The 288358-nt window shown below is 44.1% G+C and overlaps 1 protein-coding gene across 3 annotated transcripts; it reads right to left on the minus strand.

Moving 5' to 3' along the window:
* Positions 1-42101: 42101 nt before the first annotated feature.
* On the minus strand, positions 42102-182206 carry PTDSS2 (phosphatidylserine synthase 2). Of its 3 annotated transcripts, XM_077460782.1 has the most exons (13): positions 181933-182075; positions 136176-136206; positions 134540-134641; positions 112561-112643; positions 110769-110836; positions 97496-97630; positions 89879-89929; positions 85657-85770; positions 78349-78467; positions 70407-70521; positions 62414-62559; positions 53364-53549; positions 42102-42357 (listed from the first exon to the last, which is right to left on the minus strand). In XM_077460782.1, exons 1-13 carry the CDS (start codon positions 181958-181960, stop codon positions 42231-42233), a joined length of 1305 nt encoding a protein of 434 aa, XP_077316908.1. In that variant the 5' UTR covers positions 181961-182075; the 3' UTR covers positions 42102-42230. The 3 variants fall into 3 exon arrangements, with proteins under 3 accessions (XP_077316908.1, XP_077316907.1, XP_077316909.1); XM_077460781.1 differs by lacking the exon at positions 136176-136206 and having other exon boundaries at positions 181933-182206; XM_077460783.1 differs by lacking the exons at positions 136176-136206; positions 181933-182075 and adding an exon at positions 178114-178172.
* Positions 182207-288358: the final 106152 nt, after the last annotated feature.

Raw genomic sequence — 288358 nt, forward strand, 5'->3', positions numbered from 1 at the left:
CAAACTGTCCTTTTTTTAATTATAACATATAGCCAATGATTTAAGAAAAAAATATACATTTATTAGGGTTCATAACAAAATAAAGAGGAAGGCAACGCTGGATAAACTGGTGAAATTAGCAAAGCCTTTGGGCACACTCCAACTATTTGACAGGCAAAATTGGGAGCCTGAGGAGTCCATTTAATAGGGAGCACAATCCGGAGGTGGTGGAGGATGGTCCAACTCACACAGGTGGGTTTTGCTTGTAAGTTCGCCCCTCAAACCCTTTTTTAGGGCCATATATATCACTTGCTCACAAAAGAGGCGTTGGCCCACCTCCATTTCCTGCATTTTGTTGGCAGCCATGCAGGCATAGGGCTGAAGAAGACTGGGGGTGGTTCTGAGGCCTGCTGAATTAACCCAAGTGCCGACTCCTCCACGCTCCTCCCCTTCCTGGGCCTTTTTTGTTGAAGGTGGAGGGGAGGGACCTGGTATTTGGTCAGGCTACTGGGCCCGGCCACCTCCTGGCTGCCACTTACTCCTGCCACCTCCTGGCTGCCACTTTTCCCTGCCACCTCCTGGCTGCCACTTTCTACAGCCTCCTTCTGGCTGAGGATTTCCGGTGTATGAAAAAGGGACATAGTTTTAGTTTATTGTTCATCAATCACACGCAATATTGAGAAATATGTTGAACAATGCTATATCTGACTCAAGCTGGGCTCCTCCACATCTTGTTCCTGGGTGGAAGGCCCAGGTTGGACGTTCGGAAGCCTTAGCTGGGGTGGAAGGAAGAGTGGAAGGAAGGGTTGAGAGTGATAGCCTGATTTCAGTCTGGTCTGACTGAAATCGCAGTCTGTCATAGTAACACAGACTGGGGACATAAATTTCATCTGCTGCTGCTCTTGATCTCTGGCAATCTTGGACCTTCTTGCGCTCCCTATCATATGTGCTCCTCAGGCCACCAATTTTGCACTTCAAATAGTTGATGTCTGCCGTGGGGATCTGCGGCTTCACAAATTTCAGCAATTTATCCAGTGCTGCCTTCCTCTTTAGTCGATTTGTATAAAATCAATGAATTGGGGGAGGAAATCATGATTGTTGAATCTATCCATTTTATCTGCAAGACACAACACAAGACAAACCCTAATGTCAGGCTAAACTTTCCTAATCTTGTCCCAATATAGGCCTCAATCTATAAGCAGTATAGGCCACTAATGACCCAAGTTAAAGTTATACCTTCGTTAGAACGATCGGCGCTTCTGCTACTCTGTCCTCCACTCACAGATTGTACGTACGATGAATGCTTGTTCCGCTTTATATACACTGCACATGCGCAAAACTCCACCCACCCCTGACCTTCTTTATAGTATGTTCCCTGCCCCTTTTCATTTGGCGCAGTGGGAGAGCACATGGCGGAGAAAGAACATGTGTTTGAGGACAGAAGCAACGACAAAAGCTCAGAGCCACAAACGTCCCGATCCCGGAGGAGATTTAAAGCCTGTAATATGTGCTTTGTAGAGATGGTGAACATCTTGAAGAGGGCCGACTATGATGGGAAGCATGGACTGTACCCAAACCCAAATGTCAGAAAGGCCAAGATCATGACTAAAGTTGTGAAAAGTCTGCAGAAGAATTTTGGGGTATGGCGATCCAAGGATCAACTGAGGAAACGATGGTCAGACCTCAAATTGAAAAACTGAAAATATCCGATCGGACTGTGTTGTCGGAAATTCCAATCGTGTGTGGGCTCCATCAGACTTTTCCCGTCGGAATTTCCGACACACAAAGTTTGGGATCTGGATCTAAAATTTTCCGACAACATAATCCAATTGTTTAAATTCTGATAGTGTGTATACAATTTCCGATGCACAAAGTGCCACGCATGCTCAGAATAAATTACGAGCAGAAAGCTATTGGCCTCTTTATAGTCCTGTCATACCTGGTTTACGTCATCTCATTCCGAACGATCGGATTTTCTGATAACTTTGTGTGACCATGTGTGTGCAAGAGGAGTTTGGTCCAAAATCTTGTTGTCGGAATGTCCGACCGTGTGTACAGGGCATTATACTTATTACGTTCATGCTGCTCCATGTGCTTTTCTTTACTGTTGTACAGTTTAAAATAGCTAGTTTCAGGTTCATGGGCACAGTAAATCGTTCGTAGCAAACAATGTTTGTTCGCCCACTAATATGATGTTTTTGGCAGATGCAGGTTAACTACATTTGTTCATGCCTATTTGGATTAAAAGAAGTTTAGGACATTGTTGTCTAGATGGGTTTGTAACTAGAATGAAATGCAAACTTGATTCAGTGTAAGGAGAGGATACTCAGCAGCTGTTTACTCATCTGGACGCAGGAGCACTAGTGTGGGACACCAGAACAAACTTTTTAGGGTGTCCCACACAGGTGCTCCAGTGGATAGTAGGGGTGTCTCCATGTGTGAAAATGTACCCAAAAAGGTAAGTATTCCAGCTTTAATAAAGGGAAAAATTCATGTCTTCAGCTTGGAACTCTGCCAAAACAGACAATTGTACGACACTTCCAAGCAATGTTTTATATTCCTATTTCTTGTCTCAAATATCTGTGTGCTAAGTATACCTATTATTTATTCACATAAGGGAGAAAAAAATGGGACATCAGAGGACACCAGGGGCGCACAACCTCCTAAAGAAGGGGAAATCCCAAAACCACAACCTCAGGATGTGGAGGAAGGAGAGGGTTATGAAGTGGGAGAAATAGTGACCACAACAGGTGAGTGTCTGAGACCACAGCTTTAGGTAATAGATGGATGCCTGCATATTGATAATACATGGTGTGTTTTTTTATTTTAGGTGATGTGGATGTTGTGGAAGAAAAATCTCATTTCACAAGTGCACACGTCCTCATCGGGGAGATCATAGTGTACAATCAGGATTTACAGAAGATCATGGAAGACATCAATGATGTAGAAAAAAAAGACTCAAAAACCTCACTGATGTTTTAGGCAGAATATAAAACACACCCAAATTGAATTTTTTTTATTATTATAACTTTTCTAAAAAAATTTGAAAGACAAATTTTGAAGATGCACACAGTGTGTCAACATGTGCTATCTGCCATCACGGGATATCAAGGTATGCGTTTTGTGGGTGCAACCCTTTCCTCACAACTAAAGTAGATGAGAGGAAGGGGTTGCACCCCCCGAAACACGTCCATTGATCCCCCATGATGGGAGCTAGCACATATTGACATTAGACATGGGATCAGGAGGGAAATCCCCATTTTGACTCCCAATTTGTGTACATCTTCAAAATTTGGCTTTCACAGGGGAGAGATCACCCCATCTGATGAAGGCAATATCAACACAGTTTAGACATATTAATGTCTGATATTTCCTTCAATTTATCAAAGTTTAACTTTGTAAGTTCCTGAGTTGTGTATTGTTTTATGTTTTTAAAAACATGCCTGTTTACCACAAAAAAGGATATTTCTACTGTCCAAAAAAAATGTAAAAAATATATTGGTTTGTTCAAAAACCCTTTTCTAAATGCACACGTGAATGTGCGCAGAGTAAAAATGTTTATACAAAACAATGTGTGGCTTCTTCTTTCAATGCTCAATGCCAGTTGTTGGCTTAAGTTGGTGTTTACAGTGACAATGGGGGTTATTTCCTAAAGGCAAATCCACTTTGCACTACAAGTGCACTTCCAGTGCAGTTTCAGTGCACTTTTGCAGTGCACTTGTAGTACAAAGTGGATTTTCCTTTGGTAAATAACACCCACAGTGCTTTATAATTTGCATCAATCAGGCCATTTTTGTCACTCCAAAAAATGTATTCAGGGTGCAGAAAATGAATATTATTCTCATGAATGCATTACATACATTAACAACAAAACCAAGGTGTGTGTGTAGCAGAACCACATCCCAATAGTTAGCTGAAGAAGAGATTGTCACCTCATGTATCCAAGAAATTACGTTTGCACTATTGAAGAAAATGGCCAAAAAAAAGCCCATTGGATAACCTAGGAGACAGCTAAAAGAAACACAAGCAGTAAATCAAAGGAAATATTTTTCAGTTTAAAATACAAATTTATTTAAAAAATACATTTATTTAAATACATATAATGTGATGTCAAAGGATAAAAGTTACCCTAATATAATCCTTCTGCAGGACCTGAATGATGGCAGAACAGGTCTCTGGAATAATGATTCCCAGAGCCTGGAGGGAGATGCCTGTCGAGAACTTGATGTCCTGCAGACTTCTCCCCATCACCAAGTACCACAAGGTGGAGACAAGCCTTTGCTCAAGAGTGATGGCTTGCCACATGCAGGTGTCCTGCTTCGTAATATAAGGGGACAGCAAAGCCAACAGACGGTGAAAAACTGGGTCCGTCATCCGGAGATAATGCCTGAAATCATCAGGATTATTCTCACGGATCTCCCGCAACAAAGGCATGTGCTAGAATTGGTCACACTGGAGCAACCAATTCTTCATCCATGAACTCCTTCTCATCCTGTTCATGGACTGGGCTTGGGTCAAAGTAAGAACCCCCAACACCATGCCCCTGCACAGCACGAACTCTACGATGAGTACGTACCCGCAGCTATGCTTCAAAACGGTCGGCTGGTCAGAACGAACAGAATGCACTGAAAATCAGAAAGGCCTGAGAACAGCGAGCTGCAATTCAGAAATGAGCGTACAAGAACGCTCTGTAAATCTAATACGTAATATAAAAATAAGCACTGAAAAACAGATGCGAACTGACTACATGCACTGAAAACCAGATACGAGCCCACAAGCACAAACTGAAGAGCAGTAACGAACTGAAAAGCACAAGGCTGCAAATCTCAAAAATCGTCTCTCACAAACTTCTACTAACACGAGATAAACACGAGATTAGCAGAAGGAGCACAAAGGGGTGGCGCACTTGCTATTGAACTTTGTCTTTATAGTGCCGTCGTACGTGTTGTACATCAGCGCATTCTTGAGGATCGGAATTTCCGACATTTGTGCGACCGCGTGTATGCACGAGGCGAAAATAAATCCCAGGATTTCGTTGTCGGAATGTCCGATTGTGTGTACGCGGCATTAGGCCTGTTTCATACAGGCTTCCACTTGTATAAGACCAGTGTGCACAACTAGCTTTGACAAAGCATTTGCAGAGCTTTCAGCAAGCTTTGTTGACACTTTTATTTACCAATGAGCTCCAGTTTGTAAATATTGAACACAAATCCTAATGGGAGTATTGATTGCCACTTTAACCAAGCTGCTAGAAGGCTTTCAACAAGCTTCAAGAAGTGCCAAAGCCTACTAGCAGCTTGTGAGAAACAATGTAAAAAGAAGAATTGAAATAAACGGTTTCAAGCACTGCCGCCCCCCCCCCCCCCCCCAATGCTCATGTTTGATAAACAGCTGCGCATATATTGTGAAACATAAAATATTGCAACAACCACTATTTTATTCTTCAGGGCCTGTTTACATATATGTGAAAAATGTAAAAAATTTACCCAGCCGGCAAGTGGTTAAAATTACGATGCCCCAGGCCCCATCAGTCCAGCAGGGGGCCCAGAGCATGTACCTTTGGTTAATCCCAAAACTGTTGCTCCAAGCCATTTATTTACAGTTCCCCATGCCTCATCAGTTCAGCAGCAGGGGCAGAAACACTAAGTTATGCTATGTACTCATTTTTATGAGCAAGCAGAGTAATCCTCTGTGCCCTGGCCCCTGAAAATTTAATTAAAATTCTGGCCTCTTCTAAATCCATCCACCATCCATTAAATATTGAAGACTTACATGTGACTAGACACATTCGATTCTAACATTTTGAAAATGAGGGGGAAGAGAAAAACCAAAGGAGGCTCAACATGGTAAGAAAAACAGGGTCGATAAATGTTTTCAACTGGGCCGAAGGATGGGGCTAGTCCCCATATTAAAAAGCATGAAAGAGAAAGGAAATGGAGTAGGAGAGTGCGTGGAGAGAGAGAGAGAAATAAAGATTGCCAGGTGGAAAGGCATGTTCGCATAAAGGCCTAACTCTATGCCTATCATAATGGCAAGCAGTTGGTAAGTGGAGGTTTCACCCTGCGAATAGCTGTTTAAAATTAGTCACATACAAGTTAGAACTTGTCATGTGTGCCCTTGATTGTGCTGGTCAGATCTTCCATTTGTTGGATGTCCTCAACTCGGAGGAGTCATGGTGCTATTGTTGGGGAGTACAGGACTTCTAATAGCTGGTATACAAGAATGTGTAGCATTAATTAGGTGGCTAACAACAGACTGTTTATACCGCTTTAAGGGGACTGCATTGTGATGAAAAAGCAAGTGCGCAAAGTCTTTAGGTACAGATCGGTCAGTGAACTTTTGAACAATGCTGTATACATTAGTCCAAAAATGCTGAAGTGCAGGGCATGACTAAATGGTATGAAACAGATCACCCGTCCCCTGCTTCTACCCTTTTAACATTGAGCCTAGGTTCACATTGCTGCGGGTTAGAAATTGTGCGAGTTCAGCTGAACTCACGCGATTTAAACCCGACAATGCAATCCGACTTCAGGTGTGATTTGACAGACATCTATGTGGATTCCTGCTAAGATGTCCCTACAAATTGTCCCCTGAAGTCGGCAAAAGTAGTAGAGGAACTACTTTTGGGGATCAATGCGGTCCCGCACAGATTCAGACGATGCCATTACCGGCAATGGCCGCAATTTGGCATGTCAAATCGCATGCCAAATCACTTCAATGTGAACCAGGGCTTAATGAGGATCATTAATGGCTGAAGCTGCTTTCACCATAAACCCAGGAGATTTACAATCCTGACCCCTATCAAGTTGCTAGCAGTCTTGATATCCTGTAATCTTCACATGTGTTTGGGTAATTTATACTCTACCATACTAGCAGTGTCAAGAAAGTGAATTCATAATTTTTCCTTTTTCATGTTTACCAACATATGGAAATTTGCTTGCCTTCTGTAGCTGTGTCTTGAATCTTCTTCAATAAAAATGAAATGGAGGCACAGGGATCAACTAAGGGTATCAATAATGGGAATAAAATAGACTCAACAAAGAATAGTACCATAGGTGAAAACTATAGTTTTTCTGTACTGCATTTATCACTAAACAACTATTTGAATTTAGATATTATAGATCTGGAGCTGGGGGGGGGGGGGGGGGGGGGCTGAGTTTGCCTGCAGCTCCTTAAATGTCTTGGGTGGTCCAACAATTGTATCACCTGCAGTAATTCCCAGCTCTGTTCTTGTCCACCTGAGAGTTTTGAGTGTTTTTACCCACCTTTGTGTTCCAATATTTGTTGATGTATATGTAACAAACTAAATGCCTAAATGAGATCCCTAATAATGGCCATATCAGTTGTACAGTCGCAAGGTTTCAAACACCGAGCTCTCGCCAACAGAGATAAGAAGCTATTTACCTTTCCATCTACCAAACTCTGAAAATTTAATTCAGGGGGAGTGGGGATTGACCCTTTTAATATTCGCTGTCTCAAGCCTAGTACACGCGGCCCGAATGTTGGTATTGGTTGGTTCAATAGAAACTGGCTGACATTTGGCCCATGTGTACGGCAGCCGGGCAGGCTTCTGTCAAAGTTTTATGACTGAAAAAGGTTTGCTGACCGACTCTCGATCAGCACTCTCAGCCAATGGCTGAGAGCACTGACTGGAGTGTTCTGCCGATGCCCTCACTGTGTATATCTTTTGTAAAGCACTTCCAGCAGCATCTGACATCCCCTCTGAGTCTGTGCGAGTCTCCTCCGATCCGTGAGCATGCCTCCTTTGGGTCTCCCCGGCTGTCACTGGCTCCGTCCCTTGTCAAGTCCTCTCAGGAGATCCAGGGTCTGAACCATCCATCCATTCAAACTGGCAGTGAAGTGCACCTTACCATCTATGTTGGTTAGTAAATGCTCCTGTACCACTGATGGCTACCGGCAGCTGTCCTTGGTCTTTGTTTACATTCATCTGTCAGCAGAGAAGCCCGCTGACAGATGAACAAGTCATCAGTTGTTAAACCCCTGATGGGTTTACTTCCTCTTTGTCTCCCTGCAAAGGTAAAGCATAATGGGCTACTATGCATCGCTGTCCCCTGTAGTCCGGAGCATCCATCTTCTTCCAGGTATCGCTGCTCCGGCCACTCACAGTGCCGGAGCAGCGAAGACGTCACTCTGGCGCATGCACATGGGAGCCGCCACTAACAGCATATCACCGTTAGCAGCGGCATGCTGCTAACGGCGAAAGTGCGCCTGCTCGCCCCTGTCTACGGCACATGCACTGTAAACAGCTGTGACTGTCTTATAGTAAATATTTTCTAAACCGTGTAGGTTTAGGAGATATTTCTTGGACCTACAGGTAAGCCTTAATCTAGGCGTACCTGTAGGTCAAAGTGGTTTGTAAGGGTTTACAACCGCTTTAAGGACATGGCGGCCCCACTCCTTAACCGATAATTGCTCATTATTATGTGTGAAGTTCAGTTGTCAGCGGGAGAATCCTGCTGACAGCTGAAAGAATCGAGCCAGCAGTTATTGGTTTTAAGTATTGTGCATTTTCACGAGTACCGATACTCGTGTAAATGCTTAGTATCGGCACCGATTACGGTATCGGTCCAACCCTAATGTATATAATGTGCCTGTTAACACTAAGGCTGATGAACTGCAACCTCATATCCCTTTATATCAACGGCTTTCAAAAATATACTGTACTTTTAAAAGTGTCTGCTAAGCAATGGTCATTATGCCATCAACTTGATTTTTCAACAACTGAGATTATATGATACTCATACATAAAGAGGCCTTTACTAAAAGCATTAAAACATTTAATTCTGGTGAGTTAAAGTAAACACAATAGACACACCTGTACCTAAAGTACTTAATGTTCAGTACTTCTAGTGAAGAGACTAATCAGACAAGTGCAAGAAATTTCATAGAGACAGCTGCTTTGTAGATATTGTATATTATTTTAACATTCTTGGGTTGGTGACTTTTAAGGACATGCTTACATGCGTATCCACTTTGTTAAACCATTCATTGTGTAATGGTTACGTCTGCTATAATGTTGAATGGGCCATAATAGAACTACACCCTAAATCTATCAGACGAATGTAATTAGAGTGGTTTATTAGGAAAAGGTTCACTTCTTTCTGTTTACAGAAGACTGTACTGTTATACCTGGCACACACGATGAGATTATCAGACGAATGATCGTCCTTTTTTTTTTTTTTGCAGGCTAATCTCATATCGTAAATGAAAAGGTTACTAAAGTTATGAAAATGCTCATACATTTGTATTGTATTCACGTACAAAAACTGTACTGATTAACCACTTGCCGACCACCGCACGACGATATACGTCGACAGAATGGCACGGGCAGGCATATGGGCGTATATATACGTCCCTGCCTTCCCTGCGGCGGTCGGTATTCGTTCGGGAGCGATCCGGGATGAGGGGGCGGCCATTCATTTATGGCCACCCCCTCGCGATCGCTCCCGACGAATAGAAATGCTCCGTGACATCACTTCCTCTCCTGTAATGTAAACACAGGAGAGGAAGTGATGTAATCTCTCCTCCGTGTCGGTAGTTTTCGTTCCGGCACCGAGGAGAGAGGATCGGTGAGTTGCACCAACACGACACTACACAGTAGAACATGCCAGGCACACTCACACCCCCCCTTCACCCCCCCCAATTACCCCTGCCCCCCCAGTCACAGTGACACCAATTGCATATTTTTTATTTTTTTTTGCATTGGTGTCATTTGTGACTGTAATAACTGTTAGGGCAGTTAGGGTTAGCCCCCTTTAGTTCTAAGGTACCCCCCTAACCCCCCCAATAAAGGTTTAACCCCGTGATCACCCCCCGTCGCCAGTGTCACTAAGGCTGGGTTCACATTGCAGCGGTTTATGAGAACGGATGTGATTCGCACCGCACTGCAGTGAAAATCACATCCGATCTCTGTGCGATTCGAGTTCAGCCATACAGATAGTATGGCTGAATTCGTGTCGCACCCGCCGCACCCGCCGCAAACTCGCACGGGACCCTTTTTTTGGTCCGCAGCAGAATCGGATCGCATGGGTGTTCACACCATGCGATCCGAGTTTGCAGATCGCACTGCGATATGCGAACTGATCTGGGGGTGTCATTAACATTTCACTGACACTCCCAGCAGTTCGCATAGGGCAGTGTGAACTGCCGCCGGGAGGCATGCGATGCGGGAACCCACCGCGGATTCGTGGTGTTCCTGCATCGCTCCAGTGTGAACCCAGCCTAATAAGCGATCGTTTTTCTGATCGCTGTATTAGTGTCACAGTTGACGCTAGTTAGGCAGGTAGGTATTTAGGTTCGCCGCAGCTTTTTATAGCGCCAGGGACCCCCATATACTACCGCATAAAGCCCCCTGATTGCCCCCTAGTTAACCCTTTCACCAGTGATCACCATATAACTGTTACAGGTGACGCTGGTTGGTTAGTTATTTTTTTATAGTTTCAGGGCACCCGACATTTATTACCTAGTCTCACTAGTGTACCCCTAAATTTAGGGGTGTGTACTTTCCAAAATGGGGTCATTTGGGGGGGTTTGTGCCATCTTGGCATTTTATGGCCTTCAAAACTGTAACGCCCTTAGAAAGCCTGAAGGCGGTGCTTGGTTTTCGGGGCCCCGTACGCGGCTAGGCTCCCAAAAAGTCCCACATATGTGGTATCCCCGTACTCAGGAGAAGCAGCAGAATTTATTTTGGGGTGTCATTTCACATATGCCCATGGCATGCGTGAGCAATATATCATTTAGTGACAACTTTGTGAAAAAAAATAAATAAAATAAAAAGTTTGTAATTTTCCCGCAACTTGTGGCAAAATATAAAATATTCCATGGACTCAACATGCCTCTCAGCAAATAGCTTGGGGTGTCTACTTTCTAAAATGGGGTCATTTGTGGGGGTTTTGTGCCATCTTGGCATTTTATGGCCTTCAAAACTGTAATAGGTAGTGAGGAGTGAAGTCAAATATTTACGCCCTTAGAAAACCTGAAGGCGGTTCTTGGCTTTCGGGGCCCCGTACGCGGCTAGGCTCCCAAAAAATCCCACACATGTGGTATCCCCGTACTCAGGAGAAGCAGCAGAATTTATTTTGGGGTGTCAATTCACATATGCCCATGGCATGTGTGAGCAATATATCATTTAGTGACAACTTTGTGAAAAAAAAATAAAAAAAACTTAAAGTTTGTAATTTTCCCGCAACTTGTGGCAAAATATAAAATATTCCATGGACTCAACATGCCTCTCAGCAAATAGCTTGGGGTGTCTACTTTCTAAAATGGGGTCATTTGTGGGGGTTTTGTGCCATCTTGGCATTTTATGGCCTTCAAAACTGTAATAGGTAGTGAGAAGTGAAATCAAAAATTTACGCCCTTAGAAAGCCTGAAGGCGGTGCTTGGTTTTCGGGGCCCCGTACGCGGCTAGGCTCCCAAAAAGTCCCACATATGTGGTATCCCCATACTCAGGAGAAGCAGCAGAATTTATTTTGGGGTGTCATTTCACATATGCCCATAGCATGTGTGAGCAATATATCATTTAGTGACAACTTTGTGTAAAAAAAAAAAAAAAAAAATTTTTTTTGTCATTATTCAATCGCTTAAGGCAAAAAAATAAAATATTCAATGGGCTCAACATGCCACTTATCAATTTCCTTAGGGGGTCTACTTTCCAAAATGGGGTCATTTTGTACTGCCCTGCCATTTTAGCACCTCAAGAAATGAGATAGGCAGTCGTAAACTAAAAGCTGCGTAAATTCCAGAAAACGTACCTTAGTTTGTAGATGTGACAACTTTTGCGCAAAGCAATAAATATACAGTTATTGACTTTTTTTTTACCAAAGAAATGTGGCTGAATACATTTTGGCCTAAATGTATGACTAAAATTGAGTTTATTGGATTTTTCTAATAACAAAAATTAGAAAATATCATTTTTTTTCAAAATTTGCGGTCTTTTTACGTTTATATCGCAAAAAATAAAAATCGCAGAGGCAATCAAATACCATCAAAAGAAAGCTCTATTTGTGGGAAGAAAAGGACGCAAATTTTGTTTGGGTACAACATTGCATGACCGCGCAATTACCAGTTAAAGCAGCGCAGTGCCAAATTGTAAAAAGACCTCTGGTCATTGACCAGCAAAATGGTCCGGTCTGAAAGTGGTTAAAACGAAAATCGAACAATCTGTTATCCCAGTGTTTCTCAACCCCAGTCCTTAAGGCGCCCCCAACAGGTCATGTTTTCAGGCTTTCCATTATTTTGCACAGGTGATTTGATCAGTTTCACTGCTTTAGTAATTACCACAGCTGTTTCATCTGAGGGAAATCCTGAAAACATGACCTGTTGGAGCGCCTTGAGGACTGGAGTTGAGAAACACTGTTATCATAAAGGAACATTTTTCACACTTGTCATATCAGATAATATCGGATGAACTGTTATGATCAGCTCTTGAAAGTGTACTAATGACCAGATTATTGTACGATCGCTTAGCAAGCAGTATTTTATTTCAGCTTTTCTATGTACGGGCCTTTATTTACAGCTCTCAGCTCTAACTTCCACAGGAGGCCTGATGACTGTTTTAGATATTACCCATTATCAGAAGTCAGCTCTGCCAAGAGTATTGTTGGTAGGGAAGTTGTACACACATTAAGTTCTGTGATTATACTGTATATGACAATATCCATCCTAACAATGAACTCATTTCAATACTGTTTTCCAATAAGGAACTATACCTCCAACAACACGTGGATTTCCTGTGAAAATTAAAGAGAAACTCCAGGTATGGATTATTTTATACATAGTAACATTGGTCCAGCTTGGACTAATGTAACTATGTATTAACCATTCCTGGCCACATCCCTGTGAAGCTGGAAATTCCCCATATCTCAATCAATTCCAGCATCTCTGGGCTGTGTTGGAAAAAGTCCTAACCATTGAGACCTTATCTCGCAACTTAAAGTATTTAAAGGCTTTTCTACTGACTTCTGGGTGTCAGATGCCACAGAATGCCTTCAGGTCTAGCGGAGTCCATGCCTCGACGAGTCAGTTTGGCAAAAGGGGCAAAAGGGGGGCCTACTCAATGTTATAGCTGATCAGCATATGTTCAATGGTGAAGCGTATTCAAAGAATATAAACAAAAAAAAGAAAAAGTTTCAAAATGGTACAAAAGCTAGTATGGCCTCAAAGTATTGTAGCTTTTGTCATGACTTTTTTTTACAGTTCTGAGTACTTATAGTTTGAAGAAATTCCAACTATGGTATATTTTAACATAGTTACATTAGTTCAGCTTGGGACCAACTATGTATAGAACATTAAAAAGAAAGAAAAATCGCGCTACAGTAATGTAATAAAACAGAAAATCAATTCACGTCAGTGCTGCAGTTCTATTATATACCAAAGATATATATTAGAATAAAATGAAAACAGAAAGAACCGCGCTCTTTTCAGAAAGGCCAATATATGGACACACACCTTCCCCCTGAGACTGCAGTCTCAGCCGAGAAGCTATATATAAAAAAGTGTATAAAGCGCAACCCAATTAAACATTTACGATAAATGCAAACTCCAATATCCTCCTATATTAAACATATTCAATCGTGAGTTGAAATTATGAAAAATTAAATAAAATACAAAATGTGAAAAAAACCTGTGGAAAAAAACCCACATAAAAACAAATATTCAAATACGTCATGTATGACAGTCCTCAAAAAAAGTCCATCTGTGGAACAAAATTCAAAGATGCGAAACACCACGTGTCAGTTAAAGTGTTCAGAGGAAATGGTTCTTTACTTCATATTCCAATTCGTGAAGCATGCCAAAGTACACCAGAGGCCAAAATGTCTCCTTACCAGATATTACGAGTTAATTTGCATATCAAAAGTGAAGACAGACTGTACACACTCCTCAGTCCTCCAATCGCCACAACTCTTTAGAATCACGGTTCAATATCATAGACCCCAATTCATATATAGTAAATGATCCACCATAAAAGAGGAAAAAACGCTCCAATAGTGTAAAATCACTTATTTAATAAAAATATATCTCTTAAAATAACACTTACAAACATGCAGCAAGATATGGCTTTTCAAGTGGGAAGCGTCGGCCGTACCCACATCTCCACAGGCCTCTTATGGTGGATCATTTACTATATATGAATTGGAGTCTATGATATTGAACCGTGATTCTAAAGAGTTGTGGCGATTGGAGGACTGAGGAGTGTGTACAGCCTGTCTTCACTTTTGATATGCGAATTAACTCGTAATATCTGGTAAGGAGCCATTTTGGCCTCTGGTGGTGGTGTACTTTGGCATGCTTCACGAATTGGAATATGAAGTAAAGAACCATTTCCTCTGAACACTTTAATTGACACGTGGTGTTTCGCATCTTTGAATTTTGTTCCACAGATGGACTTTTTTTGAGGACTGTCATACACGACGTATTTGAATATTTGTTTTTATGTGTTTTTTTTCCACAGGTTTTTTTCACATTTTGTATTTTATTAAATTTTTCATCATTTCAACTCACGATTGAATATGTTTAATATAGGAGGATAGGAGTTTGCATTTATCATAAATGTTTAATTGGGTTGCACTTTATACACTTTTTTATATATAGCTTCTTGGCTGAGACTGCAGTCTCAGGGGGAAGGTGTGTGTCCATGTATTGGGCTTTCTGAGAAGAGCACGGTTCTTTCTGTTTTCATATGTATATAACATACCTGGCTTATGCCCCTGGAAGCTGGAAATCACTGAAGTAGACACTTCTACTCTAGTGATCTCCACTTGCTTCCTGATCCCATGGTGATTGGCTGACCTGCTGTATCCTAAACACAGGAGGTTGGCCACTTAGTATAGTTATCATTCAGAGAATGCTTTGCAGTTTCTGAATGAATGCAAAATGTTCTCCGATTGGACATGGTGGAGAAGCAGGGCGATGAAGTTACACTCTCCACCTGGTCCAATCAAAGAAAATGAAAGCATTCTTTGAACGGCACCTGTGTTAAGCGGTCAACCTCCTGCATTCAAAATACTTTAGGCCATACACTCAGCATGGGACCCTGAAGCAAATGGAGATCACTGGAGTAGCTGTGTCTTCTTAATGATTTTATAAAAAGTTTGGTGAATGGTCCGATATCTCAATGGCAACACAGGTCAGGGGCGCACACATGCATATGGCTACCCAGAGATGCCTCAAGAAGCACCACCTTGCATGGAGTAGATGTGACCACAGGGTAAATCAGCTGCAGGCAGTCGAATGTAAATGTAAGAGGTAGGATCGCAGTAAAATGGCGCAACGAGCGAACATCAAGTTCTGCTGACAGTTTCCAGGTGCTTTATGAATGTTGCCAAAAGTGTGTTGTAAAAGATGGCAATTGTTTTGGAGGCCAATGAAGGTAATTTGTTTCTATCTTCTGTTTTGTTTGTTTTCTGATACCATTCACCAAACTTTTTAGACACACCTTGTACTTGGTTACATTGGAGTCGGATCAATGTAACTATTTAAAAAAAATACACCATAATTTGAATTAATCTTTAAGGATCTGAGGGAACCAAAACACTGAACAACCCTTGTCCTTTTGAAGGGCCCAAATGGGCTACGGGTAAAACAATAAAAACAATGAGTATTTTACAAAAGCTGCACTGATTTTTTTTAATAGTTACTGGGGCTCCTTGAATGTATGTGTCCAAACTGTGTATCAGTGCAAAGTTCTTTGAATATATCACCACAAATAAAAAGCTATGATGTGCAAACAGAACGTAAATATCTAAAAATCAGTACCTATAGTGAACAACCCAATTCCAGTTTATAACTCAAGTCAGATTGATTCTAAATAGCTGCTATGAAGTCATGTCTAGCTAAAGTAGCCTATTTGTGTCCTTGTTGACAAAGGATCAAATACTTGGCCATTCTCCAAAGGACTGTTAAATGTCACATAAACTTTTAGTTTCTAGACACACCATGTACATTTCTTCAGTCGATGCAAAATATTTTCATGCAACACTTACGAGAGGGTTTGATGCTATTTTCCAGTGAAGCCAAGACAGGAATTTAGTTTGTTTTTTTTGAACACTGGGACAGTTTATGCAATTATAGGTAGCAGACAGACTCCCATTTAGCATTCAGGAAGAAGGAAATTACCAGAGCCTTTGCGTCAGTTTCAAAAGGTAATGAATAAGAACAGCCTTGCTGTGTGAAACACGTCTACCAGTACCTGTTTTTACCGTCCTGTGGTGTCAGTCATGTTTATGGATTTTACAATAAAGAGACTGTCGATCACTTTGGTGTACAGCCATCCACTGCATGGCCGGCGAGCTGAGGCTAGCACCCATGGGAGCAGTCTATTCCCCAGCTCACCTATTTTCCATTTCTCACCTAGAGCAAAGTTTTTCTTTTACTACTAATTATAGATAGCAGACAGACTCTCATTTAACGTTCAGGAAGAAGGAAATTAACAGAGCCTTTGCGCTAGTTTTAAAAGAGCAGCGGCACATTGAACACTGTGATATAACGAAGATGCACCCACACATGGAAGAAGCATCGGTGAGGAACAGGATTGAACAGCTGAAATCACAGCTTTAATATTCGAGTTTCCATGGTTTTAGGACTCCCAGGGTGCTATAAAACCTGTTTAAGGGTATGGAGAAGGCACCCGCTGTTCTGCCATAGAAGATTTTAGATGGAGACACACTATGGTGAATTGTAACTTAAAGTGGTTGTTATCCCTTTCATATAACCAGCAAAGTGACCATCTTCAAGTGCTACACAGAGATGAAACATCCTCCTACATAAAAGGTGTACCAGATGATCTGCAGTACTCTCTCCGCTACAGCCTCCTAAATAACGCAACACATAGCCATTAATGTCCAAACTGCTGGCAACAAACTGAGTACACCCCTAAGTGAAAATGTCCAAATTGGGAAAAGTTAGCCATTTTCTCTCCCCGGTGTCATGTGACTCGTTAGTGTTACACGATCTCAGGTGTGAATGGGGAGCAAGTATGTTAAATTTGGTGTTTTTGCTCTCACTCAACATGACACCTGATGGCAAAGAACTCTGAGGATATGAAAAAAAAAAAGAATTGTTGCTCTACATAAAGATGGCCTGGGCTATAAGAAGATTGCCAAGACCCTGAAACCGAGCTGCAGCTATGTGACATACTGAAGCAGAGCATGATCCCCTCCATTCAGAGACCAGGCCGCAGGACAGTATTCCAACATGATAACGACCCCAAACACACCACCAAGATGACCACTGCCTTGCTAAAGAAGCTGGGGGTAAAGGTGATGGACCGGTCAAGCATGTCTCCAGACCTAAACCCTATTGAGCATCTGTGGGGCATCCTCAAATGGAAGGTGGAGGAGCGCAAGAACTCTAACATCTACCTGCTCCGTGATGTTTTCATGGAGGCGTGGAAGAGGACTCCAGTGGCAACCTGGGAGGCTCTGGTGAGCTCCATGCTCAAGAGGGTAATGGCAGTGCTAGAAAATGATGGTAACCACACAAAATATTGACACTTTGGGCCCAATTTTCACTTGGGGTGTACTCACTTTTGTTGCCAATGATTTAGACATTAACAGCTGTGTGTTATATTATTTTGAGGGGACAAATTTACAATTATACAAGCTGTACATTCACTACTTTACATTGTAGCAAAATGTAATTTCTTCAGTGTTGTCACATGAAAAGATATAATAAAATATTTACAAAAATGTGAGGAGTGTACTCACTTTTGTGACACACACACACACACACACATTTTATATATATATATAGATATATATATTATTAGAAAAAAACACACACACACACACACACACACTGTGGGTAAAATAAGTATTGAATATGTCACAATTTTTCTAGGTAAATATATTTCTTAAGGTGCTATTGACATGGGGTTTTCAACACGTCGGTAACAATCCATGCAGTCCATACATAGAAAGAAGCCAAAACAAACTCTTTCAGAAATTAAATTGGGTGTAATAAAATGGAGTGACACGGAAAAAGTATTAAACACGCAAACTGAAATGTATTTAATACTTCGTACAAAATCCTTTGTTTGTAATGACAGCTTCAAGACGCCTCCTGTATGGAGAAACTAGTCACCTGCATTGCTTAGGTGTGATTTTGGCCCATTTTTTCCCCACACAGTCTTGAAGGTTCCAAGGGCCTCTTCTATGAACTCTGATCTTTAGTTTTTTCCATAGATGTTTTAATGGATTCAAGTTAGGAGACAGGCTAGACCATTCTAGCAGATTTATTTTCTTTCTTTGGAACTAAGTTTCCTTAGCTTTGTGTTTGGGACCATTGTCTTGCTGAAATGTCCACCTTGTTTAATCTTTATCATCCTGGTTGATGGCAGCAGATTTTTTATCAAGAACATCTTGGTACATTTTACCATTCATCCTTCCTTCAAAGTTATGAAGTTTGCCAGTACTGTATACTGAAAACCAGCCCCACACCATGATGTTCCCACCTCCAAACTTCACTGTTGGTATGGGGGTGTTTTTGGGGTGATGTGCAGTGCCATTGGACCTCCAAACATGGTGTGCATTATGGTATCCAAAGAGTTAAATTTTGGTCTCATCTAAATGTTGTGCAGCAAACTTTAACCCCTTCCCGCCGAGCGTATGCAGATATGCGTACTCGGCTTCCGGGGGGTATACCGGGATGATGCCCACACCTGCAGGCATCATCCCGGTACCGTCTTTTACAGCGGGCGATTGGCTATCCAGCCATAACAACCGATGCGGCTGAAAGCCGCTCGGCTGTTATGCCGGAGGAGCGGGAGGGGACGTCCCCCCCTCCCGCCGCCTCCCACCGCTGTTACCGGTGCTCCCGCTCGATCGGGAGCACCGATTGCGTGTCCGATGGCTCCGGCCGCTGGGGAGGAACTGGAACGAAGCCGTAATCGGCTTCGTTCCAGTCTCCTCATAGTAAACACGGAAGCGACGTCATGACGTCACTTCCCGTTTACTCGGCTGCCAATGGCGCCGGTTTTAAAAAAATATCCGGTATTCAGAATCGCCGTTTTCGGCGATCTGAATACACTGAAGTGTAAAGGAGGGGTGGGGGGTCTTTTAGACCCCCGATCCCTCCATAAAGAGTACCTGTCACCACCTATTACTGTCACAAGGGATGTTTACATTCCTTGTGACAGCAATAAAAGTGATCAAAAATTATTTTATTTTTTTTTAAACAATTTAGTAATTTTAAAATAAATAAAATAAATAAAATAAAAAAAAAAATTTTTTTAAAGCGCCCGCCGTCCCCGCGAGCTCGCAAAGCAAAGAAAACGCATACGGAAGTCGCGCCCGCTTATGTAAACGGTGTTCAAATCACACATGTGAGGTATCGCCGCGAGCGTCAGAGTGAGAGCAATAATTCTAGCACTAGACATCCTCTGTAACGCTAACCTGGTAACCGTAAAAAATGTTTAAAGCGTCACATATTGAGATTTTTAGGTACCGTACTTTGTCGTCAATCCACAAGTGCGTGCAATTATAAAGTGTGACATATTTGGTATCTATTTACTCGGCGTAACATTATCTTTCACATTATGCAAAAAAAATTGGATAATTTTACTGTTTTGTTTTTTTTTAATTAATGAAAGTGTACCTTTTCCCAAAAAGTTGCATTTAAAACACCGCTGCGCAAATACCGTGTGACATAAAATATTGCAACAATCGCCGTTTTATTCTCTAGAGTCTCTGTTAAAAAAATATATATTTAATGTTTGGGGGTTCCAAGTAATTTTCTAGTAGAAAATATGGATTTTAACTTGTAAACACCAAATTCCAAAAACAGGCTTAGTCATGAAAGGGTTAAACGAGTTTGACATTTTTTTTTTCAGCAATGGAGTCTTGTGTGGTGAGCGTGCATACAGGCCAAGGCAGTTGAGTGCATTACTTATGGTTTTCTTTGAAACAATTGTACCTGATAATTCCAGGTCTTTCTGAAGTTCTCCACAAGTGGCTCTTGGACATCTCTTCAGATAATTATTTTCACTCCTCTGTCAGAAATCTTGCAAGGAGCACCTGGTCATGGCCGGTTTATGGTGAAATGATGTTCATTCCACTTCCGGATTATGGCCCCCAACAGTGCTCACTTTATTCAGCATCACCATCTGCAGCCATGGCACCAGTATAACCACTTTAACCCCAGGACGTACTGGTAGGTCCTATGGGCGGAAAGTAGTTAAGTATTTTCTTACATGAGGAGCCTGTATAAATGTGCAGATAAATGTACTGAAGATAAGCTACCTAGCGTTCAGCTTAATGGTTCATTCAGACAGATGCTGAGACCCATTCGCCATGTTGAGCAGCTTTTTGTTGTATGTGCTTATACCTTGGCTCTGTGCACATGTAGCCCATAGAAGTGGATAAATTCACATGGATTCACACAAAGACACATGTGCATTCAGGTCCGTGCACCCACTCCTATCTGCATGCCAATTTTTCAGATGCAACTGTGCCTGTCTAGCCGCTGTGACTGCATCTACGTCTGTGGGTTGCCTGCACACAGAAAAAAAGTGTCTCAGTACAGAGGGCAGATCTCAAGGCTTGGTTCACATTTGTGCTCCGCAACCTTTTTTTTTTTTTTATCAGCGTGGCACCATGCCGTTTGGCGCACACAAAAATGTGCCATGTTTCCCCATGTGTGAGGGGTAAGAATTAATAGCACCCTGTGGCATCTGCAAAAGAACAGCATGTTAGGAACATGCATGGTTTGCAAGCATTCTCAACACACAATAATGTAAACCTAACCTTAGAGCCCGCCTGTACATGAAAAAAAAAAACAAACTGTAAAAACAAAGCAACCAATTAGAGCCTACACATTTTATTGAAAAACTGCAGATCATCCCAAGAACTCCAATACTTAAAATTTTCTAATATGCCAATCTTGAAATGCCCGGCTCTGAACTAGATGAAGAGGTGGAGGAGGGATTAATGCTAGAACGAAGGAGAAATCCCACTGGAAAAATTCGTTTTTTTTAGGGCCAGTTTACACCATGAATCACGCAGGAACGTGGTGTGCCTTTCACATGTGATCCAGATGCAGTGCAATTTCAGCCCATTTATTTGGCTTAGCTGAAATCACACTGGACTGTACCACTTTCCAAAATGCACAGGAACCGGATCGCATGTTACTACTGTACCGTGCAAGCAACTGCACTGTTTGAGTTGTCATTAAGCCAACATTAACATTCGTGGCAGATCGCAAATGCAGTACATTTTAAGCGGTGTTTGGGAAATGCGCACAGAACACGAGTTTCCCACACTGTGTTCTGGTGTGAACTGGCCCTTAAGCATTATCTGAAAGATAATAAACTAGTATAATGGGACTTTGATTGCACCTCAACAGGAACCTACAATACATAAAATAATAAAGACCTTATTACAATAGTTAAAAATATTAAAGTGAAATGTCATATCATTAACATTACACATGTGATGAATGGAAGTAAAAGTATGAACTGGCATTGTAGACCAACGCATTTTGCAAATCTAGTTTCTTTCTCAGGACACAAAGGTGTGAACTACAAGGAGTTTTCTTGTTAGTTATTTTGTGTCATCTTACGGTTTTAATATAGCCATATCACTCTTTGAATATCAGTGTGGATACTGAGGAAGCAACTATATTTGTGAAACGCGTTTATCTACAATGCCAATATGTAATTGCACTTATGTGTTCATCACGTGTAATGTATGATATGGCCTTTCATTTTTAATGTTTTTAACTATTGTAATAAAGAGGCATGGTATTTTTTTTTTGTATTCTACATTTCTGTTAAGGCACAAATGTCCATTAATACTAGTCTCTTATTTATTATTTAGTGAAAGAATGTGGTTTAAAATTGTTTGCAAATTGGGGTGGTGCCATAACAGGAAGTTGGGGTGCAGATTTATCCATGATTGTTCAAATTTTCTCAAAGATCTCCTGAGAAGCAAAAAACACAACCCTCAGCTGGATGCTTCCTTGCGAGTCACAAAAGGCAGGATCGGTGCCAAGAAATCAGCAGGTAAGTGTGAAAAATATAGATGATTCCAAAACGACAGATAACATGTCCATTGTGAGGTCAGAAGATATTTAGAAAAAAAAGACGATTGAGCGGTGGTAGAGTTGGGATAAAGTTCTAGATAACTTGTTCTAGAAGTGTTACTAAACCCAGGACCCTGCATTCACTATATCTGTTCTCCCACAGTACACAGAACATGGACACAATTTTTTTCTCATCGGCAGTATATGGCATTCTTATGGCTTCTATCAGTGTCTGGCCCAGCACTGGTTAAAGCTTGTAGGAGGCATTTTCATTCTCCGACAGTGCGGATTGGCCCTGTGCCGTTCACGCGCATCCTCCCAAGAAATGAAAAAAAAAAAAAACTCCCAAGCATTACACACCAAACTGAGCATGTGCAGAGTTTCCTAAAGGCTTTGTACTACCCGGAGATGGATTGGGGACTGTGGAGGATCAGAGAAGACCGGATCAAACAGCCTTTTTACACAATGCAGAGGATTAACCCCTTAGGTTCCACAGCGAGTAAAACAAGTGTGCTTTACTGTATATACAGACTGATGTTACTGTTGTGGGTTTAGCAACACTTTAATGGGTGGAACACTAGCATAGTTTGCTACCACGATGCAACCAGGTGGTGTGAAATTTACATTTTTTTTTTTTAACCAAGATTTGCAAAATGTAGCACCTGAGGTTTAGGCTCCTGGAATGCATTAAGGATTTTTAATAGTACTGTATCTGCAGCTAATGTCTGGGTTCAGTTTGCAATCTCATATTTTGAGCTTTAAATACTAAATACTAGATATGTAGGTTTTTCTGTGCAGCTTCATTTGGCCCTCATTCACACTGGTGCAACTTGTCATGCAATTTGACAGTTCCAAATCTCATCACAAGTCAGACCCCATTGCCAGCTTTCATACTGAGCAATTCTGCACTACTTTTTGCCAATTTCGTTGCGTCTTGCATAGAATTCTGATGTATGAAGTCGCAATGAAATTGGCAGTGCAAATCACACCGATGTGCGGCTTTGAAATCAAGCTGAAATAGTGCGATTTCAAAGCCGCACTCGTGTGAACACGGGTTTACTCCACGGCTTGCAGCCACCTATAGGTGGAGCACATTAGATTTAATTCTAGGAAGAACAGACAACACATTTTGTCTCTTGTCCACACATCATTCATTCCACCCTACCTCTGTTTTCTAGCTGAACAAGTTAAAGCAACAGCTTCTAAATGAATCACAAAAGACCCCGTTAGATTACATTTTAATGAACGTCTACACATAAATGTAATCAGGTAAAAGGAGCTTACATTCAAAATTACACATCTGAAATATTGCAGAAGAGTTCAGATCTAAAGACTTTGAGGTAAGTGTGCGGGAAATGCTTGTCCTATGCACATCGTGTCAGTGGTTTACAAAGAACTTTTGGATACACATTTTTGTTGCGTTTGTGATGAAATGTGCATATTGGTAAATATTACCAGTTAACTTTTCTCATGTAGAATCCACTTTTATGTTTCAATTTTGGATGGACTAATCCAGGATGAATCTCCATGAATGGTCTCTTTCTGGGGACTGTTGCCTGTGCCTTGGGGTAAAAAAAAATTTAAAAATCTATAGAGCGCTTTCCAACCTTGTAAGTCTAACCCAGTCAAGGGTGAATGTATAGGGGGCCACCACTAGCTGTAAACACCCAATGACTTAGAGACCCTGTTGCAACATAAAAAATGCAGGCAAAAGCACAGAAAAAATTGTATTTTAAAAATGCTTACTGGTAGCTGTTCATAAAATATTTTTATTAACTTGCAGTTTGTGACTAGTCCAGGAATCAGGATACAACACAGTGGGGGTTATTTATGAAAAGCAAATCCACTTTGCATTACAAGTGCACTTGGAAGTGCAGTCGCTGTGAATCTAAGGCTGCATTCACACCTGAGCGTAGCTTTTTCAAGCGTTTTTTGCGGCGTTTTTTACCGCGATTTGCAGCGTTTTTACCACGTTTCTACCGCGATTGCAGCGTTTTTACCGCGATTGAAGCGTTTTTTACCGCGATTCGCTGCGTTTTTTACCGCGTTTTGTCGCAAATTTGTGCAGGGCAAAAGGTCACCAATGTTAAGCATTGAGCAGATACAGTGTCAAAACGCCCGTAGAAACGCTCGTTGTCGCGCTAAACGCTCAAATCGAGCGTTTCCATTAGTTTCAATGGGAATGAAAACGCCCAAATCAGCCCGAATCGCGCGACAAAAAAGGGTCCGGAACTTGTTTGAGCTTCAGGCGTAGGGCTTCAGGCGACATGGAGTGGAGATGTGAACCATCTCCATTGAGAATAATGGATTTTTTCCCCTCCAGCGTTTTGTAGCTTCAGGCGTAGGGCTACAAAACGCTCAGGTGTGAATGGGGTGTAAGGGGTAGATCTGAAATGAGGGGAAGCTCATCATCCAATCATGTGCAAGCTAAAATGCTGTTTTATATTTTCCTTGCATGTCCCCCTCGGATTTACAGTGACTGCACTTCCAAGTGCACTTGTAGTGCAAAGTGGATTTTCCTTTCGTAAATAACCCCCAGCGTTTCTCAACTCCTGTCCTCAAGGCGCCCCAACAGGTCATGTTTTCAGGATTTCTCAGATGAAACAGCTGTGGTAATTAGTGATGGACGAACTTCCGACGGGACGTTTCGCGAACGCGAAACGCGAACGGACACAAACGTTCGCGAAAACGACCGTTCGCCGCGGGCTCCATTGACTTCAATGGGAGGCGAATTTCGCAAACCTTTAGGTCGAATTTGCGGCCACGGGGTAATTATTAGGGGGTAGCACGTAGTCCCACCACCTGGACAATAGCATAATACATGTATGAGGTGAATTTGGGATCGATAACTACAAGCATTTTTTTTTTATTTGGGAAATTGTTCTGACAATTCAGGACTATGGAGCTAATGAAGGCAATGGAGGAGAGGGAAGGTCAGGGACCAGGGTAGGCAAACAAGAGGGTGCAGGAGATACAGAGCACTGACAGCAGCACCGTAATACAGAGCACTGACATCAGCACCGTGACATACAGCGCTGACAGCAGCTCCGTGACATACAGCGCTGACAGCAGCTCCGTGACATACAGCGCTGACAGCAGCTCCGTGACATACAGCGCTGACAGCAGCTCCGTGACATACAGCGCTGACAGCAGCTCCGTGACATACAGCGCTGACAGCAGCACCGTGACATACAGCGCTGACAGCAGCTCCGTGACATACAGCGCTGACAGCAGCTCCGTGACATACAGCGCTGACAGCAGCTCCGTGACATACAGCACTGACAGCAGCTCCGTGACATACAGCGCTGACAGCAGCTCCGTGACATACAGCGCTGACAGCAGCACCGTGACATACAGCGCTGACAGCAGCTCCGTGACATACAGCGCTGACAGCAGCTCCGTGACATACAGCGCTGACAGCAGCTCCGTGACATACAGCGCTGACAGCAGCTCCGTGACATACAGCGCTGACAGCAGCTCCGTGACATACAGCGCTGACAGCAGCTCCGTGACATACAGCGCTGACAGCAGCTCCGTGACATACAGCGCTGACAGCAGCTCCGTGACATACAGCGCTGACAGCAGCTCCGTGACATACAGCGCTGACAGCAGCTCCGTGACATACAGCGCTGACAGCAGCACCGTAAGCAGCCCCAGGAGGAAGTCAGCACAGCACAGGGATGGTGTGATCCCCTCATAATAAGAACCCCCAGGAGGAAGTCAGCACAGCACAGGGATGGTGGGAGCCCCTCATAATAAGAACACCCAGGAGGAAGTCAGCACAGCACAGGGATGGTGGGAACCCCTCATAATAAGCAGCCCCAGTAGAAATATGACACCGCTCAACCTCTTCAAAGAGGAGGGTAGGGGCATATAGTACGGTGTGCTTTTTTGGGTCAGGGAAGTGAGCCAAATGAATTAAGAAGGTCTGTGTGCTTGATTCCAAAAATTGTTTATAGACATATACATGGTCTACTGATCACATGTGTTGAATTCCTCCGAGATCCATGCCTCATTCATTTTTAGAAATGTGAGGTAGTTAACACTGTGGTGAGCTAGGCGAGTACGCTTATCGGTCACAATCCCCCCTGCTGCGCTGAACGTCCTTTCGGACAGGACACTGGATGAGGGGCAAGCCAACAGTTCGATTGCAAATTGGGCAAGCTCTGGCCAGAGGTCAAGCCTGCCCACCCAGTAGTCTAGGGGTTCATCACTCCTCAGAGCGTCCACATCGGCCGTTAACCCAATGTAGTCGGACACCTGACGGTCTAGGCGTTCCCTGATGCTGGATCCGGATGACACCTGTCGATGGGTCGGCTGAAAGAATGACCTCATATCCGAAGTCACCAACACATCTTCAAACCGGCCTCTTCTTGCAGGCGCTGTTGGATTGGTACCCGCAAATCCTTCTCTGGGAGTGGGAATTGCTCCTCTGCCAGCGCACGCAAAAGCAGAATGCAGCATTTCTCGAAGCAAGGCCTGGAAGTGCTGCATTCTGACAGCCCTCTGCGACGGCGGTAACATTTCCGCCATTTTGTGTTTGTACCGGGGGTCTAAGTACGTTGCCACCCAGTACTGGTCCTTGACCCTCATGCTTTTTATACGGGGGTCCCTATTAAAACACTGGAGCATGAAGGCCCCCATTTGCACTAAAGTGGAAGCGGTGTGGTGGCCTGGCTCCTGCTCATCATCCAGGATAATGTCGTCCTCTTCATTCTCCTCTCCCCATCCTCGCACAACAGGGATCCCAGAAAGGTTTAAAGCATGCTCTTCTTGCTCCTGCTCATCCGCCCCGGCACCATCCTCCTCTGACTCCTCATCAGACTCCTGTTGTTGACTTGTCTCAGATAGAGTAGCCCCCCCTGGGAATTCATCCAGCATTGCGACTTCCTCATCTTCCCGCTCCTGCTCCTCCACAGCCTGATCAATGACACGACGCAATGCACGCTCCAGAAAGAAGGCATAAGGTACCATGTCACTGATGGCGCCATGGCTGCGACTGACCAGTTTGGTGATCTCCTCAAATGGCCGCAGAAGTCTGCATGTGTCGCGCATGAGCAGCCACTGGCGCGGTGAAAAAAAACCCAGCTCCCCAGAACCGTTTCTTTCGCAGAGTTCATACAGGTAGACGTTAACTGCACGTTTCTGCTGGAGCAGCCTATCAAGCATATAGAAGGTTGAGTTCCATCGCGTCGGGCAATCGCAAATAAGACGTCTGACCGGCAGATGGTGTCGCCGCTGAATGTCAGCAAGGCGAGCCATGGCCGTGTAAGATCTTCTGAAATGGGCCGAGATTTTCCTTGCCTGCCGCAAGATGTCCTGGACCCCAGGGTATTTGACAAGGAATCGCTGCACGACCAAGTTTAAGACGTGTGCCATGCACGGCACGTGCGTGATTTTGCCCTGTTTCAATGCGCTAAGCAGATTGGCACCGTTGTCACACACCACTTTACCAACTGTCAAATTGAGCGGTGTTAGCCACTCATCTGCCTGTGAACGCAAAGCTGAAAGGAGTGCCGGGCCAGTGTGGCTCTTTGCTTCCAGGCACAACAGACGCAGCACGGCATGGCAACGTCTCACCTGGCATGTGGAATAGGTTCTGGGGAGCTTGGGCGGTGCAGTGGAAGAGACGCTAGCAGCGGAAAAGGAGGAGGCAGCTGAGGAGGAGAGGGAGGAGGATGGAGTAGGAGGAGGAGAAGAAGAGTCAGGCCTGCATGCAATCCGTGGCGGTAAAACCAAATCTACACGGGTGCCACGGGTTACATGCTTGACGGCCGTCAGAAGGTTCACCCAGTGGGCAGTAAAACTGATATACCTTCCCTGCCCGTGTTTGCTAGACCACGTGTCTGTGGTCAGATGTATCTTGGCACCGACACTGTGTGCCAGAGATACATTCACTTGCCGCTGAACATGGCCATATAGCTCTGGGATGCCCTTCTCTGAGAAATACTTCCTTCCTGGGACCTTCCATTGTGGTGTTCCAATGGCCACAAATTTGCGAAAGGCCTCCGAGTCCACCAGTTTATATGGCAGTAGTTGGCGGGCTATGAGTTCTGACAAGCCAGCCGCCAACCGTTGGGCAAGAGGGTTATCCGGCGTCATCATTTTTTTACGCTCAAACATTAGGCCCACGGAAGCCTGCCTTTTTGCAGAAAAATGTGAGCTTGGCGTGATGGAAGGTGGAGTGGAGGACAATTGTGAGGAGAGAGGAGAAGGAGAAGTAGAAGACGAGGCTGGACGGTGAGAGCCTGCAGTGTGGCTTTGTGTGTTCCGTTGCTCCCACTGGGCTCGGTGATGGCTGCTCATGTGCCTTCTTAAGGCGGTCGTCCCTAGGTGAGTATTGGGCTTACCGCGACTAACGCGTTGACTGCAAAGATTGCAGATGGCAACGCTATTGTCAGCAGCGGACACGTTAAAAAAAGCCCACACTGCGGAGCCATGTGCCGGTGTCCTGGGAGCGCCAGATGTGACCGTACATGGTCGATGACTCGCTCCTGATACATTTGCAGTCTGCTTTGTCCCTGCTGTGCAATGTAAGTCATTGCTGCTTCTCCTCCCTATCTGCTGGTCCATATCTCCCTCTGAACTCCCCTCCTCTTCCTCTCTTGTGGGCACCCACGTGACATCACTAGACACGTCATCATCAACGTCACCTTCCCCACCGCTATAAGTAGAGTAGGCAGCAACACCGGGGACCAACCTCCTCCTTGGGCTGATCTGGGTACTGGCGTCAGACTGCTGAGTAGCGCTTGTTGCTACCTCCTCTTCCTGATCCAATACCAAGAGTGGCTGCGCATCAGAAATGTCCTCTTGATATGGATCGGAAAATAATTCCAGTGACTCAAGCGGAAGGTATGTGGTGGTGGTGGTGGTGGTCGTGTTGTTGGTGGTAGTGTCTTTGGGGGTGCACATAGCAGAGAGTGAAGAAGAGGGTGCAGATCGAGAGGATGAGGAGGGTGCAGAAGAGTAAGGCTGAGCGAGCCACTCAACCAAGTCTGGTGCATCCTTTAAAGTAATTGAACGCACCTTCTGCAACTTCCCACTTTGGCTCAAGCCTGTTGCTCCTGCCCTACCCCTACCACCCCTGCGGAAGGGCCTGCCTCTTCCTCTGCATGTCATTTTTTAAATGACCCTGTGACAAAACTCTTAGTCCCTATACCGCTGAAGGACTGCTGCAGTATAGGTGAGCGGTCAGCAGTGGTGCACGTCAACCCTATCTATTGTGGACCGATAGCGGTCCTTACAGAACAGCAGACTGTACCGCACTCAAGCCTATGTACCGTAGCACCCTATACCAAGTTACCAGTCCTTATAAGAACTTTTGTGGACCAAGCAGGTTGTGTATTAGTGTTTAGCAGACTGTACGTCAGTCCCTATACCGCTGAAGGACTGCTGCAGTATAGGGCAGCGGTCAGCAGTGGTGCACGTCAACCCTATCTATTGTGGACCGATAGCGGTCCTTACAGAACAGCAGACTGTACCGCACTCAAGCCTATGTACCGTAGCACCCTATACCAAGTTACCAGTCCTTATAAGAACTTTTGTGGACCAAGCAGGTTGTGTATTAGTGTTTAGCAGACTGTACGTCAGTCCCTATACCGCTGAAGGACTGCTGCAGTATAGGGCAGCGGTCAGCAGTGGTGCACGTCAACCCTATCTATTGTGGACCGATAGCGGTCCTTACAGAACAGCAGACTGTACCGCACTCAAGCCTATGTACCGTAGCACCCTATACCAAGTTACCAGTCCTTATAAGAACTTTTGTGGAACAAGCAGGTTGTGTGTTAGTGATTAGCAGACTGTACGTCAGTCCCTATACCGCTGAAGGACTGCTGCAGTATAGGTGAGCGGTCAGCAGTGGTGCACGTCAACCCTATCTATTGTGGACCGATAGCGGTCCTTACAGAACAGCAGACTGTACCGCACTCAAGCCTATGTACCGTAGCACCCTATACCAAGTTACCAGTCCTTATAAGAACTTTTGTGGACCAAGCAGGTTGTGTATTAGTGTTTAGCAGACTGTACGTCAGTCCCTATACCGCTGAAGGACTGCTGCAGTATAGGGCAGCGGTCAGCAGTGGTGCACGTCAACCCTATCTATTGTGGACCGATAGCGGTCCTTACAGAACAGCAGACTGTACCGCACTCAAGCCTATGTACCGTAGCACCCTATACCAAGTTACCAGTCCTTATAAGAACTTTTGTGGACCAAGCAGGTTGTGTATTAGTGTTTAGCAGACTGTACGTCAGTCCCTATACCGCTGAAGGACTGCTGCAGTATAGGGCAGCGGTCAGCAGTGGTGCACGTCAACCCTATCTATTGTGGACCGATAGCGGTCCTTACAGAACAGCAGACTGTACCGCACTCAAGCCTATGTACCGTAGCACCCTATACCAAGTTACCAGTCCTTATAAGAACTTTTGTGGACCAAGCAGGTTGTGTATTAGTGTTTAGCAGACTGTACGTCAGTCCCTATACCGCTGAAGGACTGCTGCAGTATAGGGCAGCGGTCAGCAGTGGTGCACGTCAACCCTATCTATTGTGGACCGATAGCGGTCCTTACAGAACAGCAGACTGTACCGCACTCAAGCCTATGTACCGTAGCACCCTATACCAAGTTACCAGTCCTTATAAGAACTTTTGTGGAACAAGCAGGTTGTGTGTTAGTGATTAGCAGACTGTACGTCAGTCCCTATACCAATGAAGGACTGCTGCAGTATAGGGCAGCGGTCAGCAGTAGTGCACGGCAACCCTATGTATTGTGGACCGATAGCGGTCCTTACAGAACAGCAGACTGTAACGCACTCAGGCCTATGTACCGTAGCACCCTATACCAAGTTACCAGTCCTTATAAGAACTTTTGTGGACCAAGCAGGTTGTGTGTTAGTGATTAGCAGACTGTACGTCAGTCCCTATACCAATGAAGGACTGCTGCAGTATAGGGCAGCGGTCAGCAGTAGTGCACGGCAACCCTATGTATTGTGGACCGATAGCGGTCCTTACAGAACAGCAGACTGTACTGCACTCAGGCCTATGTACCGTAGCACCCTATACCAAGTTACCAGTCCTTATAAAAACTTTTGTGGACCAAGCAGGTTGTGTGTTAGTGTTTAGCAGACTGTGCGTCAGTCCCTATACCGCTGAAGGACTGCTGCAGTATAGGGCAGCGGTCAGCAGTAGTGCACGGCAACCCTATGTATTGTGGACCGATAGCGGTCCTTACAGAACAGCAGACTGTAACGCACTCAGGCCTATGTACCGTAGCACCCTATACCAAGTTACCAGTCCTTATAAGAACTTTTGTGGACCAAGCAGGTTGTGTGTTAGTGATTAGCAGACTGTACGTCAGTCCCTATACCAATGAAGGACTGCTGCAGTATAGGGCAGCGGTCAGCAGTAGTGCACGGCAACCCTATGTATTGTGGACCGATAGCGGTCCTTACAGAACAGCAGACTGTACTGCACTCAGGCCTATGTACCGTAGCACCCTATACCAAGTTACCAGTCCTTATAAGAACTTTTGTGGACCAAGCAGGTTGTGTGTTAGTGATTAGCAGACTGTACGTCAGTCCCTATACCAATGAAGGACTGCTGCAGTATAGGGCAGCGGTCAGCAGTAGTGCACGGCAACCCTATGTATTGTGGACCGATAGCGGTCCTTACAGAACAGCAGACTGTACTGCACTCAGGCCTATGTACCGTAGCACCCTATACCAAGTTACCAGTCCTTATAAGAACTTTTGTGGACCAAGCAGGTTGTGTATTAGTGTTTAGCAGACTGTGCGTCAGTCCCTATACCGCTGAAGGACTGCTGCAGTATAGGGCAGCGGTCAGCAGTAGTGCACGGCAACCCTATGTATTGTGGACCGATAGCGGTCCTTACAGAACAGCAGACTGTACCGCACCCAAGCCTATGTACCGTAGCACCCTAGACAGACCAAGTTACCAGTCCTGATAAAGAGCTTTGTGGAACAAGTGAGTTGTGAATGATTAGCAGACTGCAGCAGAAGGGCAGCAGTCAAGTATAATATTCTTTCTATATTTGGAAGAAAGAATATTATACGTGTACAAGCCTATTACCGTACCACTGATACCAGTCCTGAAAAGAACCTTTGTGGAACTAATAGTAACAGCAAGTCTTTAAAATTATCCTCACTGCCTGACACACTGCTTCCTGCCTGTCCCTATACAAATTGGCAAAAAAGAGTAGGCTGGAACGATTAGCTGGAACAGCTCTTTTGTGGACCTGATAGTAACAGCTAATGATGATGATGATGATGATGATGAAGAAAGACTAATCTGGCTGAGCTGTCCCTAAAATAGCAGCATACAGCGCTCTGTCCCTTTATCTAAACTGACAAAAGAAACTCAGGCTGCTGACCTAACACCTATACCAGTCCTGAAAAGAACTTTTGTGTACCAAATAGCTAGCGTTTTCTCTGTCCCTACTCCACACAGGATCCTTTCCCTACAGTGACAGAAGAAAGAATGTAAAATGGCCACCGGATCGGGTGTATTTATAGGTTAGGGGGAATGTCCAAGTGTCCATGAGCTGTCATGTCTCAATTGGTTGTCCTGTAACACATGATAAACGTGTCACGAAAGGTTAAAGTTCTTGTATACATTAAACACGTAAGTCCGCCGGGGCGAACGACGGAAAAAGGCGTTCGAACCCGCGGACGGCGAAAGTCGGAAATTCGCCGCGAAACGACCGCCGGGCGAACCGTTCGGCCATCACTAGTGGTAATTACTAAGGCAGTAAAACTGGTCACCTGTGGAAAATGAAAAGCCTGAAAACGTGACCTTTTGGGGCGCCTTGGGGACTGGAGTTGAGAAACACTGCTCTAACACCTCAAATAGCCCCCCCCCCCCCCCTCTTACGCTGGGTGTCGAATAGTGGTGCACCAAAATGAAAATTCAGGATGCACTTGGCCAAAGCCGAAATTGCCGTTAATATATATATATTTTTTAATAAATAATTGTATTGTATTTGACTTTCTATTAATATCATGAATTTAAATGAATATGAATTTTGGCACCTTTTGAAGTGCCAGTAAAAATCCTGTTTTCTGCATTTTTGGTCAGCACCTCCCCATTGAAAACGCAGCAAGCTTGTATCAAAAATACACCTGTGTTGTTCATGCATTTTTTTAGTCGCATACTCCTTTATGTAGCTGCTGTGGGAGGAGTGAATTGGAATAACATGATGTAACTTTGCAAACTCAGCAGCATCCAATCACATCCAAGATGGAAGCACCCAGCATAAGCCTCAGGCCTTTTGGATGTCTACACAAGGGAGGCTTTAACAAGCATTGGTAAATGCACAAGTTATTTTTTTCCTTGAAATGAATGTCCTGGCGCCAGGGTCTCTAAGATGGTTGCTTAAAGTTGAAGTTTAGTTAAACTTTTTTTTTTTCTCTACAGCTTTAATTACATCACTTATCTGTAAGGACATATGCTCCATTATGTGCAGGCTACTAGATCCTGTAGAGATTGTCACTGCAGGGCTGCCCTGTCCTCTTCCTGCTGCTTAAATTCTTGCACTGTGGAGGTTAAAAGCTTCACATCTTTGGTCCCAGCTGTGCCAAGATCATCCAACAAGGACACATCCTCTGTTCCCACCCTCCCTCCTCCATTGAGAAGCACTTTCATTGATTACACTGCCTGCAACATCAGGCCGGTTCACATAAGTGCGGCCGCGGTTCCCAGCATGGAGTCCTATGCGTTCCTGTGCACTGGTTCAGGTGCAAAATTGGGTCAGAATTTTTCCCTGAATTCAAACCTGAACCAGACCCAAACACATACAGGACCCTTTTGGAATGCAGACCGCGGCTACTCCTGGCCTGTGTGAACTGACTCAATTGAGAGCGGGTCCCACTGGCATGTCATGCAAATTGGATGCAGAGATACCCACATCCAATTCATACATATGTGAACCCGGCCCCAGTTAATGGGGAGATAATCTTGTGACTGATCAGACTCTCAATGGTTACACTGCCTGTTACATGATCTGTGTATGGGGGAAAATAACTTTCGTCAATGCAGGAGGGGTGGTGTTGCCACTGTCTGATCATCTTTACTGCAGCTGTGACCATAGACCCAAAACCCCCAGAGCACCAGGTGTTCAGCAGCAGTAAGAGGACAGGGCAGCCCTGCAGTGAAAATGTCTATAGAATCCAGCAGTTTGCACACCGTAGGACATACTTTATTATAGGTAAATTATATACCTAAAGCCCTCTGCATGCTTTTACCTGGCCCCTGGGGCATTATTCCCCCCCCCCCGCCAACAGTCAGGCATAGTTTCTGCCACCGACAATGGGGCACTACTCCACTCACCAACGCCAATGATGAGGCACCATTCCTCCAACTGACAATGATAGGGCACTAAACCTACCCCATCATAGCAATGATGGGGAACGGTTTACTCTTACTGGCCACACTCCGACCCCCAAAAGCCTGAAGGAGTTTGTTTAGAAAGTTTGGGGACCCCTGCTCTAGAGGAAAAAAAATTTAAGTACACTTTAGCATTAATCCAGCCAGAGTATCCCATGCATTCATTCCCCCACTTTTCTGCAGTTTTAATTTGCTCAATTGACTATTTTGTACCAGGTTTTAGGGTGATGGTTTCCCTTTCTTGGGGAGACAGATACACCCCTACAGCCAGGCAAAAGCAGCCGTCTCTGATGCATGATGTTACCCATCAGCATACTTGCATATTAGTTCAGCATGGACTTTAAAAACATTCAGATTGCTGCACAAATGTTTTAAAGCAAACCTCTAAGCCATAATAAACTTCTAAAACTTATTGCCTTACCTCATAATGTTTGCAATTGGATCAGATTTATTTTACTTTTTTCAGTTCATTTTGCCCTGGTTCACACTGGTGCAATTTGACAGTTCAAAATCACAAGACAAGTCGCACCCCATTGCTGGCAATGAAACCCTGCAAATCGTTGTGACTCAAGTGGCAGCAAATTGGAAAAAGGTTCCTGCACTTTTGTGGTATTTCATTGCGAATTGCATAGACCCTGCAAATCACACTGATCTGTGTCTTTGAAGCCGCGCTGCAGTAACGCAATTTCAAAACGGTACTGGTGTGAACCAGGGCTGAAGGATTTTATATTATATATATAAAAAAAAAAATATCCATCTCTCAGGCCTCCAAGCATTATGGGATTTTTAAGACAAAGCCATGCAGTTTTGGTTATTGAAAATCTGCACCTGTTCCATTGAACAGGCTTGCAGGGATAGGGGAGAAGTCATTGCTAGTAAAAGCGTGTGTAAATTTCAGCTTTAGCTCTGTAAACAGCTTTTTTCATTTCACATGAAAGGGAAGCCTAGATCGCCACCTGCTGGCTGTATATAAAAAACAGAATAATCGAATGCAATGCTTTATTAACCTAACCAGAAAGGAAATGTATAAACTTTTCAAAGATTACCTTTCCATAGCTATGCAAATGTAAAAGAAAATCAGCCTTATATAAATAACCTTATTAATGTAAAAAAAAAAAATCTGTCTTATGTAAATAAAATGTATTAATGCATGTTAATTATGTGTAAACTGTAGTTCTAGACAAACACAGCTATCAGCTAATTGCGGATGAAGGCTCTGCTTCTAATGCATTCCCTTGTTTATTTTTAAATCTTATTTTACCTGGTGACGCTCCCAGTTCTAGGAGGACAACCCACTCTTCTCTAGTAGGAAAATGGAAAAGGGGCTAGGTCCCCATAGAATCCCATCCCACCCCTGCTCTCCATAACATGGAAAGGTGTGGCCTTGAAGGCCTCAGAGTTAACGAAGACCAATGTAATAGCTTACAAGATTTCTGGCAAGATAAGCAATTTTAACCACTTGCCGACCGCCGCACGACGATATACGTCGGCAGAATGGCACGGGCAGGCATATGGGCGTATATATAAGTCCCTGCCTGCCCGCGGGCAGATAGTATGGCTGAATTCGTGTCGCACCCGCCGCAAACTCGCACGGGACCCTTTTTTTGGTCCGCAGCAGAATCGGATCGCATGGGTGTTCACACCATGCGATCCGAGTTTGCAGATCGCACTGCGATATGCGAACTGATCTGGGGGTGTCATTAACATTTCACTGACACTCCCAGCAGTTCGCATAGGGCAGTGTGAACTGCCGCCGGGAGGCATGCGATGCGGGAACCCGCCGCAGATTCGTGGCGTTCCCGCATCGCTCCAGTGTGAACCCAGCCTAATAAGCGATCATTTTTCTGATCGCTGCATTAGTGTCACAGGTGACGCTAGTTAGGCAGGTAGGTATTTAGGTTCGCCGCAACTTTTTATAGCGCCAGGGACCCCCATATACTACCGCATAAAGCCCCCTGATTGCCCCCTAGTTAACCCTTTCACCAGTGATCACCATATAACTGTTACAGGTGACGCTGGTTGGTTAGTTATTTTTTTATAGTTTCAGGGCACCCGCCATTTATTACCTAATAAAGGTTTAACCCCCTGATCACCCGGCGGGTGTCATTTGTGACTGTAATAACTGTTAGGGCAGTTAGGGTTAGCCCCCTTTAGTTCTAAGGTACCCCCCTAACCCCCCCAATAAAGGTTTAACCCCGTGATCACCCCCCGTCGCCAGTGTCACTAAGGCTGGGTTCACATTGCAGCGGTTTATGAGAACGGATGTGATTCGCACCGCACTGCAGTGCAAATCACATCCGATCTCTGTGCGATTTGAGTTCAGCCATACAGATAGTATGGCTGAATTCGTGTCGCACCCGCCGCAAACTCGCACGGGACCCTTTTTTTGGTCCGCAGCAGAATCGGATCGCATGGGTGTTCACACCATGCGATCCGAGTTTGCAGATCGCACTGCGATATGCGAACTGATCTGGGGGTGTCATTAACATTTCACTGACACTCCCAGCAGTTCGCATAGGGCAGTGTGAACTGCCGCCGGGAGGCATGCGATGCGGGAACCCGCCGCGCATTCGTGGCGTTCCCACATCGCTCCAGTGTGAACCCAGCCTAATAAGCGATCGTTTTTCTGATCACTGTATTAGTGTCACAGGTGACGCTAGTTAGGCAGGTAGGTATTTAGGTTCGCCGCAGCTTTTTATAGCGCCAGGGACCCCCATATACTACCGCATAAAGCCCCCTGATTGCCCCCTAGTTAACCCTTTCACCAGTGATCACCATATAACTGTTACAGGTGACGCTGGTTGGTTAGTTATTTTTTTTTATAGTTTCAGGGCACCCGCCATTTATTACCTAGTCTCACTAGTGTACCCCTAAATTTAGGGGTGTCTACTTTCCAAAATGGGGTCATTTGGGGGGGGTTTGTGCCATCTTGGCATTTTATGGCCTTCAAAACTGTAACGCCCTTAGAAAGCCTGAAGGCGGTGCTTGGTTTTCGGGGCCCCGTACGCGGCTAGGCTCCCAAAAAGTCCCACATATGTGGTATCCCCGTACTCAGGAGAAGCAGCAGAATTTATTTTGGGGTGTCATTTCACATATGCCCATGGCATGCATGAGAAATATATCATTTAGTGACAACTTTGTGAAAAAAAAAACAAAAAAAAAAAGTTTGTAATTTTCCCGCAACTTGTGGCAAAATATAAAATATTCCATGGACTCAAAATGCCTCAGCAAATAGCTTGGGGTGTCTACTTTCTAAAATGGGGTCATTTGTGGGGGTTTTGTGCCATCTTGGCATTTTATGGCCTTCAAAACTGTAATAGGTAGTGAGGAGTGAAGTCAAATATTTACGCCCTTAGAAAACCTGAAGGCGGTTCTTGGCTTTCGGGGCCCCGTACGCGGCTAGGCTCCCAAAAAATCCCACACGTGTGGTATCCCCGTACTCAGGAGAAGCAGCAGAATTTATTTTGGGGTGTCATTTCACATATGCCCATAGCATGTGTGAGCAATATATCATTTAGTGACAACTTTGTGTAAAAAAAAAAAAAAAAAAATTATTTTTTTGTCATTATTCAATCGCTTGAGGCAAAAAAATAAAATATTCGATGGGCTCAACATGCCACTTATCAATTTCCTTAGGGGGTCTACTTTCCAAAATGGGGTCATTTGGGGGGGTTTTGTACTGCCCTGCCATTTTAGCACCTCAAGAACTGAGATAGGCAGTCGTAAACTAAAAGCTGCGTAAATTCCAGAAAACGTACCTTAGTTTGTAGATGTGACAACTTTTGCGCAAACCAATAAATATACAGTTATTGACTTTTTTTTTTACCAAAGACATGTGGCTGAATACATTTTGGCCTAAATGTATGAATAAAATTGAATTTATTGGATTTTTCTAATAACAAAAAGTAGAAAATATCATTTTTTTTTCAAAATTTGCGGTCTTTTTCCATTTATATCGCAAAAAATAAAAATCGCAGAGGCAATCAAATACCATCAAAAGAAAGCTCTATTTGTGGGAAGAAAAGGATGCAAATTTTGTTTGGGTACAACATTGCATGACCGCGCAATTACCAGTTAAAGCAGCGCAGTGCCAAATTGTAAAAAGACCTCTGGTCATTTACCAGCAAAATGGTCCGGTCTGAAAGTGGTTAAGCTTGTCAAATAAAAAGCATTCAAATGTATATTTATCAGATAAAAATGGACCAAGTAAGAGAAGATCATTGTTAGCGTTTAGATACTCCAAGTCACGATTAAGGGAAGGACTCAAAGGCGCGACTTCGGGTAGGTGAAGCTGTAGTACTGGCGATATGCCTTTTAATTTGCTCAAATATCCATAAAAACATGCCATGTTTCAGGGGTCCTAGGGTGCTCCCCTTCTTCAAGGCTTGTGTCAGGCAACCTGCCAGATGAAGAAACTGCTAATATGTTAATGTCAGCATAATTGTGGGCACTGCTGAAACTGGATCACCCTTGGTGGCTTGCTATAAGTCTAGGACCTACAGTAAGCCAGCTGCTTCCCTAAGTGTAATCCAAATTGTGCAAGTGGGGAACATTTGCAAAATTGTGCACATTCCCGACCTGCAGGCAGGCTTGCAAACTCATATATAAAGAAGAAAGGAGGACGCACCAACATAAACCCAAAGGGTTGACTGCACCACTTAGCTATAGACTAAGCCCCCAAACGCAGGAGATTGTGCTGTATGTTGCAGACACTTAGAAGATGCATGAGTGTCTTGACAATTCTTAACGGCACTCATACATATCAGAAAAACACCCATGGTGCCTGAAATTTTAAAGAAGGGTCTGGGACTTCTTCCCCCCCCCCCATTTCTGTGGGTATGGCAGCCCACTGAGATAAAAGGGTTGCCCTACCCACAGAACATGGGTCACACAAGTGTGAACCTAGCCTGATCACCAAATTTCATTCTCACCAACACTTAGAATCCTGCTGAACAGGCTGAGAACACTGTATGAGCTAGCTGAATGTTCCCAAGTTGATCGATCAACTTGGGTACGACCAACTTTACCGGATTTTACATGTGATTATTGAAAGCAGCTGCTATAGTCGCTAGCAACAATCATGGTCTTCTCCCGGGAAGGAATGGCTTCTCTTACTGAGAAAACACAATGGCTTGGTGGAAGGAATTCCCCTGTCAACACTGTTGATGGGGGGAATCAAGATAATTTCTTTCCTGAAACCCGTGGTTGCAGGAAATAAATTTGCTCCGTCTATGGTCGGCCTTACCAATTAAAGGACAATTGGAATGGACTGAATCCAAATATTTGCATTCTGTCACTCCTACATCTTCACTCACCCATAAAAATACTAAAAAGCAATTGTGTAAAATGTTAGAAAACAACAAACCTTGGTGAGCACTTCAATAATAATCAAAACATATGCTTTAAAGGAACACTTTTTATCGAAACGTTTTCAAAAACTTGACTGTGCATCTGAGTTTCAGCTTCACTTTACTACTAGAGGTTTAATTGCCATAAGTTTTAAGCTTAGCAGTGCGATTTAACTGTCCCCAAAAGAGCATTTAGTGGCCAATAAGGGCACGTCTATTTGATAAGCTGCAGGTGAGTGGGTGGGACTTGGCGCAGAGGTCTGGAAGTCTCTGGTAACAAAGTTAAACAGAAAACAGCAGACACTATGGGGTTTATTTACTAAAGGCAAATAGTCTGTGCACTGCAAGTGCAGTTGCTCTAGATCTAAAGGGGTACATGCAAGGAAAAAAAAAACAGCATTTGTGCTTGCACATGATTGAATATACATCAGCAGAGCTTCCCCTCAGATCTAGTGCAAGTGCACAGACCATTTGCCTTAATTAAATCAACCCCCTTGTGTCTGATCATGGTTGGGACTTTCACTTTAAAATGACTGAGCTGGGTTCACTTTAAACTGAGTTAACATGTGTATACATCCAAACATGGAGTATAAAGTTAAGGCTACACATACCTGCAATAAAATACAACCTGTTTAAAAAGCCCAAAAAAAAAAAAAAACACAACTCTAAAAACACCATCTTTCACCACCATAGTTAGTAGCAGTCATGTTTATAAGCCAAACATATTCTTAAAGTGGAACTCCTAACACCACGTTTAACCACTTAAGGACCAGGCCTCTTTTTCAGACTCAGTGTTTACATGTTTAAAACAAGTTTTTTTGCTAGAAAATTACTTAGAACCCCCAAACATTTTATATTGTTTTTTTTCCTAAAACCCTAGAGAATAAAATGGCGGTCATTGCAATACTTTTTTCACACCGTATTTGCGCAGCGGTCTTACAAGTGCACTTTTTTTTGGAAAAAAAATAATCACTTTTTTGAATAAAAAAAATAAGACAACAGAAAAATTAGCCCAATCTTTTTTTTTTTTATCTTGTGAAAGATAATGTTACGCCGAGTAAATTGATAACCAACATGTCACACTTCAAAATTGTAAACATCCCTTGTAATAGAAAAAAGCATGACAGGTCCTCAAATATGAGATCTGGGGTCAAAAGTCCTCAGATCTCATATTTGAAAAAAAAAAGTAATTTGAAAAAATGACATTGAAAAAATATACCTTTAAGAGGTATGGGCGGAAGTGACATTTTGACGTCACTTCCGCCCTCCTATGGTATAGAGACGAGTGGGGGCCATCTTAGCCTCACTCGTCTCCATACCCAGCCATCGGTAGGACCCGATCGCCTGTGCTGCTACCGACGGCTCCGATAAGCAGCGGAGGGTGCGGGAGGGGGGGGTGGCACCTCTCCTGGCGCCGATAGCGGTGATCTCGCAGCGAATCCGCCGCGGATACCACCGTTATTGCACACAAGACCGGCACCTGAAGAGATGGATGTCTCTGTTGTGGCAGCAGCTGCTGCTGTTACCGAGATATCCCTCTTCAAAAATAGGACGTACATCGGCGTGCGCTGGTCGTTAAGTGGTTAAAAATTCCCCCCACCTATGCTGCCTAACGTGTCCAGTCATATGATCCCGTGTTAGTAAGCCGCTGCTGCAGGGGAGAGCAAGGAGCGTTCGACAATGGCTGGGAATTGCGGGAGCCGTGATGTCACCCATAACCAGCCGTGGTCAGCACACCCTCCTTTCCCCTGTAGCAGCTGCTGACACAGGGAAGATGGGGCTGCTGATCACATGACCAGAACGGACATTTCTAAACATAGTTAGCGTTAGGCTAGAATTCTACTTTAACAATCCAATAGGAACCAATGAAATTGTAATATAATGAATATCCATAGTAATATGCTTCCTAGTGGATTAACAAGTATGTCAAACTCTCAGCTTACAAAATGGCTGCTAGGAATAATTTTCAAACACATTAAAAACTGACAAACACTAAAACCTCAATTTTTTTGTTCAGTATTAGCGGTTATACTTCATTAATAATTAAATTAAGAAATGTCTTATTAAATTAAATGGACCCCCCCATAAAAAAAAAAAAAATAATCAAAAAAATATCACCATTTTCCAAAAATATAACAAAAATACACAACTCCACTTGTTACAGATTATTAAAATTATTTGCTAAATGTAAACCATTTAGTTCATTGGTTACTGTACAAAAGCGGCAAGTCAGAGGGTGCAGGCTCACGGTCAGCTCGATGCAGATCAGAAGCCGTGACCCTAAAGTTCCAGTTTGCATTCCAAAGGAACAAGAGAAAAATAAAAATGAACGGGCAAAGCACGAGGTTTACAGTTTTCATTTTTAAATAGCAGAAGAATCCAATACATTAAAATATAAAAAGTACAATTCATGTTCAGTAACGGTGGGTAGGGTGGAAATACACAGCGTGGAGAAGTTGGTATGGTAAAACTCATTGGTTTTTCGGTTTAGGCAAGTTCCTTTCGGTATTTGCATCACCGTTCCTCTGTAACGTATCATCATCCACTCTGTACTCTTGTCTCTGCCGACGGATTTCCTTGTAGCGTAGTGTAATGTCTCTGCAAACAACAAACAGTAATGGTGAAAAGGCTTTCAAAGACCTCCAGGCAAGTACATGAAAAACATTGTATGGCTTGTGTTAAAGGGCTTTCTTTTATATGCTTGAAGGTCACTTTAAAGTAAACAATTGTCACCAGCACAGCGCAATCCCCCAACAAAGGTATATTTATTCTGTCACAAGGGAAAATGCAATGTTTTGGGGCCAAGGAGGGAACCTTTGATCTAGAGGAGACAACAGACACTGAAGGGGTCCTTATATAGCATGAAATGTTGTACCCTCCTGTGACAGAATAGATGGTCTTGTTGAGCAATTCTGGTGTGCTGGTGACACTTGTATACTCTGGAATGTATATATAAGGTGCCACCTATTTCCCCGCCACTTCAGCATCAACTTCATATAGTCTCTACAGTGTATGGTGTGCTGACCATCTCCCAAGTTTGGCTGGTCGCAGCTCACTTTAACCACAACTCTGTAGTGAATGGCTGTTCTGAGGCTGTATTCGAGCACTTACCTGCCCGCTCGCCATTTTTCTACTGAATGTACACTGAGCGGTGCATGCTCAGCTCATCGTGCATTCCCAGAACGCTCCGGACGTGCCAGAATACCTGACTCCGTGCGCATGCGCAGGATATCATAACCCACTGGCTAAGTGGCTGAAAGCCTGGCACTTCAAGGAAGAGGAGATGACCACAGCCATCGAGGGATGTAACTGCTGTATCCCTGAATATATTCAGGAGTTTAGTTGCGCTGAAATGTGCAGCTCTTATCGTTTCACACAATATGGGTGGGCAGTGCAGGGTGAACATCAATATTTAACAAGCCATTTATATGCTAACGTGTTGCACACCAAGCAGTCTGCGGCAGAACAGTTAGGCAGAACAGTTAGGCAGAACAGTTAGGCAGAACAGTTAGGCAGAACAGTTAGGCAGAACAGTTAGGCCCCTTTCACACGGGTTGACTCATCAGGTCCATCTATCAGTTTTGTACAGGGACCCAATCAGACCATCCACTGCCCTCTATGAAATGGCGGTTGTCAACGGCCTCATGTGCCGTCGATATCTGATCCTAGCCGCTAAAAACAGCCATCTAGCGATGCGGATTGGATCGAATGCCAGTCAGGTATAAACAGACAGGCGGTCCATTTACATGCGACTGCCCATAGAGGAAAGCGGTCTGTGTCCACTCTGCATAAGACCAGCAATCCGCCTGTTCAGCAGGGATCAGTTGACAGATTCTCTGCTGAGCAGGTGGGCTCCTGGTGGAGTCCACCACATGTGAAAGGGGCCTTAAGAAGCCCCATCTAATCATGCAAGGCCAACTGAAAGCACTACTCCAGAACCCAAGATAGCATCTTCAGTTCTGACAAGCTTTTGAAGCAATTACAAATAATTCGGAATTGCTGTGCTACATAAATTAAATTTATTTGAGCAATAGTAAAATGAGAATTTATCATATTACATAAATAACTGCACGCCGCACATCATCCTGTGTAAATATGTATATGTAGGCATATATTATTATAGTGATACCTCGGTTCGCAAACGTAATCTGTGAAACGACTCTGGTCGTAAACCGAGTTGGTTTCAAACCAAGGCAAATTTTCCCATAGGGTTCAATGTAAATCAGGTTATTCCGTTCAAAACTTTTTTATTGTTTATATATAAAATTATGAAATGTATGACAGTACAAAAAAAGGATTTTAAACATATTACATATGGTCTTTTACATTAAGCTGACCTCTCGCTTACATGGAGAAAAAAAAAAAAAATACTATAGTTCCTCTTTAACCCTTGTATGAAACAATCCCAAACCCCAATTTAAATGGCTAATCTAGGGGCCAGAAAACATCATCTGAGGGCATGATAAAGTTGTAGAATTTATATGAACTTTTTTTCCCATGATACCCAATCAAGTGAGCCCACCCTCATGGTAGTCAGGGGGCAGAAACCGCTATCTGAGTGGACTGGTTTGCCTTCCGTGTCAGAGCAGGGAAAATGTTCACGAACCGAAGTGGAGTTCACGTACCGAAGCTTTTTTGCGAGCTCTTCTGTTCGCAGAGTTGTTTGTGAACAGAGGTATCACTCTATATATTTTTTGTCACAAATAAAGAAAACATACAAAGCTAAGGTACCCAAGGAAAACTAATTTCCTCTTGTAGCACATCAGCAGATTTTAAAGCAGAGTTCCAACTTTCTTTTCACTAGAACTGAATGGCAGTCCCACCATAGATCATACCATCTGTACCATGTTTCTCAGTTGTCTGCAGATCCCCTGATATTCTGGGTTTAGTTGTGGCTGTGTACCATGTGGCACTCTGTATAGCCCACTGATAGACTCTGTCCCTTGCACAGCCCCTTCCTGCAGCAGCTAGAGTCTATAACACTCCCCTCTTTAGTCTTCCAGACTCTGTAAATGATGTAACTGCCTTCACGGCTCTGATGGTGGTTTGAGTATATTCTAATTCGCATTCAATCCCACCCAATCACACCGACAGGAAGAAACCAAACCTCCCAAGAGCCACCTCACAGCATTATTCAAGAAGGAAACGCCTTCATACACAGCCTTTTCTAAAAGCTAGCTGTGCTGCTGGATAGGTTTGAAGGGATTATACCGTATTTATCGGCGTATAACATGCACTTTTTTCCCCTTAAAACCAGGGGGAAATCGTGGGTGCGTGTTATACGCCGATCCCCTGCTGATTGTGAGCTCTTCTGCCTTTTCTGCCGGTCTCGGCAGCTTTCGGCTACTGCCGAGAACACCCGAAAATAGCCGAAAATAGCTGAGAACAAGAGCTACCGAGCGCCGCAGAGATACACAGGACATCCGCTCTGTATCTCGGCGGTGCCATTTTAAACGGAAAGGCTGCAAATGACATGACATGGAAGGCTGCAATGGAAGGCTGCAAATGACATGACATGGAAGGCTGCAATGGAAGGCTGCAAATGACATGACATGGAAGGCTGCAAATGACATGACATGTAAGGCTGCAAATGACATGACATGTAAGGCTGCAAATGACATGACATGTAAGGCTGCAAATGACATGACATGTAAGGCTGCAAATGACATGACATGTAAGGCTGCAAATGACATGACATGTAAGGCTGCAAATGACATGACATGTAAGGCTGCAAATGACATGACATGTAAGGCTGCAAATGACATGACATGTAAGGCTGCAAATGACATGTAAGGCTGCAAATGACATGACATGTAAGGCTGCAAATGACATGACATGTAAGGCTGCAAATGACATGACATGTAAGGCTGCAAATGACATGACATGTAAGGCTGCAAATGACATGACATGTAAGGCTGCAATGGAAGGCTGCAAATGACACGTAAGGCTGCAAATTACACTGACAAGGCTGCATTGATGGGCAACTAAATGTAAGTTTTTTTTCCTTAAACTTTCATCCTAAATTTGCGTGTTATACGCCGATAAGTACAGTAATTAGAATTCAAACCCGCCCAGTTAAATATGCTGATCAGTATGAACAGGGCCGCTGTTAGAAATCATGGGGCCCCGTACAGGCATCCTGATTAAGCCCCCCCGCCCCCCCCCCCCCAACTCTGCCTACACCCAACCTACCAAGATGCAGTAAACAGCGGCACTGACTATCAGGCTACACCCTAAAAGTGAAAAAAAGTCCCTCCTTTGCGCTCACCTCCTGGGTCCCTCTGTTGACCCGATGAGGCTCAGGGAAATGTAATCTAAGCACTGGTAAGCAAGTAGTAGCGGGGGTGTGTGGTCTAGTAAAATCCATTTAATTGTTTAGGTAGAAATCAATAAAGCTGCCCCAGGCCCCCCTGTTTAGTTGAGGAGGCCTGGGCCCAGTACTACAGGACCAGTTGTACTGCCTTATCAGCGGCCCTGAGAGAGACTCCCACCCCTCAGATCTTGCCCTCCCAGAGCCCTGCTCTCTGTGAAGTGATTTACATATGAAGTTACACACAAACTGAGCAGGGTTGCAATTCATTTACATGCATCTGTTTTGAAGGAGGAAAAAAAGCTGGAGTTCTACAGCTCAATCATCTTGTGAATGTCTGTTACAAATTCTGTAGGATTAAATATTCGATCCTACATCATATGAAAATGGTCAAGTTCATGCATTCATTGTCAACTCCACCCGCTTGTGGCCAGAAGTAGTACTGCACCAGTTTATTAAACAAATGCTCTCTATTTTAGAGTTTTCTATTTTAAAGTTCAACTTCTGTATGTGGATGATGGCACTATTTTAATAAAAACATACAAGTACCTTTTTCCTAATCGATATACAGCTGTCACATGACTCAGCTCTTTCCCAGCCTGTCTGCAGGGAAACATAAGCAGGAGGAGCCTCTGGTCCTCTGCTGCTGGTCACATGTTCAAAATTATAAAAAGGGCCTTTGGAATACAGAGTAAAAAAAATAATTATCATCAATAAAATGTTTTAAATTGTCATACAAATATATATTTGAAAATATATCCTAGTTATTGTTCGGAAATAATATGGTGTGGGTGGATTTCTGCCAGGGACAGTCTGTGTCATGCCCCTCCAGCCTGTGTCTTAGAATAAGAGAGGTGAAATTTACTTGCAATAACTCACTCCAATTGTGTTTAGCTGGCTAGTGGGCATGGAGGAAGGGAGGGGAGGAAGGGAGGGGAGGGGAGGAAGGGCGTGGGCTGTTTACCACTGTGTATATGCCCACATGTGTGACTATAGTCACATGGGCTGCTCAGATGTGATTGGGAGGAAATGAGCAGCATAGAAACTCACTGAAAACTGAGCATGTGCAGAGTTGCCACCACAGCTGTAAATACCCTAGCTGGGACATGAATAGAAGGTGGAGAGAGCAGCAGGATATACCAGGTTGTTTGTAGAATATAGAAAACGAATCTCACAGGGAGTATGAACAGCATGTAATACAGCATTATTAAAAAGCACCCTTCTAATAAAACAAAACAAAAAAAAAACACATTTTTATTGTGTTTATTTGCCAGTCTTCAAAGCACTAAGTGTCATTTCTTGGTTATCAGCATGAATTACTTCTAGCAAGTTTTCCTGACACCAAGAGCTAAAAAGGTGACAGGGGAGGGTGCTCCAGCACACAGCTTGTGATTGGCAGCCTTAACTCCTGTGCGTTGTGTGAAGGGGGACGTGTTTCTTCTCTCCAATCAGCTGTCAGAGCTGTTGTAGTGTGTTACTGCAACTCCCCACCCCTTGCTTTGTGAGAAAATCCTTTTCATCCGTTTTACATGTACAGGAGGACAGATGACTGCAGATAAACAGCTACAACTTATGTAGGAGGATTTGTTTAATCTCTGTGTGTCACCTCAGGCCAGTCACTTCACTGGATATGTAAGGATTTCTGACATTTGATGTTTCAGAATTTTGTGCTAGAAAACCCCCAAACATAATAAAAAAAAAAAAAAAGTATAATATATATTATATATATATATATAATTTTTTAGCAGAGACCCTAGAGAATAAAGTTGTTGCAATATTTTGTCACACTATTAATGCAGCGGTCTTGCAAATGTAATTTTTTGAAAAAAAATACACTTAGTTTTTCTTCATTTAATGTATAATGTGAACGTTACGCCACGTAAATGGATTACCAACATTTAATGCTTAAAAGTGTGCGTGCTCATGGAATGGAGAAAAACTACGGTACTTAAAAATCTCCATAGGCAGTGCTTTAAAAAATATTTACAGGTTACCTGTTTAGAGTTACAGAGGAGGTCTTGTGCTAGAATAATTGCTCTTGCTAACAATCAAAAAGAAGAGCTGCCAAGAGCATCGGTAGGGGACCCTAGAAGATCAGGAATTGTGTTAAAGCATCACTTGATCTTTTGACCTATAGGAAAATTTCAGACCACAGATTAAGCTACAACAGGAGAAAGCCTTGAGAGTAAGGATAAGAGGGGTCCTACAAGGTGTTCCACTGTAGGAAGTGTGCACAATGCGTCCAACACAGAATCATGAAATCCTTATTAACCACTTAAGGAATGAGCCTCTGAGATTTGTGGTTTACAATTTAAAAACATTTTTTTTTGCTAGAAAATTACTTGGAACCCCCAAAGATAAATTTTTTTTTCTAACACCCTAGAGAATAAAATGGCGGTCGTTGCAATACTTTGTCACACCGTATTTGAGCAGCGGTCTAACAAGTGCACTTTTTTTTGAAAAAAAAAAAAAAAAAAAACTTATTTTAATAAAAAAATAAGACAGTAAAGTTAGCTCAATTTTTTTTATATTGTGAAAGAAGGTTACGCCGAGTAAATTGATACCCAATATTTGACACTTCAAAATTGCGCCCACTCGTGGAATGGTGACAAACTTTTTAGGGCTAAAAATTATTTATCTTGCTCTACCAATCGCGGTGATACCTCACATGTGTGGTCTAAACAGTTTTCATATGCCGGCGCTACTCACGTATGCGTTCACTTCTACACGCAAGCTCGTCCGGACGGGGTTGGTTTAAAATTTTTTTTTTTTAAACAGTGTAAAAAGTCACTTATAAGGAATGTAGACACCAATTGTAATAGAAAAAAGCAGGACAGGTCCTCTTAAATATGAGATCTGGGGTTAAAAAGACCTCACATCTCATATTTAGACTAAAATGCAATAGAATTTTTTTTTTTTGTCATTTATAAAAAAAAAAAAAAAAAAAAAAAAAAAAAAAGGCCCTTTAAGAGCTGTGGGCAGAAGTGATGCTTTGACATCGCTTCCACCCAGCAGTGGTATGGAGACAGGTGGGGGCCATCTTCCCCTCAGTCGGCTCCATACTGAGCCAGCAAGAGGACGTGATCACCTCCGCCGCTTACCGGAGCTGTCAACAGCGGCAGAGGTGTTCATGTCCTCTTGCTGGCTCCGGGCACCGAATCACGATGGGGGGGAGCCCTCTCCCACCACCGATAAAAGTGATTTTGCAGCGAATCCACCACAGAGATCACCTTTAAATTGTAGCAGACTGCCCGCTGAAAAGGAGGATACCGGGGTTACGACAGCTAGCCGCTGCCATAACGATAACCTCCTTCAACCAGCCAGTGTAAAAGTGCGGCGGGTGGTCCATAAGTGGTTAATATTTTAAAAAATGCATCAACTTCTTCCCACACAGCAACTGCATATAATCGGCCGGGTGGGCATTTCGTCCTTTGGAATGGACGTTTCTGAACATCTCTCAGCATGATACTGATGTGTTTGTGGCCCCCAGACACGGCATATGTCCGATTGGCAGGTTGGCTCGGTGATTGGTCCTCCTGATCACGATGGCTGTGTCACAGCACTGCCATTATGTAATGTAAAGAGAGCCATTGTCAAGCGATCTGCTCTCCTTACATGGAGCCTGTCAGTGAGGAGAAGGAGAGCGTATCTGTACTGCAACCCGGGGATCAGTGTGTATGAGCTGTTTTTTTACAGCTTTTTACACACTGATCACCAAGCTAGTGTCCCCCACAGTGAAAAATACCAGGCGCACATCTGTCCCAGTGATCAATATTTGTCACACATTTGACAACTGTCCCAGTAATCTGTCAACATGGCTAAAAAAAATTATTATGCAGCGAGGAGGCTTTCCATATACTCCAGAGTAGGTCAGACAAGAGTAGCGGGGGAACTCTCTCCATCAGACTCAGAAAAGAGAGTATGAGCCAGTATAAAGCAGTGGGTCTGAAATGGAAACATGGAGGACAGGATCCAACAGAGGCTCAGGAGCCTTCAAAAATGTGATAGGTAGTCAGGAAATACTGACTGTGCTACTTGAATGTTGGACCTCTGTATGTGGCCAGGCTGTGGAAAAGTCCCAATCATGTGGTATTGTCATACTCAGGACGAGTAGCAGAATGTATTTTGGGGTGTAATTTTTGCTATGTACATGCTATGTTTTAGAATTTTATTTTTTATTTTTTTTACACAGTTGCCAAATAAGAAAAGTTAATTTCCACATTTTCCATAAACTTGTGGGAAAAAGTGACATGTTCAAAAGACTCATTATGCCTCACAGAATACAGGTTGGGGTGCTTGCTTTCCAAAATGGGCTAATTTTGTGGGTAATTCCATTGCCCTCAGTAAATTAAAACGTATAATTTATGCCTTTGGGCGAAGTTTCCACTGGTGTGACTTGTCATGCAACTTGGGACTCCAAAGTCGCATGACAAGTCGTAACCTATAATTTCCAATGAGTAACGTTCATATTTGTGCGAAGTAGTCCATGCACTACTTTGGTCTGCTTTGATGCGACCTGAGATCCATAGACCTCAAGAATACAGGCATTGCTTTAAGTCGCATCAAAAAAAGAAACTGCAAAAAAAATTGCACGACTTTCAGGTCACAATAGTGCATGCTATGTGTTAGAAATATCTTATTGACATTTTTGGGTTAAAAAAAAAAAAAGGTTTTACATTTTCGTTCCACGTTTTCCAAAAACTTGTGGAAAAAATGTTCAAAAGACTCATTATGCCTCATAGAATATACATTGGGGTGTTTACTTTCCAAAATAGGGTAATTTTGTGGGTAATTACACTGTCTCGGTGCTCCAGGGCCTACAAAAATGTGATAAATTGCACCACCATAATAAAACTTGGAATGTTGCTACCATCCCTATAGTTAGAACAAGAGAAAAATACATCAAGGGACACAGAGTCAGGCTAATATTCATTAATATTAATTAACTGCTGGGACGTCCCAGAGCAATAGCCTTGAGAGGAGGGAGACACCCTGCCAAACAATAGCCATCAGAACTTATACGGCAGCCTGCAGTACAATGCAGGTGAAAGCCTAATCCTTATCTGATCGAACATCCACTTGATAAAATTTTGTGAACGTATGCACTGAAGACCAAGTAGAAGCCTTACAAATCTGAGCCACAGATAACCGATGGCAAAAAACCCAGGAGGTTCCTACACCCCTGGCTGAATGAGCTCTCACCCTAAAGGGAGGAGCTGCATGTTTCAGACCGTAGGCCTGAATGATCAATTGATGGACCCAATTGCCAATGGAAGCCTTGTAAGCTGCCTGCCCCCTTCTTGGGTCATTCTGGTAAAACAAAAAAGGAGTCGGATCCTTGGATCTCCGCAGATCTTGATGTCCTAGTATAGTTTCCGGTTTGTGCTAGTTTGGTGGATGCTGTATGGTTTTGTATTACCCCTTGGATTTACGCTGATCGTCTGGTTGCTGACTTTGCTTGTTCCCGACTTTGATTCTTGGATTTACGCTGATCTTTTTGCTGACCCTGCCTGTTTCCGACACTGCCTCTGGCTCCCTAACTATTGAGGATTGTTTGGTTCCTATAGACCTTAAACTGGCTGAAGCTATCCATAAAAAGTGGAAACAATCAATAGAGGAGAGGCATAACCAAGAAGCATTATCCTATCAACTTCTGTTCGAAGTAATGTTTGGGATCGTGGAATAAGATGTGTATATGTGAATACTGCTTTTCATTACGGTGAGCTGATCCATTAAAAGGAGGAGTATTCTGAGGAGATTGAGGATATATTTACAACGCTTTAATTAAGCTTCCATCTGGTAAGCGCACTCACTATAAGGTGACGGGCACTTGTGCGCATTTCGAGTGTGTGTAACCACCGTGGTGTTTTTACATAGGATCGCAACTGTGGATTATCCAAAAAGGATGGAACAGGTCGTAACACGACCCTGTACAGGTGTGAAGCCAGAAAATGGCATCCTTGGAAATATGCGATTGGGAGAATTCTCTCTTTTCTACAGTCAGCTGTGGAAACCAAATTGGCTTTGAGTACAGAGGGCACGTTTCGGCCCTATCCGTATTCTTCCAAAGGCCTTTAGCCTCCCATTCACTGATCCGAACCTTTATGCAGGGGTCAACTCGCTTGCTTTCCCCCATTAGGTCAACTATTTGTCCTTGGGACTTGAACTTGGTGCTGTCAGTGTTACTGATGGCCATCACCTCGGTTAGAAGGGTGTTGGCAGCCCTTTCGTGCAGGGAACCATACTTGATGCTTCACCACGACGGGGTCATGTTGTCCCAAAGGACATGAGAAGCGACTGTCACATCAAGACCTAGCCCTACAAGAATAATTTATATCATGTTTTGTCATGTTAATCCAATGATGATGTATGCACTGGTGTTTTTATCTGTATAATGAATAAAACTTAAAGTCCCAATGTACCAGGGGGTACCCCTTTTTTTATTGTTCAAAAATGTGATAGGTAGTCAGGAAACAAAATGTGTAAATTATGCTCCTAGAACACCTGATGGTGTTGCCTGCATGTTGGGCCTCTGCATGTGGCCAGGCTGTGCAAAAGTCTCACATGTGGTATTGCCATACTCGGGTGTAGCAGCAGAATATATTTTGGGGTGTAATTGCAAGTTCATCTATGCCATGTTTGAGAAATAACTTAATATGACAATTTTGTGGAGAAAAAAAAATTCTTAATTTTCCAAACATCTGTGGGCAAAAAACTGTAACTTCAAAAAAACTCACTATGCCTCTTACTAAATACCTTGGACTGTCATCTTTACAAAAAGGGGTTATTTGGAGGGTATTTGTACTGTCCTGACATTTCAGGGCGTCAAGAAATGATAGGCCATCAGTACATCAGGATTGATCAATTTTCAGTGATATGTAGCATAGCTTGTAGACATTAACTTTCACACAAACCAATTATACACTTATCAGGATTTTTATTTGTACCAAAGACATGTACTAAAATACGTTCTGGTCTAAATTAATGACGAAATTAGATTTTATTGGATTTCGTTTAAAACAAAGTAGAAACCACAGTTTTTTTTAAAAAGTTTCGCTCAGATCGCAAAAAAAGTAAAAAAAAAAATCCTTTGATGAACACTATTAAAAGGAAAGCTCTAATGGTGTAAACAAAATGATAAAAATTCCATTTGGGTACAGTGTAACATGACTAATTGTTATTCAAAGTGCGAGAACACAGAAAGATAACAATTGGTCTGGGAAGGATGGGGGTGAAAGTGACCAGGGTATTGAGGCGATTCATTTGTGAAATTGGCTCAGGCCAGTACCCTTACCTGATAAAGAAACGCCATGCCGTCCACAGGAGGACAAGAACTATACCCAGAATCCAACACTGCGTTACGTAGAATGGTAAGGGTAGTGTTAGGGTGTATGGATCGTATTTTACCACTATGAGGAACTCTGTGACGGTGATTGCAGCCACCATCCATGCCTGCTGGCCCAACTTTTTGTGGAACTTCCTGAAATCAAGACATTAAAAAAGTTTAAGTAAAACATTTATGACCATGCAGAAATGTATATTTTGGTTAAAATAACAAAAAGGTATTCCAAGGAACTGAAATTACAAAAAGCTGATTGGCAGCACACATTAAAAATTTGAAAACAGTGTGTAAATCAAGCAAAATAAAAGAAAAACATTGTATCCCTAGGTGCACTCTTGAATAATCAATATATCCATCCATGCTATTCACAATATCACCACTTCAGGTGCAGTCCCACCACCTCCTGGAGCTCACCACATCAGAATGGCTACCTGTAAAGGTAAGTGCACTTTATAATCTTCTCTCTATGGAATCAAAATTGCATCTATGAACAATGTAGAAAAGATGAATAACCCCCTGACATATCAGCATGTTCGGCTACCAGAATATACAGTGGGGCAAAAAAGTATTTAGTCACCCACCAATTGTGCAAGTTTTCCCACTTAAAGTGGTTGTAAACCCTTACAAACCACTTTGACCTACAGGTAAGCCTAGATTAAGGCTTACCTGTAGGTCCTAGAAATATCTCCTAAACCTACATGGTGATGATGTTGCCACCTCCATGCTTCACAGTAGGTATGGTGTTCTTTGGTTGCAATTCCGCATTCTCTCTCCTCCAGACACGACAAGTTGTGTTTCTACCAAACAGTTCTACTTTGGTTTCATCTGACCATATGACATTCTCCCAACTCTCTTCTGGATCATCCAAATGCTCTCTAGCAAACCTCAGACGGGCCTGGACATGTACTGGCTTAAGCAGGGGGACACATCTGGCACTGCAGGATCTGAGTCCCTGGTGGCGTAGTGTGTTACTGATGGTAGCCTTTGTTACGTTGGTGCCAGCTCACTGCAGGTCATTCACTAGGTCCCCCCGTGTGGTTCTGGGATTTCTGCTCACTGTTCTTGTGATTATTTTGACCCCACGGGTTGAGATCTTGCATGGAGCCCCAGATCAAGAGAGATTATCAGTGGTCTTGTAGGTCTTCCATTTTCTAATTATTGCTCCCACAGTTGATTTCTTCACACCAAGGTGCTTGCCTATTGCAGATGCAGTCTTCCCAGCCTGGTGCAGATCTACAATTTTGTTTCTGGTGTCCTTCCACAGCTCTTTGGTCTTCACCATAGTGGAGTTTGGACTGTGACTGTTTGAGGTTGTGGATAGGTGTCTTTTATACTGATAACAAGTTCATTAATACAGGTAATGAGTGGAGGACAGAGGAGCCCCTTGAAGAAAAAGGTCTGTAAGAGCCAGAAATCTTGCTTGTTTGTAGATGATCAAATACTTATTTTCCACCATAATTTGCAAATAAATTCTTTTAAAAAATCAGATAATGTGATTGTCTGCATTGGTTTCCAGATTTTGTCTCTCATAGTTGAGGTATACCTATGATGACAATTACAGGCCTCTCATCTTTGTAAGCGGCTGACTAAATACTTTTTTGCCCCACTGTAGATGTGAAATGGCCAGGAAAGAAATCCAATAGTGTAATAGGCACATTATAAAAAAAAAAAAAAAAAAAGAGCTTAAAACCACACATACAATCCCATAATAAATATATACACATATAGCAGGGGTTGCATTGGCCACTAACATCTTGGATAAAGTATTCATATTGGATTAAGTATTGCACTTCTGCTCAGCACTCTCTCCTCCCACAGGTATGTGTCAGCTCACAACTTCCACCTTTAATTGCAACTAGGATCATCCTGCTAGTTCTGTGTATGTGTCAGCTCACAACTTCCACCTTTAGGCTGGGTTCACACTGGAGCGATGCGGGAACGCAGCGAATCCGCGGCGTTTTCCCGCATCGCATGCCTCCCACCGGCAGTTCACACTGCCCTATGTGGACTGCTGGGAGTGTCAGTGAAATGTTAATGACACCCCCAGATCAGTTCGCATATCGCAGTGCGATCTGCAAACTCGGACAGGAATCGGATCGCATGGTGTGAACACCTATGCGATCCGATTCTGCTGCGGACCAAAAAAAAGGGTCCTGTGCGAGTTTGGGGTGGGTGCGATGCGAATTCAGCCATACTATCTGTATGGCTGAACTCGCATCGCACAGAGATTGGATGCGATTTTCACTGCAGTGCGGTGCGAATCACATCCAGTTCTCGCTGCCGCAGCGGTGTGAACCCAGCCTTAATTGCAACTAGGATCATCCTGCTAGTTCTGTGTATATGCTTTTGGTGATCTATGCTGCTGTCAAATTCTTTACCTCTGTCCATATCAGAATGATGTTTATTTAACTTTCTTATTGTCTCACTATACCTAAAATTTAGGAGCTGTTCTTATCTTTATGGCACTGACCTTTTCTGCTCTCTTGTTGTGTCTTGTAGTGAGCCTTGGTGTGAGAAGTTCATTCTGTTAGCCATGTGTTCCTCCTATGCAATCCTGACGAATTAATTGGCAATACCCCCACCCAAATTCAGTATAAAATCAGGCCTTACATAGGGAATGCCCAAGCAGGGGTTGCATTGGCCACTAACATCTTGGATAAAGTATTCATATTGGATTAAGTATTGCACTTCTGCTCAGCACTTCAGCGACTGCACAAAGCGAAAATACACAACAGACTTCAGCAGAACATTAAACAGACAACAGGTGACCTGATTCTCCAAACTTTCTTCTCCTATTCATGCTTCCTCTCAATCGCACCACTCTGTATCATGCACTCTCTATTTTTCCTTCTCACAGTTGCATCGTCTCTGCTTAAATTCTCACTCCTTCACCCACCTTCTCCACCCCACAGCTTACATTTATCACCCTCACTCCTGTCTTCACCTTATTACTGCACTCATCAGCTACTGCTAACTCTAAATCCATATACCAATAAAGCCTGCAGGCCACTGGGACGTGTCCCCCCACATAAGTCACACTCCCATATCACCTCTCTCACCCTTCTCCTAATTTCTGGAGATATTTCCCCAAATCCTGGACCAGAATCATTTACCTTCGGCCAACATACCCAGCACAACCCATCCTCTGCTAGCAGCCGCAATCCACACAATCTCATTTCTATTCCTCTTCAGCCTAGAGCCAGCCTCCCCTTCTCCTGTGCCCTTTGGAATGCCCGCTCTGTTTGTAACAAACTCACCACCGTCCATGACCTATTTATCACCAACTCCCTGAACCTACTTGCAATTACTGAGACCTGGATTCAAGAATCTGACCTTCCTTCTCCTGCGTCTCTCTCCTATGGTGGCCTCCTGTGGACTCACTCTCCCAGGCCTAGTGGACGGAAAGGAGGTGGTGTTGGAATCCTCCTATCCCCTCAAAGGACCTTTCAGGTTCTTCATCTACCCCCCTCTCTGTCCCTCTCTTCATTTGAAGCTCACTGTATTCGGCGATTTTCTCCGGTTTCATTGAAAATTGCTGTGATCTATCGGACCCCTGGACCGGTATCAAACTTCCTGGACGACTTCTCTGCCCGGCTACCCTACTTTCTCTCCTCTGAAATTCCAACACTCATTCTTGGTGACTTCAACATCCCTGTTAATCTTAACACGCCTGCTACTTCTAAGCTGCTGAGCCTAACCTCCTCTTTTGATCTAAACAATAGACAAGTGCTTCCACTCACTCTGTTGGCAACTGCCTTGACCTCATCTTCTCCTACCTATGCACTCCGCACACCCTTTCCAATATTCCTTTGCCTCTATCTGACCACCACCTTATTAGTTTCAATCTCTCCTTGTCTGCCTCCTCCTTACCCTCCAACTACCAAACTATTACCCCGTAGAAACCTTCGCAATCTTACCCCTTCTCTTTTCTCTGCTACAGATTGTCTCTACGACAAAATCTCCTCCTTGTCCTGCCCCAACTTGGCTATTTCTGTCTACAACAGTTCACTGTCATCCACCCTGGATACCTTGGCCCCCCTTACTACGCACAGAATCAGGCCCCGACCACTACAACCCTGGCAGACAGACAATACCAGAAGCCTCAAAAAACTTAGCCGTGCTCTTGAGCTTCTGTGGCGTAAAACTAAGTCACAGCAAGACTTCAGCCAATATAAATCGGCCCTCCAAAAATACCATTCCTGCCTGCACGCTGCCAAACAGACCTACTTTATCACTCTCATTAACACCCTCTCACGCAGTCCCCGTCAACTCTTTTATACCTTTACCACTCTACTTCGTCCTCCATTACCCCCACCCACTAACTTACTCACTGCCCAGGAGATTGCTTATCACTTCAAAAATAAGATTGAGACGATTCGTCTCGAGATCTCCGCTCTACAGACATCTCCCTCACCTTACACTCCCTGTCCTCCTGCACAATCAATACTTTCCTCTTTTGACCCAGCTACTATAGAGGAAGTCACTAAACTTTTTTCTAATGCCCGCCTAACCTCCTGCCCCCTGGACCCTGTTCCTTCTCAAATACTACGGTCACCATCTGACTCAATCCTACACTCCTTAAAGGGGTTGTAAAGGTAATTTTTTTATTTTCTACATAGGTTCCTTTGAGCTAGTGCATTGTTGGTTCACTTACCTTTTCCTTTAATTTCCCTTCTAAATGTTTTTTGCTTTGTCTGAATATCTCACTTCCTGTTTCTCCTCAGTAAACTTCTCACCATCATTCGAGCTGGTGGTTAGTCATCCAGAACAGCTTACTGAACAGCTTACTGAGGAGGAACAGGAAGTGAGAAATTCAGACAAAGAAAACAAAGAAAAAAAAAAATTTATAAGGGAAATCGAAGGAAAAGATAAGTGAACCAACAATGCACTAGCTTAAAGGAACCTATGTAGAAAATAAAAAATTTACCTTTACAACCCCTTTAACTCATATCTTCAACCTCTCACTCTCTACTGGCATCTTCCCCAATCCACGAAAACATGCACTAGTCACTCCCATACCAAAAAAGGCCTCAGACCCCACCAATCTTAACAACTTAAGACCCATCTCTTTACTCCCTTTTGCCTCCAAACTCCTTGAACGTTTAGTCTACAACCGACTGAGCAACTACCTCATTGAAAATAACCTTCTCGATCCTTTTCAGTCTGGATTTCGCCCACAGCACTCCACAGAAACTGCCCTCCTAAAACTCACTAACGACTTACCAACAGCCAAAACCAACGGTCATTATTCCATACTCTTACTCTTGGACCCTTCTGCTGCCTTTGATACAGTTGACCACCCCCTCCTCCTCAAAAAACTCAATTTGCTTGGTCTCCATGGCTGCACTCTCCGTTAGTTTGAATCTTACTTATCTCATCGCACCTTCAGGGTCACTTACAACTCCACTTCCTCTTCTCCAACTCCCCTTTCCGTTGGGGTCCCCCAAGGTTCTGTCCTTGGATCTCTACTATTCTCAATCTACACGTCCTCCCTGGGTCAGCTGATAGCCTCCCATGGCTTTCACTACCATTTATATGCTGATGACACCCAAATCTATCTCTCTACCCCTCAGCTCACCCCATCAATCTCCTCACGCATCGCTGATCTACAAACAGACCTATCAGCCTGGATGTCACACCACTTCCTCAAACTTAATCTATCTAAAACCGAGCTCTTAATATTTCCTCCCCCACGTACCCCTTCGCCTGACTTCTCTGTCAAGATCAATGGCACATCTATCAGTCCATCCCCACATGCCAGGGTGCTAGGGGTAACCTTAGACTCCGAACTGTCCTTTCAGGCCCACATAAAAGCCCTGTCCAAATCATTCCGCCTTAGCCTCCGCAACATTTCCAGAATACGCCCCTTTTTAACTAATGACACCACCAAGCTTCTAATTCACTCCCTGGTCATCTCTCGCCTCGACTACTGCAACTCCCTCCTCGTTAGATTACCTTTACACAGACTATCCCCCCTCCAGTCCATAATGAATGCCGCTGCCAGATTCATCCACCTTCCCAGCCAATCAGTGTCCTCCACCACTCTCTGCCAATCCCTGCACTGGCTTCCACTCACCCAACGAACAAAATTCAAAGTACTAACAATAATTTGCAAAGCCATCCATAACTCTGCCCCCAGCTACATCACTGACCTAGTCCCAAAATACCAACCAAACCACCCTCTTCAGTCCTCCTAAGACCTCCTGCTCTCTATCTCCCTTGTCACCTCCTCCCATGCTCGCCTCCAGGATTTCTCCAGAGCTTCTCCCATCCTTTGGAACTCCCTACCCCAATCTGTCCGACTGTCCCCTAATCTAGCCATCTTTAGACTATCCCTGAAAACCCTTCTCTTCAATGAAGCCTATCCTGCTTCTAACACTGTTTTACTTCCTCCATCAGCTCATCCCCCACAGCGATTACCTTTTGTATCAATTGCCCCTTCCTTTTTAGATTGTAAGCTCTAACGAGCAAGGCCCCCTGATTCCTCTTGTACCAAATTGTAATGTAAATGGTATGTCTGCCCTCATGTTGTAAAATGCTGAGCAAACTGTCGGCGCTATTTAAAACCTGTATAATAATATACATACACACACACAGAACTTTACCACTGTATAAATAGATAACAGCCACTATTCTGATCTCAAATGCCTCATTTAGTATTAGGCTTGTACAAACATGTCTACAGCCCCTTCTGGCACATTTCATCATGTACACTTCATCAGTGGCAGCTCTGATGAAGTTCAGATGACAAAATGCATACAAACCTATGAGAAGATATTTTCTCTTTCTTGAGCATTGCACATGATGGTGCAAAAACATGCTGATTTTGTCAGTGGGATATCAACCTATACAGAATTTAAAGTGGTAGTAAAGGCATTTTTTTTATTTATACCTACAGGCAAGTCTAAAATAAAGCTTACAGTGCCTTGACATACATGTCATACCCCTTGACATTTTCCACATTTTGTCATGTTACAACCAAAATTGTAAATTTTATTGGGCTTTTATGTGATAGATCAACACAAAGTGGCACATAATTGTGAAGTGTATGGTTTTACATTTTTTTTTTTTTACAGATAAATATCTGAAAAGTGTGGTGTGCATTTGTATTCAGCCCCCCTGAGTCAATACTTTGTAGAACCACCTTTTGCTGCAATTACAGCTGCAAGCCTTGTTGGGGATGTCTCTACCAGCTTTGCACATCTAGAGAGTAACATTTTTGCCCATTCTTCTTTGAAAAATAGCTCAAGTTCTGTCAGATTGGATGCAGAGATTCTGTGAACAGTAATGTTAAACTCTTGCCACAGATTCTCAATTGGACTTTGACTGGGCTATTCCAACACATGAATATGCTTTGATCTAAACCATTAAACTATAGCTCTGGCTGTATGTTTAAGGTCCTTGACCTACTGGAAGGTGAACCTCAGCCCCAGTCTCAAGTCTTTTGCAGACAAACAGTTTTTTTTTTTCTAAGAGAGCCCTGTATTTGGCTCCATCCATTTTCCCATCAACTCTGATCAGCTTCCCCGTCCATGATGAAGAAAAGCATCCCCACAACATAATGCTGCCACGTTTCATGATGGCGATGGTGTGCTCAGGGTGATGTGAAGTGTTAGTTTTCCACCACACATAGCATTTTGCTTTTAGGACAAAAAGTTAAATTTTGTTCTCATCTGACCAGAGAACCTTCTCATGTTTTCTGTGTCCCCCACATTACTTCTCGCAAATTACAAAACTGAACTTGTTATTGCTTTCTTTCAACGATGGCTTGCTTCTTGCCACACTTCCATAAAGGCCAGATTTGTGGAGTGTACGACTAATAGTTGTCCTGTGGACAGATTCTCCCACCTGAGCTGTGGATCTCTGCAGCTCCACCAGAGTTACCATGGGCCTCTTGGCTGCTTCTCTGATTAATTGCTCTCCTGGCCTGGCCTGTCAGTTTAGGTGGATGGCCATGTCTTGGTAGGTTTGCAGTTGTGCCATACCGTTTTCATTTTTTAAATGATGGATTGAACAGTGCTCTGTGTATTTATACCAAGATTAAGGCAGGGTTCACACTATCCCTGCATGCGGCTCCCAGCAGGGGTCCTAGTTCACGATTTCAGGTATGATTTCAGCCCAAATTCGGACCTGAAACAGACCAGGAGGCGCACAGGGCTCCTGGGAAAATCACGCTGGAGGCACATCGGATGTATGAGAGCCGGTCAAAATCTCTTGCTATTGCAAATTGGATGCAGGGGAACCCACATCCAATTCCCAAGGGTGTGAACCCAGCCTAAATTACACACAGGTAGAAACTATTTACTTATTAGGCAAATTCTAAAGGCAATTGGTTCCGCTATATTTTAGTTAGGGGTATCAGAGTAGAGGGGGCTGAATACAAATGTGTGCCACACTTTTCATTTATTTGTAAAAAATCTGGAAGACCATTTATTATTTTCCTTCCACTTCACAATTATGTGCCACTTTGTGTTGGTCCATCACAAAAAAATCCTAATAAAATAAACACATTTACATTTTTGGCTGTGAAAAAAAAAAAAAGTGGAAACTTTCAAGTGGTATTAATACTTTTTGAAGGCACTGTATATACTAGGGCTGATCTGAGGTCTAAGGTACTTGCATTATGGCTGAACAAGTTCAGTGTGTGCACCAGTCTAACATTTTTTGCACCAATAGTTGTACTGCTAATGGCAAGTTCAACTACCTTATATTGAGCTGGACTACAACACAATATTGTTCACTGGCACACCAGTTGTCTAATGCTTCTAAACACCGCACAAAGTGGAAAAAGTTTTTGGTTTGATTTTCAGTCAGCTTTATATTACTTTAGGTGAAATGACCAGAATTTAGATGGAAATGCAACAAGTGCTTTGTCATTTACAAAAGGCAATTGCTTTATGTTGCTGTGTAATAAACCTAGTGCAACAGACTTATACAAAGAACAGGGAGAATCATATTAGTCTATGGGTAGAAAAGTTGAAAATGAAACAAAACAAACGTACAAATCATCCATGAAGTCATAGATCTCCCTCATGGCTACACCTCCAACGTTCACAAAAAAGACCAGCCGCAACAAGACTAGATAGTGTTCTGGAGGCATCCACAGGACAAACTTGAGGTAAAATGTATTTAGTTCCGCCAATAAAAACTAGAAGAAAAAAAAAAAGAAAAAACTGTTAACACACACACACACAACACTGGAAGCAACAGAAAACCAAGCTACAGAAATGTAATCTATTGAGTATAAGAACTATATGCCCTTTGGCAGTTATTAAAGTTATACGCTGAATATGGATGTAACATGTTACAAGAGGTGAACTTATCCTTTGAAGCAGGTTGGAGTGATAACTTCTGGGTTTCTGGTTTAGATTAGCTATGCTACTGACTGGTCTACAAGCTTAAAAATTAACAAAAATGCTTACGTAATGTATTAGCATTCTCAGAGAATCAAAAAGACAGAATTCTAGCCATGTTCATAAGGCCTCAATCTGCAGTAAATACCAAGAGATGGTACAGAACAACGTTCATTTTGGCCAAACTTTTCCCACAACACAGTGCAGTGTGCTGGAGCTCTGGCACGCACATTGGAGCCTTCTTGCACACATTCTGGGAATGTCCTGCCCTACAACCCCTATTATGGGCGGCACAGTGGTGTAGTGGTTAGCACTCTCACCTAGCAGTAAGAAGGTCACTGGTTCAAATCCCAACCATGACACTACCTGCCTGGAGTTTGCATGTTCTCCCTGTGCCTGCGTGGGTTTCCTCCGGGTACTCCGGTTTCCTCCCACAATCCAAAGACATGCAGGTAGGTTAATTGGCTTCTGGCTTCTGTCCAAAATTGGCCCTAGAATATGAATGGGGACCTTGGATTGTGAGCTCCTTGAGGATAGGGACCAATGTGGGTGTAGCAATGACAGGGAAAAGGACAATTGTGGACACTCACTCAGGTTGAACTGGATGGACTGGTGTCTTTATTCAACCTAACTAACTATGAAACTAACTATGAAACTATGAAACAACCCTTCTGACAACCAGTCCTAGAAATCATACATCTACAGATTTCTCTCTCTCAGACAAACCCGTGGTAGTGCTCTAGAAAGAGATCAAAGAAATCCACGTTGATTAAGTTAAGTGCGGCAAAAGTTTGTATCCCAAGTCTTGCAAAAGCTGATCTCCACAGACTCTGGGATAGTGGTCCCAGAGAAATGGAAGAACTCACAGCGGCCATAGGTAGAGGCTCTCAGATCAGAACAAAAAAATTAAACTATTAAAATTATTCAAATACTCCTCCAGGTACAAATACTATTTTTTTTTTTTAGTTTACAGGTCCTCAACATACAGGCAAGAGCACTTTCTCTGACTTGCATCTGATCAGAGGCTGAAAGACCAAAAAGGGTTGTGATACGCACCTTATCCTTGACCAAGTTGACTTTGCGATGGGATACAGCACTCCTTCCAGCTCTTCCAACCCTCCTATTTTCCTTTTACTTCTTCCCTTCCTACAGGTCAAATTCCCTTCGGTCGACCCCTTTTTAGGACCCCATTTTTCCCAGCTCCTGGATATCCTCCCACTCTTAGATACCTTATGCCTAGTACACGATCAGAAAATCAGATGAAAAATACTGCTTTTGAAGCGATTGTACAATAATCTGACTGTTCGTACACAGCTTTCGAAAGCCGATCACAATTCATCTGAAATTATCTAAAGGGACAACATTTTTCTCCTACTATACCAGATCATACTATTTTTGTTTAAATTGGTACAATATTCGTAAAAAAAAAAAAAAAAAAAAAATTATATTATATCAGAAGAAGAGCAAGACCACACATGCTCAGAAACAAAAGAATATATTACATCACTTCTGAAGTTTCGTACAAAGAATAAAAAATTTCCTAAGTGGATTAACCTCTCCATTTTCAATATGAGACTAGCATGCAAAAAAACTGGATGATCGTTGGTCCGATAGTCTCATCATTTGTACGGAGCTTTTGTGTTGGAATAATTGGATATCACTGCTAAACAATGAAAATTTGAATAATCGTTTTCTGTGTAAGAATTACATATTGATTTGCGAGAGATTCAAAATGCTAGAACAGTCTAGTCCTTGCAGTTTTTTTATGGTCTAATGTGGTACACTGTCATTAATTCTGACAAGGCAAAGTACATTATGCTAATATCTTGCAGGTCCCCCCATGGTTTACTACCACCATCAGCAGCAAGGAAGACTGCACCAGATTTTTCTTATCATATAGGGAAAATTATTAAAGAAATGTAATTTAGTTATGACTATGTACACTAAAATTCCTCTTTGTTCTCAGCAGCAAAGAAGTTCATAAATATTTAGAACATGAGCTCCATCTAGTGCCCATGGCAGGGAATGGATTTTGTGGCTCCCTGCACAAGGAAAAGTACATTTTTCACCAGACAAAATTCATCTATCTTGTTTTTCACAACTCAAACTTTTCATAGTGATTTACTGAAGCCTTAAATAAAAAAATAAAAATAAAAAAATCAAAACGAGGTGTCTAAATAAAAAAAAATAAATAAATTCATGGAAGAATTCCCATAGTTCCAAATAATTATTTTTAACATACAATAATGTTTAGCAATAAAAGAATGCAACACCTAAATGGTGTCTGATGAGTTAAAAATTAACCGTGAATGTTACCAAGAGTTGCTACACTTTGCACTGCGTTATTTAAAATGACTGTAAAGCTTTTTTTAATCAAAATAACATACAATTATTATACTTGCCTGCTCTGCGCAATTGTTTTGTACACAGCAGTTCCGAACCTCCTCTTCTAGGGTCCCCCACCAGCCCTTTTTGTTCCTCAATTCCCAGGGTCAATTCCCAGGGTCCCCATAACAAGCTGTATGCTACTGGGACACTTGTACGGGCTCAATCCTGAGCGGGGCTGTGTACATCTATTGACACACATTGTGCGGCCCGCCCTCCACATTTGATTGACAGCAGCAGGAGCCAATGGCACCTGCTGCAGTCTGAGCCTGTCAGGGGAGAGATAGAGCAGCACTGCTGCTCTTGGGCACAGTGCAGGATCAAGACTTAGGTAAATATTTAAAGGGGATGGAGGGGGGGAACTGGACACAGGAGCTTTTTTAATGCAGAGAATGCCTTAAGGTAAAAAAAAACTATTCTTTTTGGTCTTTACCTCAATGTGAAAATAGTGTATTGTATTGCAGCACAAGCATTTACTTTTTTTATTTCACATTAAAGCCCCATACACACCATCAGATTTTCTGCTGATTTTTGTCTTCGGATTTACCAAAACCATGTAGTGCAAGGGCCTGCCTGATGGCATACAAATTGAAACTCCTAAGATTTGACCTCATATTATATGGTTTTGGTAAATCTGAAGGAAAAAATCAGCAGAAAATCTGATAGTGTGTATGGGGCTTTAAGTATAATTGGCTTTCATTCATAACTGCACACCACTGCTTAAATGTATGCATTGGTGTCTCAACTTGCCCTGCTACTGATCAATGTTGAGCAAGGATCAGAATTTACTTTTTAATACTTTCCAATGATTGTCCTGTTATCACAAACGTTTCTCACAAAAGTGAGTACACCCCTCACATTTTTGTAAATATTTTATATCTTTTCATGTGACAACACTGAAGAAATGACACGTTGCTACAATGTAAAGTAGTGAGTGTACAGCTTGTATAACAGTGTAAATTTGCTGTCCCCTCAAAATAACTCAACACAGCTATTAATGTCTAAACCACTGGCAGCAAAACTGAGTACACCCCAAGTGAAAATGTCCAGATTGGGCCCAATTAGTAGGGATGCACTGAAATTTCGGCCGCTGAAACATATCGCCGAAAATGGCCCTTTCGGCGAAAAGACGAAAGAATTTTCACCGATACTGATGCTGAAAATGGGGCGGGGCCTGCTGGGCTTGGCCTCGACCATCACGGGGGGTGTCATTCCGTCTTTAGTCTGTCTCTCCTCCTCTCTCTCCTCACCCATGCTGCAGGCGCCCGTGGGATCTTGGTGTAAAGTCCCCCCTCTCCCCAGCGGTGGCTGCATATGGCTCCTCAGCCGATGTGTAAATCGGCTGTGCAGGAGCACAGGCACGCTGTTTACTATGAAAGTGAAAGCAAGGGAGAGGCGTCTAGCAGTGTGTGCTGTGCTCTCTGCCTCCCCCTAGAGTGCAGTACCCAGCATGGAGAATAAGGTACAGAGCTGCAGCTGACAATTTTAATAATATATATATATATATATATATATATATATATATATATATATATATATATATATATATATATATATATATGTGTGTATGTATATGTACATGTGTGTGTGCGTGTGTTTATATGCACTGGTGAGTCACAGGCAGGCTACATGAAGGGCACTGGTAAGCTGCTGGGCACATTGAGGCTGCATTGATCTCCTGTAGCACGTCCCCAGTCTCTGACCATCTCCTGTAGCACGTCCCCAGTCTCTGACCATCTCCTGTAGCACGTCCCCAGTCTCTGACCATCTCCTGTAGCACGTCCCCAGTCTCTGACCATCTCCTGCAGCACGTCCCCAGTCTCTGACCATCTCCTGTAGCACGTCCCCAGTCTCTGACCATCTCCTGTAGCACATCCCCAGTCTCTGACCATCTCCTGTAGCACGTCCCCAGTCTCTGACCATCTCCTGCAGCACGTCCCCAGTCTCTGACCATCTCCTGCAGCACGTCCCCAGTCTCTGACCATCTCCTGCAGCACGTCCCCAGTCTCTGACCATCTCCTGTATAAAAATATTTTTTAAAAACAGTAAATTTCGGTATCGGTGCCATTTCGGTAACGATTTTCGGGATCAAGGAAGATTTACTTTCGGTATCTGTTTCGGCACCAAAAAAAAAATTTGGTGCATCCCTACCAATTAGCCATTTTCCCTCCGCGATGTCAGGTGACTCGTTAGTGTTACAAGGTCTCAGGTATGTTCAATTTGGTATTAATCGCTCTCACTCTCTCATACTGGTCACTGGAAGTTCAACATGGCACCTCATGGAAAAGAGGATTTGAAAAGAATTGTTGCTCTACATAAAGATGGGCTAGGCTATAAGTAGATTGCCAGGACCTTCAAACTGAGCAGCAGCACGGTGGCCAAGACCATACAGCATTTTAACAGGACAGGTTCCACTCAGAGCAGGCCTCACCATCGTCAACCAAAGACATTGAGTTGCACGTGCTCAGCATCATATCCAGAGGTTGTCTTTGGGAAATCGCTGGCAACAAAAGGGAGTACAGTGAAAATGTCCAAATTGGGCCCAAAGTGTAAATATTTTGTGAGGCCACCGTTATTTTCCAGCCCTGCCTTAACCCTCTTGGGCATGGAGTTCACCAGAGCTTCACAGGTTACCACTAGTACTCTTCCACTCCTCCATGACGACATCACAGAGCTGGTGGATGTTAGAGACCTTGCGCTAATCCACCTTCCGTTTGAGTATGCCCCACAGATGCTCAATAGGGTTTAGGTCTGGAGGCATGCTTGGAAAGTCCATCACCTTAACCCTCAGCTTCCTCAGGAAGACAGTGGTCATCTTGGAGGTGGGTTTGGGGTTGTTATGTTGGTATACTGCCCTGTGGCCCAGTCTCCAAAGGGAGGGGGATCATGCTCTGCTTAAGTATGTCATACTGGCATTCATGAATCCCTCCACGAGCTGTAGCTCCCCAGCACTCATGCAGCCCCAGACCATGACACTCCCACCACCATGCTTTACTGTAGGCAAGACACACTTGTCTTTGTAAGCCTCACCTGGTTGTGGACACACGCTTGACAACATCTGAACCCAATAAGTTTATCTTGGTCTCAGACCACAGGACATGGTTCCAGTAATCCATGTCCTTATTCTGCTGGTCTTCAGCAACCCGTTTGTGGGCTGTCTTGTTGTGCATCATTTTTAGAAGAGGCTTCCTTCTGGAAGGACAGCCATTTGAAGCAGTGTGTGGCGTATGGTCTAAGCACTGACATGCTGAACCCCCCACCCCTTCAACCTTTGCAGCAATGCCGGCAGCACTCATATGTCTATTTCCCAAAGACAACCTCTGGATATGACGCTGAGCACGTGTAATCAACTTCTTTGGTTGACCATGGCGAGGCCTGTTCTGAGTGGAACCTGTCCTGTTAAACCGCTGTATGGTCTTGGTCACCGTACTGCAGCTCAGTTTCAGGGTCTTGGCAATCTTCTTTTAGCCAAGGCCATCTTTAATGTAGAGCAACAATTCTATTTTTACGATCCCCAGAGAGTTCTTTGCCATGAAGTGTCATGTTGAACTTCCAGTGACCAGTGTGGACAGCACAGTGGTGTAGTGGTTAGCACTCTCGCCTAGCAGTAAAAAGGGTTGCTGGTTCATATCCCAACCATGACACTACCTTCCTGGACTTTGCACGTTCTCCCTGTGCCTGCGTGGGTTTCCTCCGGTTACTCCAGTTTCCACCCACACTCCAAAGACCTGCAGGTAGGTTAATTTTGGCTTCTGTCCAAAATTGGCCCTAGTATATGAATGGGGACCTTGGATTGTGGGCTCCTTGAGGGTAGGGACCGATGTGAGTGTACAATGTACAGGAATAGGGACAAGTGTAAACACTCACTTAGTTTGAACTGGATGGACTGGTGTCTTTATTCAACCTTACTAATTATGTAACTATGTGTGAGAGTGATGAAACCAAAATTAACACCTGAGACCCTGTAACACTAACGAGTCACATAACACAGGGAGGGAAAATGGCTAATTGGGCCAAATTTGGACATTTTCACTTAGGGGTGTACTCACTTTTGTTACCAGCGGTTTAGATATTAACCACTTCAGCCCCGGAAGATTTTCCCCCTTCATGGCCAGGCCATTTTATGCTATACGGCACGGTGTCACTTTTAACTGACAATTGCGTGGTTGTGCGACGTTGTACCCAAACGCTGACTTTTTTACCCACAGATAGAGCGCTTTATTTTGGTGGTATTTGAACACCTCTGGTTTTTATTTTTTGCGCTATAAACAAAACAATTGCAACAATTTTGGGGAAAAAAATATATATTTTTGACTTTTTGCTATAATAAATATTCCAAAAATTTTTTTTTTTTTTAAACGAATTTCTTTATCAGTTTAGGCCAATATGTATTTTTACATATTTTTTGTAAAAAAATGAAAACAAAATGCAATTAACGTAGATTGGTTTGCACAAAAGTCATAGCATCTACAAAATAGGAGATAGATTTATAGCATTTTTATTATTTTTTTTTTAACTACTAATGGCGGTGATCTGCGATTTTTAGCAGGATTGCGACGAACAGATCTGATACTTTTGAAAAAAAAAATTCGGACCACTGACATTCATACAGCAATCAGCGCTATAAAAATGCACAGATTACAGTGTAAATGTCACTGGTAGGGAAGGGGTTAACACTAGGGGCCATCAAGGGGTTAAATGTGTTCCCTCGTGTGTGTTTCTAACTGTGGGGGGGATGTGACTGACTGGGGGAGCAAACATATCGCTATTTCTGATTAGTAGGAACAGACGATCTGTCTCTCCTCGCCAGACACACACACACACACACACACACACACACACACACACACACACACACACACACACACACACACCAACCCCTTGTTCTGACTCTTGTGTCTACCATTGCAGATGACTGGCGACCATGCGCATCGGGTTCCTCGATGTGCAGCAGGTGCGCCTCCTATGGCTCTTGAAGGACCTGACGTACCAGTGCGGCGATTCGCTGGAACGAGCCGACCTGCTGCCGTATAATGACGGAGGCTGGTCGGCAAGTGGTTAATGGCTGTGTGTTGAGTTATTTTGAGGGGGCAGCAAATTTACACTGTTATACAAGCTGTACTGTAGCAAAGTGTTATTTCTTCTGTGTTGTCACATGAAAAGACAGAATAAAATATTAACAAAAATGTGAGGGGTGTACTTACTTTTGTGAGATACTGTGCGTCTGTCGGGTTAAAAATGTATAAATTGTACTCACTACAAATATAATGCCGCAAACTGCCAACCATCTTCGCAGGTTTGACGCCGGCTTCCATTCAAACTTTACCCAGCTATAGGGTGTGAACTGGAAGGCTATTCTCTTCATTTTGCCTCTAAAAAAAAAAAAAAAAAAAAAAAAAAAAAAAAAAGATTAAAATCACTCTACAATATCTGCAAAGAAAAGAAAAAAATATTCATACATCCCTTGTGCGATGATATATTCAACACAGACATACAGCAACATTAAAGGGGTTGTAAACTCATGTTTTTTCACTTTAATGCATCCTACATATTAAGGTGAAAAAAAAAAAAAAGAACTGTCACTGACCGGCCCCCAAGCCCCACCGTTTCTCACCCTGTATTCCCCTGCCGGAGACGCGCACTTCCTCTCTGCCTGGGGTTATCGGCTCTTAATTGGATAGATTCCAATAGCAGCCATTGGCTCCCGCTGCTGTCAATTAAATCCAATGATGCAGGCTCCGGGGGGCAGGGCTGAGTCCTACAATCGTCATCTAAGGATGCCGAATGCTAGACTCGGGAGAGCGCCCGCTTTGCCATTGCTACTCAGCCGCTAGCGGGGAGGTTTTAATCCCCCGCTAGCGGCCGAAAAGGGGTGAAATCCACCTGCAAAACACCGCCGGAGCGGCGTTCTGCCGGCAGTATCGCATTGCTGCCCCATTGATTTCAATGGGGAGCAGCGGTGGAGGAGTGGTGCGTTCAAAGGACTTTTTGTGATGCCCTGCCAGTGCACCGCTCCAGTGTGAAAGCTGTAGTGCCTGAAAACGCTGGCAGTGTGAAAGGGGTCTTAAGCCGGGTACACACTTTTCTTTTTATTCAACTCCGTGAATGTGCACTGATCAGCCATAGCTGAATAATATTTTGGATAAAATGTAATTTGTATCACCACCAAGCATGGGAGGAACACCTTGTCCCTCAAGGCTGAAGATGACAGAAAATATGATCTTAAAATGTATCCCAATTAAAAATCATTTTCAGTTTGTAACAAAATAAAAATAAAACTATACACAGTGGGGCATGATACAATGTGATCCTGCAATAGCACTGATAATTGAAAATCAGCAGCTTAGCGGTAAGATCAATGTTTGTCTGCCTACCGCGTGAGCTCCTTCAGTTGGTTTTTGAGCTGCCTATCTGATAGACCTGATAATAGTGTTATCCTGCCATGCAAACTATTTCTAATTGCGAGGCAGCGGCTTAGCTTCCTCAGCCTGCAATAGATATTCTGTTACTGGCAGGCTCCCAAGTAAACTTTGTAACAGATTTACAAAATGAACTACAGGGATTTGCTAAGAAACACTGTACACAGAGACAAATCCAAATTCCAAACATCTGAAAAATAGGTCCAGAGTTTACTTACACAACAGAGAACCAAGTACATGCTTTTGTTGCATTAGCCACTTGATCTTTGGAAGATTTACCCCCCCCCCCCCTTCATGACCAGGCCATTTTTTGCAATATGGCACTGCGTTTCTTTAACCACTTCCCTACCACTGTACGTCCTATGACGTCCATGACTTTGTGCAGCGATATCTGAATGATGCCTGCAGCTACAGGCATCATTCAGCTATCATTCTTTCCAGCTGGCGATTCCGTGCATAAGAATGATCATAGCAGCAGTTCTGAAGCTTGATCATTCTTCTAGGCAATGGGAGGGGACAACCCCACTCCCGCCCCCATATCTGGTGCTTCTCTAGGCTCTCCTGTGCCACTGGGGACCCGGAGAAAATCACCTGGCGCCAGATGACAACGATAGAGATTTCCGGTGACCAGATTGTCACCAGTCATCTCTGACTGTCTGAGACCTGGGCGTGATGTTATGGCATCACATCCGGGTTCCTGGAAGTAAACAAAGCCACAATCGCAGCTGTTAGCATGAGATCGGTGACATTTTTTTCACGTTTCATGCTTTCCAGCCTGAAGGAGAGATGGGGGGGGGGGTCTTATTGACCCCGTATCTCTCCATAAAGAGGACCTGTCACAATAGATTCCTATTACAAGGGATGTTTACATTCCTTGTAATAGGAATAAAATTGATCAAAAAAATAAAAAATGTAAAAAAAAATGTAAAAATAAAAAAAGAATTAAAATGCCTTTAGCTCACATTTAGAAGCAAACACGCATGTAAATCCCACCCACATATTTAAACTACACATGTGAGGTATCGCCATGTGCGTTAGAACGTGTGCAACAATTCTAGCACTAGACCTCCTCTGTAACTCTAAACTGGTAACCTGTAAAAAATGTTAAAGCGTCACCTATGGAGATTTTTAACCACTTCAATATCAGGCACTTAAACACCTTCCTGCCCAGACCAATTTTGAGCTTTCAGCGCTGTCGCACTTTGAATGACAATTGCACGGTCATGCTACACTGTACCCAAATGAAATTTTTATCATTTTTTTCCCCACAAATAGAGCTTTCTTTTGGTGGTATTTGATCACCTCTATGGTTTTTATTTTTTGCGCTACAAAGTTTTTTTTTGTTTCAGTTTCAAAACTTAGTAAATAAGTAAGTTTTCTCCTACACTGATGGGGCTACACTGATGGGGCTACACTGATGGGGCTACACTGATGGGGCTACACTGATGGGGCTACACTGATGGGGCTACACTGATGGGGCTACACTGATGGGGCTACACTGATGGGGCTACACTGATGGGGCTACACTGATGGGGCTACACTGATGGGGCTACACTGATGGGGCTACACTGATGGGGCTACACTGATGGGCACCAATGAAGTGGCACTGATGAGGTGGCATTGATGGACACTGATATGTGCCACTGACAGGCGGCACAGGTGGGCACTGACAGGCGGGCACTGACAGGCGACACAGGTGGGCACTGACAGGTGGCACAGGTGGGCACTGACAGGCGGCACAGGTGGGCACTGACAGGCGGCATTGTATTGTTATACTGTACTAATGGATGCCAATCAGTGCCAAACAATAATGCATGCCAATCAGTGATGCCCATTGTGGGCACTGATTGGCATCCATTGTGGCACTGACTGGCATCCCTGGTGGTCTAGGGAGGATTACCTTTTTCTGGGCATCCCTGGTGGTCTGGTGGCGTCCCTGGTGGTCCAGTGTGGGCATCCTCGGGGGGGCTGTGCTGATCGATCAGCACAGACACCCCCCCCCCCGTCAGAGGAGCAGCCGATCGGCTCTCCTCTACCCGCGTCTGACAGACGCAAGTGAGGAAAATCCGATCACCGGCTCTTCCTGTTTGCACTGTGATCAGCCGTGATTGGAGACGGCTGATCACGTGGTAAAGAGTCTCCGTCGGAGACTTTACCGAGATCGTAGTTGCCGGGTGTCAGACTGACACCCCGCAACAACAATCGCTGCGATGCGCGCCCCCGGGGGCGCGCAGTGGCTCATAATCCTGATCACGTCATATGACGTCCGATCAGGATTATGCAACCACTTTGCCACCGTCAATTGCCTATAGGGTGGGCGGCAAGTGGTTAAGTACTGAAGACTAGCGCCATTCTTCGAGTGTGTGCAATTTTAAAGTGTGACATGTTAGGTGTCCATTTACTTGGTGTAACATCTTTCACATTATACAAAAAAAATTGGGCTAACTTTACTGTTTTGTTATTTTTTTAATTTATGAAACCGTTTTTTCCCAAAAAAAGGCGTTTGAAACATTATTGCGCAAATACCGTGCGAGATAAAAAGTTGCAATGACCACCATTTTATTCCCTAGAGTGTCTGCTAAAAAAAACAAAAACATATATAATGTTTAGGGGTTCAGAGTTATTTTCTAGCAAAAAAATAATGATTTTTACATGAAGGAGAGAAGTGCCAGAATAGGCCCAGAATGGAAGTGGTTAACTGACAGTTTTGCAGCCGTGCGAAACTGCATCCAAAGAAATGCATGTCTTTTTTTTCCCCCACAAATAGCTTTATTTTGGTGGTATCTGATCACCTCTGAGGTTTTTATTTTTTTGCTCAAAAAAAACTAACAAAAAACAGAATTTAAAAAAAAAAAAAAAAAATCAAATTTCCTCATAAATTTAGGTCAATATGTATTCTGCTACAAATTTTTGGTTTAAAAAATCCCAATAGGAGTATATTGGTTTGCGCAAAAATTATAGCGTCTACAAACTACGGGATATATATATATATATATATATATATATATATATATATATATATATATATATATATATATATATATACACACATACACACATACACACATTTTTTTTACTAGTAATGGCAGAAATCAGCAACGTATATGCCATATTGCGGAAGACATTCGGACACTAGCACTTTTTGGGGGTCACTAACTGATCAGTGCTAAAAAAATATGCACCGACACTGTACTAAATGACACTGGCTGGGAAGGGGTTATCAGGGGCAAGCAAAGAGATAACTGTGTGCCTAACCAGTTTTTTACTACAGTGTGAATTGCTTTTACTAGGGGAAGAGATGGATCCTAGTCCATGCTTTGCAAAGACACAGGATCCATGCCTTGCCTGACTTGCTTGTTTCTCTGCAGAATAATCGTCAGGTGCCGGCAGACACAGAGTCTGCGATAGTCTCCCACTGTGTGCAATCACAGGGAGAGTGAACCAGGGGCGGCGCACATGCACACCCCTACCCACATGATTCTGCCCACATTACCCACACTACCCACATTAAAACTGCTATAGGGTGGACCTTAAGTGGTCAATATACCTCTGCTTGTCAGACACTTAAAGCCCGGGCAAAAGATTCCTTGAAGTGGGGCTGTGCCCCCACTGCAAGGGTTAACTGCTTCTTTATGCATAAGGAAACAGGGGATTTACATACTCTATCCTCCCCGCAGCTTCTACATCCCCACATGCCACCATTCTAGGGTCCTGATGTCATCAAGGATAGATCAGTGTCCATAGCCCTGCTCTGGATGGGAGGATACCAATGGACAGTCCACTGCCAGACCATGGGGGAGCAAAACTATCTTCTCTCCCCTACACAAAAGGAGCAGATAACCCTAGCATTGCGGGCACAGCTCTAGTGTAGGGGATAGTTTTTATCTACCTGAAGTTTGCCTTTAAAGCTGAACTAAAAGTGGTCCTTTGCAGTGGGGCAATATCTGCACTTTAAGGGTTTAAAGTGGCTGTAAACCCTTACAACACACTTTGACCTACAGGTAAGCCTAGATTAAGGCTTACCTGTAGGTCCAAGAAATATCTCCTAAACCTACACGGACCCAGCAGCCTCTTCTGCCCTATAATCTGTCTTCAACACTGACACAGGGACCATAACCCTGCAGTGAACGTGAGGACACTTAAGGACAGTCCACTGCTGGAGTGTATAGGAGCACCATTAAATGGTGAGAGCGGAGGATAACGTAAGAGTGCTTTTCCCGGCCTCTAAACATAAACGGGTAGTTGAATTTCACAGTGTAGGTGCAGGCCAATTAGAAGGGAAGACTTAAGTCCCGTACACAAGGGGCAAATGCCAAGCAACATCGGTCGGTACAATAAAAACTGTCTGACATTCGGCCATGTGTATGACAGTCGGGCTGGCTTCTGTTAGACGGGCATGCTGAAATACCAGCAGCTGAATGGCTCACGATCAGTGCTGACTGGGCTAACTGGAGTGTTCTGGGGAGGGGGGAGTAATCGCTCTCCTAACTTTGGATTGTTAGTGCATCAGTCCTACCTGGAGTCGACTGGGTTGAACGATAAAAACACAAAAAAAAAAAAAAAAAAAAAAAACTGTATGAGGCTTTAGTTTTCCTTGATCTGGGCTTTAACCCCTTTCCGCCGAGCGGACGCAGATGTGCGTACTCGGCTTCCGGGGGGTATACCAGGATGATGCCCGCACCTGCAGTCATCATCCCGGTACGTTTTTTTACAGCGGATGATTGGCTATCGAGCCATAACAACCGAAGCGGCTAAAAGCCGCTCAGCTGTTATGCCGGAGGAGCGGGAGGGGACGTCCCCCCTCCCGCCGCTGTTACCGTACTCCCGCTCGATCGGGAGCACCGATTCACAATCTGATGCCTCCGGCTGCTGGGGAGGAACTGGAATGACGCCGTCATTACAGTCTCCTAATAGTAAACACGGAAGCGACGTCATGATGTCATTTCCCGTTTACTCGGGTGCCAATGGCGCCGGTTTTAAAAAAAATATACAGTATTCAGAATCGCCGTTTTCGGGGATCTGAATACAATGAAGTGTAAAGGAGGGATGGGGGTTCTTTTAGACCCCCCCATCCCTCCATAAAGAGTACCTGTCACCACCTATTACTGTCACAAGGGATGTTTACATTCCTTGTGACAGCAATAAAAGTGATCAAAAATTTTTTTTTAAACTATTTATTCATTTTAAAATAAATAAATAAATGTAAAAAAAAAAAAAAAAAAAAAAAAAAAAAAATGTTTAAAGCGCCCGCCGTCCCCGCGAGCTTGCGAAGCAAAGAAAACGCATATGGAAGTCGCGTCCGCATATGTAAACGGTGTTCAAATCACACGTGAGGTATCGCCGCGATCGTCAGAGCGAGAGCAATAATTCTAGCACTAGACCTCTATAACGCTAACCTGGTAACCGTAAAAAAAAAAAAAAAAAAAAAAAAAGAAAGATTTTTAGGTACTGTAATTTGTCGTCATTCCACGAGTGCATGCGATTATAAAGTGTGACATGTTTGGTATATTTACTCAGCGCAACATTATCTTTCACATTATGCAAAAAAATTGGGCTAATTTTACTGTTTCGTTTTTTTTTTTTTTAATTCATGAAAGTGTCCCTTTTCCCAAAAAGTTGCATTTAAAACACCGCTGCGCAAATACCGTGTGACATAAAATATTGCAACAATCGCCGTTTTATTCTCTAGAGTCTCTGCTAAAAAAATATATTATATATATATATATATATATATATATATATATATATATATATATATATATAATGTTTGGGGGTTCCAAGTAATTGTCTAGCAAAAAATATGGATTTTAACTTTTTAAACACCAAATTCCAAAAATAGGCTTAGTCATGAAAGGGTTAAAGATAAAACAAGAGAAGCTGTCTGCTGTTCATACTACTGAATAGAAGGAAAAGTGTTCCTTTTGTCTAGTGGATTTTAGTTGCCTTTCCAGCAGGTAGGATTATGTAAAGTGCCAACTCAATGGACACTAGAGGCAGCACATCAAGGTTTTCTTTCCTCTAGGTTAAAGCAGAACTTCACTGCGTCTGAGCACCAAAAAACAAAACAATTCATTTTTAATATTGAGGCTGGGTTCACACACACATGTGATGCGATTCCAGTGCAAGTTCCCGCATCGCATGTCTTTCACAGGCAGTTCACACTGCCCTATGCGGGTGTCAATACAATGTTAATGACATCCGCAGATCGGTTTGCAGTGCAAACTGTAAAATGATGCAGGAATCAGATGTGAAAAACCCATGTGATCCGATTCCAGTGTGGACCAAAAAAGGGTCCTGCACCATTTTGGCCCTAATGCGATGCAAATTCAGCCATACAATCTGTATGGCTGAATTTGCATTGCAGACATTGCACGCGATCTGCACAGCAATGTGGTGCAAATTAGATGAGATTTGTGACATCGCAATAGTTTGAACTCTCCTGAAAGCAAACTGCCCCAATAATCCATGTCTCAATGCTTTAGTTTGCTGAGAAATCCCTTGCATGTAGGAGAGTGCGCATAGCTGAGAAAACCCTTTCCTGAAAACTTGTGGGATGTATGGCATCATTTGCCCATGCAAGAAACCAGGAAGTAACCGAAGAAAAGTAAAACATAAAAGTTTATAACTAGTAAATATAATATACTTTCCTATCCATTTACTTATGCTAGCAGTATAATGATTAAAAATAATCAATGTTGATTGGGGAAGTGCAGTTCCACTTTAATGCGGCAGACTGTTTTGTGTCCGATAACTTCAAGTTATATAGATAAAGCCACAAACCTGTACGTTGGAATGTTCCACAGGCCCTGCCATTTATAAGGTTTCATTGACAGCCACTTAAGGGTCTTCATACCGCAGTAAATTCCAAATCCATTACAAACCAGAACGTCCATAATCCACTGTCAGGGAACAAAAAGGGGAAATTTATATATATATAAAAAAAAAAAAAAAAAAAAAAAGGGGGTCTTCACACTTCAGTTTATACACATAAAGTAATACAAAATCTCAATTAATATTTCACAGACCTAGACATAAAACAGGCGATTTCAGTCAAGCATTTGTTTGATGGTTAAAGAGTAACTCCACTTTCAGTGGGAGAAAAAAAAATAAACAATTGTGACACAAGTCATATTGTAATTGAATTTTTTTTTTTTGAAAATCTGTTTATTGAGTTTTAAACATTTAACAGAAAAAGAACATACATTGGTCATGACAAGAGATGAGGCAAACAATTACATGCAGTACAGCAGTGAGCTCAAGACCTCACAATGGTCTCAGCGGGTTGGCATTCACGGGTAGGACGACGCCATGGGGCTAGAATGTCAATCACCAAAATGAAATGACATTCACAATTGCAAATTCCTATTCATTGGCTGAAGGTATCAGGTTAAGAAGGGTGCGAGTCAGAGGCTGTGGAGGGATCTGCCAGCCATTTGGACCAAACCTTATATTTTTGGGGGCAACCCCTGTTAGCGTAACAATCTTTGTATAGACGCAGGCTATTGTTGACTAATTGTTTCCACAAAGAGGAGGAGTGGGGTTACGCCAGCTAAGGGCTATGTCTTTGCGGGCATAAAAGAAGAAGCCCAACCAGAGTGCGGCTAGCCACAGTGGGAATTAGTTCTTCTATCAGGCCCAGTATACATATTGCTATGGAGGGTTGGAGCGATATGGTGGTGACCTGCGTGATGACTTTTAGCATCTCTGTCCAGTATTCGACAATGGTTGGGCAGGTCCAAAAAATGTGGTTGAAGTCACCCGGTATTGCTCCACAACGCCAGCAGCTGGGGGGAGGCGGGGTTCGTTTTGTGTAACCTATGTTGGGTTAAATATGCACAGTGGACCATCTTGAATTGTATTAGTCGGTCTCTTAGGGCAGGGGTTGACAAATTTGCTTTGAATTTAGGAGCCAGTTAAAGTTAGGAGCCAGTTTTTTTTTTTTTTTTTTTTTTTTTTAGAGTGGTATGGATTGTCAGCTCCCGGGGTAAGGCCACTCATTTTCACCTCCCATCCCTAACTCACAATAGAGCACCCAGTCAATAACTCCATTGAAACGCTGTTACACCAGGGTTATGGGTTGACCAGAAAGAGTAAGGCTGGCAACAGATGGCACTGTCTGGCACTGGCAGGTGACACTGGTTGCCACTGGCAGGCACGTGGAACTGCCAGATGGCATCGGCAGGTGACACTGGTTTGGCACTGGCGACACTGGTTTGGCACTGGCAGGTGACACTGATTGGCAGGTGGCACTGGTTTGGAAGTGGCAGGTGGCCCTGGTTGGCGGTGGCACTAGTTGCCACTGGCAGAAGGCACTGATTGGCGGTGGCACTGGTTGGTGTTGGCAGGTGGCACTGGTTGGCGGTGGCACTAGTTGGCACTGATTGGCAGTGGTACTGGCAGGTGGCACTGATTGGTAGTGGCAGGTGGCACTGATTGGCAGTGGCAGGTGGCACTGATTGGCAGTGGCAGGTGGCACTGCCAGAATGCATTGGCAGTTGACACTGGTTGGCATTGGCAGGTGATACTGGTTTGGAACTGGCAGGTGGCACTATTGGCACTGGCAGGTGGCACTGGTTTGGAAGTGGCACTAGTTGTCACTGGCAGATAGCACTGATTAGCGGTGGCACTGGTTGGCGGTGGCACTGGCAGGTGGCCCTGGTTGGTGGTGGCAGGGGGCATTGATTGGCGGTGGCACTGGTTGGCACCAACAGGTGGCACTGATTGGTGGTGGCAGGTTGCACTGATTGGCGTTGGCACTGGCAGATGCCACTGGTTGGCGCTGGCAGGTGGCACTGACAGGTTTCACACGGAGCACTCTGTTACTGAAATGTAACAGAGGAGCTGTCAGAATTGAGCTTAATGTCGGAATGGGCGGTACCCAGCCGGGGTGTGAAACTGACAAGTAACAGAGAGGCGGATCTGTCAGATTTGAGCTAGATGTCGGGGTGGGCGGGACCCGGCCGGGTGGATGGGACTCAGCAGCTATCAAACACCAGCCAACGATTGGGCTGCTTAAGGGGCGGGGCCACATACACGTAGCAGCCCACTCAGATTCCATTGGCTGGTGTTTGGTAGCTGCTGGGTCCCGCCCACCCCGGCCGGTTCCCGCCCACCCAAACATCAGGCTGAAATCTGACAGATGCTCCTCTCTCCATTGCTTGTCAGTTTCACACACTTAGCGCCGCTGAGTGTGGAGGAGGGAGGAGGACGACAGTCAGTGTTAATGCTGCTGCATGTCTGGGGCATCAATAGCGAATGGGCTGGTGGCAGCTTAGGCGCCAGGTTGCGAATTCTGGTCGCATTGGCGACCTGGCACCTGGGGTTTGTCAAGCCCTGTCTTAGGGAGACCAGGGATCTGAAAGTGAAGTCCCAAACGTCATCCCAATTGTCATTATCAAAGTCAGGGATGTCGTCTAGCCATTTGTTCCTGAGGTCAGATTCCAATGAGAGTAGATTCATGAGGTGGGCTTATGTGTGCATCCGGACCTGAGGAGGTCCTCCAGGGTGGACTGGACGATCTGGACGGGGGGGTTGGAGAATTGGCGACCGAAAGCATGGGAAAGTTGAAGGTATCTAAAAATATAGCTCTGTGGAGTGTTGAAATCAGAGATCAATTTGGGAAATGGGGCCAGAGACTGAATGGAGATTACATGGACCACCGTTTTTATGTTGAAGTCCCACCTCCCATGCACGAAGTGTAGTGCACATGGAGGGGGTCAACAGGTATGGGGCTTTTGGGCTATGAAAAAGCAAAAATTTCAGCGCCTCCAACGACTTCACCGCGGCGGGGTTTGTCGTATCTGGAGTGAGCCACCAGGCCGCTGTAACTAGTTGGGTAGCCAGGAAATGTGTGTAGGTCAGGGCACGCCAATCCCCCCTGAGAGGCTTGGGGTACTAGTGTTGACCAACTGTATCTGGGGGATATTGTAATTGAATGTTATTAAAAATGACTTTTCCTTTTCAATCTGCAGCCGTTTTAATTTTCTATAAATGCAAAGCAAAATGGCTACATGGAGTTGTTCTGTACACAGAATGTATACTGACCACTCCCCAGAAACATCATTTTATGATTGTGTGATTGGCTCACCAATTTTCCCAGAAGTCTGCCTAAGATACAAGTCAGATTTCAGGCATCCCCTGCAACAAAAATGTCATTTTGGTGAGATATTTCCAATAGGAACACGTCTAAAGGGATGCAGACTCTGCAGCTTTACTTATTAGTGTTCTTCAGCTGCCTGATAATTATGAAACTCCCCCCATTAGACCCACTCAGTACAGAAACACAGGGATTTCTTCAGAACACAAAGGTAGGAATCTGCAACAAAGCTTGTTATAATCCTTGCAATGTACATACAGTACATCACCCAGGGGGGAAAGTTTTCAACAAAAGTGGAGTTACGCTTTAAAGAAAACTAATTTTGATCTATTTTTTTAAAACAGGTTCAACATAAAGCCGATCAGTGTGTAAAAACATTGTCTCTGTACAGTCTGTACTAATCATCCAAGTAAATGGGGTTTGTAATTTTGATACAAAACAAAAGACTCGGTGGGAATGATTGGTAGACAGGAACCATGTGACCTAGGTCTGCCTAGAACGACAAGTTTCTTTACTAAATTTAAAACAGAATGATGTTTGTAGCTCAGAGTAATGTGATTTGGTAATCTGTCAATTGTGCTGTTGATTCATGTAGAGTATTTTACAGAGCTACTCCACGGTAACGTAAATATTTTACTAGGAAACAACACTAGCAATCAAGTATTGTGTCCTTTAACCACTTCCCGACCAGCGCACGACGATGTACGTCGACAGAATGGCACGGGCAGGCATATTGGCGTACAGGTACGTCCAATATTCAATGCCGCCCTGCCACCAGGAGCACGCCGCCAGCGGCGCGCTGCCGAGCTGGTCGGGACCCCTGTGAGTCCGGTCGCGGGACCCGCGGACTCGATCGCCGCGGGCATCCCCGCGATCATCTCACGGAGCGGCCGAATGGAGGAAATGCCGTGTAAACAGCATTTCTCCATTCTGCCTAGCAACTAGTGACGCTGATCTCTGCTCCATGTGATTGGAGCAGAGATCAGTGTTCACTAAATGAAAGCCCAACCCCCCCACAGTTAGTAACACACCCCTAGGAACACTTAACCCCCTACACTGCCACCCACTGGTTAACCCCTTCACTGCCAGTGTCATTTACACAGGAATCACTGCATTTATATAGCAGTGATTACTGTATAAATGACAATGGTCCCAAAAATGTGTCAAAAATGTCTGATGGGTCCCCCACAATGACGCAGTCACAATAAAAATCGCTGATCGCCGCCATTACTAGTAAAAAAAAAAAAAAAAAAAAAAATTTATAAAAATGCTATAAAACTATCCCTATTTTGTAAACGCTATAACTTTTGCGCAAACCAATCGCTTATTGCGATTTTTTTTACCAAAAATATGTAGAAGAATACGTATCGGCCTAAACTGAGGGAAAAAATTTTTTTTTATATATTTTTGGGGGATATTTATTATAACAAAAAGTAAAAAATAATGCGTTTTTTTCAAAATTGTCGCTCTATTTTTGTTTATAGCGCAAAAAATAAAAACCGCAGGGGTGATCAAATACCACCAAAAGAAAGCTCTATTTGTGGGGAAAAAAAAGGACGTCAATTTTGTTTGGGAGCAACATCGCACGACCGCACAATTGTCAGTTAAAGCGACGCAGTGCCGAATCGCAAAAAGTGGTCTGGTCTTTGACCAGCAAAATGGTCCGGTCTGCAAGTGGTTAAAGCGGTTATATAGTCAAAAAAAATAAATAAAACCCTATAAGGCAAAGGCATAATGAGCTACTATGCACCACATACTAGCTCATTATGAAATACTTACTTTAGAACGAAGCCCTTGCACGTCTACCGGCCACCGCAGAGGAAGCTGACATTTTGCTTCGGAGGTTCTTCCGGGTTCACGGCTCCAACGCTGTGAGTGTCCGGAGCCACAACGACGTCACTCCCTTGTATACGCGTGGGAGCCCTCCATTCCAGCAAGATATGCCGGATCTTCCCTGCGCATGTGCGCTGACGTCAGCATGCAAGGTGAATATCTCCTAAACCGTACAGGTTTAGGAGATATTCATTTTACCTACAGGTAAGTCTCATCATAGGCTTACCGGTATGTAAAAATTTGCTAAAGGGGTATAAAACCAGGTTAAAGGCCAGCAGCATCTTGCATACATCTTAGAAGGAAAGTATATGAACATTTTTAGTGAGCATAAATCTTGAGTTATTGTGTTTGCTACTGTACAGTAGTAGGAATTAAGATTTGTGGATAAGCAACTATCATTGCACCACCTTACAATTTAAAGACTGTTTCCCCAACATTGCATATTCCCGATATGTGCCTGTTGTACCAAGTGCTTGTATTAAAATATTACATAGTAGGTGAGGTTGAAAAAAAAAAAAGACAAGTCCAACCTACGTGTGTGATTATATGTCAGTATTACATTGTATATCCCTGTATGTTGTGGTCATTCAGGTGCTTCTCTAATAGTTTCTTGAAACTATCAATGCCCCTCGCTGAGGCCACCACCTGTGAAAGGGAATTCCACATGCTTGCCGCTCTTACAGTGAAAACCCACATTTGCAAGGTTTCCACATCCTGCGTAGAAGTTATTGCCCTGCTTAGCTTAGTATCGTCCGCAAATACTGATATTGAACCGTTTACCCCATCCTCCAGGTCGTTTATGAACAAATTAAATAGGATTGGTCCCAGCTCAGATCCCTGGGGGACCCCAATAACCACCACTGACCATTCCGAGTACTCCCCAGTTATTGCCACCCTCTGAACTCACCCTTGTAGCCAGTTTTCAGCCTTAGATGAATGCGCGGTTCCCTCCACTCAGTCAGTTAAAATCCCCCATTACGATAACCCTTCCCATCCTTGCTGCTAATCCAATTTGTGATAGGAGATCTGTCTCCACTTCCCCCCCCCAATAGCATACACCCAATATTTTTTTTCCCCTTACCTGCATAGGCTTTAAAAGTATCCTGTTCTCTTTGTATCATTTATTTTGTGTGATCCTACCAGTCCCCCTGCTTTCCTACTTCAAACTGGCCATGCTAGACACATCAACCAACTCAGAGTGGTCAGTTTTCTAGCTGTGCTGGGAGAACTGTCTTCCTGTCCTCCAATGGCCAGGACATGTGCTGACGTTTCCCCTTTCCCTGTACAGCCAGTCACTGGGAAGATTGTTGAGCTGCAGTTTCTCCACCCCCACTTCTCTAAACTCCCCTCCATGTTAACATGTCCATCACACTATACACGTTCAGAGGAGTTGAGGCAGAAGAAAAACCCCATCACTTGTGCATTCATGAGAGGGCCTCTTCAGACCACCGTGCAGCACTGCAGGCCTCTTCAGACCACCGTGCAGCACTGCAGGCCTCTTCAGACCACCGTGCAGCACTGCAGGCCTCTTCAGACCACCGTGCAGCACTGCAGGCCTCTTCAGACCACCGTGCAGCACTGCAGGCCTCTTCAGACCACTGTCCCGAGCACTGTGCAGCATTACAGACCGCCTCAGACCATTCAGAAAGGCTAAAACTATCTGAGTTTGTTCAAACCTTAATACCATAAATAACATATAATATATTATTTCAGGAGTACAAGTTTGGAAATGCTTAAATAACGCATTACAGTTTAACTAAGCTCATTAGATTTTAGTGGACTAAAATGTACTGGAGATTTTAGACGACTAAAAACAACTAAAGCTAAAACAATTGCAGATGACTAATATGAGACTGAAACTAAAATTAAATTTTAGTAAAAAGACTGACTACAACTAAATCAAAATTTGATGTCAAACATTTGGATGTGGAACATTGGTGTATGGCCAGCTATAGAGTTGAGATGTGAAAAGGATTAGTAAAGCACTACATTGTGTGCCACAAAAAAATTCAGCACAAAAAACCCATCTGCAAAATTTAAGACTTTTTTTTGCTTATGGATCATTAAATGTACAAGTTCAATGAAACAGACATGGCTGAAATATACTAAACAGAGCAGTATGTAGGTGAAGGAAGAATGTCTGAATCATTCCCACTTACATGATCCCACCAGCATTCACTGAAATTGGGCAGCTGGTGCTCCAGGCTGTATTCCAGGAACTCAAACATGACGCTGATCATCATACACATCCACCAGTCTCTTATCATTAGTGTCTATGAGTGAACAAGAAATAGACATGTCAGGTCAGGTACACAATTCAAGTTGGTTAGTACAATGGCAGCAGCAATGAACGCTCTTATATAAAATGATTCTAAATAGCAATAATGTGCAAATGAAACTCCCAACCTTCCTATCATTTGTATGGCCGAAGATCTTCCAACATGCCAATAACAGATATACCTACATTGGGAGACTGCTCATGTTTACGGAGGTCATTGATTCCTATGACAAAGCATTGAGTTTCTGGGCTGCAGTGCCAGAAATCAGCACCTCAACAAAATGACCGACTGATTTAGTAAAGAAGCTGAGAATCCTCACCCAAAAATTGTATGAATGTTTACTTCAATTTTCCAATTGCGTTAAAACCACAATTTCCATCGACTTTGAATTTCCAATCATGTGGAAATGTTTTTCACAGGACTGAATATTTACACAATGTTTGGAGTGAAGATTCTCAATTGTTTTAATCAGCTCCTTGCCAGTGTATTACAGATACAGATGTCATGGTAGTCAAGCAGGGTGGATATAAATCAATGATAAAAAATAAAATAAATAAAAATTAGATTTTTATCAAATTCATTTTAATGAAATGCTTTTGGAGTAAAAATATACCCAAAGATTGTTTTCTATTTAAGATATCTTAACAATTTAGTTGATTCAGCATGAAATGGAGCTTAGTTATCTTGTATGCAGCGACATTCTGCAACATTTACATTTTTGGTAAACCAATTCAATGAATCCAAGCTCTGCAAGCTAACATGCACTACACCGATGCATTCACGCAATTTTACATTAACCATTAGATAAACCTTCAGGAATATTCCTTTAACCCATTGTTTTGCAAATCTATGTACACTAAAAACTGTATAATTGAATTGGTTCTGATATCGCTGTTTTAACAACCCGACAGCTGTTATTCTAAATAGGACACCTTCATTTTGTTTACAAATAAAGATTCTAACTACCAGCAAGAATAAGTCCTTACATTTAAAGAGTACCTGTCATTTCAGATGCAACATGGCAGTGCCTGTTAGTGGAAATCCACTCACCTGCTGGCGCCACGTACCTCACCTTGTTGTGTCCCTGCCACATCACCAGCTGTCCCATTTAGGCCCGTTTCACACTGGATGCATTTTTCAGGCATTAAAGGGCTAAAAATAGCTGAAAAATCCCTCCCCTGCAGCCCCAGCATGAAAGCCTGAGTGCTTTCACACTGGAGCGGTGCGCTTGCAGAATGTTAGAAAAAGTCCTGCAGGCAGCATCTTTGGAGCTGTGCATACACCACTCTTCCACCGCCCCTGCCCATTCAAATTAATGGGCAACGTTTTGGCAGAAGCACTTTTTGGGTGCAGTTAACTCTTTCTTCAGCTGCCAGCGGGGGGTTAAAAGCTCCCCGCTAGCAGCCAAAAAGCGATGCTAAAATTACGGTAAAAGCACCACTAAAACTAGCGGAGCTTTACCGCTAACGTGGAGCAGTGCTAGTGTGATAGGGGTCTAAAGTGAATGGAACTGTTGGGAACTGTTGGTTAGTCAAAAGTGGGTCAGAGGAGCAGGACAAAAATGACAGTTGCTCTTTAAAAGTTATGATTTAAATCAAGTTGGATTTAATTCAATATTTTTTCTAACGATTTAAATCATGATTTAAATCGTGACTTAAATCAAATCCACCCTGTAGCTAAGTACTTTTAACTTCCAGGGTCCTCTGGTCAGATTCCATCAGAGATGCCAATTGTATGAATTTGGATCACATTTGTACTTTCTGTATAAACAGATCAATTTCATATCACAAAAAATCAATTAAAGTGTAAAGAATTAAGTCCTGCAAGATCACTTCATTTTGGCCCCTTTTGCAGGTAGCTATGTAAAACATTTTGGCACTTTGTCGCTTTATCTGACAATTGCGCAGTGATGCACTGCTGTACACCAAAAGAAATTTGCTCCCCATTTTTCCCACAAATAGAGCTTTCTTTTGGTGGTATTTGATCACCTCTGCAGCTTTTTTTCTCTCGCTATAAACAAAAAGGAGCGACAATTTTTTTTTTTACTGTTTGCTATAATAAATATCCCTAAACTTTTTTTTTTTTTTTTTTAAATAACAAATTTCTTCGTCAGTTTAGGCCAATATATATTCTACTTTTTTTTATTTTTACCAAAAATATTGCAATATGCATATATTGATTGGTTTGCGCAAAAGTTATAGCATCTACAAACTATGGGAAACCAGCACATATGTCTCTGAAATTGCAGCCGAAATTAGGACTGACATGCAGGAGTGAAATCTCGGGAGTTCAGCTAAACTCGCACAGCTTCATTACCGCAGCTCAGTGTGAACCTGGGCTTAAGAGCAGTTGGGCATTTTTTTGAGCTGCCCCTGAACTCTCCTCTAGGTTATATTATCAGTACATGTACACAGGGTCGTTTCTAGGCACTTCTAGGCAGTTGAGTTTAGAAGCATTTTGTGGAAAGCAAAAAAAAAAAAAAAAAAAACACAAACATATGGACGGTTGTTCAGAGGCATTTGAAACGCCACTTGTAACAGCTTGTAAATGCATGTAAAATGGTAACTCGCATTTAGCTGCGTTTCATTTACAGGCGTTTTTAATTGACTATTTAAAAAATAAAAAAAGCTTTTAAAATGCAAATGCAACTAAACGCAGCAAAACAGAGGTTGTAAAACATCCGTGTACATTAAGCCTAACATGGGCAGTGCAGTGTACACCCTTGGCATCTGTGAGGTGTAAACAAAAATAGAGCAGAAACAACTGTACCAGCAGCAGGAATGCAGAACAGCAAGATGCATATAATATTCTTACTTTATTGAATCCGTTCTATTCTGACATGTTTCATGCTAGGTGCACAGTGCTTTCTCAGGCTGGGTTCACACTGGTATGACAACTGTTGTACGAATGTCATCCTACTTTGCCCTGCGACATCGGTCCTACTTCTGTCCTACTTCCATCTGAATGAAGATAAGATTTTACTCTGACTAAGATAGTCTGACTCGTCCTTTGACAAATCAGAACAATCCCAGTGTGACAAATTTTTACTGCTGCTGTAATCACCATGTCAGATGGTTAGGACAAGGATCCGACTTCAGTGATATTCAATGGGCTGAAGTCAGACCAAAAAAGTCAGACCAAAAAAGTCAGACCAAAAGTAGTGCAGGAACCCTTTTCAAAGTCGGACCAACTTGTGTTGGTCCAGTTAAGACGGCTCTCATAAGGAATCACTGATTTATACAAGTTGTGCGACATGTGCTTCCAATGTCGGAGCATTTGTCGTACCAGTGTGAACCCAGCCTCAAGCAATAGAGTTCCTGTTGCTGGTACAACTGATTGCTTCGGTGGAGTCAGCACCCAATATGCGATTGTGGAGCCTGATCTCACCTGGAGCAACATGTGAATTATTGACAAGTGGAGCAGAGTGTTGGAATAATGCAACATGAAATGTGCAGGATTTCCATCATCACTGGCCTCCTTATGGTGGAAAGAGGAAGCAGCTAGCAGTGAAGAAGCTTCTACTAAAAATGGCAGTGGCAAGGGAGTGTGCAGAGCGGTTATTGTTGGAGCAAGGCAAACTGAGGTAAGTTTGCCATAATATTTAAATATGCCACGCATACTGGCACATTTTGGAATTTTACACAAAATCCCCCCACCCACCTCAGTTTTGCTTTAGTACAAGTAATCTTTTTGCAACAACATGTCTTCTAGCTCTGATCAAAATTTTCAAAAAGAGTACCCCCAATACTTACATCTAGCCCAGTGGTCTCCAAACTGCAGCCCTTGCTTTTATCCAGCCCTTGGGGCACTATTTTCATCTACTGATACCAACAATGGGGCACAATTGCTCCCTATAACACCAACGATGGGGGGACAATTGCTCCCAATGGCATCAATGATGGGGGATAATTCCTTCCGCTATCACCAGGATGAGGTATTGTTTATTCCTACTGACGTTGGGACTTTTTCTACTCCAAATGGCCACAATCTGGCCCCCTTTAAGTCTAAACAACAGTAAACTAGCCCTTTGTTTAGAAAGTTTGGAGAGCCCTGAAAAAAAAAAAAAAAAAATAAATAAATGTTTTTTTTGGTCACAACTTACTTTAATATACCAACCAAGAAAATGCGCAGGTACAAAGCCATCCATCTTATCCTGAAAAACATTAAAAATAATTGGTTATGTAAAATGCATATTAACAGAATGAAACAAACAAATATTTATTGTGCCAACACTGCAGGAGGTGTGGTGTGGGGGGGGGGCAGGCATAAGTTGTAAAACAGCTTTATCTTTCATAACACAAAAAAGGTACAATTTTACGTTAAAGTTTAACAGCAACAGAATTTACCCAAATGAACCTGATCAAAAATGTACATACCCCAGTTCTTAATACCGTGTATTGCCCCCTTTAACATCAATGACAGCTTAAAGTCTTTTGTGGTATTTACCATGTGAGAAGATAGTGAGCCTCATCGCAAAGCTGCCCATTCCTCTTGGCAAAAAGCCTCCAGTTCCTATAAATTCTTGGGCCGTCTTGCATAAAGCGCACTTTTGAAATCTCCCCAGAGTGGCTCAATGATATTGAGATCAGGAGACTGAGATGGCCACTCCAGAACCTTCACTTTATTCTGCTCTAGCCAATGACAGGTTGACTTGGCCTTGTGTTTTGGATCATTGTCATGTTAGAATGTCCAAGTACGTCCCATATGCAGCTTCCTTGCTGATGAATGCAAAATGTTCCTCCAGTATTTTTTGATAACATACTGCATTCATCTTGCCATCAATTTTGACCAAATGTCCTGTGTCTTTGTAGCTCACACATTCCCAAAACATCAGCGATCCACCTCTCTTTCACAGTAGGAATAGTGTACCTTTCATCATAGGCCTTGTTGACTCTTCTCCAAAACGTAGTGTTAACTTTTTGGCCACAACCATTAATTTTGGTCTCATCACTCCAAATGACTTTGTGCCAGAAGGTTTGAGGCTGGTCTCTGATGCACTGAAAGCGGATACTTTGTGGCATTCGCGCAGTAATGGCGTTCTTCTGGCGACTTGACCTTGCAGCCCATCTTTCTTTAAGCACCTCCTTATTGTGCATCTTGAAACAGCCACACCACACGTTTTCAGAGAGTCCTGTATTTCACCTGAGGTTATATGCAAGTTTTTCTTTGCATCCCGATCAATTTTCCTAGCAGTTGTGGTCGAAATGCTAGTTTATTTACCTGACCGTGGTTTGGTTTCAACAGAACCCCTCATTTTCCACTTTTTGATTATAGTTTGAACACTGCTCATTGGCATTCTCAATTCCTTGGATATCTTTTTATATCACTTTTCTGTTTTATACAGTTCAACTACCTTTTCCCGCAGATCCTTTGACAATTCTTTTGCTTTCCCTATGACTCAGAATCCAGAAACGTCAGTGCAGCACTAGATGAAAGATGCAAAGGTCTGTCAGAAGTCCAGAAACTCATTGGCCTTTTATACACACACTAATCACAAGCAAACAGATCACAGGCAAGGATGGTTACCTTTAATAGACATTCAAACCCCTTTGTGTAAACTTGTGTGCATGTTATCAGGCCAAAATCACCAAGGTATGTAAACTTTTGATCAGGGTCATTTGGGTAGTTTCTGTTGTCATTATAATTTAAAAAGAGTAAACATAGCTGATTAATAATAAATGGCTGCAGCCAAACACCAATCATGAGTGATAGAAAAGTTTGTGTTATTCATATTCTCTGAAAAAATGGCCAAGAAATCAAATTTGTGTGTATAATTTTATATATATATATATATATATATATATATTCCAGATTAAAAACTAGCATACCACTTCCAAAACAGGAAGGACCCCTGCTGTGCATCAAATTACTAGCAAACAGGAAAACCCTCCATATAAAAAACACTCCACCCAGCATGCCCCAGTTTATTTTTTGTTTTGAAAAAGCAGTACTAAATCAAAAGAAAAAGTAAAGTAAATAAATAATAAAATAAATAAAAAAAATAAAAAAAATTAGGAATTCAGAAACAACCAGTATATCCAAAAGCAGAACAATTGAAGGGTGGGTAACAGCCACAGACATACCCAAGAAGGAACCAATGGTGGCCATCTATAATTACATTTTTTTTTGAAAAGGCATGCAATACACTAGATTCGAGATTGGCTTTTTTGTAGCATAAACCGATCAAATTTTCTAAATGTTAGTAGTGGAATCGAACAAACCATTAGAAAAAAATCTACAGTGCATATTAAAACGTTATCCAGGCATTTCAAGCAACAAAAAGAAAGCTCTTTCTTTTAAATAAAGTTGGCGAGTGGGAGTGTTCACAAAAAGGGAAAAAAAAATATTTATATCATTTCTGCCGATCAATGAAAAATGTACCATACATGTTAACGATCGATAATATGTTGACAATTGGGGAAAATATTTCAATACAATAATGGCGTTACTGCATGCATGCTCGACAGATCTTTATCAAATACAACCTCTTTTTCGAATGATTTTCTAACCATGCATAGCCAGCTTAGGAACGGTCTGCAATCAAGAATTACATGAAGTACCAATGAACCTGAACCATGAGGTGAAGTCCCCTGTAAGACAGGGGCAGCTGCCAAGGACTAATGACCTGTACACCTGATCAGAAAATCATATGTAATACACTGCTTTCTAAGCTTTTGTACAATAATCTGATCGTTAATACAGTGTTTTGAGATCACGACAATTCATGTGAAATTATGCGCTGGGATAAGCGCGAAAATTTTTCGTACAATTCCAGATCGCTCGATTTTCGTTTAGTCAGTAGTTGTCGCTCGAAAAGACAACACAAAACATTATACCACTTTCAAATTTTTATTCTGTCATAAGGGAATTTTCAGAATTACAGTGATACCTCGGTCCATGAACGGTTCTGTTCACGAACAGCTTGGTTTGCTAACAGAAGAGTTCACAAAAAATTTGCTTGGGTATGTGGACTCCGCTTCGGGTCATGAACACGAGCTGTGGCCATTTTCTCTGCTCTGACACGTGGTTGCGACTTCCTGTAGGTGAGATCGCGGTCACAGAGAGACACAAAGACACAGTATTGAGAAGCTTTTTGGTGTGCTTTTTAGCACATACTGTACATCCCTGTGCACACTTGCTGCAAAGCTTTTTTGTGTGCTTTTTATCACATACTGCATCCAGTATGGCTCCAAAGAAAATTCAGAGCAAGCATGTTGAAGAGAAAGTGCAGAATGGCAATTCAGGTGACAAGAATGTGTTAGTGTTCGCTCTCTTCATACTGTACTTTGCTTTATATTTTTGTGGTTCCAAAAAAAAAAAAAAAAAGGAGGGAGAACGGATTAACCTGATTTACATTGAACCCTATGGGAAAAATTTGCCAGAGCCGTCAAACTAAGTTTGTGAACAGAGGTATCACTGTATAGTAAACACTTCATTTTCAATATGAGACTAGCATAAAAAAACAAAACAAAAAAACATCATTCATCCGATAATCTCATTGTGTGTACCAGGCATAAGAGAAGGACACAGAAGCTCTACCTTATGCTCAGACCTAGACAGAAGGGATCACTACCAAGGGGGAATGACTCCACCTGAAGGAACACTAAGCCTACACTAGCGAGAAGCGATGAAACCAAAAAACAGGTGAAACATTATAACTACTTGATGAGGAAGGAACAGAACACAATTATGTGCTCAACAGAAAGGAGCACTAGGGCAAATCCAAGTGGGAAGACTAGCCAGTCTACATGCGAAGCCCAAGCCTTACATCCTCAACCATTATGATTTGGGGGAAGCAAGGGTCCATGATAAGAATGAGGTTGCCTGGCCAGACACCAAATCACATAATGAGATATCCATGGAATTAATCCTTAGCAAAATAATGTCTTTGACAGAAAGTTCAGTGGTGCCTACAATGAAGTTAGCATGGCTGAAGAAAGGGAGTAGGGTGCGTGAGGTATCCCTAGAAGGGCAGGCAGGGATGGAGATATACTGCACCCCTGGATTGGTGCATGTGAACAAAAAGATAGGAAAAGATTCATTCTCTTAAACAGTGGAATTCACAGCAACAGTGGAATTCAACGAACCTGCCAAATCTTGTTCTAAAAATAATCATCTGGCCTGCCCTGGTGCAGAAAATAATTCACAGCAATGGAGTGATGAGCAAGAAGTTTGGACTATAAACAGTTAGGACTAAACTGAGAAAAATCTGGGGGAACTTCTCAAGAGGCTGTGGATCAAGTAAGGAAAGAAAACCCTATCTCCAGGTGGATCAGGTTCCACAAGGCCCTTTCATGTAGGCGATCACCAAAAGGGTGTACTTGTAGCAGGGCCCTAGTATGTTCTGACTGCAAAAGGCAGCAGAACAATCCAGTAATGAGCTTTCTCTAACATGCAGGAGATGAGGAGCACCCAGGTATGCAAACTCCTCTGCGTGGAGTGGGGAGTAATGGTTGAGAAGAAGCAAGGATGGCAATTCATTCTTCAAGGATGACAGTTTGGTCAAGAGTAGCACACTCAGTGACGTTCAGCAAAGCAGTCCAATTTAATTTATTGGTGCTAAAAGACAGCCAACATGTTTCAGAGGTCAAAGGACCCCCCCCCCCCCCCCCCCCCCAAATCATCAGCGCTTCAACAAAATATAATACAATGTAAATATAAATTGTGACTGATAAAATCATGAGCCTAATAATCCACAAAGCCACTAGTCTTGTCACAAGAAGAGCTCCCAAACGGTACCAGAAGTGAAGGCCCTACAACACCTAAGTGATGTCCAACGGAGCCCAGGTCAGAAAGAGGACTCACAGCAAGATCCTTCAAAGCAGTGGGGCCCATCTGTTCCAGGGACCTGGAGTTGAACTGGTATTAAAGTCAACATTTTTCTTTTCCCTAAATCAGATAAAAATAAACTTACCTCACATGGTTTTAATTTTAAAGTATTTGTAGATAGTAAAAAAAAAAAAAATCTCCATGTTAAAATGTGTATGACAAATCTATTCAGTGTTTTGACGCTTTATGAGATTTAACACGCATTAGTCTGATCCTTTTTTAAAAGGTATTGCAAAACGAGAAACATTTTAATCTCAGACATTGTGTAAGCAATAATCTGTGGCAGCAGACCTAAAGAGGCAGATTCTTAATTAACTACTTTATACAGCAGAATTAGGCTTATTTTATATGCCCACCAGCATCACTTTTATAAGCATCTATAACAGCCAGATAAAGATTTAATGCTTTTAATTTCAGTTTATCCTTTCTTTCCTGGAAGCGTCTAAAAATAAAGAACGCATATCTGCAAGCTGTGGCTTTTGGGAAACGAGCAATTCTCACTTTCACAACCACTGTTAGGTTAACACATTATGCACTACTTATCTTTACTCTTGTAACAAAATGACAAGCAAAAGAGATGACACAAATCCTTTGCAATCCTTTCTAATCCAGGCTTGGACTGTCTGCAATGCGTTCCAGATGTGGAATGTCACACTTGAACCTTGCAGATTGCCCGTGAATCTAAAGTGGTAGAGGGTATGTACTGCAGACAATGAGTTGAAAGGTCATTTAACGGCTCAGCTAAAGAAAAAAAAGAAAAAAAGTGAACTACTATTCAATTCCTGCATGCTCATAAATCACTGTGGTATCAATTACCTGGCACGAAATGAATTCATACTTGTTACTTTTTTGGAGTATATACTTATCAAAACAGAAGGTATTTACCATACAACTGCTATCGCAGACAAAAAACAGAACAAAAAAAAAAAAAAAAAAAAAAAAGGTTTTAACAAAATTAGTACCCTGCTCTGTCCCTTTATTGCCGGAGCTTGCTTTTTTTTAAAAAACACCTTCTAAAATTTAAATTTGTTTGGCCTGAAAATTACTTAGAAACCCCTACAAACATATTTTCTGAAAGCAGAATATCTGTAGAATAAGCAAGGTAGCTGCATAATTTTATGTTGCACAATATTTGATCAACCCTATGTGATCAGTAGAATACTAAACTTATATTTTCCAAACATTTAGAGATCATATTGTGTTTCAATATAGTATATATAAAATAAAATGTAAAATGAGAATTAAAAAGAAACTAAATTATGTCAGGCCCCAAATCTGCATATGCCTGCAAAACCTCTACAGCTCATTAGTTACAGTAAATAATGGGTTTAGAATTATCACACTCACCCTGGCATGTGCGTTTATGCCGAATAAGGGTCACATAAGTAGCGTTTACATAACTGCATCCTAGGAGCGCATATGAACGCGTGTACCCTTGTACCATGTGTACCGATTAGTCTTAAATAAATGTTTATATTTTTTTTTTACATCACTGAAATGCTATAAGCCCCCTATGTTATAAGCACTGTATAGGTGACAGGTACTTATTATGGAGACATCAGTGGGCTATTAGAATTCTAATCTCTCCTGCTCTCTGCTTTAGAAAAGACTGTACTGAACCTACTGTTTACCTGGCCACAGTTTGGCAGCATGACACTTTTGTGGTCCTGGGTTCCGTAGGGTAAGGGTGGCCTGCATTTTGCTATCTGCACATATGATCGGGCGACTTTACAGCCTCCCTATTCACTTGCACATTTCAGACATGATTTAGTTGATGCTACAGCAGCCATAAGCTTGTTTAAACCCTTTTAATGCCTTGATGTAGTACACATTAGTCAGAAAAAGGTTAAAGTATAGGTCTACCTAAAAAAAAAAAAATAACACTCCGTTTTGGATTCTACAATACATCAGCCTCTGCTTGATTTGCAGTTGCATTGATGCTGCCTGCATGATCAGCTATGACACCAGCACAAGCAACAGCATTGCCTTAAACGTAACCATTTTCGGAAACCAGTTATGCTTTAAGATGGAGGCACGGGCTTGACTTCCTGATTATGTGACCACTGTGATTGGATGTCACAGTGGTCACGATCGAAACCCCATTCCCTCCAGTTCATTGTTGGTGACAGCTCAGTCATTGTATTGTGAGCTTGCTCTCAGGACAGAAACATGTCATGTCAGTCATATTGGACCTGGATGGATTCTTCCCACGCTGATGAATGAATGCTGCAGATCTGCCATTTATGTATTTTAATACACTGATGGGCTTGTTAAACCCATTTGTTTGGGAGTATAACATTTACTTTTAAAGATTAAAAGTTAATGCGCTAGACTGGTATGTCCTCCTTTGGTTGTTATTCAGCGCCGTGCATAACGGACATCCTCAGTCCTAGGCGAACAGAAAAGCATGGTGGCATACTATAGCCTTGAATTGAGACAGCAGGAAATTAACTGGCCTTTAAAGACCACACTAGAGTCCAGGGTGTTGTCTTTAGTATTAAATAAGCCTCTAGGTGTACTGAATGTTTTACATAATATACAAAGATGGTCATATATAATGCCATGTTTTGCCTAACAAGATTTTCTAGTTTGCTCCCTTTTGGTTGGTTAAATATGCAGCTGAAAGTTAGATTTGTTCAATAAGTACAAAAAATAAATACCATTGATCCTGCCAGAGATCGAGAGCGAATGCTTGCTCAATGCTGATCAAAACTGATGCACTTCGACTTAAAAGGAAAGTAAAGACTGAACAATGTCCATGTATGGGAGGCCTAACAGTGAAAAGGTGAATCCAGCCAAATCACTACATAGAATAACTGAGAAAAGTAACACCTTTTTCATGAAACACAGTAGTAATACAAAGCACACTGCATTGTAAGGATAAACTTACCCAGAGGTTGTGATAAGGGTCAGTCTTATTGCCTGGGTCATAGATGAGGCAATTTCCGCCATAACCTCTTTCTGGGAGAGGAACACCCAATTTGGGGTCAATATACTTCATGAACTGTCTCCCATCATGTACAGTCTGCAGGAGGAAAAATTGTGTATTTTATTATTTTATTTACAAAATGAAGTGCAAGCACCAAAATGCTGGCATCTACCATTTACTTTTTAATCTCATATAATTTATATAGCGCCAACATAGTATATAGATTACCTTGCATCACTCTGCCCTTAAAACAGCTCACAATCTATTGTCCCAACTCATACATACTGTACATTGGAGCAAAATTAGGGAGGAAGTCTTAATTAAAATTAATTAAAAGTATAAGGTCACTTTTGTAAAAAAAATAAAATAAATGCATGTTTTTGGAGGCAAAGAAAATAGCATGTACGGGGGGCAATATCCAGCTCCTGCAGGCTCACTGCAGCTTTCTGCCCGGACTTTTCGGAAGTTGGAGGTAATGTTCAGCATGCCGTAATACATTGAGAATTACAAGCTGTCTGCCGTGGTGGCTGACGGGACTTGTAGTTTCTGCACAGATCTCAGAATGAATGATGCAGCTGTGCAGGCAGAGCAGAACCCCTCTGCCCATCATAATGGGGAGAACATGAGGGATGAGGGTGGACTACGGCATAGTAACATATTAAAAGTAATACCCTAAATACTGGTGTAACATAAAATGTTGCTAAAGCTAAACCTATGCTTTACTCAACCGGTATGTGTCTGAACTGTCAGAGCAGCAAGAAAAGACACTAGTAAGGAAGCAAAGAAAAACATCTCTCTGGTCTGGCCAGCAATGGAGCGACCCCATAGGAGAAGGTGAATGGCCTGCATGAACACAATCATTTCCCATTATAATTTAAAAGAAAAAAAAAAAAAAAAAAAAGGGAGAGAAAATCCTTAAAGCCCAAGGACGGGGAAAGCAGTAAATAGGACAGCCAGTGACACAAACGTTTAATGACTAACTAGAGCCCAACTACTTCACTTGTTTAAATATTTAAACCCATTAAGTCAGCTATCATATAGCTATCACATTAGGCACAATCTGACTACTGAAAGATTCATGTCTACAAAGACTATGGAGAACAGGCCAGGAGCTGAGAAATTCCACTCCAGCAGAAAATTATAAAATACTGCTAAAGACAGGCGCACAAAGGCAATTTTATGTACCATAGTCAAAACACCAGCAATCTATAGCCTCCATTGGAATACAGTAATGAAAGCAAGCTCGTGTGTAATCTTAGTCATATGATTAAGCAATTTTCAGCAAGGCAGGAGCACATGCTTCAATAAGTTCCATCGTGAATAAGAGCCGCAATGTTTGGGTAAATATGGATGTAAAATTAACATGGTCTAAAACAGTGATGGCGAACCTTGGCACCCCAGATGTTTTGGAACTACATTTCCCATGATGCTCATCCACTCTGGAGTGTAGTTGAGCATCATGGGAAATGTAGTTCCAAAACATCTGGGGTGCCAAGGTTCACCATCACTGGTCTAAAAGGTGATGTTAGTCTTCAAAATACCTTTTCAGGCAAAGACCTTGCACAAGCAGGTCCATTAAAAATAAAAATAAAGTTTTTATTTTTAGGTAGCAAAGTTCTGTTAAACATAGAGAATAAACAACCCTTTTTCAAAATACTGAAACCATAACAGTTGCCCACTATATTTCCTTAAGTAGCAAACAGGATGCATGGCACTTCACCTTTTTTCCCCAGAAAATAGTGGCCATTGAGTCGCCCTGTTTGTCTATTGACAGAGAAAGCGGGACTCGGCCCAAACCATCCTTGACATAATCAATGGCTCCTGCTGCTATCAATTTGCCCAGTGAGGAGGGACAGAGCCAGGAGAGCTGCTGGCTCTTGTGCAGTGTTGGAACTCCGGTAATTATAAGGGAAAGCGGGGGTATCCCCTCTGCAGCAGAATGTTATTTATCTTAATGCATATAGGTAAAAAAAAACCTTAAAGTGATAGTAAAGTCTCAGTTTTTTCTATAAAAATAACAAACATGTTATACTTACCTGCCCTGTGCAGTGGTTTTGCACAGAGCAGCCTGGATCCTCCTCTTCTATTCTCTGGTCCCTCGCTGGTGCTCCTGGCCCCTCCCTCCTGTTGAGTTCCCACACAGCAAGCAGCTTGCCATGGGGACATCTGAGCCGAGACACAGCTTCTGTCCATTCAGACACCGAGCCCTGTCTCAGCCCCAGCCCCTCTCCCCCCTAATTGGAAAACGGACAGCCGCGGGAGCCCATGACACCACTGCTGTGTCTCAGCCAATCAGGAGGAGAGTTCGGGGGCGGCCTAGGAACGCGTGGACATCGCTGCAGAAGGATGGGGCTCAGGTAAGAATTAGGGGGTGCTGGGGCGGCTGCTGTGCACTTTATGACTTTACAACCACTTTCAGGCTTTAGAACCACTTTAAAGCAGGTTTATCAAATAATGTGCACATTAATGTATTCATATATTATACTGGCCCGACCAAGCTGTTTTACTGAAAGCAGGCCTACCAAATGGGCCACAAAAGCAGTAATCTTGCCTTTATCCTATGGTTGCAGTACAGTAATTAAAAATCAGCATTAAAAATATAAAAAGTTGTATATTATATATTATCCAGAAAAAATCTGGAGTGGTTGTGCATGGCAACCAATCAGCTTCCATCTTCAGCTTGTTCAGTTAAAGCCTTTGCAAACCCCAAAAAATACTGATCCTGTTTAAGCATGTTTTACAGCACTGTTGTCATTGGACCCCCTGTAACACCTTTAATACCAGGTTGATCTTGCCAGTTTCTGCTATCCCCTATGTAAACTGACCCTGACACCGAGGTTAGTTTACGTGAATCCGTCATCCACAGCCCTGCTCTCCTCTCTGCTCCTGTGTCCTCCTCCCTTCTCCCCTCCCTGCCTGTCAGCTCTGTGTGTGAATGGCGTCACCCCTTCTATCACAGTACCGAGCAGTACACAAATTACTGCTCTCAGTCACTGCCAGCCCGAGCATCGGGCGGTCATGTGACCGCAGAGCGGGGGATATAAAAACAAAACCGGTATTTAGAAGAATTTTAGAAAATGGCATATAGCAAGGATATCCAGCTGTTGCAAAACTACAAGTCCCATCATGCCTCGGCCTCTGGGTGTCATGCTTGTGGCTGTCAGAGTCTTGCTATGCCTCATGGGACTTGCAGTTCTGCAACAGCTGGAGGGCCGCTAATTGCATATCCCTGGCATATAGTATATACAACACGTAATTCTAGCAGAGGGGCTGGTAGTGGCTGTGTGCACTGCCTTAACAACCCCTTTAACCATTTGCTTATTGGGCACTTAAACCCCCTTCCTGGCCAGAGCAATTTTCACTTTGAATGACAATTGCCCGGTCATGCAACACTGCACCCAAACTAAATTTTTATGATTTTTTTCCCTCAAATAGAGCTCTCTTTTGGTGGTATGTAATCACTGCTGGGTTTTAAAATTTTTGCTAAAATAAATTGTTAATAAATTCTAAAGACAGGTAATTTTTCTCCTTCATTGATGTGCGCTGATGAGACAGCACTGATGGGTGGCACTAGTAGTGGGCACTGCATAGCAGCAGCGCTCCTCCCTGTTCGGGACCGATGTTTTCTGTCAGAAGCCGGTGATTGGGGGGGGGGGGGGGTTGGGGGGGAAGCAGATTACCGATCTTCTGTTTACATCATGTGATCATGTCATTGGTTGACAGCTGATCACGTGGCCACCATGGTCCAGGCGGTGACATAAGGGGCAGGGCCTCTGGATGACGTCAGCTAGTGACCCCCTCCCCATGCCAATATAAGTAGTGTCACACCGCACACCCAGCATTAGAGCGGGAGAGTGTCAAGTCAACATCGAAAGAAGAACAGAGTAAGAAGAACCGGCAAGAGAGCAAGAAGACCCAGCAGAGGCAGAAGACAGCGAAGAAGACCCAGCAGAGGCAGAAGACAGCGAAGAAGACCCAGCAGAGGCAGAAGACAGCGAAGAAGACCCAGCAGAGGCAGAAGACAGCGAAGAAGACCCAGCAGAGGCAGAAGACAGCGAAGAAGACCCAGCAGAGGCAGAAGACAGCGAAGAAGACCCAGCAGAGGCAGAAGACAGCGAAGAAGACCCAGCAGAGGCAGAAGACAGCGAAGAAGACCCAGCAGAGGCAGAAGACAGTGAAGAAGACCTAGCAGAGGCAGAAGACAGCGAACAGAGGGAGAAGAACCGGAGAGGGCTAGAAGACATCCGTGGAGAAGACCCGGAGTGGGGGAGAAGAACACAGAATTGACGCCGGAGCTGCCTTAATAAATTACTTTAAAAAACAGAAGTTCCTTTGTTTGTGAAGCTGACCAGTGCTTTTTTTTTTTTTTTTTTTTTTAACTGTGGGTTACTACATTGTTGAAATAAATTTTATTTGAATACTACACAGTGGAGACCTTTCTTTATTGCTTGTAAACTGCATGTGACGGGAAGGAAGAGCCTGTAAAGGAATTTACATTGCTAGTGCAAGCCGTTGTTATCCATCTGGCTGGGTGTCCCTGAAAAAAGGATTAGATCACCATGGAACCAGGGGTTACATTTATACAGAGGCTTGACTCGACCTGTAGGGGTCTCTTGTCCAAGGTGAGGGGATGGAGCAAACCACTAGCACACTACTGATGGTGGAATCATTTGGGCAAATTGGATCTCCCTGCTGTTTTGCACAAGCACTTTATTATGAACTTTATGAATAGGTGCATTTATCATACTGATTCACTGCATTGTCACTTTGGAAGTATTGCACTTTATTATTGAAGGAAAAGTATCACATATTGTTACTTGCACTGTATCGGTTTCAAGTGTAATTTCTGGAATATTGCTTATGAAGGAATATTTACACTTTATTTGCACACTTACAGTATCGTAGGTGATACTCCATATTTGTAGATTTATCACATTCATTTGAGTAAGCGCCACATTAATTTCATTAATTACCACCATCTATGTTGGCAGCTACTTAGTTTTTTATATTTATTTGGTTTGCGCATTAGTACCTACATATCAATAGAGTCCACAAACTATGTTATATATCTGAAAATTGAGCAATCCTGATGTAGCGACAGCCTCTCATTTCTTAATGCCCAAGAATGCCAGGACAGTACAAATTTCCCCCAAATTACCCCTTTTTTGGAAAGCAGACAGGCCAAGTTATTTAGTAAGAGGTTTTTTTTTTGTTTTGTTTTTTTAAATACTGTCACCAGTGCAGTACAGCGTCATCATATAACTAGTGATCAAGGACACTGACTGGTGACTTTTTTCCAATTTTGTATTCTTAATTTCTATTACATTTTTATTTTTTATTTAATATACTGATCAGAGCAATATAATGTTACCATAGTATCATTGTACTATTTGTGGGACGTGATCAGGATTTTTTTTTTTTTTTTTTTCACACACTATGATTGGTTCTAAAGCCGCGTACACACGGGCGGACTGTCTGGCCAACTTAGTCCGCCGAAACACATTTCAGCGGACAGTCCGCTCGTGTGTGGGCTTCAGCGGACTTTTTCAGCGTACAGTCTGGCGGACTAAGTATTTCGGAATTTCCGTAATACTGTCTGTCGGACTCGCATTTCGGCGGACAATCCACCCGTGTGTATGCCAGTCCGCCGTACTTTTGAAATGAGCGGACTTTTCCCGCCCGGAGAAAAGTCCGCTCATTTCGAGCGGGTATCCAGGTAGGCGGGGCCCGCGAAGGAGACGTCGCTGGCCCCGCCGCCTGGTATGGACTTAAAGGGGAACCCCAACGCCCCCCCAAGTCCACAACAGACCCTTGTCCGAGCACGCTACCCGGCCGGCCAGGAAAGGGGGGCGATCGAGCGCCCCCCCCTCCTGAGCCGTACCAGGCCGCGTGCCCTCAACATGGGGGGTGCCTTGGGGAAGGGGGGGCCGCGCGGCCCCCCCACCCCAAAGCACCTTGTCCCCATGTTGATGAGGACAAGGGCCTCTTCCCGACAACCATGGCCGTTGGTTGTCGGGGTCTGCGGGCGGGGGGCTTATCGGAATCCGGGAGCCCCCTTTAATAAGGGGGCCCCCGGATACCGGCTCCCCACCCTATGTGAATGAGTATGGGGTACAATGTACCCCTACCCATTCACCTGTAAAATAATAGTACAAAAAAAAAACACAACACACGAGATAAAATACTTTATTGCACAGCTCCGGAGGTCTTCTCGCCGGACTCCTCCGCTATCTTCTTGTAGCTCTTTTGCTAGCGGAGGAGTCCGGCTTTCTTCCTCGCCGCCGGCCTCTTCTCCCGACTTCGGGGGTCTTGTCCCCCTCTTCGGTTCTTCTGCCGGGCCACCGCGCCTTCTTATAGCTCTTTTACAGGCGGTGGCCCGGTCTTCTGTCTTCTTCTTCGACGATCTCTCCGGCCGGAATGCCAGGGACGCACTGCGCGGCCACTTATATAGGGACAAGGGGCGGTGTCACATGGCTTTATGTCACATGGGTTGGTCACATGGGTTGATGTCACATGGGGACTATGACATCGTAAGGGGGCGGGTCACCATGTGACATAAAGCCATGTGACACCGCCCCTTGTCCCTATATAAGTGGCCGCGCAGTGCATCCCTGGCATTCCGGCCGGAGAGATCGTCGAGGCAACATCTCCTGGAGAAGAAGAAGAAGAAGAAGAACGGAAGGCGACGGCGACAGAAGACCGGGCCACCGCCTGTAAAAGAGCTATAAGAAGGCGCGGTGGCCCGGCAGAAGAACCGAAGAGGGGGACAAGACCCCCGAAGTCGAGAGAAGAGGCCGGCGGCGAGGAAGAAAGCCGGACTCCTCCGCTAGCAAAAGAGCTACAAGAAGATAGCGGAGGAGTCCGGCGAGAAGACCCCCGAAGACGGAAGACCCCCGGAGCTGTGCAATAAAGTATTTTATCTCGTGTGTTGTGTTTTTTTTTGTACTTTTATTTTACAGGTGAATGGGTAGGGGTACATTGTACCCCATACTCATTCACATAGGGTGGGGGGCCGGTATCCGGGGGCCCCCTTATTAAAGCGGGCTCCCGGATTCCGATAAGCCCCCCGCCCGCAGACCCCGACAACCAACGGCCAGGGTTGTCGGGAAGAGGCCCTTGTCCTCATCAACATGGGGCCAAGGTGCTTTGGGGTGGGGGGGCCACGCGGCCCCCCCTTCCCCAAGGCACCCCCCCATGTTGAGGGCACGCGGCCTGGTACGGCTCAGGAGGGGGGGCGCTCTCTTGCCCCCCTTTCCTGGCCGGCCGGGTAGCGTGCTCGGACAAGGTTCTGTTGTGGACTTGGGGGGGACCCCCACGCCGATTTTTTTCGGCATTGGGGTTCCCCTTTAAGTCCATACCAGGCGGTGGGGTCAGCGACGGCTCCTTCGCGGGCCCCGCCTACCTGGAGACGCGCTCGAAATGAGCGGACTTTCCTCCGCGTGTGTGGGCGAGTCCGTTCATTTCAAAAGTAGGGCGGATAGTATGGCGGACTTAGTACGCCGTATTAGTCCGCTCAAAAAGTGGTGTGTGTGGTCAAGTCCGTTCATTCGAAAGTATGACGGACTGTCCATCGGATTGTCTGACGGACTAAGTTGGCCAGACAGTCCGCCCGTGTGTACGCGGCTTAACAGTGCAATTTATTGCCATAAAAGTCCTTTCACACGGGCGCTTTGCTCAGTGGGGGATTGATCTGCTGATCCCCGCTGAGCAGGCGGATGACAGGTCCGTCTCCGCTCACTGTGCAGAGACGGACCTGTCAGAGTCCCGCTCCCCTCTATGGGGAGATTGGATGAAAATGGACCGTCTTTAGACAGATTGAAAATAGGGTTACCATCTGCCTAGATTTCAAAGACAGGATCGGATAGCAGCGGGTGTCAGTGGACGTGTCACCGCTGACATCCGTCACTCCATAGGAGTGAATGGAGGCTCCGATCGGGTCCGCCTGAAAAACTGACAGAGGGACCCAATTTGAAAGCCTGTGTGAGGGGCCTTCGCAAACATTTTACATTTTACTTATTAAACAGATACATTGTTTTGTTGCGATTGGCCAGAGCTAAATGACATGGTACTGGCAGCGAGCTGGTACACTGATCAGTCATAGACTGTGTCCTATGGACACAGCCAGTGACAGATCGCGACACAGCCCAACCCGGGAGGACAACATATGACATCCATTCGGAATGACAAAAAATAGGATTTTTAAAACCACTTACCTGTAAAATCCTTTTCTTGGAGTACATCATAGGACACAGAGCCTCAGGTATTTACTTAGTGGGTTATGGGCCTACTTTCATGTATTGACACTGGTATAACCAATACAGGAAGTTGACTCCCCCATATAACCCCTCCTCCTTCCAGGAGTACTTCAGTTTTTGTAGCCAAGCAATATACTTCCACATCATAAAACAGAGGGGCGGCGGGAGCTCTGTGTCCTATGATGTACTCCAAGAAAAGGATTTAAAAATCCTATTTTCTTTATCACACATCATAGGACACAGAGCCTCAAGTATTTACTAAGTGGGACGTCCCATAGCAATGCTACTTGAGGGGAGGGAGACATAACCCGTAGGGCAACCCCCAGACCTGAGGACTTTGTACTGCTGCCTGCAGCACACTGCGCCTGAAGGCGATATCCTCATTCCATCTTACATCCACTTGATAAAATCTTGCAAATGTATGTACTGAAGACCAAGTTGTGGCCTTGCAGATCTGAGACATGGAGGCCTGGTGACGCACTGCCCAAGAAGCACCAACCGCTCTGATAGAGTGCGCCTTAACTTGAAAAGGTGGAATCTTTCCCTTTAATTCATACGTTTGAATTATAACTTGCTGAATCCACTTGGCGACAGTGGATTTTGACACTGCCTGTCCTTTTTTAGGACCCTTTGGCAAAATAAATAAGACGTCAGTCTTACGAATCTGAGCAGTTTTCTTTAAATATATCTTCACTGCTCTCACTACATCGAGACAATGTAGTGACTTTTCTTCCCTGAAACTTGGGAAAAATGAAGGCAGGACAATATCTTCATTCAGATGAAAGCCTGAAACTACTTTTGACAAAAAGCCAAAAAGGGCGTAACACCACTCTGTCCTCATAAATAACCAAATATGGCTCGTTACAAGAAAGAGCAGCCAATTCTGTCAGCAGTTTTACAGAGGCACAGGGAATCCAATGCAGATATGAGGACCCTGATTTTTGCTTCAGGGACCCCCTTTTGACCTAGGCAGCTGGGCCAACCTTTTCCACCTAGGTATATAATACCCTTTGTTAAGTTACTGCTGTCTTTGCTTAAATCCCTTAAGGGATTAAGAACCCCCTCCGCTGGCACCACACATGCTATATAGCCTGGAGACAGAGCAGCTGTAAAACATCGCACATAGGTTGTTAAAATGACTCCCTCTAGGGGAGACATCTTAAAAGGCATACAAGGTGTATAGAAAGAAAAAGCATTAGCTTCTTCCATTACCTTGTCCTCACTGCAGGATACTGCTGTAAACAGACAGATCCAAACTTTGCCCTTGACGGCGGGCTGCTTTGTAAACCTTCAAAGACTGGGGCCCTTTTAATAGGGGTTGCTCTCCTTTGGACCTGTATAGCACCCCTCAGGAAAGTTTTGGGTAATGTAGCAAGGCCAAAAAGTCCTGGTTCCTAGGGTCCAGCTCTCAAAAAAGCTTTCAGGCAAAACCTTGTTCTTGTCTGCGAGGCCCGGGTACCATCCTATGGCCTCAGTGGCGAGGATGGATCCGGTTGTGGAGGTTTTTTAAATCAGTCATGGATCCCTCTAGAAGCTCCTCAGAGCACATCTTCACTCGTGAATAACACCTTAGACACTGGCGAAAAAACTGAGGTACTCCTGGAAGGAGGAGAGGTTATATGGGGGAGTCAACTTCCTGTATTGGTTATACCAGTGTCAACACCTGAAGGTAGGCCCATAACCCAGTAAATACTTGAGGCTCTGTGTTCTATGATGTACAAGAAATTACATTTTGTTATAGGCTGAGCAGGAACTGGTTAAGGCATTAGGGTAGAAAAAAATCCTGGTGTCTATCGCTACCTCATATCCCTTTATACTTGCCTATCTTGTCCTATCTCGATCTAGTACTGTGCTGTTTACAGAGGCAGCAGAAGGAGCTATTGGCTCCACTGCTGTGAATTCAAACTGTGAATCCTACTCTGAACAAACAGCAGGGGCAAGGCCAAGACTCGCAGTCTGTGTCTATGGATGCAGGCAGCATGGCTTGGGAACATGCCCACAGGTGGGTACCCATAAGTGGTGGCTTCCTATGGGGGTGCATCAAGGGGAGGAGGAGCTAGGAGTGCTGGTGGGGGACATCAAGAATAAGCAGTTGGGGCCACTCTATGCAAAAACACTGCACAGAGCAGGGAAAAAAAAAAATCATGTTCGTTTTCTTTTGACCACTACCATACCAGGCCTATTTTGGCACTACTCTCCACTCCTCATGTAAAAATAATTTTTTGCTAGAAAATTACTCAGAACCCCCAACCATTATATATGATGTTTTTTTGTCAGACACCCTAAGGAAAAAAATGGCGGTTGTTGCAACTTTATGTCGTATTTGCGCAACAATTTTTCAAATGTGTATTATTGGAAAAAATAACTTCCATGAATTAAAAAAATAAAACAGTAAAGTTGGCACAATTTTTTTGTATACTGTGAAAGAGAATGTCAAAATTTCACACATTCATGGAATGGCGTCGAACTTTGGTACTTAAAAATCTCCACAGCTAACACTTAAAAATCTTTTACAGGTTACCAGTTTAGAGTTACAGAGGAGGTCTAGTGCTAGAACGGCGTTTACATATGTGGGCGGGACTTACGTCAACCAGCCAGGCTGGTAATTATCAGAAAGAAAAAAAAAAAAGAAAAAAAAGAAAGATCCCATGCTTTCCAGCCGTGATCGCAGCTTTGCTTATAACAGCGGCCTGGTCCTCCGACGGTCATAGAGATGTCTGGTGACCATCTGTTCACCCAAAATCTCTATGCCCTTCATCCGGCGGTGGTGGATTCTTTCTGGGGGTCCCCGATGGCACAGGAAAGCCCAGAGAAGCACCGAAAGGCAGCGGGGGGTGGGCGGGAGTCCCCTCCTGTCACCTGCCAATATGATCAAGCGGCGGAACTGCCGCTATGATCATTCTTAAGCCCCATACACACCATCAGATTTTCTGCTTTTTTTTTTTCCTTCAGATTTACCAAAACCATATGAGGTCAAATCTTAGGAGTTTCAATGTGTATGCAATCAGGCAGGCCATTGCACTACATGGTTTTGCCAAATCTGAAGACAAAAAACTGCAGAAAATCTGATAGTGTGTATGGGGCTTTAAAGTGCACAGAATCGCCGGCTCTAAAAGATGATATCTGAATGATGACTGCATCTGCAGGTATCATTCAGATATCCCCACTGAAATTCAAAGACATATAAACGTCCTTGGGAAGTGGTTAAAAACTGATGCTTTATAATCACTTTAAAGCGGTTCTGCACTCATAATACATTTGCCCATTCTGTTGCCTCTAGACCGTACATTTGATAATGCCACATGTTTTTTTTTTTTTTTAATCTACCTTTTGTAATTCGTAGTTTTTTATTTTCCTCCCCTGCGGCGATGGGCGGTCTCTTGCGGGGATCAGCATCATTTCCTGCTGAAGCCCGCACTGTCTCCTGGGATCTCGTCCAAGTAATCCCAGGAGACATTGCGGCTAATATACCCGAAATCTCGCGAGATTTCAGCTGTAATAGCCTAAATCACGCGAGATTTCGGCTGTAATAGCCTAAATCACGCGAGATTTTGGCTGTATTAGACGAAATCTCGCGAGATTCCGGGTGCATTAGCCGCAATGTCTCCTGGGATTACTTGGACGAGATCCCAGGAGACAGTGCGGGCTTCAGCAGGAAATGATGCTGATCCCCGCAAGAGACCGCCCATCGCCGCAGGGGAGGAAAATAAACTACGAATTACAAAAGGTAGATTAATTAAAAAAAAAAAAAAAAACATGTGGCATTATCAAATGTACGGTCTAGAGGCAACAGAATGGGCAAATGTATTATTATGAGTGCAGAACCGCTTTAAGCTGTCTACCTAACATGCAGGACAAATACAAACCTTACAACTATAGGGAATGACAGTATAAGGCTGTATTTTCTATTATTTCCACCCATCAAAACGATCAATAGGGGGATTAGATAATCTAAATGTAAGCTTCTATTATGTGTATGGAGACAAAAAGCCTAGTACAAGATCTGTGGTCCCCATGGATATAGTAAAATGCTTTCTATAGGAAACATTTGTGATTAATAAACCATGAAGCATAACAGAAAACAAGCAGCTAAGAAGGAAACATGAGACAGCTTGTGAATAAAGCATTTTAAAGCCGATGTTTAATCTGCTTATAATTTGTCATCCCTGGTTCCCCTCCAACCCCCATTCCCAATCAACGTGCGGATTCAATTTTAACTAAAATGAGGTGGGCTCTGTCTTGCTGCAGCTTCTTATGCACAGTGCAAGGCACTTATAGTGTGCATTGAAATCAGTAAGCAAATTTTTTTATATTATTTATTTCAACAAATTCCTTACAGTCATGGGAGAAAATAGTCAGCTGACCAAAAAAATAAATAAATATAATTCTCAAAATAAACTACAGCATGAATGAGCACAAAAAGCTAAAAATCCAGAGTAAGCAACTTTTATACAGGAAAGGGGCCTGTAGAACTGTGGAAGACAAAGTAAAGCAGGCCATAGACAAAAACGATTTTCTTTCCTGCAACCATGGGTTACAGGAAAGAACACTGCTCTATTTCCTCATCAAAACAGTCACTATTGATAGGGGAATCCCTTTAGCAGAGCCATTGTGGGGACAGCAGAACACAGTGATTACTGCCTGTGGCTATAGTAGAACAACTTGGGTACGTTCAGCCTGCCAATTTGCGATTTGAATCTCGGCCAGTCCCTGCTGAACCGGCCGAGATTTGAACCGTCTATGGCTGGCTTAAGGCTGGAGTTCATATTTAAACAGCAAAGTGCCAATTAAATAACGTAAAGCAGCTTTGCTCACAATAGTCCTAGTCACCAATGGGGGCCTGCATGCAGGAAGTATTTTTGCAAAATGGTCACTGTATAATAGAGCAAGTTAAACTTCAGATGCAAAACAATCAATTACAACAGATAAAGATCAACCAGAGTAATCAGCATACAAGCAGTTGAAACCGTATTTCTCACCTGAAAAAGAATGAAGATGAGAAACAGCTCATACACCACACTTACACAGAGCCAGAACCTCCAGTAAGCTGAAAAACACAAAGCAATACAGTATATTAGGCTTAATTACAGACATTACCAATATAGAAATCATCATTTAAGGCAGGGGTCTCCAAACGTTCTTCACAAAGGGCCAGTTTTTTTTTTTTTTTTTTTTTTTTTTTTTAGACTTTAGAGGGGCCGGACTATGGCCAGTAAGAGTAGAAAATGTCCTGGGGTTATAAAAAATGTCCCTTCATTGGTGTCAGCGAGAGGACTCGTGCCCCATCATTGGTGTCAGCGAGAGGACTCGTGCCCCATCATTGGTGTCAGCGAGAGGACTCGTGCCCCATCATTGGTGTCAGCGAGAGGACTCGTGCCCCATCATTGGTGTCAGCGAGAGGACTCGTGCCCCATCATTGGTGTCAGCGAGAGGAAGTGTGCTCCACCATTGGTGTATCAGTAAAAACAATAGTGCCCCATCATTGGTGTCAGTGAGAGGAATATTGCACCACCGTCATCAGTGGAGGGAATAATAGTGCCCCTTTGTGTTAGTGGGAGAAATAATCCCCAAAGGCCCGGATAAAAGCTAGCAAAGGGCTGCAGTTTGGAGACCACTGATTTAATGGTTACTAAAAATAAATCTTCTGCACATTCAGGCATTTCAAACTGCTATGATAGAAAATGCAAAAGCAGATGCTACCTTTAAGGAAGACGGGGACAGCTTAGAGAACACGTGTTTGGGCCATTCAGGGCTTTAATCCCCAATACACAGCAGTTTATACTTACAGTTTCTCTTCTCCCTCATTCAAGGCTGGGAGCAAAAATGACCAGGTACTCCTAGGGGTATGTAGGAACATAGCGTCATCTCAGCTGTCATAGGGTGTCCCCAGGCCTGTGTGATCTAGGAATCTGGAATCAGTAGGTAGCAGCAGGTTACAGTCAAATCTGTACTGCTTAATGTGGGACTCCAACCACATTTTTTAGGTAAATGGAGGAGTAGTGTAAAAGATTTATTGCAGGTATGTCCACATTAAAAAGACAGGTTAACCTCGTCACTGAGACAGCAATAAGTGGCAATCCTGGCAGAGGTTATAGCCCTTCCTTATTCCATCAAAGTTTGCAAAAACAGTTTAGCCCCTTTTACATGGGCACCTCCGCTAACCAGAATCCACTTGCTCATCTCTCACTGATACCATCTGAGCAGGCAGATGACAGAATCTACGCCGGAAGTGGGTGCAGATATCTGTACTGTACAGGTACCTGCACCCCCCTCCCCCCTGAAAGGTGCCAATTGTGGCGCCAGAGGGGGGGGAAGGGTTCCAATGAGCGGAAGCTCCACTTTAGGGTGGACCTCCGCTTTAAAGGGAAATCCCAGATTAAAAGTCAGTTTAGGTGTGTGTGTGTGTGTGTGTGTGTGTGTGTGTGTGTACACACACACACACACACACACACACACACACACACACACAGGTAGATCAATACATACATACACTTCAAGCACTTAAATGTAGGCACTCAATCATGTTCCTGGAAGAGCCCAAAATAAATCTTTTGCTGATCCGCCAAACATTCTTTAACTTAGTACAGTCTGATGTATAGCATTGTGATAAAGAAGTGGTGAACAAGGTAAAATACAAAGCCAGAAGCAGTCCACTCTAGGAGCCAGCAATCACTTTGAACATAACATAGGTAATTGGAAATTGTCCAACCCTTTACTTATGCAAGAGAAAATTGCAAGCTATTAAACACAATAAAAATACAAAAGCAATACCTGGGTGAGGTCTTGAAAATGGTCCATCTTTAGCTTGTGTGACACCAAAACAAAGAAACACCAATATGCTGGCCACTATTCCTCTAGAAAAAAACAAAAACACACAAGATGAAACCACAATTTGTTAATAAAACATTCCACTCAAGAGATATTTTTATAGTCACAATTATTTTAATATATTTGAAAAGTAGCATCCCCATTACATAAATTTGTTTTCTCCCTCCAATATTTGTGCGTTCCAGTGATTGCTTTTGCATTCTCCTTATAATAAAATCCAGAAAGCCAGCAAGGTGGGAAAATCATTTATGGCCATATTAGGGAGTGCAGACACAGGAATGCAAACACAGATCTCACCAATCGATTCCCAAGAGATATGATTATCTCCAGCATCTACCAAAATCTTAAATATTAATTTTAGGTTGGCTGGCTAGAACACATGGCTATAAAAAAAAAAAGCCAGGGTTCTGCGATGTAAAAAAACAAAAGACAAAAAAAAAAACACAACAACACGAGACAAAAATCATTGCAGAACTTTTCCCACCTTTAATGTAACCTATAAACTGTGTAAGTAAACAACTAATATAATGTGGTTGCATAAGTGTGCACACCCTCTTTTAACTGGGGCTGTAGCTGTGTTCAGAATTAAGCAATCACATTCAAACTCATATTAAATAGGAGTCAGTAAACACCTGCCATCATTTAAAGTGCCTGCGATTAACCCCAAATAAATTTCAGCTCTTCTAATAGGTCTTTACTGACATTTTCTTAAGACTCACACACCAAGAAAATCGGGCGAACAATTTTGTCCAAAGAATTTTCGTACAATTTTTGTATAGTGTGTATACAACTTTCAACAGCATCTTCTGAATTTTCGTATGAAATTCCCAAAGGGACAAACGCCAAAATTCTCATATTCTCGTACGAGAACAGAACAAATGATTTTTGTTTAATGTGTACAATTTTCATACACGAAAAACCTGAAAAGACTGCGCATGATCAGAAATAATAAAACAAAAAAAGCCTCGTCTTACGAGAAGATTCGTAAAGATTTTCGTACGAATTTTCATCAGTTCTGAATTGCTGTGAATCAAGAAAAAAAAAAAAACGGACAAACATTTGCCCAATTTTCTTATAGTGTGTACCCCACTCTAGTCGCATCCTACAGCAAAAGCCATGGTGCACAGAGATCTTCAAAAAGAATCAGAGGGATCTTATTCTTAAAAAAATACAAAATAATTTCAAAGGCATTAGATTTACCATAGAACACAGTGAAGTCGAGGAGTAAATATGGAACAATAGTGACATTACCAAGAACTAGACATCCCTCCAAAATTAATGAAAAGACGGGAAGAAAACTGGTCAGGGTGGCAAGACAGAGGAAGCCTTTTCTTATGAAGAAAAACATATCCAAGTCCGACAAAATTTTGCAAACACACATCTGAAGTCTCCCAAAAGTATGAGTTCTTGTCTGATGAAACCAGGGTTGAACTTTTTGGCCATAGTTCCAAAAGATATTTGGCACAAAAACAACACTGCACATCACCAAAAGAACACCATATCCACAGTGAAGCATAGTAGTGGCAGCATCATCCTTTGGGGCTATTTTTTTCAGCTGGAACAGGGCCTTAGTCAAGGTAGAGGGAATTAAGAACCGTTTCAAATACCAGCCAATATTGGCACAAAACCATCAGGCTAGAAAGCTGAACATGAAGAGGAACTTCACCTTTAAGCATGACAACGAGCATATATCCAAATTGACAAATGAATGACTTCACCAGGAGATTAAAGATTTGGAATGGCCCAGCCACAACCCAGACCTGAAACCGATTGAAAATCTTTGGGGTGATCTGAAGAGGGCTGTGTATTGGAGATGCCCGCAGAATCTGACAGATTTGGAGTGTTTTTGCAAAGAGTGGGAAAATATTTCCAAGTCACGATGAGCCATGCTGATAGACTCATAACCAAAAGAGACTAAGTGCTGTAATAAAATCAAAAGGTACTTTAACAAAGTATTCATTTAAGGATGTGCACACTTATGCAACCATATTTTAATTTATTTTTACTTCCCTCCACCTAAAAAGCTTTCAATTTGTTGTTCAACCGAGTTGTACAGTTTATAGGCAACATTAAGACCCCTTTCACACAGGAATTTTTGGGCTAAAAATAGCACCTGTAAAACCAGAGTTAGACTTACCGGTAACTCCATTTCCGGTAGTCTTCCAGGACAGCCCTTGAGATGGAGCTCCTCCCATCGCCACAGGAAACACGTTGCCATACAGTTGAAAAGGTGGTCCTTCATCACCAAGAACCGAAGGATGGAACAGAAAAACATAATCAGAACAGGTAATATCAATTCAACTTAATTCAAGGGTGGGATCGTGCTGTCCTGAAAGACTACGGAAAATAGAGGTACTGGTAAGTCTAACTCTGGTTTTCCCAGTCGTCTTCCAGGACAGCCCTTGAGAGGATCCCCAAGTACTCACCAGATTTAGGGGGGGATGATGGGGGTGACCACAGCTTGGAGGACCTTCCTCCCAAAAGCCTGCTCCTGACTAGACAGTAGGTCTAGTCTAATGATCATGAGGCTGCTTTGCAGATCTGCTATGGGGTGGCACCAGCCTTTTCCGCCCAGGATGCCGAGACTGCACTTGTGACTCAATACCCCCAGGAGGATCTTTATCTAGTATAATATACCCCTCCATTTAGCTAGAGTGACTTTGGAGGCTTTAAACCCTTACGTTTCCCAGAGAACAGGACAAAAGGTGAATCCGCTCTCCTGGTTGCTTCTAAATACCCTAGAATACATTTTCTCACATCCAGTAAGTAAAATTGCTTTTCTTTGTCATTTGAGGCATCTTGACAGAAGGTAGGTAGGACTTATGAAATTTAGATGCCACTTTTGGCAGGAACCCAGGAACCATCCATAAGATGCCCATCATCCAAGTCCTGGAGGAAGGGCTCTCTGATCGAAAGAGCTTGCATTTCACTCACCCTATGGGCTGAAGCGATTGCAATTAGGAGTATTGTCTTAAGCGTGAGCAGTCTTAAAGAGGCCTCCGAGATTGGGTTGAACGGCACCCCAGAAAAGCCCTGCGGACAACCGATAGGTCCCAGGTTGAGGTCATCTGGACTGGTCTGGGTCTTGCGACTACTTTACAGAATGTCGCGATAAGCAAATCTTCCTGTAAGCGTTATTCTAGGTACACGCTCAAAGCAGCGACCTGTACTTTAAATGTACTGAGCGACAACCCCCCCTTCTATCCCTTCTTGAAGAAACTCTAGGATACTAGTCATGTCCTTGTTTTTCGCCCCTCTACTATCTAACCAGGCTATAAACTTTAAGATTTTGCCATAGATAGCTCAGGTGACTGGTTTTCGACTCTGAAATAGAGTTTGTATAACCCTCTCCGATAGTCCCTTGTTCCTCAGAATTTCTTCCTCAGCCACGCTCATAGTATTAATGTGGCGGTTTGTGGATACCGTATAGGTCCCTGCGAAAGAAGGTCCTGTCTGAGAGGTAGCATCAGAGGTTGATCTGCTAGCTTTAGAAGCGTTGTAAACCACAGTCTCTTGGGCCAGCATGGCGCCACAAAGATTAAACGTGTCTCTACTATATAAATTTTGCTAAAGGAGGGGTGGAAATGCATAAGCCAGGCTAAAGATCTAGGGGTTCATCTCCTGGGCATAATGAAAAGAAGTTTACATCTCTTGCATTTTTCTTAGTCGCAAACAGATCCACCTCTGGTTTCCTCTAGTAAGCCACTATGTGGATGAATACTTCTGGATGCAGAGACCACTCTTGATTCGAAACTTGTTGACTCAAGAAGTCTGCAGTAGCATTCTGCTCTCCCTTCATATACCGCAGAGGTGGATTTGAGGTTGTTTTTTGCCATCAGCTGGGGATTCCTGGTAACCCCCCCCCCGTTTGTTGATATATGCTACAGCTGTCATAGTTGGGACGGGCCTGAAGGTGGTGACCCTGGACAATTTCCTGAAAGACTAGTACAGCTATGAAAATAGCTGTCAGCTCTTTCCAGTTGGAGAACTCTTTCTCCTCTGGAGTCAACTTGCCTTGAGCCCAGCTCGAGTTGAGATGGGCGCCCCATCCCCAACTGCTGGCGTCTGTGGTTTGTGAAGGTTCTCCTTGTGTTTCCACCACCATAGAGATCGCTTTGCTCTGGTGGGAATCGTTATGTACTTTTCTAGGTCTTTGTCTTTTAGTTCTTCCAGCAGAACACTCTGTAGGCTTCTTTGATGGAAGCAGGGCCATTGTATGGCTGGTATTGATGCTGTAATAAGGCCTAATGCTGACATCCCTTCTCTTGCTGTGCGGCTGCGACTGGATTATAGGGAAGATATCCTGAGTTTCAGGTTACATATCTTCTCTTCCAGCAGCACTATTTTCTGATCTCTCTATTGTAAGTTGTAGCCCAAAAATAAAATGGTTTGCACTGGGTTTGGATTTGGATTTATTATCCAACCCAAATGTTGTAGGCTCAATTGTGTCATCTCCAAATCCTGACGAAGCTGCTTCTCAGAGTGGGCCTTGAGGAGTAGATCGTCCAAATATGGTACTATCGAGATGGACTGTAGTCTCAAAAGGGACTTAGTGATTTGGCCATAACTTTGTTAAATAATTCTCAGGGATGACGAGTCTGAAGGGAAGTACTCTGCACTGTGATAAATTTTGTCTTCGATTTGAATTACCAGACAAAGGAATTTTTTGAAATTTCTTCTTTATTGGAATATGTAGATAAGCAGATAAGTTCAGGGGCCGGAGGTTCATAATCAGTCTGAACTTTCCAGATGGCTTTTTTTTACCACCAGCATGTGCGAATAGAAACCGCCCGTGTTTTTGAACTGGGACAGACATCAATACATCTTGAGCCGCCATCTCACCGATCAGTAAGGGTAACTGGCTTTCTCCGAGTCTCTTGGCAGTTTTATAACAAGAAACTTGGAGGGCGGATCTTTGTGAGATTCCAGGGCATAAGCCCTCCTTATAATGTTTAATTAATTTGAGGCCATCATCTCCCATTGTGTATTCCTCCCACCGAGAGCCTGACGTCACTGTGGCTTGGGATTCTGACTGGAACGGATAAAAAGTATACCTCGTTTCCCTTTTTGTCCTGACGAACGCTTCTTTGGTCTGAATTCCTCATCTGTCTTTGGGGGCTCTTTTGAAGGACGAAAAAAAAAATCTTTGAAAGTATTTCTTTGTGGGAAAAGTCTTTATCTGCTGTTCTTTCCAAGGCGGTGTCCAATTCTGGACCGAAGACCAAACCTCCAGTAAAGGGGACACTGCACAAGCAGTCTTCATCCAGACTGACCTTCTGGCTGCTACCGAGAGTGCTGCAGTCTTAGCCGCAAACTTTACAGATTCTGTTGAAGCATCAGATATGAATCATGTCGCTTTAAACAGCAAGGCTGTTTTCAAGGCTGTCTGTTCTCCTGTCCATTGGGTCCTTTAAGTGCCCCATGTCCCCAAAGGCTAAGTCAGACTGCTTTGATACTTTAGACAGTGGTGCGTCGTTTGGGATTTTTATATCAAACGGCTTCTGGGTTCTCATCAAAAGGAAACCTTCTCTTTAGAGAATTAGAAAAAAAATCCATCCATCTCTCAAGGGCTGTCCTGGAAGACTGAGGAAAGCGCCTTAAAAATGCCTCCACTGCAGCCCCAGTGTGAAAGCCTGAGGGCATTCACAATGGGGCAGTGCGATTGCAGGACTGGGAAAAAAAAAAAAAAAAAACCTCCTGCAAGCAGCATCTTTGGGGATGGCATCAATGGGCAGCAGTGTTTTGGGGCACTTTTAACCCTTACCTCAGCTTCTAGCAGACAAAAAGCACCATTAAAATTAGCGATGCTTTACCGCCAACACGGCCGCGCTGTGCGAAAGAGGTCTTAAGGTGGAAAAGGTTCTGAAATGATTTATCTTTGTCTCTTTTTTTACATCACAAAAGTCAGGACGCTGCTTGCAGGACTTCCACTATATTAGGATTTAAAAAAACAGAAACATTTTTAAACATTTTAAAATTGTTTGCTAGAGATGCAGACAAACTGGAAATACAAGTGACTTAGAACTGGTTTCTTTGTGCTTGGCAAAGGTACACTGTGACATTCACATCCACGCCCCCAAGTGTGTGCATTCATGAGATTCATAACTGACAAGCGTGAACAGTACAGGGAAAAGTGGGAAAAAAGTGTCATGGTTAGTCACAAGGCCAAAGGTATCTGAAAGAGAATAGAATAGTTAAAGCACAATTCCTAGACTCCTAGGGACCCATCTCTCTAATGGAAGAGATGTACAAAATTATGGCTGCTTTCTAATAGGTTAACACGAGTGATGATTTTGTTAAAACATCTGGATCCCGGGGGGGGGGGGGGGGGGGGGGGGTCCTCTCCTAGATCCACAGCCATCAACCTTAGACAGACGACTATAGTGAAAGTGAGCGTAAACTCCCTTGGTTGGTCTTTACCTATAGGTAAGCCTTTTTATAGACACAGTTTTGGAGATATTTACTTTAGATGCAGTCGGTGATGTCAACGGCCCATGCTCTCTGAAGGAATATAACTAATCTTAAAAGCAAGTTGGCAAGTGGGTGTAAGCTACCGCTAACAGTTGTAGTTAGAGCTGCACAATTAATCGTTAAAAAAAAAAATGTGACCTCAATTCCACCCCCCTGACTATCTATTGCAGAGTTTGCTGATTCTTTCATATAAAAAGTGGAGAGACTTATCTGCTCACTCAGCTGTCAAAAGAAAACATCGGGCAGTCTGACAAATTTTTTTAACAAATCCACTTTGTACTACAAGTGCAAACTACAAGTGCAAAGAGCACTTGAAATTGCACTGAAAGTGCACTTGGAAGTGCAGTCATTGTAGATCCGAGGGGGACATGCAAGGAAAATAAAAAACAGCATTTTAGCTTGCACATGATTGGATAATAAAATCAGCAGAGCTTCCTCTCATTTCAGATCTACCCCTCAGATTTATAGCGACTGCACTTCCAAGTGCACTTTCAGTGCAATTTTAAGTGCACTTTGCACTTGTAATTTTCACTTGTAGTGCAAAGTGGATTTGCCTTTACCCCCATTGTAACTAACTTCTTAGATCAAAGGGATAAACTTCTGTGTGAAAAAAAAAATCCAGCCAGTCTGCCAAGTTTTTAAATGATGTGCAAATGCAGGAAGTTTAGCCAATCTTTTTGACACTTAAGTTAAAATTAATATTTTTTGCTAGAAAATTACTTGGAACCCCCAAACATATATATTTTAGCAAAGACCCTAGGGAATAAAATGTCACACTGCATTTGCCCAGCAGTCTTTCAAACACATTCTTTTGGGAAAAAATACACTTGAATGAACAAAATAAAAACAAAACAAAAAAAACAAAAAAAAAAAATTTTTTTTAAAAGTTAGCCCAATTTTTTTTTAGTTTTAATGTGAAAGATTAGGTTATGCTGTGAGAATCATGAGAGAACCGTGATCTATCTTCTAAGCAAAAAAAAATTGTGATTCTCATTTTAGTCAGAATCGTGCAGCTCTAATTGTAGTACGTGTCAATCTTTACAAAATGATATGGGCTCCTCTATTATATGTATTACATAATGTCCCCCTTTGGATTCCATTACATGTGTTAAAAAAATAAAATAAATATATAATTTTATGTGCCCTCATTTGGGAAAAGAAAAATGTGGGACGAGAAACAAACTGGAAGTTGTTTGGAGGTCTAGCAGTCCCTAACCCATATCTTTCTAATTTTTGGCTTTGTAATTACAACACTTAACAGGTTGGAAAACAGCTGATCATCACGACCCGAACAAAGCCATTTTAACTACAGTTTTCCCCAACGTCCATCTAATAGTCTTGAAGCTGGTAAATCTAGAGATTAGAACGCATTCCCTAGCCTGTGCTTAATTGATAAAATGTGCAATAGAGATAAGAAACAACCGGGTAAAGCCGGATAGATATGAACGCCCGGGTTCTGTCGGATAGACCGACATACACACGGGCAGAATTTTTTTTTTTTAGAAGTGGAAAATTTCTCGACATTCTGCCCATGTGTACGGGGCTTTACTTAGGGAATCCCTCAATTTCCACTTGGCTGCTCGTATTTTGAGAGGAGAAAATGATTGAGGGTGAGTGTGGGGCTGCCTCGGAGGGGGGCGAGCACCGCTGGCAGGCAGGGTTAATCGGGAGCTGATCTCCCAAGGGAAGAGAGGAGAGCTAGCCAGATCACCACAGAGTGGGGGAAGGTTGCTGTTACCCAATTTCATTTGAATTACCCAGTGTTCCCGGCGCTCGCAGTCACACAGTCTCGCCTCCTGGCCCGGGTACTTTGATAGACAGAACACTGGTCCAATGCCGGGATGTGTTCTGTCTCTTAGAGTACCCGGGCCAGGAGGCAGAACTATGTGTGATGGCAAGCGCCGGGAACACTGGGCGATTCAAATGAAAGCTGTTATAGCAACATTCCCCGTTCTGCGATGATACAACTGGATCTTCTCTGCCTCTCCTTCGCTGGTGAAGCGGCATTGTGTGTTGGGATGGTTGAATGAGGGGGCAATATACCCCTTGCTTTTATCTGCTTGCTATTTTTAGCACATAAGCTTCTTGCTCAAAAATTGGATTTCTCCAAACCCTCCCTCCACGACGAGTGGAAATAGTAAATGCTTCCCTCTTAAGGTAGAAGCTAGTGTAACAACATGGGGGTTGCCCTACTAAAATCCTTTAAAATCTGTGTTGCCTGCCTGGCAAATCCCAGCTTAGTCCCTACATAAATGGATCTTGGATAGGTTATAGGGTTGATTCTTATGTCTTTTCAGATGGGGGCCATACACTAACCCTAATTATACCGGTTTGGTCCCATTTCTCTCAGAACCCTTATATTAAAAACATGTGCAACACCCATGATGATGGCTGATGTTCTTGATGCCTTACTACCAGCCAGTCATAGAAGTGCCACCTCCGCTATACATAACCAAGTCTTACTATATGTATCGTATGACTTTCTGCAGGGGCACTGCCTTTAGATTGTAAAGCTTTATCTATAATATGATTGGGTTTTGAACTCCTGCTCCTTTTTTCTATTGTGATAGTATTTTTTTTATAAGCCTACTGGTTGGGCTTGTCTGTTTTGTATTTTTTAGGTTTTCAAAGAATCTTTATCAAAAAGCACAATTCATCCTTACAGGTTTGAGATCACTTGGCAGGCCAGGAAAACAATCAATCATTCTATAGTTGACAATGTATTGTCAATAGATGCAATAATCCACAGTCCTTACAAAGCAGCAAGTAAATCCTGCATATTCTTTGAGTAAAATGGTCAGAGAAAAAAAAAAAACAAAAAAAAAAAAAGATACTTTCTGCATCCTCCTTACTCAGTTCCTGCACAGCCATTTTTGATGAATGATGTCCAATATCATTCAACCTCTTCCTGTGAATCTAGGTCATCATGAAAAAGAACGCAACTTGGATTCACAGTGTGGTGTTGTATAGAAAGAAGCTCACGTCACAACTTTGCGACAAGTGAGTGTTGTAATATGCAACATGAAGCTTGCCAACAGCTGGTCATATGAATGCAAGACACAAAAAAAAAAAAAAAAAAAAAAAAAAACAGGCTCAAAATTGCACTGCATCACACCAAGGAAGAGCAGGCATCATTTTTGGCACCACACCACAACCGGGTCACATGGTCGGTGGATCCACCGTGGCCCACATGAGACATATTGGCCCTGTTCTGACATCAGAGGATCACATGGTCGTTTTGTATCATGTGATTTGGTGCAGGCAAACCACGGAGGCGGCCAGAGGTTGTGAGAGGCAGGGATTAGGTAGAGGGGTCTGGTAATCACAGAAAGCTCACGTGCTAGGTGGGAAAAAGTCGGTGTGACGCCCACACATGGTCTCATTTGCACCATGAGGATGACCACCACTTGCTACCTAATAGTTTATGTTTTGTTTTTTTGGCTGAACCATCAGAGCAGCACCACATATAAGCCTTTGAGTGACACCTATTGAGCACCAGCATATCCTGACCGGCAGAGACATCACTCAAGTGAGCCCCGACAAGCCCTTGACCCAGGCATCCAGCTGTACCGGTGACCGTGAGCACCACCCTCTGAGGACAGATTTTTTGGCTTGAGTGTCTCCCACAGTCCGTGGAAATTTACTGCATGTGGCTACTCGTTACAATCATTAACAGGACTGCGTCTAACATATATGGTCATTGGCACAGGCGTGTCATTTTCATGCTGGCTCTACAGAATTGTTTATGCATGCTCGGGTACAATTCAGGCTGTAGACAGTTTCCACTACTAGACTGCATATAGACTTTATGCTGCCATTCCTGCTGATCACCACCGGCCTGCTGCTCTGACAGATACTATAGTCTCCACTCAGTGCACTTGGTGGTTTTGTATATTAGACAATTTCAACTGTGAGCATAGGGTGAGTAAACAAGGACTTTCGGCATCGGTTGATCCACCGTGGCCCACATATGAGACATGTTGCCCCCGTTCTGACACCATCAGAGGATGTCTAGTGGGAAACCATTTTATAGTTCCAAGTGTATTATTTCTGTGTCCATTGTGGGTGACATAATGAACCTGGAGGTTACCCACTGATTTGTATGGGTGTGGATGAGACCCCAGGGGTGTTTTAATGGGCACGTTCTCCATTTTAATTCTTGTTGTGTCACCAACCTTTTTGCACATGATTTTAGTATACCGATTGTTAACGATATTTGAGGAGAGATCATGGTTTGTCCCCTGTATAGAATAGTGGGTTTTACCAACTTTACAGTTTATTATCCAATTTGTTCTAGGGGGCACCACCTATACATTTAAAAGGTGTGCCGATACTCCTATGGCTAGCGCCACATATACTGGACCTGCCTGAATCTAACTTTATTTTTTATTGCTACGTTTAGACTATACCTATTTTGGTGAAGATCAGTCGGGTTATTTACCTTTACCTCTCCTGTTGTCTTTACTCCTCTTTGGGGAATAATTATGGTTGCCATATTGCTATATGTGTGGCTGAATTCGCATCACATAAAAATGGAGCGGTACCCCTTTTTTGGTCCACACTGGAATTGGATCGCATGGGTGTTCACACCCATGTGATCAGATTCCTGCACCATTTGGCAGTTCGCACTGCCATCCGATCTGGGGGGAGAGTCATTAACTTTGCATTGAAAGCTGCAGTGGTTTGCAAATGTCAGTATGAACCACCGGCAGGCGATATGCCATATGGGAATCTGCACTGAAATCGCGATGGTTCCCACATCGCATATATGAACCGGCACTTAGTACTGCTTGGACCTGGAAAAAGGGCACACGCTTCGAAAGCTTGTCCTGAAAAATTGTATGTTAATGCAGATAGAAAAAAATGTAAAAAAAAGGCTCACGGACAGTAAGTGCACCAATACGGCTACAATCACCTCAAGCATAAGAAAACATTGAATTTGACATGGCATCCGACTTGAGGTCTCACAAATTGGTTCCCATGACGCAGCAGTGTGAACTGAGCCCAACCCAGAGGTCCTAAAGAGCTTTTATTTATATATATTTCCAATTCCACAAGATCATCGTTATGGGCTACAGGAAAAGCATCAGAACAACTAATTCCATGTAAGGTCTCATTATCAACCTTATAAAAGGGAGAAAACAAGTTGGCAGCTGATTCACTATGTTGCCCACCAATAGTGATCATACCGGAGTAAAGTAGGAAATTTATATAAAGGTGATCTCTTGCCCTGCTGTACTTGATATTGGTACCAATACTTGGAGGTTCCTGTGCAATATTTGTACACTGGGCACTTATAGGACTCATGCACAAAAAAGCTCAAAGTAGTGTCTCCTACAGGCTTTTGAGCACTTATTTCTGCCTGGAAACTCCCCTCCATGTTAGCCAATGTGTCTATGCACACTATAGCCTTTTCACGCATTTAGGCATATGCTCCTACAGGCAACAACAAAAACCCCAAATGTGTTTTTTTGAGAGGTGCTAGCGCCCCAAAGAGCTAAAAAAAAAGAAAAAAAAAAAAAAAAAAAAAACTTGAAAATGTTTGTTTCAGCTTTTTGTTTATACAGTAGTTAAGAAAAAGAACTATCCAGGAAGGTTTGTGAAAAAAGAACGCTTATACTCAAAAAAGTTCAAAGAAGCTTAAAAAAAATAAAAAAAGCACACGCCTCCTGAAGTTGAAATAAAAACTCAAAAGCCTGTAAAAGCAGCTTTTTTTTGAGCTGCAGAGTGCAAGAGCCTATAAACAGACAGAAGTAAAGTTCAAGAGCGACCAGTTCAATGTCGAGGGAGGGATCGCTTTACATTTTTCAAAAGGTAATAAGGCTGGGTTCACATTGCTGCGGCTACGAGAACCGGATGCGTTTCGCACCGCACTGCAAATCACATCCGATCTCTGTGCGATGCGAGTTCAGCCATACAGATAGTATGGCTGAATTCGCGTCGCACCCGCCCCAAACTCGCACAGGACCCTTTTTTTGGTCCGCAGCAGAATTGGATCGCATGGGTGTTCACACCATGCGATCCGATTCCTGTCCGAGTTTGCAGATCGCACTGTGATATGCGAACTGAATCTGGGGGTGTCATTAACATTTCACTGACACTCCCAGCAGTTCGCATAGGGCAGTGTGAACTGCCGCCAGGAGGCATGCGATGCGGGAACCGGCCGTGGATTTGCGGCGTTCCCGCATCGCTTCAGTGTGAACCCAGCCTAAAGGACAAACAAACAATCTTGCAGGTGGAGCCATCAGTGTCTATAAAGTAGATGTAGGGCTCATGCAAACTGCAGCTAAAAAAAACAAAAAAACAAAAAACAAAAAAACAAGCTGCTTTTACAGGCATTTGAGATTTTATTTTGGCTTGAAGCAGCTTGTGCTTTTGTGTGCACGAAAAAACATTTTGAGCTTCTTTGCACTTTTTAAAACACTTGAGATGTTTGGGGCACTAGTTCCGCTCAAAAACACGAGTTTGGTGGGGTTTTTTCTGCCTGTATGAGCATATACCAGAAAAAAACCATAGTGTGCATGGACACATTGGCTAACATGAAGGGGCATTTCTAGACAGAAAAAAATGAAGAGCCCAAAAGCCTGTAGGAGCCGCTTCATTGAGCTGCAGTGTGCAAGAGCCCTTACTCAATCTAAGTGCAAGTAAACATACAGTGCTGATCAAACAGCTGTTTAGAGATTACAAAATAGTAGGAAATGCAGGTAAGAGGTCAACGTGATTTTTCATTTGTTGCCATTATCCACCGAGTTTGGGGAAAAAAAAAAAAAAGTTAAATATCTATTTTGACACACAGTTTACTACATGAAAAGAAAAACGTGGCAGTTATTCATTTTCCCAAGACAGACTTAACCCTTGCTGGTTCATATGAGGAAAAATAAATAAATAAATCAGTTGCGAAGTATAAAGGAAGCTCGAACACAAGGACTAAGTGCAGCAGGACAGGAAGGGCTGATAGAGGACAACCACTTGTAAACTTCCCTGTGTTCTTATAAAACAAGGAGCAAACAGGAAATCTAGGACTGAACTTGGGATTTAGGAACACAAAACGTCACGTGTGGTTAAAAACTGATCTGGTTATTAATTCTTTTATCTGGATGTCTTTATCCTTCCTAAGATGGAAATGTCTGTTCTTAAAGACATCAAAAGCTTGCTGAGCAGACACTGGGGTGGGAAACACACAAATTCAGGAACCAATCCAGGAGCAAGCAGGCAATTTTTAAAGCCCAACTGAACCCTCAATTACTGTAATGCAATCAGGCTGCATATACAGTAATAAATGTGATGTGCGGCAAACAGTAAAGAAAACATTCCAGCTCTCCCAGATGCTAGCTTTTCATATTTTATATGCAGCCTTGTTTCATTGCTGTGATACATTGAAGCAAACTCATTTCAAATCATTTTTCTATTACCGGCAACGACACCATCCGAATCGGTTTCTGTATTACTTTCGGTGACTTCGGGTGCCATTTCAATAGACATCTGTGCAGACACCCGTACAGATCTGGAGTCTCTGAAATCGCCCCTGAAGTCGGGAATGAAAATGTGAGTTCAGCTGAACAGGTCATTTTAAAATTTTCAGCACTGTCACACTTTGAATTATGAAGTCATGTAACACTACCTAAATAAAATGTATCTTTTTTTGACACAGATGAAACTTTCAAAATAAATAAATAAATAAATAAAAAATCACCACTGGGTTTTGTTTTTGCTATATAAAAATGAAAAAAATATATAAAAAGGTTTTAAAATAAAAAAGTTTTAGTTGGTTATAAAAAAAAATAACTTTTGAAGTACAGTAATGCAAATGTATTCCAAATTTTTTGGAAAATGAAGAAATTAAATAAAATATTTTTTTCGCATAAAAAGGGGCAATTTTGACAAGTTATTTTCCGCACACAGCACAGGCATACTTCGAACCACCCAAAACGCATTCAAAGCCTGCAGAGTATGGGGCCCATGTGTGACTTTTTCCCAGTCCCAAAATCCAACGGAGCACCTTTGGTCTTTCAAGGAGTATAAATTACATCTAAATTTGACTTTTTTCAAAATTAAGGGGGGGGGGAAAAAAAAAAATAACTTTCTCCTTTGCCCTTAGGGTCTAACATGGATTTTTTTGGGGGGTGGGGTTTACTCAATGTCAAAAAAATAAAAGGCACCGGGTCCCCCCAATATACATATTGAGCATACACAATCCTTATCTGAGCATGCAGCTTGGCAGGGTGGGGTGCCCCCCCGAACCACACCAGGTTAAATGCTCACCACATTCGGGGGGGAGGCTTTGGGTACCAGCATGCACCCATCGATTATGCCACAAGGGGGCGGTGCCAACTTATTTAGTTCTTACTTCAGACTCAGGAGCACTGCATCGGTTTAACTGACAATTGTGCGGTTGTGTGACACTGTACCAAACAAAATTGACATTTCCCCCCCCCCCCCCCCCCCCCCCACAAATAGAGCTTTCTTTTGGTGGTATTTGATCCTCTGCGGGTTTTAAATTTTTTGTGTGACAATTTTGGGGGGAAAAAAATAGGCGTATATTGATTGGTTGGCAGAAATGTTATCGTGTCTACAAACTATGGGATAGAGTTAGGGACTTTTATTTTTTTTATTTTTATTGTTTTTACTAGTAAAGGTGGCGATCTGCATTTAGCGGGACTGTGACATTGCAGCAGACAAATCTGACCCCAAATTACACTTTTTGGGCACCAGTGACATTACATAGATCAGTGCCGTAAAAATGCACCGATCAATGTAAAAATTACATTGGCAGGGGAAGGGGTTAACACTAGGGGGCAATCAAGGGGTTAAGCGTGTTCCCTCAGCATGTTCTAACTGTAGGGGTGATGGGCTGCCAGGGACATGATAGATCGCTGTTCCCAATCACTGGGAACAGTAGACCTTGGTCATATCCCCTGTCAGAATGGGATTTGCCTTGTTTACAAAGGCAGATCCCCGTTCTGCCTCTGTACTAGGCAATCGCGGCTTGCTGGCGGACACCGAGTCCTCTTGACCCATGGGCACACTCCTGCAACTGTGCCCTGCGGACGTACACTTACAGCGCACAACAACGGCAGCTGGTCGGCAAGCAGATAAACATTGCATGTCTGGAGCACTAATTTACTGCATGCTATTTTTTTTTCTCCTTTTTGTGAATTGACTTTCACTCCTGTTTAATGAAGTATTTACTGAGCGCTTTTGCTTTATGCAGTAAATTCCCCCCAGGAATTCCGTGTTTACTGGCCGGGAAATACAGGAGGCTAAAGAAAAGAACAGTTGTCCATAGGGGATGGCTGGAACTGGTGCCTTGCTGGAACAATCAGTCAGACTCGCAGATGAGTCAGTTCAGGCGCATGGTTAGCATGCAAAGGATCAGTCCAGGCAACAGGCAGAAACATGGTCAATAAACTGGCAAATTGGGAACACGTATTCTAGTTACACTGGTCTGGTCACACTGGCCGGCTGGGCTGCTGTTTTGATACCCCTCAATCGCTACCCCCTTCAGCTGCAGAGGCAGCAGCTGGGGGTATAACCAATGCTTTGCAGCTGTTGGAAAAAATTATACCCCCTACGAGCCCATCGATCATGACTCATGCAAGTGAATAGGGTTGCTTTTTTGAAAAGTGAATAAAACAGGTGGTGAGGAGGCAATACAATGCCTCCTCACTGCCTGTCAAAGGCTCTCTGAAGAGCCATCTGAACAAGTCCTAAAGTGTCACAATGACTGATGTGGCAGTGATCAGGGAAACAAAGTGAGGTGTTAGAGCCTCTCAGGTTTTTATTGATTTGTTCCTATTGGGAAGATTCAACTTCTCAGTTTGTCCTGATGAGCACGGTGTACAGTACAGAAAGTGATAGGGAAGTTTTTGAGTTGTCACCAGACCACCTTCAGTTCTGCATATACTTTAAAGTGGTTGTAAACCCTTACAAACACACTTTGACCTACAGGTAAGCCTAGATTAAGGCTTACCTGTAGGTCCAAGAAATATCTCCTAAACCTATACGGTTTAGGAGATATTTGCCTGAAGACAGGCATGCGCCGTAGACAGCTGCCGCTCGTGCGGCTCACGTGCGCATGCGCGGGAGTGACGTCATCGCGGGCTTCGCCGAATGCCAGCGGCGGAGCTGCGAGACCCCACCGAGAAGATGGATGCGCCGGACTACAGGGGACAGCGGTGACTTCGCTGGCTCCTGTGTCAGGTAAGTGACACATAATGGACTACTATGCGATGCATAGTAGTCTATTATCCTTTGCCTTTGCAGGGAGTGAAAGAGGAAGTAAACTCATCAGGGTTTACTTCCGCTTTAAGGCCGGGTTCACACCGCTGCGATGCGGGAATGCCGCGAATCCGCGGCGTTTTCCCGCATCGCACACCTCCCGCCGGCAGTTCACACTGCCCTATGCGGACGGCTGGGAGTGTCAATGATATGTTAATGACACCCCCAGATCCGTCCGCATATCGCAGTGCGATCTGCCAACTCGCACAGGAATCGGATCGCATGGTGTGAACCCCCATGCGATCCGATTCTGTTGCGGACCAAAAAAAGGGTCCCGTGCGAGTTTGCTGCGGGAGCGATGCGAATTCAGCCATACTATCTGTATGGCTGAACTCGCATCGCTACGGAGATCGGATGTGATTTACGGTGCGAATCACATCCGGATCTCCCCCCGCAGCAGTGTGAACCCAGCCTCAAGTAGACTTTCTCCCGGACCGCAACAAAGGAAATAAAGCCACCATGCAAAAGATTGTGAAAATAAACTTTTACTCTCTTCCTTGTACTTTTCTTTCCACTTTTCTTCTCTCCAGCACACTTCTTGTGACAGCCATTTTAAGAAAGGACAGAGAATTCAATCTCCTCTGTTCTTATCCATCCCCTCGTGCCCATGTGACCACTGATATAATCTGAGCAATAGGGGAAAAATGTCTCATGGCTAAAATCTTGCAATGTGCACACATACAGTGGTGTGAAAAAGTGTTTGCCCCCTTCCTCATTTCCTGTTCTATTGCATGTTTGTCACACTTAAGTGTTTCGGAACATCAAACCAATTTAAACAATAGTCAAGGACAACACAAGTAAACACAAAATGCAATTTGTAAATGAAGGTGTTTATTATTAAAAGGTGAAAAAAAATCCAAACCATCGTGGCCCTGTGTGAAAAAGTGATTGCCCCCCTTGTTAAAACATACTATAACTGTGGTTGTCCACACCTGAGTTCAATTTTTCTAGCCACACCCAGGCCTGATTATTGCCACACCTGTTCACAATCAAGGCATCACTTAAATAGGAGCTGCTTGACACAGTAAGGTCCACCAGAAGATCCTTAAAAGCTACACAACATCATGCCGTGACCCAAAGAAATTCAGGAACAATTGAGAAAGAAAGTAATTGAGATCTATCAGTTTGGAAAGGGTTATAAAGCCATTTCCAAAGCTTCGGGAATCCAGCGAACCACAGTGAGAGCCATTATCCACAAATGGCGAAGACATGGAACAGTGGTGAACCTTCCCAGGAGTGGCCGGCCGCCCAAAATTACCCCAAGAGCGCAGCGACGACTCATCCAAGAGGTCACAAAAGACCCCACAACAACGTCCAAGGAACTGCAGGCCTCACTTGCCTCAGTTAAGGTCAGCGTTCATGCCTCCACCATCAGGAAAAGACTGGGCAAAAATGGCCTGCATGGCAGAGTTCCAAGGAGAAAACCACTGCTGAGCAAAAAGAACATCAAAGCTCGTCTCAATTTCTCCACAACACATCTTGATGATCCCCAAGACTTTTGGGACAACATTCTGTGGACCGATGAGACAAAAGTGGAACTCTTTGGAAGGTGTGTGTCCAAGTATATCTGGCGTAGAAGGAACACTGCATTTCATAAAAAGAACATTATACCAACAGTAAAATATGGTGGTGGTAGTGTGATGGTCTGGGGCTGTTTTGCTGCTTCAGGACCTGGAAGACTTGCCGTGATAAAAGTAAATAGGAATTCTGCTGTCTACCAAGAGATCCTGAAGGAGAATGTCCGACCATCTGTTCGTGTACTCAAGCTGAAACGAACTTGGGTTCTGCAGCAGGACAATGATCCTAAACACACCAGCAAGTCCACCACCGAATGGCTGAAGAAAAACAAAATGAAGACTTTGGAGTGGCCTAGCCAAAGTCCTGACCTGAATCCTATTGAGATGTTGTGGTATGGCCTTAAAAAGGCCGTTCATGCTCGAAAACCCTCTAATGTAACTGAATTAGGACAATTCTGCAAAGATGAGTGGGCCAAAATTCCTCCAGGACGCTGTAATAGCCTCATTGCACGTTATCGCAAACGCTTGGTTGCAGTTGTTGCTGCTAAGGGTGGCCCAACCAGTTATTAGCTTTAGGGGGCAATCACTTTTTCACACAGGGCCATGATGGTTTGGATTTTTTTTCACCTTTAATAATAAACACCTTCATTTACAAATTGCATTGTGTTTACTTGTGTTGTTCTTGACTATTGTTTAAATTGGTTTGATGTTCCGAAACACTTAAGTGTGACAAACATGCAAAGGAACAGGAAATGAGGAAGGGGGCAAACACTTTTTCACACCACTGTATGTTCCAGGAAGGTACAGGGTGAGGAGTCCTTCCCAAGAAGGCATCTGTGAGGCTCTGGCTACATCACCAGTGCCTCTAAAGACCAGGACATGTAATGTAGTTAAACCTAACAACCAAAAGCCTATTTTACCCCACCATAGAAAATATAGCGATTATGAGCACTTAACCATCCGCCTCCATTCTGCTGTGAACAGCTCTTTATGGGAGAGATTTCATTTAGGGAAATAGAAACCAAAAATGATTTTATATGAGATATAGAGAGAGAGAGATATATATATATATATATATATATATATATATATATATATATTCGTGTTTTTCTTTGATTCATAAATGCTTTAATCAACAATAAGAAAAAAATCCATGGATTTTAAAAATTGTACAGTACCGCAATTGAAAGAATCCAATCAGTATAAATCCTCAGTAAAGGTAACAGAAAGGGCTGCATACTTATAAACAATGCACAATAATGCAAATGTATAGCAAACGTCTGCCCTACTTTAAAGTCTTTGTGTCATGTGCTAGCATTGTTAGGTAAAGTAGGATACAAAGTAATTGCCCAATTACCCTGACAGGTTACACAAAGGTAATCCCTGAGCTCTATGCTAAATAATATCCTACAACGGTTAATACCCTTGAGACACCTTTCTCCTAGCTCCCGGAGACAACGGAGCTTAAAACAGTCAGGGAAGATGAAATGATCTATACTTGGTATGTCGAAGACTGGTTATGTGAATTACTGAAACCTACAACCATTCTGTCTTCACATAAAGAATTTGAAGAACCTACGACTAAAACTGCTACATAAAATAAGCATAAACTTCCATACTGGCTGAGTAACTGCAGATGTCATTACAAATAAGGGGTTGTAAAGGCACTGCTTGAAATCACCGCCAGCCCCTCTGCTAGGATAACATGCAGTATACAGTGTATGCCTTTTTTTATAAATTCTAAATACCTTATTTCTTCTCGCTGATCAGCGGTCATGTGACCGACCATCGCACTCTTCCTCCGATGTACTACAGAGGGATGGGCCAAGATCTCCATCTGACATCTGCCAGACAGTCACGTGACCTCCCTTTGTAGTACATACATTGGAGGAAGCGAGTGACACGCGGTCACGTGACCGCTGATCAGTGAGGAGAAATAGGGTATTTAAAAGAAGAATTTTTAAAAACAGCATATACTGTATACTACGTGTTATCCTAGCAGAGGGGCTGGCAGTGACTGTGAGCATTATTTTTTTATACTGCTCAGAACGGTGCTAGAAGGGGTGGGCTGGCTCACACAGAGCTGACAGGGGAAGGAGAGCAGAGAGGACAGCTGTGATGACGGAGGCACGTAAACTAACCACAGTGTCAGGGGCTCAGCAGCCATGATAAACCGTGGTCAGTTTAGGGGGGGGGGGGGGGGGACAAGCACTTTTTCAAAGGGAGGGCATTGTTCTAGTTTAAAGCCCAATTGGCATCAAAATAAATACAAAAACCAGCACAAGGGACATAACTTGTCCCTCCATCAAACCCAGAAAACTCCTCTCAAAAATGCAAACCAAAAAGGGTTTTTCTTTTAGCATTGAGCTGCTTCTAAGGCAAAATGCTAAACTTCTGTAAAGCAGTGTTTTTTTAAGCCAGTGTGCATGGACCCCCATAATAAATAGGGTATTCTGCCTAAGTAATTCTATGGATCTGTGATTTCTGCACTTCTCCTCTGCTACTTTGTGAATATTGCTGAACTCATTCAACAGATGGGCATTACCAATAATAAACTAAGCCCTGCTCCTTTGCCAAGATGTCCATCTCCACATAGAGACACACTGCAACAAGGCACTGTAAGGCCCCTTTTGACACAATCGGCCCGGTCAGATCCGCCTGTCAGTTTTTCAGGTGGATACGAGCAGGCCACTCATTGACTTCTATGGGCAGGCGGATGTCAGATGTGTCCACTGACACCCGCCTGCCATCTGATCCATTCAAAACAGACGGATGGCAATATGTTCGACATCTGTTGAGTGGATCAGATGAAAACCGGCAGGCTGTCCGTTTTCATCCAATCTCCCTATAGAGAACAGTGAGGATCCGACAGCTCCGTCCCTGCACAGTGAGCAGAGACTGATTAGTCATCCGCCTGCTCAGAGGGGATCGACGGAGCGATCCCCCGATAAGCTAGCAGAGCCCTCCAGCAGATCCTCCCCGTGTGAAAGGGGGCTAAGTCAGCAATGGTGAAAAGATTAGCAAGCAGAGAACATGCATGACTGCGCGTTAGCTCAATTGATTGCTTTTTTTTGGGCACAGCTTCCATAAAACAAGACTTCTTTAGAGGAGCAATTAAACAATTTTAAACTATCACTGGAAGACTGGTGGTTTTCTATGATTTCATTAGGTATACTTTTCACATTACCACTGTTTAGATGCCAGGTGGAAGAAAGTGCTAACTATTCTGAAAGGCAATCTTGCCCTGCAGCTGGGCAATGAACTCACGGGTGATGTCATGGAGCTGGGAATTCTCAACTGATGTTGAGCACTGCTTACACAGGGGAGTTGGAGCTGCTGAATCAAGAAACTTCACCAGATAAAAAAAAAAAAATGTATGTACATGTTTAAATACAGGATGTGTGTATCTGTGTGCGTGGGGGACGTTTTTTAAAAATAATTAAAGTTAGTCTTTACTACCACTTTAGCTTCAACAAACCCATAAAAGATCTCAGAAATGGGCAGATTGTAGAAAATGATTTGCACAAGACTGAACTTTGCCTTTTTTTCCAAGCGCAGCAAAAACCTAGCACACAATCTACAGATTCTCAAACACCAACTAGAAGAATTATTTTGTAGAAGAAAAAAAAAAAAAAAAAGGTAAAGAAATTGTATACCTTTTTGTATTATAAGCTGTGTCTTGGGGAGTTTCTTCAAGTAATGTGACATATACCAAAGAGCATGTCAGGATGAATAGCACTGTTAATGTGTGAGCTCTCCTAAAAAAAACAAAAACAAAGAGACAAAAAAAGTGGTCATATTATAAAAATGTGACAGAAACGGTTGATAGAATGTCTATTATTTCATAACATTTTAGCGGCTAATACACAATATATTGTCAAAAGTATTGGGATTGGGACTGCATTTACACGCACATGAACTTTACTGGCATCCCAGTCTTAGTCCGAAGGGTTCAATATTGAGTTGGCCCATCCTTTGCAGCTATAACAGCTTCAACTCTTCTGGGAAGGCTGTCCATAAGGTTTAGGAGTGTGTCTATGGGAATGTTTGACCATTCTTCCAGAAGCGCATTTTTTGTGAGGTAAGGCACTGTGCAGGCCAGTCAAGTTCCTCCACATCTTTATGGACCTTGCTTTGTGCACTGGTGCCCAATCATGTTGGAGCAGGAAGTTGGGAAATTGTCCAAAATGTCCTGGTATGCTGATGCCTTAAGAGTTCTCTTTACTGGAACTAAGGGGCCAAGCCCAACCCCTGAAAAAACAACCCCACACCGTAATGCCCCTTCCACCAAATGATTTGGCTATACATTTCAATAATGGCTGGCCTAACTACAAGTCAAGGCTCCACCCAAAAGGTTCAATATGCCTTAGTCTGGGCTCCACCCATGAGGTTCATTACCCCCCACATTGGAGAGGACAAGACAAGCCTTCAAACTGTAGAGTTTAATCAGATCTCATCAGAGCATGAAAAAACCTTGGCAGATATTTGCAAACAGTAAATATCTGTTATACATGCTTGCTTAAAGCAGCCAAGGACCTCAGGAAATTTGGATGGGGAAGTGCACTCTTAACTTAAGGAGCTCCAGGCACATTGGTACAGGACAAAAAAAAAAAAATGTATAAGCCGACATTATTTTATTAACAGCACTCTATAGGTAATCCCTACAGGCTAACTTTTACAAGGTAAAGGAAATAAAATTATCACTGCCAAATCCTGGTGACTTCTGGTAGATTTTTCCAACATGCATGGTTATGCAAAGACCTGATGTTACATACCCCCTTGCAAAGCTGGTTACCATCTATTCCACAATTGCAATTCCTATCAAATGTGAACCCGCGTCTTATACAAAAGAAATGCAAACCCCAATTATCCATTCTAAAGGAACAGCATGGGAATTAGCCTTCTGAATACTAGGGGAGATAGGGAGGGGATTGGCACACGAGCCAATGTTTTTATTTGATCATGCAAAGATGATTAAAATTACAAGTTAAACACATTCTCAGCACACACCCTTGTAAAACATGCAAGCTTACCAGCATTTGAAAAATGCTACACCAAAAACTAGTTTACAACTATGTTCTATGAAGAAAGGAATAAACAAGAGGATTGACCCAATTAAACCCATGTCAAAAGAACAGGATTTACTAAAAAAAAAAAAAAAAAAAAAAGTTTCCATACATACCACAAGCACTAAAGCCTTCTACTACAGGGCGTTCTTTAATGCAGCTTTTACTTAGCCTCTGGCATCTAAAGTAGCATACATCTAATTTTATATGGCTTTAAAAGGCTTACCTATGATTTTTATATTTTCCACTCTCTGTTCCTATTAATGGCAGCATACCAGGAATAATTTGTAATACATAGGGAGGAGAAAAGAAAATCTAGATTAAACAGTGTTCAAAGAAAAGGTCTTTGATGGCCTTTCCACGTTGATTGTTTTCTTTGCAAGGAATACCTGCTAAACTCCAGAACAACCCTTCACAACACAGAGGAACTCTTGTAAATAACTGTCAAGTCTTGAGAAACTCTACAAATTGCTATATGTACAGCTCATGGTACAATAGCATGAACAAAACGTTTAAAAAAGGTAGGAATAAATAATAATTATAAAAAAACTGATAGCGGCATGCTCTGCGTTTTTGACCCCCACTCTATACAACAGCAGTCTCAAAACGGCAGCTCAAGGGCCTGGATGTGGCCCTTTAGGTACAATTTCGCCTGACACCATCAATGGGGCACTATCGTTCCACTGATACCAATAGGGCACCATTTCTCCCATTAAAAGACTTGAAGAAACTCTGCAAAGAGGAGTGTGACAAACCTGGTGGCCAACTACAAGAAACGTCTGACCTCTGATTGCCATGAAGGGTTTTGCCACCAAGTACCAAGTCATATTTTTACGAAGGGGTCAAATACTTATGTCACTCATTAAAATGAAAATCAATTTACTTTCTTTGATTTTTTAAATGGGATTCTATGGATTTTTTTTGTTATTCTGTCTCTCACTGTTAAAATACGCCTACCATTAAAATTATAGACTGATCAGGTCTGTCAGTAGGCAAAGGTACAAAATCAGCAGGGGATCAAATACTTTTTTCCCCCCTCTCTGTACACACGGTGCCTATGATTTGGCGGTGTGTAGCGACGGTTTCCTGACAGGTATGAACCGAACACGCCTGAGCCCATCATTACAGTGCAGCATTGGGAAATGTGCAACAAACATCAGAAAACAAGGAGAAACTGTGCCAAGAACGAAGCTGTTTCCAATAGCAGCTGCCTTGTTTTAGATTATCCAAAAACTGCTACTGAAACCTCCCTGGTTGCTCTGGGCAACAGCTCCATGGCTTCAGTTTTTATACGTCCACCTCTATGTCCTGTGTTAGAAGGTGTGCTTCAAACTTTTTCCCCATCTGTGTCATGCGTGGTTCTAGAAGGTGCCCTGAACTATGAATTAAGAAAATAACATAAGGTATACTACACGTCGCTTGACTTTGTTTTTTGATGCACACAAGGACAAAAAGACAAAAAAGCCCTGTGAAGCGTGTCTCCTAACTCCACTGAACTAGAGGCTTGTGAAAGTCATTTGAAAGTGATAAGTGGAAGAAAGGCGACGGTAAACTGGATCAGACTGGCGTAACTAGAAACCAAAAGAGATAATCACCTAGCACACAGTCTGGATCTGAAATTCACACAGATGAACTTTAAAATATTTATATAGAAGAAATCGCAGAAGCCTAATAATCAAGAGCACCAGACCAGGGAGAAAGCGACTTCTCTGCTCTGCATTATGCTGGTCACAAAAACAAAGGGCTGGTGCATGGTGGAATCTAAACTCCAGCCTTACCTTCAGTCTTGTACAGCTGTACAGGCTCCTCTGCACACTGTAAGCTCCTTGCAGTGTACATTAGAAGCTGTATCAAGTCAGAGCCCGCTTCTCATTTCCTGAAGGATATACAGTATCAACTACCACTTTCCGACGTAACCTTATTGCCCCCCTCCTCTCCCCATCCTCGCTATTCATTCATCGGATTCAAGTCCTTTCAATCATGATCTACATCACATGTGGCAATACCTAAGACTGTCTCTTTGCAAATGCAGCCTGCATAGAAACACCCCTCCTCTCCAAACTGCGGCCTATATACACAAGGGATCTTCAAAATGTGTCTGTGCCTTTATATTTTCGTTGGAAACAGTGCGGTCGGGAGGAGTTTTACTGATGGCATCAAAAAGTTGGTACAATGCTGGGAAAAATACATTGCAAAAAGAAGGTGACTAGCTAGAAAAGTCATGTAATTTGTTTTTGAAATTTATAATAAAAAAAATTAATAAAATAAAAAACGTAAAAAGGCATTAAAAAGGTGAGAAAACTCACTGACCAGCCCCCCAGTTTTACTCACCTGAGCCCCATAATTTCCAATGCCAGAGGTGCGCTTAATCTTTCTGCCATTTGTTTCGGCTCTTGATTGGATAGATTGATAGCAGTGCAGCCATTGCTCCCCCTGCTGTCAATCAAATCCAATGACACCAGCACCTGTTGGGACTTGCTTGTAAAGGAAAATGTTGGGACTTAGGAGCATGCCCACACGGGGATCCTCAAGGACAGCGCTTCTAGGTGGAGGTGGTGGTGCGGGAAGGACCCGTGAGCGTCGTTGGGGGACCCCCGAAGATGAGGTTTTGGGCCACTCTGTGCAAAAACGAACTGCACAGTGGAGGCAAGTATGATGTCATTAAAAAAAAAAAAAAACACACAAACACACACACACACACACACACACACACACAAGTTTTTTTTTCGAAAAAGAACCCTTGTATATATGTATTCACTTATGCGTTTAGGAGTACAAGTTTATGAAAGCAGAGCCGCACTATATTTTTGGCCAGGTGTTGTGATGTTTTCAGGAAGATATGTAAACCATTCTGCCAGCTCACCCTCCAGCCATGATCTGCCTGCAACACACAGCTAAGTACAGGGACCCAGTGATGTCACTGGATCCAAAATAAAGGTATACAACGAAAATGTAAAATATATTTTGTATGTTGCCAAGGGTTGGGTGGTGTAGAAGAGAGGAAACAAGAAAAAAAAAAAAAAAGCAAACAGGCTGCATTCACACCTGAGCATTTCAAAGTCGCAGGTTTAAGCACATTTTTGTTCAGGTCGCCAACGTAAAAAGGCAGAAACCCATCTGTAATCTGCCCCAAAGAAGCGCATGTTCTTTTTTTGAGTCAAGGGTGTTTTTCAAGCGTTTTTCTTCAGGTGATAAAACACTTGGGTGTGAACAGGTGCCATTGAAATTAATGGGATTTTGCTTGTTGGGCGTCTTTTCAGGCGTTTTTTTTCTGGCATTTTACGAGCTGAAAACGCTCAGGTGCGAATGCAGCCTAAAACTTCAAGAGGTGCAACTCCAGGCAAGCAGCTAAATACATTATTAAAATGCATGTTAACCCTTATCTGCCTAAAGATAGGTAGGTAGCTTTTATTCATCCATTCCTGTAAGCCCCACCGTTGGCACAATACGTAAGTAGACCGGTGACAACTAATTCTTCGTTTAGCTTTACAGCTTGAGCTGCCGCTCCACATCCAGCCTGCTCATTGCATAATGAATTCACACAATCACCTCTGTCCAAGGAGCCGAGAGGACAGGAGAATCTGTAAAGGCAAACTTGGAAAGTACAGCGATCTTCCCATCTATGTGGAGTGACAGATGTATGAATCACAAGTCTGGCTGAAAACATTTGACAAGGAAAGCAGTGGGGTGGATTCTCCAAAAACCAATAATTTGGGTAAAGGATGATGTCATAAATAACTTGGAGACTTTGGCAAGGAGATGTTCCCCCTGAATTATGAGCTTCACTTTCAATGGATTTCATTTTTTCTTCTCTGGTCTTTGCAAGTAAATGCCCAAGGGATAAAAGGCAGGTGGGGAAATTGACACATCAACACCCACGCTAAAACTTTTTTACCCCCCCCCCCCCCCCCCCATTTGATGAACTGCTGTTTTAATAATCATTGCTCACATGGACCTACTAAAGCTTTTCTAAGGCCAGCAGTTTTTAAAAGTTTTAAGTGAAGTGTTAGTTATGCGCTCAGAGTCAGACTGTCCATAATCTTCCAGGATCCTGCAACGTTCTGACATATATCCTTTAATCTTTTTTTTTTTCTTCTTCTTTTAAATCCCACTTCTGAGTTCGTATCCTCAAGCTTTCTGCTTTCTCAGCAATGGTTTTCACAATTTGTGCTTTTTTGCCAAACAGCTTCCTATTCCTATAATTCCCCGGCGAGGAGATAAGAAGATTAAAGAGTGCATGTGTATGGCAAGAACAGCTTGGAGAAATGTTTGTGTGTCAAACTCGTTTAGGCTAAAAATATTGAATTCTGAGCATGCTATAAGGAGAGACTTTGTTATAAAGTAACCCTAGGCATTATATTCTGATATTTAGGATACAAGATATATTTTACACTTTGGTTTGACCTCATTGCTAAATACCAGGCTGACAACATATAAGCTTAAATTGTAAGCTTCCACTGACCAAACCAACATTAGCAGGCAATGTGACCTATCTGAGCAACTTTGTTACAATAAAGCAAGTGCAACTGCCAACTAAAACTGCAAAAGCCTGCAGCAGTGTATGAGCCAGAACAAAGGCAACACTCCGGAGGCCTATTGTTCTCAGTCTGCCAACCTTTTAGCTCCATGCCTTTTTTGGGTCAATCATTTACGAAGTAGCGAAGCCAAAAAACATCATGCCAACTAGGAAAACCGCAGGTCTTTGAAAGTATTCCCAACTACCTTAAGGGGCCCAAATCCTGGCCCTCCTGCTCCCCTCGCCATCACTGTGATGGGTTAACCTGTCTCCAAGAAAGGACGAGTCAATTCTACATGCAGACAAAGCAAAGTGCAGCATTCCATAATCACTAATCAGAATTTACTATGGAATCTCATTGTTTGCCACGGGTCCAGAGCTTTGCACCAATCTTCTATATAACATCTGGGCTTACCCTTGTGTTCAGCCCTTCCACAGTAGGTTCGTTTTCAGCAATGGAAACCTGGCACTGGACATTTGCTAAAAACAAATGTAAATCTTACATTAAGGATCTTGCCTTTGCTACCAAATCCTCTATTGCATTATTAATCCTCCCTCCTAGCATACCTAGGTGAAAATAAAGCAGGGTATACATGTAGATTTTATCATCATTCAACCCACTGAAAACTCAGATCCCCACATCAACACAAGTGATGCCGATGCAGGGATCCCTCCCCACCGTCTCTTTGTATTCTGGCTACCATTGGTTGCAAGCGCTGATCAAATGCTGGTTTTCCAGCATGACCATTTGACAGAAACCAATTGTTGCACTGGCTTCTGTTGAACAGAGAGCTCTACACAAGTACAGAAAGTCACCCGGTTCCTGCTGAACTGGCTGACTTTCATTTTGTGTATACTCATCTTTACTCCAGCAGCCTCTTTGGATGTCAGAAATCCCAGGGGACATCAGCTTTTAATGTGGCTGGAGAAGGGTGGTCTCGGTGGTGGTGTCCGAACCCGGAAGAGTCAATTGAGAGAAGATGGCAGATCATGGTGGAAAGATGCTCAATTCCCTAGGTGGGCAAGTGTTCAGCATATCCCAGCAAGCCAAGAGGGTAAAAAGCAAAAAATTACCTCCAGGAGGGTAAAGTTCCTCCAAGTCTGAAAACTGCCAGCACAGAAATGACAGTGCCTAAAGCACTTGGCTGCCATTCTGATACTGATGCAGATATATAGCCCACAGAAAACGTCCTCAGGACAGTCACAATGGATTGAAATTAAAGGTTTAAAAAAAACATTTAAAAAAGGAGAAGTACAGCCAAAGTTAGTTTGCTAAAGCCCGCTGTCAGCCGACATCACACAGTCGGTCCAGGCTGGGAAAACATTGCGACAATATGGTTGGAATCCACCCACATGGCTGGACTGCCATCCACGCCCACCCCCTCCAAAGCTCAGCACTCCAGTGAGGGGGGGGGGGCGCGGGGTGTAGAGCAGAGAGCAGTGACCAACAGGCACCAGCGCTCTTAAAGCGGGAATCTACCCTAAAGTGGAACCTCCGCTGATCGGATCCCTCCCCCCTCCGGTGTCACAATTGACACCTTTCAGGGGGGAGGGGGTGGAGATACCTGTCAAAGACAGGTATTTACACCCACGGGAGTCTACGCCATTTCCTGCCCTGCCGCGCTGTCTGCTGGGACACACACGGGTCCCAGTGACAGCGCGGAGATTTTCTATTGCGCGGCGCGACTCGCGCATGCGCAGTAGGGAACCGGGAAGTGAAGCCGATTCGCTTCACTTCCTGATTCCCTCACCTAGAATGGTGGCGGCAGCAGCCGAACGATCGATCGGCCTCGGCATCGCTGGAACCCGGGACAGGCGAGTGTCCATTTATTAAAAGTCAGCAGCTGTAGTATTTATAGCTGCTGGCTTTTATTATTTTTTTTTGGTGGAATCCCTCTTTAAGCAGCAGCCTTAGAGCCGGTACCTTGTTGAATATTGTTCCCCATTAGATAGTGTCCGCCCTATACTACGCTTGCGCAGTACGGAGGACAAAGGAGATGCCGAAAGTCTCAGAAGGTGAACAGCTGATCGTCAGCTCTACACGTCCAGGTTCAAGTCCCACCATCCAAGTGGAGAGCGTTAGAATAAAAATATGCTGAGAGCAGTGAGGCCGTAACCGAAGCGTGGCGAGCGAAGCGAGGCCGCGAGGAGCCCTCTTACAAAGTGGTGACTATTAAGTGTGCAGGCGCAGTGTACATCTCATGGTCAGCTGTTCAACTTCGGAAACTTTCGGCGTCTCCTTGTCTTCCATACTGCGCAAGCGTGGGGTGGACGCTATCCGATGGGGGGACCTCTCTCGGCAGAACACCGGCAGGGGACAGATCTGCAGCACTGAAGTGATTCACCTAGGCAAGTATAAATCTTAAAAAAAAAAAAAAAAAAACACCATCACAAATCCTATACTTCTCCTTTAAGAACATGCATTTTTTTTTAGCAAACATTTATTAAACTTCAAGAACCCGTTAACAGAATTTTGGCATCAACTCTGAAGGTCAATGAAAAAAAAACAAGGATTAAAAAAAACCAAGCGATTCATTCAACCTTCAACTGACTTGCTGCCCCCCATGAGGCAAAGACATTGGCAAGATGTTTGCTACACTCCAATGCAGACAATCACTGCAAACCAATCACGTTTTTGCAAGGGATTCTGCATCATGCCCTTATGCTTTGGCTGGCAGCAATACAGCATTGCAATATAAACACACGAGAGGGATCAGGTATGGTTATGAAAACACAGGTACTCTGTGTCTAGCCAGAATAAACCATTGAGATGCTTGGTGCCAATCCCTGGCACTTTATCATACTGGGTGACAGCACAGTTCATGCTCAATAGACCAGGTAAAGCTCATTACAAGATCTGAGGTAGCACAGAAAAAGGGAGCCGGCCAGTCTTAAGCTCCCGTGTACACTGGGGCTCTCCTAAACGCCTTTCTCCCGGCAGGAGAAATAGGCATTTTTGAGTTGCAGTGTGCATGAGGCCTAACATTTATAAAACACAACAGCTCTTCTAAATAAAACAGGTACTACAGCGTGCCTTTTAAAACCTTATTAAATCAAACTTTTTTGTGCAACTGGCATGCCATGGGCCATACTGCGCCACACAGAGGTCTTTTCTGATAAAATTGGTTCATAAAAACGGTTGTAAACCCACTCCACTATTAAAAAAAAAATAAAAATATAAACCACAAACACCTAGAGGACAAAGGCTTATTGAGCAAGTAAGCATAGCATTACTCACTCATTATGAAATACTCACCTTAGATCTGAGCCCCCTGCAGTGGTCCCCATACACCGGTCCAGCGACACTGCTCCCAGAGCTATTTCCAGGTATCGCGGGTTCCAGCACTGTGACTGGCCGAAGCTGTGATGACGTCACTGACGTGCATGCACGTGGGAGCCGCCGGTAACAGCTGAAACAATTGCACAAGCATTGCTTCAGTGTGTATGTGCCCATGTCAGCACATGCTGATACAGGGGATATCTCCTAAACTGTGCAGGTTTAGGAGACCTCTAGGGTAGCTACAGGTAAGACTTATTATAATATTAAGTCAAACGTGGATTTTAAGAGCACTTTCACACCACACCGCCCATAGCGTCAGCGGTAAAACGCTGCTATTTTTACAGCGTTATTAGAGCGTTTTTACAGCGTTTTTACAGCGTTTTTGGGGCGCTAGCGTTAAAATTACTGCAACGCTGTGGGCGTTTTTACAGCGTTTTACAAGCGTTTTACAAGCGTTGGGCGTCAAAGAGCCACCTCACCTCCCTACATCACTTCCTGTTTACTTCCTGGGATCTTGTGAGGTGACAGAGGATACAGAAAGAAGATGGAGTTCATGGAGCTGTTCTTGATGTTTGTGCTACTGTATTGGGAAAATATCCACCAACAGAGGCAGCAACGTCGGTATTGGGTTCATCCCATCCTACAAACACACAGCTCTATCGGGCAATTTGTGTTGCTATATGAGCACCTAAGAGTGCACCCAGACAAATTCCGAAACTATACTCGAATGAGCATTGGAACGTAAGTATCTATATCCTAATCCCGCTCCCACTGCTCCCAAATCTCCAACCATAATCCCACTCCCACTGGTCCCAAATCCCAAATCTAGAACCATAATCCCGCTCCCACTGGTCCCAAAACCCAAATCTAGAACCATAATCCCACTCCCACTGGTCCCAGAACCCTAATCTCCAACCCTAATCCCACTCCCACTGGTCCCAAATCCCTGGTCTCTTTCAACCTCCATCTTCTCTTAGCTCCTATCCACCTCTACAAACAGGATTTCCTGATTTACCAGCATCCTACGCTTCAGTGAGATCATGTTACCTCCCCACAGCTAGTCCTGTTGCTGTGGATGCTATCTTTTTGTTTGCATGTTTATCTTTTGTTTGTGAGATCATGTAAAAACAAGCAGTTTATATAAAGTAAATACAGTGTCTTGTTTTACTTCAAATCTACATTTTTCTACGATTTCTTTGGCACTTTGATGGCTTGGAAATCATTGTGACCTTTCCACAATTTCAGTCCTGTTGTTGTAGATGCTCTCTTTCTACTTGCATGTTTACTTTTTTTGAGATCATGTGACTTTTTCTACAGCTCAGGGCGGATTATAGGCGTTTTTAGGGCGTTTTTACAGCGCTTTCAATTCATTCCAATGGAGAGGAGCGTTTTTGAAGCGCTTTTTTTAACGCCCAAAAGCTGCTCCAAAGATGCTGCTTGCAGGACTTTTCTCAACGCTCAGCCAGCGCAACGCCTTGGTGTGAAAGGGTCCATTGAGATGCATGGAGAGCGTTTTATGAGCGTTTTAATAGCGTTATTTTTAACGCTAAAACGCTGCAAAAACGCCCTGGTGTGAAAGGGGTCTAAGGGTTTACAACCGCTTTAAAGCCTAAACGTTTTTACCGTAATGCATTCCCTATGCATTACCTTAATGCACACACTATATGAAAATTCTTTGGACGAAAATCTTTGCCCCGATTTCTTATATTGTGTATGAACCTTTAGGCAGAGATAAAAAGAAACATTCTTGAAGATCAAAAGGATGAACTTCTGTCTGTAAATGAGGTCAGTTTAACCACTTAAAAGACAACCTTTTTCAGACACTTGTTGTTTAACACTTGTTAAAAATCTGTATTTTTGCTAGAAAATTACTTAGAATCCCCAAACACACACACATTATATATATTGTTTCATAGTTAGTAAGGTTTAATAAAGACACCAGTCCAACCTGAGTGTCTACAACTGTCCCTATCCCTGTACATTACACACTCACATTGGTCCCTACCCTCAAGGATCCCACAATCCAAGGTCCCCATTATTATACTGGGGCCAATTTTGGACAGAAGCCAATTAACCTACCTGCATGTCTTTGGTGTGGATAGAATATATATATATATATATATATATATATATATATATATATATATATATATATATATATATATATATATATATATATATTTTTTTTTTTTTTTTTTTTTTTTTTTAAGCAGAGACCCTAGAGAATAAAATGCTGGTTGTTGCAATATTTTATATCACACTGTATTTGTTTTTTTTGGTAAAATACCCTTTAATGACTTTATAAAAATTAAACAGTAAAGTTAGCCCAATTTTGTTGTATAATGTGAAAGATTACGCCACAAGAATCGTGAGAATCATGATCTTTATTCGAAGCGAAAAAATTGTGATTCATTTTAGCCAGAATCATGCAGCTCCAATATCATAGTAATGAAAATGAATATATTGATGTCTAATGCTTTCCTGTGTGCAATTTCAACTCTCAGCATGGAGTATTCCATACAAAACCCTCTTGTGAAAGTACAATTAAACATGAGCTGCTTCATAATAAGAAACAAATGTCCTAAGAACAATAAAGCATTTTCTGAATTTCCAATAAAATTTCCCAAAGCATGAGCGTAGGGTGACAGCTATTACATGTCAGCAATATATCCCCAAACAGAAAAGCCTCTGTTATCTGGGCTCTTTTCATTTTATATCTAGCAGCAGTCAAACAATAGTGAAAGATGCAACGATGAGATCAGCATTATGTAGAAGAGACAGTGGGGACAAACTACCTAAAATATTGGAAGTTGGTACCAACCTATTGTTCTAAGTGGAAGAATGCACTCACCAATCACAAAAATAAACCGCTAGCTTCCAGATTGGAATGACTGGTTCCTGAATTCTGGATTTCTCCGTCTGCCCTTACCTTAAGTAACAAAAGGTTTAAAGTAGAGCTGCACGATTCTGGCCAAAATGAGAATCTTTTTTTTTTTTGCTTTACTGGTTAGTTTTTTTTTTTTTTTATTAATTAGCAAGTTCAGTAGTAATTTTTTTTCCCCCCCAAAAATAAAAAATTGTATTTGAAAGACCGCTGCGCAGTGCGACATAAAATATCCAACAACCACTATTTTATTCTCTAGGGTGACTACTAAATAAATATATATAGTGTTTGGGAGTTTTAAGTAATTTTCTAGCAAAAAATAAAAAATAAAATAGATGATTTTAACTTGAAACAAACAAATGTCAGAAAAAGGTTTAATGTTTAAGTGGTTCAACTTTTTTCACTTATACACAAAGTCCATTCTATTGACAAATTGTTACAATGTTTATACTTAAGTTCAACTGATAAAGAATGTTGTGATTTTTCCATTTTTTTTCCCTTCCTTTTGAAGGCTGTGGCTTCGGAAGAACAGAGAATTCTTTGCATAGAAAGAATTGTGAAACCCTTCAGTCGAGATCTCGATAACGATTCTTGACGATTAATTGTGCAGCTCTAGTTAAAAGCAAAAAGCAACTATTGCATTATTATTATTAGCTCAACATTTTGGATCTGGCACTTATGTATTAGATTATTTGTATAAGCCTCCATGATCTATACATGACCAGAATACAATAGGTATAGGAGCTGTCATGTAATGCTGGGTAATTCATGTTAATCTGGCTAATAAAGAAAATAACCCCAACCAGCAATCAGTAAGATGCAAAAAAATGTTTTTAATAAAAAACACACACACACACAAGGCTCACAAAGAAAAAGTTTATTTCCTTTGGCTAAGCAATAAAACAAAATCAATATTATATACACAGCAAATGGCTTGTTAACTGATGAGCACTCTTCACATAGTTTTTATTATGCCGTTGTAAAATTTACGGCTTAGAACAGAAACTCCATGCCGTGCTATGGTTATGTGTACTACAATGCTAGTCTAAGATATGAATACCTAAAAAATAAAAATAAAGTTGCAATGCATTACAGCTGCAGGATTTCTATTCGTATCAATTATGACAGGCTTGCAAAACAGAGAGAACACTTCTCCCATACTAGGCCTATACACATGCATCAAAACCAGGATTCCAGTGAAAGGAATTGGTGAACGCTCGCCTGCTACACTGCTATTAAGACGAAGAACCACCCAAAGACTTCAAGAAATGATGATTTTCTGGGTCCTTGCTGCACTAAAAGACTTGATCCACCACACCCCCAGTGTGACTTAAGGGTCAGCGGGAGGAACCCCAGATTGCACGGAGGATGCAGGAATCTGACATTTCCAGGAAACTTTTTGGGCAAAGGTTTCTCTTCATTACTATGGCATGGACAATGGGAAAGGCATTAATCTTCTTTCAAGGGGACCTTGTTTTGGCATTTTATACTAGCAACATAGTCTGTAATAAAAAATAAAAAAAAGATGGGGGGGGGGGGGGGGGGGGGGGGTTGTTACTAAAGGAAACACATTCGGACACAAATAAAAAAGCTATATCTGCCAACTATTTTTCTTAGAAATCCTGCTCTGGAACAGGGGCTGCCATTGCTGCTGTTCTTCTGAAAATGGTATGTACCATGTGCCACCACCAAGTCACTGACCCCAAGCAAGCATTCACCAGTACATCATTGCAACCAAGGGAAGGTTCTGTGTGAGGCACCAACTAGATGCCTCTTCTCAAGAAGCCAATCAGTGCCTCTGCTTTACACACAATACCCACCAAAAGCTAAAATGCGCACGTGTTGGACAAACTGGGGCCAATCCAGACCTGTACCGAAGCTAGGCAAGTATTCCAGGGTTGTAAATGGAGTTATAAGGGGAGCAGTAAGTGGAGAAGACAGACCTATAGCATGGATGCTGCTTATTCACAATGGAAACTATAGGCATTGAACAAGCACACAAGAAAACAAAACATGTAAGGAACATCATTTACAAAGTTGTATATTGTGATGCATTGGCTCAGAATAACCTTGTCTAGATATATGGAAAAAAAAAAAAAGGTGAAACCACTTAGCCAAGGACTTTACATCACAGAAAACTGGATGGGTGCCTAGAGCTGCTGATCTCATCTTTGACCAACTCTTAGGCCCCATTCACACTTAAGTGTTTTGTAGCTTGAAGCCACAAAACAGGAGTGGAAAAAAATCCACTATTCTCTATTCTCACTCCAAATCGCCTGAAGCCCTACACCTGAAGCTCAAACCAGTTCTGGACTCGGTCTCTCGAATTTGGCAGATTTGGGCGTTTTTGGAGCATATTCATCCAGGAAGCAGATGAAAAAAATAAAAATCTACAAACATAAATGATGAAACAGATGATAATTTTTCCTATTGGCTAATAAAAAATAAAAAAAATGCCAAAAGCTCAAAAATGTCAGAAAATGCTGCATGGAAATGCACAAATGCATGCAAATATGAGCTACAAAACGCCTGAAAAATGCTCAAAAATGCTACACTCAGGTGTGAATGGGGCCTTAGGCTTCATGCACATGCAACATTTAACCTCTCCTGAACAATATAACTTGACAGCTAGTAACCGGCCATTTAACCGAATTTACATGCCGCATTTAGACATGTTTACGTCTAGAAGCTTTTTTTTTTTTTGTTAACCACTTCAGCCCCGGAAAAATTTACCCTCTTCCTGACCAGAGCACTTTGCCGCTTTAACTGACAATTGCGTGGTCGTGTGGCGTGGCTCCCAAACAAAATTGATGTCCCTTTTCTCCCACAAATAGAGCTTTTTGGTTGTATTTGATCACGTCTGCGGTTTTTATTTTTTGCGCTATAAACAAAAAAATAGTGACAATTTTGAAAAAAATTCATTATTTTTTACTTTTTGCTATAATAAATATCCCCCAAAAATATATAAAAAAACGTCTCTCTGTTTAAGCCAATACGTATTCTACTTTTTTTTTTTTACCAAAAATAACACGCAATAAGCATTTATTGATTGGTTTTACTAGTAATGGCAGCGATCAGCGATTTTTATCCTGACTGCAACATTACGGCGGACACGATTCTAACGGTGGGGGGGAGGGGCTGTATGTGACGTCACTGATCAGTGCTTCCATTTACAGTGTCACTAGAGCAGAACGGGGAGATGCTTATGTAGGGGGCCTACAGAAATACAAAATTTTAGAGAGTTGCTATATGCACAGGAGGAACCTGCAGAAGTTCCAGCAGAACTCTGAAGAGGAGTCCAGTTTTTTTTTTTTTACAGGTGAATGGGTAGGGGTACATTGTACCCCATACTCATTCACATAGGGTGGGGGGCCGCTATCTGGGGGCCCCCGGATTCCCATAAGCCCCCCGCCCGCACACCCCGACAACCAACAGCCAGGGTTGTCAGGAAGAGGCCCTTGTTCCTCATCAACATGTTGAGGGCACGCGGCCTGGCACGGCTCAGGAGGGGGGGCGCTCGCTCGTCCCCACCCCCTTTCCTGGCCGGCCGGGTAGCGCGCTCGGATAAGGGTCTGATGTAGACCATGGGGGGACCCCCACGCTGATTTTTCGGCGTAGGTATTCCCCTTTAAGTTCATACCAGGTGACGGGGCCAGCGACGCCTCCTTCGCTGGCCCCGGCTACCTGGAGACGTGCTCCGGGCGGGAAAAGTCCGTTCATTTCAAAAGTATGGCGGACTGGCACACACACGGCCGGATTGTCCGCCGAAATGAGAGTCCGGCGGACAGATTGGAGTGCAAAAATACTTTCCAAGTCCGCCGGACTTTTGGGTAAAAAAAAAAAGTCCGCCGGAGGCTACACACAGGCGGATTGTCCGGCGGACTTGAGTTTGCCGGACTTTTTCACCGGATTGTTTGATCGTGTGTACGCGGCATAAAATGGTGTAATCCATGAGATCATGCATATGCATTTTTACCACAATTTTACTGTGTTTCAGATGGGTTACCTTGTGTTTCTGGTGCAATTTTGGGCAACCTGTACCTGCGAAAAATGTGACTCAAACACCAAAAACACAAATCACGGGTTTTTAACAGCGATTTCCATTCATGTCAATGGTTAACAACATTTTTGGTTTTCAAAACCACACCAAAGATGCAGCATGCAGGACTTTTCAAACCGCACATGTAGTGGTGTAAAAAGTCCAGAGGGATTTAAAGGGAAACCTTTTTCCTTCAAGGTAAAAACCTAACCAGTGTGAAAGGGTCCTAAAAACTCAAGATTTTCAATTGAAGACCTCCTTTCCAACCCATTGTAGTTGGTATATGTTATGGCCATTGTGCAGAGGTTGGGGTGGAGAAAAGGTAAGTGCACCAAGTGTGATGTATTAATGTAGTCATTGCTCTTTGCATAATTCTATTTCATGCATAAACGGAAGACATTTTCTGGGATCAGCTCTAGGCTATGACAGGGCACATCATAGAACACAATTCTTTTCACTAGCTGTCTGGTTCCCATCCATATAAAATACCAGCATGATGCCAGGAGGCCAGAAATTAAGATGGCTTAAAAGGTTATGATATTTATAAGTTACTGCAACTCAAGGACACAGAAATGGGGATTAGAATAGAGTATAAAACCCAGCAGGGTAAATTATATGCTTGTGCCTACTTCAATTTGTAACGTGTTGCATGAAGGCAAACCCATTCATTTAAACGATAAGTTCACCTTTTCAAAAAATAAACGCATTTTTGTTTTGCAGGTAAAAAAATGTGCATTTCATTTTTATCGGGAGCTAGAGCTGCATCATTAAAAGATCGAAATCTCCACAATTCATGTAGAAAGTGTAGAGCCGTTCAACCGCTCACAGCTGTGAGAAAGAAAAAAGGCAGCCGGTATCCTATTGGTGTCCACCGAGAAGCCAAACAAAGAAGAAATGTCCAGGTTCAAGCCCCACCATCCAAGTGGACATAGAGTTAGAATATAAAAGCGGAGCGAAGCGAGGCGAGGCCGAGCCCGCGAGGGGCCCTGTTACTATGAGCAACCCTATGTCCACTTGGATGGTGGGGCTTCAACCTGGACTCAGTGGGCAGGCGCTGTTCTTCGGAGATGTTTGGCTTCTCCTTGCCCCCAGGACTGCGCAAGCGCTGCGCCTGTACAGTACTCATTGGAAATCACAGGGTACGACTCGCCATGCGACCTTGCAGTCCCAAGTTCCATTAGTTGAAAACGAACCTTAAAGATCAAAAAGGAATGAACTTCGGTCAGCAAAAGTCGTCAGTTTAAATCAACCTTGTCCAGTAAAAAAAAAATTTTGGGGTGCTTTTATTAAATTATTCCTCTATTTAGCTCCTTATTAACCCTTAAATTTACTCTAATCAGCCTTAAAGCGGAGGTCCACCCTAAAGTGGACCTCCGCTCATCGGAACCCCCCCCCCCCCCCCCCGGCGCCACAATTGGCACCTTTCAGGGGGGAGGGGGGTGCAGATACCTGTACAGTACAGGTATTCTGCACCCACTTCCGGGATAGCTCTCTGCGGAAAGGGGCATAGATTACGCCCCTTTCCGCAAGTGCCCGCCCCTATCCGCAAGTGCCCCGCTGCCTGCTGGGAAACACACAGATCCCAGAGGCCGCGGGGACCATCCTTATTGCGCAGCGCGATTCGCAGTAGGGAACCGGGAAACCATTTCCTGATTCCCATACCCAAGATGGCGGCGGCAGCACCCGACAAGACGATCTAGAGATCGGCTTCGGGTGCCGACATCGCGGGCACGCTGGACAGGTAAGTGTCACTATTTTAAAAGTCAGCAGCTGCAGTATTTGTTCCCGGCGGACTCCCGCTTTAGCTCCTTATTCTTCTCCATTTAATTATTTTCATGATGATTTTTTATTATTTACTTCCATTTTATAAACTATTGATGATTAAAACGGTTTGCTTATTAATATTTTTATACCTTTAACACATTTACATATGTCAATTTGAAAAAAAACTAATGTTCAGGGGTTGAAAATCTTCAAAACAAAAAAAGTTCAGAATCCTGAGAGAATCGTGATCTTTATTCTAAGCAAAAAAATTGGGATTCTAATTTTTTACAGAATCGTGAAGCTCTATTGGGAGCCAATAAAGCATTGCACCCGCGATAGGTGTAACATGTTTTAAAAGGTGAACTTATCCTTTAAAAACGGGCTGGCAATGCACCAAAAACAATGCAGTACACTACAACACGTGGCAGTGCGCTACCCTGTTGTGTAGGGGATGACCGATTTTTCAGCTGCCTTTCAGGCGCTGATATTCTGCAGATTTAGAGTTTTTATTGCTGTCACAAGGAATGTGAACATCCCTTGTGACCGTAATAGGCAGCGACAGGTACTCTTAATGGAGGGATCTTGGGTCTATAAGACCCCAAACCCCGCCTCTGCATTTGAAAGTATTCAAAACGTTAAGATTGGCGTTTTTGAATACTTTCTATTTTTTAAAACTGGCGCCTTCAGGATGCCAGTAATCCAGATGTGATGTCATGACATCGCTTCTGGGTTACTAGATCCGAGACCCCAACAAAGCCAAACTGGCTTTGTTTGGGTCTGCGGCCAGCCGGCGGATGCGCCAGCTGGTCACTCGGGCCTCCTGGTGGGACAGGAGACCCAGGTGGTGTAGTGTGGGACACAGCTTGCAATAACAGTCACATCGGTTGTCATTACAAGAAAGCCGACCATCCGCTCTAAAGAACAATATAACCCCTTGAAGCAATATCGGTAGGTTCGTGACTGATACGTCAAAGTAAATATTTGTCACACTGACAATCGGTTGATCCCTATTGTTGTGTAGCTCACACATGTGTATCATCACAGGTTGTCAGTGTGCCACCAAAAATGAAAGGAAATGCAATGGGAATCATTTAGGTTAGGTTTCCACTATTGCATCCCAAAAGTCAAGCAATTTTGATGTGACTTACAAAATGCCTGTGTATTCTTGAGGTCTATGGATCTCAAGTCGCATCAAAGTGGGACCAAAGTAGTGCAGGGACTATTTTGAAGTCACACAAATGTGAACAGTACTCATTGGAAATCACAGGGTGTGACTTGCAATGTGACTTTGCAGTCCCAAGTCGCATAACAAATCGCATTAGTTGAAATCGAGCCTTAAAGATCAAAGGAACGAACTTCGGTCAGCAAAAGTTAATGCAAGAAATGCAATGACCAACAGAACATGCCTTAGCAAATGTTAGCACAGCGCACCGCACTAGAGAGGTGCGAATGGGCCCCAACATGGGAAGCTTTGCGGAGGTTTTTCAGTGGTGCTTTGAACTGCTGTTTACACCCTTTAATTGTAAAACTTGAAACAAAATAACATTTTTGTACAACAAATGTTTTCAGTACCTGCCAAGAACTCCCCAAAAGGCTTGGTATAAAAGAGTGTACTAAGCCAAAAACCTCAACACATACATCCACTCAAGTCTGATGCCGAGTCTGTGGCATGGAGCGCTGGGTATTCACTTTAATAGGCGGTCAGGACAGATGGCAGTATATCCCATAATACAGACAACTCATAATGATATAAATGATAGGTATACATACACAAAGCTACTGAAATGAACAATACCGTATCACAAGCCCAGTACAGACTTCATTATGACACAAATTACTTTGTTGTGACATGCCACCAACAAGATTGCTTGTATGCTTGCAGTCAGTTTGCTCATTAATAACATACTCTGCTGAAATGAGTAGCCACACTTTGGTGCTTGTGTTTGCTGGCTGAAACAGTCAGTCTACATAAAACAAACGTCCTGGCGGACCCCGGCACATTGTAACATGGGTCATGCGACTCAAAAAACTACCTTACTGGTAAGAGCTTACAAAACCAATTTTTGGAGAAGCACACACAAATTAACTTTGCTCTGTATTAACACATCATTAAAGTGATTGTAAACCCTTACAAACCACTTTGACCTACAGGTAAGCCTAGATTAAGGCTTACCTGTAGGTCCAAGAAATATCTCCTAAACCTACACGGTTTAGGAGATAATTACTAAAAGACAGTCACAGCTGTCAATGGCTGACTACATTAAGCAGGAGAGCACACCATGGTCAGTTCTCTAGCTATACTAGGGCTCAGTATACTCTCCTCCAATGATCAGACTTGTCCTCACACGCCCCCACTGCACAGCCATTCATTGGCAAGCTCGGTGTGCTGCTTCTCCTCCCCCAGCTCATATGCAGCTGAGAACAGAGGGGAAAAAAAAAAAAAGGAAGAAGTACTTATAATATTTATTTTATATGTATACAAAAATGTTTTTCCCTTTCATTTCTATTTTAAACAGAATGGGCTGTTTTACAAGGTGACTGTTTACAATCACTTTAACCACTTCCCACCCGGCCAATGCACATATACGGCCGGGTGGGAGCCGTCTACTTCTGATAGGACGTTCAGGAACGTCCTTCAGAAGGAGCGGGTTCGCGTGCGAGCATGCCCGCGCAGCGGCGCGATCCCGATGTGCTCGTGTCACCCGGACACGGCACATCTCAGATCGGCAGGAGGGCTCTGTGATTGGCCCTCCTGATCACATGATGGCCATGTCCAATCACGGCAGTCATGTGATGTAAACAAACAGCCGGTTGCTAGGCAATCGGCTCCTCCTCTCCTCACACAGAAGTTATCGCTGAGGAGAGGAGAGCAGATCGCTGCAGCCAGCTGTAGATCAGTGAGTATGAGCTGTTTTTTACAGCTTTTTACTCACTGATCATCAGTCTAGTGTACACACAAATCACCACACAGTATAAACACAATGTCCCCACATATGTCCCCAAATAATAAAAAAACATGTCCCTAATAATAAAAACATGTCCCCCACATATGTCCCACTAAAATCACATGTCCCAATGATTATCTGCACACATGTACGTGATCACCTGCACACATATGTACATGATCATCTGCGTACATATGTCCGTGATCACACAAACCAATTATTATACACTTAACGGAATTTTTTTTACCAAAAACATGTAGCAGAATACATTTTGGCTTAAATTTATGTAAAAATTTGATTTTATTGAATTTCTTTTAAAATAGAAAAAAGAAAATTTTTTTTTGTTTCCAAATTCACGCTTTTTTTGCGCTTATATCACAAAAAATAAAAAACGGAGTCATGAATAAACACCAAAATAAAGCTCTATTTGTGCGAACAAAATGCTAAAAATGTCATTTGGGTACAGTGTAGCATGACCGCGCAATTGTTACTGAAAGCGCTAGAGCGATGAAAGCTGAAAATTGGGCTGGAAGGAAGGGGGCGAAAGTGCCCTGTATTGTAGTGGTTAAAAACAGAAGTTACCACCTGGGGCGAGAGCATTGGAGGAGAACGTTTTTTCTTATACCCATTGATCGCCACCTATTTTTAGCTCTGATTGCAGTATAAAGGTCAATGAACCCCAAAAAAAAAATTAAAAAAAATAAAAAAAAGTCAAGTGTCCGATCTGTCAGCCTCAATGTTGCAATTCTGCTAAAAATGATCACCGCCATTACTTGTAAAAAATAAAAATAAAAACATTTTGGGGGATTTTTATTATAGCAAAATGTAAAATATATTGGGTTTATTTCAAAAATTGTCGCTCTTGTTTATAGCACAAAAAATAAAAACCGCAGGGGTGATCAAATACCACCAAAAGAAAGCTCAAACTGTGGGGGAAAAAAAAGGACATCAATTTCGTTTGAGTATGTCGCATGACCACGCAATGTCAGTTAAAGCGATGCAGTGCCGTATTGCAAAAAACAGCCTGGTCAGGAAGTGGGTAAATCTGTCCGGGGCTGAAGTGGTTAAAGCCTAGGTTTACCTACAAGTATTACAAAGTCATAACTACTGTCTGAAAGTGCCACTAAAGCTGCAAATACTAAATTCACCACCAGTGATGTGACGTCCGCAAGCTTCTACTTCAACATCTTCACCTGGTTTACCTCCGGAATCGCTATCTTCTCTATTGACTAGGCTGGGATGGTGTTAACTCCCGAGCATGTGCACAGGAGGTAATCTATCCTGCCACCAAGGCATGTCAAGAAGGTAGAGGCAAATGCACAACTACACTTACATTTTTCTTGTTCAGCCCTGAGAACAATGTTCCACTTTAAGAAGGTCTGATAGGGCAAGTGTCTGTTCATTCCCTTAAATAATTTATACCGGGTATCACCACTTCCATAGTACAAGTCTGAAAGCTCTCCTTGCATTATTGGACCTAGTATTTTTATTTTATGTCCATACAAGTCCCAATTGTTTCCTTTTTTTTATTGCACCATTGTTCCCCTTAAAGAAGTCAAGAAGGACTTATTAATAGAGATTGGGGACCTTCTATCAAAATTTAAATGAAAAGAAAAAACAAAACCCAACTATGCTGAGCACTAAACGTATTGCTGCAGGGATATTGGATATAAAAAGACCTATATGCCACAAGTATTCAGCACATTACAAAAATAAAACAAACTGTTTAAAACATTGCATTAGACATATTGCATAGGTTTCAAAGCAGCAAAAGTTATATTACAAATTCATGAGTCGCTCTTAAAGCGGAGGTCCACCCTAAAGTGGACCTTCCGCTCATTGCAATCCACCCCCCTCCGGCGCCACAATTGGCACCTTTCAGGGGGGAGGGGGGTGCAGGTACCTGTACAGTACAGGTATCTGTACCCACTTCCGGGATAGCTCTCTGCGGAAAGGGGCGTAGATTACGCCCCTTTCCGAAAGTCCCCCGCTGCCTGCTGGGAAACACACAGATCCCAGAGGCAGCGGGTCCATCCTTATTGCGCAGCGCGACTCGTGCATGCGCAGTAGGGAACAGGGAAATGAAGCCGAAAGGCTCCATTTCCTGATTCCCATACCCAAGATGGCGGCGGCAGCACCCGAGAGACGATCGAGAGATCGGCTTCGGGTGCCGGCATCGCGGGCGCGCTGGACAGGTAAGTGTCCCTATTTTAAAAGTCAGCAGCTGCAGTATTTGTAGCTGCTGGCTTTAAAAAAAAAAAAAAAAAAACGCGGACTCCCGCTTTAATACCGTTGTGGGTTTATAGAGTGCAGAATAAAATAATGTGGTTTTATCCAGTAATATTTATATTAACCACTTGCTTACTGGGCACTTAAACACCCCTCCTGCCCAGACCAATTTTCAGCTTTCGGTGCTCTCACACTTTGAATGACAATTACTCAGTCATGCAACACTGTACCCAAATTAATATTTTGTCCTTTTTTTCCCCCCACAAATAGTTTTCTTTTGGTGCCATTTGATCACCTCTGGAGTTTTTATTTTTTGCGCTATAAATGAAAAAAAGACTGAAATTTTTGAAAAAAAAAACAAAACGCATATTTCTTTGTTTCTGTGACAAAATTATGCAAATTATTAATTTTTCTTCATAAATTTTGGCCACAATTTATACTGCTACATGTCTTTGGTAAAAATAACCCAAATTAGTGGATATTATTTGGTCTTTGTGAAAGTTAGAGTCTACAAGCTGTGGTGCGAATCGCACAAAATTAATCACATCTGATGTACTGGTGGCCTATCTCGCTTCTTGTGACCCGAACAAGTCAGGAAAGTACAAATACCCCCCAAATGACCCCTTTTTGGAAAGTAGACATTCCAAGGTATTTAGTAAGAGGCATGGTAAGCTTTTTGATGTTGTCATTTGTTTCCCACAATTCTTTGCAAAATTAAGATTTTTCATTTTTTTTATTTTTTTCCACAAAATTGTCATTGTAATAGGTTATTTCTCTCACATGGCATGTGTAGACCACAAATGACAACCCCAAAAAAAAATTCTGCTACTCCTCCCGAGTATTACGATACCACATGTGTGGGACTTTTTCACAGCCTGGCCACATAGAGAGGCCCAACATGCAGGGAGCGCCATCAGGCGTTCTAGGAGCATAAATTACACATCTAACTTGTTGACTACCTATTACACTTTTGAAGGCCCTGGAGCACCAGGACAATGACACGTGACACTGGCGACACATGGCACCAGGGACACATGGCACCAACAGGTGGCACCGGGGACAGATAGCACTAACAAGTGGCACTGGGGCAGGATGGCACTTTTTTTTTTTTCCACTTACAGCCGCTCATCTCTCCCCTCTCACACGCTGTCTGTGTGAGGAGGGAGAGCGGCGCTGAGAGATGATCTCATAGGTTTACATATGAGATAATCTCACATTGGACACGCCGATCGCGCTGTAAATGGCCGATGTGATTGGCCGTTTACAGCGATCTGCGTTTGCCTGTCTCCGGGGGACACAGCAAACACAGAACTTCCCCGATGCGCGCCCGTGGCGGCGCGCATTGCGGAAGTAAACACCAGGATGTCCAGGGACGGCCTCCCGGACGAAAGCTCCTGCTCTATAACCGTCATTCCGCTATAGGGCGGGCGGGAAGAGGTTAAGCCACTTAATCCAGCCTATTAAAATTACTACACTCAGCCTAAGTTCACATTCATGCGATTTGGCTATGGCACCGTCTAAATCAATGCAACGCTAACTTTTCGGCACCGCGCCAATTCCCAGAAGTAGTTTATGTACATTTGGCGACTTCAGGTGCGAAGGAACCCGCACAGACATCTCTGAAATAGATCAGCGCTCTTACCTATTGGCTGAGAGAGCTGATCAGGAACCGGTCAGCTGCTGGTTTTCCAGCATGCTCGTCCATCAAGTGCTGGCTTTTTGAAGGAGCGGCTACCATACACATGGGACAAATGTCACCCAGCATTCGGCCTGTGTGGCTTTTGTGTCAGGCTGCAAGGGTGTTAATTCATTGATTTACATGGTTGCAGGTGTGAATTCTATCCCCAAGGTATACATAGGTATGTGTTAAAAAAATCTTTTGCCAGGATGTCACAGCATATATGTCATCAGTCACTACCATCTCTGCCCTCCTCTCGCTGTAAGTTAGTTAGTCAATTGAGCCTAGTGGGGCCCCTGGCCACCACAAAAGTTATACACACTCTCCAAACTTTATTATTTTAAGATAGGAAGTTGATCATTTTGTCCTGGAAAAAGTCTTCTGTGCCAACATTGGTGATATGGAACTCTTTGGTGAACAAAGCAGTACCCTTCTACAAAGCCACCTGAGTACGGGGGCCTTTACAAAGTTCAAGAAGGTTTGGGGTAGTTGACATTATCTACAGACACAGTCTCGGATTGAGTTCCTGAGCTCTTATTGTTCAATTTTGGTCACTGTCCAATGACTGTATGAAATACACTTTTTAAAGTGGAGTGTGTTGACAATATCTTTCATTCCTAGTGGTCTCTAATTGAATGTCGGTCTTCGTTTGGATTGTGACTTCCTGGTGGGGGTGGCCACATCTCACCAATTTTGACATATGCTATCCTCTTGCTGGAGGTTTCTGATTGTGCATGTTTTACAGGGAAAATGTCTTGGTTTGTTTTTGTCTTTTATGGTGTTGAATTGAATTGTATTCTTTATTGTACCAGCTACCACTTTTTTTTACACTGTTAAGAATAACTTTGTCAAAACTTGAAAAAGTAATTTGCAAAAAAACAAACAAAAAAAAGGCATACATCTAATCGAAGGCCCCATCCCGTAGATGGAATTATGTACCCAGACAGGTTGGATCCACAAGTTTCACACCTCCACATTCCATAATGATTGGATTAAGGTGTCAGAATTACCTGTGTGAATATGATGCTGGAGTATCTTCCCAACACTCAAAACTGAAGAAGTGGCTTGGAGATCATCATAATAGTCGACCAGTTGAAAGCAACCGACTACTTCTACCCAAATTAGAGCAGTATTTGTAGTTTTATAAGCATGCATATTTTTTCCTAATATGTGAAAAAGATTGCGTTAAAGAAAAAAAAAAATTGAAAAAAAAAATGTATTTCTGCTTGAAGTGAGCATGAGGGAGTTTGATAGGTGAAAGGTCTCCTCCTGACCAAACAAGTGTTCAAATATTTGCCTATAACCTCCAACCCACAGCCTGTTTTCCGCTAAAAGCATGCACAATTGAAATCCTATCTCCACATTTAATATCCCTAAAGTTTTGATCTACTGCACCAACTGGTGTGCTTGCTGGGTGCGCTGTATTAACTATATGAAACCGCAGCTACACAGTATACAGCACTGTGTTCAGGCAGTAGACCCGGGACTTTCGGAACAAAATAGAGTCGGGGTTAGGCCTTAAACCCTATATAGTGACCTTGGAACTATGTGCAGCCCTATGTCCACTTCGATGGTGGGGCTTGCACCTGGACTTACGGCACAGGCGCCGTTCATCTTTGGAATCTTATTGTGCTCCATACTGCGCAAGCACTGCGCCTGCGCAGTACGGGGTGGGCTCTATCTGATAGGCGGACATTTTTGGACAGAACACCGGCACTACTGGTATCTTGTCTCAAATTACAGAATAATCCCAGGAAACCATATCCAGCAACATTTTAGCCCACTTCCACCAATAGCGTGTGGAGGGGGAAAAAAAAAAGTCCATAAAATGTTATGAAAATATGAACCCTGGAGAATTTTTTTTATATATATGATAAATGTGATATTACCAGACCAAAGAAAGCCAAAACAGCTATGCAGACATCTTAAAAACTTGCACATTTCAACAAACGAATTTGGCTACAGGCTTATCTGCCATCTTCCCATTCCCTTTAGAACAGGCATGTCCAAAGTCCGGCCCGCGGGCCAATCGCGGCCCGCGTTCCGGTTTCAGACGGCCCGTCTGGACATCTTCACATATATATCTTTTGTGGCCCCCAACGAACCCCTGTTCGCCGGGGGCCACAAAAGATAGATATGCTGGCTGCCATGGAGGGGGCGGGAACGAGTGCCGTGGATACAGGACAGTGTCCTGTGTAAAAGGAAGTCCCGTCCTGCACTGCCATTGGACAACCGTTTTGTCCATCACAGGAGGCGGGACTTTCAATTAAAGAGGCCTTCGATAGAAACAGGAGTTTCTCCTGTATGTCTGTCGGCGCTCATCCCGCCCCCCTCCCTGTCTCCTCCAAGGCTGCAGAACATGAATCAGGCTGCACCGATGGCAATGGTGAGTCTGCATTCATGGCAATGTGTGGGCTGCATTCATGGCAATATGGGGGCTGCATTCATGGCAATACGGTGGGGGCTGCATTCATGGCAATACGGTGGGGGCTGCATTCATGGCAATACGGTGGGGGCTGCATTCATGGCAATACGGTGGGGGCTGCATTCATGGCAATACGGTGGGGGCTGCATTCATGGCAATACGGTGGGGGCTGCATTCATGGCAATACGGTGGGGGCTGCATTCATGGCAATACGGTGGGGGCTGCATTCATGGCAATACGGTGGGGGCTGCATTCATGGCAATACGGTGGGGGCTGCATTCATGGCAATACGGTGGGGGCTGCATTCATGGCAATACGGTGGGGGCTGCATTCATGGCAATACGGTGGGGGCTGCATTCATGGCAATACGGTGGGGGCTGCATTCATGGCAATACGGTGGGGGCTGCATTCATGGCAATACGGTGGGGGCTGCATTCATGGCAATACGGTGGGGGCTGCATTCATGGCAATACGGTGGGGGCTGCATTCATGGCAATACGGTGGGGGCTGCATTCATGGCAATACGGTGGGGGCTGCATTCATGGCAATACGGTGGGGGCTGCATTCATGGCAATACGGTGGGGGCTGCATTCATGGCAATACGGTGGGGGCTGCATTCATGGCAATACGGTGGGGGCTGCATTCATGGCAATACGGTGGGGGCTGCATTCATGGCAATACGGTGGGGGCTGCATTCATGGCAATACGGTGGGGGCTGCATTCATGGCAATACGGTGGGGGCTGCATTCATGGCAATACGGTGGGGGCTGCATTCATGGCAATACGGTGGGGGCTGCATTCATGGCAATACGGTGGGGGCTGCATTCATGGCAATACGGTGGGGGCTGCATTCATGGCAATACGGTGGGGGCTGCATTCATGGCAATACGGTGGGGGCTGCATTCATGGCAATACGGTGGGGGCTGCATTCATGGCAATACGGTGGGGGCTGCATTCATGGCAATACGGTGGGGGCTGCATTCATGGCAATACGGTGGGGGCTGCATTCATGGCAATACGGTGGGGGCTGCATTCATGGCAATACGGTGGGGGCTGCATTCATGGCAATACGGTGGGGGCTGCATTCATGGCAATACGGTGGGGGCTGCATTCATGGCAATACGGTGGGGGCTGCATTCATGGCAATACGGTGGGGGCTGCATTCATGGCAATACGGTGGAGGCTGCATTCATGGCAATACGGTGGAGGCTGCATTCATGGCAATACGGTGGAGGCTGCATTCATGGCAATACGGTGGAGGCTGCATTCATGGCAATACGGTGGAGGCTGCATTCATGGCAATACGCTGGGGGCTGCAGATGGGCACTGACCCTTATTTTGCTTCTCATGTCTTTATTTAAAATGTAAGATTTTTATATTTTTTCCTGAGACTTCCTTTTTAAAGATAAGTTGTGTGGTATAAGCCGATTAAATACAGTATATCCAAATAACACACCCAAGCTCATCTGTTCACCACACACAGCAAAAAGGCAAGAGAATTCTTGTTGGGCCGTGTATTAGTGCTCGGAGGAACACACTTAGACCGAATTTTAATGGTTTAAAGAATGTCAGACAAAATGGTCGGCCCTCGAGCATGTTCACTTCATCAAATCTGGCCCTCTTTGAAAAAAGTTTGGACACCCCTGCTTTAGAAAGTTATAGGACACACAGAAGCATAACAAAACCCCCTTTTGCTCACAGGCATGCCACTTCCTATACAAAGAACTACAAAGTGGCAAGCTGGTTACATTCAGAAAATGAAACACAATTACAATGGTCCAAAAATATCAGCTCTGCAGAGCACACAGCCTAATTTTGAAAGCCTGAAGCTCTCACAGCAAACTAGTTGGACAGTGCTAATTTAGAGCTCCAAGATTTGTATTTTTCTAAACTAAGCAAGGCACTTGCGTAGACGCAGTACGGCTATAATTATGCACAGCAGAACATTTCTAGGGGGAAGAGAACTTGACAATATTCACACTTTTCTAATCCAGCTTCGGAAATTCATGCTTAGACCTCTCAGTTCAAGAAAATAATTTATTTTCTTGCCGGCTAATCTTCACAGTACTTGAAATAACCGCTCATGCATGGTGATTTAGGAGGAATTCAAGCCATTCAGTGCAATCAAACAAGTCAAGTTTATATTTACATAAGAATGGCAAAGGGGTGACTAACACAATTTGCCATCTACAACATCACAAAACACTCTAGAAAGTACAAAAAAGAAAAAAATTCAGTGAAGAAAATAATTTGGTGAAATATCCTGGGTGGCTGGTATAGGATTAAAAATACATGTGGACAAATCACTGTAGAATAGCTGCTGAGCAAACCATTCAAATTTGACCAATAAAAATAAGGCAGTGCAAATTAATTATATATATATATATATATATATATATATATATATATATATATATATATATATATGCTACACGATTAATCATACAATCGCAATCTCGATTTCTCTTCAAAATAGCCAACAATGAGAAACGCCTGTAAACGAAACACAGCTAAACGCGAGTTGCCGTGTTTGCCTAAACATAGCTTCTGAACCCATATTTTTGGGTTTCAAAAAAAGTCTCTAAACGCATCTGCCTAGAAATGACTATAAACGACCCTGTGTACATGTAATGATAAGATAAAAGAGGAGAGTTCAGGATCAGTTGAAAAAAAATGCCCATTTGCTCCTTAAAGTTTGTTTACCAGCAGCATACATGAGGCCTAAGGCTGCATTCACACCTGAGCGTAGCGTTTTAAAGCAGAAAATCGCACGAATTTACAGCGATTCGCCGCATTTTGTACCACGATTTTGTGCAGGGCAAAAGGTCACCAATGTTAAAAGAAGAAACTCCCAAATCTGCTCAATTCGAGTAACAAAAAAGGGTCCGGAACTTGTTTGAGCTTCAGGCGACATGGAGTGGAGATGTGAACCATCTCCATTGAGAATAATAGATTTTTTACCCCTCTAGCGTTTTGTAGCTTCAGGCTTCAAGCTACAAAACGCTCAGGTGTGAATGGGGTCTAAGAGTGCGGACTTGGGTGTTCTGGTGAAGTGGCCACCCCCTTTCAGAACACAATAGATCAGCAGGGGAGATCACTGTACCGACATTGGCTAGTTAGGGCTGGTTCCCACTGCCAATATCAGACATCGCAGGCGAGTTGCACCGCACTACTGTCCAAATCAAATGCAATGTCTGTGCGATGCAAATTCGATGCGGCTGAATTGCATCGTATTCGGACCAAGCTTGTGCACGACCCTTTGTTTGGTCAGCCAGAATTGGATTTCTGTCAGAATTGACAGTTTGCACTGCGATATGCAAATCAATCCGGGGGTGTCATTAACTTTGTATGGACACTCCCAGCGGTTTGCATATGGCAGTGTGAACTGCCTGCAGAAGACATGCGATGCAGGAACCTATACTGGATACACATGGTTCCTGCATCGCTTAGCCTTAGTAAAGCGGCTCCTCCTGAGCTGTCAAGTTTTTTTTTCATTCAGCCTGCTGAGTTGAACGAAAAAACACTTCCAGTGTGTATTAGGCTTTACACCACAAACCGGAAGCCTTTTGTGTGGTCTGCCACAGAAAAGTCAAAAGGACACCGCCCCCACAATCTAGACTTTCAAGTGTATAAATACATTGTAGAATATTAACCCGACATTCAGATACTTTCTATTACTGAATATACAAATTGCTTCATCAACCTACTATAGCATAGAATGTCTTAACCATTTCAGCCACGGAAGAATTTATCCCCTTCCTGACCAGGGCCATTTTTTGCAATATGGCTCTGCGTCGCTTTAGCTGACAATTGTGCGGTCATGCAACGTTGCACCCAAACAAAATTGATGTCCTTTTTAATGCCACAAATAGAGCTTTATTTTGGTGGTATTTGATCACCTCTGTGGTTTTTATTTTTGCGCTATAAACAAAAAAATATGGACTATTTTGGAAAAAAAAGCAATATTTTTTACTATAAAGTATTCCCCAAAAATATATTAAAAACAAAAATGTCTTCCTCAGTTTAGGCCAATATGTGTTCTACATATATTTGGCATTAAAAAAAAAAAAAATAGATTGGTTTGCACAAAAGTTATAGCATCTACAAAATAGGGGATAGATTTATGGCATTTTTATTATTTTTTATCCTTTTTATCAGGATTGCGGCAGCATTTTTATTGGACATCTGGGACCAAAAGGTACTTTGCCATTGGTCCAAGACTCCAACCTGTTTATTGAGCTCAGTGCCTCTGACAAGAAGTGAGAGGCACTGTGAGCTCATCCTCTCAGTCTGCTGCAAACAGTGTGCCGGTGTCCCATCATATAAGGTCCCCCATCAGATAGTGTCCGCTGTGTACTGCGCATGCGCAGTACACAGCAACACAGATTCCGAAAATAGCCGAGGATTAACGGCGCCTGTGCCGTGAGTCCAGGTTCTAGCCCCACCATCCAAGTGGACATAGAGTAGGAATAAAAAAAAAAGAGCCGAGCGCAGCGAGGCCGTGCCCGAAGCATGGCGAGCAAAGCTCGCCTGCGAGGGGCCGTCTAATTTTCACAACCCTATGTCCGCTTGGATGGTGGGGCTACCACCTCCACTCACGGCGCAGGTGCCGTTCAGCTTCGGAGATTTTCCGAAGCTTCTTCTGCCCCGTACTACCCATGTGCAGTACGGGGCGGACACTATATGATGGCAGGACACTATCTGCCAGAACACTGGCTTGTATTTAACCACTTGCTTACTGGGCACTTAAACCCCCCTCAGTCCCAGACCAATTTTCAGCTTTCAGCGCTGATACACTTTGAATGACAATTGCGCGGGCATACAACACTGTACCCAAATGAAATTTTTATCATTTTTTTCCCACAAATAGAGCTTTCTTTTGGTGGTATTTAGTTACAGCTCGGAGTTTTATTTTTTGCTAAACAAACAAAAAAAGATGCAAAAAAAAAAATCATGTTTTAATAGTTTGTTATAAAATTTTGCAAACGGGTCATTTTTCTCCTTCATTGAAGTGCGCTGATAAGGCGGCACTGATAGGCTGCATTGGTGGGCACTGATGGGCTGCACTGGTGGGCACTGATGGGCTGCACTGGTGGGCACTGATAGGCACAGATAAGGCGGCACTGATGGGCAAAGATGGGCACAGATAAGATGGCACGGATAAGTGGCACGGATGGGTGGCACGGATGGGCACTGATAGGTACCACAGATAGATGGGACTGATGGCTCTGATAGGTGGCTCTGATAGGTGGCTCTGATAGGTGGCTCTGATAGGTGGCTCTGATAGGTGGCTCTGATAGGCGGCTCTGCTGGGCACTGATGGGCGGCACTGCTGGGCACTGATGGGCGGCACTGCTGGGCACTGATGGGCGGCACTGCTGGGCAGCACCTTTGAGGCAGATTGGGTGGCACTGTGGGCGGCACTGTGGGCACTTACTTTTACTTTTATTTATCCTTCAGGATGGCACTGCGGGAGGCAGGTGGGCACTGGCAGGTGGCATGTGGTGCCTTGCATTGCTGGCCGTGATCGGGACTGATGTCCCGATCACGGCCGCCGGTGATCGGCTTTTTTTTTTCTCCTCGCGCTGTCAGCGCGAGGAGGAATAATAGCCGATTACCGGCTCCGTTCTATCACATGATCAGCTGTCATTGGCTGACAGCTGATCACGTGATAAGGGGTCGGGATCGACCCCTTGCACGGATCGGTGATCAGGCGAGTCTCATAGACTCGCCGATCACAGAGCGCGCCGCGCGCGCCCCTCAGGGGGCGCGCAGGCCGCTCGTAACCGGGACGACGTCAATAGACGTCGTCCCGGAAATCTAGGTCCGCGCTAATGCCGTCATTCGGCAATAGCGTGGTACCCAAGTGGTTAAAGTGCCCACTCTGTATTTAGTTTCTGACAGACTGTGCAAGGAGCCCCTTATCTCTGAAACTCTAGGTCGTAGGTGGGGTAGCACAAATTTGGGGGACACTTAGCCTACATTAAACCCCAACCCCCCCCCCCACATTAGGGGTCTCTATGACGCCTGGTCGCCAAGTTACGACCCTTTTTTTTTTTTTTTTACTTTAACCACCTTGTGCCCGCCCTATATGACGGCCGTAGGGCAGGCGCGTTCGTCCGGGAGGGCGCCCCTGGACGTCCTAATGTTTACTTCCGCAATGCGCGCCGCCGCGGGCACGCATCGCGGAAGTTCTGTGTTCGCCGTGTCCCCCGGGGACAGGCAAACACAGATCGCTGTAAACGGCCAATCACAGCGGCCGTTTACAGCGCGATCGGCGTGTCCAATGGGAGATGATCTCATATGTAAACATATGAGATCATCTCTCAGCGCCGCTCTCCCTCCTCACACAGACCGAGTGTGAGAGGGGAGAGATGAACGGCTGCAGCGGCAGCTGTTCTGCTTTCCTTTGTTATGATTAAAAAAATAAAAATAAAAGTGCCATCCTCCCCCAGCAGTGCCATCCATCCTCCCCCAGCAGTGCCATCCATCCTCCCCCAGCAGTGCCAGCCTGCCGTCAGTGCCAGCCTGCCGTCAGTGCCACCTGCCGTCAGTGCCACCTGCCGTCAGTGCCACATAGTGCCATCTGTCATCAGTGCCACGTATCAGTGCCATTTGTCATCAGTGCCACCTGTCATCAGTGCCACGCGTCATCGGTGCCATGTATTAGTGCCATCTGTCATCGGTGACACCCCCCCCCCCCCCACCCCCCACCACCAGGTATAAACTAACCTACAAAGCACGAGGCCGCCCCAAGAAATTTACTAAAGTTTGGTCTCCCTGGCTGGATTCCCAAGAAATGGTTGCGCCGGGATAATGTTATGCATCTCTATATTCATAACCCTTTACTGTCATTGGCTGTGAGGTATTTCAAGCATTTTTAATTTCAAGTGATATTGCGTTTATGTCCTGAGCAGGTCCCTATTGCACCATCTGGTATTGTCATGTATGGATAATCTGATATTTGTGTTCTGTATTGTTCCAAGCTTTTCTGGGCACATTCTCTTTTGTCTTTGTTAACACAAGTGGGGGGGAAAAAAAAAAGTTTAAGTTAAAAAAAAAAATAAGGAGAAACTGGGAAAAGAGCAGCACACTGGTTTTTAATTTTTTGCATAGAATTCTTTACAACTACTTTAAGCGTCAGGTCCAGATTAATGGTGCTGCCACTCATTTCTGTTTGATATCCCTCTATTATGATGCGACACAAAAGGTAGACGCCACAACATGGAGAGGCTGGCGATGTTGTGAAATTCCGGGGCCAACTACCGACCTGCGCAGTTCATTTCTGCGAGACAAGTCTGCCATGCTGTCAGTTAACTTCTCTTCAAGGAAAGTTTTTTTCTTGGCAAACTGCTGCAGTATAATAAATGTCAGCAAGTTGTCAGATTTACTTAGGTAATAGGCAATTTATCAATGACAAACAGTATTGTTACTGGCTTTCACATAAAGTAAAAAAAAAAAAAAAAAAAAAAAGCCAAACACAAAAAACAAAACCATTTACCTTGGCAAATTTACATAAAAGAAAATTATATGAAAAGACAGGCGTTTATTATTGATTATATTCCTACAAAAGCAACAGTGATTTATTCATTTTCAGACCATTTTTTAAAATGATCTGTTTATTTCAATTAACTTTCACCCATTTCAAAAAAGGAAACACCATTTGCCTTTCATTGATAAGAGTTTTAAAATATTCCAGTATTATTAAGAATAGGGCAGGAGCCAGGCCATTTGGGATTACCCAAAGTGTAAATCATAGCTACAGAATCTGCCAACCAGTGCAACAATGTGTAAGGGTGGGTTCACACTGGTGTAGGGCTGCAACTAACGATTATTTTCATAATCGATTAGTTGACCGATGAATGTTTCGATTAATCGGTTAATAACCTTAAAAAAAGTGTGTTGTATAATTTAGTTAATATGTAAAGTTTAAAAAAAAGGCACTTTATTCTTAAATATCTCTATATGCAGTCGTAAATATAAATAACTAACTATATGGTTTTGGAGCAAAATATCGAATCTACTCTGAGAATAACAGATAGAAGAGATATACTGTAAGTATTAGAGGGGATATATACTATTGAAGATATACTGTATATACTATTAGACAAGATATACTATTATAGGCAATATACTCTATATACTATTATAGGCAATATACTCTATATACTATTAGAGGAGAGATATACTGCATATACTATTAGAGGAGAGATATACTGCATATACTATTATAGGAGATATACTGTACATACTATTAGAGGAGATATACTGTATATACCATTAGAGGAGAGATGTACTGTATACTCCATTAGAGGTGAGATATACTGTATATACTATTAGAGGATATATACTGTATATACTATTAGAGGAGATATACTGCATATACAATTGGAGGAGAGATATACTATTAAAGGGTCAATCTGGTAAATATCATCAGACTCATTAAACTTTAACCCCATTTTGTTACTGGCCGATTAATCGATTATGAAAATAGTAATCGATTAATTTCATAATCGATTAGTTGACGATTAATCGATTAGTTGTTTCAGCCCTACACTGGTGCATTGCGATTTACCTGCCTTTTCATTAAGTGCATCAGTCCTGCATCTGCAATGAGCTTTCAGAAAAGAAGCCAACGGAAGGTGCTTGCAAAACACTGATAAACCCACATTGGTGCCAAACCACAGCATACTGGTGTGAATCCGACCTGACCAACCACGAAGGGTGAAGTGAAAGCAGGAGGAACCAAGCACCAGCTTCCTACATTCCTAATCTACAGTGAGATTTGTATTCAATGGGTTTTGCAAATTCTAAGCAAAAGGAAAAAATAAATAAAAAATAAAAAAATAGGGAGCAGGAAACATCTATTACATAGAATAAAAAGGTCTACTAAATCACACTGTAGGTGGTCATTTTATTAATCTATTTAATGTTTTTTTTTCAATACACTAAAGATTTCATTTTATATTGTACCTATTAGTTAAACGTCCCAAATGCATTTTTAATCAGCTCTGCTGTATTCACGTGAAGAGGAGTCGCACAGTCCAATTTAAAACAGCTTTACTAAGCTGTGACATCGCTTAAAAGTTTTGTGGGCGACTATTTAAAGAATAGGTTCACCCTTTAAACATGTTAAACCGTTTTTTGGACAGACGACACCCCAGCCGCTGTCATGTTTTAAAATCGGCATAGCTGTGTGGGGCTGCACCGGTGCAGGCATGTCATCCATTCACGGGAAACTGAATGAAAAAAAAAACACAATTCCCGTCTTCTACTGTGGCAGGCAGCTTGTAGTTCTCAACGGACTGCGAGGGTCCTGATGAACACTCTCAAAGGTCATGCACACTTACTTTCTACAGCTTTTAAACAGAAAGGGAGCCTGTCAGGGGTCTGACATTGCACCCGTGATCAACTGATCGAAGGTGCAATGCTCTGCAGGGTCCTGGAGAAAAAAATTATGAAAGCACTTTTTTTACCTGCAAAATATGTACATTTATTTATTTTCCTGGAAAAGTATACCTAGCCTTTAAGGCTCCACTAACATTTTTCTGCAGTGCACCTAGACCCTTGTCACCTTAGGCCAGAGTCACACTTGCAGGGGGCTGCGGATTCCCAAACTGGGCTGCTCTTTGTAGACGTGTGGAGCCGACATTCAGTTTTAAAGTGATTGTAAAGTCTTGTTTTTTTTCCTATAAAAATAACAAACGTGTTATACTTACCTGCTCTGTTGCAGTGGATTTGCAAAGAGCAGCCCGGAGTCTCCTTTTCTCGGGTCCCTCTTCTGTGTTCCTGGCCCCTCCCTCATGTTCAGTGTCCCCACAGCAAGCAGCTTGGTATGGGGACACCCGAGCCGAGTCACACCTCCTTTTGTCTATTCAGACATGTACCCCCAAGCCATCTCCCCTGATTGGCTCCCGCTGCAGTCAGTCAGCTAGCCAATCAGGTGGGAGAATCTTGAAGGGTTGAAACATTCGTGGATATAGCGGGACAGAGAGAGAAGCTAAGAATGCACACAGAAGGCTTTTTATCTTAATATATACAATGCATTAAGATAAAAAAAAAAAACTAACTTTACAAGCCCTTTAATGGCACCCCAACCCATTTGAAACACAGTATGTTTTCTTTAGAGAGAAATTGCATGGTGAAAAAGCACAGTGCTATTTCCCTCCGGCTGCAGAAACGTAGGCACAGCAGCCTATTCATTTGAATTGGCTGCCGTGCCATGCAAATGTGGCTCACAGACGTGAACCAAGCCTCATCTGATGTGAGCACCAATCTGGGATTTGGGGGGGTATATATACGATAAAAGTCTTCTTACAAGTCAGGGGTTAAAGCATTACTAGACCCAAGGCCCTGCATTTACTATATCTGGTCTCCCACAGTACACAGAACATGGAAATGCAATTATTTTAGTAAATATAAACGGCTAAATACCTATTCTCATCAGCAGTATAAAGCAGTCTTGTGACTTCTATCAGTGTCTGGTTAAAACTTGTAAGGGGTTTTCATTCTCCTCTGACTATCCTATGAGGCTGCAGGGCCCCTGAACCTCTGTCTGGGCAGTACTGATTGGCCCCGTTATGATGAAATGCACCCTCCCAAGAAAAAATAAATAAAACTAGCAACACACATCAAACTGAGCTTGAGCAGAGTGACTCCAAGGCTCTGTTGCATCATGAGATGGATTGGGGACATTGGAAGAAGGGGATGATCAAAGAAGACAAGATCTAACAGCCTTTTTACACAATGCAGAGGATTAAAGTGATGTTTATTAAAAAAAATAAAAAAAAGTTTTTCATACTTACCCGCTCTGTGTAGTGGTCTTGCAGAGCAGCCCGGATCTCCCTTTTCTCAGGTCTCACGCTGTGGCTCCTCCCTCCTGCCAGGTGCCCCCACAGTAAGCCGCTTGCTCTGGGAGCAACCAAGCAGGCACGCTCCTGAGCCATGGCTCTGTGTGTGAATGGACACAGAGCCATGGCTCAGGAGCGTGCCTGCTTGGTTGCTCCCAGATCAAGCGGCTTACTGTGGGGGTTCAGCCCCCCCATCTTATGATCTGCTTACTGGCTGTGATCCTCAGCCATTGGCTTCCGCTGTGGCCAAAAGCCAATTGGGAGAGCATGTCCCAGCAAGGGGTCAGTGTTAGGCTCTCAAGGACATCGCTGGATCAAGAGGGGGTTCAGGTAAGTTTTAGGACTGGTACACACAAGGTGTTTTTCTTAGCATGCATGAAGGTAAAAAACCTTGTGCCTTTACAACCACTTTACCCCTTAGGTTCCACAGTATATAACAGAAGCAGCAGCATGCTTTACTCCATATACAGAATGATTTTACTGTTGTGGATTTAGTAACATTTTAACTAAACTATTTCTATTTTGCACTTTATTATAATATACACCCCTTTTACAGGTACTTTGTATTTAGAAATACTGCAGAGACTGTTCTTCACCTCTCCCCTCCTTATAATAAAGGTGAAGTTGGACTTGTCTGTCTAGCCTTTTCCCAAGGCTAAATGTATCCAACAGTTATTATGCAAAATATGTTATTCAGAAACCCGGCCAGCACTAGAAATGACAGCTTATATAGTTCTTTTAGCACAGGTTTGCGCTTTCCTGCAGTGAACCAGAAAATGTTTAACACAACAATGCTGAAGTACAGGTACGTGGTTTCTGCAAGTACCTCTGATCAGCTTTCATTCATTCCAGGTTTTAAGCCCGTCTTTCACCGCTTAACAGCAGATTCTCTAGTGTTCACTGAAGTTCTGCCATCTAAACCAATGGCAGGGATAAGACTTAACCCTGACTTGGGCAGCTGAGACCTCACATACCTCAGGAGATGCTCCACATGGGCTTCATCACTGTTGCTAAGCACACACTCCTGGCTGCATGCTTGAGCTAAGGACAGATGGATTCCAGGTAGTAAATTCTACATGAATCATCTGCCCTTACTCAAGATGCCCAAATCCAGAAATGCTATCATAGAAATGTTTTTGGCCAGGTGATGTTTACTTTAAACCCTTGGAGCCGACGCCTGCTGGCCCTTTAAGGCTGTCAGTGGTCACATGATGGGATCGGGAGCCGTCAGCCACCGGTAACTGTGCCAGGAGCGTGCACGCTCTCAGTACAGCTCTATTTGCACTAATGCACACAAATATGCGGCCGCTCAGTGCCAAGGCCCACCCACCGAGACACTACATATTTGTGTGTGCTCAGCGCCAAGAGGTTAAGCAAATTATGCAGGCTGATATAAAGGGGAACTTCACTCTCTCAAGCAATACTATTTTTATTCCTTATGCTGCCAGCATTAATAAATAGGAAGATATATCATAGGTTGTGCCAAACTTTATTTTACATTTCTTCAGTTACTTACGAATTTCTAGTCCTGAGCAAATGATGACATCCCAGGAGTCTTCAGGAGGGGTTTTCTCTGCTAAGCCCACCTTCCTCTGCCTGGGCCAATGACAGATGGATTCCAGAAAGTAAATGCAACATGAATCATTGGCCCTTACTCAAGGTGCCCTGTTCACAATTGCTTGGGGGGGGGGGGGGCATGCAAAGCGGTAAGTGATCAAGCATGGGGCGCTCGATGAATGGGGGAATATTTTTTCACTTAAACCCTCCTCCTGCCCAGACCAATTTTCAGCTTTCAGCGCTGATGCACTTTGAATGACAATTGCACGGCCATACAACACTGTACCCAAATGAAATTTTTATCATTTTTTTTCCCCACAAATAGAGCTTTCTTTTGGTGGTATTTAATTACAGCTGGGAGTTTTATTTTTTGCTAAACAAAAAAAAAAAAAAAAAAAAAAATCATGTTTAATAGTTTGTTATAAAATTTTGCAAACAGGTCATTTTTCTCCTTCATTGAAGTGCGCTGATGAGGCGGCACTGGTGGGCACCGATAGGCACAGTTAAGGCGGCACCAATAGGTGGCACTGAGGTGCAGCACTGTTGAGGCAGATTGTGGGCACTGATGGGTGACACTGGCAGGGGGCAGGTGGGCACTGATGAGCTGGCCCCAGCTCGCCGTGTTTGGGACTGAAGTCCCTCACGGCCGCCGGTGATCGGCGATTACTGGCTCTGTTGTGATCACATGATCAGCTGTCATTGGCTGACAGCTGATCATGTGGTAAGGGGTTGGGATCGATCCCTTGCTCCGATCTGTGATCAGGCGAGTCTCAGACTCGCAGATCACAAAGCAGGGCGCACAGGCCGCTCGTGCACGGGGACGACATCAATAGACGTAGTCCGGGCAAAGCAGGTCCTCGCTGTAGCTGTCATTCGGCTATAGCGCGGATCTCTAGCGGTTAAAAATTGATCACCCTTACCACATTCTACACTTCTCTATTAAACTAAGATTAGCAATGCATTTGGCTTAAAGGATAAGTTCACCTTAGGTTACCAAAGATCACCTGCATGTGCCCCTCCAATTTTACGATTTAAAAAGAGCTGGGCAATTTGGCACTCCGCCCACAGAGCTGCATCATTCATTCACAGGGATGTGAGAATAAACAAACTACAACTACCATCTTCCACCACCGTCGGCTGCTTGAAGTTCCTAATGAACTGTGAGGGCACTGGTAAGTTCATTGATCTTCCTGATGTCCAGTAACTTTCTGCCCGTATAGGAGGTATGGGCAGACAGCTATACTGAGATTCTGCAGGAGCCTGACATTGCACCTGCAATATGCTGATCCAAGGTGCTCTGTAGGCACCAGAAAATGGGCGCATTTGTCTTTTTTTTTTATTATTATTGTTGGCACAGTGATTTGCCATATACAAGTGGAGATTCTACCAGTAACCATTGCTTTTAACATTCAGAAAAATGTGAGTTATAATGGATTAACTCCTCTTAACATTTACAGACAGCCCAATCTATAACTGCACAGAAATTGGGGACAGGCTGTAGCATGAATATCTCATTTTCAGGATGGGCCCCTACTAAAATAGATCAGTCACTGAAGTTATATTCCAGAGTTCACAACGCTTATGATAAACATCATCCAGAACATTTGTACTTGCACATAAGTGCTTTGGATAATTTTGTTGACAATTAATAAAACCCTGGGGAGCCTCAGCTGCCCGATGATTGTACCGGATCTCTGGAGACAAATTAAAGACGCCTCCAAACACTCAATCAAAACTCGCTCACACAATAATGCGAGATCTTCCACCAGAGATTCAAACCACAGACCTTGGGAACCACCGAGGTCAAAATCTCAAAAAGTACATCTTACGATGACCCCTATCATTCATTGTGGCCAACAAAATCACATAAAGCCATTATTATACTAACATACTGTGCAGAACACATTTATTGCATTATCATACAAAGATCGTGTTCTGCTTGCTGCCCCAAAGGATTACAGTTGAAAACACTGTTCTGTAATAAAAGCCGTCACATGTGCCTCGTTACTGAAAACTCTCATTCAGCATTTTTAGCTAGGGAGAATGCATGAAAGGTTTGTGTCAGGACACTGGTGTGATCTATGATACTCCATGTTCTATCACCATAGCAAACCACACAAAAACCTGTATCTTTTACCCATTTAATCATCGCCTCTCCTGCCTTTCCCTCCCTCTTACACAATTGCATACATTTGTAATACATTTTCTATAGTTTTACTTTCTGAATCCTCACCTAGGTGAGGATGACTTATCTGGCCACCCACATTGTCCTGGGATGTGGACGTCACACATCCCAAGAGGCAGCTTGCAAGATCTCATGCATGCGCAGACAGGCGGCTAGTGTCTGCCAGGTGCCAGAGATCCACAGCGTGCACGTGCCACTTCTCATTTAACCACTTCAGCCCCGGAAGAATTTACCCCCGTCCTGACCAGAGCACTTTTTGCGATTCGGCACTGCGTCGCTTTAACTGACAATTGTACGGTCGTGCGATGCTGTACCCAAACAAAATTGATGTACTTTTTTCCTCACAAATAGAGCGTTCTTTTGGTGGTATTTTATCGACTCTGCATTTTTTGCGCTATAAACAAAAAAAAAAAGCATTTTTTTACTTTTTGGTATAATAAATATCACCCAAAAATATATAAAAAATAAATTTTCCTCAGTTTAGGCCGATCTGAATTTGTGTGTATATATATATATATATATATATATATATATATATATATATATATATATATATATATATATATATACACACACACATACACTTTTTTTTTTTACCAAAAATCACAAGCATATATTGATTAGTTTGCGCAAAAGTTATAGCGTCTCCAAAATAGGGGATAGATTTATAGCATTTTTATTACTTTTTTTTTTTTACTACTAGTAATGGCGGCGAACAGCGATTTATATTGTGACTGCAACATTATGGCGGACATATCGAACAATTTTGACACAGTTTTGGAACCATTGGCATTAATAAAGCGATCAACGCTATAAAATTGCATTCAAATTGATAATGGCATTCTACATCTTGGGGTTGATTACTGTAACAAATGTCACTGGCAGTGAATGGGGTTAACACTAGGGGGCGATCGAGGGGTTAACCATGTTCCCTGGGAGGCGATTCTAACGGAAGGGGGAGGGGACTGACTGGAGGAAGTGACGGATCGTGATTACTAGCTAATAGGAACACACGATCTGTCACTCCTATCAAAACAAGGAAGTGTGCGTTTACACACATTCATCCCTGTTCTGTCTCTCTTGCTCACGATCGCTCGTGGCCGGCGGTCATCGTGACCATCGGCAACGAGCACCAGCTCCCCCGCTCTGCAGTGGGCGTGTGCCTGCTATCCTGATCCCAGGAGCCGATGTATAGCTACAACGGCTCGCGAAGGGAAGCATAACTGCGACGGTTGGTCAGGAAGTGGTTAAAAATGGCAGCGGAGGAGCAGTGGGCACACAGAAGTCCTTGCCTCCATACCACACAATGCTGGACTCCATGGACTAGCAAATTTCATAAAAGAAGCATTAGGGATTTTAAAATGACATTTGGCTAGGTAAGGTTTAGTCCCTCTTTAATATAAAAATACCACTACTTTATTTTTAAATAAGTTTTATAGGTATTTATACATTTTTGTATATTTAGTATATTTTTATGCCTTTTAATAAATGCTGTACTTTTCTATACTTCTTGCATGGTCAGGTTTCACCTCCCATGCCCATATAATCCCTGGGGCAAGCTTCATTTGCAAACTACTTTAATTTTTACAACCACAACAGAAGTGCAACAGCCCAGGGTGAAGACATACACAGAATTTAAAGGGATGCATTTTTTTTTAGCTTTTCTTGCACTTAAGGTGTCAAAGGCCGTCAAATGCATCTCTAGTAAGTTTCTTTTTATTTTTTTTCAAAAAAAAAAAAAAAAAGTCAGCAGCTATAGTACTTATATTTTTGTTAAAACTGATGATCCTTTTTTTAAATGCAGCCACTTACCCACAGAGAAATGCCCAGTTAAATCCTGCGTAACAAAAAGTCATTGCCCGTTCTGTAAGGCCAGTACCCACTATGCCTCCAGACCTGTGCAGTTCATTTACAAGTAAGCAGCAAAGTAAATATGGTTGCAGCTTACTATAGTGGGAGGACCCGAGGTTTATTTACCGGTCTGACTTGCCCGCTAACATTGCTTTATCTGATTGACAAGACACTCCTTTGTCTGTCATGCCCTCAAGCTGTGCATATACCCACCCACATTCATGCCCATTCACAATGCCAATTCTCATTGAATAACTGAGAAGGCATTTTTTTTTTTTTTAAAGGCAGCGCTGCAAAGCCAAGTGGAAATTATGTCACGGTTTGCACGATAGCTCTCCAAGGTGCCCGGCCATAGCTGCACTTCCCCCAATGAAAGCTAAGATGCCAGACTCCAAAAGGGTATTTTATCCTAATCTAGTAAATTTCATTATAGAAAATTATGTTTGTATTATGTATGTGCATATCTAACAGCACAGAACAAATTAACAAGTGTGTCAGAATTCAGCACTTGACTGCAAGTTAAACCCTGACCTTGACCAGAGGTCAGCAATAACTGGAACTTGGTATAGCTGCCAGCTCACAGGACCAATGCCATTGAGCTCATCATGGACAATGATTGATTGTAAGGACCTCCTACTCATCTGGCGTGAGTGAAAAGGTGCCAATTGTGGCACCGGGGGGGGGACGCGGAACCTGGGGGGTTCCGAAGAGCGGAAGTTCAACTTTTGGGTGGAACTCCGCTTTAAACACTAAACCTTTTTCTGACATTTGTTGGTTTCAAGTTAAAATCATTTTTTTCCCCAGAAAATTATATATATATATATTTCGTAGAGACCCTAGAGAATAAAATGGTGGTTGTTGCAATATTTTATGTCGCACTGTTTTTGTGCAGCGGTTGTTTAAATGCAATTTTTTTGGAAAAAATTACATTAATAAAAAAATAAAAAACAGTAAAGTTAGCCCAATTTTTTTTTGTATAATGTGAAAGATTTTAAGTTGCGAGAATTCTGATCTTTTTATTCAAAGCAAAAAAAAAAATTGTGATTCTCATTTTGGCCAGAATCCTGCAGCTCTACTACAGGCAATAGTCCCACTTTATAAGGCCTTGTTCCCATGACGGTACGACATCGTACACACGTGCAGGGTCACGTTTACCCACACAGGGGATGCACAGGTGTTTTGTGTATCTGTGTGGAGGCAGTCACTGCAAGGGTTGTTTTTTTTTTCTTTTATCTGAAGATTGGCTCTTGGATCACCCTTTATCTAAAGAGCCGATTGAAAATGATTTTTTATTGTCCTATGCAGGGTATACCTTAAAGGTTTGCAGCATGGGAGCTCTAAACATATCTGAGCACCAAGCAATGATAATGGCGCTCTACAGCTTGGGGTTGTATAAGCGTTGCTCTACAACAGCCTTCATCCACCAATAGCTGGTGAGCCACATGGCGCTCTCAATGACCTTTGTTAAGGCTACTGGTGAGTTTTCTCATTTTCTCTCAACTCTCCACTGAATAACATTCTACAAACATTTTGGGGTTTAAATGATCCACTGTTATTGGCTCACTTCAGTTGATAGCAACGCAAGCTTTCCTGATTCCTTCAATCCCTTCATCGGGTTCTATAAAGCCTAATGATGGTGTCTGAGGAACCCTGGAAGATGCATCTCCAATAATCCGAGTCACTTACATTCCACACTTTCTACATCAATGGCCAACACAGTACAATACTCCACATCATCTACACAGAGAAACTAGTAGTAACCTTGGGAATATATTTGCTATATGAATCCTGTATAATATAAGAGATAGATAGATATATATATATATAATTTTTTTTTTATATTCCAGGCCCTCAATGAATCTTTACACTTAGGCCCCTTTCACACTTGTACGACCTGAAAGTGACAACTTTGATGCGACTTAAAGACATGTCTGTATAATGTGTTCTATGGACTCCAAGCCACATCAAAGTCGGACCAAAGTAGTACAGGGACTACGCTGAAGTCACACAGATCTGAATGGTACTCATTGGAAATCATGGGGTATGACATGTCATGCTTTGCAGCCCCAAGTTGCAGGAAAAGTCGCACAAGTGTGAAAGGGGCCTTAATGTGATAAACATCACTAATATCTGGATGTGGCTCATGGGCTGTCAAAGCTCTACATAACAATGTCAGTGACGGATGGATCATGCATGCTAGACACAATCCACAGATTAAAATGTGGCTTAAAGCAAGTGTATAAACAAGCACACCATTCTAGGTCAAGCGTGCATGTTTGTGCGCTTGCTTCATATAAACATGTATACCCTTACTGGCCAAGTAACTTTAGGCTCTCCTCAGATACCCCAAATAAACACGCATACCTTTACTGGCCAACTGCACGTTTATGCTCTCATCAGTAATATCCATATAAACACGCATAGCCTTATTGGACAAGTGTGCATGTTTATAGCCTCATTAGTAACCACTAGGGATGAGCTCAGGCGTGTTCGCATGGTCCACGTGCAGAGCCCACCAGGAAGTTGGCGCAGCTCCGCACTAACCACAGGCAGTAAGACATTGTCAATCTCTGCAGCCGCGCATCAGGGCAATGTCTCACTGCCTGTGATTAGCACAGCGCTGCACCGACTTCCTGGCGGGCTCTGCGCATGGAGCATGCGAAAACTCCTGAGCTCATCCTTAGTAACCACCATACAAAGTAACATGCATACTCTTATTGCCCAATTGTGCATGCTTATAGGCTCATTAGCAACTTTCATAAAAAAAAAAAATTAAAAAAAAAATGCATAGCCCTATTGCCGAAAGTGTGCCTGTTTATAGCCTTGTTAGTAACCACCATATAAAAATGCATATCCTTGCTGGCCAAGTGTGCATGTTTTTGTGCTTATCAGAAACCCCTATGTAAACATGCATACTTTTATAGACCAACTGTACATGTTTACACCTTAATCAGATACCTTTATATAAACAAGCAAATTCATGTATTCATTTACAAGCCCAAGTGTACATGTTTATACCCTCATCAGCTACCTCCCTATAAACTATACACAAACACACCCTTCTAGACTATTAGTATGTGCTCATTAGATATCCCCGTCTATACACACATATGGCCAAGTATGCATGTTCCCATGCCCATCAGATACCACCATATAAACATGCATACTCTTATACGCCAAGTGTACATGTTAATGCTCTCATTAGATCCATACATATAAAGCATGCATACATGTTTATGTGCTCATCAGATACCCCAATCTATCCATACATACAGCAAGTATGAATTTTCCCCACACTCACCAGATAACAGCATATAAACAAGCACTCCCTTATAGGCCAGGTGTACATGCCATAACGTGCATACTCCTACAGGCCAAGCGTACATGTTTATGTGCTTCGTATCACTGGGGCTGATCTCTGAAAGAGCCAACAGGAACTATGTATAAAATCAAACCCGGTGATTGTATGGGTTGTATGTTTCCTGTCAGATGATTGGTTGAGCATACAGCCAGCATGGGCTCCATGTGAGGTCTGACCTCCCAGATACAGGGGGGGGGGGAGGGGGGGGGGGGGGGTAGCCCGGCAGTGACTCTGAACAAAGCCTGGAGCCCAGGCAACCACTCTGAGTGGAGAGAGACACCTAACTGGTTGCTAGGTGCTATTGTTTTCAGGAACTATTGTTGCTAAGGACTACATCTCCAGGATCCCCGTGCTGGGACTTCTAGTACTACAGCAGCTGTACACTAGGGGGCGGTAGCGGAATGTGTGAGGCGGCTCACCAGAAGAAAGTGTTGGTCCCATCATCATAGACCTCAGATTCGGTGCTTCTCCGGGAGCTCTCCCCTCTGGACAGGGGCTTACTGGTAAACAGCCTGGCCCTTGTCTCCGCTTCCTCCCAGCACTGTCCGTCCAGGGAGGACTTCCGGGCCCCCTTCCTGCTCTCATGGCGTAGCATGGTTCAATAACTCTCTGCTGGGTTCATGTACGACAGCCACCGCTCCCAACTCTCCCACTACTGACCGGGGAGAAGGGGGCGGAGCGAGGGCCGCACGCTTTCTCTCACCACGTGGGTCTGGGTGAGCACGTGATCCCGTGACGTCGGGCGCTCTGACAGTCGGCTGGACGAGGCGGCTCATCCGTTGCCATGGGGAGGAGACTGGGGATCACGCCAGTCGCGGCTGAGGTTGTCACGCATGCGCTGTCCGCGGTGCTGAATCAAGTCTGCCATGAGTGCAGTTCTGTGGGAGCGGAGGGTGGCAACTAAAGCCCCATACACACTATCAGATTGTCTGCTGATTTTTTCCTTCAGGTTTACAAAAACCATGTAGTACAAGGGCCTGCCTGATTGCATACACATTAAAACCCCTAAGGTTTGACCTCATATTATATGGTTTTGGTAAATCTGATGGAAAAAATCAGCAGACAATCTGATAGTGTGTATGGGGCTTATGTGACACAAGACAGTCCAGTGATCCCTATATGCAGGGCTGGCTTTAATATTGTTGTACCCTGGGCAAATGTTTTATTGGGCCCCCTCTTCCATGGAATTTCACTCTCCACATGCTTTGAGACATACAATAAAGAGCAGCTAGACTCAAAATCTGTTTACTGCATCAGATCAGGCAGAAATTGTGATTGGTTGCCACAGGTTACAGTGTATCATTGCCGCTCACTGACTGGCTGCTAGAGAATACAGCAAACATTAGGCTCGCTGATTATTTTTTAGAGGCAACAGCACATGACTTCTCATTGTTTATTGGTTGCTAGAGATTACTGTACATCAATACTGCTCACTGGTTGGTTGCTAGAGGTTATTATACATCTATACCACTCACCAATTGCTTGCTAGAGGTTACTGCACATTTTAACTGCTCACTTATTGGTTCCTAGAGGTTACTGCATATCCTTACCGCTCAATGATTGGTTGCAGGAGGTTAGTGCACAGCATTATTGTTCACTGATTAGTTGCTAAAGGTTACAGCACGTCATCTCACTGTCCACATTATAACTGCTCACTTATTGGTTCCTAGAGGTTAGTGCATATCCTTACCACTCAATGATTGGTTGCAAGTGGTTAGTGCACAGCATTATTGTTAACTGATTGGTTGCTAAAGGTTACAGCACATCATCTCACTGTCCACATTATAACTGCTCACTTATTGGTTCCTAGAGGTTACTGAATATCCTTACCACTCAATGATTGGTTGCAAGAGGTTAGTGCACAGCATTAGTGTTCACTGATTGGTTGCTAAAGGTTACAGCATGTCATCTCACTGTCTGCACACCATGGACTGGGGAGGCCGAGGGGACCCATCAATAGACAGAAAACTCCTAGGACTCTTGGGATCAGTGGCAATGCTGGGGGGTTGATGAGATCAGTGGCAGTGGGAGATTAGTTATGAGGCAGTAAACTGTGACACATTCTGAATCATGTAAAGCAAAGCTGTAAATCTTTGGCAAGTATATAGTGGGGGATTCTACCAATGTAATTGGGAATTTACAATGATCACAGATTTGAGGGGGAATTTACGCCAACCATCAGTGTGAGGGGGGATTTGCAATGACCACCATGTAACAGGCAATTTTACACTACCCACCAATAGAAAAGAGGGATTTCTACACTGACACCAATGTGATAAGAGCATTTACACCAACCACCAGTATAAGGGGGAATATACAATGACCTCCATATAAGGGGGAAAATACAATGACCTCCATATAAGGGGGAATTTACACTGACAGCCATTGTCAAGGAGATTTGTACTGACCACCAATGTAAGGTGACACTTCTACACCGACCACCAATGTTAGGGGGATTAACACCGACCATAAAAGGTTAGGGGGGATTTACACTGGCCACCAATGTAAAGGGGGATTTACAATGACCACCGGTGTAAGGGCAATTCTGCACTTACCACCAATGTAAAAGGAACTGCACACTGATCACCAATGTAATGAAGAATTTACACTGACAACCAATGTAATGAGTTATTTTACATCACCAGCAAATAAAGGGGTATTTCTACACTGGCCACCAATGTAAGGGGGATTTACACTTACCACCAATTTAAACGGGGCTTCTACATGAACCACCAATGTAAGGGAGGATTTGAAACTGACCATAAATGCAAGTTTGGATTTTTTTAATGATTACCAATATAAAGAGGAGTTTCTACCCTGGCTACCAATGTAATGGGGATTTACACTGACCACTAATGTAATCTGAGCATTCACAGTAACCACCAATGTAAAGAGGGATTTACACTGACCACCAATGTAATGGGGACATTCACATTGGTCACTAGTGTGAATAACAGGATTGTACACAAAGCCCCAATGTAATGAGAAGAGTTAAACTGACCACCAATGTAACTGAGAGATTTGTGTATGTTGGGAATACATGCAAAATCATTTCCTGACACCACAGAAACATTCTGCCATTTAGCATATACACAGAAGTGCCCTTAATTGTTATTGACACCTTCATGCATCGGCTGAGATGTGCGTATTCACATGCAACACAATTCAGGGTGCTGTGGCAGCATGTTCTTTTGAAGAAGGGTTTCACCTCCAATTTGCTTACCTTTGCAGAACAGGCTGATTTTAGGCTTAACGACTAAAGTTGTAGGCAGGACTTTCAAGCATGCCCCTTTACCTCCCCAGTGGGCAGCATTCAGCAGAAGTGATGCAAGATATGCGCTTAGGGCAGTGTTTCTCAAATCCAGTCTTCAGGCCCCCCCAACAGGTCATGTTTTCAGGATTTCCCTCAGATGAAACGGCTGTGGTAATTGCTAAGGCAGTGAAACTGATCAAATCAACTGTGAAAAATAATGGAAAACCTGAAAACATGACCTGTTGGGGGGGCCTGAGGACTGGATTTGAGAAACACTGGCTTAGGGGGACATGATATAGACATGAATGTCTCCTCTAGTTACATATCAATCCCATGGCCCGTGGCTATTTACATATTAATGCAGCCGCGATTTACATATCAATGCAGGTTATTTACATAAACACAGGTGAGTCATCTGTAAATGGCAGAGGTGGGCAGCAGCAACAGAACGTTACACTGAGATATCGGGACACAGCACAGGACTACAATGTCAAGGGCTAAGGGAATTCAAACTGGGATAGTTGGTAAGTATGAGGCAGCTGCTTTGGGCCCCACAATGATGGAGCCCAGGGCAACGGCCCCTTTTGCCCTGCCTTAAAAACGGTCCTGCCTACATGTCACCTTACAGTTTCATCACATCAGCACTGAGCTCATCACAGCACCCCTAACACTGCAACATCCCCAATATGAGAGCACAGCACCCCTAACACTGCAACACCCCCAATATGAGAGCACATCACCCCTAACACTGCAACATCCCCAATATGAGACAACCCTAACACTGTAACATCCTCAATATGAGGACGAAGCACCCCTAACACTGCAACATCCCCAATATGAGAGCACATCCCCCCTAACATTCAATATCCCCAATATGAGAGCACAGCACCCCTAACACTGCAATACCCCCAATATGAGAGCACATCACCCCTAACATTGCAACATCCCCAATATGAGACACCCCTAATGCCCCATACACACAGTCGGACATTCCGACCACAAAATCCATCAGGTCGTCCCATACACACAGTCGCACAAAGTTGTCGGAAAATCCGATCGTTCAGAACGATGTGATGTACAGAACGTACGACGGGACTACATAGAGGCCAGTAGCCAATAGCTTTCGTCTCCATAATTTTTATGAGAATGTGTGACACTTTGTGCGTCGGAATTCTCTACAAACGATCGGAAAAAGTCTGATCGAACTTTATTGTCGGAAAATTTTAGATCCAGCTCTCAAACTTTTCCATTGGAAATTCCGATGGAAAAAGTCCAGTAGAGCCCACACATGATCAGATTTTCTGTCAACATAATCCAATCGGACTTTTTCCATCTGAATTTTGGACTGTGTGTATGAGGCATAACACTGTAACATCCTCAATATGAGGACGCAGCACCCCTAACACTGCAACATCCCAATATGAGGTCACAGCACCCCTAACACTGCAACATCCCCAATATAAGGGCACAGCACCCCTAACACTGCAACATCCCAATATGAGGTCACAGCACCTCTAACACTGGCATATCCCCAATATGAGAGCACAGCACCCCTAACACTGCAACAGCCCCAATATGAGGGCACAGCGCCCCTAACATTGTAACATGCCCAATATGAGAGCACAGCACCCCTAACACTGCAACATCCCCAATTTGCAGGCACAGCACCCCTAACACTGCAACATCCCCAATATGAGGGCATAGCTAGAGATGGACGTGAACCGTGAACGCGGCCAAAAGTTCACGAACCGCAAAGTTCGTGGTGGGCCCCATTGACTTCAATGGCAGGCGAACCTTAAAAACCTACAGGTCATATTTTCAGCCACAAAATACTTACTACAGTGCCTTGCGAAAGTATTCGGCCCCCTTGAACTTTTCAACCTTTTGCCACATTTCAGGCTTCAAACATAAAGATATAAAAAAAATTTTTTTTGTGAAGAATCACCAAGTGGGACACAATTGTGAAGTGGAACGAAATCTATTGGATTTTTGAAACTTTTTTTAACTAATAAAAAAATGAAAAGTGGGGCGTGCAAAATTATTTGGCCCCCTTGCGTTAATACTTTGTAGAGCCACCTTTTGCTGCGATTACAGCTGCAAGTCGCTTGGGGTATGTCTCTATCAGTTTTGCACATCGAGAGACTGAAATTCTTGCCCATTCTTTCTTGCAAAACAGCTCAAGCTCAGTGAGGTTGGATGGAGAGCGTTTGTGAACAGCAGTTTTCAGCTCTTTCCACAGATTCTCGATTGGATTCAGGTCTGGACTTTGACTTGGCCATTCTAACACCTGGATACGTTTATTTGTGAACCATTCCTTTGTAGATTTTGCTGTATGTTTGGGATCATTGTCTTGTTGGAAGATAAATCTCCGTCCCAGTTTCAGGTCTTTTACAATGGTCCTGTATTTGGCTGCATCCATCTTCCCCTCAATTTTAACCATCTTCCCTGTCCCTGCTGAAGAAAAGCAGGCCCAAACCATGATGCTGCCACCACCATGTTTGACAGTGGGGATGGTGTGTTGAGGGTGATGAGCTGTGTTGCTTTTACGCCAAACATATCGTTTTGCATTGTGGGCAAAAATTTTCGATTTTGGTTTCATCTGACCAGAGCACCTTCTTCCACATGTTTGGTGTGTCTCCCAGGTGGCTTGTGGCAAACTTTAGACGAGACTTTTTATAGATATCTTTGAGAAATGGCTTTCTTCTTGCCACTCTTCCATAAAGGCCAGATTTGTGCAGTGTACGACTGATTGTTGTCCTATGGACAGACTCTCCCACCTCAGCTGTAGTTTTCTGCAGTTCATCCAGAGTGATCATGGGCCTCTTGGCTGCATCTCTGATCAGTCTTCTCCTTGTCTGAGCTGAAAGTTTAGAGGGACGGCCAGGTCTTGGTAGATTTGCAGTGGTCTGATACTCCTTCCATTTCAAAATGATCGCTTGCACAGTGCTCCTTGGGATGTTTAAAGCTTGGGAAATCTTTTTGTATCCAAATCCGGCTTTAAACTTCTCCACAACAGTATTATGGACCTGCCTGGTGTGTTCCTTGGTCTTCATGATGCTCTCTGCGCTTTCAACAGAACCCTGAGACTATCACAGAGCAGGTGCATTTATAGAGAGACTTGATTTCACACAGGTGGATTCTATTTATCACCATCAGTCATTTAGGACAACATTGGATCATTCAGAGATCCTCGCTGAACTTCTGGAGTGAGTTTGCTGCACTGAAAGTAAAGGGGCCGAATAATTTTGCACGCACCACTTTTCAGTTTTTTATTTGCTAAAAAAGTTTAAAATATCCAATAGATTTCGTTCCACTTCACAATTGTGTCCCACTTGTTGGTGATTCTTCACAAAAAATTAAAATGTTATATCTTTATGTTTGAAGCCTGAAATGTGGCAAAAGGTTGAAAAGTTCAAGGGGGCCGAATACTTTCGCAAGGCACTGTAGCTGTGCACACATAGTCCCACAACATGGCCACTGACATAACAAAAGTATGAAGTGAATCTGGGATCGTCAACGACAAGTAGTCTTTTTTTATCTGTGAAATCTTGACAATTCAGGACTCAGGAGCGCATGAAGGCATTAGAGCAGAGGAAAGGTCAGGGTAGGCTATGAAGAGGGTGCAGGAGATGATCACCAGCACCGTGATAGAGAGCACTGACACCAGCAACGTGATAGAGAGCACTGACACCAGCACCGAGATAGAGAGCACTGACACCAGCACCGAGATAGAGAGAGAGCACTGACACCAGCACCGAGATAGAGAGCACTGACACTAGCACTGTGATAGAGAGCACTGACACCAGCACCAGCACCGAGATAGAGAGAGAGCACTGACACCAGCACCGAGATAGAGAGCACTGACACCACACCAGCACGGAGATAGAGAGCACTGACACCAGCACCTCACTCTCTCCTGCCATCTCTCCTATCAACTCCCTTCTCGTTACTGGCATCACTTCCCCACAGGACACAACGCTCACTGTTTGCTGACTTACCCAGCCCAGGTACTTTTCTCTCAGGTAAGTCAGTCATCAACTTGAGCAACTTGGCCCGACCTCAGCCCTTCAAAGCAATCGGTGCACTGGGTTCTGGGGTAATTTCTGTGGTGGAGGTAGCAGTTTCCGTCACAACTTGAGTGACAACCGGCAGGCTTTGGACATCACTCTCCGAAGGGAAAGCAACGTTCCTGTCTTAATCCACTTGTAAGGCCGCGTACACACGCGCGGACTGTTTGCCCAACCTTGTTCGTCAAACAGTTTCGGCAAACAGTCCGCTCAAAATTTGCATGAGCGGACTTGCCCACACACGAGCGGACTGTTTGACGAACAAGGTTGGGCAAACAGTTCGCTCAACTTTTGAAATGAACGGACTCGCCCACGTAAGGAGGAGGCAAATCCGCCCATTTCGAGCGCGTGTACAGGTAGGCGGGGCCCGCGAAGGAGACGTCGCGGGCTCCGCCGCCTGGAATGGGCTTAAAGGGGAACCCCAACGCCGAAAAAAATCGGCGTGGGGGTTCCCCCAAAGTCCACACTAGACCCTTGTCCGAGCACGCTACCCGGCCGGCCAGGAAAGGGGGGCGAGCGAGCGCGCCCCCCCTCCTGAGCCGTACCAGGCCGCGTGCCCTCAACATGGGGGGGTGCCTTGGGGAAGGGGGGGGCCGCGCGGCCCCCCCACCCCAAAGCACCTTGTCCCCATGTTGATGAGGACAAGGGCCTCTTCCCGACAACCCTGGCCGTTGGTTGTCGGGGTCTGCGGGCGGGGGGCTTATCGGAATCCGGGAGCCCCCTTTAAGAAGGGGGCCCCCGGATACCGGCCCCCCACCCTATGTGAATGAGTATGGGGTACAATGTACCCCTACCCATTCACCTGTGAAATAAAGTACAAAAAAAAACACAACACAGGGGAAAAAATATTTTATTGCACAGCTCCGGGGGTCTTCCGTCTTCGGGGGTCTTCTCGCCGGACTCCTCCGCTATCTGTGTGTAGCTCTTTTACTAGCGGAGGAGTCCGGCTTTCTTCCTCCCCGCCGCCGGCCTCTTCTCCCGATTTCGGGGGTCTTGTCCCCCTCTTCGGTTCTTCTGCCGGGCCACCGCGCCTTCTTGTAGCTCTTTTACAGGCGGTGGCCCGGTCTTCTGTCGCCGCTGTCGTCGTCGCCGCCGCCGCCTGCCGTTCTTGTTCTTCTTCTTGTTGTTCTTCTTCTTCTCCTGGAGATGTTGACTCGACGATCTCTCCGGCCGGAATGCCAGAGCCGCGCTGTGCGGTCACTTATATAGTGACAATGGGGCGGTGTCACATGGTATATGTCACATGGGTTGGTCACATGGTGACCCCGCCCCCTTACGATGTCATAGTCCCCATGTGACATCAACCCATGTGACCAACCCATGTGACATATACCATGTGACACCGCCCCATTGTCACTATATAAGTGGCAGCGGAGCGTGTCCCTGGCATTCCGGCCGGAGAGATCGTCGAGTCAACATCTCCAGGAGAAGAAGAAGAAGAACAAGAAGAAGAACAAGAACGGAAGGCGGCGGCGGCGGCGGCGGCGACGACGACGACAGCGGCGACAGAAGACCGGGCCACCGCCTGTAAAAGAGCTACAAGAAGGCGCGGTGGCCCGGCAGAAGAACCGAAGGCGGCGACAGAAGAACGGAAGGCAGCGGCGACAGAAGACCGGGCCACCGCCTGTAAAAGAGCTACAAGAAGGCGCGGTGGCCCGGCAGAAGAACCGAAGAGGGGGACAAGACCCCCGAAGTCGGGAGAAGAGGCCGGCGGCGGGGGAGGAAGAAAGCCGGACTCCTCCGCTAGTAAAAGAGCTACACACAGATAGCGGAGGAGTCCGGCGAGAAGACCCCCGAAGACGGAAGACCCCCCGGAGCTGTGCAATAAAATATTTTTTCCCCTGTGTTGTGTTTTTTTTTGTACTTTATTTCACAGGTGAATGGGTAGGGGTACATTGTACCCCATACTCATTCACATAGGGTGGGGGGCCGGTATCCGGGGGCCCCCTTCTTAAAGGGGGCTCCCGGATTCCGATAAGCCCCCCGCCCGCAGACCCCGACAACCAACGGCCAGGGTTGTCGGGAAGAGGCCCTTGTCCTCATCAACATGGGGACAAGGTGCTTTGGGGTGGGGGGGCCGCGCGGCCCCCCTTCCCCAAGGCACCCCCCCATGTTGAGGGCACGCGGCCTGGTACGGCTCAGGAGGCGGGGCGCGCTCGCTCGCCCCCCTTTCCTGGCCGGCCGGGTAGCGTGCTCGGACAAGGGTCTGGTGTGGACTTTGGGGGAACCCCCACGCCGATTTTTTTCGGCGTTGGGGTTCCCCTTTAAGCCCATTCCAGGCGGCGGAGCCCGCGACGTCTCCTTCGCGGGCCCCGCCTACCTGTACACGCGCTCGAAATGGGCGGACTTTCCGAGCGGGAACAGTCCTCTTATTTCGAAAGTACAGCGGACAAGCCCACACACGGGCGGACTGTTCGCTCAAACACAGTTTCAGCGGACAGTTTTTCGGAATTTCCGAAAGACTTTGTCCGTCCAACTGTCCGCTGAAACTGTCCGCTGAAAGCCCACACACGAGCGGACTGTCCGCCCAAACACTGTTCAGCGGACAAGGTTGGGCGAACAGTCCGCCCGTGTGTACGCGGCCTAAGACTTTGGGTGGTATAGTTGGGGAGGCAACCTCGAACAGATGCTCCCCGCAGCATCCACAAATGATCCTTGGCCTCAACTGTGTGGTCAGGCAAGTACATTTTCCGCAGATCACCCCCAGAGACTCGTAGCCTCCAGAGGTATATAAAGCAAGCTGACCATTCGGTGTGTACTGCACTCCGGTATCGATCATGACAGGTTTTCTGCCGCTTGGGTCAACATAGAAACTCGGAGCGTACTTTCTCCAATCCACCATCTCACTCACAAACTGTGCCCTCTCCTTCACTAACCCGCAATCAGACACACGTGGGTGCACTTCCTTACCCTCCTCTGCAGAGCGGGAGCAGCAGATTGGTGTAAATGTTCTCTGGGAAATGTGGTGCCCGCCTCCTTCTTGCTGCGGCGTGCCAAAACTGTAATGGAGTCCATTTTGGGTTCTGTGTTAACCCTTACAATGCTGGCGGGACGTGACAAAAGACCAGGTTGATTCTTTCCCATGAGCAGTGAGGCTTGTTGGTTCTTCCCCACACTAGTAGTACACACGACAACACAGTCTAAGAAGGGTAAAAGTTACTTGCCACCTTCCCACGGAGCCAGGCAAAATCCCGTTGGAGCTAAAGCTGGTTGCTATGGGCGACTGCTGAAAGGACAACACCTTAGCCCTGTGTTGGGTGCCAAATGTATCAGAATCTCTGACCTCTTTCAGTATAATGGGAACCTTCAAGGCCAAAGATAACTGACATCCTTCACTAAGTGGTGGGTTTTGAGGAATAGTGGGTGCAAAGGTGGTAAAAGTCATTGGGTGCCAGACACTTCTGTTTTTATTTCTTTGACAGTCCTTTTTAAATTTTGTAGGGGAAGGAGGGTTAGGGCCAGGACACCTTTAAGTAGTTTCAATTTCAAATGGCAGACTCAGAGACTTCAATAGGATGACAGCAGTACAGGGAAAGGCCCCAGCAAGGTGCCACTTCTGCATGTGCAGGATTGCTGTCTCCTATGGTAACAGTACTTAAACAGTTCCTAACTCAAAGTAACAGTTCTCTTAGCTGTACTACAACTTCTCCTTGTGGTTCTTCAGCCCCTTGAGCTCCTGGTCTCTCACTGGACCCTCTGATTTACTAACTCTGAATCCAGTGAGCTCCTCAAGTCTTTTGCGGTGCTATGTTCCTCAAGCGTCACCCACGCTTCCCTGCTAGATCCCTAGCTTGGCACTTTGCATACCTTCAAGCTTCTCCCCTGCTGACCGACTTGGTCCCTAGCTTGACACACAAGGATGCTCTGCAAGCGTCACCTCCGCTGGTTGGGTCCCTGACTTGATGATCATCTGAAGTCTCCCGATTCTCCACCGTGCCCGTTCAGTGAGAATACTGCTCCGATACTTGCTTCAGTTATTCACTGTGGTCCCTGCTAAAGGCGATTGGTCCCTTCAAGGCGACAGCTTCCCTTCTACCTCGGACCACTGACAGATTCTCCGACCGGCAGAACTGTCACTTTTGGTTGGACTGCAAGCCGCAGTCCCAACCGCGCGCTGCCCTCTTACTTCTGGATAGGCCCTCACACAGCCTGGCAGCCTGATGCCCCCAGGATATAGGCTCTCCCAGCAGGCCAAGGGATTCAACAAAACCCCTGCCCATTGGCTGAGATACCCCATATACCCATAACCTGACCTTGAGTTGTCCTTCTCAATCTAATACCTCAAAGTGCCCAGCCACCTGGTGGTGGAAGAGGAAAGTACAGCCAGGCCAAACTTAGGGAGAAGTCAATGGATCCCTAATAATTACCTTCAGTAGCTATTCCTGACAAGAAATTTGGTGAGAAGCTCCCTGACTAAACCCCAGGGCGCTACACCAATATGAGAACACAGCACCACTAACACAGCAACATCCCCAATATGAGGGAACAGCACTTCTAACGCTACAACATCCCCAATATGAGCGTGAAACACCCCAATGTCCTCCATGCACAATAGAGTCTCCCTTTTACATTGCATCCCCCCCTTCACATCAGAGACCCTTTTTTTACATCAGAACCATCCTTTACATCAGAGCTCCCCTTTACACCAGAGCCCCCCTTACATCAAAGCTCCCCTTTACATCAGAGCCCCCCCCCCTTCACATCAGAGTCCACCCTTTAAATCAGAGCTCACCAGGCATTTACATCTAAGTAGCCCTCACATCAGAGTCCACTTTTACATATGGGCCCTCCAACATATTAAAGTCCCCCCTTCATGACAGAGTCACCTCATCACATCTGAGCCCCCCCCCCCCCTACATGAGAGTCTCTCATCACATTAGGAACAAAGGAAAGTTTTAAAGGAAGAAGGCGCTGCATAATCAGTATGGCTAGGTCCACACTAGTGAGGGTTGGGAATGTGTGCATAATCACGCGTTTTCAATCCACACAGTAACACGCTGCTCTTTCGCAGGTGTGTGGGAGTGCTATAGTCTTAATTCTTAATGGCACCCCATGCATCCCCAACAAGGCGAGTTTTAGGGTTCACCAACATGCAGTTTGGTGCGGCTCAAGTTCAAAAAATGGTTGGGGACTTCTTTCCATTCGTTCCCTGCAGGTTAGGCAGCCCAGTAAATTGACTGACTGCTCTACCCAGGACATGCACACACATACTGTATGTCAATTGGGCTTAAGTGATTTGGGGCTCATTTAGATTTGTGGTTAGAAGGCATTAAAGTGGTTGTAAAGGGGGGAAGAGTTTTTACCTTACTGCATTCTATCCATGAAGGTAAAAACCTTCTGTGTGCAGCATCCTCCCCCCCCCCCCTATACCCACCTATGTTGATCCCGATCAAGCGATGTGTACAAGAGCAGCTGTTCTTCCAGGTCTCGCCGCATTCCATGGGACCATTGGTCCCGGGCGGCAGGTTCTGAGGGGCAGCACATTGATGTCCAAGAAGACACTGGTCCTGCCCGATTGCACCAATCCTCCCGCCCCGTTTCTCTCCTTATCCCACTGTGTGGATGGCCCTGTGCCAGTGGCAGTGCATCCATAAGGGTGCTCGGGCGTCGCCCCCTCTCTCCAGCCACCCCCTCACCAATAGATAGATTCATGCATTGCATGAATCTATCCATGGTCGCCACTGCCACCCCCTATTCAGGCACCCGGCCCTTTTTCTGGCAACGGGCACCTGAATTACAGCAGCTGGGGGTGTCTTTGAAGCACCTTATTAGAGCTATAGGCTTTAATAGGTGTCAAAAAAGGTAAACAGCGAGCGCCATAGCTTGCAGTTCACTCAGCTGTGTTAGAAAAGCGAATTAATAATGGGATTTTTATATACAGCTTACCTGTAAAATCCTTTTCTTGAGAGTACATCACGGGACACAGGAGCTTCATTACATAGTGGGTTATATAGGCACCTCTGGTGATTGGACACTGGTTGACCTCAATTAAGGAGAATTCCTCCCCTATATAACCCCTCCCATCTGGGAGGCACCTCAGTTTTGTAGCAAAGCAATAAGAAACCACGTAAAACCCAAGAGGGGCGGGAGCCCTGTCTCCCGTGATGTACTCTCAAGAAAAGGATTTTACAGGTAAGCTGTATATAAAAATCCCATTTTCTTGATCATACATCACGGGACACAGGAGCTTCATTACATATTGGGATGTCCCATAGCAATGCTCAGATTGAGGGGAGGGAGACACAGATCATAAATATAGGCCGCCAGGGACCTGAGGACCTAAACTGCAGCCTTCATTACACTGCGCCCGAAGGCGATATCCTCTTGCCCTCTGACATCCACCTGATAGAATCTGGTGAATGTGTGGACTGATGACCAAGTTGCAGCCTTACAGATCTGAGCCAGGGAGGCCTGGTGATGCACTGCCCAAGAAGCACTAACAGCCCTAGTAGAGTGCGCTTTCACCCGAAAAGGAGGAATCTTCCCCTTTAAACCATAGGCCTGAGAGATAACTTGCCTGATCCATCTTGAGAGAGTGTATTTTGACGCTGCCTGGCCCTTTCTAGGGCCTTCCGGCAGAATAAATAAACAATCAGTTTTCCTTATCTGAGTAGTTGCTTGAAGATAAATACTGATTGCTCTAACCACATCTAAAGTGTGCAAAGATTCTTCTTCTGTGGATTGAGGGTCCGGAAAAAAGGATGGTAGGATTACATCCTGATCCAAATGGAAACCCGAAACCACCTTAGGCAGAAAGGACCTGTTGGGACGCATGACCACCCGGTCCTTATGGATAATTAAATACGGCTCCTTACTGGAAAGAGCTGCCAAATCTGATACTCTTCTAGCCGTAGATATGGCTACTAAGAAGACCAGCTTTTTAGTCAGGAGAGCTAAAGAAGCCAGGTGTAAAGGTTCAAATGGTTGCCCCTGTAAGGCCGAGAGAACCAAATTCAGATCCCATGGGCATACCGGAGGTTTAACTGGCGGTTTTGTCCGCATAGCCCCCTGGATAAAAGCCCGTACTAGGGAATACCGACAGGGCCGAAATCTGCACTTTGATAGTGCTTATGGCCAAATTCATTTCCAGGCCTGACTGGAGAAAGGCCAAGATTCTGTTAATGACATACTTTCTAGGATGCCATTTCCTGAGTTCACACCAGGAAACATATGTCCTCCAGATCTTGTAATAAACAAGTCTGGAGGCCGGCTTTCTGGCATTGACCAGAGTAGAAAGGACTGGCCCCGAAAGGCCACGGTCTCTCAGAATGTGGGTCTCAGCAGCCAGACCGTCAAATTCAGACTGCGTAATGCAGGATGGTAGATTGGACCCTGTGAGAGCAGATCTGGCCGGAGAGGGAGGGTCCATGGCCTGCCTACTGCCAACTTCATGATTTCTGCGTACCATGGTCGCCTGGGCCAAGCCGAGGCCACCAAAAGGACCGACTTTGTCTCCCTCTTGACCCTTCCCAGGAACCGCGACAGAAGCGGGCTCGGGGGGAAGGCATAGATCAGATTGTACTGATCCCAGGGAACTGTCAGAGCATCTGACCCCTGAGCAAGTGCATCTCTTGTCCTTGACACAAACTTGTCCAGCTTCCTGTTGAACCTGGAAGCAAACAGATCTACGTCTGGAGTACCCCACTTGTGACATATGTTCTGAAACACGTCGGGGTGCAGAGCCCATTCTCCTGGGCACAACTGCTGGCGGCTGAGAAAATCCACCTGCCAATTCTCCACTCCTGGGATGAAGACTGCAGAAAGACACGGAACATGCTTTTCTGCCCAGACAAGTATGCGATTCACCTCTTTTTGGGCCACCAGACTTCTGGTACCGCCCTGGTGATTGATATAAGCCACTGCGGTGGCATTGTCGGACTGAACCCAAACTGGGAAACCTCGCAGTCTGTAAGACCACTCTATGAGTGCCATGTAAACTGCCCGGATCTCTAAGATATTTATGGGCAGTAGATTCTCGGTCGCAGACCATTTCCCCTGCGAGCATGTTTCCTCCAATACAGCTCCCCAGCCTGTCAGGCTGGCATCTGTTGTGATAATCTTCCATGAGAGAGGAAGAAAGGTTTTGCCCTTCAGCAAATTCTTGGTTTGTAACCACCAGACAAGACTCTTGCGTGTCCCTGGGGATAGACGCATAGGAAGATCCAGAGATTGGGGCTTCCTGTTTTAAGCCGCAAGGATGCATCCTTGTAAAGGCCTTGAATGGAACTGGGCGAATGGGACGGCCTCGAAGGAGGCGACCATCTTCCCTAACAGTCTCATGCACAACCGAATGGAGGAAGATCTTCTGCCCAGAATCAGGCGCACCAGATCCCCAATGGCCAAGGCTTTTAGCCTTGGAAGAAACACCCTGCCTGAGCGGTGTCGATGATCATACCTAGGTATTCCAACCTGGTAGTCGGTTGTAGGGACGACTTTTCTAGGTTTATAATCCAACCTAGGCGTTCTAGGTGTTCTAGCGTTTTGGTGACGCTGCGACTTAGGAACGCTGCAGTTTTCTCCATGAGAAGCAAGTCGTCTAGATAAGCCATGACGGCTATGCCCTGAGCTCTTAAGATTGCTAAGAGAGGGTCTAGAATCTTTGTGAAGACTCGAGGGGCTGTAGCAAGCCCGAACGGCAAGGCCACAAATTGAAAATGGCGCCGCTCTACCGCGAACCTTAGGAATTTTTGGTAAAATTGGCACATGGAGATATGCATCCTTGATATCTATTGATGCCATGAATTCTCCTCCTTGCAGAGAGGAGACCACAGTGCGGATTGACTGCATTCGGAAGGACCGGATGTGTAAAAACCGGTTCAGGTCTTTCAGATCCAAGATAGGTCTGACACTTCCACTTGGTTTTGGAACGGTGAAGAGATTTGAGTAAAACCCCGAACCCTGATCTTTCGGGTTCACTTCTACTATCACACCCTGGGATAGTAACTGATCTAAGGCCAGAAATAGCGGTTTTTGCTTTACTGGATCCCTGGGGATCCTTGACCTTAGGAAACAAGAAGGTGGAATCTCCTGAAACTCTAGCTTGTAGCCCAGAGATACTGAAGAGATCACCCACTTGTCCCGAATCTCTTCCCGCCAGGCGCCTGCAAACTGCAGGAGCCTTCCCCCCACTCTGCCGAGCGGGGGCGCCCCTTCACAAGGAAGTTTTTGGGCTCTGCTTGGCAGGCTTTCGCCCCCAAGTCTTTTTCTGTCCCTGGGCTTGGCCTTGAGCCTTTCTAGTAGAGGAGGACTGAGAAGGGCGTCGCCACTGTTTAGAGCTTGATGCTTCGGGAGAGAGAGCACGCCTGAATGAAGGACGCTTGCTCTTTTTGACTGGAAGGAGAGTAGATTTTCCTCCTGAAATATTTTGGACGAACTTATCTAGTTCTTCTCCAAACAAACGCTCCCCTTTAAACGGGAACCCAGTCAAATGCTTCTTGCATGACAGCTCAGCTGCCCAATTCTTTAGCCATAGGGCCCTTCGCATGGGAACCAACATGAGAGACAAACGTGATGCTTGTTGGACGGAATCCAAAATCGCATCAATTATGAAACACAGAATGTGAGGCAATTCTGTATAATTTTCTACTTCCTCACTGGGAAGGAGCCCAAGCATCTGTTTAACCTGTTCCATGAGGAACTGACACAACCCCACGGCTGCGACTGTAGGTTGCACCACAGTGCCAGCCATGGAAAAGGAGGCTTTTAATAAGGTTTCCAGCTTTTTATCAGTTGGATCCTTGAATACCTGTGCATTATCCAAAGGACAAGTTAGGTTCTTATTCACACAAGAAACAGCCGCATCAACAGATGGGACCCCCCACTTCTTGGTGAAACTTTCCTCCACAGGATAATGCATAGAAAACCTTTTAGGAGGAGCAAACAGTTTATCGGGATGTCCCCAATCCTCATACATCAATTTATCCATTAAGGGATGAATTGGGAAGGAACAAGCAGTCTGTGGGGCTTTCCTGACTCCCAGGGAAGAGACAGAGGATGTAGCGACTTCAGCAGCAGGCATTCTGAATGTGGTACGCACCAATTCAGTATAATACTGCACCTGTTTTCTGAGTGCCTGGGAGGAGGGGACTATCTCCTCTTCCTCTGACTCATCCGACTGCTCATGATCCCTATCCAAAGATAGGGATCCCTCCTCATTTTCAGAAGAATCATCTGAGAGAGGGATATCAGCAGAGGGAGGGGATCTACCCCTTTTCCTGCTATCTTTTAGGGAAGCAGAAATAAAATTCATGATTCTCCCTTCAAAACCCTCCAATGTAGCCCTAAGGGAGTCCTCAGTGACATAAACCGGGGCGGCGACATTAGGAGAGGCTGAAAAACCCGACAGGGGCACTGACTCGTCTTGAGAGGCTGGCTCCAGTCTTGCAGGGGGGGGGGTGGTAATTTACAGGCACTTTTGGAACCCCTGGACCTAGGCGGTGATTTACCAGTGCCCTTATTACCTCCCCATGTGACCCTCTTACGAGGAGACATAGTACTAGGCTACAAAGCAGAGGTACTAGTACAAGTGCAATCACTGTTGTGCTTAAAGTCTCACAATAATATATATGCTTAAATTGCACAACCTGATGCTGAGTAGGTGTCTAAGGTTTGCCTGGATCCAATCCCCACGGATGCTTACTGCCCACAGCTCCTGTGTCTCCAATTACAGCCCCCTGACGCTCTGGGCTTTTAAAACTGCCACCTGGCGCCTGCGCAGTACAGCGCCGTGCACACTGACGTGCACGGCTCGCAACCACACCCCCCCTCCTCCATTAGGCCGGGAGCGCGCCCGGCGCGCGTGCACGAGGACCTCGGAATCCAGGGGGGGAAGGAGAACCCAAAAACTGAGCTGCGTGGGACCCCTGAAGTTTTTACCTTATTTGTGGCAGGGACTGCAATGGAGACGTGAGTTAGCTGGAGAATCAGGCTTTCACTGAGCATGTGTATTGAAAAGGCTTGTAAGTATGCATCAGGCTGCTCTTACTCCCTCTAGTGGTGGAAACCAGGTAAGACATACAACTACTCACAATGAAGAAATCCATTCATATAATTAAATATACAGGATAACTTCCCTTACCTGTCCCCGCCGCAGGAATTGCTGAACCAGACAAATTCCAGCCTTCACCCATCACGGCGGGTATTGTTAGCCAACCTTCAGGTATATCCGGGGTTCCTTCTCGGAAGAACCTCCCACCTGGGCCATGTAGAAAGCTCTGCCAGAAACTTTCGTGCGCTCTGTATAAACAGTACACCAAGTCTGGTTTTCCCAGAGCCCAGTCTTCCAATGGAGAGGACTTACAGGCAAAACCTTGCTTCTTCGGCTGACGAGGCCCGGGTACCATACCATCTTGGGAGTCAAATATCGGCCCGAGGTATGGATCCGGTTTATTGTAGCCCTTAGGCCCTCGCAGGGACCTTCATAGAGCTAAAGTTTTACGTGACCATCGCCATAGACACTGGCGAAAAAACGGAGGTGCCTCCCAGATGGGAGGGGTTATATAGGGGAGGAATTCTCCTTAATTGAGGTCAACCAGTGTCCAATCACCAGAGGTGCCTATATAACCCACTATGTAATGAAGCTCCTGTGTCCCGTGATGTATGATCAAGAAATTCGCTTTCCTAACACTGAACCGCCTCTCCACCAATCAGGTGCTTGGGCCTTTTACCCATCACCCGATTGGCTGAAACGACAGGTGCTGTGATTGGACGCCTATCAGGTGTCCAATCATAGGAGAGGACAGGAGAAAACATCAAGGACATCGCTCGTTGCCCACTGCCGTCATCCGCTGGGAGGGGGGGGGCACAGTGGCAGCATTCGATGGGCATAGTGGGAGCATTTGATGGCACAGTGGGAGCATTTTATGACACAATGGGAGCATTTGATGGCACAGTGGCAGCGTTTGATGGGCACAGTGGCAGCGTTTGATGGGCACAGTGGCGGCGTTTGATGGCACAGTGGCTGTGTTTGATAGGCACAGTGGCAGCGTTTGATGGTACAGTGGCGGCGTTTGATGGCACAATGGCTGGGTTTGATGGGCACAGTGGTGGCGTTTGATGGCACAGTGGCTGCGTTTGATGGGCACAGTGGTGGCGTTTGATGGCACAGTGGCTGCGTTTGATGGGCACAGTGGTTGCGTTTGATTGGCATAGTGGCTGCGTTTGATGGCACAGTGGCTGCGTTTGATGGTACAGTGGCTGCGTTTGATGGGCACAGTGGCTGTGTTTGATGGCACAGTGGCTGCGTTTGATGGTACAGTGGCTGCGTTTGATGGGCACAGTGAGGCTTCAATTCATGTTTTTTTTTCACAATTCTTCAGTTTGTTTGCACCCCCCCCAAACATTTTGAGCACCAGCCGCCACTGCCCGGCACCACTGCTATTAGAGATAATGGCAAAGCACTCCCTGCCATACAGCTGGTTGCCCGTCCATCCTCTCTGCGGCTCCCCCCCCCCCATTGCTGCTAACAAGAGAAAGTCAGCTGACAGGCTTGCGGCCAACAGCATGAAGGGGGAGCAGCTTTGTGCTGAGCAGAGACCCCCATGATGAAAGAGTGATTGCTATAAGCGTGGCTGACACGTGTCTAACCCAGTCCCTACCACCCCTGCCTGTGTCTAACCCAGTCACTACCACCACTGTCTGTGTCTAACCCCCCCACCACCCCTGCCTGTGTCTAACCCTCTCTCTACCCCTGCCTGTGTCTAACCCAGTCACTACCACCACTGTCTGTGTCTAACCCCCTACCACCCTGCCTGTGTCTAACCCTCTCTCTACCACCCCGACCTGTATCTAAACCCCCCAACCACCCATGCCTATGTCTAAACCCCCCCACCACCTCTGCCTGTGTCTAACCCCACCACCACCCCTGCCTGTGTCTAAACCTCCCTACCACCCCTGACTGTGTCTAAACCCCCCTCCCCCCACCACCACCACCGCCTCTGTCTGAACCCCACCACCACTGTTGCATGTAAATCTGACTTCCTAATGAATTTAGTTTTGGTTTTTATTGTAACAGTATAAAATAATGAATGTGGGGGCCTTTTGGTGGCATGATTTATTTTTTTGGGGGGGCAGCATTTTATTGCTGGGCCCTGACAGCACAATGTCTTGGGTCGGCCCTGAATGCAGGGAAAGTCCTCAAGAAAAGTCCTCTTGTTTTAATATGGTGTGTTAAGTAATATGAATTTTATCTATCTATGGATGTTCGCATAGACCCTGTTTTCATATGTGTTATCCTACATTCTCAGATGGAGAGTCTGTGCCCCTTGTTTTATTGGTCGGGATAGACGTTGGCTCCTTTGACCAGTGGGTGGGGGTCAAACAAACCTCCCACTACCCCCCCCCCCCATCGGTCAATCGTCTGTCTACCCCCCAGTACCGCACTTATCTCTGAAGGAAAGGGCAAGGCCATATCTGGGGAGATGTGGTGCTGTGGAATGAAGATGTGTGACCACCCTGGACCAAGATGCAAGGTCCGGTGTGCGTGCCAGAATGAGCCAAGCCGATCATGAAGGGAAGCCAACTGGGAAGCGGCACCGAAGAGCAGGGGAGTCAAGCCAAAATGTTGGGTACACCTGGATGACGTGCAGCACCAAGCCGGATGGGAGTAAGGAGAATGGAAGCCCGTGCTTCTCCTATCATCAGGTCTCAGGACATGCTTCCTGATTGGCCAGGAGGAGAATCAGGAAGACAATAGCGAATATTAATTTTGCTATTGTCACACAAGTGGGTGGGTCGGGGCACAGTGCACTGCGCTCCCGAGCCCACCCTTTTTGAAGCCAATTAGAGTCTCCGACTCTAATCAATGAAAAAAAAAAAAAACTCCATTGGAATCCATACGTCTGGCACCCTGCATGTAGATTAGGGGCCGGGCGCATGGAATAGGGGGGCGGAGGTATGAACGGGCCATCACTGCCCTTGACATTCCCCAGAGGGCCATTATCTGAGTGTTGGGTAAGAACTGATGCTGTCTTGTGTTTGGATCTTCATGTTCGCAAAAAAAAACAAATCATTTTTCAATACATTTGTTACAATTGATACTGTTTTCCTTTATATAGATTAGGATGCTCTCTGAAATACTCCTGAGGAAGCGCATATAACTGTGAAACATGTTGAGAAGATCTAGACACATTCTTTGTGATAGATTATGAGTATCAGCCTGCCACTGTCTGACACAAGAGATAATAATAGACAGTTGAAACACTGCAAAGGCAAACAGAAGAGGTTCTACACATGTCGCAAGCTGCAATACCTTGCTTTCTGCTGGGTAGTACTGCTGCCAAATGCAACCCATTCAAGTGAATGGGGCTGTGCAGTGATGGTGAGCCAAACCTGGTATTCACATTCAAAAACCCTGCTCGGCTGTTCAACCCCCCCCCCCCCCCCCAAAAAAAGAAAAAGAAAAGGCTTTTGGAAGGGGGCACCACTTCTTGAATGCCTTACAGTGGGTGGTTATAAATGCAGAAGGTTTTTTTATCTTAAAGAGGAGGTCCACCTAAAAAAAAAATATTAAAAGCCAGCAGCTACAAATACTGCAGCTGCTGACTTTTAATAAACAGACACTTACCTGTCCCAGGGTCCAGCGATGTCGGCAGCCCAAGTCGATTAATTGCTCGGCTCTTGCCAGCTGCCGCCTCCATCCTCGATGAGGGAATCAGGAAGTGAAGCATTGCGGCTTCACTTCCCGGTTCCCTACTGCGCATGCACGAGTCGCGCTGCGTGTCCTAACTGCTATCTCCTGGAACCTGTGTGTTTCCCAGGAGACAGTGTGGGGGGGGGGGGGGGTATGGGAAGGGGCATGTCTCCCGCAGCAGTCTATTCCCAGAAGTGGGTGCAAATACCTGTACTATACAGGTATCTGCACCCCCCTCCCCCCTGAAAGGTGGCAAATGTGACACAGGAGGGGGGGAGGGTTCCGAAAAGCTTTAATGCATTAACATAAAAAACCTTATTTGTGCAGCAGCTCCCCTAATACTTACCTGAGCCCACATCTCTATCCAGCGATGTTGCAGGAGAGTCTCATTTGTCTTGGACTCTCTCTCCTCATTGTCTGAGACAGCAGTGTGGTGCCATTGGCTTCTGCTGCTGTCAATCAAGTCAGAGAGTCATTGACATCAATTTTTCCTGCACCCCTCCAACCTACGTAAACAAGTAAAATCTGACCTCAGATTCACTATAAAACCAGAGGACTGAGCCAATATATGGCAAGCCACCAAATTATGTCCCACTAATGTTGTTGCACTTGAGACATCCTATAAAGTACTCTCCTGCTGGTATCTGCTTCCAGCTTGCATTTCAAAATATGTACCAAACTACACTCTTAACTTCTTTAGATGCTTCAAAATGAGGGGAGCACATTTTCATATATGGTGGGAGTGCCTATTTGCCCTGACCCTTCAGTTGCTATCCTAAGGCCCCCAGATCTCACGGCAGCTTAATTTAAACTTATTTTACAAATTTTACAAATTATAACCACAGCCAAATAAACAATATCATCTGCCTTGAAATCCCCAACACTCAAAATAAGGCAAAAATTTGCGTTATATGCACTATGATCCACGGAAAAATTGACGCCACCCTCCATGACCGAGATACATGAAAATCTGGCAACCCTGGATAGATTGTTTCTTGCTGGCAGACTTTGACTCCACTCTGCTTGAGCCTTAGAGCCATGATCTTAACCCCATACTTTGACCATCAGTACTCCCTGACATTTCCTCCACCCCCCTCTTTCTCGCTTCTTCTTTTACTCTTCTTCTTTCTCTGCCTTCTAACCACCAACACTGCTAGACCTATATTACTCAACAATAGGTCTATTACTACTATTTTGTTTGTCTCAAATCTGTTTATAACGTGTACGCACTTCTGTCAGGTCTCATGCGAGTCCATCTTTATAAGCCTACTTATTATTTTTCCGCCTTATTGTGCACTACATAGGCTGCTGTGCCAGTCGATAACCTAACTTTCGATAATGCTTTTTGAACAGAATAAAATGCCATACCTGGAATTCTTCTTTAAACCTCCTATAATAAAGCATAACTTCACCCAAAAGTGGGAGCAGATACCCTTTTCCACTCCTGCTCTGATTTCTTAGATCAATGATGGTGAAACTTGGCACCCCAGATGTTTTGGAACTACATTTCCCATGATGCTCAACTATACTACAGAGTGCATGAACATCATGGGAAATGTAGTTCCAAAATATCTGGGGTGACAAGGTACGTCATCCCTGGCCTAGGTGATCAGAGCGGAAGTTGCCCCCCCACCTCTCCCCGCAGCCTCTTGGGAACACGTCACAGGTCCCAAGAGACTGCGGGACCATTCACAGGGTGCAGCATGGCTTGCGAATATGCAGTGGGCAATCAGCTGTGAAGCCGCAAGGAGTCACCGCTAGCTGCCCACATTTATGATGCCGGCACTAGGGACCTGAAGTTCGACAATTTGCCAGAGTTGGTTGAGGTCATCGCTGGATCCTGCGACTGGTGAGTGTGTATTTCACAGTCAGCAGCTGCAGTATTACACTTTTGTTTCCAGAGTGAAGATTCTCTTTAAAAGAGAAGTTTTTTTTTTTTCAAAATCATTCTTACCTAGGGGGATGGAGCATCAGTCCGATGCTGCATCTGTCCCCCTCTGGCTCTAAGACTGAGAACCGAGCAATCGAAGACCGCTGATCACTCGGTTTTCAGAGCTCAGAGAGCTGGTGACTGTCAGTCACCAGCTCTTTGCTCTGCCCACGCTCACTGGAGTACTGGGCTGCAGATGGGGCTGGAGTGGCTGGCTCAGCCTCTCAGTGCTTGCTGAGAGACTGAGCCAGGTACTGGTCCAGGGTTGTGGGCAGATCCCGACTTTATTGTTGTGATCTTGCCCTCTGAGATGTCAGCCAGCAGGGGGCTTCAGCCCGCTGTCTTCTTAAAATGGGTCACAGGAGTGCAGAATGAACTGTACTCCTGTGATCCACAGGAGAAGTACAGTCAAACGAGCATTGGCTGTACTTCTCCTTTAAAGTGTCTGGGAAAGCGTGTTTGCTTTTGCTGTCCAGAGCAACTAAACAGTTTCTCCCTTTTGTTCTTCTATACAGAACTTGTGGGAATGATATAATATTGCATAGTTTGCAATGCTCAGGACAGACTAGGACAATTCTTTATTTAGAAATCTAAATATACAAGCCTGTTATTATAAATAGTAGGCCACAGCAACCATTGAGATTGCCCAATTCATACTTCATTCATGTCATGTGTAAGGCAGTTTGTTTTTTCAGATTCACAATATGACTTTAACACAAATGATATTTTCCTGCTGGAAATCACCTTCACCATCTGGTTAGAGGGATGCTAGTCCCTGTCATGATGAAGCTTCTTTTCTCAGACAGCACATAATATTATGTCTCAGGGAGTTATTAGTTCCCTTTGCCTTCTTGCACTTTTGCTTTTTTTGATTTGGATAGCAGTGACAGCACACAAACAGAATAATAGTCACAAGGGACTCAAACGTTTAGCAGATGTGTTTTATCACTGCTTTCCGGCCAAAAGACAGTTGCATAAACAAGGATATGCTTTCAGGGGTGATAGTGAAGCAGAATAACACAGAATGTGTGTGTGTTATTCTGTATTCAAGGGGAAACCCGTTCATAACATGCTCTCTTTTCAACCCAAAAGCATAAAGTTAACTACATGCTAGGTACTCATTTGGCTATGGCTAAGGCTGTAATGTTTTGATCGCCCCTCTCGGGCAACAAAAGAGTTTGTAATGTCTCTTGAGGCTGGGTTTACATATGAGCTGCATGCCACTCACAGCAGAGGTCCAGTGCATCCTTGTTCACCGTCAGCCCGAAGTCTGAATTCGGACCTGAAACAGATCAGAAGACGCACAGCGTTTTCTTGCAAATCGCACCGGACCCGCTGTGGAGATATGTAAAGCGGATTCATAGAGAGCCGGTCAAATCTCCTGCTATTGCAAATTGGAATGCGGGTTTGGATGCGGGGGAACCCGCATCCAAGTCGCAATGGTGTGAACCCAGCCTAAAGTAGAACTAAACTGTATCTGATCACCACAAACGGAAAATGCTATTTAATAAATTTTTAATATACAAAGCAAATTCACTCATCCATGTCTCCATGCTTTATTTTGTTGAGAAATTATTTTGAAAAACAACCTCTAGTATTTCTAGCCGTGGCCAAGGGTAGATGATTCATCTGACAGGGCTATGCAATTACCGGACCTCCACCTGTTGCAGAACTACAAGTCCCATGAGGCATAGCAAGACTCTGACAGCCACAAGCATGACACCCAGAGGCAGAGGCATGATGGGACTTGTAGTTTTGCAACAGCTGGAGGTCCGCTAATTGCATATCCCTAATCTAGTAGTTACATTTTGAGATCCATCTGCCCTTCGCACAGCCATGCAGGTGTTCTGACAGATTAGGAAACCTGTCAGATCAGGTAACAGAAATGACGTTCCATCAGCTGACAGACCAAAAATACTTACTGGGCATGCGTTCCACCACTATTAGGTTTCCTAATCTGACAGAACATGAAGGCGGCAGGACATCTTGTTACTCCCAGCGAAGTCTTGAATTTCACACTTATTTTGTATTTTAAAATCTGTGAAAAAGCAGCGGCAAGCCTGCAGTCAGAAGCTGGCGACGGCCATTGTGGAACACACCGCAATGCTCAAAACCAAGCTTATGGTCATAAGGCCCCGATGGCCATTTTTGGACACCCTCACTCGTTTGTGGTGAAATACTGTATTTCAGTATATAAGCTCCGGTTACTGCTAAAACGTGTAAAATTCAAGACTTCGTTGGGTGTAACAAGATGTCCGCTGCCGCCTTCATGTTCTGTCAGATTAGGAAACCTATTAGTGGTGGAATGCATGTGCAGTAAGTATTTTTGGCAGGGCTCAAGTCTTGTGGGAACGCATGGGAATGGAGTTCCTGTACTTTTTCCACAACAGGAACTCAGTTCCCGTTAGCGGCCGTGTCCTGTAAGACTTTGAAGTATGCGAGCTGTGTGGCAGGTGCTACACCAGCAGCCGCCGACAGAGGTGGACGACCATTCAGGCATTGCCAGTAGGGGGCCCCATGACAGTTTCCTCTTCGAACTACCTGTCAATCACAGCTAGCTGACGGGTAGATCAGGTCCCTGCTACTAAGAGATTGTATTTTGTTAGACCTCTCGTGATGCCCTACTCCCCATCGGCCCCTCCTGATTTTCTGTATCCTCATCCTCCCCCCCCCCCAGTCTCCTGCATACTTGCTCTGTGTGTCCGGCTGAATCTCCCCCCCCCCCCCCCCTCTATATTCAGTGCCATATGATGAGAGAACCGAGAGAACCCAGAGGAGGAGCACAGCTATTCTGCTCACAGGACATGCAGGGAGAGAGGTGAGCTGAGGGAGGAACATCAGTTTGGGGTGGTAAGCTGAACACAATACCTGGCAAAGTTTAATGCCAGGAGGGAAGTTTATGTGGAAATATGTGAAGGGTTGGAATAGTAGCGAGTGTGTGTTGGAGCCCTGCAGAGTTTGCAACCCCCCCAAGCTAACATACATCTCCTAAGCTGGAACACATCACTATCTCCCCAAGCATTCTGATCCAGATAATGTGCAGTTCATTTATGACCTTTCTGTTTCACCCTGTGTTATCCAAACTCTGTTCAATGAAAAGTGTAAACTCACCACATAAACACTCTATATACAAAATAACATTCCCCAATAAAGATCAGAACATGATGTTCACATTTGCATGGAAGCACAATTGAATGAATGCTGATTACTCAGAGAATTACCGTATTTATCTTTATTGAGGATTGTTTTTTATTATGTACTAACAGTTAAGCATCATACACACAATACGAAAATTGGATGAAAAATACCACTTTTGAAGTGTTCGTGCATATGAGCGTATCATTTTTTTTTGGTGGGGGAGTGGATCTTGGGTGGGAGTTCCCACACTTTTTTCCCCAGGACTTGAACCTTGATTTTTGGTCAGTCACTTCCGTTACCTGATCTGATGGATTTCCTAATCTGACAGAACACGGGCAAAAGAGTGTGCTTAGCTGAGAAAGCCCCTCCTCCCCTTCTCCAGATGAAAGAAAAAAAAGCCCACTGTTTTCTCCCGGTGGCTTGGCAAGGATGATATCATAGGTCTTCTAGCAAGATCTGGGGTGGGGCCCCCTCGCTCGTACAAACCCGGGGTGTACCACTTATGTAGGAAGGTTGCAGCGCCTATACACCTGCTTTCCTTGTGTAATATTTCTCTCCTCTCATGTATGTGTTCATCAATGCCTAGGACCAGGCAGGTCATGTTCATGTGAAAGTCAACGATAAGGTGGAACCCCAGCCTAGAGATGATCTCTGTCTCTCTGTAAAACATACTGTCTGATATCACTAAACACTCTACTCAGTGAATTTTGCATTTAAGAGGGACACTGCTGAGCTCATGCACTCTCCACCAGTCCAGCGTATCTGCTGCACCTCACTCCCAGTGAAAGAGTGGGGTCCCGTCATGCACCTAGCATAGACCGCATACATGCACTCAGTTATCTTCTTCCACTCTCCCGTACCATGTGGCTAGGTACCTAGGGTCCTGATTGCTTTTTGGGAACCAATCGCTAGGGAAGGAGGCAGAACACCTAACCCCTTACTCCCTTAGAACCCGTCACATATGCCAGGTACCACACTTTTTGACTGGCTGCTATACATTCCCACCAGTTCATGGTTACCCATGGCAACTAATCTCCTGCTCTGACTCTTCTGCCTAGTAAACATCTTGTAGTGGCCTTCCTCTTATACCCCATGTGTGTACTTTACAGGCCCTAATCTTCTGATATGCCATGTACTATCATGTACCCCTTAAAAGTAACTTCAGACCAGGCATTTTAACAGTTCTTGAACTTTTATTGAAACCTTTATAAACATATACAAGTCACAATGCACGTTTTGTTTTCCTAACTATCTATGCTGTGGCTGCCAAGGAATACCTGTATAGGTGCAAGTCCCACACTGGCAGAGTACATTAGTGGAGGATCCCTTTGGGGTGGAAAACAGATGATGCTCTGGTCTACATCTTACTGGTGATCCGGACCTTACTGCTTCCCACCTGGTCCCATTGGCAGCTCCCAGAACCTGGCCTTCCCCCTTTTTCTTTCACAGAGAATTTATTTGAAGGTTTCAAAAAAGGTGCAATATAATAAACAGGAGTACAAAGGACCATTTGAAAACAGGAGTAAGAGTCAATACAATATAAGTACATTCAATGTATATATGTGAAACAGTACAGAGTCGTGTACAAAAAATTTAATGAACAAGGAATATAACATGGCAATAACAAACCACAAAGTGTGACATCCCTGGTGGGGTTCAATCATCACTGCAAATTGCATAAATGGTGCCAAATTCTGTACTCCAGAACTATGTTTTTAATGTATGGATTGTTGAGCGCAAGGTGTACTCCAATGTCCACGGATGTAGGGATTTTGGGCTTATGTATAGGAGTAAGGGTAGAGAAGAGAAAAGGGAGGAGGGTGAAGGGGGAGAATTGAGGTGAAAACCAAGAGAGAGAAGATTATCAGATAGGAATGAATTGTCCCTACCTCTCTCGGACGAAGAAAATGGTCATGAAAAGTAGAGCAGTCTAGGGGCGATGTTACAGTGGATTCATCAAAAGTTGGGCTGAGTCAACAAATGCATAGCAATTAATCCAACAGGCCTTGGTATGGGTGATTTTCGGAAGGAGTATTGTGGGCTATGTGGATAAGCTCTTCCATTTCTGTGATTTTCTGAATACGCGTATAACATTCTAGCTGCAATAACAAGATGTATTTATAGTATGCCTTTTTGGAGTGGCAGGAATGATGAAGAAGAAATTGTACTGGAGTGAAGCCTAGGGTGTAGGTGGTGATGGTATTGACTTCCTTCAAGAAGGGTTGTAAAGCGGAACAAGTCACAGCGCCAGCACTGGGGTGAGGTGTCATGGAAAAATTTGTGTAATTGTACCGGGGTTCTGTACTATCTAGACAAGATCCTGTGAGTTGACATTTATATATCACTCGTTCAGGTACGTATAGACACGTTCCCATTCCTCAGAAGACAGTTCCATTGCCAAATCTCGTTCCCAGGCCTGGCCTACTTTGCTGTCCTTCAGGGTTAGATCTGAAAAGAGAATGGAGTATATTGTGGAGACCAACAGATCTAATGCTACCAAAGCCCTGAGAACAGGGAAGCCCCAATTCCCCAAAATGTGTTGATCATGGTTTATGTCATACACAAATAATGTGACCATTGTTCTTTAACAGGCTGGAGTTTTCACACCAACACTCCACACCTACCTTCACAATTATCAAATGCTTGCAGGGACCCGCTGTTCATGAGTCAAGTGTATTTACCACCAATAAGGCCCAAGGCTACCTTACATGTACACTACAAAATTCTGCTTCCTAAGTCACCTTTCCTCCAGAAAACTGGACAATAACGCAGCAGCATCGCATTGACCAAAGAATACCTGTGCTCCCCATTGTAATTCTAGTGTTGGACTATTAGCATTGTTAAAAACAATAAACCTAAACTGACTTCCTGTACTACCACAGATGCCTCATTGTATTTATTTATTTATGTATGTATTTAGTGTTTTGGTATGTTCCTGAATGTCTCCTGTCTTGTATTATTTGGTTAAGCCCCCTAGAGTCTTGCGTGGTGAGCGTGCATACAGACCATGGCAGTTAAGTGAATTACTTATTGTTTTCTTTTAAACAATTGTACCTGCTAATCTCCAGTCTTTCTCAAGCTCTCCACAAGTAGTTCCGAGCTCTTGGACAACTCTTCTGATCATTTTTTTCACTCCTCTGTCAGAAATCTTGCGAGGAGCACCTGGTCGTGGCCGGGTTAATGGTAAAATGATGTTCTTTCCACTTCTGGATTATAGCCCCAACAGTGCTCACTGGAACATTGGAAAGTTTAAAAATCCTTCTGTAATCAATGCCATCAGTATGTTTTGCAACAATAAGGCTGTGAAAGTCTGGAGAGAGTTATTTTCTTCTACTCATCATGAGATGTTTCTTGTGTGACACCTTGGTAATGAGACACCTTTTTTTATAGGCTATCAGTTGAGACTGAACCAGCTGATATTAATTTGCTCAGACAAGGGGCAGGATTGCTTTATAATTACTGATAGATTTCAGCTGGTGTCTTGTTCTTTCAATTACTTTTTGCACCTCCCTTTCTTCATATGTTCAATACATTTCCCCTGTGTCATTCCATTTTATTACGCATAAATTTGTTTCTGAACTCATTTGTTTCTTTGTATGGATTGCATGGGTAGTTACCAACACGTGGTGAACATTTTATTTTAATAGCACCTTTATAAATATATTTATATGGTGACGTGTTCAATACTTTTTTTTACCTGATATATATATATATATATATATATATATATATATATATATATGTATATATATATATATATATATATATATATATATATATATATATATATATATATATATATATATATATACATAAAGACAGATTGTATTTTTATACTAGCTGTTTGTGAAAATACAATCATTTTTTTTATAGGCACTTGAGTTGATTGTGGTTTTGTTTTTGCATGAACATTTGTTATACAGATTTATTTTAAACACATAAACACATAATATCCAAGATCTCCAAAGCTGAAATACTGAACACAGCTGATTTTTTTTTTTTTTTTTTCATTTTGTTCAGCAAGTGTGAAGCTTGCTACCTATATACAGAGTGTAATGTCAAGTCCTTAGGACAACGTTCCAAGTTATGTGTCACATTTATTTGCATTTATACTGATAAAAGGGTAATGAAGTAGTTATGAACTGTCATTTAGCCAATGAAAGCTGGATGTGTCATGCCACTATCTTCTCATTATTGACCTTATGATAAGTTGTATCATCATTGTGTACTTTAGACGCCAACAATCAGTTTACAGCTATGGGGTGATGTGCTCACCACATTATGTAAAATGATTTCAGAACTATTTCCCTTTGTGCTACTGTTCTGAGATTTGTTCTTCCCTCTGTTGTATGCACAGGCAGATTATTGCATCATTATGTTTGGGACCTCAGAGATGCACTCATTGACATGATAAGAGCACTATCTACAGTGCCAACACAGAACTATGATACACAAGTGACATTTTTATAAATGCATAAAATAGCTTAAAACTGTTCTGCCATGGTATAATAACATTGGTCTTCAGTAATATCATTAACCACTTGCCTACTGAGCATTTTCACCCCTTCCTGCCCAGGCCAATTTTCAGTTTTCAGCGCTGTCACACTTTGAATGACAGTTGCGTGGTCGTGCAACACTGCACACAGGCTACATTTTTTCTTCTTTTTTTTCACACAAATAGTGCTTTCTTTTGGTCATATTTAAAGTGGTTGTAAACCCTTACAAACCACTTTGACCTACAGGTAAGCCTAGATTAAGGCTTACCTGTAGATCTAAGAAATATGAGGAATATTTGCCGAAAGACAGGAACCGCTGTCAGCGGCGCATGCGCAGTAGACAGCGGCACGCAGGCGCACTGAGCGCGCCGCTGTCAACAGCGATATGCCGCGAGGGGCGGCTCCCGTGAGCATGCGCGGGAGTGACGTCATCGCGGCTTCGTCGAATGACAGCGGCGGAGCAGCGAGACCCACCGAGAACATGGATGCTGCGGACTACAGGGGACAGCTGTGACTTCGCTGGCTCCTGTGTCAGGTAAGTGACACATAATGGACTACTATGCAAAGCATAGTAGTCCATTATGCTTTATCTTTGCAGGGAATCAAAGAGGAAGTAAACCCATCAGGGTTTACTTCCTCTTTAATCACCCTTGGGTTTTTCATTTTTAATAAATAAGTGACCCCCAACTTTTTCATAGTATGTTATAAAATTTTGCAAGCAGGTCATTTTTCTCTTCCACTGATGAGGCTGCAATGATGGGCACTGATAGGCTGCACTGATGGACACTGATGAGGTGGCACTGATGTGCACTGATAGGCTGCACTGATGGGCACTGATGAGGCGGCACTGATGAGGTGGGCACAGATTTGTAGCACTGATGGGCACAGATTTGCAGCACTGATGGGCACTGGTGGGACTTAACTAATAATCAAGACACTGATAATCAGTGACCTGATTATCAGTGTAGATGTCCGTTTTAGAGATGCCGGTTAACGGCTCTCTTCTCTGATGCTCATGCTGTCAGCATGAGGAAAGGAGTGCCAATAACTGGCACCTGTTTACATCCGTGATTAACTTTGATTGGACACAGCCAATCACATGGTAAAGAGCCACTGATTGGCTCTTTACCTCAATCTGCAACCACAGAGCATGCCGCCTATGCCCAGCAGCGGGCGCAATCACGGGGTTATATGACAGTGTCCCCGAACTAGACGACCGCGATGTAGCCATCATTCGGCTATAGGGCGGTCGACAAGTGGTTGAAGCTGAATTCCAGGCAGATATAAAAAGCACAAATGAATGCAGTTCTGTAATCATTAATATGTCATGAAATTTATTTTTTAAATGCATGCAGTATGAGTACCTGAATTTTTCCTCTCTAATCCTTGTACAGCAGGCTGGAGTGTGAGAGGAAAAAGCAGCAAAAGGCGCCAATCATTTATGTGCTGACAAGCATTCTGATAGGAAAAGAGGGCAGAGAGACCGAGATATGAGCTTATTATCATTGTGCTGATTCTCCTTTCACTGCCCAGTCACAGGCCGGAGAAGGTAAAAGATGACCTGGACTCAAAGGGAGGGGCTTGAATGAGGCCATTGGGCCTCATCAGGCTGAGGACATCTAGCAGCAAAAACAAGTACTATCTGAATAAAAGTTGAATACTGCAGTGAAGCCGTTTTTGTTATTTTATGTACTGATCTATCGTTGTACCTTTTTATTTTTTGGCTGGTGTTACACTTTAAAGGAAATGTCTAGTGCCTTTACATATATTTTCTTTAGCTTCAGAACTAAAAGTACAATTTTAGAATATTTTCCAGTAGCAGCCATCACAGAGAGTGTAAAAAGTCACATAAGCACCATATTTGTTACCACTATGTTGTGAATAGCCTGTGTTTTGAGCTGAATAGCTGTCAGGGCCTCGATTGGAATCCAGAACATCTGCTGTGTAAGACAATGTTCCTTCTTACTGAGCTACCTGGAACACTGGACAACTCTCTGGACAATTCCTTGAATGATTCTGTCTTGAACCGTGTTGGTCTTGAACCCTAAACTCTTTGCTCCTCCCATGAACTTCTTGATTTAAGCCATTTCTCTGCACTTCCTGTTTGCCAGATTATTGTGCTCTGTCCAGCCAGTATCTCGCTCTTGTCTTCCCTGCTGCCGTCCATATCCTTGCTACCACTCGTTAACAAACCTTGGCTTGTTCCTTGACTAAGCTTCTGCCTGATTCCAACCTGCAACTACTCACTATCGACCTTTGGCTTCTTTACTGACTACGTTTCTGTTTGATCCTTACCTGCTATATCTGCTACTGGACCCTGGTTTACTCACCACCTGGTGGAGCGACCCTGAGGACCGCGACCTGGTACTAACATGCAGCAAAATCCATCTCCACCATCAGGAGCTCTGGTGAACACTGGTTAATACTTAGACTCTGCACCTCAGATGAGCCCGCGGCATCAAGTCACTGCTGAATTGTTTTATTAGTTCCAGACACTATTGGCATTAGCGCAGTTTCTGAGCTTTTGGTAGCCAGCGTCATTCACCAGGGTGAATACCTGTGTACCTATCCTGCTGGTAGTTTTGCTACTGCTAAAGCAACTGGTCTTTGAGCCAGATCCCTTTGCACAAACAGGTGAATAAATGTGATGAAGTAAGCCCTCCCTCCACTGCAGTGCAGATGTGTATATCTTCATTTTTCAGTAAACGTCAACAAGGGCAGACCTAGTGCTAGGCTTTCTTAATGGAATGCCTAGCATTATCTGAACACCTTGGGGTTGATTTACTAAAACTGGAGAGTGCCAAATCTGGTGCAGCTCTGCATAGAAACCAATCAGCTTCCAGGTTTAAGCTTTAAGCTTCCAAGCTTAAAGCAGTGGTCCAGTCTAAAGTAAAAAAATGTAAAGTCAGCAGCTACAAAACCTGTAGCTGCTGACTTTTAAAAATAGGACACTCACCTGCCCCAGGATCCAGCGATATCCCCACTTGGCCGGTTTCTTCACTGGTTTTCGGTCCCTGGCGCCAGTATACTAACCGTGGGTAGCTGGCTACTCAATGTGCATGTGCTCACTGCACTATTTGACTGGACATGTCTCAGAATTCTGCAAGGGAAGAAGGGGGGTGAACTTCCACTCAGATCACCGCAGCGATCTGACCCCAAGTAGGGGCATGGGGACCTGTCAAGACCAGCTACCCGCTCCACCCCCAAAAAAAGATGGCCGTTATGTTGAGGAGGATGTGGGGAGGAGGAGAAAAAAATGGAACTTCCTTTTGGGTAAAGTTCCACTTTAAAGTGAAAGAAAACCCTCCTATTATTTTCAGCCAAGGAAGCTGCCATCTTGGCCTTTGTTTAATCTTCAAGTGCCATGATGCTGCACATGTGATCAGTTATGACAACAGACATTGAGCGGTTTGACAGTTTGGTTGAGAGCACAACCAATGCGGCAGTTAGCATTTCCGGAATGCTGGGAATGTACCTGTTTTTTGAATTTGTTAAATTGATGGGTTTACTTCCACTTTAACTGAACAAGCTAAAGTGAGAAGCTGATTGGTTATCATGGACAGCTGCACCGGATTTTGCACACTCCAGTTTTAGTAAATCAACTCCACTGCACCTAAGTGCCCTATTTGTAAAAATAAAAAAATTATCTGTAAAAATATTACGAAATCTCTGATATAAACCATATCTGATCTCACAGATCTTCCGTTAGCCTTGTGCTTTGGGGAGTGATGAAACAGCTCTATAGGTTGATTAGGTTGAGACAGTCACATGACTACTATTGCTAACACTAGATGGAACTTTGAAGTGGACTAATGTGTCTTCTTCTAAAAGCTTCAGTGCCATCTTGGTGAAATCTGCGCTTTTTTTGGGCATATACTTATAGCAAAATAATGGCAACTATTTAAGGCACAGAAATGCTATAAATAGCAATGACCCTTAGGACAGGGGCGAATATAGGAATAGTGCCTCCTAATGAGTAGGAAGAGACAGGCGTCCTTTTACCTCCGCTCTGTGGGACATTGATCAGTATACGGCTCCTGCCACTCTATATACTAGGAATGAATACACAAATAATGACCCTGCCTCCTTGTGAAAACTCCAACTCCTAACGCTTCGATCCATTTCAAAATCATATCCTGTCTGGACTATAATCTGTTTCACCTCAGATCCAGCACCTTACGGGGAAAAATTGTCGTGGAGTTAAAGAAACACTTGCTCTGACTTATTTCTTTGATAAGAAAACAAACATTGTGCCTTGGAAGCTAACAGTCATTGCTGGTATTTACTGGCAATACTTGTTGTTTACTTGTCAATAAAAGAGTAAATTCCCTAAAATCAGCCAGATGTTTCCCTCTGAGCTCCATTTTACCTGTAGAACCCGGACTTTACAAGAGTTTCGGGGATCCTAGCACTGTAATGGTGTTACTGTATGTGCAGAAACGTTGGGGAGTTGTTTTTTTGGGATTTCCTTTTCTACCTCTGGATACAAGTCCATCAGTCCAGTCTGCTTACATAATTTGTAATAAAAACATCTTTGCCATTCTGAAGCTTCCCGCCAACCACTTTACATATTATTTTATATATACTGTGATTCTGTACTTGCCAAATATGCTGCTCCACTAAGTCTGGCTGCATCCATGTTAACTGTGGGCAGCTGAAGCTGTTTCCTGTTCACTTTCTGGATTTACACAGACACACAGAGGCACGCCTCCAGCTCTGCAGCTCTCACTGGCCCTCTTATGACTCATTCCCCCTCCCTTGCTGGCAAACCCTCATGAGAGTGATAGAAAGAGCTGTGCATGATGTCATAAGCTTAGGTTTTTTACCAGACAGGAAAGAGGAAGTGGGCTGTATAAGGTATTTACTGGCAGAAAAACAGGCAAGAAAGGGGAAGTGGGCTGTATAAGGCGGGCAGAAAAAAAAATGTACTATATGGAGAAACAAATAAGAGAAGAAGGATATGTGGAAAATCAGATCTCAAAGTATTGGGAGGAGTTCTGTACCTCAGGGAAATTGAGAGAATATATGTAAGAGAATGGATAAGGGGGTGGGCGGGGAGGGTTGTGTTTTTTTTGGGGGGGGGGGATAAATGTTTGTATGATTGAATATTTAAGAATGGATAATGTTGATGTATTGTATGTTTTAAAATATAAATAAAGAGGAAATTTGAAACAAAGCTAAAACAACAAGGGCAGGATATTTAAGATGGCAAGATGAAAAAATTACTGAAGGTCCACTTTAACCCAAATATGGGCAATAATGTAATTCTTTTTAGGGGAACAATGGTGTAAGTATCTGCTGTCCTCTACTGTACGCTGCTAGTATCACACTGTAATGTATAATTATGAAGGTCACTTCCTGACTCTGGGGTTGTTGGGAAAAGATCCTGGAAGGAGGAAGTGGGGAGAGAGAGAACGTTACAGCCTCATATACTGTCCATGCTGCCAATACCAGATCAGAACAGATGATTATTGCCAAATAACTAAGACTGTGTTCCAGGTTTATTGGGTAACAGCTGGGGGGTCTCATCACTGCAGATCTTGTGTTCAGGTCTCTGACACAAACATAGATGCAGCATCATCCTCAGGGGTGCTTGAGGATTATGCTATAACATTCATCTGAAGGTATCTATATATATATATATATATATATATATATATATATATATATATATATATATATATATATATATATATATGGTCGAAGCCCTATGGCCGATACGGATATGAACCAATATACTTTACCATAGGATTAACAACATGTAATGGACCTGAAGTGTGCCCTGGTCTGATGGTCGGTATACCAAAATAAGGGGGCATACCCTTAGATTAGAAATTAATATTTTGTGAAGAGAAATGACTTTGAGAAATGCCCTGAAAAGGGGATGGGAGGGTGGGTGCCGCGCACCGGAAACCGACAAAGACCACAGGCGAGCGGGCTGGTTAAATACCCTCCGGGCTCCTCCCATAAATTCAGGCCACCATACTGGCCTTCCTACTTATGGTCGAAGCCCTATGGCCGATACGGATATGAACCAATATACTTTACCATAGGATTAACAACATGAAATGGACCTGAAGTGTGCCCTGGTCTGATGGTCGGTATACCAAAATAAGGGGGCAAAAACATTCAGGTAGGGGTGTAGTTTTATTCGTTTTAGCTTAATTAGATGAGCGAGTTTGGTGAATGCTTGTGCCACTTCCGCACGAGGATTGGGGATGTACTGGGCGAGGTAGGCAGGGTTCCAACTGCTTAGTCTCTCAATGACGTGACTTGGGACCCAGGCCAACATGCTGCCAAGGGTGCTCAAATACTAAAGAGTGACCACGTTATGGACTGGGGTCGAGGTGTAGGCTGCGTAGAAGGACCTAACCGAGAGCGGTCCTGACCTAGCTTCATCAACAAGATCAACCTCGGCCCAGTTGTCGGTGGTGAACGCCATGGCCTGTCCTGTCTTTACATGACCCCAGAGTCGAGAGGCTGTCATGACCGGGTATAGCTTGAAGAGGGAGGAAGTCCAGGTAAACCCGGGGTTTAGGAGTATCCCTGATGCCATGGTTCTGTAAGCCAGTGGTGGCTAAAAATTGCAGCGAAGCCTGTGGAGGCTGCGGCATCCGTCACTACCAGGGGTGACAGGGCATCGTAGATGGTATAAACATCGCTATACCAATCCATGCAGTACGGAACCTTCCGACATAGATAGGACTGCTAATGCTACGGCATCTAAATTAAGGATCTAAGCGGGGTCCTGCGTCCGTGAGAGGGAGATCAGGAGGCGTGACATAAAGATTGACCCTGGGGAATGGCCCGTATTGTAGATTTTGACCATTCGTCAGGTGGTGTCTGTGTAGAACTTGGCTGCCAGTGCTACTAACGAAAAACTGGGTAGGCCGTGAAAACCACCAAGGGCCCGGTAGATGGCCGCTTGGACGACTAGACTGGGGAATGTGCGAGGATTTTATGTGTCCCTAAAGATGGCAGACGTGATGGGCGAGTGTATGCCGTTGGCTATGGGCTGATGCCTCTAGATGCCTCGTAGTGGGGATCTTACTGTATGGGCCGTAAAGACAGATGGCTCTCCGAGTCCTGTAATGATAAGAAATGCTGAACGCTGGCTAGGTATAGCCTGACTGTGTAACAAGAAGAAGCCAGTTGCGTGTGTCAACACGATCCCGGTGCAGAACGGAAGTTGAACTCAACTGTCCTAAGGGAGCGATGACAGACAGGGAACGGTGAATGGCTTGTAAGAAAAGCCACAGAAGACAAGTGGCCAATTAAGTGCTGCTGAAAACAACGTGTAGCCAGTTTGTGGGCCACTGAGAATGTGCTAGCAAAAGAATGATTGCCAGAAGTTATGCTAAGTCGCGAGCCTTGGCACGATTGCAAAAGTTGTGTTTAAACATGTGCTTGTGACAATGGCATGGGAGTTTGTCACTGGAGATGTGTTCGTAGTGACTCTGAGAAATTCGTGTTGCCGCATGTGCTTTGCGAAGACTGCAGGAGTTGTGCTTGAACGTGTGTTTGGATGCGTGCTTGCAACGATTGCAAGATGTAATGCCAAGATGCGTGCTTGCAACGATTGCAAGATGTTATGCTAGGACGCGTGCCTGCCACGATTGCAAGGAGTTACACCAGGATACGTGCTTGCCATGATTGTAAGTAGTTATGCCAGGATGCGTGCCTGCAATGATTGCTTAGCTGTTATGCCAAGATGCGTGCTTGCAACGATTGCAAGATGTAATGCTAGAATGCGTGCCTGCAACGACTGCAAGGAGTTCCCCAGGATGCGTGCTTGCCATAGTTGTAAGGAGTCATGCCAGGATAGGTGCTTGCAGCGATTGCAAAGAGTTATGCCAGGATGTGAGCCTGCAACGATTGTAAGGAGTTATGGTAGGATACATGGGTAGCCAGGTTGAAAAAGACAGAAGTCCATCCAGTCCAACCACAAATCAAATAAACAAAGTATCGCACAACCCAACATACCCAATTCTACACCCACAGCTGATCCAGAGGAAGGCAAAAAACCCCAGCAGAGCATGGCCCAATTTGCTACGGCAGGGGAAAAAATTCCTTCCTGATCCCTCGAGAGGCAATCGGATTTTTCCCTGGATCAACTTTACCTATAAACATAAGTACCCCGTTATATAATGTACATTTAGGAAAGTATCCAGGCTTTCCTAAAGCAATCTATTGAGCTAGTCAGAACTGCCTGCTAGCAATGATTGCAATAAGCTTGTGCCTGGACATCTGCTTGCAATGATTGCAAGAGTTCTATGCTTGAATGAGTGTTTGCAATGATTGCAAGAGGTTCATGCTTGAATGCGTGTTTGCCATGATTGCAAGAGGTCTATGCTCGAATGCGTGCTTGCAACGATTGCAAGAAGTCTATGCTCGAATGCGTGTTTGCAACGATTGCAAGAAGTCTATGCTTGTATGCGTGCTTGCAACGATTGCAAGAAGTCTATGCTAGGATGCGTGCTTGCAATGATTGCAAGAAGTCTATACTTGGATGTGTGCTTGCAACGATTGCAAGAAGTCTATGCTTGGATGCGTGCTTGCAACGATTGCAAGAAGTCTATGCTTGGATACGTGCTTGCAACGATTGCAAGAAGTCTATGCTTGGATGCGTGCTTGCAACGATTGCACGAAGTCTATGCTTGGATGCGTGTTTGCAACGATTGCAAGACGTCCATGCTTGAACGCGCGCTTGCAACGACTACAAGAAGTCTGTGCCTGGAACATGTTTGCAATGATTGCAGGGAGCGTATGCTTGGGTGCGTGCTAGCAGTGATTTGCAAGAAGTTGTTTCTTGGATGTGTATGGAATGAATCTGATATGAATCGGCCGAACAAACCGAATCTTACATGAGCCGATCGCATGAAATTAATCTGACAAAATCAGTTTTTAGAGTGTATGAATTTAATCTAATATATAAGAGACTGTGGAGAGTACGGGATGAACCCGGTGCGAATCAATTTGCCGCTGGGGCGACTGGAATTGAAACGGGTTGTAGCGTGTATGAAAATGAAACTGACACGAATCTTTGTATCTATATGTAACAATCCTGATAGGAACCGATCGTAAGATGTATGAAAGGAAACCAAGATGCATTGGATTGTGCGACTATCAGGGGGAGTAGTAGTGAGGTGAAGGTTTAACGAACGAATCGAGACCCTTGGCTGAAATTCGAAGCACGAAGGATCGATCTATAGTGAGTGTCGGACTTGGAGGAATGACAGGCAACATGCGAACGATACCTGTAATGCTGACATGACGGGTGCAACCAATGTATTGTTGGTATGAGTGGATTAGACTCAAGTGACAAGAGTGCGCAGTGAATGAGTGAAATGTTTGCTGTGACATAGGCTGATTGCGATAACCGACGTTTCAGACGAAAAGTGATGAGATGAACTGTGGAGCATGTAACGAAATGCGACCGAGCCAATTCGGAACAAAACAATTGGAACACACCGGAACAAATCGGTGCCTCACGGATGCGACTGACTCGAATCGGGGCACGGTATATGACGGTCAAATTAATGAAATATGTGTTTATGACAGAGGCATAAGTCGATCGTGCCGCGACTGCGACTGATGAGGAACCGGACCCTGGAGTATGCACTGAAATTAGATTAAAGCACCGGGGCACACCGTAACGAATCGGTGCATAACGTATGCAACCGGATTCGAAACGGAGTGCGGTACGTGGCGGCAAAATTATTTTGATTGCCATGACAGAGGCACGAATCAATCATGCCGCTGTTGCGACTGACCGTTAACCATGTACGCTCTGGAGCATGTACTGAAATGTGGCTGAAATACCTGGGACGCGCCGAGACGAATTAGCGCACGATGCGACTGGATTCCTATCGGAAGCGTGATACGTAACAGTGAACCGATTTCCCATGACAGAGACATGAATCAGCGAACCGAAACCTGCAACCAACAATGAATCATGACTCTGGAGCATGTACTGAAATGAGGCCGTAACAACTGGGGCACATCGGAACGAATCGGTGCATCATAGATGCGACTAGATTCGAATCAGAGCGCGGTAGGTGACAGTGAAATGAGTGACAAAAGTTTGCCATGACAGAGGCCCGAACCGGTCGTGCCGCGATTGCGACTGACAACGAACGGGACTCTGGAGCATGTACTGAAATGAGGCCGAAAAATACCTGGGGCCGTCCGGACGAATCGATGCACGGGGATGCGACCGGATTCGAACTGAACGTACTATGTGACAATGAAATGTTTCCCATGATAGAGCTACGAATCGGAGAGGACGCAACCTGCGACCGTCAACGACCGGGCTCTAGAGCATGTACCGAAATGAGGCCAACGCAACTGGGACACGACGATCGAACCTGCGCGTTTGAGAAAAGCGACTGGTTTCGATTCGAACGTAATAGGTGAGGTGAAATGACTCCCATGACAGAGACCCGGGTCGTTTTAACGACGAGCGGGCTCTGGAGCATGTACCGAAATGAGGCCGAGCAAGTAGGGGTACACCAGAACGAAACGGCGCATTTAGCGGATGCGACTGGTTTCGAATCAGAGCGCCGTGCGTGACAGAAATGAGTGAAATGATGAAATGACCTACGTGAGCCAGCTATGGCAGAGGTACGAGTCGTTGTGCCGTGAGACATGACTGGCAACGATTTTGACTGTGGAACACGGTAACGAGACTATATAACAAGTACTAAAACAGTGCAGTTTTTCCTACCAGCAATATCTACCGAAATGACGCCCGTGAAATGAAGGGCGCTGCGAAATTGGAGCGTATTGAGTGATAACAACCGGTATCATAGCGAACGATTCGATATTTCAGGTTTTAACGACACTAAAAATAGTACAGGAAGGTCAATCGAGACCCTTACCTGCGGCAGTCGAGCTGGCGACGTTGTACAGAGCCAGCGACGTTGTACAACCGAACGGGAAAGAAAACCACGAGAGAGACGTTTTGTCCAAATGGAAACGAAACACGAGCCGTCGGCCTAGTGACGTAGTGCCGCGCACCGGAAACCGACAAAGACCACAGGCGAGCGGGCTGGTTAAATACCCTCCGGGCTCCTCCCATAAATTCAGGCCACCATACTGGCCTTCCTACATATATATATATATATATATATATATATATATATATATATATATATATATATATATATATATATATATATATATATATTTTACGGCTATTTGCCCTTCTTTACCCACATTTACCTATATATAATAGGGTAAATTTGCACCAGAAGACCGAAGACAAATGGTGAATGTCACATTTACAGGACGCTGTCTACAGTCCTCTGGTGCATATTTACTCATATGAAGACAAATGTGGGTAAAGAAGGGCAAATTGCCCTAAAAGATTCCTCTTAGGAATTTTTTAGCATATGCTTTAGAACACATATGTCAAAAACAAGGCCTGCGGGTCGAATCTGGACCCTCAGACCATGTCATGTGGCCTTGCACCCAGTTTTTCTGCCACCTCCTACTCTCACCCTCCACTCCTTGCTCCCCACTGTCACTTGTAAACACAGATGCCTTCTGTGTTCACAAGGATAGCTTTGCCCTTGATGGCTCACAGCTCTAACAGATCCCTCAGGTACTCCTCAACCCTACACCCTATACACAGCCCACACCTGAACTCTGCAATCTGTACATAACGCACTCCTGAACTCTGCACTCTGTAGGAAGCGCACTTCTGAATTCTTCACTCTGTACATAACGCACTCCTGAACTCTGCACTCTGTAGGTAGCGCACTTCTGAATTCTGCACTCTGTACATAACGCACTCCTGAACTCTGCAGGAAGCGCACTTCTGAATTCTGCACTCTGTACATAACGCACTCCTGAACTCTGCACTATGTAGGTAGCGCACCCTGAACTCTGCACGTAACGCACTCCTGAAGTCTACACTTTGTACATAGCACATCCCTAAACCCTGCCATTTGTACGTAGCATGCTCCTAGCGCACAACTGGCCCTTTGAGGGCAACCATACCGCTGATGCGACTAGAGATGAAAATTAGTTTGACACCTCTGCTTCAGAAGTAGATCCCCAAGACTGGCCATACACGATTTAAATCTCAGCCAGTTCAGCAGGAATCAGCTGGGATTTGAACCATTAATGGGCAGGCTGAATGTACCAAGTTGATCAATCAATCAACTTGGGTACAACCAGTCTGCCAAATCCGCTTCAGATAATCGCAAACGGCTACTATAGCTGCTAGCGATAATCACAGTCTTCTCCTGGCAGGGATGACTTTCCCCGACGGGCAAAGACAATGGCTAGCAAGAGAGATTCCCCTGTCAACACTGTGTTGATAGGGGACCCGTGGTTGCAGGAAAGACATTTGCAACGTCTATGGACTGCCTAATATTTGGTATCTCTTCGGTTAACTGCTACGACTCCACTCTGGGTAGCTAAAGTGGATCGAACTTCATGCTGAGAATGTCACACAGAAACAGATATACTTGTCTCCATTTGAGCTGTTGCATCACTGAAATCTGCAGTAATTATCTCCCTGACTTAGACGCGTGTCTGTAACAGGTCCGTTACACTTTCTATCAGCAGGTAGCCAACTAGAAATCCTCTATGATGGTAGATGTTACAGGATGAGAAATTCTTATGTTTAGTATTGATTGTTGTCACTCTCCAGATAACTGATCATTGCTAATAAGGCTTATATCAGGCTATGGATGGCCACCTTTACCCGCCCAGACTGATGCACACCTGCACACTCTCCAGACACAGCAAAGTAAAATCCACAGCAAAAATTATCATTTTACCCAGCAGATATTTTGCAACGATTGACTGAAGAAACTGGGATGATGTGTTCTCTTTGTGAAAGATATGCAGACGGGTCTCTGCGTGGGAGTAAGTCAGCTGAAGGCCACTTAATTCATTTGACAAGGTTTAGCAAGGTAAAATCTTCAAGCTCTGACATGAAGACATACAATCTAAACTGATGAATAAAGCTTCATTTAGGAGGGAGGTAATTATCTGAGGTTGAAGAGCTTAATTTAGCTAAGTATTTAACTCTAAGTGCTGCATTCATTTATAATTGAAAAAAAAAAACACATCAATGTTTATACAATATTTTATAGTCAATTTTAGTATCATGATTCAATCCACAATAAATACAATATATGTGTATATATATTACACACACACACACACACACACAGTAGCTCACAAAAGTGAGTACACCCCTCACATTTTTGTAAATATTTTATTATATCTTTTTCATGTGACAACACTGAAGAAATGACACTTTGCTACAATGTAAAGTAGTGAGTGCACAGCTTGTATAACAGTGTAAGTTTGCTGTCCCCTCAAAATAACTCAACACACAGCAATTAATGTCTAAACTGCTGGCAACAAAAGTGAGTACACCCATGTGAAAATGTCCAAATTGGGCCCAAAGTGTCATTATTTTGTGTGGCCACCATTATTTTCCAGCACTGCCTTAACCCTCTTGGGCATGGAGTTCACCAGAGCTTCACAGGTTGTGACTGGAGTCCTCTTCCACTCCTCCATGATAACATCACAGAGCTGGTGGATGTTGGAGACCTTGCTCTCCTCCACCTTCCGTTTGAGGATGTTGCACAGATGCTCAATAGGGTTTAGGTCTGGTGACATCTTTGGCCAGTCCATCACCTTAACCCTCAGTTTCTTTAGCAAGGCAGCGGTCATCTTGGAGGTGTGTGTTGGGGTTGTTATGTTGGAATACAATATGGAAAAGACACATATAAAGGGAGATGAAGAGCGCTGCACACCCCGAAAACGAAATTAAAAATGGCTCATCCAATGTGATTTAGAACGACATGTTTTTTTAATTGTGAATAAATGTAATTTTTTTTTAGATCCAACTGTCCCCCTGAAGAGACCATATACTGGTCAAGACAAGTCAGGGCTCAAATAACATACAACATTATGTAATACAATGATGTGTATAAACATGTTCGTTCATTGGATTGTGGAATATATATTGTGTATTTTTTGGACAAGATTGTATATATTGTATTTAAATTATACCATGATACTGGACATTTTTCGAATAAATAATTCTTATATATAACTACGGTAAAGTTATCTGACTTTGCTATCCTGCTGTTTTAAAGCCCCACTGGCAAAATTCTTCCTTACGTTATGTTAGAATACTGCCCTGCGGCCCAGTCTCTGAAGGGAGGGGATCATGTTCTGCTTCAGTATGTTACATTGGATGTTGGCATTCATGGTTCCCTCAATGAACTGTAGTTCTCCAGTGCCAGCAGCACTCATGCTTGACTGTAGGCAAGACACACTTGTCTTTGTACTCCTCACCTGGTCGTCGCCACACATGTTTGACACCATCTGAACCAAATAAGTTTATCTTGGTCTCATCAGAGAAGAATAGGAGGGATTGATCTACTAAAGGCAAAACGACTGTGCAGTTGCTCCAAAGTAAATGAGTAGAAGCTCTGCTGACTTCCATCATCCAATCACGTGCAAGCAACAATGCTGTTTTTTTAACTTGCATGTGATTGGGTACTCTTTGCAAAGTGTAGCTTAACCTCATTTACTAAACTCTTGAACAACTGCATTTGCAGAGGGCAACTGCATTTGACTTTAGTAAATCAACCTCAATGTCCCCTGCTCCATATTGCTGTAGCCCAGCACCAGGCTACACAGCCATAAAGATTTTTTAGGAGGCATTGGTATGGCAACTGTATAAGTCTTGAGCACATTGATGGAAACATAGTGTTCACATAAGAGCAACCACAGCAAGAGGAAAGGTTAGCCAGAGAAGAAGAGGAAGATTGTGCAGTGTCCTGTCCTGAAGCAGGAAAGAAGTGCAGCTCAAAAGTAGGCATAAGGCTATAATTGCAAGTGTCAGGGGTTCCATATCTTTTCAAAATACCCTTATTTGTCTTTTAGTATACTGATTAACTTTTCTTTTTTGAGTCATTATCCAAGATACCTTATGTTTGACCATAGGAGAAGAGGTCAATGGGTTTTTCCAGGCCCTAGAGATTGTGATTTTAGCTGTCAGTAAAATGAATCAAAAAGATCAAGGATTGAGACTGTTTAGGAGTGCCCTGGAGTAAATCATTAAACAATACATATTATGGGGTTCTGGGAACACACATGCCAGTAAAACTTTCATTATATGTTGTTTTGTTGTCACTTGTGTGCATATTTCACCCTTATTTCACCTAGTTATGAGTCCATTCCTCTCTGTGTAGCGTCAGATATCTGGTCACAGCTGCTCTACGGCGTACCAGCAAAAGTACAGGGATACCCCAATTTTAAGTACACAATGGGGTTTATTTACTAAAGCTGGAAAGTGCAAAATCCGACTCACTTCTGCATAGAAACTAATGAGCTTCCAGGTTTTATTACCAAAGCTTAATTGAACAAGCTGGGGTTAGACGCTCATTGGTTTCTATGCAGAAGTGAGCCAGTGTTAGTAAATAAACCCCATTGTGTACTTAAAATTGGGGTATGCCTGTACAGTTTGTTCACAGATGAATGGCACCCCCCCCTTCCCCCATAAATAGCAGCTATATTCAAAATCAGTTTACTGAATCGAATCAGACAGCGATTGTGATTGGTTGCCAAAGGTTACAGTGTATCATTACCACTCACTGACTGGCTGCTAGAGGAGAGGTTAAAGCACACATTATGGCTCACTGATTATTTGCTAGAGGTTACAACACATGACTTCTGCTTGCTGATTGGTTGCTATAGGTTACTGCATATTCTTACTGCTCAATGATTGGTTGCATGAGGTTAGTGCACATCATTATGGCTCACTAATTGGTTGCCAAAGGTTATAGCACATTATCGCCTTACTGCCTGAAAACCATGCACTGGGGAGGTGAGGGGACTCATCAATAGACAGAAAACTCCTAGGGATTCTAGGACTCCTGGGATCAGTGCCAATGCTTGGGGATGGGAATGTGATCAGTGCCAATGCTGGGGGGTTGATGGGATCAGTGGCAGTGGTGGGGGATGGGATTAGTTAGTAGGCAGTTTACTGTCGCAAATTCTGAATCATGTAGAGCAAAGCTGGAAATCTTTGGCAAGTACAGTATATACTGCAGTGGGGGATTCTACACTGAGCACAAATGTAATGGGGAATTTTCAATGACCACCAATGTGGGAGGGGGTTTACACTGACCACCAATGTGAGTGGGAATTTGCACTGACCACCATGTAACGGGGGATTTTACACCACCCACCAATATAAAGAGGGATTTCTACAGACACCAATGTAATAGGAGCCAACCACCAGCGTAAGGGGGAATATACAATGACTAAAATGTTAGGGGGATTTACACTGACCACCAGTTTAAGGGCAATTCTGCATTTAACACCAATGTGAAGGATAATGTACACTGATCACCAATGTAATGAAGAATTTACACTGACAACCAATGTAATTGGGAATTTTACATAAACAACCAATAAAGGGGGGATTTCTACACTGGCCACCAATATAAGGGGAATTTACACTCACCACTAATTTAAAGGGGGTTTCTACATAGACCCCCAATGTAAGTAAGGATTTGAAACCGACCACAAATGCAAGTTTTTTTTTTTACTGATTACCAATATAAAGAGGAGTTTCTACACTGACCACTAATGTAACAGGGATTTACACTGACCACTAATGTAATGGGGATTTGCACTGACCACTAATTTAATAGGAGCATTCACAGTGACCACCAACGTAAAGAGGGATAGAAAAATATTGGAGAATAAAACTATTTAGAAGCTAATCCTGAGGGTTCTCACCACATCCCAAAGAAACATTTGGAAAAGAAGAGAAAGCCCGAAGGGATAGTATGGGCATGGAACCATCACAGGATAAACAGAAAATAGTACAAAAAGTGTAGAAAAATATACATTTTATTGAATATATAACAACGTAAACATCCAAAAAGATTAATAGGAACAAAAACACAATAATAGAAATACAGTTGCCAAATACTGCGTCACACAATACATTTATAGACCATAGGTCAAAAGTAGAGTGATTGCAGCATAAAACCCTACATGTTTCGAAAAACACAAAAATATTTTTTTCTTTTTTATGATATGTGTACTCCCTTTTTTCAGGGGTTCAAAGAAAAGCATGCTGTTATATTTCTATGAAAATAAATACATATGTGTAAATAATCAAACAATGAATAAGCAATAGTATTTGCATATAACATTTACGTATGGTAATTGTTTTTTGCCCATACTATCCCTTGGGGCTTTCTCTTTTTTCCAAATGTAAAGAGGGATTTACACTGACCACCATTGTAAGGAGGACCTTCACACTGGCCACTAGTGTGAATAAAAAGATTGCACACTAAGCCCCAATACACTGAGAAGGTTTACACTGACCACCAATGTAACTGATACATTTAGCCGGCATTAAAATTTGTGTGTGTCGGGAACACATGCAAAGTCACTTTCCCGACACCACAGAAATGTGCTGCCCTTTAGCAGATACAGAACAGTGCCATTAATTGTTAATGACACCCTCAAATGCACCAAAATTCAGGGTGCTGTGGTACCATGTTATTTTGAAAAAGGGTTCCACCTCCAATTTGCTTACCTTTGCAAAACAGGCTGATGTTAGGCTTAATGACCACAGTTGTAGGCAAGACTTTCCAGCATGCCCCTTTACGTCCCCAGTGGGCAGCATTCAGCAGAAGTGGTGGTGAATATGACCTCAGGGGGGCATGATATACATATGAATGCCACCTCTATTAACATATTAATGCAGTGGGTCCACTGCTATTTACATATCAGTGTCGTCTCTATTTACATATCAATACAGGTTATTTACATGTAAACACAGGGTCTGCAGGCGAGTCACCTGTACACGGCAAAAGGCCAGAGCTTAGCAGCATTAGTAACAGAACTTCACACTGAGATATCGGGACACCACACAGGACTAAAACTTCTAGGGACAAGGAGATATAAATAGGGATAATTGGCAAGTATGAGGCAGCTGCTTTGGATCCCACAAAATGATGGGGTGCCCTGCCTTAAAAATGATCCTGACCATAGATCCTGCCTTGAATTCAGAAGCCCTATATAGGATCACTGGCCAGTATACCCTACAGCTAAAGCCCTGCCGGGATTGGGGCCCTTAACTCTGGTGGAATTCTCTCTCCCAAAATAGAGAATTTGTAATCCACAGGATAGTTAAAGCCCAACTCTGGCCAATTAAAAAAATATCCCTTGTGCCCACACTACAAGGGTCAATTGCTTGTTTAGGCCTAGTAGAACATTAAAATAAGATGTATTTTCCTGATCCTCCACTCCTGCCCACTGCTAGACAGCTCCCTGCAGCATCTTCTCCTCCATGCTCCAGTGGTCTAGGGTCTGGATGTCACGCATAGCCATATATTGGATTTGATAACATCAAGGAACAGTCCACTTCCGGAGCATGGGGAGCAGAGGATCAGCAGCCACCAATTAAAATCCTGTGTCCTCCTCTTCTCTCTACCTGCCGGCCCATCACCAAGACAGAAGAATAAAAAAGAAAAATGACTCACAGAATTTGGAAAATGCTTCCGGATTTATTTAAAGAAGCCCAGATGGTGGTACAATTGTTTAATTTTCATATTACTGATCAAACTAAGCCATAATGAACTGTAGATAAAATAGTTTTAGCTGGAGTTTACCGAGACTTGAAAATGTTTTCAAGGGCTCCTCCAGTTCAAAAAAGCTGGTCTAACTTCTCTAACACACTCATAGTATAGTACATTTTGTAAGGCGTTTTTGTTTAATGTATACCATTTTTGTACAAGAAAAATCTGAAAACAAAGCCTGCGCATGATTAGAAACAATAAACAAGAAAAAAACAGCCCCTGAGAGCCTGAGCTGGCCACTCCTGTCCCCTCCACAGCCCAGTGCTCCAGTGAGCACGGGGGGGGGGGGGGGGGGGCAGAGCAGAGAGCAGCTCTCTGCTCAGGGAGCTGTGAGAACCGAGTGATCCGTGGTGTTCAATCGCTCAGTTCTCAGTTTTAGAGGTGCCGGGAGAGAGATGCAGAATCTAGAAAAAACATGCATCGCTTTTTGAGCTTTTTTTTTTTAAATGTTTTTTTATTGCACAAAATAGTAGTATACAGAGCAGTACATCATGAATATAAACACCCCCGACAACAGGGGAAATCAACATGCATTAGTAGCAATAAACCTTTACATGTCCATATTCACGCATTTGAGCCTTCAATGTCTACTCCTCATCATACACTAAAACATATGCGCATTTTGTTTTTTGTTGGTTTTAATACACATAAAAGTAAACCAAACCCCTGCATAACCACAGGAAGAAAAAAAACCCTCTTCCCACCCACCCAAGAAAGTGTCTGCTTTCCAGTATTATGTTCAGCAAATACTGAGAAAAAAAGTGTCCTTGTCTACTTCAAGAAGTATACCCACTGTCATGTCACCATCTCATCTCCAAGGCTTAAGGAGTACTCCTAGATATCACACTATGCTATCTAGCCTCTTCTGCCAATGTATGTTCAGAGTCAACCCATCGAAAACCATACCTTCCTAAATTTCTTGGGAGCCCTTCTAGCCTCATCAGTGCCAGATTAAGAACATCATTGGCCTTGTGCTGAGGATTTTGGTGGGGCTTTTTATAAAAAATAAATAAAAAAAAATGCAAAATTTTTTTGTTATAACAAATTAAATGAAATAGCGAGAGGGAGGATGAGAGAGAGAGAGAGAAAGGGGGTGAGAGAGCAGCGAGGGATAAGGGAGGGAGGATAAGAGAGGGGATGAGAGAGAAAGAGCATGCATGGAAGTGACAGCAATGCAGCCCGGCCAAGGCAAAGCACAGAACTCAGAAGGAAGACCGGGTGAAGATGGAAGCGCCCAACCCGCCGGATTGATGACAGCGCGGCGCTGGAGGGCTCAGTCTGATAGGTAAGTGTACCCTAATGTGCTAATATGCTGTGCATACTAGTACATTATGGCATAACCTACCTCAGGGATTCTAAAAAGTAGTAATGTTAGCAAAGTTTATTACCGCTTTATTATCACAGGATCCCAGGAGTCTCTCATGGGGCCCCTTACTGACTGCATAGTTGCCAACATTTCAAAAATATTTTCAGGGACACTTATTTACCAGTGGTATATTTAGAGTAGATGACATCCCCAATGAAAATTAAATCAGTACTAATAACGGGCAGAACAAATATAAGGACTAAAAAGATTTCCTTTAGTTGAACTAACAAAAGTGTGCCTATTCTAGAGCTGGTAACATTGAGGATATTCATTATAATTTTAACCACTTGGCATCCACGCAATAGCCAAATAACAGCCACGGTGCGGACCTGAATTTCCGGGAGGCCGTCATATGATGGCCTCCCCTTTGCACGCTCCCTGCGCGCGCCCTGCAGGGAGCGTGCAGTGATCACCGAGTCACTAAGACTCAGGTGATCACAGATCCGAGTAAGGGGCCAGTCCCGGCCCCTTACAACGTAATCAGCTGTCAGCCAATGGCTGATCACATGATGTAAACAAAAGCTTGGTAATTGTTTTTTTTTCTTCTCGCTCTGACAGCGTGAGGAGAAAAAAAATCTGATCACCGGCTTATGTGCAAGGGACATCAGTCCCGAAGAGGAAGAGCCAATTCTACTTCATATGTGCCCACCAGTACCCCCTGCCAGTGCCACCTGCCAGTACCCACAGTGCCACCTATCAATGCCCATGAGTGCCACCTATCAATGCCCAGAAGTGGTGCCAATCAGTGCCACCTAGCAGTGCTGCCTATCAGTGTAACCAACCAGTGCCCATTATTGCCACCAATCAGTGCCCATCACTGTCACCTATCGGTGCCCATCAGTGCAGCCTCATTAATGTACATTAATGAAGGCGAAATCTTACCAGTTTGCTAAATTTTATAACAAATTATAAAAAAAAATAAAAAAAAATTTGGTCTTTCAATTTTTTTAACAAAAAATAAAAACCGCAGAGGTGGGGTACAGTGTTGTATGACCGTGCAATTGTCATTCAAAGTGCATCAGCGCTGAAAGCTGAAAATTGGTCCAGACAGGAGTGGGGTTTAAGTACCCAGTAAGCAAGTGGTTAAAGAACTGTTTTTGTGGGTAAGAGGGATAGGGGTGGAGTATGGATGATGTATGGAGGAATGTGGAGGGTATGGCAGTGCACACTATGTACAGGAGAGGAGTGTGGAGGGTATGGCAGTGGGCACTATGTACAGGAGAGAAGCGTGGAGGGTTTGATGGGGGCAGTATGTACAGAAGAGGAGTGTGGAGAGAAAGACAGTTGGCAGTATGTACAGGAGAGGATTGTGGAGGGTATGACAGTGGGCAGTATGTACAAGAGAGAAGTGTATGACAGTGGGCACTATGTATAGGAGAGAGCAGAGTGGAGGGTATGATAGTGAGTAGTATGTACAGGAGAGAAGTGTGGAGGGTATGACAACGGACACTATGTACAGGTGAGGAGGATGAAGTAATCTGGGAAGAAAAAATTTAAAGGTTTGTTGAAGGATGTTTAGGGACTGGGTAGTGGTTAAGCGGGCCATACATGGATTGAAATGAAGCCAATTAGGCAGAGACCAGCCATAGTCGATCTATGTATGGGCTAGCTGGTTGTACACAAGTCAATCTATTAATTGACTTAAGTACAACCAGCCCGTCAGGTTTTTCCCAAAACAATCAGTGCTGCCAGCTATAGTTCGCAACACTGATCTTTGTATCCTGTGGGTAGGGAAGGCTCCCCACTGGCAGAACACAATAACACGCAGGAGTGTTTCCCTCATCCACCGGTCAGCAGGTGAGAAGGTATGTTGGGACAGGCTGGGGAGAGAGGTCTGTCAGTAGGGGGGTGTTAGGAGGCCATGGAGGGATATCAATCAGTGGGTGAGGGGAGTAACTGGGAGTGATATCTTTTGGAGTAGGGACTGTCATCTGCAGGTTGGGAAATGGCCACCTGTGATATAAGTTGAAGGGAGATGGCTAACAAGGGAAGTGGCTGGGGAGTGACGTGGTTGGTGGCGAGTGTGAAATGAATGAGGGGTTTCAAGTTTCTTTCACATTTGTGGTAATGCTTACTGCCCTCTAAAAAGTGATATGGTGGATTGCTTTTCAACGAGTGGTATAGCAGCAGCTGACAGGCATTCATGAGGTGCTACTGCTGCCTCCTTGTTTTTTTTACATTGCTGAATAGTTTATCTTAGTCTCATCAGACCACAGGACATGGTTCCAGTAATCCATGTCCTTAGTCTGCTGGTCTTCAGCAACCTGTTTGTGAGGTTTCTTGTGCATCATCTTTAGAAGAGGCTTCCTTCTGGGATGACAGCAATGCAGATCAAGTTGATGCAGTGTGTGGCGTATGGTCTGAGCATTGACAGGCTGATTCTCCCCCCACCACACAAATTCAACCTCTGCAGCAATGCTGGCAGCATTTATATGTCTATTTCCCAAAGACAACCTCTGGATATGACGCTGAGCATGTGCACTCAACATCTGTCGACCATGGTGAGGTCTGTTCTGAGTGAAACCCGTCCTGTTAAACCCCTGTATGGTCTTGGCCACTGCGCTGCAGCTCAATTTCAGGGTCCTGGCAATTTTCTTGTAGCCTAGGCCATCTTTCTTTATGTAGCGCAACAATTCTTTTTTTTCATATCCTCAGAGAGTTCTTTGTGATGAGGTGCCATGTTGTACTTCCAGTGACCAGTATGAGAGAGTGAGAGCAATAACACCAAATTGAACACACCTGCTCCCCATTCACACCTGAGACCTTGTAACACTAATGAGTCACATGACACTGGGGAGGGAAAAGGTCCAGGTTTTGACTCATGCTACCAGTAGTGACACAGACCCTAGCCAAATGCAAAACTAGTGAAAAACAGTCAGAAAAGATGAGTAGGGAAAAAAATGTCAGTGTCCTCCACCTGTAAAGCCCCTTTCACACGGGACAGATCAGTAATGATCCGCCCTGTGATGATCCGCTTGCTCAGTGGGGATCGCTCCGTTGTCCCCGCTGAGCCGGTGGATAACAGGGCGGTCCCTGCACACTGTGTAGGGACCGCCCTGTCAGCTCTCCTCTATGGGGGAATCGGATGAGCACGGACCGTCTGTCCGTGTTCATCTGATACGCTCTGCAGACAGATAGAAAAATAGGATTTTCCTCCATCTGCAGAACCGGACAATAGCGGAGGCGGACGATATTGGGTGTCTGTGGATGTTCATCCGCAAATACCCGCTATGCCATAGGAATGCATGCATGTCCGTATTTCATCCGCAAATGGATGGATGAAATACGGACATAATGTCCGCATGTGTGAAAGGGGCCTAAAACCTTTCCTGTTTTTAAGGTCAACTCATTGTTGCCCATCTAGTACACCTGTTGTTAATTTCAATAACACCAAACAGCTGAAACTGATTAACAACCCCCACTTCTACTTAACTGACCAGATCAATATCCCAGGAGTTTAATTGACTTGATGCTATACTCTGATTAAAAAGTGTTCCTTTAATTTTTTGGAGCAGTGTATATAATCTATTCTGATTACTAAACTTTACATATTGCTGTTAAAATGTTCAGTGTATCTCTTAACTTGATATTAATTTTCCATTGAATCTTCTCCAGGTGTAAAGAAAACCTTGGCAGTAAATGTGAACATGCTAGTAAATGCACTATTAGTAATGGCCACTGTAGCGCTGTTCTCAGTAACACTAAATATCTACATGAGGAGAACCAGAACTGCCGACTACAAGAGGCTTAAAGAGGAAGTAAACCCTGATGGGTTTACTTCCTCTTTCATTCCCTGCAAAGGCAAAGCATAATGGACTACTATGCATCGCATAGTAGTCCATTATGTGTCACTTACCTGACACATAGGGTTGCCACCTGTCCAGGATTCACCCGGACAGTTCGGGTTTGGAATCCTGTGTCCGGGTTTCAGTCTGCCTGAAACCCGGACACATTATTTAGACCGGGCTGTGGCTCCCCAAGTAGCTTAGATAGTAACACAAAAATCTGTTGCCATTCGGGATCTGCTTTCTGAGGGTAGGTTTGGCATCACTGGGGGGGGGGGGCATGAGGTTAGTAAGAGCAGTTTGGCCACACCCACTGTTTGCCGCAGCGCACTGCATTACCACTTTCCTTGGGGGGCACCCAAAGGTGTCCCAGGTCTTTTATAATCCTATAGTGTATACTACGAAAAAAATGTGCCCTGTGCCGCTAAAGTGTTCGGGTTTGGCTTGAAGAAAAGGTGGCAACCCTACTGACACAGGAGCCAGCGAAGTCACCGCTTTCCCCTGTAGTCCGCCGCATCCATCTTCTCGGTGGGTATCGCAGCTCCGCCGCTGTCATTCGGCGAAGCCGCAATGACGTCACTCCCGCGCATGCGCGCGGGAGCCGAGACGCGCGGCATCTTCGTTATCGAGGATGCCACGCTCAGTGCGCCTGCACGCCGTAGACAGCGCATGCGCCGTAGACAGCGGTGCCCGTCTTCGGGCAAATATCTCCTAACCCGTATAGGTTTGGGAGATATTTCTTGGACCTACAGGTAAGCCTTAATCTAGGCTTACCTGTAGGTCAAATTGGTTTGTAAGGGTTTACAACCACTTTAATCCACAAGAATTCTAACCCCATAGTAAGAAAAAATAACCTTGCTAAACTATAACTGCAACATGATTCATTATTATGCAATACCCTCTAGTACCCTCTAGAGATGTAAGGTAAATTTGGGCAGGCCTGGTTGTTTTCATTCTGGGTTGGAAGTGGCTCAGAGTAGAGCTGGGTGACTCACAGGGGACATCACTAGGACCTCCTACTTCTTTCCAATAGGTTCTGGTGCTTTCTGGAAAGAGAAGCTAGAGTCACCTGAGGAGCCTTGACCAATCCCCAACTTGGATTGGCAGGGAGCAGGCCTCCTCAAATACAGAGGGTCAGCCCAACATTGGGGGGGGGGGGGAGTGTGCCGAGGCTGTCGGGGGGCCTTTTTAGGGAGCTACCCAGTCTGGGGTGGGGGTGACCTTGTGCCTGGGTTCGGGGGCAGTCTGGAACACTTTCAAGAACACGTGAAAAGGTCCTGGACCAGAGACTCAAGAGAGAGCAAAGAGAGGACAGCGGAAGAGTGCACTGCTGAGAGACTCCAGGGAGTCTGGTCGCAGCCAGGAGGGCTGGTGAGTGAGGCACAGTTAGAAGGACTGGGAGCTTGCAGTCAAAGATGGGTGCAGAACCAGAAGAGTGGACTGTGGTATGGGCAGTAGAAATAGGCAGCTTCAGACAGGGGGGCTGGCAGGGTCTGAGTAGGGCAAACGGGGATCAGTAGCCATAGTTAGGACAGCTAGCATGAGGACTTTCTACCATTTTTCTCTGCTACAATCATAGGGGCCCACGGTCCCTGCTTGCAAAGGAGGTGGTTGCTAAGGCCTGGTTGAACAAGTGTCAGGCTTAACCAACAAATATGTGCTGGTTGATCCTGGGAAGCAAGTGATGTGTTAGAGGTGTCTAAGAGTAACAGCATGGGATGTGCTGAAGGAGTTGAGAGTAATAAGCTTCAAGCAAGAGTATACAGGAGGAAACTGAAGGAGTATGTAGAGGGAGTGTACATAGTTTGTCCCAAGATTAATTGCTGTTGATATACGCTGGGCATCCCATATCTCCAATCCCCATCCAAGTTATACCCCTCAATAAAAAACAAAAAAATCAAAGTTTACTGACTGTTTCGGTGTGCCAGAGATTGAATGCTGGGCTGGGCAGGGTGACAGACAAACAAAAAATTTCAGCAGCCCCTGTGGGGGTATCGCTACTATTAAAATGAATAAACACCCACATTTTTAAAATATCTCTGGCTAAGACTGCTCATTCATTACTTCAGAACTGTTAGCCCTCATTCACATTGAAATCGTGAAACTTCATCTGAAATTGCACAATTTTAAAGCCGCATGTTACTGTGGCTTGGAAGACATCTGTGCGGGTTCATGCACAGATGTCTATGAAAGTCGCATCCGAAATGGGCTAAAAGGGGCTACATTTTCATATCAATGCAACACCGCAAAGTCGGCATCACACCGATTTGAACACTGCCATTGCTGACAATAGGTTGCGACTTGTCATGCGATTTGACCTGTCAAGTCGCTCTGGTGTGAATGGGGGGCTTAAAGGTGAACTAATATTTCAGTTTTCAGTGAGTTAAAATCCCCTAATGCTGCGTACACACAATCAGAATTCTCATTGGAAAAAGCTCTGACGGAATTCCGGCGGGATTCGTCTTGCATACACACGGTCACACCAAATTCTGACCGTCAAGAACACGGTGACGTACAACACATACGAAGGGACTAGAAAAAAGGAAGTTAAATAGCCAGTAGCCAACAGCTTCCATCTTGTAGTTGAATCTGAGCATGCGTGAGTTTTTGTGTGTCAGAATTGCATACACACGATCGGAATTTCCGATAGAAAGTTTTTCCGTCTGGAAAATTGAGAACATGCTATCAATTTTTTGCTGGCGGAAATTCGGACAGCTAAATTCCGATGGAGCATACACACGGTCGCATTTTACGATGAAAAGCTCTCATCAAAACAGCAAAAACAGTTCAGATCGACCGCTCTGGTGCGAGCATCACTTCCGGTCTCCGTATCCTACGCGTTACATCACTTCCAGTGACTTCAACTGGGATCACTGGAAGTGATGTAACGCGTAGGATACGGAGACTGGAAGTGACGCTCGCACCAGAGCGGTCGATCTGAACTGTTTTGCTGCTAATGCTGCCTATTTACCCCATTTCGTTTGTGAGTAATTTTAACCTTTTAATAAAGTAGTGATTTTTAAAAACATACTACACTATGGTTGCTCTTATACTTATTCTCTGAGCTATATTGGAACATCTTGCTGGAGTATACTGTGACGGAGATCTGAGAGTGATCCCCTGAGGTCCCCCCTTCCACCCCCTTTCCTGGGACTCCTGGTATATCCAAGAGGAGGCTGCATATACGCTATATTTTATATAGCGGGAAGGTAATTACCCAGTGTGCACACTTATGTGTGGAATCACTTATGTGGAGGAAGAACCTCTGAGATATTTCCCAGCACAGAATCACTTTAGATGTTTATGTGACATCATCACGGGACTGTGTTCACGTTATTAACAGCTGGATATAGTCCAATTTTTTGCACTCAGCACTTTCTGTTTATGGAGTTTTGTTTTATAGTTCGATTATTATATGTTTTTTATTAATATTTTGTGTTACACTAAGCACTTTGTTTGCATTTTTTGCACTTTATTTTTGCTTGCTTGCATTTTTTGCACTGTAGTTTTGCATTTTTTGCACTTTATTATTGTCACTAGTTTGCGCTTACGTAGCCAGTAACTGTTTATATTTCAGTCACTTTGGTTTTGCTATGATGCACTCAGCACTTTCTGTCATAGAAGTCTGATTTATAGTTAGACCACTGTATGTGGTTTTGCACTTAGCACTATTTTTATATCATAGAGATATAAGTTGCACTTGAGATTGTGACAGTTATTATTGTGTACACACTGTTGCAGGCACTATTGATAGAAGAATTTCTACATTAGGATAAGAGTTCTCCCTTACTACTTTACCATACTAGTTTGAATATATACCATCTGACATATCTCCATCTGAATAATTAGCTCTATAACATTTTCGTGTAAGGTCCCATTTTTTTGGAAGCGCAGCACCTCCACTTTTTCTTTTAAGTCTAAAGTCTCGTTTTAAAGGTTTTCAGCTAATATACAGTGAAAGTCTCATTTGTCTGGTTATATATAAGGAGAATAATACAATTGGCATGAAAAAAAGAGATGTTGGTCAATGTTGTACTATGCAGTTCATGTGTTTTATACATTTGATGAATGATTCACAGGCGAGTATGCTGTGACTATCACATTCACTACTTTATTATGTCATAATGTTTATATACCACCTCGTTTAGTAGGACTCTCTGCAATGCTGCTGGTCTTAGCTTTCCAAATCCAACACATCTTTATCAGAAAACGGGGTTCCCTTCCTATAGGTATAGAGCTTATATTTAACATTCCTAAGACATCTTCTGCCACCTAGTGGAAAATCAACTAACTAAAAGAGGCACATTTCAAAATAACACAACATTCAGAATTCTGTTACAACTTTGAGGCTGGGCTCACACTATTGCGAATTAGATGTGACCTCCCTGCATCAAATTCACAATAGCAGGAGATTTTGACCAGCTCTCTATGGAGCCGGTTCACATATCTCCGCTGCAGCTCCAATGCAAATTTGCATAGGAGCCCTGTGCATCTTTTGGTCCATTTCAGGTCCGAATTTGGACCTGAAACGGTGAACCAGGACACACCAGAACCCTGCTGTGAGCCGTATGCGGTGATAAAGGTGAACTAGGCTGAGTTCACCTTTGGGAACATGGTACACCTGATTTTAGGGTGGAACATGTTCTTCCCAGTGCTGCTGCCCACTACCCCCCTCACCCCCTCCTCATGACAGCAGTAAAGGGAGAAGTTCCCCATACTAGCTGTCTGTTTGAAAACAATGTCATTCCTACACAGAGCTCTATGTATATGAATTAACTACAAACCCTGTGGAGCGCTGTGGTAGATCATTGAGTCTTACCTGTACGGGATGTACGGGTAAGCAGATAACACTGGTAGTGGGCAGGAGACCTGCATGGCATCAGAGATCGCTGGTACAATGCTTTACAGGCTCCTGCTACAAAAAATTATTTTTTTCCCTGCAAAAAAAAAAAGGGCATTCATAATTTTTTTTAAAAAAAGTAAACTTATCATTTAACCACTTTCAGACCGGACCATTTTGCAGGCCAATGACCAGGCCCCTTTTTTCGATTCGGCACTGCGTCGCTTTAACTGACAATTGCGCGCTCGTGCGACGTGGCTCCTTTTTTATCCACAAATAGAGCTTTCTTTTTGTGGTATTTGATCACCCCTGTGGGTTTTATTTTTAGCTACAAAGAAAGAGCAAAAATTTTGAAAAAAAAACTAAAAAAAAACCCCCATTTTTTACTTTTTGCTATAATATTCCCCAAAAATATATAAAAAACTTTTTTTCCCTCAGTTTAGGCCGATACGTATTCTTCTAAATAGTTTTGGTAAAAAAAAATTAAAAGAAATAAAATTGCAATAGGCGATTATTGATTGTTTTGCACAAAATTTATAGCGTTTACAAAATAGGGGATAGTTTTATGGCATTTTTATTAATAATTTATTTTTTTACTAGTAATGGCGGCGATCAGCGATTTTTATTGTGACTGTGACATCATGGCGGACACATCAGTCATTTTTGACACATTTTTGGGACCATTTTCATTTATACAGCAATCAGTGCTATACAAATGCACTGATCCCTGTGTAAATGACACTGGCAGTGAAGGGGTTAACCAGGGGGTGGCAGTGTAGGAGTTAAGTATGTCCTAGGGGCGTGTTACTAACTGTGGGGGGCTGGGCTGTGTGCTAGTGAACACTGATCTCTCCTCCAATCAAAGGAAGCAGAGATCAGTGTCACTTGTTGCTAGGCAGAACGGGGAGATGCTGTTTACAACGGCATCTCCCCGTTCTCCTTCCCCGTGAGGCGATCGCGGGGATGCCCGCGGTGATCGAGTTTGCGGGACCCGCGACCGGATTCACGGGGGTCCCCGACCGGCGCGCACGCGATGGCAGGGCGGCAAATTCAACTGGACGTACCTGTACGCCAGTTTGCCTGCCCGTGCCATTCTGCCGACGTACATCGTTATGCGCCAGTTGGGAACTGGTTAAGGTATTCTGGTCTGTATTTATATTCATTTTTCCTATAACATGGTAAAAGACATTTTTTTTATCTAGTTTTGGAGAGATTGGGGAAGGGTTAGAACCCCCGTAAGATTTTCATTGCTGTGTACCTACTGAATAACCAAAAAATCCACACTAAAATCTGTACATTAGCACGGCAAAGCTGGCCATACACTTATCAAAATTCAGCTGGTTCAGCATGGACCGGCCAAATTTCGATCAGTGTGTGTGGCCATCCCTATTAAACAGAGGCTGATTGTTTGATCGACTTCTGTTAAAGGGACATGTTGGAATATTGCAGCTGACTTGAGCTGCTGTCAGACTATAATGTCCCGGAGAGGGGGAATTCCTCCATCCACCTTGTGTGTGGACAGAGGATGTTTGGCCAGCTTAAAGAGGATGTAAACTCACTCTGCAGGTGTGTGCCTATAATAAGGCTTACCTGTAGGTACTATGAATATCTCCTAAATCAGGGATATGCAATTAGCGGAGCTCCAGCTGTTGCAAAACTAAAAGTCCCATGATGCCTCTGCCTGTGGGTGTCATGCTTGTGGCTGTCAGTCTTTCTATGCCTCATGGGACTTGTAGTTCTGCAACAGCTGGAGGTCCGCTAATTGCATATCCCTGATCTAAACTTTCACGGTTTAGGAGATATTCGCACTTCATGCAGCCAGTTATATCATCGGCGCATGCCCTCTGAAGGGATGGTATACCTGTGCCGTCCCTTCAGAGCTCTGTGCTGCAGTCCGTGACTCCCATGCACGAGTGCCGTTATCATGCCGCGGCCAATCAGACGGCCAGAGGACACAAACCTGGAAGGAAGACCGGGTGAAGATGGAAGTGTCTGTCAAAGCTGACAGCAGGGCAGTACAGGGCTTTGTTCTAAAGGTATTCCATAAGGTGCTAGTATATTATGCCTTTACTGTGCAGGGTTTAAAAAAATAAATAAATTGGGCACGGTTTACTTCCTCTTTAAGGCCTTCTTAGAACAGAAGGTGTGTAGCTGGGCTGTGTGATGGAATGAGATATGTGAATACCTTTTGTTTTAGGTAAGCCTTATGCCCCTTACACATGAGCGGAATTTCCGTCGGAAAAACCATCCAAGATTTTTCCAACGGAAATTCCGCTCAAGCTTGCATACACGCGGTCACACAAAAGTTCTCGGAACTTTTGACCGTCAAGAATGTGCTGACGTACAACACTACGACGAGCCGAGAAAATAAAGTTCAATGCTTCCGAGCATGCGTAGGAATTTTGCGCGTCGGAATTGCTACAGACGATCGGAATTTCCGAACAGAACTTTTTCCGTTGGAAAAAAATAAGAGAACCTGCTCTCAATCTTTTGCTGGCGGAAATTCCACCAGCAAAAGTCAGATGGAGCATACACACGGTCGGAATTTCCGACCAAAAGCTCACATCGGACTTTTGTTGGCGGAATTTCCGATCGTGTGTACGGGGCATTACTGTGCTAACACATTGATTTGGTTGGAGGGCTATGTGACTGACGTTGTCTTGTTGGGCCCTGAGCCCTACTCCACAGAAGTTATGGTTGCCATACACTGCACTGATGATTGCCTGAAATATTGCACTATAATAGACTAGACAAGAACAGTTCTGGATGTGCAGCTGGCCAGAGGGACAAAAAGTAATAATTTGTATGATTCCCCCACTGCCCTGAAATGAGGAACAATCGTCTTATTTTGAGATGTGATGGAATGAGACATATGAATACCTTCTGTTTTAGGAAGAACTTACGGTGTACCCATTGGAAAGATTTCCACTCTCTTCCTGTCCTGGTAACACCTTTTGGCTGAAGTTCAGCCAGTTTTAAGAAAAAAATAAATAAAAATTTTAAAAAGATTTCTAGAGTTGTTTGAGATCCTTACCTTTTCTTTATTGAAAGAAATTTCTGTTTCACAATGTTATTTCTGATACAATCATTAATGGGACACATTATAACCACCTGGGAAAAAAAAAATCAGTGCAGTAATGAGAAAAGCTGCAGGATTCGCATCTTTCGTAAAGAATCAGCCTAAGCCCACGTTCACATCAGGCTAATTTGACATGTCAAAAATCGCATGCTAAATCGGTGACTATTGCCAAGAAAGGCACCATCTGAATCAGTGCGACGACAACTTTGCGGCGCTACACCGATTCCCAAAAGTAGTTCCTGTACGGCACCGTCTGAATCAGTGCGACTTTGGGGGCGATTTGAATAGACATTTGTGCATGATCCCGCACAGATGTGTCAAATCGCCCCCGAAGTCGGGCTGCATTTCTAGTTTGAATTCATGGGAGCTCGGTTGAATTCGTATGGGGTTCAAACTCGCATTAGTGTGAACCTGGGCTCAGGACCAGTTCACACCATAGTAATGCGTTCCAGATGCATTTCTGCATGTGTGTTTCCAGTGCGGTTTTATGCTTTCCAGTGCATATTTCTTCTCTTTTTCTTCACCTTAAAATGAGACATGCGTTCCAGTGCGTTTTTGATGCATTTTACTGCGTTCAAGTACATTTCAGTGCAGAAAAACTGCAGCAAGTTCTGCTTTTATTTATGGAACTAGAACACACTGGAACTGACTGCACTAGTGTGCACTATGCCCTTGGAAATCGTATAACCTACTATCCATGCGTTTGGTGAAAAAAAAAAAAAAGCCACTGAACTACATGAAAAACAAAACCAGTTCAAATCACCAGCCAGTCTGACTACCAACTGAATTAACCTGTCCAACAGTAAGCGCTAAAAACAGGGGTTTAGTTCCTCTTCACAGCACCCTGTATTACTAAGGCTGGATTCACACCTATGCATTTTTTGTGCTTTTTGCATTTTGCAGATTTGTACTACATGGTTTCCTATGGAACACGTTCTGGTAAATGGACTGTAATGCAAATCTACAAAATACTCTAAAAATGCATAGGTGTGAATTCAATCTTACAGTCCTAACCTTTCTAAATTTGTGTGAATTAGCCCTAGAGATTATCTAGTTAAGATAAATCTTCGGCAGGGGATGCCTTACATTTGGTATCCTTCTGGGAAAAAGCAGCAAGAATAAAGTGATATAGCAAAACTGTTGGTGCTACATAAATCCTGTATAATAGTCATAATTTGCAACTAATGAAACTGCTGAGGTTCATTGAAAAATTGTTCTATAGGTGTCATTATATCACAGTGTTACCCCCTTATAATATTCTCCCCTACCTGATTGGATTATATAAAGGCAATAGAACAAATTGGTAATTTTACTGGATTTGGTACAGTCCAATTGTTCCATATAGCGTTTATTCTAAACTTTTTATTGCTGGAATTACAGCTCTGCTAATATTATCAGAATATTAACATTCTGCTACTCCTCCTGAGTATGGCGATACAACATGTGTGAGACGTACACAGTGTGGTCACATACAGAGGCCCAACATGCAATGAGCACCATCAGGTGTTCTAGGGGAATACATTTCAAATCTAATTTGACTACCTATTACACTTTCTTGAGGCACTGTAGTGGCACGTATAATAAGTGATGTGGCGTGGATGAGCATGAATGAGGCATAAATGAGCCGCGGATGGGGATGGCTGAACATGCATGGGGATACCTGAATATAGAAGGATGAATGAGGCAGAAATGGGCACTACAGATCCAGCCCATATTAAAGTTTTGTAAGCTGAGCCTCATAACTGGCTGAATAGGACTTCAGTGGGGATTTCCTGATACAAAAGTGACATCACGAGTCTCATATCTCAATAACGTTACAAGTCTCCAGCTCCTGATGTTTGGCCAACAATGGAAACATGGAAACTGGTACACACATTTGTCTAAAGAACATTTTGAAACTTGGACAATTTAGTGCAAGAGAGTCTGAATTCACATTATTCTAGTCAGAAAAGGTTGATACAACAAAAAATGTTAATTATGGAGATGCTACTTCTTTATACATTGTGTGGTGCCCAGTCTGGGAAGGTGTGTAGATCAAACATGGGTATTCCTCAAGCATAAAGTCCAAAACATAAAACGCCAGCTTGCTGATAAATTTTGTCCCCAGTCCAGCTTTCACCTAAAAAAAGAAAATAAGGAAACAAAGATAAAGTATTAGAGCAAAGCCAATGTACACCATGTTCAATATATCAAAAGCTGCAATTGTGTCTAAATAGAAGAGGGGTGTGTATAGTTATTTGAATGTTGGTGTCCTTTGTGCATTTCTTCCAGATCTGTGCAGTAATCCAGCATGCAACAACTGCTGCACTTTCCCCTGTTCAGGAGCTTCCTATAATAAAAACCAGTCAGTGCTGCTCTCTCGCCTAGTTCAGGGTGACTGGCCTGGTGTCTGCCCCCCTGCAGTTTGTTGCAGGCAGCGTGTAGTTTAAAGTGATTCTAAGAGGCAGAAGGTTTTTCAATGCTTCTTTAAAGGCTGTCCGGGGACTCTGCTTCCTCATTGGCTGAGACAACAGCGGGCACCATTGGCTTTCGCTGCTGTCAAAGTCAGTGAGCCAATGAGAAGAGAGAGAGAGGAGACAAGGCCAAGCCACAGCTCTGCATCTAAATGGACACGCAGAGCAGGGGCGAGGAAGCGAGCCTACTCGGGTGCCCCCACAGCAAGCTGCTTGCTCTGGGCAGGAGGGAGGAGCCAGGAGTGCCAGCAGGGGATCTGAGAAGAGGAGGAACAGGACTGCTCTATGCAAAACTACTTCATAGAGCACGGTCATGCGACGTTGCACCCAAACAAAATTAACGTAATTTTTTCCCCACAAATAGAGCTTTCTTTTGGTGGTATTTGAGCACCTCTGCGGTTTTTATTTTTTGTGCTATAAACAAAAGAAGAGCGACAATTTTGAAAAAAAAATATATATATATTTTTGGCTATAATAAATATCCAATTTTTTTTTTTTTTTTTAACATTTCTCGGTTTAGGCCGATACATATTCTTCTACATATTTTTTTTTAACCCAAAAATCGCAATAAGCGTATATTGATTGGTCTGCACAAAAGTTATCGCGGCTACAAAATAGGGAATTTATGGCATTTTTTTTTTTTACTAGTAATGGCGGCAATCTGCGATTTTTTTCATGATGGCGACATTGTGATGGACATATCAGACACATTTTTGGGACCATTCACATAGCAATCGGTGCTATCAAATTGCACCGATTACTGTGTACAAGTGACTGGCAGGGAAGGAGTGAACACCAGGGAGCACTGCAAGGGTTAATATGTTCCCTATGGGAGTGATTCTAACTGTGGGGGGAGGGGACCGATCAGTGTTCCTCTGTACTGGGAACACACCATCGGTCTCAACTCCTGACAGGATGTGGATTTGTGTGTTTACATACACAGATCCACGGTCCTGCTGTGTTCTCGGGCAAACGCACGCTCTCCAGGTCCCGAGCGACGCCGCAGGAGCATGTGCGCCCCCTAGATAGCCAGGCATGAGAGGACGTCATTGGACACCCGCCCAGGATGGGAGATCCCATCTGTGGGCGTCATATTACTATGGGCGGGTAGGGAAGTGGTTAATAAAAAAAATTAGCCCTTAATATCACTTTAAGGATAAGTCCATCTTTGGGAACATGTGCCACATGTTTTTAGGGTGGAACATGTAACATGTTCCCAATTCTGCAGCCGCTGCCCAATTCCCCCTCCCTGTGACAGCAGTATGGGTAGAAGTTCCACGTACTAGCTATCAGTTTTTCAAATTAGCACAGCCATGCGGGGCTCTGCCCACACAGCTGCATCATTTATTCTTAGAGTTCTGTGAATGAACTACAAGTACCGACATTCTTTGCGGATGTCGGCTTGTAATTCTCAATGAACAACTACAGTGCTGTGGAGCTCTCTAGGTAGTTCATCGATTCTTCCTCTCAGTGTATCTGCATTGCCCATACGGGATGTACGGGCACACAAATGCACTGACAGGTCTGCAGGAGACCTGCACAGAACCAGCAATCTGCTGATCGCTAGTGCAATGTTTTTCAGGCTCAAACATTTTTTTATTTTTATTTTTTAAATGCACTTTAACCAGCAAAAGTTTTTTTTTTTAAAAAGTGAACTTATGTTAACCACTTCCAGCTCAGGTCTATTATGGCATTCCTCGCCTACATGTAAAAATCATATTTTTTTTGCTATAAAAATACTCAGAACCCCCAAACATATATTTTTTTAGCAGGCACCCTAGGGAATAAAATGGCTGTCAGTGCAACTTTTTATGTCACAGAAATTGTGCAGAAATTTTTTCTTGAATAAAAAAACAAAAAACACACACACCAACAAGCACTAATGTTAGACCAATTAGCGGCTTCATTTTTGCCTGAAGTTTTGCTTAAAGCGGAGTTCCACTCATATAAAGTCAGAAGCTACAAAAAGTGTAGCTGCTGACTTAATAACAGACACTCACCTGTGCCGCGATGTGGGTGCAGAAAGCCTCGCTCCTCTCCCCCTCCTCTCCACTGTTATGGCATTCTACCTGTGGGCACCCGGCTGTGGCTTCACAGCTAGGCATGCACGAGCCGTGCTGTTAATGGCCAGACAATCTTCTGTGACCTGTGACAAGTCCCAGAAGATTGCAGGGACGAGAGTTGATCTTAGTTCTGGCGCCGTGGAGCCAGAATATGAAATGGGAGCTGGGTGACTAAAAACAGGGTACCCCCGCTCCTCCCCCAAAAAAATTACATGCCAAATGTGGCATGTCAGGGGGTCACCTGTACTTAAAGCTGAAGATGCATTTTTAGGTGGAACTCTGCTTTAAGTTAAAGAGGAGTTCCAGTGTGTAAAAAAAAATAAAAATAAAAATAAAAGGGCCAGCAGATATAAATACTATAGCTGCTGACTTTTAATATAAGGACACTTACCTGTCCAGGAATTCTGCAATGTCAGCACCCCAAGTGATTGGTCAATCGGCTATGGATGGATGCTATTGCAGCCTGTTTGCTATTATGCATGTGCGAGTCACACTGTGCTTTTTGAATGGTCCTGTCATCTTTTGGGACCTCTGCATGTCCCAGAAGGAAGTGTGGGGGGGGGGGGGTACCGATGTGCGCCAATCTTACCAGGAAGTGGGAGCGTGTACACCTGTTAAAACCACGTACCCGCTCCCCTCCTGCCTGCCAAGAAATGACAAATGTGGCGGTGGAGGGTGCGAGCAACGGAGCTTCCCGTTTTGGGCGGAGCTCTGCTTTAGGATTATGTCACTAATACAAAAATGTGCCAGAACCTCAGCTGGGAGAATGTAGTGCTAAAACCGTCTCCCCAAAAAACATTTTATGACACTGAGACTGAATTTTTAGACGTAAAATAACCATCCTAGACAGTGTCGTACACCCTCCTTATAATGAGATAGTAAAGTCAGTGTAAGCTGCACACCAACAATAATTATCTCCAGCATGCAATCACAGTATAACAATTCGAACTCAAGGGTGTTGTGAGGAGTCTAAAGGGGAATAAATAGACCCAAAAACTATTGTACAGTTCAAATAGCACCAGAATAAGGCTAATGGGGTATTAGTAACATTGAATATTACACAGATAAATAAAATATGTGAATTACTGTAAAACCTGAACGGAACCTGCATTCAGTTTCAAATTTTGGACTTTGCTGGCTGCATGCTTGTTCCAGGCCAGTGACTAAGGAAGACGGTTATAAGGATGACAGTCTGTACCAATGCCATGCCAGGCCGGGCCAAACATGTTAACCACTTCAATACCGGGCACTTAAACACCTTCCTGCCCAGACCAATTTTGAGCTTTCAGTGCTGTCGCACTTTGAATGACAATTGCGCGGTCATGCTACACTGTAGCCAAATGAAATTTTTATAATTTTTTCCCCACAAATAGAGCTTTCTTTTGGTGGTATTTGATCACCTCTACGGTTTTTATTTTTTGCGCTACAAATAAAAAAATACTGAAAATTTTGAAAAAATATATGTTTTTTTTTGTTTCAGTTTCAAAACTTTGTAAATAAGTACGTTTTCTCCTTCACTGATGGGCACTGATGGGGCTACACTGATGGGCACTTATAAGGCGGCACTGATAAGCACCAATGAAGTGGCACTGATGAGGTGGCATTGATGGACACTGATATGTGGCACTGATAGGTGGCACTGATGGGCGACACGGATGGGCACTGATAGATGGCACAAATTGGCACTGATAGCTGGCACGGATTGGCATGGGTGGGTGGCACAGATGGGCATGGGTGGGCGGCACAGATGGGCATGGATAGGCGGCACAGATGGGCATGGGTGGGCACTGATAGGTGGCACGGATGGGCACTGATAGGCGGCACGGATGGGCACTGATAGGCGGCACAGGTGGGCACTGATAGGCGGCACAGGTGGGCACTCATAAGCGGCATGCCAATCAGTGTCAAACAATAATGCATGCCAATCAGTGATGCCCATTGTGGGCACTGATTGGCATCCATTATGGGCACTGATTGGCATTCATTGTGGCACTGACTGGCATCCCTGGTGGTCTAGGGAGGATTACCTTTTGCTGGGCATCCCTGGTGGTCTGGTAGCGTCCCTGGTGGTCCAGTGTGGGCATCCTCGGGGGGGGGGGGGCTGTGCTGATAATCGATCAGCACAGACTCCCCCTGTCAGAGGAGCAGCCGATCGTCTCTCCTCTACTCTTGTCTGACAGACGCGAGTGAGGAAAAGCCGGCTCTTCCTATTTACACTGTGATCAGTCGTGATTGGACAAGGCTGATCACGTGGTAAAGAGTCTCCGTCGGTTACTCTTTACCAAGATCGTAGTTGCCGGGTGTCAGACTGACACCCCGCAACAACGATCGCCGCGATGCGCGCCCCCGGGGGCGCGCAGCGGCTCATAATCCTGATCACGTCATATGATGTCCAATCAGGATTATGCAACCACTTTGCCACCGTCAATTGCCTATAGGGCGGGCGGCAAGTGGTTAAAAAAAGGAAAGATCAAAGCTGCCATTTTCCAGTTCCACCAGGTGGCAGCACATTACCAAAGTTTTTCAGTGCCAATGCTACTAGGAAGCCTGGGGGCTGCTTGTTATGACGTCTAAAAGGATAAACAATATTATTACTTTACAACAGTTCACTAAAATTGTCTGTTTCATAATTCAATAAAAGCTTTTTCGGCCTACTTCTCGTGGGTAACAAGAGTTCACTTACTTTTGCACTCCTGTGACCCGGAGTCGGCTTATTTTGGCCTATTGCCCGCTGTCAGCGAACATGGCAGGGAAGTTACAGGCTCTGGAAGGATCCCGACCATATTGTTGGGATGCACCCAGCTTCCTGATTGACAGCTGGCTCTGAATCTCAGAATACAGCTAAGAGCTGAAGCCAGCTGCGCCCACCCCTCCTCTCGGAGGAGCCTGAGAACTGGGCGTTCAGCAGTCTTACGATTGCAAGTTTTCCGTCTTAAAGAGGAGCTCCAGGCTACTTTGCAAAAAATTTAAGGTCAGCAGCTACAAATACTGCAACTGCAACTTTTAAAATAAGGACACTTACCTGTCCAGGGATCCTGCGATGTCCTATCCTGAGCCAATTCTTCAATTGGCTTTGGGTGCAGGCGACAACACCTCTGGTAAGGGAAACAGGAAGTGAAACCTTGCAGCTTTACAGCCTGTTACCTACTGTGCATGCGTGAGTCACGATGTGCCTTGTGAACGGTCCCGCAGTCTTCTGGGAGCCGTGTGTAGGGGGTGAGTACTTGTCTAAACCAGGTACCCCCCCAAAAGTGCTAAATGTGGCTCCGGAAAGTTTACCCACCTTCATGACCAGGGCATTTTTTGCGATGCGACACTGCGTAACTTTAACTGACAATTGGGCGGTTCTGCGACGTTGCACTTAAACAAAATTGACATCCTTTTTTCCCACAAATAAAGCTTTCTTTCGATGGCATTTGATCACCTCTGCGTTTTTTATTTGTTGTAAAAAAAAAAAAAGCAATAGTTTTTACTTCCTACTATAAAATATATACAATAAAAAGATGCAAAAAAAAAAAATCAAATTTTTTTTCATAAATGTATTTCAATATATATTCTTCTACATCCCAATTAGTGTATATTGATTGGCTTGCGCAAAAGTTATAGCGTCTACAACTATGGGATATATAATTGTTATTTTTTTTGTTTTTTTACTAGTAATGACAGCGATCAGCGTTCTTTTTTTTGCAGGATTGCAATAGACAAATCTGACACTAAGGCCCCTTTCACACTTGTGCAACCTGAAAGTTTTGCAATTTTTGCCACGACTTAAAGCAATGCCTGTGTAATCTTTTGGTCTATGGACCTCAAGTCGGACCAAAGCAGGGCAGGGACTACTTTAAAGCCGCACAGATATGAATGGTACTCATTGGAAATTATGGGGTACGACTTGTCATGCAACTTTGTAGTCCCAAGTCGCACAAGTGTGAAAGGGGCCTAAGGTCCTTATCACACTTGTGCGACTTTGGACCTCAGAGTCACATGACAAGTCGTACTCCATGATTTCTAATGATCATCATCCATATCTGTGTGAATTCAAGTTGCACCAACTTAAAAGCAGTCCCTGTACTATTCTCTTCGACTTTGATGCAAATTGACATCTGTAGATATTAAGTTTACACAGGCATTCCCTGAAATCGCATGAAAATCGCACAACTACTAAGTCGGATGAAAGAGATAACACTGTTTGGGGGACACTAATACAGGGCAAAAAAATGCTCGGAATTAATGACACTGACAGAGAAGGGGTTAACAGTGGCCGCGATCAAAGAATAATATGTGCTGGTAGGGAGTGCTTTATAACTGTGTGTGGGGGTGGGGTGGGGGTGCCTTGACTGGAGGAAGGCAGATCACATGATCTCCTGCTTAGCAGAAACACAAGATCTCCATCATCCTCTCTGATGGAATGGCGGTCTGCCTCTCCTGAGAACGATCAGCGTGTCCCGGTGGACATCACGTCCACTGGACCCGCTGATTGGCTTCCGCCGTGTCCAATCACAGCGGGAGCGGGTTGACTGGCGGTGCACGCCCCTGATCCAGCGCACAGAATCATGTACAGGTATGTGATTTTGTGTAGGAGGGTCGCCCCCCGCAGTAGATCTGCATGGAGAGCTCCATATCAGAGTAATACACAATTACTTCTCTCTCCTCCTTTCTTTATACACAGATTTCTCTTCTATCTCTATCACTACTGGCTGCATCTAGTGCAGATTTATGGACATACCCGAGGACTGTGTGTATATAAAACCTCTAGAGACGGTATATACACCCCATATCATTATCACCTATATACAGGCTACTTGTATAATATCAAGGTCTCCATATATGGCTGAGAACAATTGTATTTTATCTCCAGGGCTCTCCTCTCCCCCCACTTTTTCTCACCAAGCTCCTTTCATGTTTTAGTTAATCAGATGGAGGTCCCTCCACTGTCACCTTATTTTTTGGTGTCAGGAAAACCTGTCAGCAATGCTTCATGCAGATATCAGAGGAACGAGGCAGTAGACAGAAATGAGCCTTAGGGTGCTTTCACACGGGGCGGATCAGCGCTGATCCGCCCCGTGGATATCCGCTTGCTCAGCGGGGATTGCTAGAGTGATCTCCGCTGAGCAGGAAGATGACAGGTCTGTCTCTGCACACTGCGCAGGGGACGGACCTGTCACAGCGCCGCTCTCCCCTATGGGAGATCGGGTGACTACGGACCACAGTGTCCGTCATCACCCGATCCGATGACGGATGGAAAAATAGCTTTTTCCTCCATCACACTTTTTCGGAGCGGGTCGGATGTCCGCTGACATCCGACGCTCCATAGACCTCTATGGAGCATCCGTTCAGGTCCGCTTGAAAAATTGACATGGGGACCTGAACGGATCGTCCGTGTGAAAGGGGCCTTACTGCTCTGGACTGAGACAAGTACACACTATAGAGGGATATGCTTTGATCAGATTTCATTACAACCACTTCAACCCCCCAAATTAGCAGTCATGGAAGTGTCATTTATCCATCCCTACATTAGATGTCTGTGGCAGGAAAAAGGTGGGGGGCAGGTGACAGAGCACAGCCTGGGGGAGGGGGGGCAGATGAATGAACACGGCTGGAGGGGCCGCAAAAGGTGGATGGGGGGTTAGACTGGCTGGTACACACAGGGGGGGCCACGGGGGGCCCCTCATGACAGAACACGTCTCGGGGGGAGGGGGGCCCCTCATGACAGAACACGGCTCGGGGGGAGGGGCGCCCCTCATGACAGAACACGGCTCGGGGGGAGGGGGGCCCCTCATGACAGAACACGGCTCGGGGGGAGGGGAGCCCCTCATGACAGAACACGGCTCGGGGGGAGGGGGGCCCCTCATGACAGAACACAGCTCGGGGGGAGGGGGGCCCCTCATGACAGAACACGGCTCGGGGGAAGGGGGGCCCCTCATGACAGAACACAGCTCGGGGGGTGGGGGGGTCCCTCATGACAGAACACGGCTTGGGGGGCCCCACATGACAGAACACGGCTCGGGGGGGCCCCTCAAGACAGAACGCGGCTTGGGGGGGGCCCATGACAGAACACGGCTCGGGGGGAGGGGGGTCCATGACAGAACACGGTTCGGGGGGGCCCACGACAGAACACGGCTCAGGGGGAGGGGGGCCCATGACAGAACACGGCTCGGGGGGAGGGGGGCCCATGACAGAACACGGCTGGGGGGGAGGGGGGCCCATGACAGAACACGACTCGGGGGGAGGGGGGGCGATTAGTGAACACGGAGGAGGGGGGCGATTAGTGAACACGGAGGGAGGGGGGCGATTAGTGAACACGGAGGGAGGGGGGCGATTGGTGAACACGGAGGGAGGGGGGCGATTAGTGAACACGGAGGGAGGGGGGCGTTTAGTGAACACGGAGGGAGGGGGGCAATTAGTGAACACGGAGGGAGGGGGCGATTAGTGAACACGGAGGAGGGGGCGATTAGTAAACACGGAGGAGGGGGGGCGATTAGTGAACACGGAGGAGGGGGCGATTAGTGAACACGGAGGAGGAGGGCGATTAGTGAACACGGAGGAAGGGGGCGATTAGTGAACACGGAGGAGGGGGCGATTAGTGAACACGGAGGAGGGGGGCGATTAGTGAACACGGAGGGAGGGGGGCGATTAGTGAACACGGAGGGAGGGGGGCGATTAGTGAACACGGAGGGAGGGGGGCGATGAGTGAACACGGAGGGAGGGGGGAGATTAGTGAACACAGAGGGAGGGGGCGATTCGGAGGAAGGTGGCGATTAGCGAACACGGAGGGAGGTGGCGATTAGCGAACACGGAGGGAGGTGGCGATTAGCGAACACGGAGGGAGGGGGGCGATTCGGAGGGAGGTGGCGATTAGCGAACACAGAGGGAGGTGGCGATTAGCGAACACGGAGGGGGGAGGGATTAGTGAACACGGAGGGGGGAGGGATTAGTGAACACGGAGAGGGGTGATTAGTGAACACGGAGGGGGGTGATTAGTGAACACGGAGGGGGGTGATTAGTGAACACGGAGGGGGGTGATTAGTGAACACGGAGGGGGTTGATTAGTGAACACTGAGGGGGGGCGATTAGTGAACACTGAGGGGGGTGATTAGTGAACACTGAGGGGGGGGAGGGGGTGATTAGTGAACACGGAGGGGGAAGGGGGTGATTAGTGAACATGGAGGGGGGTGTTGGGGGTGATTTGGGGTCTCCAGCTCTGTCTCCCCCCCGGACTTTCCTCCTTACCATTCCCGTGGTCTCCTCTCCCCCACGGCTCTCCTCCTCACCTGCACAACTCTGCGCCCCCCCCGGCCGCCATTTCTGCCCCCCGGGACCGTTCCTCTCAGCTCCCCTCTCAGTATCAGTCTGTCGTCCTTCCTCCATAGAGATTTCCAGTACTAAAGATGACCGACGGGTGATGATTAAAGCGGAGGTCCACCCTAAAGTGGACCATCCGCTCATTGGAATCCTCCCCCCCTCCGGCGCCAAAATTGGCACCTTTCAGGGGGGAGGGGGGTGCAGGTACCTGTACAGTACAGGTATCTGCACCCACTTCCGGCGTAGATTCTGCAGAAGGTACGCCCTTTTCCGCAGAATCTACGCCCCTTTCCTAAAGTCCCCCGCTGTCTCCTGGGAAACACACGGATCCCAGAGACAGCGGGGACCATCCTTATTGCGCAGCACGACTCGCGCATGCGCAGTAGGGAACCGGGAAATGAAGCCGAAAGGCTCCACTTCCTGATTCCTATACCCAAGATGGCGGCGGCAGCACGCGAGAGACGATCGAGAGATCGGCTTCGGGTGCCGACATCGCGGGCGCGCTGGGCAGGTAAGTGTCAGTATTTTGAAAGTCAGCAGCTGCAGTATTTGTAGCTGCTGGCTTTAAAAAAAAAAAAACGGCGGAACTCCCGGCGGACTCCTGCTTTAAACCAAAAAAATCACTGTATTCGGCTGATCGGGATAGGAGACACCAGTGGCGGGGATCGGTATTACAGCCGGAGAAGACAGAGATTGCCATCTTGTGGCAAAATTCAAGAATAACCATTAAAATCACCCAATACTGTTGCATTAGAAGTAAAATCAATAAAATGATATAAAATTGATATGGGTTTGTGTTATATGACATAGTTGGTGTGAGGCTCATCAGGTCAGGTGCTTCAGTAAGAGGCGCTGTGATTGGTCACAGGTTCCTATTTACTCCAGTCTGAGGTGGTCTCAGGTCACTTCTCCTTAGCGAGTTGACGGAGGGACATTCAGAGAGGATAGCTCCTGCATTTCACTGCGATTTTCAGCGACTGACAGCGAATAACTGCGATTTTTATCATTTTTATTGATATTTATCGCTATTACTAACCCTTATTATAATATTATTGTTAATATTATAATTTTTTAGCCTTTTTCAGGTATACAGGCATCCAACACCAACAGGATGCCTCAGCCTTCACGTCCCGGATCCCGGTGAAGGCGTTCACGTCAGGACAGCGACGAGTCACCAATCGCCCACCGGACGTGATCCAGAGCTCCACATCGGCGGAGACAGGAGGCAGAGCCAACCAGGAACAGGAGCCGTTCGCCAAGACACCGTGACAGGCCTGCTGAACATCTCCCAGCACCGCCGCCGGCCATGGAGCAGGTAATCTGCATCATCTGTTTTGCAGGGTATGAAGATGGAGAAGACACGACCACTCTGACCTGCACTCACCAATTCCACACGCCGTGCATCCAGCAGTGGATGGAGGAAAGCGCAACCTGTCCACTGTGCCGGGCTGCTATCCCCATCCCCCAACAGGACCACGGCCATCAGGAGATCAACAACAGGTTTGACGTTCGGGTTGATGAAAATGGTAATATGTGGTTCGTTGACATTGAACAGCAGCTGATCCGCAGGATTGACTTTCAGGTTAATGAAGATGATGATGAGTATGTGGTAATGTGGCAATGATCCCTATAGAGTAACATCTTTTTTCTTTATATATACAGGATTGTAGTAGTAATGGTAATTGTTTATACTTGTAGTAGTTTTTTTTATTTTTTTAATGAATTTTTTTATATATATATATATATATATATATATATATATATATATATAACAGATATATTTTCTTTTTATACAGTAGTTTAATAGTAGTTTTGAAAAAAAAGAAATTGTATAAATGTATATGTATAACGATAACAGATATTTTCTTTTTATATAGCATGCTTGTAGTAGTTTCATAGAAGTTTTAAAAAAAAACAAAAAAAAACAAATAAAATTGTATAAATATATATGTATAAATGCATAAGTATAACAGATATTTTCTTTTTATACAGCATGCTTGTAGTAGTAAATGTAATTATTTATGCTTGTTTTAGTTTTATAGTAGTTTTGAAAAAAAAAAATTGTTTAAATATATATGCATAAGTATAACAGATACTTTCTTTTTTTACAGCATGCTTGTAGTAGTAATGGTAATTGTTTATACTTGTAGTAGTTTTATAGTAGTTTAAAAAAATAAAAAATATATATATTTTTTAGGGCTGGGAAATTTAAAGATTAATTCCTTGATTAATCGTTAATTTTTTTTTAACGATCAATTTTTTTTTGATCGATCAAAATTCTTTTCATCAGTACTCACCTCTCCACCTGCTTCTGGGTCTTCAGGGAGTTCTGTCAGAGACATCAACGTCACCAGCCTCCCTCACCCTTCCCCAAGTGCCTCTGTAACTACATATTTGGCGACCTATCGCAGTTTGCTACGGAAGTGACATTCTGTCACCGCCATCTTGCTACACCCCACACTCGTCCACAGTAAGGATACACAAAGAAGGGGGAAAGCGAACATGTTGTTACACCCACCGGAGTTTTGCATTTTAGACGTATTTATAACAGGAAAGTCAGTTTATATAGTGAAATACAGGACTTAGAACTCCGTCTGACTGCTTAGATGTTGAAATTTAAAAGCAGCGAACTTCTGTCAGATTAGCAAACATGTGAGATGAGAAGGGTTGCCGCTGCTTTTAAAATTCAAGATCCAAGTAGTCAGACGGAGTTGTAAGTCCTGTATTTCACTATATAAAACGGAAAATTTATATCAAATACTTACCGCAATTTTCCTTTCCTGATGGACTCCATGGCAGCCTACGTATGGGTTAATCCCGCCTCTCATACCTCATAGGACCTCACTCCCATAAATCTTTGCTTCTGTACAGAGACTGTGTTCCGTAATCCAGCAAATGAGAGGGAACTCCTGCTGCCATGGAGTCCATCAGGAAAGGAAAATTACGGTAAGTATTTGATATAAATTTTCTGTTTTCCTGACAGACTCCATGGCAGCCTACGTATGGGAAATAATTAGCCATACACACCCGGGTGGGAAATTGCTGGTTAACGAAAAAAAGGTTTAATTGGCACCGTCAACAGATAAGACATGTAAACTAAAATTAACCGAAGATAAAGAAGCCGGCTCAACACAATAATGTGTCATAAAGGTATTAATTGATGACCATGAGGCCGCTTTACAGATCACTTCCGGAGAAACATGACGAGCAGCCGCCCATGATGTGGAAACGCTCCTGATAGAATGAGCCGTCACCGCCTCCAGGGGAGCCAAACCCTTAGCGTTATAAGCCCCTTGAATAGCCTGAACAATCTGCAATGGTTCTTGAAGAAACACGCAATCCCTTATTCTTTCCATGAAAGTAAACAAAAAGATGATCAGAAATCCGAAAGGGAGCTGTGGTTTCTAAGTATTGTTTTAGAACTTCTCCAACATCTAAAGGATGAATATTAGAATCTTCGGAAGTCCAAAAAGTTGGAAGAACAATCTCCTGGTTCTCATGAAATACAGATGTGACCTTAGAATTTGACCATAACATGGGAACCAAGACCACACGATCCAGAAAGAATGTCAGAAAAGGTTCTTTGCAACCCAGAGAGCTGATCTCGGAGACCCTCTTGGCCGATGTTATGGCCACCAGGAAGGCAGCTTTGAGAGAAAGATCCTTAATAGATAATTGAACCATATGCTCAGGCCTTTCCTCTGAAAATAAATCCAGGACAAAAGGAAGATCCCACTTGGAGAATCCTGTTTTTTTCTGGGGTCTGAGTCTTATTGCTTCTCTGAAAAACTGTCTGATGAGACGGTGTTTGGCCCAGGAGACGCCAGTAAATGCAGAAATTGTCGAAATTTGAACACGTAAAGAACTCTCTGATAGGGATAGGTCTAGTCCTGTCTGTAGGAAACTCAAAATGTCTTGAATCTTCGGATCACTACAGGAACCGCCAGTGGAAGAAATATAATCAGCAAACTTCGCCCAAATTCTTTGATAGACCTTATTAGTACCCGGCCTTCTAGTGTTCAGTAGAGTAGCGATAGCGATACTTGGACACCCTAATGTTTCCAACCTTCCCCTTTCAAGAACCAGACCATCAGATGAAGATGAGACGGGCATGGGTGAAGAGATGTTCCCTGCAGCAGGAGATCTGCCCTGGAAGGAAGAGGAACTGGATCCCGAAAACTCAGCTGCATTAGGAGTGGAAACCACGGCCTGTTAGGCCAAAATGGAGCAACTGTCACCACCTCGACTTTCTCCCACCTGAGTCTTGAAAGGAATCGAAGGATGACCGGAACTGGGGGAAAAGCATAATCTGTGCGAAACCTCCATTGATCCGTCAGTGCATCCATACCGAAGGCCTGGGGACAACGACACCTCGTATAATATTTCTCCAGCTTGAAATTACACGGGGGAGGCAAACAGGTCCACTTCTGGCAAGATCCCCAGAGACAGAATCCATGGGAATACCTCGGGATGGAGAGACCACTCGTTGTTATCCAGGGAGAACCTCGAGAGGAAGTCCGCCTGGACATTCTGAATTCCGGGGAGGTAAACCGCCGTCAGATTTGCCAAGTTTATCTGAGCCCAGGAAATGATCAGGCTTACTTCCTTCAGCAGAGAGAGACTGCGGGTGTCCCCTTGTCTCTTGATATAAGATACTGTTGTCATGTTGTCCAGCCTTAGGATAACTGAGGCCCCCGAAATCAGGTGAGGAAAAGCTTGAAGAGCACGGAGAGCAGCACGAAGCTCTAGAACATTCGAGACTACGTCTCGGGCTTGAAAATCCCATATGCCTTGGGCTATTTCTGACAGACACAGGGCGCCCCAGTCCCTGTTGCTGGCGTCCATCGTTACCGTGATCCAAGAGACTGGGGCTATGGAATGGCAATTGAGGAGGTTCTTTCGTTGAAGCCACCAGAAGAGACTCTCCCGCATGGAGGGGGTTATCCTGACAAGATGGTTCCGAGACCCTGGGTCCCACTGTAGAAGAAACCCCTTCTGAAAGGGATGCATCCTCTATTGTGCCCACTTTATCATAGGGGCTGTGGATACCATGGTGTCAATTATCTTGAGGCACTGCGAGGCTCTGAGAAGAGGAGAATGCAATGCAAGCTGAATCCTGCCTCGGATCATTGGAATTTTCTCCACCGGCAGGGAAATAGTACTCTTTACCATGTTGAACTGGGCTCCAAGGAAAATCAGAGACTGAGTTGGATCCAAATGACTTTTTTCCCCGTTCAACAGCCAACTGAATTCTGTGAGTGTAGAGATGACCTGAGTTCGATGTATCAGCAGCTGTTCTCTGTCTTGGGAAAGCAAAAGTAGATCGTCCAGGTAATGGTGTAATCGGATACCTTTGATTCTGATTAGCGCTACTACAGCCAGTAAGAGCTTCGAAAACACTCGAGGCGATGTTGTAAGCCAGAACGGTAGACATACAAATTGAAGAAGTAATTGGCCCACCGCGAACCGAAGGTACTTCTGAAACTCTTTTGCGATCGGAACATGGAAATAAGCATCTTTCAAGTCTATGGAAATCAACCAGTCGCCTGGTTGTATATGAAGGAGTTCAGATGCGTCAAGTCGATGACTGGTCTCCACGAGCCTTTCTTTTTGAGAACCATAAAAAGGTGGGAGTAGACCCCTTGAAATCTCTCCTTGGTTGGGACCGGAATGGCAGCACCTTGGGCCAACAGGGAGTCTGTGTAAGACAGGAGTACCTTTCTTTTTTCTTCCACAAGTGGTAGGATTGTAGAAACAAACTGATGAATGGGCGGACTGATGAACACCTGTCAGGAAAGACTGGCTGGGGACAGTGGTCCGCCACCTGTCTGTGTGTGTGCCTGCGGGTGCCTGGGCGTGTCCGCGCTGGTGCACGCGTTCGCGGTCGCGTGCGATCGCGGTCGCACGGTGCGTGCACGCGTTCACGTGCACGGTTACCGGCGCCAGGCGGGCTATTTAAACCCAGTTCTCCCTTCAGATCTTGCTGCTTGATCTACAGCGTTCCTGAGACTATTACCTGAATCTGATCTGTTTGTGTATTGACCCGGCCTGACCTGTGACCTTCCCTGCCTTCTGCCTGCCTCTGACCTCCGGCTTGTCTACGACTCTGCACCTGTCTCATCCTCTGGTCCATCCGTGCTCATCCATTACCGACCCAGCCTGTTCCACGTTCCTGCCTCTGCCTGCTGCATCTGTTCCTGTACTGACTGTCTGGTTTGACCCGGCTTGCCCGACTCTTCTGCATGCCTGCCCCTGAGTGATCCACCTTTTCCTGTTGGTCTCCTGCTGTCTACTGGTTCCTGTCCGCTGCCACTGGGGCCTGCTTGTCCAGCTACAGTTCCTGAAGTTAGCCTGATCCATGCTCCGGCTGTTGATCCTGCCAGGCACTCGTGCTACCTTTGACTCCCGTGCCTCCTGTCACCGCCATCAGGGGCCATGAGTCGGGGACGCAAGAGAGGTCTCCTTCTGCATTCTGGGCTCACCACTAGGTACGTGACAGTATCAAGCAGCCATGTCTGAGCCCGGGCAGGGAGCCTCTCCTTTGGATGAACTGTGTTTGCATTTGGCGGGTTTGACCCAGGCAGTTAAAGGTCTTCAAGAAAGCTATTCCCGTTTGGAGGAACGTGTTCAAGCCCTCTCTCTGCCAGCTACTACCCAGGGGTCACCATCTGCCTCTGCCAGCATGCCTGCTCCACCAGCAGTGGTGATGTTACCCCCTGAACCTCAAGTGCCCACGCCTGAGAGATTTTTTGGTGAACGCAGCAAATTCAGGGCCTTTCGCAAATCCTGCGAGCTATACTTTGCTCTTCAGCCACTAACATTTTCTTTGGAAGCCACCAAAGTGGGCTTTGTAATCTCCTTGCTCCAGAACGAACCCCAGATATGGGCACATCGCCTTCTTGAACAAAAGGCTGACGAACTTTCCAACCTGACCACCTTTTTTGATGCGATGGCCCGAATCAATGAGGACCCTCAGCTCTCAGCAACAGCCAAAGCCGCTCTCCATGCATTACAGCAGGGTCGCAGGGCCGCAGAGGACTACGTTGCAGAGTTCAGGCGTTGGAGTGCAGACACCAATTGGAACGATGCTGCTCTCCACTACCAGTTCCGGTTGGGTCTGTCTGATCCCCTTAAAGATGAACTCGCCTGTGTAGGGGTTCCTCAGACTCTGGATAAACTTATCAATCTATCCATACAGATTGACAGGCGCCTACGTGAATGCAGGTCGGAGGGAGCCTCAGGTCCATCACGTCCCACCTGGATGTTGCCAAGAGTGCCCAGTTACTCAAGTACTATGCCACCAGCTCAGTCTACTCCTACTACTGATGTGCCGGAGCCTATGCAGCTGGGTTTGCTACAACCAACGCTCACACCTGAAGAACATCAGGGTCCCCGCATGAATGATCTGTGCATGTATTGTGGGGAGCCTGGGCACTACGTGAGGCCCTGCCCAACCAAGATCCGTAAGTGGCTTCCTCCTTCTGCTGATAAAGTCCTTGCAATCACCAATGCTTCCCCTCATCTTGCTCTTTCCGTTTTGTTGCAGCTCCCCGGAAAGAACATCCAGGTTCCCGCTATCGTTGACTCGGGAGCATGCAGCTGCTTTATGGACTCTGCTTTTGCAGCGAAACACCACATACCACTACGCTCCAAGACCCAAGGACTACTGATACATCTTGCCAATGGATCTGCCATCTGGTCTGGTCCTGTCACCCAGGAAACCATCCCCATCTCTGCCAGCATATCCAATCTTCACCATTAACTTTTATGTCTTGAAATCATCACTTCATCCTGGGAATGCCCTGGCTCCAGGCCCACAACCCTTGCATTGACTGGACTACCAGAGATGTTACCTTTCCTTCACCTTATTGCTTCCAATGTTGTCTACCAAGGACTTCCAACCAGCCCACAGCTCTGATGTGCCTGGATACAGGAAGCTCGCCAATTAGTTCCAGAGACATACCACGACTTCATGGATGTCTTCAGTAAGAAAGGTGCAGAGACTCTTCCCCCTCACCGGGTCTATGACTGTCCTATCGAGCTCCTCCCTGGGGCCGAAGTACCATTTGGAAGAATTTTTCCTTTAACTGAACTGGAACTGGCAGCACTTAAGGACTATATTGACGAAAATCTTAAGAAAGGATTCATCCGCTCTTCCACATCCCCTGCAGGAGCTGGCATTTTCTTTGTGGAAAAAGACCATACCCTTCGGCCATGTGTCGATTACTGGGAACTAAACAAGGTGACCATTAAAAACCGATATCCTCTCCCTTTGGTGCCAGAACTTTTCCAGAGACTGGGGGCACCAGTCATTTTTACAAAATGAGACCTACGGGGGGCCTATAATCTGGTCCGCATAAGGGAGGGTGACGAATGGAAGACAGCTTTTCGCACCCGATTCAGACATTTCGAATACCTAGTTATGCCTTTTGGGCTCTGCAACGCCCCTGCCACCTTCCAGCATTTTATAAATGACATCTTCAGAGACTTCCTGGACCTATTCGTCATCATCTACCTGGATGACATTTTGATCTTTTCTGCCTCCATCAGTAGCCATCGTCAACATGTCAAGCGTGTGTTAGAGCAACTCCGTCAGCATGGCCTTTATGCAAAACCTGAGAAATGTGAATTTGAACAACAGAGCATACAGTTTCTGGGACTAATCATTTCTGTTGAGGGCATTAAAATGGACCCTCAAAAAATGTCCGCTATCCTTGAGTGGCCTGCTCCTGTGGATTAAAAGGATGTTCAGCAGTTTGGGGGCTTTTCGAACTTTTATCGGAAATTTATTAAAGGATTCTCAGCCATCATCTCACCTATTACCCAGCTGACCAAGCAGGGAGTTCGATTTCATTGGACTCCGGAAGCCCAAACTGCTTTTGACACCCTTAAGAGACTTTTTACCTCCGCTTCTGTACTGAAACACCCTGACCCGGCTCTCCATTTGTTCTGGAGGTTGATGCATTCGAAGTCGCCGTTGTGGCAGTACTCTCACAACGACAAGGTCACAAGGCTCTTCTGTTCCCTGTTGTCTTCTTTTCACGCAAGCTTTCTGCTCCTGAAAGAAACTATGATGTGGGAGACAGAGAACTATTAGCAATAAAAGTGGCTTTGGAGGAGTGGCGGTACCTTCTGGAAGGAATAGCTCACCCGATCCTGATCTATATGGATCACAAAAACCTGGAGTACCTGAAATCTGCTAGAAGGTTGAAGCCGCGTAAAGCCAGGTGGGCGCTGTTCTTTTCCAGGTTTGCCTTCCATGTCACCTACAGACCGGGTTCAAAAAATACTAAACCGGACGCATTATCTCGCATCTTCAATGATCCCAAAGTACCTACCTCTCTGGATACTATTCTGTCGGCGGAAAACTTTCTCCTTCTTCAAGAAGATCTTTTAAGTCGGATTAAGCAAGTTTCCAGTGAAGACCCCCCTCCTGCAGAAGCAAGGCTGCTTGCAAAAGACGGTCTGTTCCGGCTTGAGGACAAAATCTTCATTCCAGAAAATCTTCGGGCCACCATACTCGAGCTCTGCCACGACCATGTACTAGCCGGCCACTTCGGTGTCTCCAAGACGTCTGACCTTGTGCAACGCACGTTCTGGTGGCCGCAAGTTGCAAAGGACTGCAAAAGATAAGTGGAGTCTTGCACCATCTGTAATCGCAACAAGGGTAATAAGGCCAGGGCTTGGGGCCTGCTCAAACCTTTACCTGCTCCAGAGAGACCCTGAAAATTAATCTCCATGGACTTTATTGTTGAACTCCCCCCTTCAGAAGGCCATACTGCCATCTTTGTGGTAGTGGATCGGCTGTCCAAGGTGGCACACTTCATCCCCTTGAAAGGAACACCGTCGGCACCAGAAAGTGCACAAGTTTTTATCAGGGAAGTCATCAGACTTCATGGAGTTCCAGCCAACATCATATCAGATAGGGGGGTGCAGTTTACCTCTCGTTTCTGAAAAGCACTATGCAGTTCCCTTGGCATCGAGCTATCTTTTTCTTCTGCATACCATCCTCAGACAAATAGGCAGACAGAGAGAACTAACCAGACTCTTGAGCAGTATCTTTGCAATTTTTCCTCCTTTTCTCTGGACGACTGGTTCTCTCTGTTGCCACTGGCCGAGTTTGCTTATAATAAATCCATCCATTCTACCCGTTTTTTGCCAATTATGGTTACCACCCATCATTTCTACCTAACTCTGTTCCTGAATATTTCTGTGCCAGCCGTTCTCAAGACTGTGGATTTTTTCAGTACCAACAATAAACTGTTGCAGGAAACCATGACCAGAGCACAAGCGCTAAACAAAGAGACTTTTGATAAAAACAGACGGGGGGAACTGATTCTGAAACCTGGAGACCAGGTTTGGCTGTCTACAGTTAATCTCCAACTCGCTTGCCCTTCAAATAAATTGGGCCCTAAGTTTCTGGGTCCTTTCGCAGTCAAGAGGAGAATCAATGAGGTGGCCTACGAACTGGAACTGTCAGAATCACTTCGGGTACACCCCTTTTTTCATGTTTCTCTCCTGAAACCCGCCATCTCTAATCCTTTCCCAGGATGAGCCACAGATCCCTCTGCTCCTATTTTGGTCAATGGTGAAGAGGAGTTCGAAGTGGAGGCAATAATGGATTGCAGGAAGAGAAATAACTGTGTCCAATTTCTCATTAAATGGAAGGGGTACGGTTCCGAGGAAAGCTCATGGAAGCCTGAAAGCAACATACATGCCAAGCATCTGATACAAGCCTTCAAGAGATCCCATCCTGAGAAAATGGCCCGGTTGTGCATCCAGAGGCTGCCCCTTGGGAGGGGGCAATGTCAGGAAAGGCTGGCTGGGGACAGTGGTCCACCACCTGTCTGTGCGCGCCTGCGGGTGCCTGGGCGTGTCTGCACTGGTGTGCGCGTTCGCGGTCACATGGTTGCGCGCGATCGCAGTCGCACGGGTGCGCCCGTTTGCGCGGGTGCGTGCGTTCGCGTACGCGTGCACGTGCGGTTACCGGCGCCAGGTGGTCTATTTAAACCCAGTTCTCCCTTCAGATCTTGCTGCTTGATCTACAGCGTTCCTGAGACTATTACCTGAATCTGATCTGTTTGTGTATTGACCCGGCCTGACCTGTGACCTTCCCTGCCTTCTGCCTGCCTCTGACCTCCGGCTTGTCTATGACTCTGCACCTGTCTCATCCTCTGGTCCATCCGTGCTCATCCGTTACCGACCCGGCCTGTTCCACGTTCTTGCCTCTGCCTGCTGCATCTGTTCCTGTACTGACTGTCTGGTTTGACCCGGCTTGCCCGACTCTTCTGCGTGCCTGCCCCTGAGTGATCCACCTGTTCCTGTTGGTCTCCTGCTGTCTACTGGTTCCTTTCCACTGCCACTGGGGCCTGCTTGTCCAGCTACAGTTCTTGAAGTCAGCCTGATCCATCCTCTGGCTGTTGATCCTGCCAGGCACTCGTGCTACCTTTGACTCCTGTGCCTCCTGTCACCACCATCAGGGGCCGTGAGTCGGGACGCAAGAGAGGTCTCCTTCTGCATTCCGGGCTCACCACTAGGTACGTGACAACACCCAAGAATGACCTGAGGAGACCGTCTTGACAGTCCAATAGTCTTGAATCGAAGCTGCCCACTTGCCCAGACGTGCCGGAAATGGAGTAGTCGAGCCCCTACTTGCTCCATCTGGACAGGCCCCATATAAAAAGGACTTGGAAGCCTCTCGTTCCCCTGATGTGGTTGACTTAGAGGATTTTTGCCCTGAAGACTGAGTTCTTCTCCAGTTCTTCCTAAATTCCCGACCAGGCCTGTAACGGCGAGCATCTCTAGCACGCTCCTGTTCTTGTCTAGGCTGAACTTTCCTCTGATTCAAGAGGCGACGATCCTGGGGTTACCTCCAGTAGCACGGGTAATGGCAGAATCAAGCTTATTTCCGAAGAGGGAGGACCCTTCAAAGGGAATCTTACACCATGCCTGCTTAGAGGCAGGATCTGCAACCCACGGACGAAGCCACAAAGTATGCTTCGCAGTAACCGAGGAGAGCATGACACGTGCCACTAGGCGGATAATATCAAGGGATGCTTCTCCCAAAAAGACTGATGCTAACTTCAGTTCATGTACTGGTGAACTCCGGATCAGTTCTTCAGAAACGCTTCCCAGAGCCGCACCAACATCATTCGTCCAAGACTTCATGGCTTTAGACAATGCCGCAAGAGCCAGAGCTGGTTTACAGGCCATGCGTGCAGTGATATAAATACGCTTTAGGTCGGTGTCAATCTTCCTCTATAGACCATCCTTGAACGAAACGGTATCTTCAAGAGGGAGTGTAACATGCCTGACCAGACGCATTAGTGCCGCATCAATAAGAGGGGCTGAATCCAGATATTTAACGTCTTCACTCTTAGCCCCTGTACACACGGTCGGAGATTTCCACAACCAAATCCGTCGGATTTTGCCCGTCGGATTTTGTCCGAAACTGTTGCATGCACACGGTCGGACAAAGTTGGCCAAAAAATCCGATCTTTCAGAACGTTCATCAAAATTCTCTACACATGATCGGAGTATGTCCGATCGGCCCAGTTGGTCAGGAAATATTTCCAACATGTTGGAAAATTGGGTCAGAAGGATATTCCGACGGAATCAGCCCGATGCATAGCACACACAGTTGGATTATCCGACGACACGGTCTGATAGGACACATTCCGACGGATTCTCCGACCGTGTGTACAAGGGCTTAAATGGGTACATTTTGGCAATCTTGGAAATCAAGGAGTTCTTCCTCTCCACTTTTCCACATTCGTCTGAAATAATCTCCCCGAGCTCACCCAAGAAGGGGAAATTCGGGCGATCCTTCTTAAGGTGTTTAAAGTACTTCCTCTGTTTAGAGGGTGTTTCCACTGGATCTTCCCATTTTAGAGCATCATTAACTGCTCTGACCAGCTGCGGAACAAGAGAAAAATCGAAACCTGCAGCCGATTCATCAATCTCACTGTCCGAAGACTCACTTGGAGAGACACTGTGTCTGGAGGGACCCGGAATTACAGGGTCTGCGTCTACATTGACTAGAGCTGTAACAGAGGGAGGATTAAACATCTGATCAGACTCTGCTTTGTTCAGAGATTTTTGAACCACCTTCCTGACCAATGCCTCCACTTGCTGGTCTCCGGCTTCTCTTTCCTTCATAGCTCTAGAATAACAAGACTCACAGAGAGATTTACCCTCTGGAACGTGAGCTTTACAACCCCAGCAGGCTTTCTCTGAGTGGCTGGAATGGTGGGTTGAATGACGACCAGATCCAGATCTTTACGGTGTCTGGAGGGTGATCTAGAGCGTCTAGAACTTGACGTAGAATGACAATGTTGTAACCTAGACTGGTTAGTATCTTTGCGTGCCGACAAATGACGTTCAGACCTAGAAGAAAAAAGACTACAGCAGGAGAAACAAAAGTAGTTACCCAAAATAAAACCAGCAGAAGGAAATAATATTCCTACCTGCAGCGTAAGGGTTGGCCACTGGGGGGCGATGATACGTCCATGATGAAAAGTCTGTATTCTGGAGAGATTTGGAAACACCATAAGCATCCAAAGGGAATCAATAGTAGAGCTTACTGGCGAACAGAACATACCTCCAAGCAAGACACACAGCACACCGGGAAGCCGCCGTTCTCCCGCAGGGCAATCCCAACCATAGCTGTATCTGACAGCTATTTGAATGTTAGCGCCGATAGTGATGTCACCATGCCGCCGGCTTCGGCCAGCAGAGTTCACGCGCATGCGAGACCACCGCCATCCTCCGAAAACTGCGCACGTTCGAACCAAGCCTCGGTCCGAACGTGGCCCGTGCCTGCGCAGAACGAATGGAAGAGGTGGCAGACTGGAATGCAGATGCGCTCCAGCCGCCATACATACTGGAAAATGGCAAAGGAAAGGACAAACAACACACAAAAACAGGCTGCCCTAATGAGAAATAATTAAACCAATACGATACCGCCACGGCACGATCCCGATCCATCCTGACTGGGGGTACTTCACACTTACATATATGTATACATATAACAGATATTTTCTTTTTATACATCATGCTTGTAATTGTAATTGTTTATGCTTGTAGTAGTTTAAAAAAAAAAGTATAAATATATATGTATAAATGCATAAGTATAACATATATTTTCCTTTTATACAGCATGCTTGTAGTAGTAAATGTAATTGTTTATGCGTGTAATAGTTTTAAAGTAGTTTTGAAAAAAACAAAAAAACAAAAAAAAATTGTATAAATATATATGCATAAGTATAATAGATATTTTCTTTTTATACAGCATGCTTATAGTAGTAACTGTAATTGTTTATGCTTGTAGTAGTTTTATAGTAGTTTTGAAAAAAACAAAAATTGTATAAATGTATACATATAAGTATAACAAATATTTTCTTTTTATACAACATGCTTGTAATTGTAATTGCTTATGCTTGTAGTAGTGTTATAGTTTAAAAAAAACAAGAAAAAATAGTATAAATATATATGTATAAATGCATAAGTATAACAGATATTTTCTTTTTATACAGAATGCTTGTAGTAGTAAATGTAATTGTTTATGCTTGTAGAAGTTTTATAGTAGTTTTGAAAAAACAACCCTCCGCAAAAAAAGAATTGTTTAAATGTAGAAATATATGTATAAATGTATAAGTATAATAGATATTTTCTTTTTATACAGCATGCTTGTAGTAGTAGTTGTAATTGTTATGCTTGTAGTAGTTTTATAGTAGTTTTGACATTTTTTTTATAAATGTATAAATATAAATGCATAAGTATAACAGATATTTTCTTTTTATACAGCATGCTTGTAGTAGTAATGGCAATTGTTTATGCTTGTAGTAGTTTTATAGTAGTTTTGAGAAAAAAAATAAAAAATAAAAAATTGTATAAATGCATAAGTATAACAGATATTTTCTTTTTTATACAGCATGCTTGTAGTAGGAATGGTAATTGTTTATGCTTGTAGTAGTTTTATAGTAGTTTTGAAAAAAATAAATGTATATGTATAAATGCATACGTATAACAGATATTTTCTTTTTATACAGCATGCTTGTAGTAGTAAATGCAATTGTTTATGCTTGTAGTAGTTTTATAGTAGTTTTGAAAAAACAACCCCCCACAAAAAAAAATGTATAAATGTATAAATATATGTATGAATATAATATATATATATTATTTTTATACAACATGCTTGTAGTAGTAGTTGTGATTGTTATGATTGTAGTAATTTTATAGTAGTTTTGAAAAAAAAAAAAAGATTGTATAAAAGTTATACAAAGTATAACAAATATTTACTTTCTTATACAGCATGCTTGTGGTAGTAATAGTAATTGTTTATGCATGTAGTAGTTTTATAGTAGTTTTGAAAAAACAAAAACAAAAACAAACCAATAAAATGTATAAATGTATATGTATAAGTATAACATATATTTTCTTTTTATACAGCATGCTTGTAGTAGTAATTGTAATTGTTTATACTTGTAGTAGTTTCATAGTAGTTTAAAAAAAAATTGTATATATGTATATCAGATATTTTCCTTTTATGTTTGTAGTAGTTTTATAGTAGTATAAAAAAAAAATTGGATAATTATATATGTATACATGCATAAGTAAAACAAATATTTCCTTTTTATAAAGCATGCTTGTAGTAGTAATGGTAATTGTTTAAGCTTGTAGTAGTTTTATAGTAGTTTTGAAAAAAAAAAAGTATAAATATATATGCATAAGTATAACAGATATTCTCTTTTTATACAGCATGCTTGTAGTAGTAAATGTAATTGTTTATGCTTGTAGTAGTTTTATAATAGTTCTGAAAAAACAACCCCCGCAAAAAAAAAATTGTATATATATATATATATATATATATATATATATATATATATAAATGTTTAAGTATAATATATATTTTCTTTTTATACAGCATGCTTGTAGTAGTAGTTGTAATTGTTATGCTTGTAGTAGTTTTATAGTAGTTTTGAAAAAAAAAATTTAATTGTATAAATATATGTGGATAAATGCATAAGTATAACAGATATTTTCTTTTTTATACAGCATGCTTGTAGTAGTAAATGTAATTGTTTATGCTTGTAGTAGTTTTATAGTAGTTTTGAAAAAAAAAAATGTATAAATATATATGTATAAAAGTATAACAGATATTTTCTTTTTTATACAGCATGCTTGTAGTAGTAATGGTAATTGTTTATAATTGTAGTAGTTTTACAGTAGTTTTGAAAAAAAAACAAAAAAAAAAAAGAATAAATATATATGTATAAGTATAACAAATATTTTCTTTATATACACATATATAATGTATATACAGTGCCTTGCAAAAGTATTCGGCCCCCTTGAACTTTTCAACCTTTTGCCACATTTCAGGCTTCAAACTCTGCAGTTCATCCAGAGTGATCATGGGCCTCCTGGCTGCATCTCTGATCAGTCTTCTCCTTGTCTGAGCTGAAAGTTTAGAGGGACGGCCAGGTCTTGGTAGATTTGCAGTGGTCTGATACTCCTTCCATTTCAAAATGATCGCTTGCACAGTGCTCCTTGGGATGTTTAAAGCTTGGGAAATCTTTTTGTATCCAAATCCGGCTTTAAACTTCTCCACAACAGTATTATGGACCTGCCTGGTGTGTTCCTTGGTCTTAAAGCGGGAGTCCGCCGGGACTCCACGTTTTTTTTTTTTTTAAGTCAGCAGCTACAAATACTGCAGCTGCTGACTTTTAAAATAGTGACACTTACCTGTCCAGCGCGCCCGCGATGTCGGCACCCGAAGCCGATCTCTAGATCGACACTCGAGTGCTGCCGCCGCCATCTTGGGTATGGGAATCAGGAAATGGAGCCTTTCGGCTTCATTTCCCGGTTCCCTACTGCGCATGCGCGAGCCGCGCTGCGCAATGAGGACGGTCCCCGCTACCTCTGGGATCTGTGTGTTTCCCAGCAGGCAGCGGGGCACTTGCGGAAGGGGGCGGGCACTTGCGAAAAGGAGCGTAATGTACGCCCCTTTCCGCAGAGAGCTAGCCCGGAAGTGGGTGCAGTTACCTGGATTATCCAGGTAACTGCACCCCCCTCTCCCCTGAAAGGTGCCAATTGTGGCGCCGGAGGGGGGGAGGAATTCGATGAGCGGAAGGTCCATTTTAGGGTGGACCTCCGCTTTAATGATGCTCTCTGCGCTTTCAACAGAACCCTGAGACTATCACAGAGCAGGTGCATTTATACAGAGACTTGATTACACACAGGTGGATTCTATTTATTACCATCAGTCATTTAGGACAACATTGGATCATTCAGAGATCCTCGCTGAACTTCTGGAGTGAGTTTGCTGCACTGAAAGTAAAGGGGCCGAATAATTTTGCACGCACCACTTTTCAGTTTTTTATTTGCTAAAAAAGTTTAAATTATCCAATAGATTTCGTTCCACTTCACAATTGTGTCCCACTTGTTGGTGATTCTTCACAAAAAATAAAAATTTTATATCTTTATGTTTGAAGCCTGAAATATGGCAAAAGGTTGAAAAGTTCAAGGGGGCCGAATACTTTCGCAAGGCACTGTATACAAATGTATAAGTATAATAGATATTTTCTTTTTATACAGCATGCTTGTAGCAGTAGTTGTAATTGTTAAGCTTGTAGTAATTTTATAGTAGTTTTGAAAAAAAAAAGAAAAAAATAAGTATAAATATATATGTATAAATGCATAAGTATAACAGATATTTTCTTTTTTATACAGCATGCTTGTAATAGTAATTGTTTATGCTTGCTGTAGTTTTATAGTAGTTTTGAAAAAACAAAAACAAAAAACAAAATCCCCCAAATAAGGAGGTTCAGGGCCGCTCTGTGCCATCCTGTTGCACACAGAAGGTTAGTATAACAGGTTTGTTATTTTAACCACTTCAGCTCTGGAAGGTTTTACCCCATCACATCTACAGTTTAAATTTTTTGCGCTATAAACAAAAAAAGACAGACAATTTTGAAAAAAAAAACAATATTTTTTACCTTCTGCTATAAAACATTCCCAATAAAAAAAATCCAAAAATCTAATTTCTTTATCAATTTAGGCAAATATGTATTCTGTTAAATATTTTTGGTAAAAAATCCCCATAAGCATATATTGATTGGTTTGTGCAAGAGTTATAGCATCTACAAACTATGGCATATATTTATGGATGTTTTGTTTTTATTATTGTTGTTACTAGTAATGGCAGTGTTCTGCGCTTTAAAGCGGAACTGCGACTTTGCAGCAGACAAATCTAACACTAAGTTACACTTTTTGGGGACCTGTGACACCAATACAGTGATCAGTGCTTAAAAAAAATGGACTGCCACTGTATAAATGACACTGGCAGGGAAGGGGTTAACACCAGGGGCGATCATGGGGTTAAATGTGCTCTCAGCAAATTCCGTGTCAAAAAGGGGTAATTTGGGGCGTGGTGCACTGTTCTGCCCTGCCATTTTAGCACCTCAAGAAATGAGACAGCGAGAAAGTAAAAGCTGGGTAAATTCCAGTATACAGTATATACCATAGTTTGAAGACGCTATAACTTTTGCGCAAACCAATCAATATATGCTTATTTGGATTTTTTTTACCAAAGAAATGTAGCTGAATACATTTTGGCATAAATGTATGACAAAATTTGAGTTTATTGGATATTTTTATAACAAAAAATAGAAAATATTGGTGATCAAATACCACCAAAAGAAAGCTCTGTTTGTGGGAAAAAAGGACATAAATTTTGTTTAGGTACAGCGTTGCTTTACAGTGCAATTACCAGTTAAAGTTAAAGTAGCGAAGTGCCAAATTGCAAAAAAATGCTCTGATCAGGAAGGGGCTAAAAGCTTCCAGGGGTCAAGTGGTTAAAAACGCTTTAACAAGAAAAGGAGATAAGCAAACAGACATTCACTAATCTTCTTCCCCTCTACCCAGTGGCACCCATCATACAGGTTCTGAGTTCACCGATGGGCACAAAGAACCCGTAACAAATGGTGACAGTGCATGTGAAAGGGGGACAGGCATCGCCTGTGATATGTGTAAGCGTTCCGACAGAAGCAACTAACAGAGTGCAGATCGCAATCCATTCGTGTTTTCTCTAGCCATGGGAAAATGAAACCAGGACCTGAAAGTGGCATTTATATGTCGCATCTGAGTCATCAACAGGAGGGGAAGATCAGCAAACAGAAGTCCACTGATCTCCCTTCCAGCTACCCAATGGCACCCACCATGCTGCTCCCAGGCCTGGAATTTCGGAGAAGGAGGAGCCAAGATCACTGACGGTGAACCCCAGAAGAGGAGTTTCAAGGCTGCTGTTTGCTTTGCAGAAATGCCAATCAGCTGCAGCACTGATCTGTGTGTTCTGACCGTAGCAGTTGTGACATAAATAGTTGTGGGTTTAACAAACATTTTTAGCATATCGAATCTTCATGGTCTAAATAAGTGGTTATCAACCCTGTCCTCGGGGCTCACTAACAGGCCAGATTCTATGCATTACCTTGGGGAGAAGCAGACTAGAATACTGCAATCACTGATCAGCAAATGATATCACATGTGATGTATTTCCGTTATCTCGCAAGCCTGGCCTGTTAGTGGGCCCTGAGGACAGGGTTAAATGACTACTGGTCTAAATAACAGGACATGGGAGGGGTGTATCATTTGCTTACATGGTACTTAGTTGCTCCACAATGATGTATATGAGGTCATGTAAATTGTATACATGTATAAATATATGTATGTTTCCTTTCTTATTGTTGTTTTTGTATTTTAGAGCTATTTATCCATTTTGTCGGTTCATCTTGTTCTCCTGAGGAAGCCAATACTTTGGTGAAACATGTAGGAAAATCCCGACTTGAATATCTTATCAAAGGCCGATTACCACACTGGGGCCTTTACTATCTGGACTCTGCTCCCCAATATCATTTGGTTTTTATTATTTCTTGTTGTTTGTAATTAAATTGTGATGTAATAAAATTAATTATATAATATTTTACAAACCATGGTGTACACATGTCTTTTTCCTCCCAATTTTTTGATTCTTTCTTATTGAGATGAGGTGCCCTGTCTAAATACGGACCCTATCGCCCCACTTTCTCTCCAATGTTCTACTATATTAGGTGTTCCTCTTTTCAACTCAAAAAGTTGGGAGGTATGGAACAGGTACACTTACTTGCAAGTGTTTTTCCTATAAGATTAGCATTTTGCATTTTTACCCACATGCTCCCGTCTCAAACCAATTGTTACCAATTGTTTCTCTCTTTGGAAATTACATAAGGGAGGTTATTTACGAAAGACTACAAGTGCAAAGTGCACTTGAAATCCGAGGGGGACATGCAAGGAAAATAAAAAACAGTATTTTAGTTGCACATGATTATGATAAAATCAGCAGAGCTTCCCCTCATTTCAGATCTACCCCTCAGATTTACAGCGACTGCACTTCCAAGTGCACTTTCAGTCCAATTTAAAGTGCACTTTGCACTTGTAGTTTGCATTTGTAGTGCAATGTGGATTTGCCTTCAGTAAATAACCCCCATAGAAATGCCTCCGCTTTTATATCCAATACATACTGTACCACAATGCATGGTAAAATTTACAACAAATGTATATTATTGCATACTGAACATAGCATGAATCATTAGTATCACGATACAGTAAATATATGTTCTTTATTACTACACTAATATTTATCACTAGATGGCACTCTTCTACTTTACAAAGTACCAATGTTAGTTTATTGCAGAACCTCCAAGGCTTATTGAGTGGGAAGTGTCTGGGGTGCTTTGAGCTTCTCTAGACTGAAGCAATAAACACTATGTCAATCTTAGCACTTTCAGCACATCAGCACAATGAAGCTTCTTATAAATAATGATAAATAAATGCTAACAGCTGCCACGGAATTTAAAACGATAAAAAAAAAAAAATCCCATTCTGCATAATAACAATGGATTGTGCATTGTGCCTAAATAAGAAAACTGATATGATGACGGGATAATTGAGCATGAAAATTTGAGATGCTTAAAGAAATATATAAAAAATAATCTTTTGAATATATTTTACTTTTGGAATTCAGTGATAAAAGCCTAAAGGCCCGCTCACACTTCTCTGTGTGTGTGTGTGTGTGTGTGTATGTGTGTGTTAAAATGTATTAAAACCTGCAATTTCCCTTAAAGTGTTACTAAACCCACAACAGTAAAATCAGTCTATATATGAAATAGAGCATGCTTGTTATACTCACTGTGGAACCTAAGGGGTTAATCCTCTGCATTGTGTAAAATGGTTGTTTGATCCTGTCTTCTCTGATCTTCCCCTTCTTACACTGTCTCCAATCCTTGTGCTGATAGAACAGAGCCTTGGGGGCACTCTGCACATGCTCAGTTTGGTGTGTATTGATAAAGAGTGTTTTTTTTCTTGGGAGGGTGCATGTGATCAGCACAGGGTCAATCGGCACTGTCCAGACAGAGGGTCAGGGGACATGCAGCCAAATAGGACAGTCCGAGGAGAATGCAAACTCCTCCTATGAGCTTTAACTAGTGCTTGGCCAGACACTAATAGAAGTCATAAGACTGCTATATACTACTGATGAGAAAAGGAACTTAGCGGTTTATATGTTCTGTGTTCTGTGGTAGACCAGATATAGTGAATGCAGGGTCCTGGGTTTAGTAACACTTTAACATAATACACAGTATATGAGCCTTGCCTTTTGGTGTGTTGTGTTTTACATACGTTTTTAGGCACGCTACCATTGAACTCTATTAGAATGCAGATTTTCTTGAAAGCACATAAAAGTCCTCCATGCTTTGCTGTGCTTTCTAATAGAACTCAATAGGAGCATGCCCAAATATGTGCGTAAAATGCGCCTAAACTCGCACTGCACCAAAAATGAAGCACACATATGTGAACCTGGTCTAAAAAACAGAAAATTGTGCCATATTTACCGTAATTTTCTTTTCCTGGTGCCTATCCATGGCAGCATACCTGTGACAAGCTCCGCCTTGGCTCCTCCCTCAGGACTAGTGAATATTATAAAAGAAATGGTTAGCGCAGCCCCAGCATTCTCCGTAATATAGAATACCGAGGGTGGGATTGTATGCTGCCATGGATAGGCACCAGGAAAAGAAAATTACGGTAAGTATGGCACAATTTTCTGTTTTCCTGGTGCCTCCATGGCAGCATACCTGTGACAAATAACTAGCTAAGACGGGTGGGATGATGCTTAGAAGTTTATTTTAAAGAAATTATTATTTAGAAGAAGCGAAGGCTGATGTGACTGCCTGTCTGCCAAACTCCACTGATGAGAGAGCTCCTGGGTCCACCCTGTAATGTTTCAGAAACGTATGTTGGGACGACCAAGTCGCTGCCTGACAAAATAGTTTCAATTGACACATTTGCTCTTGCCGCCCAAGAGGCAGAAACCACTCTGGTGGAGTGCGCCCTGACCGTCGAAGGGGGTTCCAGTCCATTTGTCCTGTACACCTTGTGGATGAGTTTAACGATCCATGAGGCAATCGTTCTTGTTGACGCCTCCTTGCCTTTGTTTTTACCCCAGGGAATTATAAACAGCCTGATGGAACCCCTGAATGATGCTGTGGCCTGCAGATAGCATCTCAACGTGGAGGCAATGTCTAGCTCATGAAGAGAACCAGAGTCCTGTTCTGAAAATGTTGGGAGTGCCCAAGGTTCCGACATGTTCAAGGATGATGCGACCATGGGGAATAAATCCTCACACTGTTCTGAGTTTTACTCTGTCCGGATAGAATATGATATGATTATGATCTGCTCCCAAAGCTTGGAGCTCTGAAACCCGTCTTCCAGAGGTTATAGCTATCAGGAAGGCTAGCTTCAAGGTTAGATTCCAGAGCGATGCCGACTCCGAAGGCGCAAAAGGTGGATTGGCTAGGGACTCTAGGATGATAGCAAGGTCCCAAGTGGGAAAAGATCGTTTAGTTGGCAGACATAACTTTCTGACAGCTTTGAAGAACTGGATTATCAATGGATCCTCAGCTAATCTTCTACTGGTTGCCACTGAAATTGCTGATACCTCTACCTTTAGTGTACCTAGTGCAAAACCTAGGTCTAGGCCTGCCTGCAAAACTCAAGAATTTGAGAGGATGATGGGGAATCTGGATCACAACTTCTGCCAATCATGAAGGCCCTGAACTTGTTCCACAACTTATCGTGTATACCGTTTGTGGATGGTTTTCCTGCTTTGAGCAGGGTTGCGATCACTTTGTTGGAACACCCTAGGGATTGGAACCTTTCCCTTTCAGCTGCCAGATGTGAAGCTCCAGCTTGCGGGGATCTGGATGGGTGTGACATCCTTGTGACAGAAGAGGTATTATTGGAACCTTGACTGGAGGCCGGGTACTCAGATACATTGCTGTGGGGAACCAAGGACGTCTTGGCCAGTACGGTAGGACCGCTATCACCGTCGTGGTTTCCCTAATAAGTCTTGACAATAATCTTGGAATGAGAGGCCGTGGAGGGAAGGCATAGGCCCGATTGCATGCCCAGGGGGCTGAGAGGGCATCTATTGCCTCCGCTTGGGGGTGAGCAAACCTTGAGATGAACCTTGGGAGTTTGGTATTGAATGTTGTTGCAAATATGTCTAGCTCGAGGGGACCCCACTGGTTCACTATCCAGTTGAAAATCTCCGGGTGTAGAGACCATCCGTTGGTATCCACAAACTTGCGGGAAAGGCTGTCGGCCCTCGAGTTAAGATGACCAGGCAGATAGACTGCCCTCAGGTCTTTAGATTCCTTTCTGCCCAGAGGACTATGGGTTCCACCTCCTTCAGGAGGGACCTGCTGCGTGTCCCCCCTTGTCGGTGTACATAAGATACCACAGCTCTGTTGTCCATTCTGAGGAGAACTGGTTTCCCCGTAATCTCGAACTCTAGGGCTAGTAATGCAAGGTAGGCCGCTCTGACCTCCAGGACATTTGACACAACGCCTGCTGTATGGAAGAACTATCTTCCCTGCACTGAGATCTGGTTGCAGTATGCTCCCCAACCTGCTGCACTGGCATCAGTAGTAATTGTGATCCAGTCGACATGCCCTAGCAGGCGTGATTTCAGAAGTGTCTGTTTCTTCATCCACCAATGTAGACTCCTGAGTATCAAGGTCATCAGGTGTATGGGTTGGGATAGATACCGTCTGTTCCACAGTCTCAGGAACTCCAGCTGGAAATGTCTCAAATGCCAATGGGCCCAGGGGACCATAGGGATACATGACGACATCCGGCCTATCAGGCTCAAACAGTTTGAGGCTGCCAGGTAGGATCTCATACTCACTTTCTTCATTTGTTGAATAATGGATGTCGCCTTCTGAGGTGGGAGAGCCACTGTTCCGTTCCTTGTGTTGAACAGAGCGCCCAAATAAACCATCTCCTGGGTTGGAGAAAGGTGACTTTTCTCCTGGTTTATCTTCCATCCGAATTCTGTTAGAGTCGTCAAAAGAATGTTTCTGTGTTCCACTAACTGGGCTGGATCCTTCGCCAGGAGTAGAAAGGTCGTCCAAGTAGTGGTATACTCGCAGCCCCAATTCTCTCAGAGGGCTATGATAGCAATCAGGGTCTTTGTGAAGACTCTTGGCGACGTGCAGAGGCCAAATGGAAGGCTCTGGAATTGGAGATGTACCTGCCCCACTGCGAATCTCAGATACTTCTGGAATGGAAGGAGTATGGGTATATGCAGGTAAGCGTCCTGCAAGTCTATTGACAACAACCAGTCCCCTGGTTGCACTATACGATTAATCGTCTGTAGTGACTCCATCTTGAATTTTTCTAGGAAGATATAGCGATTTAGTCTTTTTAGGTCTATCACGGGTCTCCAACCACCGTTTCTCTTGGGGACTAGAAACAGGGTGGAGTAAAAACCCTAAACTCTTTCTGATGGAGGCACTGGAACTACTGTTTGCTGTTCCTGCCAGGAGAGAAGAAATTGCTGTAGTGCTTCCGCTTTTTGGGGGGACCTTGACACCCTTGTCGGGAAGAAGTCCTTGGGAGGTTTGTCTGGGAACGACCAGAAATGGCCATATTTGCCCGTGGAGACTACCCAAGGATCCCTGCACTTTTGTTCCCAGGTCTTTGAGAAGTGTTTTAACCTGGCCCCTACAGGGATCGCTTGGGCTGGCCTGGCGACAAAAGGATTTAGTGGAATCCTGTGGGGTAGGCACTGGTCTCTGTCTTCGGGTCTTGAGGAAGGTGGACTGTGTGCTTTTCCAATTATGCCTGAAACCTTTCCCTGGCCTGGACTGTCGGTAATCCTTATTCTTGGAGTATTGGAATCTGGGTGCGAATGTCCTGGAGCATCCGGATCGCCTGTCTTGGGGTAGTAGGCCTGATTTTCCACCAGTGACTCGAGAGATGGCCTTGTCCAGTTTTTCCCCAAACAAGGCTTTGCCGTCAAAAGGTATCTTGCACCAGTTTTGTTTTGAGGCAATATCCGCTGCCCTCGGTTTCAGCCACAGGGCCCGTTTGGCCATCACTGTGTGGAGCATTGCCCTTGGGGATCAACGAATTGAATCAATGGCGGCTTCACCAATAAAGTCTGCTGAGAGCTTCAGCTCATCCAAGGCCCTGATTATATCCTCCTTTGGGATGTCCTGTTGGATTGCCGACTCTATATTATCCGTCCAGACGCGTAGTGCATTGGACACTGATGTCAGGGCTATTGCAGGCTTACAGGCGTCGCCTGCCATCTGGTAAGCCTTCTTGAGATCGAGATCCATCCTTCTGTCCAGTGGATCCTTAAAAGAAGTTGACTCTTCTAGGGGCAATGTGACATTCTTTGCCAACCTTACCACTACTGCATCGACCACTGGAGAACCCTCCAGCATTGCGGAATCAGCTTCTGAGAGAGGGTATATCTTTCCCAAGCGATAAATGGAGAATCTTTTTTCTGTCTTTTTCCACTCTTCCTCAATCACATCCCTGATCTCGTCCGTGAGAGGGAAAAAGGAGATCTGGCGTTTGAGAAAGGGGAAGTATGATTTAGACTTCTTAACCACTGTGTTGGTCACTTCCCAGCCGATCGCTTGTTTAACTGCCTGTACATAAGGCTGGGCCATGGCGAAAGCAAAGCCAGAGGCATCTAGGTCATCAGATGATTCCTCTGAGATAGCATTCTCTTCTTGATGTTTAGAGGAAGGTGCAGGCGTCAGACGAAAAATTCCACTTGTGGACAGTCCGGGAGTGGAAGCCTCAGCCGTTTGCTCCTAAGGAGGGGATGCTGGTTGTTGCGTCGGCATTGTGGCTACCAATTCCGCAAGGGAATTTTTTACTGCTTTTTGAGCAAGTCGGCCACTTGCAGTACTTCAGATTCTCTGTCCGCTGCATAGACCTTGAGGCAACTTTGACAGATCAGTTTGTCTGGAAGTGGAGTAGCTCCACAGGCCTGACATCCTGGAGTTCTAGGTCTCGGGGAGCGCGAATGACGGCGCTTTTTGGCCGATTGCCACTTCTATAATCCCCATGCCTGGACGACCTGTCTCTGCTGTGACTACAGTCATCGTCGTCTTTGTGACGCCTTGAGGTCCTCTAAGACGTCTTCTGGCATACAGGACTGAAGTACATAAAAGTACCGGCCTCAGTGCACTCTTTTTTTTTTTATATAAACTTACCTGGACGTAGGTCCTTACCTTGGGAGTAGAGTAGGATCTTGTGCGGGCGGCGAATGGCTCATGCTAGGCAGAGGCAGCAGCTATGAAAAGAGTCATAGGAGAAGCATCAACTGACCATGTCCCGACTTGAAAAAAAGGGATTACCTCTAAAAATAAAGGGTTGTCTCTTTTTTTTTTTTCTTCCCCCTGGGACCCCAAATAAACATTTATTTAATGTATTAATTTTATTTATATTAATAATTAAATATATATTATTTTATTTATTTATTTTGTATTATTTTAATTACATTTTTTGTTTATTTATTTGCCTTACCCGAAGTGAATGGGTTTCCTTGCCTGGAGCTCTCTAAATGCAGTTCTCCCTGCAGCCACAGGCGTCCCACTGAGGCCGCCAGGGAGATACATAGGAACAGGAGACCCTGGAACACTGTCCCTGATGCTTTGAGGGCTCAGCCCTCAACCAAAATGGCCGCAGTGGCCTCCGGATTTACCGCGCATGCGCCAACTGGCGGAACGAGCACCCGGAGGACCTGCCCCGCCAGCGCATGCGCAGAACACGGCGGGGAATGGCGAAAGTGTAGAAAAAGCCGGTGTTCTGCCGTATAGTGTCCGGCCATGAAATAGTGTCCGCCCCGTACTGCGCATGCGCAGTACGGAGCAGACGAAGCTTCGGAAAGTTTCCGAAGCTGAACGACGCCTGCGCCGTGAGTGGAGGTGGTAGCCCCACCATCCAAGCGGACATAGGGTTGTGAGTATTAAAGGGCCCCTCGCGGGCGAGCTTCACTCGCCACGCTTCGGGCTCGGCCTCGCTGCGCTCGGCTCTTTTTTATTCCTACTCTATGTAAACTTGGATAGTGGGGATAGAACCTGGACTCACGGCGCAGGCGCCGTTCATCCTCGGCAATTTTCGGAATCTGTGTTGCTGTGTACTGCGCATGCGCAGTACACAGCGGACACTATCCGATGGAGGACGTTATTAGACAAGACACCGGCGCTGAGCGCGCGCGGCTCGTAGGGAGCCTGGAGGGCGACAGGGGTTAGGAGGGGGGTCTTCTTTGACAAAGAACAAAGAGGGAGAAAAAAAAAAGAGAGACCAAGAGAAAAAAATGGAAAGTTGGGAAGAGGAGGGGAGGAAAAGAGAGAGAGAAGAGGAAAGAGAAAGGAGGGAGAGAGAGAGGAGAAAAAAAAAAAGGAATGCAGAAATAGCTGCTGCCTCTGTAACCATAAGTGAGCTAATGCCTAAATGACCAATTTGCAGATAAAGCTCTTACTTGAGAGACAAACTGCTTGTCCCAAAAGATCCTACAGAAGGGACTTCCAACCTTATAAGCGCGTTTAGCTGCCCAAGAGAAGGAACTGCGTCCGGGAGAGGCTTGAACCCGGACGGAGGCTGCCAAATGCAGAAGGTAAGGACGCCGACCAGAATTCACTGCCATGAGGTATGAGGAAAAAAATGGAAAATTGTATACTTACCTTTCCGTAATTTTCCTTTCCTGTCGCATCTTCATGGCAGCATACACTCTGGGTTGTGACTCCGCCCCCACAACCTGATAGGACCACATAGCTATAAGATGAAGATACGCCCCCCGCCCCGGTATTCTCTGTATATATGAATCATCTTTGTGGGTGGGATATTGTATGCTGCCATGAAGATGCGACAGGAAAGGAAAATTACGGAAAGGTAAGTATACAATTTTCCATTTTCCTGTCGCATCATGGCAGCATACACTCTGGGGATTAACTCGCAGACTGGGTGGGAGATGCAAAGGTAAACGTTTATTAGCAAGGAATAGAAGAGTAGGCTTGAATAATGGACTTTCCCAATTCTACTGTTGATAGCTGAGCTGAGTCCACCTTGTAGTGAGATATAAAGGTGTTCCTGGAGGACCAAGTGGCCGCTCTGCAGATGGTTTCCACTGAGACCCTACAATACGCTGCCCAAGAGGTGGCCACTGCTCTGGTGGAATGAGCCCTAAGGTCTACAGGAATTTGCGACTCACTCAGCAAGTAGGCCTTCACCAACCAAGAGGCAATGGTTCGGGCCGAAGCTGCTTGACCTCTCCTAAGGCCATAGGGAATGATGAAGAGGTTCTCCGATCTTTTAAAGGATTTGGACAGGGAAAGATATTTTATGATTTTGCACCTTACATCCAGAGGATGAGGGTCACCCTGGTCTGTGTTAAGAGCTGGCAAGTTGATTTCCTGGTTGAAGTGAAAAGAGGATGCCACCTTTGGGATAAAGTGATCCAAGGGCCTTAGAACTACCCTGTCCGGATGAATGATCAGATACGGCTCCTTAATCAGTAATGCTTGCATCTCTGAAACTCTCTTCGCTGATGTGATTGCGACCAGGAAAGGTGACTTTTAGTGTCAGGTGCCAGAGGGAGATGTTTTCCAGCGGAAAACAGGGTTCTTTGGATAGTACCTCTAAGATGACTGATGGGTCCCATGTTGGAAAGGAAGGCTTCCTAGGTGGTCTTAGTGGTCTTAGTTTAAGACAGGCCTTCTGAAATTGCATAACAAGGGGATCGTGAGCCCATTTAACCCCTGTCAGGGCGGATAGAGCTGACACCTGAACTTTCAGAGTACCAGAGCTAAGACCTTTGTCTAAGCCTGATTGCAGGAACTCTAGGATCAGAGGAGCCGAAAGGGAGGACAGATCCCGGCCAAGGTCCTGAGAGAAGACAACAAACTTCTCCCAGACCCTGCGCTAGGTGCAGTTGGTGGTAGGTTTTCTGGCCTGGAGCAGGGTATCAGCTACCTTCTGGGAGCAGCCCTGACATAGATACCTAGCCCTCTCAGCCCCCAAGCCATCAAGTACAGCTTCCCCGAATCTGGATGTAGTAGCTGGCCCTGGGAGAGCAAGTCGGCTGACAGGGAAGAGCAAGAGGGTCTGCCGTGCTCAGTTGTAGGAGGGTGGTGAACCATGGCCTCCTGGGCCAAAAAGGAATCACCGCTATCACCAATGCCGTTGATCTCTTGAGCATTAAGAGAAATCTCGCATCAGGGGAGTCAGAGGGCAGATATACCCGAGATGGAAGTTCCAGGGATGCTGGAGGCAGTCTGTCCCCTCCGCTAAGTGAAAGGGAAACCTCGACAGGAACCTTCGGCATTTGGAGTTTGCCGGAGTCGCAGCAAGGTCTATGTCTGGTTGACCCCAGATGAGGGAGAAGGCCTGAGGGCTCAGGGACCACTCTTTGTTGAAGGCGAACTCCCTGCTGAGCGTGTCAGCTAAGATGTTCTCGAACCCGTGGATGTAAGTCGCCCTCAGGTCTGACAGGTTCAACTGTGCCCATTCAATCACAGGGAGAACTTCCCGCATCATGGAGGGACTCCTGGTCCCCCCCTGTCTGTTTATGTAGGCAACAGCAACCTTGTTGTCCATCCTTAAGAGGACCTGCTTCCCCCTTAAAAGGGAGCTGAAGGCCAGGAAAGCCTGTAGAGCCGCCCTCATCTCCAGCACATTCGATACCGAGTCCCGTACTTCAAAAGGCCAACGGCCCTGCGCTGCATGGGACTGGTAGTGGGCTCCCAAACCTTCTAGACTGGAATCCGTGGTCACTACCTCCTGAGGAGGGATGACTATGTGTTTGCAATTGTTTAAGTTGTGGGGACCACAACGCAATGAGCGCCTGACTGTCTCCGAGATCCGGATCGTCTGGGTCATGGATGAACCATCCCACTGATGTAGGAAGGAGTTCTGCAGAGGTCTGGTGTGCCACTGAGCCCAACGGACCATAGGAATTGTCGCTGATAGAAGCCTAGAAGGCTGCGGCATACTCTGGCCGACTGGGATCTTGCTAGAATGGCCTTCTTCACCTTCCGGACCAACAGGGAAGACTTCTCCAGAGGCAGCTGCACTGTATTCAACTGGGCTCCTAAGAAGATCATTCTCTGGGTGGGCCGAGTCTGGCTCTTCCCCCAGTTTATGAGCCATCCCAGATTCTGCAGAGTGGAGACGAGGATCTTTTGATGCTGTAACAGCGACTCCCGGCTGTCTGAGAGGAGGAGAATATCGTCCAGATAATGGTGGACTCGCAGCCCCCTCTCCCTCAGATGCGCGATAACGGGAAGAAGGACCTTTGTAAAGGTCCTGGGAGCCGCAGAAATTCCAAACGGAATACTTCAGAACTGAAAGTGTCTGTGGTTTAGTGAAAAACTGAGGAACTTTTGGAGTTCTGAATGGATAGGGATATGGAGGTAGGCGCCCTGTAGATCTATGGAGAGCATCCAGTCCCCCAGATTTATGGCCTGGAGGATAGACTGTAGGCTCTCCATTTTGAATGCTTCTACCTGGATAGAGCGGTTTACGTTTAGATCCAGGACCGGACGTAGGTCCCCTGATTTCTTTTTTACTAGAAATAGAGGGGAATAGAACCCCCGACCTCTTTGGGATAGGGGCACCTCGGTAATTGCTTCCTTTTGGAGCAGATCCTGAACGTATCAGGTAAAGGCTAACCTCTTTTGCCGGGATGACGGGAGGTTTGTTGGGCAAAAATGGTCCCCCGGGGGAAGTCACCTGAATGACCATCTGTGCCCGACGCGAACGGTGGTTAACGCTTATTGTTTTCCCCCCAGACCAACGTGAACTTTGAGAGTCTGGCCCCCAGCACTGCTGGCTGGGCGGACGCACCTTCAACAGGACTTCTGGTCAGTAGATGCTGGGGTCCTGGGCTTCTGGGACGTCAGGAAGGACGTTTGAGGGGCCTTCCAGTTCCTTCTGTACTCCCTACCAGGCCTGTAGGACTTGCCATCCCTGTACCTGTCCGGGAGGTTACGCTTAAAGGGAGGAGGCCTCTGAAGCTTTGGCTTTCTATCCGAGGGGATAAGCCCTGATTTTCCGGCAGTGACCTTAGAAATAGCAGAGTCCAATTTTGCGCCGAAAAGGTTCTCACCATCATACGGGATGCAGCACCAATTGGACTTGGAAGCAGGATCTGCTGCCCAGGGTTTGAGCCAGAGAGCCCGTCTGGCCATTACCGAGGACAATATAGCCCTGGATGCGGACTTAATAGCATCCACAGATGCCTCTGCCACAAAATCCCCTGCAAGGCTTAGTTCTTGCAGGGCCCTTACTATCTGGTCCTGATCAGCGCCTTGGATACAAGCTTTTCTGTGCTTGCTGACCAACTGGCAATAGCCTTACCCACAGCTGCAAGAACCATTGCTGGCCTGCATACGCCTCCTGCTGCTAAGTAAG

The sequence above is a fragment of the Lithobates pipiens genome, unplaced genomic scaffold, assembly GCF_037356315.1.
Source record: "Lithobates pipiens isolate NorthernLeopardFrog02 unplaced genomic scaffold, aLitPip1_a1.2 Scaffold_10, whole genome shotgun sequence".
NCBI lineage: Eukaryota > Metazoa > Chordata > Amphibia > Anura > Ranidae > Lithobates > Lithobates pipiens.

Coding starts and splice junctions, on each gene's coding strand:
- PTDSS2 (XM_077460781.1), bottom strand. CDS start 182,108: ATGCTACGCCATGAGAGCAGGAAGGGGGCCCGGAAGTCCTCCCTGGAC. Junction 112,644..134,539: donor ACAGCTTATAATACAAAAAG/GTATACAATTTC, acceptor GTTTTTTTCTAG/AGGAATAGTGGCCAGCATAT. Junction 110,837..112,560: donor ATTTTCAAGACCTCACCCAG/GTATTGCTTTTG, acceptor TGTGTTTTTCAG/CTTACTGGAGGTTCTGGCTC.